General features: G+C 45.4%; 1 protein-coding gene and 1 long non-coding RNA gene across 2 annotated transcripts; one reads left to right on the forward strand and one right to left on the reverse strand.

The window, feature by feature from the left end:
* The first annotated feature begins 33,680 nt into the window (after nucleotides 1-33,680).
* Nucleotides 33,681-92,079, forward strand: SHISA8 (shisa family member 8). The gene is made up of 4 exons (XM_069231152.1): nucleotides 33,681-35,456; nucleotides 74,008-74,135; nucleotides 88,405-88,548; nucleotides 89,395-92,079. The coding sequence occupies exons 1-4, from the start codon at nucleotides 34,930-34,932 to the stop codon at nucleotides 89,760-89,762; spliced, it is 1,167 nt and encodes a 388-aa protein (XP_069087253.1). The 5' UTR covers nucleotides 33,681-34,929; the 3' UTR covers nucleotides 89,763-92,079.
* Nucleotides 46,608-184,962, reverse strand: LOC138292514 (uncharacterized). The gene is made up of 4 exons (XR_011202706.1): nucleotides 184,831-184,962; nucleotides 134,390-134,449; nucleotides 133,087-133,212; nucleotides 46,608-47,402 (listed from the first exon to the last, which is right to left on the reverse strand). It is a non-coding gene; the product is annotated as an uncharacterized lncRNA (long non-coding RNA).
* Between the last annotated feature and the right edge of the window lie 39,812 nt (nucleotides 184,963-224,774).

Below are 224,774 nucleotides of genomic sequence, written 5' to 3' on the forward strand. Positions count from 1 at the left end.
TAATCGAGTTAAGTGGGAATGCACAACGCACTTTGTAAATTTAGCAGGAAATTGAAATTCATATCTGAGGTCAGGAAAATGTATTGATTTATGTTGGGAGGGCAGGGTAAATATGAAATGTTATGAATTAAGAACATTGTGTGGGAATACATCATGTAATAGATTAATTTTATGAACTATTGTATAGTTGTTCATGTTTTATACTTTTAAGGTTTAAAGCCAAATAAAGAATTTACAACAACAGCATCAAAATTAAATGCTTCACTGGCTGACATCTTGTCCGTTTTGAAATGTTATTACACACCTTAACAACATGAGAGGTATTTACCCTCTTAGTCCAATGTACTGGCCACCAAGGCAAATAACATGTAGCAGTCCAGGAGAGAGCAATTAGGTAAAAAAGGAAGGGGGGACAGCTCCTCAAGTGCAGTCTGTCATATGAGTATTGCAATCCCATCCATCTTAGCATAGCAGCACATTCTGGTGAGGGAGCAGTATCAGTGAACATCAAATAAGTATCTTTTTAGGAAGGAGAATAATTGTCCCAAGTTTTGCCTTTAAGTACTTAAGGATTTTGTGTGCCATGCACAGGTCACCAATTCTTTCAGCTTACATTCTGGGCCGGACTGGCTGTACCAGTCATCGGGTGTTTCCCTGAGAGGCTGGAAGGGTGGGGGGCTAATATTGTTACTGGGGGTCCGTTTTATAGCAGTCCAGAATTTTTATGTTCCATAAAGTTTGATTTGAGTTTTGTAGGTACAACAGCACATAACATGAAAAATCATTCATGGTACACACAATGATACACATTTGATTGGGATACAATGGTCAAAAAACATGGAGAGCATGAAACCTTTCCTGGTGCCACAAAGTGGCGTCGTGGTACAATGGGTCATCAGGAGTAGTATATATAATGCATTTTAGAGTGTCGCATAATAGGGTTTATGTTGGAATCCATGGTTGGTCATAGATCAATCGCCATATGGTTCTATTAAGAATATTTTATGGGCATTGCGTCGTATTCTAGCTGTAACATTTTGGTGTTGATGGTACATGTGGGTTTGTAGTAGGGGTAGTGATGTCATTGAGAACATGTGAGGGCGTATCTGTACTTTCGTATCAGGTCGTGTATCAACGAAGGTTAGATCAAACTAAGTGGAGAGATCGTAGAGGGGTGGGGGAGCCCATTGAGATTCCAGAATATGGGGCATATTGCTACCAAATATGTAGCAATTGCAGTCTGCAGTTAAGTGGAAGGACCACTCTTGTTATGAATCATGTATCTGTCTAGGGTTTGCCAAGCTTCCTTCGAGATCTTGGGATTATTAGGGGAGTCACTTTGTAGGTTGTGTGCACCTCTTAGGCAAGAAATGCATGCCCACCATGTGTGGTGTGAAATGTTGGAGAACAATTTCCATTCTGTTAGAATGATCTTAACTGCCACTGTTAGTAAAAGATTTAACAGAGCCATGTGCTGAGGATCAAGGGTATTGGGGAGGCCCAGGGACCAGGGGCAAACATTGGGAAATTCAAGGAGATTGTAGCATTGAAAAGATCAGTCAGATTGTCTTGGATAGAAGTCCAGTATATCTACAGGAAATGGCAGGAAAAGAACATGTGTTTCTGTGATCTAGTCATCATATTACAGTTCCAACAGCTATCACTGTCTCTGAGTTTCAATTTATGTAGTCTGGCATGTGTCCAGTGAAGGAGGTTCATTGTGAAAAATTTCGATTGTAAGAGGGAGGGTGTGATCTTATTGTATAATGCTGTCTTGCCTATTTTAGAGCAGTTTGTGTCTGTGATATGTTAAATTGTTGCAGGTTCCAGGTATTTGGACCATTTCAATTTGAGTGAAGAGTTTACAGAGGGGTTAAATCTAATCAAGGTTTTATATATTTTTTATGCCAAGTGTCCTGACTGCTGCCATGTGGTTAGACGTGAGATAATAGTTGGGCATCATGTTTGAATTTAGATAGCTGTGCTTTGACTTTTAGAAATCCAAAGAAATTGAGATTAGCAAGATTATATAGTCTTTGGAGTTCAGCAAATGAGTGTAAGTAACATTTTGCATCGTATAGATCTTCAATCATAGTTATGCACTTTGAGGCCCACGAGGTACTGAGGAGGCCAGTAGTTTCATGTTTGATTATGGGGTTATGCCAGAGTGATGCTCGCATGGAGTTATGGATTGAGTTTGTTAACTTTTTATCTAATAAGTTAAGAGCCCTTGCGGTATCCGTACATATTTGTTGTTAATCAGTATATTTACATTTTGGCATTCTCATGATAGAGGTGGTACTATAAGGGGAGCGAAGCCATCGTTCTATTTCTATCCAGTGTGGGGGGTTGCCCATATCGGGAAGTATACATAGGGCCTCTTGTGTTGCTAAGAAGGCTGACTGATATAAGTCCCAATTCGGTAAATTGCAGCCTCTAGCTTCAAAGCCTAATCTGAGTGTTATAAGCAAGAGTCTTGCTCTCTTACCACTCTAAGGAAAATTTGATGTTATTCTATCTAGGGTTTTGGAAACATTCTAAGACAGCTTTATAGAGAGCATGGAGAAAACAAAGTTCACAATTGAGGTGATCATCATTTTGAGTGTTTGGAGTCTGCCCCACCATGAAATATGTTTGGGGGACCAGGAGTTGAGCAGGTTTTGTATTTTCAAAATGGTTTGGGATTTGTTATATCTCACTGTTTCAGGTATGTCTTGGGTGAACCATATCCCCAAATATTTAAGTGTCCTTGGCTGCCATATCACTTCAAAGTCTCCCAGATGTGTAGGTAGGCAGTGCAGGTTAAGAGGGAAGACCTCCATCTTGTCCTTAGTAAAAGTGTAACCAGAGATCTTAGAGAATTCTTGTAGGATATTGGCGATTGCCAGAATGGCTTTCCCTATATCGTCACAAAAGATGAGGATGTCGTCAGCATAGGCAGCCTTTTAGAAAAGTTTAGTGATCAATTGGAACCCAGCAAAATCAGGTGAGGAGTTGATCATTTGGAGTAATGGATCTATGGAAAGGAGGCAGAGTACAGGAGAGAGGGGGCACCCCTATTGTGTTCCCTGATGTAACTCAAAGTGGGGACAGTGGGTATTTACTCTGAAATATGGTTTGGGATTGACATATAAAGCCATGCTCATGTTGGTGAATGTCGTTCCACGACTGTGTGATTGAAAAACGGCATTGAATAATGGCCATGAAACTTTATCAAAAGCTTTTTCTGCGTTGAGTGCAATGGCTGCATCAGATAAATTAAAATGGGCTTTTTCTATTATGTGGCAAAAAATCTGAATATTATTTCTTGCTAGTCTTCCTTTAACAAAGCCAGTTTGGGATTTGTAGAAGAGATTGGGGATGCATTGGAGGACAAAATGATCTAGGGCAATGGTTCCCAACCTTTTGACTTCTGTGGACTCCCACATTATTACTATTGGAACCCCGGGACCTCCACTGAATCATTAATGGAATCCGGGGACCCCCACTTAGACATTACTGAATGCTGCGGACCTAATCTGTTAGTATTATTTAATTTTCTAAGCAGCTGCGGACTGGCTGAGGAGGCTTTGCAGACCCCCAGGGGTCCCCGGACCACACGTTGGGAACCACTGATCTAGGGTGTTTTTTTGTGGACTGGTTATAGCATGCAGAAATGTTTTATAGAAGCCGCCGGGTACTTGGGCTTTCCTGGAGCAGATTGATTATATAGCATTGGCAATTTCTTTGGTGTCTATTGTTTTGTTAAGGCAACTTATGTCTGCTTCAGAGGCCGGTTTGGTTGGGAGGGAGTGGAAGAAGGATTTACATTCTTCCTTAGTGCTTGCATTTTGGGAGCTATATAAGTGCGCATAGACGTCCTTAAATATTTCAAGGATTTCCTAATTTTGAAACTTTATGGGGCCATCTTGAGCTTTAATGTGTGTGACTTGATTGTTGAGGTTTTTAAATCTGAGCATGGCTGCCAGGGCCTTCCCTGCCCTGTTTAAGAATAGTAACCTTTTGTTTTTTTTAGTATGAACCAACAAGTTAGCTCTCTTACTCACATTTTAGGAGTTTAATTTTGTTTAGTAGGTTACTGTCCCTAGAATGTCTGAATAATACTTTGTCCTTTTTAATATGGTTGCTTAGTTTTTGTAGTGTCTCCTTAATATCTTTGTTTCTTTTGGACATGCATTTCAGTAGGTGCCCTCTTATGGTGCATTTGAACGCGTCCCTTAGGACCACTGGAGAAGTAATCATAGGTCAATTTCTTTGACAAACAGGTTAATTTTGTTTTGGATGTCCAGTGCATTCCTTTCCTTTTCCATTAATTTCTCATTTAGGCACCACATTTATTTTTTCCCTTTATTGGAAAGGTTTAGTATGGACATCGTGGTGGTTGCAATGTCCGAAACTAAGATAGGATGTATAGTGACCATTTGATGAGGATTGCAGTAGGGTTGCGTCTACTAAGAGGTAATCGATGCAAGAGAAGCTTGTAAATTCATTACTTTTCGGGTCGTTTAACCTCCATACATCTAAAAGGCTGTGAGTAGTGCAGAGGTTAAGCATCTGTTTGTGTGCTTTAGGGGGATCTAAATCAGAAAGTGGAATGCAATCTAGAATGGGGTCCACTGGTAAATTAAAATCACCATCCAATATTATCTTTGAGTCTCGGGGGATGTCTGCTAATTTCTTGTTTAGTGTGCACCAGAATAGAGGATCTTCTACTTTAGGAGCGTAGATGTTTATCACGTACATGTCTTGTTCTCCTTTGTTTAGTCTTGTGGTTAACCATCTGCCATTAACTTCAGCTTCAGAGGAGATAACTGAAAGGCCAGATTTTTGGAGAGTAGGGTAAGTACTCCATTTAATTTCCTGCATACTTCTGAGCAAGTTAACTCAGCCACCTAGCCTTTCCTCATTGACAGGGCTTCTTTGAGCTTATTTTTGTTTCATAAAGGAGTATTATGTCACCAGATAGATCTTTACAGTAACCTAGTATTTTAGTTTTTTTTACTGAGTGGTTCATTCCATTAACGTTTAGAGTGACCACGTTTAGCGATGTCATTGGTGGCCAGTGGGGTGAATGGTCAAGAATTCCTGTATGTCGGGACTTGAAGAGACCATTGTCTTCTTTTGTTATTGTTATCTCACAGGGTCAGTAGGGGGAAAGGTTGTTTAAGGGGTCAACCAATGAGGATATTATTTACCAACTTTGGGAACTTGCATAGATTTTAGGGTCACAAATCGATGATCCTTACCCCCTTCCACCAGAGGGTATCTGTTGAAGACAGGGTAATGCGTATTGGAGGGTGGCTGGGGTTGGCATTTTCCGGCAAGTGGAGCTGATAATCAAAGCAAACATGCCGCTGTGTGAGGATCGTTCATTACGAAAGTGAAGAAATCCCAAGAAATATGGGTTACCTCTGGGGGTCAGAATAGTAAGCATATAGAGAGCAGGCGAGTGGATAAAAGTTAGTTACAGGTATTTAGGGTGTACTATAAATATCTGAACATAATATAGAAGGGGCCTGTGAGGGTATGCAATAACAATGTGATCCTCTAGAGCAAAATGTATAGAGTCAAGTCACTGGTCTATATGCAATAAACATAAGGTGACATTATGTGTCTCAGAATTGAGTACTTCTCAATATCTAATCTTCTAATTATAACTGCTCGTGCATTGAGGCGTTATACATAGAACTTCAGAATATTATGGTCAAAAGTAGTCAGTAAGCTTCTTGTTTAAAACATTGAGAAAGTATACTAATATCCATGTTAATAATATGAATTCACTTGGAGGACTTGTGATGAATTGTGATAAATTGGCATAAATATGCGTGGGAGACGATCTGAAAGCTTAAGCACAAACTTAAACTTTAATTCTGCAAGTAGGTCATTAAAGATTTGCTCACTGGAGTTGCTAAGGTCGAGGTGAACGGATTACCTTCAGAATGTAACACAATTGTAACCTTGAACGTCATGGGTAAGTTTGGGGTGTTGGGTTACCGTGAGTAATGTTAGCTTCCAGCTGCATTTCAGATTTGTTGTTCAGAAAAGATGACAGTTCCACTGGGTCTGTAAAAAACTTTGTGTGACCTTTAAATGTGATCGAAACTTGGAAGGGACTGAGAAGGCGAAAGGGCTCTCCATTTCCATCAATCTTTTGTGAAAGGCTAGGAAGCCTTTCTGACATATGACAGATTCTGTAGTGTTGCCATGAGATATGGAAATTTTATGTTCTTGCAAGGTTAACATTTTAACTTTCCTCATGTGTGCCAAAATCTGCTCAGTATGCTGGTGATGAAGAGGTTTAAAGATTAAAGATTAAAGGTCATGGAGCTGACATGTTCTTGGGTTTGAAAGTTGGAACCCTGTGGGGTTTTTTAGTCTCAAAGTCCTTGTTAAAGGAAATTTGTAGCACCCCGGGATCTATTTGATTAAGACGTCTATTGTCAATTTTTACGTGTTTTCAGTTCCTTCTGGCTGTCCAAATGTATGGAGGTTGCTGCGCACGCTCTGTAATTTGACGTCTGAGTAGGGTCACAGACTGCACCAGACCTTTTAGTTGTTTAGATTGAGAGATGCTATTGTCTTCAATAGATGAGATTCTCATTTCAGCATTGGAGATTCTTACTGTTAGGTCTTTCAAGTCTTTTTGGATACCTGCTACTTTGACTTCAGGCATGTCAGCATTTGTTTTGGCAGCAACCTTGGTCTGTGCTGGGAGTCAGAGGGAGTGATGCAGACGGGTCTCTCCTTAAAGAGGGTGTCCACTTTGGCAGTCACTGTGGAGTGTTGAACGTTAGATAGCCAGAGCTGCAAAGTTCGGGAATCAGGGGGCCTCTCGCCAGATGCAGCTGCAGCTTGAAGGATCAATGTTGGTGATAGAGTCTCACCACCATTTTGTTGCTGCAATGAGATGGGACTTGGTCAAAGCTGTGCGGCTGCGGTGTAAGCGGGTTAGGCATAGTCAGTCAGTGCTTTTATATTACATTTGGTTAGTGTTCTTCACACTGCATTACATTACAAGCAGGGAGTGGATGTCTTCATGCAGCACAGGGTGGGAGCCCGTCATCCCTTCAGATCACAAGTGATAGTAGGGGCTAGTAGTATTAGGTTGGGCCCTGTATCAGAGGGTAAATCCAGGGCCCAGGATCTGGAAGGGGTCTCCTTTTATTGGAATAGTTGGAAGACAGCTGCAGAGAAAGGTGCGTAGGCAGGGATCCACTCACCAGGTAGCATTGTGTTGATGTTATGCTATCGCTGCCATCTTAATGCCGCATGGAGATCAGGCCGCGACAATGGCAGAGCGGGCGCTGAGTAGGGGATCAGCTTGTCATTCTGCGCTCATTTAGGAAACAGAAGAGGCACTCTCCATTCGCCTCTGCGCTTGGTGATCAGAATAGATAGGAGTGGGTGACAAGGATCCACTCACCAGGTAGTGTCGCATTAGTGCTATGCTATCACTGCCATCTTAATGCTGCATTTGGATCATGCCTCAACAGCGAAAGAGCAGACGCTGAGTAGGGGACAAGCGTTTCGTCATTCTGCGCTTGCCTGGGGAACAGCAGATGCACTCTCCGTTCAGCATCTGATCGAGTGCATGTTTGACAATTTATGGGATCTTGGGTGAGGTTTGTGCCCCAAAGCACATCGGAAGCTCGTCGGAGCTCAGAGACGAGCCACCATCTTAGTCACGCGCCAAGTCCTGGCCCTCCCCCAGCAGTCCAGTGCAGCATTTTTAAAAGCACCGCAGACTTCCTTGTATAGCCAACAGTTTTCTGGCAACAATAAAAGTACCAAGATAACACTGATGATTAATGTGTCTGCTGGAGAGTGATCAGAGTTGTGTTTAGTGGCAGTTTTGACTCAACTAAGGTAGCGCAGATGTTTAATATGCCTGCTGCAAAGAACATGTACTATGCAGATCACAGAACAGTATTTTATGTGCAGTGCTCTGTGGGATACTGTTTGTGTGATAGAGATCCTTTTTTTACTGTGCTGTGCATATGTTACCTTCATACTCTAGCACAGTGAGCTATGAACTGACATCAAATAGCTTCATTCAAACTGCATGGTACATTTTAGAAATGTATGTTTTTCCCCAGTCTTTGATTATCCTAATTTTGCTATTAAGGATTTGTTTAGGTAGAAATAAATTGTAATTAGTAAAGTCGACTCTAACCACTGTGTTATGTTCTGAATCATGGGTTTATGCTTCCTCAGACCAAGCACTTTTTAAAAATGCGTACCAGTACGGATGACATGTGAATCCTAAACCTTGTAGTCCCCTTTGTCTTATGTAACATTTTCTATACACAGATTTACACATGTATGACTCATTGTCTCTGTATGTGTGTGTAATGTAAGGTGCTCCAACACACTACGCTGGTAAGAGTGGAGCTATAAAACAAATGAAATACATGTAAGAGAGGGTCTCTGGAGAGATGAGAGTCACTGTTAGATGGTGATGGTGAGGGAATAATTTAAGAACCCCAATAAAGATTGCCCTATCTTGGTGCACTGTAAGGTCACCATTTACTATGCTTTAAAAACTAATACAATTGAATATACAATGAAAACTGTGTTGCAGAATGCACCGTTTATGCCATTTTTTCCAAAAGTTTATTTTGGAGGAGGGAGAACCCCCCCAAAAGCCCCATTGTAGTGGTCAGGCTCACTTGCTATGCACCCTATGGGGGCTGGCCTGACAAAATTTGCCGGGTTGCTTTGGGCTCCCAGTCCAGCCCTGCTGCAGAGGGTTCGGACACCTGCAGACATAGAAAGTAATTGTACCTGGCCTCCACCAGGGCCCAGGCATACACGGCTCTCCTTCACACAACTAAGAGATAGTTCACATGTCAAACAGTTTATTTGGAGAGGGGGGATGACAAGAGGTGGATAAAATCTCCTAATAGTGGAAGTCGATAAACAATTACACCACAAGTGCTGTGGGTTGGCTGAGCTCTCTCAAGTGGAGGGAGGAACAGCACCTTCAAGGCAAATTGAATATTAAAGTAATAAAAGCAATACATTCAGTCAAAACACAACCACAAACTGAATAAAAGCAGCAAAAGCAGCAGCAGAGAAAGAGGCAGTCAGCTTGCTGTCGACCCTGTTTGCATTATGTGATGGGCTGTGATTGGTGGACATTATGTAGTTAGTTTTCCCTATGTTCTTAGACTTTGTAGTTTTGTATAATGTTTGTTGTTACTGGCTGCTGTGAAAGCTACAGAAAAGAAACATAACCATGATCTGAGTTTGTGGTCATGAAATAAAATGTATTCCCGAAAGTGGTGAGCTGGAAAGTATAAGTTAAATAAATCAAAATAAATATTGAAGTTGTGTTGAAATACAGTATTCATTGAAAATATATGGAATACATAATTGTAGCCAGCTTGTAGCATTATCTAACATAGAAAATACTGGTTTCTAGTGAATTTTATATGTTTATGCCATATGTAAGTTGTCTATGACTCTCTACGCCACTCCCTACGCCACTACACTCTACTCAACTCTGCACTGCTCACCTTCACTCTGTGCCACTCTACGCCACTAAACTTTATGCCACTTCCCTGTATGCCACTCCACTCTACGCCACTCCACTCTATGTGACGCCTCTCTACGACACACTAGTCTACTCCACTCTGTGTCTAGCCACTCTACAATACTGTACTCCACTCTATGACACTTTACGCCACTTTACGCTATGCCTCTCCACTCTACTCCACTCTATGACACTTCACTCTATGACACTCCACTCTATGACACCTCACTCTATCCCATTCCACTCTACACCACTCCACTCTATGACACTCTGCACCACTCTACAACCTTTTCCTCCACTCTACTCTACACCCTCCACTCTATGACCCTCCATGCCACTCTACACCACTCTACAACAGTCTACCACACTAAACTCTATGCCACTGTATGCTATTCTATGCCACTCTATGGACTTGCCGGCGCTGGCCTAAGTAATGGAGAGCTCTCCTGCATTGGAGGAGCGTCTATGCCACTCTACTCTACTCTGTTACACTTTACAGCACTTTACTCCACTCTACAACACTTTACTCCACTCAATGATACTTTACTCTGCTCTATGCTACACCACCACACTTTGTGCTACTTCACTCAATGCCTCACCCTTCTACAATACTCCACTTCGTGTCACTCCACTCTATCCCACTCCATTCTACGCAACTCCAATCTATGCCACTCTATGACACTCCACTCTACAACACAGTACTCTTCACCCCCGACTCTACGACATTCCATTCTATGCCACTCCTGTCTATGCCACTCCACTCTAACCTACTCCACTACACTACACACTAGTCAACTCCACTCTACACCACTCTGACTAGTGACTCTACAATACTGTACTCCACTCTATGACATTTTACTCCACTCTGCGCTATGCCTCTCCGCTCTACTCTACTCCACTCTACGCCACTCCACTCTACACCATTCCACTCTATGACACTCCACTCTACCATACTCCGCTCTACGACACTCTACTCCTCTCTACACCACTCTACTCTACCTTTCACTCAACTATACTCTATACCCCTTCAGCCTATGCCCCTCCACCCTACGACCCTCTATGCCACTCCACACCACTCCACAAGAGTCTACGTCACTCCACTATATGCCACTATATGCTATTCTACACCACCCTACTCTACTCTACTATCCTCTACCGCACCTTACTCTAGAAGAACTCCATCCTCTGCAGAAAGAATTGGACTTGCCGATGCTGGCCTAAGTAATGGAGAGCTCCCCTTCATTGGAGGAGCGTCTAGAGGCAGCTAAAGAGAAGCTAAATGTGTTTTTCACGATCAAGGAAACCTTGTACAAGAATGCATGCTTTCAAAAATATTATGAGGAGAGTGAACATGCTGGGCGGCTATTAGCATTGTCTGTTGAAAAAAGATCCAATAAAACAGTGATCAAGTACATTTTTGACTAAACAAATAATAATTTGGTCAACAAACCTGCTGATATTAATAAAGTTTTTTCTGACTCACTATAATAACTTGTACACTTCCACTTCAGAGGTAGATTCCACCAGTATTGAGGCATTTCTGAGATCAGTTCAGCTGCCCACAGTCACCAACGATGAAAGGGCACTAGCGGAGGCCCCCATTAGATTGGTTGATGTTACTAGTGCAATCCATAATTCCCCAAATGGGAAAGCCTGTGGGAGTGATGGCTTACCAGCAGAGCTCTATAAGTTGTTAGTTGACTAGGTGGGGGAGTTTCTCGTCACATTGTTTAACGACATATTAAATGGCTGTGAAATACCAAGTGAGTTTGTGGAGGCCGTCACAGTTAGCTTTTTGAAAAAGGATAAACTAGCCGACAGGCCAGGCTTCTATAGTCTTTTAAATAAGGACTATAAACTATTTGCTAGAATAATGGCCTTAAGGATTACTCCGTTAGCGCAAGCAGTAGTTCACATGGATCAATGTGGCTTTCTTCCTGGCAGGCATATCTCCACGAATACAAACTTTCTGCTGCAAGCAATTGACTACTTTGAGAATAATAAGATTAAGGCAGCCATAACAATGCTCAGTGCTGAGAAGGCATTCGATCTGGTCCAGTGGGAATTTCTTTTCGTGATACTCCAGTATTTTAGGTTCCCAGTCAAACTTATTTGGGTGTTGCGGAGATTATATGTCAGGGCCCAAGCCAAAATTATAGTTAAATGGGTGTGGTAGGCAATATCATCATTAGTCACGAAACTCGTCAAGGCTGCCCTATTTCTCTGGTGTTATTTGCAATATTTACTGCGCCTTTGGCTGCGGCCCTACGGCAAGATGCTCATATTAAGGCACCCCTGCTCCTAAAGTAAAACTGTTTGCATATGATATGATTCTTTACTTTGTAGGGTAGACACAAAATATAACTAGGGCATTCGAAAAAAATAACTTTTCTCTGATCTAGGTGGTTATAGAATCAACCAAGCAAACTCAGAAGCACTTTCATTCGGGAAACATCCTGAACAACTAGGTCTAAATCACTACTTGCCTGAACCACTACTGCTAAACAACTAAAAAGTCTCTACAACTAAGTACTGAACAACTACTGTCTAAACAACAATTGTGCCTGAATAACAATTGCCTGAACAACTAATTTTAAGGTAAGGTTTTCCTTTTGGTTTTTATGGTTTATTAGTTGTTTAGAATATATATATATATTAGTTGTTCAGGCAATTGTTATTAAGACACAATAGTTGTTCAGACAGTAGTTGTTCAGCACTTAGTTGTAGAGACTTTTTAGTTGTTTAGCAGTAGTGGTTTAGGCTATAGTTGTTTAGGACCTAGTTGTTCTGTCACATATTCCTTTCATTCAATTGATTACATTACGTTCTTCCGGCCGAGATGACCTATCCATGGGAGCACTCGCTCAGTTAGATATCTTGGTATTTTTGTCTCCTCTAAACTTGGCGACTTATCCCAACTCAATTACTTGCCAGTCATGAATAAAGCCAAAGCATTGCTGCAGCACTGGCAAACAGCTCCACTCACAATCATAGGACCTGACGCCCTGGTGAAAATGATGATTCTTCCTCTATTTCGTTTTGTGTTTTCATGTGTTATCATAAAGGTTCCCCAGAGCTTTTTGAGGGAGGCAGACCAGATGTTATCTCTTTTTCTGTGATCGGGTAAGAAGCTTCATACGAGATTAATAACTTTACATTTAACTATTGAAGAGGGAGGCCTGGCTCTTCCTCACTTTAAGAAATATTGCCAGGCAGCCTACTTGGACTGGCTTATCAAGGCATTTTTTCCCATTAGGATGCACAATAATTTTTATATTAAGCTAATGCTCCATGAAAGCAGTATCAGGCTCCCCCACTTTCTGATTCCCCCCCAAACTTCCCAAGCGTACCACGTATAAGATACCCCATGTGATAAACGCTAGATTCATGCAGCTCCAGGAAACATTTCACTTCCCTAACTTCCATTCTTCAATGTCATTGGATCACTGTGAGGTATTGGGTTTAGAAGGAAGTATAGGGAAGGTTAAGAGTTGGGAGAAATTTGCAATCACATGATTCAGTGATTTTCTTTTCTTCGGGATGGTGAGATCATGGGAGCAGCTGTTAGAAAGCGATCGCGAACAAGCACTTTTAATCCTATTTCCAAATCTGCCACTTCTTTCAATCAGTTCCTCCATTCAAGGACATGCTCCTCACTGTTATTTCCCATGCTATTTATGTAAGAAGGTTATTAGGTATTGGAAATTGGTATTGCTTACTTCTGCAACAGTTACCATCAAAACTAGTCCCTAGCATACCGGCAAGGCTAGAAGAATTTACAGGAAGCAAGGTAGAGCTCATTTTCTGGAGACAGTATAATGTATGGGCATATAAGGTAATAAGAGGGGCCAATTTCAAAAGAACGGCTTTCTTTTGTAAGTGGATGCTTTACTATACCCAGCGAAATTAAATAAAATGTTTTCTTCTGTGACAGACATTTGCTTCAGATGCAGGTCCTCCAAGGGAGATTGGTTACACACCAGTTTTACTTGCCCAGAGCTGGCAGGATTCTGGGGAAGTATTTTTTTAATGACTGAGTGAAAAACTCCAGGTTCTCTTGGCTCCGGACCCACTAGGAGCCCTTTTGGAATTAGCGATCAAGGCAATCTAACGATACCGTAACTACAATGCTTTTTCATTACATCTTTAGTAGCAAAATCATTGATCCTTCAGTGATAGAAAACCACTGAACTTTCCTCTTATGGGAGCTGGCTCCGAAAAATGCGACAAGTTCAATAAAAGGAAAAACTATACCCTCAAAGGGTCGGGCGATATTAAAATACCAAAATATTTATAAAGGAGGACGGTCGCTTTAGAGACCAAGTAGGGGGGTGGAAGAGGAAGAAGAGGGTACAAATAAAAAAATTAAAAAACAAAATAAATTAAGGGGGGACCCTAGTCAGGAAGTAGTAGCTCTAATTTTTTCATTATATTGTGGTATCCTATTTGATCGGATGACATGCATCTGTGTCCATGTATGTATGTACGATATCAAGTTAATGGGTAAAATTACTAAAAAGATTTTTGTTTCAAGACACTCTGCTCTATGACACTCAACTCTATGCCACTCTACAACACTCTACACTAACACACTCTACTCAACTCTACTCAACTCTGTGCCTCTCCACTCTACTCCCCTCCACAATATGCCCCTCTGTTCTACAACACCCTATGACACTCCACTATACAACACTCTAGCCCACTCTCTGCAACTCCCTCTACCCCACTCTATGCAACTTTACTCTACTCTACGCCACTCCACTCTTCTCTACAACACACTACTCCACCCTACTCCAGTACTCCACTCTATGCCACCCGACTCTAACATTCTGCCACTCTGCAACACTTTACTCTACTCTATGCCCTCCATTCTATGCTCCTCCACTCTGTGCCACTCTACACCACTCCACTCTTCACCACACCACTCTACATCACTCTACTCCAGTTTACTTCACTCTTCTGTACTCCACATCATTCCACGACACTCCACTCTACGACACTATACTCTGCTCCACAATACCCCATTCTATTCCACTCTACTCCACTTCACTCCACTCCATGACACTCCATTCCACTCTAGTCCTCAACACTCCACTGTACTCCCCTCTACTTCATAACACTCCATTCTATGACACTAAACTCTATGGCACTCCAGGACATTCTCTCCACTCCACGCCACTCTACAACCCTCTGTCGCGACTTACGCGCTGCTTTAACCTGGAGTCCGCAGAACGAGTGGCGAGGATCTTGCTCCTGAATGTTCGCCTTGGCCCAGGTAGGGGTGACTCTTTCTGGTAGCCACAGTGCTGCAGGCAATGGAAACGCCAAGAGCAGGCCGTGTCCTTCAGAAGTAGTGCCAGAGGGGAAAAAAAACCTGAAAGGGGAAAAAACCTCCAAAAAGGAAAGGTTCCTGAAAATGGACCAAATGAATAGGTAAATACAAGAGCAAAAGTACAGGAAAAAACACTGGAACAGACGTTAGCCAGTATCGAATACAAGGAAGCAGGAGCGAACTCACCATCCAAACAGAAAGTGTTGCAGCGCAAGGAGAGAACGAATCACAGCCCTTAAATACCAAAAAACAGGAAGCAACCAACAGGAAGTACAAGGACGCCATCTTAGATAGGGGAAAACACATAGAACAAAATGGACTAGGAGCCATAGAGAGTAGGGAACAAAGGCATGCTGGGAAGAGAGGGGTAATATGGGAAAAAGGAAAAAACATAATGGAAGGCACAATGAAAAGACATTAAAAGAAGAAGAGAAGAAGAACAGGTGAGTGGGGGAGGTCAGACCTGCCTGGAAGCACGTCGCGCTAAGAAAGAACGAGGCCCCATGCCAAATTTGGGGCCTCGTAATTTGCACAGCAGGCTGGGGACGCGACTCGTCCTCAGACCGCGTGCCGCGGCCCGAGCCGAATGTTCGGCTCGTGCCGGACGCCGCGGCGCGACACCCTCCACTCTACTCCACAGCCCTCCTTGATATACTCTGCACCACTCCATTCTACTCCACTCTGCGGCACTCCATGACACTCCACTCTGCTCCAGTTTACTACATAGCACTGTACTCTACGTCACTCCAGGACACTTCTCCCAACTCTACGCCACTCCACACCCATCTACGCCACATCCCTCCACAATGCTCTGCACCACTCCACTCTGCGATATGTCACACCACACCACTCTCCTCTGTGGCACTACCTTTTAGCCGTGCTGAACAGCAGCCACGCTGGTGGTCTTCATGGGTAAAACACATTGGTAAAGCCAACAGCGCTTGCATAAACTAAACCTATTGGCTTTGCTAATGCTTGTTTAATCACTAGACGGTCTAGCATCTGTCTCCAGACAGACACTTGTATGCGCACAAGTGCACAAATACACACATACACCCACATATTCTGTGTCTATATCTCTTTCTGCTTGTCTCTGTCTCAGATTGGCTCTTCTCTCACTACCCCTCGCCTTTTAATCCTCTCTCTTTCTAACAAGCAGCTTACCCTGACTTTCTTCTTTTGCGCCTACATCTCTTTCCAGCCATACAGATGCCCAAGGTTTGCAGGATAGTCAGCTATCACTGTGCTACAAATATCACATGATCCCAAAACACACCACATAACCACCTCTTCATTACACAACAGACCTCATAACACACACCCATCAAATGCTTGATATGGCACAATTTAGGCTCCCTGATTTCCATGTCTACTTGTTTTTACTAATAAATACAGACAGAAATAATTTATTTCCTTTCTGTATTTATTTTTAAAAGCGGAAATTAGGTTGTTATGTGAGTGATTTTAAGTCCTTGAAGCCAATGCTGCAGGCTAGTAGCTGTGTGGATTGATACGTACGAGGCTTAAAAGGGATAGGTACATTTTAGCAATGAGGCTTAAGCAGCAGAAGATACGCACATGGGTTGATTTCCATATACATGTATTGGCGTATCATCTGTGGGTGTTAATATTATTGAAATCTGCCGGGCATTCAAGTAACAGTGTATATTTATTGATTAAATAAATGTAGAAATATATTAGGTTCCGCTTCATTTTTTCAGAAACCCCAAAATAAATGTGGCTAAATAAGGATAAAATTAGTTAAAACATAAAAATGGTTAAATGCAGATGAAAATGTTGTAAAAAATAGCAGAAAACCCGGAGCCAGAGGAATAATCAAATACCATCAAATACCTAACAACACATTCCATACAACAATGCTCCCTACAGAACACCATTTTCCATTTACATTTATAATCAGGCACAGTAGATTAAGAGCACTAGAAACTGAAGTAGGACCAACTCGTACTGCCACCTACTGTGCAGACAACCTGCCTCTGGGGTCTAGAAGGTAATTAAATTAATGGTATTGCCAATTACATGTTTTGAGGTGCAAGGTGATAGTGATTTGGAGCCTGATTTAGGTTTGGGGGGATGGGTTACTCGTCACAAACTTGAGGGCTATCCCGTCTGCAATATTACGATCTCTGTAGGCTATAAGGGAATTTAATACGGCGAGGGGGAGTACCAGCGGAACACATCTGCCAACAGGTGGCAGCAGAGCTCCATAGAATGCTATGGCAGAATCACATAAAGTGAGCAATTAAAGTGCTAAATTCATACATTGACTCTTACTACCAGTGGCAAATTCATTCTGATGAACAATCCTGCTATCGGGCCCACCAAGGGGAACTCTACAGGTGAGTGGTATTCCTCCCAGAGGTTTCACTTGCTGCAAGCCTATCAAGTCTCTGAGTGGAAAACTGCGGAAAAAGCATGTAGGAATCAGCACGTTAAATTCAATGCCTCCATGATGTGCTCTAAAAGGTATAATCCACATTATTCCCCCACCCTCAAAATTACTGAACCTGATAACGGTAATTCCAAGATAAGAAGTCCCGTGGATTTGAAGCGGCCTCTCGTAAAGAGAACTATAGCCTGTACCACAGTTTCGAGCTGACTTGTGTTTTAAAGTTTGTAAAGCTGGAGCAGTTGTATTTAGCACCCGTCAATAGTTGTTTTTTTTACTGGATCTCTAAAGGAATGTTCTGCTTTTGGCTAAAAATGGAAGGTATCAGTGTGTTTGGCATCTCTAAAGTAATTACAGAGCACAACAGAACACTACTACTTAGCATAACAACAAGCAAAATGGCAACAAAACAAATGCATACTAGGTTCAGAGACATTTTAAGGCAAGAACAAGTTGGTATTTGACGTGGGCCCCTACTTTTTAACACCCCGCCGCCAATAACGTGATCAGGGCAGTCAAGAGGCTGTCTGTCCGTTGTCTCTTTCTCAAACTATCTGTGCCTGTCTCTCTCTATCCCTACCACATCATGCTCTACTTTTCTATCTCTCTTTCTCTACCTCATGTCTGTCACGCTATCATTCTCTCTCTGTGCCTGTCTCACCCTATTCTGCTCTCCATTCTTCAGTCTAATTCATTCTAGCTTACTTTTAACCTGCTGTGCCTTGCCTCCCTCTACCTCTGTCCTCTGTTTCTACATTGCCTTTTTCTACTTATTTCTCTCTCTCTAGCTCGCTATCTTGATGTTTCTCACCTCTCGCTACTTTACTAACTCTACATTTGTGCCCTTCTCCCTACCTTGCTCCCCTTTCTACCTCTCTGATGAATTCCATGTTACCTTTCTCTACCACATGCTCTATCCTTCTCCCACCTGTCTACCTCAGGCCTATCTCCTTTCTTCAGTCACCACTTGTACCTCACCTCTCTCTTTTTGCCTCTCTCCCTATCGCTACATCTCTAGGTACATACCCCAATCTCTCTCTCAAGTCTCACTGCATCACCTCTGTCTATCGCATCTATCTTGAAATACACCTCCCTACTCACCTGTCTCTACATGTATACAGTGGTTGATTTGTAAAAAAATAAGTGCCAGAACCTTTTGCCAGGAGAACACGGCAGCTTGCACCATCCATGGCTCCTGCTAGCTTTGACACTTACAGTATGAACACAACTACTAATCATCACACTCTTAGGAGTGTGGCAATTCAAACTATTCCAGCTCCCAAAGCTATAAAAAATGGCTTAAGTGGCACGTATAAGTGATTGTAGTGGTTATTAAATTAATAAACAACTGTTGTGCTCCTACCCAAATTTGGTAGACAGTGCCACCATGTGGCAGACTGTCACCAGCATCGGTGCTAAGAATTGAGTGTCGGTGCCAAGCACCAGGAAACACCTGTTCAAATTAAGCACTGCCTGTATCACATGGCCTCTCCTCTCTCTTTATCACTGTCTGTGCTGTGTCTACATCTTTACTACTCTATTATACTCTTTCGCCCTCATCTATCTCAATCCCATCACTCTCTCTGCACCACACTGCTGTTTCCATCTCATGCCCCTGTGTCTCTCCTTACCTACCACAACTCTCTCAACATAATCTCTCTGTATCACACCTCTCTATCACTCTAAATGTCTCTATGTCTGTTCTCTCTCTCTACGTCTATTGCTTTTATACCTCTCCACTCTCTACTTCACCTCTCTGTACCTCACGTCTTTATCACTCATCTCTTTCCCTACCTCATGTGTCTACCCCAGTTTTCTCTGTTTTTTTCTCTCACCACCTACCCTCTCAATTCACTTTACCACTCATTCATTCACTGCCTCTCCTCTCCAACTCCCACTATCTTGGATCCTCTGTTTCTCTCCCTTAGTTCTCTTACTACCCAACGTCTTTCTTACCAGCTCTTTCCCTACCTCTGTTTCTCTGTCATTGCCTCCTCTTCCTCTGCCCCTTCCTCCATTGCAACTGACCCTCTTTACCTACCCCCTTTCTCTTTATACACCCCTCTACCTCAGTCCTCTAGCTCTATCTCAATCTCTACTTCTCCTTTCTAGCTCTGCTTCACCCGCTCAATCTGCCATTGTTTCAACCTCACCTCTTTTCATCCAGCTCAGCTATGTCCCACTACTGGCTTACTGCTATCCTTACCAGACCTTTCTTTCCATACATAACTTCTTATCTTGACACTCTCTCCCTCACCTGCTGTCCTTCTCCCTTGAGTCTTTCTATTTATCTCACTACCGCACTTCTCTATCTTTCTACCTCAACCTGCCTCTTCCTCTCTCTACATCATCGCTTTTTATGCCCCCACCTCACCCCCCTTGCTCTGCAATTGCTTCTCCTTATCTCTATCTCTCTGCCTCAACTCTCTCAATACCTATCTTTCGGAACATACCTGTTTCTTTCTTACCCCCAACTTTCTCCCATACAGCACTCCTCCACTGACCTATTTCTCTACCTCATCTATATCTCTCCCTCTATTTCCATCTCTGTACACATTCTCTTTATCGCTCTATACTCCTCATGTCTCTTTCCCTCTCCCATATCTCTAACTCAGTGCAGCCGGGGGTCTGGCTGAGTGTGCACACAGAAAGAGGAATGGAGGGACAACGCAGGACAGCAGAGTTAGAGAGAAAAAATATCGGGTTTCATCCAATGGAATGCCAAAGATCCTTGGCACTGGGCTTTGACTGTTTGAGTTAGAATTCTACTTGAGAAGGGGAATTTGTGTTAAAGGACACACCTTGAAAATTTAACTGCACACACACACACACACATATATATGTTTTATTTTATTACTATCCACTAGCCCACTAAACATCCATCAAGTCACCCTATATGTGTCATTCCTACATGGGAAGAAAAGACTCGCAAGACACTGAATTCCAAGTAAATGTTGTTTTGCAAGACATAAAAACTTTAGATTGAAGTGAGAAACAAATGGCTTTATCAATGCTTGCTCAGCTTTCCTTTGCTACAGTTTGACCAGCAGACACAGGGCAGTTTAAGCTTTCATTAGTTGAAATAAGGCAACAATGGTATAGCACATCCTTCTTGGTTTGAATAGTATCACAGCAAAGGTGCTCAAACACTACAACACACCTGTTGCCAAGATGTGTATATTTTTTGGACAGAGAAAACCCTGCCAAGACTATTTTAAAAGAAAAGTAGCGGAGCACTCATGATTGGTAAATTGAAAATCAAACACGTACATGAATCATAGTTACACAAAATTACTAATCATTTGTATCAGTCATAAAAGTAAGTACTGAAAAGAGTCCCAATTTTTATGACAGAAAATAGTCCTTTACTTGGTGCCAATTCTTTTTGATGTCCGTCAGTATTACATTTATAATAAAATGAACAAAGCTCCAATTTAATTGACAGTCTCTGTCCATTGAAGAATTCAGCCAACACGTGTTTGTTCCTACCTAGGGACTTCTTCATGGCTCAATATGAATCAAGTTGAAACCTGAAAGTGAATCATTACATGTTAACCATGAAACCGTAAAAACATCAATCCAATAATACATCGAAAAGAATTCACGATCCAATAACTACTAATCCTCACAATATCTCTGACGCAAAAGTAGTTTTAAAGTTGAAATGTTCAATTAAGGGTCTAAATCTAATCATTCAACTGACTCTGTTAGGTCACTGGATTGTTCATTTAGTTTAAAAGCACCAACTCTAGACCATGAACAACCTTGATAAGTCCGTATCTTTCCCTTTAGCTTCCCCTCCGGTGCAAAAATAACCCGATTTTTGTACATGGCTCCTTGTCATCACAGAGGAAAGTTACCATCCCTCTTTCAGGAGAAACAACACTCAGACCAGGAACATTCACATATTGTTTATCATGTCTTTCACAACATTGGAATTCAGTTGGGTAAAATGAATCAGGATTCTTGATTTTGCAAACATCTCCACTCACCTGTTTCATCATATCCTGCCTTGTTTTAGAAGAACCTTTAATGGTAAATCGGTCACCAGTGAATTTGCCCAAAAAATCTCTATAATTAAGTAGATGTGTTCTTACGTATTAATTTTCTTCCTTAATGCCTGCAGATTGTCACATTTACCTTTCGTTTCCTCTTACCTTTCTATGGGTTCCTTGAGATAAAAAGGCCTGCATTAGAGTTTGAGTTACTTACATCACAAATGTGTCGGGAATCCGTCTGCCTCATTTGTGTATTACATCTTAACTCTAAATGAGGCCAAAAGTGTTAGATTAAATCTGATGATTAAATATATCATGAACCCTATGAACTCTTGTTTTCATTGATCTTTCATCTGGGAAAAACCCCACAGAACAAGCAGAAAGCTGGAGAGTATCCAACCTCAGCATGCCACGATACCTGGACAGACAGAACTCCAGGCCCGTGGCCGCCAGTCTCTGGAAGTGATCCTAGATAGGTGTGATCTCTTAATGTGATGGCATGATATGTCTCTCTTATGCTGTGCTGTGTTGTGCTTTTTTGCAATTGTATGTAGCGCAATCTCGACCCAAGGGTATTGAATCAGAGGCTCAACCCTGGCTCCATAGTTCCAAAGTCGGCTTCTCTGGCGGTAACACCACATCCTCATCGTTGTGTTGTTTCTTGTTATTGTTTGCTGCAATGTTATCGAATTTCATTGCAGTGTTATGATATTGTGTTATTGTCTGTGTGTGTTCTGGTTTTGGGTGGGGTATTATACAGGGTTGTGCTGTGTGATGTGTGATGTCTATGTATTGGTGCTGGGTGCTATTGTATATTATGCTAGGTTGTGTTACTAGATATTTGTATAACACAGTGTTCACAAATTACTTGGCCTCTTGGTGCTATGTGCATTCATCGGTCCGAGGTTATGAGACAGCTGTAATGTCTGCACTGCATCACAAATAAGTGAGCCGAACAATGATGGCTCTGCTGTTAGTGGCAGGAGGACATGTGGGCTATCGCACCTGCTTCTGGAAAAGTGGTTGTGTATTCCCTGCCCCAGCACTGGTGTGTTCACAAGACCCAGCCGCGGATGACCACAGGGACAGCCCAGTCTATCTGCTCTCCTTCACTGATCGATACATATACCTGCCGACACCTACAGTCCCTACTCACATCACTGCTTGATACATTTATCTGTGAAGTCTAGAGCTGGAGGGAGTTGAGAGGTATGTGAGCTAGGCGGGTGCTAGTCTCTCATTTCCCCAAAGAGCTGGCGGTTTTGGGAGGAGATGGAAACTGTAGTTCGACACATAGGCCTTACCTGGTTCTTTAGAGATCCATTGGCTGCAAGGCCTTCGCTGCCTGGCCTCTAGCCCTGGCCCTAGGGTTGCAGTTGGGACTGCTCCAGTGAGTCCACCGTTGTCGTGCACACGATGGAGTATGGCAGAAGGCACAAGACACAGAACTCTGCTGGTTTTATTCTAGGATTTCTAGGAAAGAGAGATACCTCAGTCGGCTAGCTACCAGTCTCCAGTGCTCAATATGGACCCATATTGGGGTCGGTAATGGTGCCGGCTCTCAAGATGTGTCAGAGATTAATGAGGGTGCTAGTGTTCAGGCTCTGGACATTGGCACACCTTGATTTTGACACTTATAAGTGTATCATACGGCTGAAAGGCGAGGATATTGGCCTTGGCATTTTTCAAGGTGCCAATGGTGTGTGGCTTGTTTTCAAAGTGATGTAGAGAAACACTGTCTTGAACTGAATAAACCAGAACGAGCTCTTTATGACCACCTTAAACTTGGAGTTCTTGCTACGGTCTAGGGTTTGCATGGGTCTCTTGAAGGCTTGGAGATAGGTCAATTGCTTGAGTTTCTTAAATTAGGGGATCACGGGATGTTACTGGACTTTGCAGTCCAAAGGAGATTTGCAATGGGTTTGTGTTTGCTCTACAGTGTGTATGGAGCTTCTAAAGGTCTGGATATGGGTTCATTATTTGGGACAGTTCATGAGTTTGGGAGATCATCTGTATTTCTGAACGTCGCACATCTACTGGTTCTTGCTTCATTATGGTTGTTACTTTAAGGTGATAGGATTGGGGCTACAGTGTTAATTAGCTTTTGATGGCTTGGAGATTGGTTCATTATTCAAGTTTCTGAGTTTGGGAGTTTGCCCGCTGTTCTAGGACCATGGCTACCCATGTCATACTACAAGTCAGTGGTTGCTGGTGGGTGTATTGTCATGTCTACAATATTCCTGGAGCTCTAGAAAGCTTGGGTAGGTTTATTTGATTTAATAGGTTTATTTGTGATATTGGGATAACCTGTGTTAGGGACCATGTTTATCTACTAGAGTCCGCTATGAGACAGTGGTTACTGACGGTGATGTGGTCATGTCTAGGATATGCCTTGTGCTCTAGAAGGCTTGGAGAAAGGTTTAATGTGATGTTAGGAGACCACCCATTGTTCTGATGCCATGGATGTTCATGCGAGTCTTGGTATGCAACAGTGCTTAAATAGGGCAAAATGGTTGTGTCTAGGATGTGAAGGGAGCGCTAGAAGGTTTGGAGACTGGAATATTAGGTTTAATAGGTTGGAAGATCACTCTTGATCTGGGCCCATGGTTATTAACTAGAGTTCAACTCCGGGACAGGTGCACTGAGAGTAATATCATCATGTCTAGGGTATCCATGGACTTCTAGAATGGCAGGAGATGCTTTCAATCAATCAATTTGGATTTGTAGGCACTCTTATCATCGGTGAGGGTATCCAGGCACAGTGTCAGCTGCGTGTAATCTGGTCTGGGGACTTCAGTCGAAGAGCCAGGTCTTGAGCTGTCTTCTGAAGTCCAGGATGGAAGTGGAGGACCTTAAGTGGATAGGCGGATAGTTCCAGGATTTTGCTGCCAGGTAGGAGAAGGCACGTCTTCAGTAGTTGCTCTTGGGGATGCGGGGTGTGCAGGCGAGGTACAGGGATGCTGAACAAAGGTGTCTGGTGGGGTGGTGAAAGTTTAGCAGGTGGGTGAGGTAGGCTGGTCCTTGGTTGTGCAGAGCTTTGTAGGTGAGAGTCAGCATCTTGAATTGGTATAATTTGTGTATGGGGAGCCAATGGAGGTTCCTGAGGTGTGAGGATATGTGTGTACTTCTTGGGAGGTCGAGGATGAGCCTGGCTGCTGCATTCTGGATGATCTGGAGTCTTTTTGTGAGGTCAGTTGTGAGTACGGCATAGATGGTGTTGCTGTAGTCCATCCGGCTTGTGATGAGGGCCTGAGTAAGGGTGCACCTTGTGTCAGTGTGGAGTCTTTTGAAGAGCTTGCGTAGAAGCCAGAGGGTGCGGAAGCAGATGGAGGATACTGTGTTGACCTGGCTTCTCGTGTTTAGTTTTTTGTTGATAATGACCCCTAGGTTGCTGGCCTGTTCCGTCTGGGTGGGGGGGGGGGGGGGGTTAGGGTTGAGGGCCACCAGGAGTCCCCCCCCCCCCCCAGGAAGAGGTGGAGTTTCCAAGTAGGAGGACTTCAGTTTTGTTGGTGTTGAGTTTTGGACAGCGTTCCTTCATCCGATCTGTGATGCTGTTTATGCATGTGAACGCTGGCCTTGGCATGGTCTTTGGAAAGCGAGAGGATGAGCTGTGTGATGTCTGCATAGGAGATGATGCTTAGTCTGTGGTTTCTTACGAAGTTGGCCAGTGGGGTCATTGAAGTGTTGAAGAGAGTAGGGCTGAGGGAAGATCCTTGCAGAACTCCACAGAAGATGGGCTTAGGTTGTAAGGTGTGTGGAGGAAGGAGGATTCTCTGTCTTCGTCCGGAGAGGAAGGAGGCAATCCATTTAAGGGCGTCTCCTTGGATGCCGATCTGGAATAGTTTACAATGTTGGTGAACATCTGAGGTTTCTTTCCTGGGAAGGGTGTTGGTGTTTCTACAAGGATAAGGTTGTCTTGGTGGATTTCAAGTGGTCGTTGTTTTTGTGCGTCTTGTAGTCATCCTCCTTTCTTCTGGGAAGTGAAGCATAGGGTATGCTTTGTGAAGAAGAAACAGGTGTCTATTTTGTGTGTGTGAGACCCAGACCATGTACAATTTTACACATGTGCACACAGTTTGTGAGGAAAGAGTGTGTTTTCTGACCTCTAGCAGATTCCACTGTTAATGGACATACAGAAGGTAACTGCCAGTATGAACCCTTGGCAGGAAGGACACTACTTTGTTGCTTGGCAATTGACAGTCTTGCCCTCAGTCTTTCTGGACCACTGGAAAACAGACAGCAGGGTTCCAATGTACCTGAAGGCATGGATTTGTAAAGCAGGGGAAGTGAGATATCAAAGAGGCAATTAAAAGGGGTGGGAGTTATGCACGGTGGGTGGTGTGACTGGACGGAGCGGATGGATTTGACAATGCTGGTTACACCTCTCTGAGTGAAGCTGCTGTTCCCTGGATGATTTACCTGTGTCCAGTCTTTACATGATTTGGAAATGAGCGTGCTAGGTCCGGACATAGGCAGTCTGGCAGCAATCAGGCAAAATTCCAGACATTGACCAGGAAGGCAGTGATAAGGTAGGAGCCATGTGCTTAGTTAGGCCAGAGTTCAGTTTACTTCAAGTCTAGCTGTGGTTGACCATTCAATAGTGTCCATTCGTTGGCCAGTCATGCATAGTCTAGGCTAGAGCCAAGTCATCTGCCTGTTCCCAATGGAAAAGGCTGGAATCCAGTTGCCAGTCTGTTTGGCAGTGTCCAAGATAGCAGTCAGCCATTTGCCACCCTCACAGTGACCATGGCAGTGTCCACTAATTTACCTATTTTGCATTTGCCAAGCCGTATTCCAGCTGTTAGCCAGTCTGGCAGCGACCAAGCCAATTTCTGGTCCTCCGGTGATCTCACAGTCCAGTTGTTGGCCTATCTGACAGAGCTTGGCTGGTCTAGTAGTGACCAGGTTGCAGTCTAGTTGTTAAGCAGCGTGACATTGACTAGGCTGGCTCAGGTCATACACCAGTCTGGCAGTGATTGGTTAGTGTAAATCAGGCCAGTCGGTGTCCAGCTGTCAGCCAGTCTTGCAGGCTTCACAGCAGAGTCCATTTGTCGGACAAGGTAGCACCTACAGGTATCACGCTAGACACATAAAAGTGCATGAAAAGACTGCTTTAACGAACAGGTGCATATCACATAAACAAACCCTTGGCACATCACCATGCAGGCTAACATTAAAGCCTCACTATACATAACTGTTTCCTAGCCACAAGGACTCTACTCCTAAGAACACTTTCAAATTTAACACATGTAACCTCACATCATGACTCAGTCGAACACTGCATACATCATTTCCTAAAATTGCAGTGATTTCTTTTCCCATACTAAATTCCCTGTGAACTCTACCAACCTCTTCTCCTAGCACACGCAGAGCTGATCCTCCAAAAGAATAGCTTAACCAACCTTCATTTAGTCCTTAAACAGTCCCTAAAACTGCCTAACCATCACACCTGCTCACAAGCAAATAAAACGCCTTATTTTATTCCCCTACACAACTGTTACACCAAACAAAGCCTTCCCCTAACTCACTAAATCATTCCCACCAACCATCAAACCTCTAACCCTTTATAGAGGGAGGGCGGGTGAGACGGAATACTCCCCCGGGACACCCTGATAGCTGACATGCTGTCACTTACCAAAAAGGACCATGTGACCTCATATTCCGTCTAGCCACCCCATTTTACCTGCATCCATTTATGCCCCCTGCTATCCCCGGACCGTAACAACCTGCCTGAAAAGCCTGGCGGGCAAATCTCTAAAGTCAGCTACCCTCCACACCTACGTTGGGTGAGACAGCACCCCCTGGTTTTATGTTAGACACTTATGTGTGAGTGAAAGAGTCAGCTTTAATGAACAAGTGCATATCACATAAACAAACCCTTGACACATCGCCATAAAAGCTAACATTTAAGGCCTTACTATACATAACAGTTTCCTAACCACAAAAACCTGCACCCCAACAAAACCTTTAACTGTAACACATGGAATTGCACATCATGACTCAGGCAAACCCTGCTTACACCATTTCCCCAACGGGTAACATAGCCAACCTTGATTTAGTCCTTAAATAGTCCCTAACACTGCCGCCCAGAAAAACCCTCCCAGAGATGAGTTTCTGTCCCACTCGACACTCGGCACTCACCGAGTAGTTTCACCAGGCTACCCTCAGCTGAATCAAGTAAAGATACACCCTCAACACTGACAAATTGTCATTCCGTCGTTCTTAAATAAATGTCTTTCCTCCAAACGCATGCTTAGGTTCAGTAACCTGAGAGTTCGTCCCTCCCCACAAAAAGTCCTCATCACCTTCACTACCTTTCTCCTCCCTTATCAATTGCTGCGGGCGTCCTCTCCCAACGCTACTCTCTCCCGGGTTTCCATTTAGACCGCAAACATGTCGTGCCTGACCAAAGCCACTTTAAGTCTAGGAAATCCCTCGTCTTGTTTTTGTAAATGCTAAGCCTTTCTATTGCACCAAATCATTTTCTCCCTGGTGCACGGCCACCGTATCTGTGCAACCCCATCTGTTAAAGAAGGTTGCCAACGTCAGCAACAACTTGCCTCATATGCCACCTTTCCCGCACCATTTAATCTGGATTCTGACATCATTAATCTCTCGTTGCCTACCAAAGAACCATTGAGCCGCGTGGCGGGCTGCCCATTTCAAGAATGAGTAGCCACGTGCCTAAACTGTAACATAACCCTATACTGAGGCCAAAACACAAACTAGAGCACAACCAGTAGCAAACAAGAGTCAAATAAAATCATAACAGTAACCAATCATGCCATATATATCTTCTGAAACAATCCGAACCCCATCTTCCCATCTTCTTTGTCCTTTCAACAGATGAGGGAGGAAATGCTGAACAATGCAGACATTCACTCCCAGTCACAAAGATCTGCGTTTAATCTGGCATGGTAGTTCGGGCTGGACTGTTCCCACGCGGAACAGGGTCAAGACTGATTTGTATATGGCTGGGTCCAAACTGGAATGGTATGGCATGCAAAAATAGCTGATGAATTAAACCCAGATCTGTGACTGTGGGTGTGTGATTTGCTCTGCATTCCGTCCAGCATCTGTTGTTTTTACATTTGTCGCCCAAGTGAGAAGGATATGCCCAGACGTGTGTCCCATGCTTGCTACGCTACCAAATTCAAGCTAGCCTCGCTGGTTAAGGATGATTTCCTGAAACCGGTCCCAAGATGCTTGTTTCTGGTCCAGGGAGAACCTGGCCTGGCAGTTCAAGCTGGACTGTTCCCATGGGGAACAGGGTCAAAACTGATTTGCATATGGCTGGGTCCAAACTGGAATAGCATGGCAAGCAAAAAATAATAATGGATTAAACCCAGATCTGAGACTGGGGGTGAATGTTTGATTTGCTCTGCATTCGGTCCATCATCTGTTGTTTTTGCATTTGTCTCCCCAAGAGGGAAGGGTATGCCCAGACGTGTGTCCCGTGCTTGCTATTGCCACCAGATTCAAGCTAGCCTGGCTGATGAAGGGTGATACCCTGAAACAGGTCCCAGGATGCTTGTTTCTGGTCCAGAGAAGGCCTGGCAGTTCAGGCTGGACTGTTCCTGTGGGGAACAGGGTCCAGACTGGCTGGGTCTAAACTAGAATGGCATGGCAAGCAAAAAAGCTGATTGATTAAACCCAGATCTGTGGCTGGGGGTGAATGTTTGATTTGCTCTGCATTCCGTCCCGCGTACCTCAGCACTTGAAACATTCATGCTTGAGTCTGCAATGCTTCCTATTGCAGAATCCTTTGTTATAACCCTTCTTATAACCCCAGCCTGTTCCCACCCCCAGTGGGTGCGACTTTCCTGAAAGGTCCGGTAAATCACTGGCAATCCATTGGCTATATAAGTCATAGGAGAACGTCTCCTTAGTGTCATTCATTGAAGACCTAAATGCTGAGTTAATTCTCCCAATTTACCATTTTCCAAGTCAATCCTTTGAAAGTGACCTGTGCTTTTCTGATAACATTGATATTCTTAAAGAAAGCAGAACAGTGTTCTCGGTACTTCTTCTAAAATATGCTCAATATATAAAAAAGACTGCTGTAAAGTTCTTTGTTGTCACTCGCTTCTTGGGTCTTCTGGGCCCCTTTTTCACCCAAGCTTCCCTGTGTAAGAGTTTAAACACGTAAAAGTATCCCCATTCTGAATGTTTTCCTTGTTGGGCACCATTAAATATGCCTCCAAACGTTTCGTCTCTCACATGTATGATAACTTTCTGTTTAACTTCCTTGCTCTTTTTCTTATCTGTCCCCTGTGTCCCCTGAGTTCCTGCTCCCTCCGATTTCCCGCACACCGTACTTGGTTTCTCCTAGCCTTCCTCAGCCACTTTCTCTGCCTCTTTTATTCCTGCCCTGTGATTTGAAACATACTTGGCTTTCAGCAGGAGCATCTTGCTATTATCAGCTCTCAAATCTCTTCCTACCCCAGCCAATTTTCAGAAAAAGTATTTCTGCATAAACTCTGTTGCTTTTCACACTGTGTCACCTGATCTCATGTTTGCTGCCTGCACCAGAGTGTACCGACCATTCTTCAACCTTATTCCTTCTTCTGACGCTGACATATTCCTTTCCATCAATGGTGATTCTGTTTTACCCTGAACACACCAATCTTCACCTTGCTAACTGACACAGGCCTTGGCTGGCTATGCACATTACTGACCACCACGGCCATTCATCCTTCAACTACTCCATTCTCACGGTATTCTCCTTCAACACTTCGCCCTTCTCCAACTCCTCTTCTTCATCATCACAATCGAACATTATTACTTCGCTTTCAACCTCAACCCAACTGTCCTTCAGACCACTCGCAGCAGGTACTTCTGCATCACCTCCTCATCACTGAAATCCAGCAAAGTTGTCTGTGATGATCTCTTCACCAGTGCAGCCTCACTAACCCTTTCCCAGACCAGGCTGTTCACATCCTCCTGTACTGCCAGGCTGGCCACCCTGGACTGTGCCCTGACCTCCGAAAGGAGTCCCCCAGCCATAGACGACTCTCCGAGTTGTTTACCTGTCGCTCTGTGCAGCTTCCGTCCTTCCTTACCGCTACCCCTGCCTCCCCTCTGTCACCTCCTTTTTCCCTCACTACCCGAAAATCCTCACCCTCACTCCACTCCTCGCTTTCCATCTATACCCATCGGCCCTTACCTCCTCTCTCTGCCATAGCCTCATTAGCCCACTGTTCCCTCTCTTCCCCGTGTTCTACCGCCCCCTGCGCTGCCCATTACCATATCCTGCTTCATTGCGCATATGCACCCCTTGCACGGTGCACCCTCTGTGCTCCCTCTCGCCCCCTGCGGTGCCTTCTCATTCTGCTGCACCATTATTGCAGCTGGTCCCCCTGCATCTTTCACCCTTCTTTTCTCCTCCTGTCTAGTACTCTCCATATCTGACTCGTCGAGGCCCCACCAGCCTCTGCGCAATCCCTTAACTCCCTAATCAGGGCATTTGTGTGTCCTTCACGTGCTCCAGTTGACGGCCTTTTGCTGTCCTTCCTCCATTTTCACTGTTTGGCAGGCCGTACCTGCGCTGACATCACTCTGCTACTTGGCGAGTGACAGGCGGAAGGCCCGCCCTTGATCTGCTGGTAAGCACCACCTGCTGGCCGCTGCCCCCTCCACACCTGCCCGCGTGCACAATCACAGAGACAGTGATGCTCTGCCGCTCCCTACAGACTCGTACTATTTCCGAACCTCCTGTCAAAGGCCTAACTTGCTCTAGCAAACACTAGTCCATGACACCCTGGTAGTTGCCGTGCTGTCACCGTCTCCCCAACACAATCCCCTCTTAATTTTTCTAGCCCCGCTCACTTTTACCTTCCTCCAGTGATGCCCTCAGCTGCACTTGAACTGTACCAACCCACCGAAAAGCCTGCTGGGGAAAGCCTCAAACTCACTTGTCCCGCAAACGCCCCCTGACAGTCCAGCTCCGACCTTGCTGATATCTAGTCTACTGTCTGTGGTCGAGCTAGACTTCATTGGTTGTCCACTTCAGCAGTAATCTGCCTGGTACTCACTCCGGTCTGGCAGTGCTTGGCAAGTTTATCGTGACCAAGCAAGTATCATGTCTTTAGCCTATGTGACAGTGACCAGGACGACGTCCAGTCATCGGCAGCCGCACAGTGACCTGGATGGTGCCCGGTAGATGGCCCGCCTCAGTGACCGGGCCAGAGAAGCCAGATTCACAAAGCATTGATGGGGCTCACGTTATATCAACAGTTCTATGGGGAGGCGAGATTGCAAGTATGCCCCGCAGGATGCCCTTACTCGCACACGTCACGGACCATGGAAAACACCCTGGAAGGAAAGAACTGAAATAACGCAGCAACGTAGTTATTAATTTTACGCCGCACCAACCAACCAGTACTGGAGGCCGAAGCTTGACCCCTGAAAGTAGGAACTTAATCCTAATAAAACGGAGGGGGGGGGTATAGGTCATTTCATCATATGAAGGGCTATCTCAATCGTATTGTGACCTTTTTCACAGCCATAGTTGAGGTAAAAACGAAGCAATGTGCCTTATATATGTATGCAATTTTATGATCTAAACTGCATATTTTCATACATAAACCACACGCAGGGTTCTAAGAGTTGATCATGTTTTGTTTTTCTTGGTGCCCTGAAGAGGCCGCCTGGCAGAGTGCTATACAAATAAACACTAGATATTATCCTAAATTTAAATGTGAAAATAACATTTTACTACTGTAAAAAAAATCACGTGCATATTTTCCAGGTATTTAGGAGTTGACCTTATAAATGAGTGAACATTACACTTTAAAACAAGTGGTACCCTGACTTGGTGCCTGTATGGACGTAATTCTGGGGTCGCCAGGGGACGCAGGTGAGACCCCTGGCCTCACAGGTGGCTAATTCAGTGCCAGTAACACAGGGGCAGCTCGTACTTATGGACGTCAGTTGTGGCTCCACTCTTTGTTTTCTGTCATTTTTTATGACACTAATAGTGAATAACAATATATTATTTACTATTAGTGTAATAAAAATGGAGTACAATTTGCTTGAATATGCCCTTCCATGGTAGCTGAGGTTAGGAAAAATTGCGTTTAAATGTACGTTGTGTGCGTGCTTGCCGGTGAGAGTGTGTTTATGTGAGAAAGAGTGTATGTGTAAGTGTGAATTTGTGTGTATATGTAAGTATGTGTGTGTGTGGGTGAAAGTGGTGGTCAAAGGGCGTGTCATGTCACTTCTGCTACCCCTGCCTTTGGTGAATTGAGGTTCACGGGTGCCTGTAAAAAGGGCCCTAATTCAACAAAGTAAATGTGCCTTGAATGTGATAATGCAGGAGTGCTGAAGATGGGAGAAATGAGAGGTGACTTTGAAGTGCAAACTTATGTGTCTGACACCCCACCTCAGACCCCTTTAGAAAAGCTGATAACTCTTTCACACCTTGCCTTTCTGACACCAGGTACTTGCAATACCCGAGCATCCTACATATTCAGACAGTAAACAATGTGCCCTATGCCTGGGGAATTTATTATAAATTATTGGTGGGGCCCAGGCCCACAATCCCTTACAACCTGGCACCTATGACCAGGCCGAAGGTCAGTCGTTATACTGCCTCGTAGTGCCCAGGCCGCTGTCCAGTTATAGACCTGCCTGGCAGTCAGTATGGCAACAGGTAATCTGAAAGTCAAGAGCTTGACAGATCTGGTAGCGCCCTGTTCGGACTCCAGGATTTAGCAGTGCTAGCGCTGCTGGGCAAAGCTTGGCCAACATCCAATGACAAGGCGGAGCTGGTTTGGCCACTTGGCTGCTTGTTCACCGACATGACCAGTATTTGAATGTCCACGGCGGGGTGAAAAAACAGTAGAGAAATCACCTAAAGTCGGTATTTGTTTCCTTATCAGTACATGCATTAAGCAGCAAATACAGGAAGACATTACTTAAAAAATGTGCTATGTCTGTCTAAGGAATCCCTGGCTGACAATTAAATTAAACAAACAGAAAGGCTACGTTAAAGAAATATTGAGGATTGTACAGAATTTCTTTTGAACTCCTATGTCCCGGCCGTTACAGAAATCTTTAAAAATACAAATGACCGGCTTTTTAATGTATGCAAGGTGGCAACCCTAGGACCCAGCCTCATAATACTTGGCCTGCCCGAGTCTCCGCGTGTGCACCCATGTGTGCGTGTCCTGCCCTACACCCCGAGGCTAGATCCAATAATGGGAGGGCCTGCCATTCCCCGCCTGGTGCCCAGGCCTGCCGCCCGCCAGGACTTGGCAGCAAGCCGGTGGGGGGGAGGGTGTACCTGTCACCCCACAGAAGAGGAGTGGGAGCCCCTTGCAACCCCCCCCCCCCCCCCTCCAGCCCCTGGAGTACGCAGAACCGAGGAGCAGCGGCGGACGGATCAGGGTGCAGCTGGTGCCAGGCAGGGGGCACTCTCTTTTCTGTCCTCCCTTTCTCTCCAGCTCTTGCTCTCTCTCTCCTCCCTCCCGCCTCCATCTCCCCTCCTCTCCTTCCCCACAACCTCTCTGGTGAGAAACATCGGTTTGCTCAGTGCCTCCTAGAGAAGGGACAGGAAGGGCGAGGGAAGGGAAATAGAGAGAAATCAGGAAGAGAAGGTAGCGAGGACGCAAAGAAAGAACCAGAAAAGAGTAAGCGAGCGAGAGAAAGAGAAAACGAGAAGAGCACGGCGGAGGAATACACAAGGACGAAGACGGGGGAAAGGAATTTTAGGAATAGAAGGGGAGTGGATGAAGGATAAACGGGTAGATGGAGCTGGAAGAAGGTAGAGGAGGACAATGTGGTAAAGAGAGAGGGAAGTAGGCAGAGTCATAAAAGAGGGTAGAGGGGGAAGTACGGGGGCTAAAGAAGAAAAAAGGAGGTAGAGACTGAGTGAAGAAGGGGAGAGAAGATAAAGGAAAATAGAATGAGGTATAACCGAAGTAACAGAATGGAAAATAAAGTAGTATTCAGAGAGAGAGGGCGCAGGGAGCGGCGCCCCGCGATGATCCATCAACACTACTAACCAGATTCTACAACCGTCTGGGCAGAGATTCCGGTCTGGACTTCGCTTTTATGTCCAATCCCAGGAGCCAAGGTTTTGGACTCACCCCTCTTCTTTTCTGATGCGCTCTATTTATTTTCCTTTAATATTCTATCCTTTACCTCAACTCCTTCTACCAGTCAAGCTCCATAGACTCGTCAATCAACTGTTGGCAGTCTCTGGTGCTTCAGTTCCCTGTGCTCTTCACCTAGCTGCTGGCCGTGGTTGGGCGCTCTCCATTGCTCTTCCCTCTCTTCACCCTCATGCTCTTCTCACTTCATCATCTACTACGTCCAGCCGACGCCCAGCTCCTATCCATCACTGGACACTCCCTATTTCTGAACCGTGTGTCCCATTTCTTGTGCTGTTCTCACTCTGCCATTTACTTTGAATCGGAGCCTAGCCGTTGACCACTGACACTCATTCTCCATTCCGCTTACCTTCCTTCCACCCCCAGTCATCATCCAACTCATCAACCTCTCAGAATATTTGGCCAGACATAGACCTTAACAGTTGGTTGTTATCAAGCGGTCATCTTTTATCTTTGCAACCTCCAAAACCTGGTGTCAATTGTCCTTCTATCATTCTCAAAGCTCCTTCCTCAAGCTGATAGCTAGCATTTGGTTCTCAATGGCGAGGACTTATGCTTTAGGTATCTGTTGGCTCCTTCTACCCAGCGTCCAAGTCTGGACCCGGACCCTCAACACTAAGCGCCAGGGACTAGAGAGCGCCCCACCAGAAGCAGTTGGGAGCAGCCAGGAGCCTCCTGTTGAAGATGGCCCAACAAACAAGCCTGTGGTGGCTGACCGATGCCGTGGCTATTATGATGTTATGGGTCAATGGGACCCACCATTCAACTGCAATGCAGGCGCCTACCTGTACTGCTGTGGCACCTGCGGGTACCGCTTCTGCTGCCAGTTCCGGCATGGCCGGCTGGACCAGACCACATGCTCCAACTATGACACACCCAACTGGGCGAACACGGGCAAGCCGCCTGCCCCTAAAGACGATGCAGCTGATGACCCCGCAAGGGACCGGACCAACATGGTTGTCTACATTATCTGCGGTGTCGTGGCCCTGATGGTACTAGTGGGCATATTCACCAAGCTGGGCCTGGAGAAGAGTCAGAGACCACAAGGCGAGATCACCATGTCCAGGTAATGCAAAAGGCTGGAGGGTGGGAAACACAGGGGAAGGCCCCGTACTCCAGGGGACAACACTATGAGAGGAGGGAACAAGAGCTTGCGAGAGCTGTGGAGATCACAAACCTAAAGGGAATGGGGCAAAACAACTGCCACCAGATGGAGCGGGAGGGTGAGGGGGATGGAGGTTGGGAGAAGTCAAAAGAGAATGCGTAAACAAGGCTTTTTTAGAATGGGGATGGTGCTAGAGGAAGGGGACATGGGTGAAGACTCCAAAGTGAACAGAGGCATGTCACCTCTTTGCTCCTCAAGTAGAGGGGGGATCTTGTGCCCGCTCACAGCTTCGGAGGAAGGAAAGCAAAGTAGAAATTGCAGAAGGCCACTTACAGATGGTTTCCACTTGATTCCGTTTTTGACATCTGGATTTTCTCAAGATCTACTGAAATGCTGAGATTACTACTTTGCATATTTGCACTTTAGAACTACATGTTGACGAGTACTGATCTTTATGGTTTCAGTGGGCATTTTTTACCCAGTAGAACGTCCGTTTTATCCCGTTAGACACAGACGTTTCACTGCCCAATGGAAAGGTCGAATGCAATACTGCAGTTTCTTCCAGAGTATATCTGGACTCTTATCCTCGCCCGCAGACAACTGAGTGAGCCTCTTCCTTTAACCTCCCTAGTTACCCAATCCAAGATGAAGGCTGAGAGTGCGGCTCCCGGTCCCACATGGAATGGAGGGGTACCACCCAACCCCTATGGCAAAACCGTGTTTGTCCCACAACTCCACCTTCTTGGAAAAGCATTGTATGTTCTCCCCACTCCCCAAAGTGGAGCAGAAGGTGCCCACCTACCCCTTCCCCAAAGGAGAACAGTGTATCACCTGACCCTATAAGTTGAAGGATAGAGTGTGCCCCCGGTGTGAACCCTGGCCATCCATAGCAGAGCAGTGTGCTCCCTGATAACCCTTGTCCTCACCTCCCCACCCCCATCAGGATAGAAAAGGGTGTGTTCCCATGACCTCCCCCGATCACAGATCAGAGAGCATTCTCTAACCCCTCCCCCTTTTACAGCAAAGTGTCATTCAACCCCTTCCCCCACGACGGAGAAGTACGTTTTTGGCCGCTCCCCAAAGGCAGAATAGAATGTATCCCATGACTGTCCACTGGAAAGAACAAGGTGTCTGTTTCCCGCCCCCTCCAAGGCAGCCAGGGTGTGCCCCCGACCCCTCCCCATGACTGAAGAGAGTATAACCTATGACCCCTTCCACACAAGCACAGAAGTAAATGTATCCCCTGGCTCCTTCTTTGGGAGAGAAGAGCGGAATGAGTCACCTGTCCCTCTGCTCGGATGAGCATAGTAAATCCTCCGACCCCTCACCCCGGCACAGTGAGTTATTTGTTAATATAAACGTTCCGGTGCCCAAAGCCCCCCTCCTAAACACGCGGCTGCTGCAATCAAATGTGCGAACACGGAATACTGAGGCAGCGCAATCCCGAAGCCATCTCGGGTCTCTTCAATCCGTTTACATCCACTCCCTGCTCATTGAGCTGACTCTTGCAGCTTTCTGCTTCCGCCCATTGTGACGATTTTACGTTTTTCTCTTCCTCTATCTTTCCCATATTCGTCTTTTGCTCGCAGTAAATGTTTGAGGCAGAAAAATAAGTGCCGGCCCTCACAGATAAGTGCCGGTGCTCCACACCGGAAACAACAAGCACAAATTAAGCACTGCCCCAGCACCCCGCCAACGGCGGAACACAGTGTGTATCCCAACCACATCCACTCCGTGGCAGATCATATTGAGTCCCACGAGCCTCCTCCCCTCACCAGTAGAAGAGCATAGTGTGTCCCATGTCCCCTCCATGGTTGAGAATGATTCTCATGCCCCACCACTGCCATAGACAGGGCAGAATAGAGTTTATCCCTTGACTCTCCCTGAAAAAAGCAGTGTGTCTGCTCCCTGTCCCCTCCATGGCAGAGGAGAGTGTATGTTCTGTCCCGCCCAAAGGTAAAACAGAGTGTGTCCCCCGACCAGCTCTATATGGAAGAGCAGATTGTGTCCCTGACCAACTCCCAACGGGCGAGCAGAGTGCCCCCCCTCCCACGACCAACTCCCCATGGACGAGCGGAGTGCCCACCCCCCCCCCCCGACCAACTCCTAATGGACGAGCAGACTGTGTCCCCCGACCAACTCCTCATGGACGAGCAGAGTGCCCCCCCCCCCCCCCGACCAACTCCCCATGGACGAGCAGCAGAGTGCCCCCCCCCCCCGACCAACTCCCTATGGACGAGCAGAGTGTGTCCCCGACCAACTCCCCATCGACGAGCAGAGTGCCCCCCCCCCCACCAACTCCCCATGGACGAGCAGAGTGTGTCCCCCAACCAACTCCCCATGGACGAGCAGAGTGCCCCCCCCCCCCCCCGACCAACTCCCCATGGACGAGCAGTGTCCCCCCCGACCAACTCCCCATGGACGAGCAGAGTGTGTCCCCGGATCAATTCTCCACGGCAGAGCAGAATGTGTCCCCTCACCCTCCGTGCCAGGACAGACACCTACCCCACCCAATGGCAGAACCTAGTGCATCTGTAGCAACATTTCAGAACAGGAAAGTGGGAGATTTCAGAATGCAAAATTGAGAGAATATATTTCCCACTTTTACCTCTGTTGAGGCAGAGGCAATTTCTGAATGACACTGTGTGACTGGATACAAGCGTTTAAAACCACCAATTCACCTCCCCGTCAAGTCTTAGGCACAAGAGCTCATCAGTGAGGGGTGTACTGTGAGCAAAACAGTCCAAAGTGTAAAATACGGGTGCCAGAGGGCTTTAAACCTACGCAATGACTATTCTCTCTGACTAGGGTCCAAATTATATAAAGCCAGATCTTTATTGCTGTATTCCATCCCGCACACGACCGAAATATCCCAGGAGGAATCCCTGCCACGTCCGCAGAGGCATCCTTGGACTTCCCGTTGCCCTTGTCTTCGTGTTTCGACTACCTCCATCAGTGCACACTGCCAACTAGTCCACTGTGTGATCCTTGATGTGGATTAGATGGCGGGTAGCAACTACAACATACGGCTGTGTCAAATGCCTAACTGACATAGATACTGGACACTCACCCATAGGGTATTTTAAGTGTCCTGCTTGCTGGGTTGGTGGAATGTTGACTTTCAGGGCCAATAAGGTGTCTGAGCTTGTCCCACAAAATACTGCTTAACCTAACCAACAGTGATTGCTAAAACGGAGTGCTCTTTCAGCTACAGTGTACCCGGCAAGCGAGCATATGCCAAAGGTTTCTTAACCATCCAGTTCTTCAAGGGCTAGGAAATGCCTGACACTCTATTGTTAATTATCTCTTTTCTTAGCAGTGGCTGAGAAAGACACAGGCACTCAAGGATGCTGACCAATCAGCTGAGGCATGTTGACCAATGGGATGTGTCCCACATGTCAAGGTAGAACTAAGGCAGAGTCTGTGTTCATTTTTAGGATTCAAAAGACATCGATGTATTAAAAAAAATATCTTACATAACATTGGTGGGAAGTGGGGCTATTATCATCCCTTTGGCATGTCACATTTCCCCCCCACTTGTTTTCTGTGTTATATCCTCAAACTCCCCTCCACAGTGAATCAAAGCAAAATACCCGCTTGACCTTATCGACTTCACATCACCTCACATACTGGCCCGGTCTGAGCAGGTTCCATTTCCTCCTCACTCCCCACGACCGTGATCCAATGGCTGATGTGCGTGGTTGCACGGCTCCCTAACGTAACCTACTTTCGGGACAATATATTGATTTCTGGGAGAGGCCAGAGACCGCACGATGCAAACACAGCATGGCTGAGAATAAAGAGAAGTGGTAAATTGTCAATCACGCGGGTTTATGGTGGGGTGCTTCACAGGAAGAGGTGGAATAGCAACCCAACTGTAGATGGAAGCAAAGGATGACCTTGTCCTCGAGATGCCTGAGAGCAGAGATTTCTGAAAGGGCTATGTGAGCACAGAGCAAACCTGCCAGTGAAATGTTCACTTAGTTGTAGATCTCAATGCCAAACACCGAGAAAACAACCCTTTCTGAGTGGTAGTGTCAAACTGTATTAAACAACATTCACGAAACAGCAAAAGTCCATCCATTTTTCGATGTCAGTCTTTTATCCATTGGTTTGGGTGCAGTTTTCACGCAAAACAACTTTGAAGCAACACAAGGCGAATACAGAAAGCTCCTCCCAGTTTGTGTGATGGACACCACAATAGCAAGAGTCTGGCTTTAAAGCAAAGTAAACGCTGAAGGGAAGATATGCCTGAGTTTGTGGCTTCCATTGATCATGAAAAACATTCTGGGGTAAGAGGAAGTTCGATCTTCATTAGTTGTGGTCCGAAGACCCCTATCTTTAGCTTATATTCAAAAAGCACTTAACCTTCCTGTGAACCTTATATTGTTCCTGCATTATTTGCATATTCTTTCCACTCATAATCTTTACCACTCCTCACTAGCTTTCTAGGCGGTATTTTCATGCTACTTTTTTGGTAAGTTGCATTTCGGTGAATGCCTGATTAATTCTTTGTTGAACGAGCTAGTTAAGCTATATAAAAGGAGTTCATCATAAATTAGCCAAAATATAATGCAAAAAGACATTTTTTAAAGCACATACTTTTGGTAGCATGATGGTGCAGCTGATGCTTTGCAGGCAGATAGGGGCAGATAGGGAGGCTTCTTAGATCATCTACTAGTTTGAATATATTGGCGAGAACTACATTCATTCTCTCTACGTATCGGTAGGCGCCGAGGTTCAGTATGTGGCATATGGGTGATGGTAGGAGTATAATCATAATTTCTTAATGAACCCATGTTCCTACCTCTTAGATTATGAAGCTGTACTTCCTGCATCACCTGCTAGTGCTATGCCTACAGAACCTTGCACGATATTGAACCAATGTTATGTTTTCATGTGTGTGGTAAATAGGTCTTTTATTTTTTTTATTTTTTACAAAGTATCTAATCTTTGTAACTACAGGTAAAATAGATGGCCAGACGTGTAGAAGGGGTGGTTGAGTGTGTTGATAGTTGTGGGCAAGCTTGAAAGGATATTAGCAACTTACCAATGGTCTCTTTGCAAATGGAGTAAGGAGGCCACTCAGAACTATAATTAAGCCGACAAACTGTAAAATAGGCGATAGCTGCGAAATTTCATATCTTAATCAAACTCATAAAGAACAGTCTTAGACAAGACTAACAATGGCAGGCCATGCACAGCCTAGTAAAGGGTAAAAAGCACACAAGCTTGCAATCTGCTCTGAACGGCAAGCTTCTTGAGACAGTGCGTACCATTGTTTCCTGATACAGATTAGACGGCTTCCTAATGTTTGATGGGTTTACATATGATGGGTCTCTTCAAAACATCACCAAAATCTAAGTTTTCGTAAAAGAGCTGCAGTACAGTATTTGAATTGCATCAATTTAATAGAAAAGCAATGTGCCACATGTTCAAAATAGTGCAGGGTTTGTTTGATTGCATCTTAGAATCAGTGTATTTCAGTTTGGGGATCTGTTATCTATTTTAGTGAGGTGGAAATGGGTATTGCTCTTGGATGGGGATGTGGGATGGTTATGATGAGGGATTTCAGTATGAAAGGGAAAAGAGTTGTCTAGGTGTCATTGGCAGGACTGTAGTATGGAATATCGATCATAAGAATATCGTGGTATCAGAATATTGGGGACAGAATATGGAGGGACAAAATATTGAAAGGTTAATGGATATAAAGAAATGATAGATTTACTATTCTCAACTCCACATCTATGTACCTGAAGGTATGTGCCTCCATATATGTGGAGTTAGGTATCAAACATTTCTACTAAGTTACCCTTTGATATTTCAGCCTCAATATTATGGTCATTCAATTTTGTGCCATCAAGAATCCCATCTCTATATTCTAAGGCATACAATGAACAGGAATGGTGACAGACAATCGGTTGAACTAACTTAAGACTTCAGTGGCACTTAATGTATGCAGAAAGGGAAGTAGTGTGGAGAAGGGGCACTGTATTCATTGGAGATAGACGTATTAGTGTGTGATTGTAGGAGGCTGGACTGGCTTGTAGTGAGTACCAAGGGGTACTTACGCCTTGCACCAGGCCCAGGTATTCCTTATTAGTGTAGAGGGGTGTCTAGCAGCTTAGGCTGATAGAAAAGGTAGCTTAGCAGAGCAGCTTAGGCTGAACTAGGAGACGAGTGAAGCTCCTACAGTACCACTAGTGTCATATGCACAATATCATAAGAAAACACAATACACAGATATACTAAAAATAAAGGTACTTTATTTTTATGACAATATGCCAAAAGTATCTCAGTGAGTACCCTCAGTATGAGGATAGTAAATATACACAAGATATATGTACACAATACCAAAGTATGCAGTAATAGCAATAGAAAACAGTGCAAACAATGTATAGTCACAATAGAATGCAATGGGGGCACATAGGGATAGGGGCAACACAAACCATATACTCTAGAAGTGGAATACGAACTACAAATGGACCCCAAACCTACGTGACCTTGTAGAGGGTCGCTGGGACTGTAAGAAAACAGTGAGGGTTAGAAAAATAGCCCACCCCAAGACCCTGAAAAGTGGGTGCAAAGTGCACCTAAGTTCCCCAAAGAGCACAGAAGTCGTGATAGGGGAATTCTGCAGGAAAGACCAACACCAGCAATGCAACAACAATGGATTTCCAGACAAGGGTACCTGTGGAACAAGGGGACCAAGTCCAAAAGTCACGATCAAGTCGGGAGTGGGCAGATGCCCAGGAAATGCCAGCTGTGGATGCAAAGAAGCTGCCACCGGATGGTAGAAGCTGAGGATTCTGCACAAACGACAAGGGCTAGAAACTTCCCCTTTGGAGGATGGATGCCCCACGTCGTGAAGAGTCGTGCAGAAGTGTTTTCCCGCAGAAAGACCGCAAACAAGCCTTGCTAGCTGCAAGGGTCGCGGTTAGGGTTTTTGGATGCTGCTGTAGCTCAGGAGGGACCAGGATGTCACCAATTGCGTGAGGGGACAGAGGGGGCGTCCAGCAAGAGAAGGAGCCCACTCAGAAGCAAGCAGCACCCGCAGAAGTGCCAGAACAGGCACTACGAAGTGGAGTGAATCAGTGCTCACCCGAAGTTGCACAAGAGAGTCCCACGCCGCCGGAGGACAACTCAGGAGGTCGTGCAATGCAGGTTAGAGTGCCGGGGACCCAGGCTTGGCTGTGCATGAAGGAAATCCTCGGTGAGTGCACAGGAGCCGGAGCAGCTGCAAAACACGCGGTTCTCAGCAATGCAGTCTGGCGTGGGGAGGCAAGGACTTACCTCCACCAAACTTGGACTGAAGAGTCACTGGACTGTGGGAGTCACTTGGACAGAGTTGCTGAGTTCAAGGGACCTCGCACGTCGTGCTGAGAGGAGACCCAGAGGACCGGTGATGCAGTTCTTTGGTGCCTGCGGTTGCAGGGGGAAGATTCCGTCGACCCACAGGAGATTTCTTCGGAGCTTCTAGTACAGAGAGGAGGCAGACTACCCCCACAGCATGCACCACCAGGAAAACAGTAGAGAAGGCGGCTGGATCAGCGTTACAGTGTCGCAGTAGTCGTCGTTGCTACTTTGTTGCAGTTTTGCAGGCTTCCAGCGCGGTCAGCAGTCGATTCCTTGGCAGAAGGTGAAGAGAGAGATGCAGAGGAACTCTGATGAGCTCTTGCATTCGTTATATAAGGAATTCCCCAAAGCAGAGACCCTAAATAGCCAGAAAAGGAGGTTTGGCTACTTAGGAGAGAGGATAGGCTAGCAACACCTGAAGGAGCCTATCAGAAGGAGTCTCTGACGTCACCTGCTGGCCCTGGCCACTCAGAGCAGTCCAGTGTGCCAGCAGCACCTCTGTTTCCAAGATGGCAGAGGTCTGGAGCACACTGGAGGAGCTCTGGGCACCTCCCAGGGGAGGTGCAGGTCAGGGGAGTGGTCACTCCCCTTTCCTTTGTTCAGTTTCACGCCAGAGCAGGGCTGAGGGATCCCTGAACCGGTGTAGACTGGCTTATGCAGAGATGGGCACCATCTGTGCCCATCAAAGCATTTCCAGAGGCTGGGGGAGGCTACTCCTCCCCAGCCCTGACACCTTATTCCAAAGGGAGAGGGTGTAACACCCTCTCTCTGAAGAAGTCCTTTGTTCTGCCTTTCTGGGCCAAGCCTGGCTGGACCCCAGGAGGGCAGAAACCTGTCTGAGGGGTTGGCAGCAGCAGCAGCTGCAGTGAAACCCCGGGAAAGGTAGTTTGGCAGTACTCGGGTCTGTGCTAGAGACCCAGGGAATCATGGGATTGTCTCCCCAATACCGGGATGGCATTGGTGGGGCAATTCCATGATCTTAGACATGTTACATGGCCATATTCGGAGTTACCATTGTGAAGCTATACATAGGTAGTGACCTATGTATAGTGCACGCGTGTAATGGTGTCCCCGCACTCACAAAGTCCGGGGAATTGGCCCTGAACAATGTGGGGGCACCTTGGCTAGTGCCAGGGTGCCCACACACTAAGTAACTTAGCACCTAACCTTTACCAGGTAAAGGTTAGACATATAGGTGACTGATAAGTTACTTAAGTGCAGTGTAAAATGGCTGTTAAATAACATGGACGTTATTTCACTCAGGCTGCAGTGGCAGGCCTGTGTAAGAATTGTCAGAGCTCCCTATGGGTGGCAAAAGAAATGCTGCAGCCCATAGGGATCTCTTGGAACCCCAATACCCTGGGTACCTCAGTACCATATACTAGGGAATTATAAGGGTGTTCCAGTATGCCAATGTAAATTGGTAAAATTGGTCACTAGCCTGTTAGTGCCAATTTGGAAAGAAATGAGAGAGCATAACCACTGAGGTTCTGATTAGCAGGGCCTCAGTGAGACAGTTAGTCATAACACAGGTAACACATACAGGGCACACTTATGAGCACTGGGGCCCTGGCTGGCAGGGTCCCAGTGACACATACAACTAAAACAACATATATACAGTGAAATATGGGGGTAACATGCCAGGCAAGATGGTACTTTCCTACAGTGATCAAAAGGAATTCAGTTAGGAGGGGGTTAAGAGCGTTTAGTCAGGTCGTTCCAAATCATAATGGAAGAGTGGTGTAAGATACTGTGCATCCAATGACTTGCTTATGACCATTTTGTTTAGCAGTAATATTTTTAGTTTTTTAACATGGATGCAAAAGTATGTTACACCTCACCATGAGTGCCATTATAAGCATCAAGATGTGAAGTTCATGAGAAATGTCTGCAGTCAGAAATTCAATTGATATTTGTCTGAGGTATTTTCCAGACAGATATGCCCCCAAAATATACCCATTGGCAATGGTGTCACGTGAGATGTTTGGTTACCTGCAAGGAAACTTATCACCTGGAAAATGAAAGGCAGCTCGAAAGACTGAACTGGACATTAAAGAAAGTATTAGAGTATTCAATAATGATGTTTGCTGTGGAAGGAAGATCTATCGGGTCAATTAAATCGTTATCATCCAACCTATATAGTTTCCCTACTTATTGCCTGCATCATCTATCACATTTCCCCTTCTCCTCTCTAACTTCCACTCCACTCTCACAAACTTTGAAGTGGCTGATGTTTCTGAATACCACTATGAATGTAAGAGCATGCACAAGGCCAAGCAAGGAGTTTTAAAAGTGAAGAGTCACTGTAGAGAGAGCAACAGAAACAAAGGGAGCAATACACAAGACAAGTTTAGATTCACTATGGCATGAAAACACGAGTCAGGAAGTTAGAGAGGAAGATGTGATATCCTGGGAGTGGTGAAAAGGGAACGCTGGTTCCACAAAAGCATTAGGGGTCAGGAAACAGAGAGAGTTTCACTCGCTAGGTGATCAGAGATGGAATATATCCATGGTAGTCTTTCAGGAATGATCATAAGCTCAGAGGGAATGATGTATTATTCAATCCAATTGGGATCCTTTTTTGGTTCATCGTGAAAATATTATGGAAGGCCTCTCACATTCATTTAAATGCACTGTTTTGGTAGTTTCCCTATTGAATACAACAGTGAAGGGGGCAGAGAGAATGGCAGAAGTGCTGTTGCAGATCCAGAGCGACTGGGTGAGTAGAAAGATTTGTATAGCATGTTTGATGATATGCAACTATGGAAACCAAGACGCCACAACTCATAAAACAGTTACGTTCATAATACTTTATTTGGCTTAGAAAATAAACCATAAAACTCACAGTAACGAAAAACAAAGACACACAAATTAAACAATACATAATTAGTCACGCTTAAACAATATACACCATCTAAGGCAGCAAAACTGTTGCAATAACTAATCACTTCTTTTAAAAGTCAGGACCCACTACTTAGCGCACAAGCCAATTCAATAGCTTTGAAAATACATTAAAGCAGGTATATACCTGGTAATTCCACATTTTCTAAGGACAGGCATTAGATATCACTGACACATATGTTTATAAAATTGTCAAAAAAGTAAAATGCAGCAAGGTTTGTAGAGAAAATGAATCACACGGACAGCTATATACAAATTGTGGGACGATCCAGTCTTCTGGGAAGTATAGCCGATAGTGAACAATGCCCATCTTAAACCAATGTAGTAAAAATATCTTACGAAAATTATTTACAATCTAAGATGAGTTTCATGACATAGGCCCTCATTCTGACCTTGGCGGGTGGCGGAGGCCGCCTGCCAAAGTCCCGCCGTCAGGTTACCGTTCCGCGGTCGAAAGACCGCGGCGGTAATTCTGACTTTCCCGCTGGGCTGGCGGGCGGTCGCCTTCAGACCGCCAGCCAGCCCAGCGGGAAAGAGGCTTCCACGATGAAGCCGGCTCGGAATCGAGCCGGCGGAGTGGAAGCTGTGCGACGGGTGCAGTTGCACCCGTCGCGTATTTCACTGTCTGCGCAGCAGACAGTGAAATACATGTAGGGGCCCTCTTACGGGGGCCCCTGCAATGCCCATGCCAGTGGCATGGGCACTGCAGGGGCCCCCAGGGGCCCCGCGACCCCCCCTACCGCCATCCGGATCTCGGCGGTCCGACCGCCGGGATCTGGATGGCGGTAGGGGGGGTCGGAATCCCCGCGGCGGTGCAGCAAGCTGCGCCGCCGCGGAGGATTCAATGGGGCCGCGGTACACTGGCGGGACCCCGCCAGTGGTGCCGGTCCGACCGCGGCTTTACCGCCGCGGTCGGAATCCCCATTGGAGCACCGCCGGCCTGTCGGCGGTGCTCCCGCGGTCCTCCGCCCTGGCGGTCAAAGACCGCCAGGGTCAGAATGACCACCATAGTCTACTACCTGATGGTTCATTTTAGCATTTCAGTTCATTCCAGCTGAAGGTGGTTAGGGCTTGATTTAGATTAGAACTCAGTTGACAGGTTATTCCATCACATTTGCAACAGACATCCTGTCTGCCGCAATCTAAATCCCATCATGTCCTATGGGATTTAGATTTAGGCGGATGGGCTATCTGTCACCATTGTGAAGGAATAACCTGTCCGCCAAGATCTAAGAACAGCCCTTAATTATAAAAAATGTGGCCTTGACCCAGGTCTTGTGCTGCCTGGTAATACTACCAGGATCTACAAACTTATTGGTACTAGCTGGTACATTGCACACTGTCCTGAGATAACTGAGCCAGGCAATGGCGATTCTCAGAGGTTCACTGCATAGAGAATCTGGATTTTATTAAAGACAAGGAGGCTAGCGTTATGCATTATGCATAAAGCCTTTATTCACCACTCATGTGAAGCAGCTCCTTTAAAGACTTAGAACCAAGTGTTGTAACAATAACATAGAACCAAACACAATCTATATAATCCCACAGCAGCAGCCATCTTCTTCTTTTGTTTCGTCAAAATCTTCATCCTCCTTCCTCCACTCCACAAATTCTCCCTTCAACGAATAACAACTCCAAACTCTTATCCATCTGGAAAAAAGATAAAAAAGTCAAGAACAAAATTCATCCTGAAATTATAAATCGTACTTAATATACAAAACTCAATTTAATTTCTACCAAATTTGTACAGTTTCTTAAATAAAGACAATCTCCCATGGGTGGGAGAGGAGGGATAATGCTAGCCTCCTTGTCTTTAATAAAATCCCGATTCTCTATGCAGTTAACCTCTGAGAATCACCACTTTATGTCAACACAGGAGGCTAGCATTATGCATGTTCAAAGCTCAAAACGCTAAAAATGCCACATGCTTAATAGGTTTAAAATAGAATTTCCTAAATATGTCCTCACTTGACCAATCAGCCACTTTCATCATTTCTTCTTACCTTCCACCTCTCAATAAGGTTTTAGAAGCCATAGCACCCCTTACGGAATGTGCTGTATACTTGTTCAAATCTATACCAGCATCTCACGTCACATTTGTCACCCATCTGGCAATTGTAGATGTTGAAACCGCCTTAAATGGTTTCACATAGGAAATTAAAAGTTGATTAATTCCATGTGTTTGGTGCTCACACATCCTGTTTTCATACTCCTTAATACACCTTACTACGCATAATTCTGGATGTTCATCAAACCTTGGATAAAAAATATTTCCCGTCATAATCTTAGTTCTATTCCTTACCTCAAATAGAACTCCCTGAGGTTGATAAAATCTCCGTGAAATCTCAAGTGCTTTGACATCCAAAACTCTTTTAAAAGATATCATACATGTTGCCAGTTCCAAGTTGCCAAATCAAATACCATCCTTAAGTCCCGTAAAGTAGAATACCTGTTTTTTGGTGGTCTTTTCAATCTGATTCCTTTCATGATTTTTCTTACTAATGCATGCCTTCCAATAGAAGAACCATCAACCAAACTGTGTTCCGCTGCAATCGCTGGTCTACAACAATAGTTCTATAAGACATCCCTTTCCTGAACAACTCTGCAAAAAAATTAGCTACCATAACTTCATTCATCTCCACAGGGTCCAGATCCTCTCAGTGCACCAACATAACCAAACCTTCCATGCACTTCTATATCTCCTCCTTGTACCTGGAGCCCATGACTCATATAATAACTCCAAAGCTTCTCCAGATAATTATCTGAAGCATTAATTTCTCTTGATATTTTCCAAACTAGAAGGTTGAGCCTCCCCGACTCTACTATACGATGCTCCGGATCGTCTACATCTTTTAAAAAGTCCCTTGCATGCTTCTATCATAATTGGATCTTCCACTGCTAATTCCATAACCGATGGAAACCACGCTTGTGTTGTCCAAAATGGGGTCACTAGAACCAACTGACACCTCTGTCTCATCACCTGTACAACAACTCTCTGAATCATACAAAAAGGAGGAAAGGCATAGCCCAGAAACGTGCTCCAATCCAGACTGAAAGCATCCACTGCCTTCGCCCCTGGATCTGGACGCCAACTCACATAACTCTCCAACTGATTTGTTAACCGTAAAGCAAAAAAATCTACTCCCAGAGGTCCCCAAATTCTGACTATCTGCTGAAGTACATAAGGCATGAGTTTCCATTTGCTGTAATCCTAAATATAACGGGAACCCCAACATGCTCTCGTATTTTTCTCTACCGGTAAATACTGTGCTGTCACCGGTATCTTCTGTTCCAAGCAAAACTCCCAATTCTTTTTCACCAGTTCCAAAAGTCTTTTTGACCTGGTGCCTCCTAACTAGTTTATGTATGTCACTGCTGAAATGTTGTCCATTTTCAAAAGGATTGAACACCCTTTCAACTGTTCCCTGAAACTCCAAATTGCTAATTCTCCTGCCCTCAATTCCAGACAATTTATGTGATCTTCCCTTTCTTTGCTGTTCCATTTGCCTCCTGTCACTTCTGTTCCCATTACTGCACCCCAAGCTAGCGTACTCGCATCTATTTCCAGAACGTACTCCAGTGTTGATCCGAATATGGCTTTTCCCTTCCAAGCATGCAGATTTTTTAACCACCAATTTAATTCTTCCACTGCATCTTCTGAAATATTTACCATATCTCCATACCATAACCCTTATGTCAATGCTAGATGTTTTATCCTCTGGGGTGCTCTGTAATGTAATGGTCCTGGGAAAATCGCTTGAATTGAGGATGATAGCAAACCAATTGTTCTCGCCAATTCTCTCAAAGTGATAGTACTTTTCCTCAATACATACTTTATCTCCCTTTTCATCAAGGCAATCTTCCAGTCTGGCAATCGTAATTGTGTCTCTACTGTATCTATTAAAAACCCTAAAAATTCCATCCCCTGTCACTGTACAAGAATTTACTTCTCTTGGTTTATTAAGAAACCCAAATCCTCCAGAATACCTACAGTCATCCACACATGCTCCAAAAGTAATTATCTTTCCTGACTCATAATCAGGATATCGTCCAGATAGATAATCAATCTTATTCCTCTCTCTCTCAAGAACCCTACCACCAATCTCATCACCTTTGAAAAACACCAAGGTGCTGAAGATAGACCGAATGGAAGACAAGTGAACTGATATAATTGTCCTTCCCACCTGAACTGTAAAAACTTCTGGCTGTGAAAATTCATGGGAATCGTGAAATAAGCGTCTCTCAAATCTGTTTTTGCCAACCAATGCTGCTCTTGCAGTATATCCCTCAGAACATGAAACCCTTCCATTCTGAAATGTCTGTACAGTACAAATCTGTTTAAATATCTCAAATTTATCACAGGTCTCCAACCTTTGTCTTTCTTTTCTACTACAAACAAAGTACTTACACTCTCCTCGTATCTTCCACCTTCTCAATTGCACCTTTCTCAAACATGCCATGAATTTCCTGTAATATAACTTTTCTGATCTCTTTTTGAAAACATAACTCTTTTGGTTCCTTCTCTTGATACGGAAAATCCTGAAACTCTATTGTGTAACCCTTCACTGTCTCTAGGACCCAACAATCGTTTGTTACTTTTTCCCAATTATTTACAAACATTTGTAATCTCCCTGCAATTACTCCTAGGGAAGGACCAATTCCAATCCTCATACTCACCTTGTCCTGAAAGTGATCCTTAACTGTTGGTTTGACTGTGTCCACGACCTGCTCTACCTCTACCTCCTCTGCCTTTTTGGGGATAGAACGAATTGGCTGAATAACTGCCCCTAAATGACCCTCGTTCATAACCACTGGGGCCCCTACAGAATTGTCGGCCGAAAGAATGGCCCCTTCTTCCGGCCCTGCCATATAAATTTCCATCACCAAAAACTTTTCTCATTGAAAAATGAGCTTTAGCTAAAGCTGTAAAAGTATGCCATATTTGCTTGGTGCCTTCATCATGCCATCCAGAAAAAGCAGTCCTTTTGTTTCCTCAGATGACTCCTTCTTTGCCAAATCTCCCAATTTTGGGCTTATTCTCAAGAAAATCGCCCTCCTTCTCTCATGAATGAGGCCTGCAATAGCATTCCCTAAAAAACAAATTGCTCTTTGGCTCCAACCTCCCGACCAAGTTTAAAAAGGTAGGTAATTAAATCTGGATCCAGGTTACGGGTCATAAAATCTTTCTCCTCAATTACTGGGCGTGAACATCCTGCCCTCATCACATCCCTTTCAAACCTTTCCAAAGGTTTTCAAATTTTCTGTCTTAAATATTCAGCAATATGACACATAGGCCACCATTCTGCACTTCGCAGATGTTTAACATCTGAGGGCTCAAATAAGGTCTGACCCAAAGGATCTTGAACCTGACTTTTCTTCCCTGTTTCCTTCCATTCTAGAATATCAAACTCATCGAAATCATTCTCATCGTTCATATCAAGAACGTACTCGTCATATTCATCTGAATATTCCTTATTTTTTCTGCTGGATCCTCCAGTCATATCCTTTGCAGGGTTACCCTGCCTCTCCATTGTGCAGCTTGGGGCACCTGAAACCAATTTCTTTTTGATTAATGGACAGCCCCTTTCAAAATCTTCGTCTCCTATATGCTTTCTTTTCTCCAAATTTTTCCCACCTGGACCTCTTTCTTCATATTCCTCATCATCAGATAAGGACCAATATTGATCTTCCTCTAATATTCTACTCTTTTTATTACAATCTTTCCATAACCTAGACAGTGCAGATTTTACGCTCTCTCCAACTTCCTTAGATATTAACCTCTTAATATTCTCTTCCTGAGAATCCTTATTACATATATCCATTTCCTCAGCAATATTATTCAATACCTGTCAATCTACTTATCTCTATTTTTCCCTTACTTCTTCTAATGATATACTAATATTTTTTAAACTTGTTTTAAAACAAATTCAAAAACGATGCCTGAAACTTAAGGTTTCCCTAAATACTATACAAATTAAATTTTTTCCCTGCGTTGTACACTTCCCCTTCGATATGTCTCCTACAACGGTTCTTCGAAGTGTGTTGCCCGTTGCTAAGCAACAGTACGATGCGACGTGCATACGTCATTCATAAAAATAGTAAAAGGTCTTGACCTGTTCTGAACCAAGAAAACTCATGCACGCGAACGCGCATGCATACCCAATTTTTAACGCGCCTCCTAATCAGAAAGTGGATATGTCATTCTGAAAGAGTTGAAATCTCATGCACGCGAATGCACGCATAACAAATTCACAATGCGCCTATTAAACTGAAAGAACCCGTCCCATCAACAAATGCCTGCTCACATGCTCCAAAGGCAACGCGCTGCCAGGCTACACCTGTGACGGCTCGTGCTCAAATGTCAACAGCAGGAAAAATAGTTTCCTTCAAAACGAAGGTAAACATATTTTCTTCTCTCTATTTTTTTTAAAATGAGAATAAAATACGTTAAATATTGTTAAAGACCCACAACAATTAAAAAATAATTTACTAAATCCTAATAAATTTTAAGAAAAGGCAATACTAAACACATTTAAATATTCCAAGTCACTAAAATACCCCAAAATTGGGCAGAACAGTAAGAAAACATATTAAGCCATACAAACATTTCAAACTTAACCAATTGTACCAATAATTCTTAACAAACAAACAGACTATCTGCACAGAAGCAGCAAACAAAAGAGGAAGATGGTTGCTGCTGTGAGATCATACAGATTGTGTTTGGTTCTATGTTATTGTTACATCACTTGGTTCTAAGTCTTTAAAGGAGCTACTGCACAGGAGTGGTGAATAAAGGCTTCATGCATAATGCATAATGCTAGCCTTCTGTCTTGACATAAAATCTTTACACAGCCATCCCTTTTCAAACAATCTTTGATTATGTCTCTCCTAAGTGATACATGAGGATTGATCCAAATAGATATCCATAACAGAATGCAGGCTAACTCGGTGTTATCATCTGGTAGTTTAAGCCCAACTCCTCGTGACACATATAATGAAGACTGCTAGCAGAGACATTCAGTAGGCGTTGACAAAATCAATTTTCCTCGACCTAAAGTAGGTTAACTGTTGTATAGCTACAGATGTCTGAACCATAACACAGGATTGGAAGAGACTTTATTTTATATATTTCAATCATCTGTTTTATGGATTTCTTGCCCAGCTTAGAGGCAAAATTAAAAACAACACCTAGGGAAAATGTAAATAAAAAAGGGGACCATGAGTTAGCAGTGTCGAAGTTTACTCCATCATGAAAAAGAGTGTACTTTTAAAATCTGTTTTTCTAAGTCAACATAGTCCACCTCTTAGCTGATTTAGAGCTGGAAACCATTACATATGTTTTTAAATAATTAGTTTCAAAGTCAAAATCACCCATGAAAAAATCAAAGACCTCAATACGTTTATTAAGGCCATATGCAGTATGTGACAATAACACAGCGTCATCTGCATGTACCAGGGCAGGAATAGGTCCATAACCAATCTGATGCATATCTTAGACATTGGCAACCAAGTGTAACTTCAGGTTATTATTACACAGAATGAAAAAAGAACAGCCCTGTTGAACTCCTCTATCCAATATGAAAATGTCAGAGCATTTGCCATTTCCCCAAATCTAATTTTAGCAAGAGGTTCATTATATAAACACTGCAAAATGTTGATAAGGGCTTGATCTACTTTCATTGTTGCCAGAATACAACATAGTTTGGACCTATGTATGTGATCGAATGCGCTGGTTAGGTACATAAATCCCATATGGATTGCCCATTGTTTCACCACTGAGTATTTACTAATAAGCAGGTGAAGACTGAGACATTTCTCTCTAATCTCTACACCTGCCCAAAACCATATTGGATATTAGCAAGGATATTGTTTTTAGAAGCCCAGATTAAATCCTATCAAGGTATGGCCTTCCTGCTGCTACTTTGATTATAGAATTAGCAAGTGGGAATGGACCGATAGCAGCAAGGTTAACTTCTATTGCCATTTTTAAGTATTGGTACAACAGTAGAGTGAGAGCAGGAAGAAAGCATGTCAGCGCTACTAGCCATATTAAGCATGTTTGTATAAGAGGGGCCCAAAGTTTCATGTCTGATTTATAAAGATCCACAGGGACCCCACCAGGTCCATGTTCTTTCCCTGAAGGGCAATTACCTATTGCTAAAAAATATGTCAGTAAGTTGAAGGTGAGGCAACAACTTTAAAATATATCAGTGGATGTGGAAACATCATAATGACAGAATTGATAAATGTTTTTAAAATTCACAAACCATAAATCAGACGAGACATGTCCATTTAATAATGAACCAGAGGACTGATTAAAATCAGATAGTTGACAAACATCTAGAAGGAAGAGACACCTCTGTGACTACTAGCTTGCTGCAACATCTCCTAATCATTCATTCTGATGTCTTATTTTCTGTACGACAGGGCTTTTTTAGGTCGAGCTCGCAAGCGCTCTGACGTGTTGTAATCTATCTGTGGGCTTTTAACCACGCCCACCTCACTCCCATCCATATCACTCGTTCATGGGCTTGCCTTTCAAAAATCATTTGTTATCATTGGTAAATGCTTTACGTTTGTCCCTCCTTGAGGCAGTTTTGTTACCACCTTGGGCATCGATCTTGTTACATGGATAATTGCACGTTTGTCGATACGTTTGACTGCGAGCAAACTTCTTGTTCCTTTTGTGTCTCTTCTTTGCACTCATGCTCATGGCGGATGTGGCGCTTTGAATCGGCTTGCTTATGTCAAAAGTCCAGTGAATTCACAATGCTAATAGCTCTAACTCAAGCAAACGCAATACCCATTGCATTGCAAATGCTTGTTCATATATATAGCTTTGCTTTGGCTCAGGGTACCTTTGCCTTATCTCTAGGAGCCTGTTAAAGAGCAGTATGGAATTGCCTTTTAGCAATTGAGCAACTTGAACTGAATCATCAATGTGATTTACAAGAGTTCATTTTGGGTAAATTAATTCACAAATTGAGAAAAAGGATGTAAGAGCATGGGCATTGCTTCAGTGGAGTGGGGGGGGTTGGGGTGTTACACCCAGCAGCGGATGGCAGATACTTAGAGTGGGGGGGCAGGAAATGGGTGGTTGCATGCATGCAAGGTGAGGGGCGACAGTAAATAAAAAATAAATAGCCACTTTCCTTGCTTGCTGCATGATGTCCTTTGCTCTGCCTCCTCAAGGCTCCCATGCTCCAGCAAATAACAGTAACCAATCCTGGCGCTGCTTTCATGCTGCTAACTAGCATGAAAGTAGCACCAGGATTCGGGAGAGAAGCCTTTCACAGCTGGCCTGTGCGTTCTGGATCCCAGCTGTCTTAAGACAGCTGGGTTAGAGAAGTTTAAAGTGTGCATGTCTGACTGACCATCGCAAGACGGACGGCCAAAGAGCCATGTGCTCTTTAAACTAGTACACAGGCAGCCCCCAACTCCTCCCTGCTGCTGCCACTCAGCAGGCCCCACCCCATCCTGACACTTCGTTTGGGATGGGTTGAGGAAAAATAAAATGGTAATTAATTATTTTAATTAACAGTTTGCTGTTCGTCTCTCGGGGCATTTCAGTGGGGTGACTCTCCTCCGCTCTCCTGGAGGAGCTGTCCCTGGTTACACCCTCCTAATAAATGTATTTGTGGATAAATAGTTGGGTACAAGTGCTTTCAGTAGGGTATGGTGAGATGTCGGATTTCACCAGGAATTTTTACATACAGACAAAAATGCACACACACACTCTCTTCCTCTGGTTTGAAATTCCTCATACATGTTGGTTATTTTACAAAATATTGTACTTTCTCTCACTTGCAGCCCCTACCAACTGACATTCATGTCCCTTTCAACTACCTTTTAGGCCCCTTGTATGCATCCTGCTTGCCATATACTGTATTTTAACATTATATGCCAGTGTGATTGTTGAAATATCTGTAGCTCAGACCTCCCCCTCCCCGCCTTAAATCTTACTGACCAACTACGCCCCTGCGTAAGAGTTAACCCATAATCTAAGGACAAAGAAAGAGAAATATTGAAACGGCAAGCCTATCGAGCACCAGTGTTTTAATAACTTGCCAGGATCAATCAATTTTCATTTCATATACGAGGGCCTATTTTCTGGACTTAAACTGAAAAGTGATCGCTAGAGGATTGTGATCATTTTATTCTACCTCAAGGATAGAGTGGTCAATATTATTATACAGTTCCATGGAGACAAACACATAATCAATGACTGCTGAATACCCATGCTAGTAAATATATGAATAACTGTGGCATTTAGATAGAGTGATTAATGAGTGTTAATAAGATATGGTCTATTAGAAGTTTGTGTAAAAGAAAAACACAGAGAAAAGGAACATAGTTGGGTTGGGTTAGAGCCTAATTTGGCAATAAGGTATCCCTCTAATATTAATACAGGTTTGCACAAAGTACCTGAGTTATTAAATCTCATTATTCTGTCAACCTCGCAAAATAGTTTTGCAAGGCTGACAACTTCGCCTGGGGAAAAACCTGCATTGTAAATGTTGGTCAATATTATCTTAGGACTCTCTACCCATTTCAGATATAATAATTGAATATTCATACTAGAAGAGGGGATGTTGACCAAAGTCCTTTTTACCAAAACTGTATTACAACCCCTTGCTCTTTCAGAGGGTGGGGCTTAGCAAAAATGGCATAACATGTGAAGATCTCATAAAGGATATTATTAATCACCCAGGTTTCTTGAAATAAGATAACATTGTATCCACAATTAAGAAAATCCAACTCTCTATAGGTAGCTTTGAACCCAATCCTGCAATTTTTCAAACCAGTAAACCAAATTGAAAATTGCCATGAACGATCACAAACGGTGTACTACATGGAGTTGTGTTATCAGAACAGCGGGTGTTAAAGGCTGGGGCAGCCAGCATACACCTCACAGGGTTGAGAGGAGCGATTAGTGAATTAGTCACATTCTTCCACGTCTCCAAGTGCAGAAACACGATGCTGACTGACACTGGGCGGGCACGATAGATGGATATGATGCGTAGAGACAGACTTGTACAAACTATGTGGGCGCAATGATGAATAAAGTGATGGGTAGGCAGTTTATAAAAATAGCATAGTAGAACAGCCCTAATTGTTGGTTGTTAGTATAGCCAACAGGATTAACTTTGAAAAGTAAAACCTCCAGAACTGCGGGCCTACTGAAGTTAACAAAAGTACAGTCACCCACAAACTCTTTGGGAATTGCCCAACCCAGGATGGGCCTCTGGCTCAGAGAAAGCTGCCATAAATTACAGTGTAGTGTGATGCTTCTGGAGAGCCAATTCACTGCTTTGGTCTTAAGTTGGTAGGAAGATTCAGGTTTGGGTAACGGGAAGACATTGGTCAAGATCAGTAAACAGGGGCACAGTTCAGGGGAGAAAGAAGTATTAACATTAATACCAGAACCAAAATCATCACCCTGATTCTCAGGGATTCTGGTAGTTGGGGTTTTCACCTCTGGGAGTAGAGCAGAGAATTTAGTTAGCACTGTTCAAAAGGCCAGCCTTCACAAGTTAGATGTATTCTGTGCATTTACAACTCTCTTGCTAGCGGTTTTAGCAGAGCCATCTTGATGTACACTAGTATCAACCCTAAAAGTAAGAGTGCCTCAATGAACCTTGGGGTACACACAGAGGCATTGGTAAGTGTGGTAACATGACTTCTCAGCTTGGGACAATCTAGCAAAAAGAACATTTAAACTAGGTTCAAACATTGTTGCAGTTTTTCTAATAAAGTTGTCTATTAACACTGGCAGGTGAGAGTCTGTAAATAAAGTTTCATGTTCTGCGATGGGAAGTTGGGCATGAGACTGCGTCACATCAGAGGTTTTTGTTTTTTCATCAGGTTGGACAATTACAGATGTTTCCGGAGAATTACAGTCAAATCTGTGGGCTGTGTTCTCGGGATCATGAACTGCCTTTCCCTTATCAGATACAGAAACTCCTTATCCAAAGGTTTGCAGAGGCTGAAAGAACTAGGAAATTAAAGCCTCATTAACTGATGAACGTCTTTCAGCCAGCACAATATCTTTCCTGATTATCCCCACAACACGTTCAAGAAAATTATTAATGGTCATTGTGGGACCCTTACCCGCAGATTAATGCCCAAGACTCATTCTCTTCCCCATCTAAGATGAATGTTAATTAGCACCCACACAAAGAGAATTGGCCTGGAGGAGTTGAATTGTGCTTGTTGGTGTATGGGGAGCCAGAAAAACTCTAAAGGCACCAGGAAGTCCATTCTCCGGGGCTGCTAAAATATTGAAAAGGGAAGGGGGGCCATGTGCCCCCCACCTCTGAGCCATTCATGGCTTCAGGGGCCCCATTCCCCGGGGCTGGCTCACTAGCTATGGACCCATCCCTGGGACATAAAAGTTTCCCTGCCCGCGCCAAAACCTGTGTTCTCTCCCAGCCAGCTTTGAAATTAGAATTTCTCTAAATTTCTCAAAAACTACTGAACAGATTTACACCAATCAACAAAAAGTACAATCTGCGTACTGACAGTTAGCTTTCTGCCAAATTTGGTGTAATTCCGTCCAGCGGTTCGGGCTGTAGACATGTAGACAGATCCCATGTGAATTTACATGAATTTTTTTTAGCCCCCTTTTTCTCGGCCTCCTCTTGACGGATCACCCCGAAACTTTCCATGCGCAACTACAATCCCAGGCCACTTTTTTTCAAAAATTTAGTGAAGATTCGTCAAATGGTGCCAAATATATAGGCAAGTCAAAAATGATTTTTCTACGGAATATAAACATATATATACATATAAATATAAATATATATATATATATATATATATACACATATTTACATACACATATATATGTATGCATATATGAGTGTGTGTACATGTGTACACACACACATATACACATGTACACACACACAAATACATGATAAATGTCCACAATGTAATTCCATCTGTGTTATTACAGGCATGATAAAGGCATACGTGGTAATTTCAAACATGCTTATAACAGCTCAGAGTGTGCCCCACAATTTGCCTTAAGTTATCAAATATACTACAGAATTCGCCCTCGTGGATCATTCATAAATTTATACCTACTGATATCTCTTAAGTACATGAACAAAATGCTAAATGACAAGGGTTAGATCAGCCATGGCAATTCTCCTCTTCCGATAGTCATGTTTAAAAATCTGTGAAAATATTTTTGCAACACTGCAGGTCAGGGCCGGCTTTAGGATGGTGTGAGCGATGCAGTTGCACGGGGGCTGACCTGGATTGGGGTGCTCTGTGTTTAACAATAACTTATGAAACTTGTGATTTAAAATCACTTTCTGAACATTTCCTTGTGCGTCCAGCCTTCAGGAAGCAATTAAAATGTCAAGATACCTCTTGCGATTAATGTTCCAGCTAGGAAGAGAGATGGGAGTTTTGTCTAGCAGCAGCTTTTACTTGCCATAAAGTAGTGCAGAGGGTTAATATGCCTGCTGCAAAGAACAGAACTATATTTTATGTGGATGGCTGAGTGGATTAGTAAAACCAGCTTTCACAAGCTTTTTAAAACAAATGAATGTATGTGAAAGAGGGGGCTATGAAGAGATGAGGGGCACATTTGCCGGATGGTAGTAAGGGAATCCGAGGAGGCGGTCGTGGGGTGGGAGTGCCAAAATAGACTGTTGCACAGGGCACCACCAGTGCTAATACCGGCCCTGCTGCAGGTCAAAAGCTCTGTGATTCAATCCGAGGTGGCTGGAGCTCTGAACAAAATAGTCGATATCTGTTCACTCATCAAAATAATTTAGGCTTTGCCTCAGAGGAAGACACATGGGTCCAGATTTATCAAACTGTCATCCAGCGCAGCAGCCAAAAATGCTACGCTGTGTTGCGAGACAGGGAGGGAGCAGGACCACACCATATTTTCAGAGATATGGCACCCTCCTCCCCTCACCCATACTTTCACCCACCCATCCTTTCATCAACCCATACTTTCATCCGCTCATCCATCGTTCCTTTCACCCACTCATCTGATGTAGTCTAACCTTTAATGGAGCTGACTGTGTCACAAAGGTCCTCAGAATGTGACAGTTTATGTTTTACGTTACTCACAGTTTAATGGTTAAAAGTAGAAAGCTGTACTGATACGTAGTTTAAATGTGCACTTGCTTTTATTTCAGAGTTTTACTTAGGTGGCATTTGAATTAAATCATGTTAGAGCGATAAAATTGATGTTATAATGTAATTTAGACCTTAGACTAACAGTACATATAGAAACGATAACAAAGCCTCACTAGGGTTCCTGGTATGCAAAATAAAACAGTATATTACCTCTTTTGTTTCTTTCATGAAAATATGTTTCATTCCGCAACTTGCTCTGACTGAACTAGAACAATATTTTACTTCATGGCAACTTTTGTACAAAGTAGAATGATGCTCCATCTCTTTCAGATCTTGTACAAAGAAGAAAATGGTTTCCTGCCACTTCATGAAAGCAAAACAACGTTTTGCTATACAAGCACTGCTTAGTTTGAGAAGTAATAAGTGCCAAGGTGCTTCTCGGAGGATGCTGCAGCTTGTACCACACCTTGCCCCTGCTGTCAATGACAGTACCAACACAATTACTAACTATTGTGCTCTTATAAGTGGGACAATTCTGACTATTCCAGGTCACCCACATCTATAGGAAAGACATGCATGGCAGGAATTATTCATTTGAATGTATATTGAATTATTAAACACCGTTATTGTGTTTGTCTTAAAATTAGACAGACAGCACCACCATGTGGTAGACCATAATTAAAATGATTTTGAGAATTAAGTATAGGTGCGGAGCACTGGAAACCATCAACTCAAATTAAGAACTGTTTTACAACTCATTTCAAACAAAGTACAGCAACGTTTTTCTCTCGAGCTCACATTGGCAAAGTTCAATGTTTCAGTGCATAATTCCTTTGGTGCAAAGTAGCGCAATCTTTTACTCTGAACAGCGTTTTACTTGACTGCTCCTTTCTTTGTTTTGTTAGTTAGAAAATCTTTCATTCCTAGTGATGTAAGCTGTACACCCTTATCAGTAGTGATGAATTTGCCCTCTGTAGAAAAACATCATCAAAATCTACACAGTTGTGTTGGTAGTCGCTTGACTCATCCATTTCAGTGATGCCAATTTAAAAAATAATCCATTGACCATTCATCCCGTAGGTCATCAGGTAACATTCCTTGCTGTAAAAGACACAAATATGTCTTCAGTGTTTTATACTACAACACCTATGGCACATATTCCTATTCCCTAGAAGTCCTATCCATTTAGCCACCAAGTTATCCTTATAAAACCACAAAAGGTTATTCCAAACTGGTCTCTTGGTCACATTATACCGCTTAAGCAGCCCTGACAACAGACTCTCTAAAACTAAAAGCAGAAAAAACTTCCCTTCTCGCGATTACACCGTTCTTTGCACTAAATTCTTCCACTGCCTTCCAAACAATTTGAAGCTCAGGCACAATTTTTTTCCCTTGAGCCACCCTTCTTTTATAAACAACTTCCCTGATGTACCAATTGCATGCAAAGAGGATCCAATTTATTTTCTTCTGTAACAAGAATAGGTAGCCTAGGTAAACAGTAATGTTTATACCTCATTGAAAATAATTTACCTTATAGCTGTGTTCATTCAACTTGGGTAATATAAAACCTCTCTGTATGGGTATTGTGACATAAACAAGTAAGGGATTAGGATCCGTCCTTAAACAGACCCTTAATACCACAAATCAATTTTAAATGTTCTATAATCTATTCATAAACTTCCCGCTTTATAGCGAAGCATTCACTGTCAGCATTAGTCAAAGATTTAGATGCAAATGCTATAGTCTTTTCTCTACCATACCTTTCCAGTGAAACAAGCTCCAGTAATGAGCGTGCCGAGCTGATCTTCTGGAATGTTGTTCAGAATAAAAGATTGGAAAGTTCTGAACCCACATAAATCACGAGCAGGGAAATGTTTCCTCTTCATCTGACTATCCCACACAGCCCATAGCATCACGTGAATACCTATCCGTCCACTCTAAGGTTACTAGCAATTTACTCCTCCCTTAATGCAATGGTGTTTCTTTACAGCTGCTGTGTAAAGCTGCAGGGACTATACAAGGCCAGAATGGGGACTGTTTCAAAACTGGATGGAATGGACAAAGTGATCCTGAAAGTGGAGACAGGAATGAACGGGGGAAGAGTGATGCCGAGCAGCAACACGTCAGACACGTGGCCATGGGAGGAGAAGAGTCTGAGAGGTGGAAGAGACCTCTCTTGAGGGAGGGCAAAGTGCTGGCCAACCATATAGAATGTCTGGAGAACCATATACGAGCTACTGCCTCACAAGTTAAGGCTCAGACATCAGAGGCTTTATGGCAGGGCCTGCTGGAGAAAAATTATAGCCTGGTACAGGATGGACCCCAAACGGAACTTGCTGAGTACCACTAGATCTGATTGAGGGAGGACTGACACAGGGAAGTTGAGGAAGTCCATGATTAAGGTGACCATTTTACTCCATGTCATCATGGGCACAGGTTCTGATTCTGACCTTTTAAACTGCAAATCATTGTTTTAGGCATGTTAATCTAATTGATTCAGTGAAAACAAACCAAGACCACAACATCTAGAAAGCATTGGGTGTAACAAGAAAGTCCAGGACTGGAAACAGTCTCCATAATCGCATGAAGTAAGGTGGCACCTACCACAATCATCGCTCGTGTTCAAGATGAATTGTCGGGAGACAAAATCTTGATTAGGGTTAGGATAAAGGAGAGAGTGGTGTTTCAGTACTCACTGGTCTTGATTTTCCCTGATGCGAGTAGCTTCACTGAAAAGAGGAGATACAGCTTACAGCCGGCAAAGAAGGCCTAGAAAACCCTACAGTGCAGCAGGAATGTGAGAGGGATCCCGGATAAACTAGGACTAGTACTTGATGAGAAACAGTATGTCATCTGGGATCTGGCTAGTGCCTGGCCTAGTGACACAAGGGAGTGGATGAGACAACAACTGCACATAGGATCCAATTGAGTGATACTGGGCTGTCCATGGCTCGTACTTAATAACTGACTATGAACTAAGCATGGGCTGTGGAAGCAAGCCACATCAGCGCTTCCAAGCGACCGTGTCTGATTCAGGGTTGATTTTTTGCAGTGGCAGCAAAAGTGGCTAAAGTAAAGAAATGAATGAAAGTACTTTCAGTTCTAGAGGCCAAGACCCACATTAAGACATGTTTTGTTAATCTGCTAGTGGGATTTTGGTACCTACATGTGTTGGGCAGTGCCCCAATGACCCACTGTTTCAACACACTACATTATAGATAGATAATAAAGATTAATCCTAAAAACCCAGATTTGCCTCTTCTCTTGTAGGGGAATGAGACAGCTGCTACCATTGTATCAAAAATATAAAAAGATTGTTTTTAAATATTAATTGCACAGATAAGTTTTCGGCCAAATTGTCCACCCCAACATCCCTCCTGGGGTTCTCCGTCCTTCCTCAGCTCATCTTGTATAGCTCTAGCAGGTCTCTTCGCATATAAAGGCTGCCTCCTGTTCTGCAGTGAGCATTACAGGGTTTCACTCTTGTAGGACCTTCCTGCCCATTGGAGTTTGTGAGGAGTTTGAGAATAGCAGGGTGGTGGATAGGCCCAGCACCTCCTCCACCAAAATTATCCCACACCAGCTGCTCCAAGACAGAGCAGTGCATTCGTTATTACGTGAGGGACAATTAATAAGGAGGTAGGAATATATACTGAGCTGAAGCAGCAAATGGGCAGACTAGTTCAACCTTTAATTGTTCAATTTGTGTAATACTTCTCTGTTCTTTGCCAGCGTATAAACAACATTTCCAGTAGTTGCCAGAGGTGAAATAAAATTTCAAGAAAGTGTGGATTCATTGTGCAAAAGGATTAAAAATATGTTGAAAGGTTGCATAGACAGCTTTAGTGAAACAGTTTCTATATTAATGCAAAGTAAATTCTTACGGAAACCTATTAGATATGTTTATGTCATCCACGTACATCTGTCCATCATTACCTGGGGTGCAAGAGTCATGGTTCTTGCCCACAGACCAGTAGTACAAAAATGCACATCTCATGGAACCGAGAAATTGGAAAAATATTTCATAGCTTCTGTGAAATATAGCTTTAATCGTCATTTTAATTGACATCACCCTGTCGTGCAATCGATTCATGACAGGTAGATAAGACTTGAACATTGTGTGCCTGATTCCAAAGTCATTTTCAACCATTGATTTCTGTTTGTGGCCGACAATGACTTTATTGTCCACCACCAATGCGAACAATCATGCAGGAGTAATGCCTAAGCAAGAGGTCAGGAGAGGTCGTAACCAGGCACAGTTTCACTTGTGAGTTTGTGAACACCCCAAAACATGCTAGTTTGTGGGTATTCATAAGTTCCTCTCCGATCCTTTTTTATCCTGAGTCCTGCAATAGGCTGGAGTAAATTGTCTTCCGAGGTGGGCAGGCGGAAGGCCCACCACCAAAGTTCATGGCAATGCAGAGCAGGCATTTGCAATGCAATGGGTCTCGCGTTTGCTCACGATAGAGCTATTAGCATTGTAAATTCCTAACCTGACTTTTCTTGCCACATAAACTGAAAATAAAAAGTAAGACAATTTCACATAAGGGAACCGATTTAAAGCGCGATGCTATGAGCATAAAGGTGATTAATCAGAACAAAAAGACCGGTCTGGTTTCTTCTTTGCATAGTAATAAAAAATAAATAAAAAAAACGAGCTTGATCGTTCTGTGTAAAACCTTGCATTCGCAAAGTTGCCTCGGATAAAAAATAGAATTAAACTGGTAGTCATGAAAAGTGCTCGATTAGTGCTCAGCGAGATCGCTCTGCCTACGAAATACAGAGAAAAAGTAGTCCAGAAACCATACTAGTTGGCCGGTGTTCTCGAGGAGGGCTAAACACCGGAAAAGGCATGATGTATGCATGCCTGTCACTAATGAAATCAAGCGAATTTTAAAAGGCAAGCCCACGAACCAACAAAAGTGATGGGCGTGGTTAAAAGCCCACAGAGAGATTACAACAGGGAGAGAGCGCTTGCGCACTCGACCCTAAAAAGTGATTTTGTCATTAAGATACATTTTTTTCTTGCGGAGAGTTAAGGGGAAAATGTGCACTCGCATAAAAGGGCCGCCTTTCTGCTGAAAACAATTCCACATTGGGTGAAATAGCCACGTTTACAAAACTCACAATACTCACTAGCAAGTTGTGACTAGCACAGTTTTCCAGACCTACTACCTATGGGTTTTTGAATAGGGAAATGTCATAAATCTACACTTCTGCACAAAGGTTCTTTTGCAGGTGTAGAATTACAATTCGCTATCTGAAATGGCCCCTCTTCTTCTAATTAATACCCATTGTTAGCAGTGCAGTGCAGAGAACCGCTTCAATCATTTTTCAAACAAAGGCCCTCATTATAACAATGGCGGCAAATGACACCTACAGCCACGGCAATGGCTGCCAACATACAGTCGCCGTGGCTACCAACCATTCACCTAAATATGACTATAGCTGAAATTCCGCCAGAAGGCTGGCGGAATTCTGGCTACGGTCATGGCGGCGGACGGTGGTAAGCAGAATGCCGCCGACCGTATCATGAGCCATGATACGGCCTGGCGGTGTTCTGCTGGCGGACGCGGCTGCTGGCAGCAGTGCCGCGCCCCGTCCCCTGCCGGAGGACCCCCTGCAAGCAGGTAAATCGGGTTCTCCGACTGAAGAGGGGGGTAGGGGGTGTTTTGTTCATGTGTGGGGGGGGGTGTGACTGTGTTTAAATGCATGCATGCATGCATGTGTAATGCGTGTGTGCATGAATGGGTGTGAGTGTATTTGCATGTTATGTCATGTGATTGCGTGTGTGCCTGGATGTATGTTAGCGAGTGTTGCTGTGAGTGTGTATGAATGTATGCATGCGTGGGTGAATGTGGGTATGCATGTGTGTATGGGTGTGTATGTATGTGCGAGTATATGTGTATTTGTCGGCGGTCGGAAGGATAAGGGAGGACTCTTGGGAGGGGGAGGGGGCAGAGTAGGCCTCTATCAGTGCCAGGGAAGGAATTCCCTGGCACTGATAGTGCCTACTGCCATGGTTTTCGTGGCGGTACAGAAACCACGGAAACCATGGTGGTGGGAGGGGTCATAATGCCATGGGCGGTCGTTGCCGCCGTGGCGGTCAGTGTGTTAAATTGGCGGTTTGGCTTTGGCCAAACTGCCAATGTCATAATAGTGGCGGTATGGACCGCCAGCCTGTTGGAAGTACTACTGCTATTATTATACTGACCACCGGTTTCGTAATGACCCCCAAAGTGTGTTTTTTTCTACAATTCTACATAATTAGTTTTTTGTTTTTATACGCAGGCAACCAAACAAAATAGTCGGGTATTTCACCAACTATTTTCAATAAACATTTTTACCTGTTTAAAAAAAACACTGTTTTAAAACCAACCACCCTAAAATAAACATGTAATATTAAAATACATAAAAAGTAATTTAATATTTTTATACTTTGAATTTAGGGAGCATATAAAATCACGCAGCCTTGTGGGGTATGATGTCACAAGAACCCTTCAACTTTGTAGCTTTGGTTAAAAGTAACTTTTCATTGAAAAGTAGTTTTTAGGTTTGTTTTTAACCTTGGCGCTGTTTGAAGAATCTATGCAAAATTTGGCATGCAAGTAGGACAATTGGCTTAGGCAAGTCTTTTGCGGAAAGGTCCAGGGTTTAAAAGTTAAAAGTGAAGATCTAACACATTGTGTTTCCCATTGTAGCTTCCTTCGGAGTTTTTGCTCTCTTCTACAGCAAAACTGCTGGATGAAATAGCATCAAACGTTACAGGAAGTGCGGTCTTTAAGCAGAATAAGTCCTTCTTTGCTGTTTAGGAAATCCGTTAAGTATTTCGAGAGTTACTTGTGTTATAAAAAGGTAATGGGAGATTTAAAGCCAAACAAATTAAAAGACCTGAAACGCAGAAGTTATGGTAAAACATGGTAGCATTAGCAGCCACCTATGCAATTCTCAGTCAACTTTAACTCACACCCCACCATATACTGTCTCCAACATAAAATGTATGTCCTCACATAAGTATAATTTAAAATATTTTACAACACTACGATTTACAGATACATATCCACCTACTTATTTGGTTTTTCATGTACATCTCATTTTCATCTTCAGAAAGTGAAGCCAGGGGATTGGGATTAAGAGTAAAATTTTAAGATTATTTCTCAGTCCAGTTGCTACAGTCAACCCTAACTCCTAATCCAGCCATCAGTTTTTAGGTCTCGCCTGCTGACAGTGGATGAGCTGTCACTGCAGGAGGTAGTGTTTACTATATGGGGCTTTGAGCCCGCCCATTACTTACCATTCTTTGGCTTAATTCTCACTCTTCTTTGCTGGCTGCCTCTTAATTGGCCAGCGCTTGCTGGCTTCACTTCCTCTTTTTTCGTGTCAAGCATGGACCAACTACTGATTGATTTAGCTTGATTAGTGTCCTTTTGCTGCCCAACCACTGCTTGCGCGGTGATTCCGGTACTATTTTCCCCCAAACCCTCATCCTTTGTTCATGTTGTTTAATCCCTTCCTCCGACTCCCTCCCATTGTCTGTGTTGCCTTACCCCGATCCACCATTACAAAAAAAAGCGATATAACCCGGCCGCCTCTAGGCACGTCATATCACTTTTTTTAACTGTTCCCTCCCTTCCAACATCCCTCCAGGTGTCTTGCCCATTCCCTTTCAACCTCCCTCCAGTTGTCAGTCCTGCTGACCCCCATCCAAATTACACAATTTTATTTCACATATTTTTTAGGCACTGAAGAATAAGTCATTTATGCAGATTCATGTGATGTTCAGGCAACATCAACAGGCACACCATTCCTGTTTTACAATGTGTATTGGAACTCAATGCATGCTATCAGCAAGTTTAAAAGGTGGTATGACATGTCCTACAAACTACAAAGATTAAGAGATTGCTTAATTGCTCGCAAACGTGGCTATTTAATGTGCATAGGGAGCTAGGATGCAGCGAAGTTATGAAGTCAGTCATACTGTATTAAACATTAACGTAGATATTTAACAAGAAGTCAATATTGACCAAATACAAAAAAAACATACTATTGACCAACGAGTCATCAACAATCCACATTAATTTCTCCAGAACTAACAAGCATTGGCAAAGCCAATAGGTCCTCAATAAAGCATGAGTATTGACTTTGTCAATGTCATTGAGCCTTGTTGTATAGCAGTGTGGCACTAAAGTGGCAAGATTTAGGACATCTTTTATAGCTTTTGATCTGTTTCAGTAATCATTCAGCACCTACGTTTTTACACTCAAAAACTTCTTACTCAATGGTGTGTCGATCAATTATAGTACAATAAATTGCTCCAGGGAGAGAGGGAAAAGTTCTGTCCTTTTCAACATCCTTAAACTACCCGTCAATCTTCCCAAAAAGTTGTTTGAGGGCATTAAACTGGAAGTATAGGCATCCAGATATTGGAATGCTCTCTCAATGTAGAAATCGAAATAATGTAGAAAGTGAAATAAGAGAGCTCTGGAAGATTCTAAAAACATAGGGCCCCATTATGTGTTGAGCATGCGGCTGAGGCCGCCCACCAAACATGCTGGGCTGGAAAACCGCCACTCTGGTTTTCCACCCACCGGTCCCTTTACGTGTCTCCTGCTGGGCCGGTGGGCAGAAACAGCGTTGCACACCACAACATTGATACCGACTTGTAATTGAGCTGGCGGCAATGTTGCAGTGCGTTGGGTGCGACAGCACCCATCACACGTTTCATTGCCTGTAATTCAGGGGCCCCATTCTGCCAGCCTATGCCTGGAGGTGAGACCGCCCTGCAAAGGCTGACTGGAAAAGGGACTGGTAATCCCCAGGCCAGCGCTGCCCTGGTGGATCGAGACCGCCAGCACTGCCAGGCCATCAGCTGGCGGCAACCTGGCGGTGTCGGTGGTCTGACCGTGGCGGGTCAGCCACAGTCATGATGTGGTGGTCGGACCGCCACTTGCGATGGTCCGACCACCACTGCTGCCCTTGCGGTCCTAGGACCCCAAGGGTCAAAATGAGGCCCATCTTTTTTTTTTATAAAATACTATGCCAGATCCTCGAACAAAATCATGATTGTTGAGCACTGTCAGATGATAGTAGTAGTAACTAAAAGAGGACACTACATTGTAAAAGTGTGTCTTAAGACACCCCCTAAATGTATGTGATGCAGTGTCTGAAACAATAATAACTAAACATAACAGAGCCACTGTATCAACAATGTCAAATTTGCAGATTTAAATATAAACGGCAACAAAAATGAAGGACATAAACCCTGGCTGCAGAGGTCTCTGTACAGTCCATGGTGCTCTGCCACATATACCATGTCAATACACTGCTGATGTGCCTCCTAAACACACATTGACCCCACATCTACTCAGAACCCTACATCCAAACCAGCCTGATTATATTCACATTGCAGGTAACCTGCCTCGCGTACAAAGTGATTCATGGGAACTACTGAGCAAAGATCTCGGAGCCTTTTCTAGTACCTGTCAGGCAACATCCCAAAAATGACTGTTGGACCTTGCACTTTTTGCAGGGCCATCCCCAAACTTTTTGCCTCCTTCCTCATATGTTCTCTAACCAGTTTTTGGTCACTTTAAGACTCTGGGCACTTTACCACTGCTAACCAGTGCTAAAGTGCATATGCCCTCTGTGTAAATTGTATTGGTGATTAGTTTATCCGTGATTAGCATTTCTGATTTATTAGTAAGTCCCTAGTAAAGTGCACTAGATGTGCCCAGGGCCTGTAAATCAAATGCTACTAGTGGGCCTGCAGCACTGATTGTGCCACCCACCTGAGTAGCCCTGTACACATGTCTCAGACCTGCCACTGCAGTGTCCATGTGTGCAGTCTTAGACTGCCAATTCGACCTGGCAAGTGTACCCACTTGCCAGGCCCAAACCTTCCCTTTTTGTACATGTTAGTCACCCATAAGGTAGGCCCTAGGTAGCCCCAGGGCAGGGTGCATTGTATGCTAAAGGTAGGACATATACTGATGTGTTTTACATGTCCTGATAGTAAAATACTGCTAAATTCGGTTTTCACTGATGCAAGGAACTATCTCTCTCATATGTTAACATGGGGACTGCCTTTAAATATCTTTTAAGTGCAGTTTCCCATTGGGAGCAGATAGATATGGAGTTTCGGGTCTCTGAACTCACAATTTAAAAATAGATATTTTTCGTGAAGTTGCTTTTTAGATTGCCAGTTTGAAAAATACCACTTTTAGAAAGTGGGCATTTTCTTGCTAAACCATTCTGTGCCTCTGCCTGCTTATGGAATACACGTCTGGATCAAATTGACAGATGGGCTGTTTGTGAATTTCCGCTAGACTGTGACACAAAGGGAGCTGGGTCGTAGCCTTCACATCCTGATGAGTCTCCTAGGCTTGAGTGTGGAGGGAGTCGCTGACACACCTGAAAGGGCTGTGTCTGTCCTCACACAATGCAGTCTCCAACCCCCTGGTGTGTGTCTGGGAGCAAGCATGGGCAAGGCAGGATCTTGTGAACAACAGAGACTTTACTTTGAAGTTTGTCTACTATTAGACCCAAAATCCTAGACTTTTAGATTACTTCTGGACCAAGAGGAACCTCCACCAAGGAGAAGAGATGAAGAGCTGGAGGAGAAGTACTGTCCCTTTGCCTGTGAGTGTGCTTTGCTGGGGAGGTCTGCAGTTGCTTCTTCTGCCTGATAGAAGACAAAGATTGGACTTTACAGTGTTTTACTGCTTGTGACGTGTCTCCAAGGGCTTGGACTGAGCTTACCCCATTCTGAAGTCTCAGGGACATCAAAGACTTCCTCTTCCAGCACCGGGACTCTCTTGCTGAGACTCCCACCTGCCAAGTGGTGCCCAATTTAGTCCCTGGGCCCTTGAAATGAAAAGCTGGTGGAACCAAGACTGAAATTTACGCACAGGAGTCGTGTGGGAGAAAAATTAACGGACCACCTGCTTTGCGGCTGAAAAATCGACCCACCACCTGCATCGCAGCTTGAAAATCGACGCACCACCCGTGGGCGGCTGCCAAAATCAACACATCACCCACGCAGCGTGGCTTTTCACCACCGTGCGCCAGAATGTCGCACACATCATCACTGGGCGTCAAAATCATCATGAACCTGCGTGGACCCAAGGGTGCCCGTACGGAAATCGACGCATCACACTTCTGCGGGAGAGAAAAAAGACAAATCACCTACCTGACCGAAGAAGAAACGATTCACGGCCTCACTTGTGAGTAAGGAATCAACACATCGCTGGCTTTTCTGATGCACACTCGCCCATGCAGCTTTATTTTTTACGCAAACCATTTATTTCTTTGGATTAAATCTATTTTTACTGTAAAAATTCATACCTTTGCTTGTGTATGTTGAATTTTTGGTCTTGTTTGATTTTGATAAATATTGGCTATTTTTCTAAACTGGTGTTGTGCCCATTTTTAGTGTTTTCACTGTGTTACTTCGTGTGTTGGTCCAAATACTTTACACATTGCCTTTGAGATATGCCTGACTGCTTGTGCAAAGCTACCAATGGGGTGAGCAGGGCTAATCTGAGGAGTGTAATTCCCTTACCCTGACTAGAGTGAGGCTCCCTGCTTGGACAGAGTACAAGCTGACTGCCAACCAGAGACCTCATTTCTAACAATGACCACTTTGACAACCCACCAATTGCGTATGCACCCTCTCCACTTGGCCAGGAAGCCAGAAAAATACCACACTGAATCCTAATTTCTCAAATGACCACCTTACAGGTGATGCACGCACTTACCTGCATGAGACTATTGGATCGCGCAATTGTATCCTTGTGATAGTCAGTCCTGTTCTGTATAACACTATGCTTTCTGTGGTGGTTGAATTTGGCCTGGCTTTTGCTCTGAACCCAAGCTGAGTATCCCTCATAGCACCTTTCTTGTCTTGTTCTGGATGATTCCCTGCACCAATATGGCAGCTGCATCAGATACTGAGCAGGACCAAGGACCAGTCTGGTTTCATAATGTACATTGTCCTACATAAGACCAATACCTCTATAATACATACTCACTGGTGAGCCAAGATGATAGGCCAAAAAGCCATAAATTTGTGAGCAACAATGCTACACCACCGATCAATACCACCTTGAGGCTATGCTAATAACTATTGCGGCTGGTAAACTGTAGACTAGCTCATTGGTTTATACCGATGACATAATGTCTGAAGCTAGTGTAGCTTGAACACACCACCCTTGTCTTCCACTACCTGCTTTGGCTACATGTAAATGCAAATAATCACTTTCAAGCTGAGTGGCCTTGCTTACAAAATAATGCACCAAAATAATCCTTCCCACCAATCCAATCTGCTTTTTATCTCTGGCTGACAAATATGACTGCATCATAGCAAACAAATGTCTAGTGATCGAGCTCTCTAGATTCAGAAATCTTCTCTAGAAAATATCCTTATCTGGTGTCACGGATATGACTTAGAACTTACTTCCCCAATATCAGAATTCACCTCTCCATCTGTCCCTCCGCGAAGCATCTTACGACACACCTTTCATGAACTAACCATGGCCGTCTCCTTATTTATATTTCTTGTCCTCAGCATACATAACACATCCTTGCCTTTCATTAGAAGCAAGGACTTCTCGCCTTCAAAGTTCTTTGTAACAAAAAGCACCCTGAAAACTGGTGAACAAGAGGAAACTATAATGAACAAACTCCATCCACGATCAGTTCTCCAGCCAACTAAATGGAATTCAAAAGTTGGTACGGATACTCATTTTAAACAAGAATGCATTCTGAGGGAAGAATCAACTGGAGATAAAACACGGGAATGCAGATACCACACTCTTGAGCTGCTGTTACATGGTTCAATGTGTTGTTGAGTTTCTTACTTCTGTTTTCTCTAGTTGCATTATTATTATTACTATGTATGGTGTTAAGTAATCTGTCAATGGCCCAAATGCCCCAGTGCGCTGGCGCACTATATAAAAATGTTAAATAAATAGGAAGACTCACATAATACCTGCCTCTATGTGTTATCTAGAGCTACTTTCTGCTCACAAAAACACAACCACCAGGAGCCACCACAACCAATCTTCAAACTGCTGAATCTTTCACAACACTAAGGGCCCGATTTACAGTTTGTCAAACTCTAAATCAGGACATAAGTGCCACTTAAGCATAATTCACAAAGCACACCTAATAATTACATATTGTTTAATTCTACATATAAGCAAATATCCTCATGGGGTTGGGGGCGTTCCAAGGTGGGGACTCCCGCAAACATTTGTGAACCACCAAAAACTCTCACGTTTATGAAATTCACAAAACTTTTGCACAGCTACCCTCCTAAAATCAGTAAGGCCATTTTCTGGCTGTGAGAGGGGAAAAATCACTATGGAAAAAGTGGAGGTGTCAAAGATGGGATTTGTTCAACAGAGAGGAATATTTTTAAAAGTTAGACTGGTATTGCCAACCTAGCGGAATAATCCCTTTAAAGGTTTAACACACAGAAATACATGGGTGTCACCTTTTCTTTGCTCCTAACTCTTTTGATCCCCTCATTCTCCTGGTCAAATTCCATGAAGGTGCGTGTCTCTTTGTGGCTTGTTTGGTGCTATAAAAGTTCAGGTAAACACACTAGAAAGGATTGCATTTCTAGGATATCCCAGCCAGGCTGTGGGAATGAGGCAAAAATGCTCCCAAGATGGCGGCCTTGTTATGTCCTCTCTCCTGCAGCGACATGTCTGGGAGGGTTGCTGTGGCACCTGGCATACATCCACTAGACTCCAAACTAAAACACATAGGTAAAAGACATTTTCATTTACAACGTCAATAGCTCTGACTCTCACAAATGCAAAACCTATTGCTTTGCAAATGCTTGTTTTAATGTGCTATACTGATGGGTTGTATTTGCGTTTCTGTTACTAGTACCTTGTTCTTTTTCTCTGCTGAATCAGCTTCAATGTTCATTGTAAGAAATTCTTCTTCCTCCGTTGTTTATTTTCTGTTCACATCACACCAGCATCTCCTTTTTGGTAGATATATGCTGTATGAAAATGAAAAAATAAGTACATGTCCAACAGTTAAAAACAAACAGTATTAGAGGTCCTTGCAGGGTCAGAGGTCTTACTTCCTGTCTTTGAGACTCAATGATTTTCTTGTGGTTTCCTGTGTTTTCATTTAGGACACTGACAGAGCTACTGAAACAGCCGGGCAATGGACCATCAGAGCTGATTCCTGGTGCCCATCGGCCTAGCATCCAGGTGCAGATCAGCGAGGTTATCCCTCACACTTCTCCCCGGAACAGCATTGGTGAGTTATTGCTACTATTAGAGGGGGTACTTTATATAGCACCACATACTGCAAGCCAGCTCTGGAAGAAGATTTTGCTATGGTGATCTAGAAGTGTGGCATCTACCTCACAGTCCTACAAATGAGCCAATTTCAAAATAAAATGACAGCTTGCTTTCTGTGTAAAAAGCAGACATTACTATTGTCCTCCTATTATCCTATTGGTTTGCATCTTATCAACCACCCACTCTCAAGTCCCTCTCTCCATGTGGTGGCTCTCCGTGTTTGTCATGTTATCTTTCCAAACATTGGATCAGATGATCGCTTGCGCAATGACTAACAGAGCACTGAGGGAACTCAAATAAGCAGGGCTTTCAACTTGTCACTAAGTTTCCAGTGTATTTACATTCTGAGGCCTGGAGCCTTTGTATTCTTGGACTTGAAGCCTTTGCATTCATAACATGCTGATGAAAAAACATTCAGCACATTCTAATCATTGTTGTCATGGGCAAACTTGGGGGCTTGAGATCTTGGCACCCATCCTTGTTGAATTTCAGCTCTGGAAATGTACCAACTTTGGTTCTTGTTTTTCATTTTTAGTTTGAGCATAGCAGTGCGCAAGCACTGCTCTTAACAAAATGTTTTAATCTATTCTGTGGGCTTTAACCATGCCCATCTCACACCCCTCACTTTCATTGGTTCCTGGGCCTGCCTTTCAAAAATCCCTTGATGTCGTTGGTAAATGCTTTGTGTTTGTCCCGCGTTGAGGGTGGTGTGTTACCGCCTTGGAGGCAGACCCTGTTACATGGATTATTGCATGATCAGCCATGTACCTTAGTGTGACACACTATTTTTCTCTTTTGCTTCCCCATTTCGCGCTGCGTGGCTGTATGTTTGTTTTCTTCGTTATCACGCATCTTGCTGTTTCTTTGCGATGTCTGCGGGGTCTTTATCTATTTATTCCTTTTGCAGTTTTATATAGCGCGAACTTGATATAAAGGTATTACGGCGCTTTACATGAGCACCAGTTACATTACACAAGAACATATTCATATTTGGTAGCAAGGGGAAATTAAGTGATTTGTCCAGAATCACAGGATGTTGAGCCGGCACTGAAACTCACATCATGTTCCTTAGCTCCAAAGTTGGCAACTCTGGCCTTTACGCCACGACCTCTACCCTAGGGTTCTTTATCTGGTGTGTGTTGGGGCAGTCTGGGAATAACTCGTTTCTTGGGGGGGTTTTATATAGCGCTTGGTAATACAGGTTCTTCCTTTTGGTAGTGATGCAAAGCAGGTGCCAGTCTTAACAAAATCAATGTAAATCATTTGCATCAACCTTGCAGAGATGAGGAGGTGAAAAAGCTATGTCAGATTGTAATCTGTGACATTCTCGTTCTGTCAAGATCACTGCAGTGGGTGCATTAACCAACTGACTTGAGTAGAGCTTAAGATGGCAAAAGGTGTTGTCTCCAAAATGGTGGAAAAGGAGTCGTGACTCCAGACCCAATACTTCAGGGCCTCAAGCTTGATAACAAAAAACATCTAGCCTTTGGATGCAAATTGGGCCTCTTCAAATAGAGTTCAGTTAGTAGAGGCAGCCATTTTCCTAACCCTGTAGCTCAAATAAGCTAACACAAGGGTGCCATAGTGAGAGGAGCAGCGTATCATAGGGCAGAAAAGCAGAGCAAATTCCATCACTTCCTCCTCTCAGAATTCACTAATGTCATGACATTGACAGTCCCCTCATAGCTACTGCGACCTTGCAGATGCCACTTCCGGAAGCAATGTCTAAAACAGCGTTTGAACAGCACTGCTTCCTGTTTGAAGAGGCCCCACCTCGATTACCCCCAGCAGTCACTGTTACAGACGCAGATCGCTTCCCTATCACCCTCTGGACTCAAGTGTATACTGATCCAAGCAATGCCCGTCACAGTCCAGTAATGTTTAACCTGCTGTCCGCTCTTCCAACCCAAGGCTTCATGTAACCACTCCACTAAGTTCCCATACATTATTTGTGATTGCCGTGGTTGCCAAGTACATGGAAAATCAAGGAGTGCCTTTTCAGTATTATAACAAACTAATGCTATTGTTTAACATAGTTCTTCAGCTGTGTTTGTTCACTACTCACAACAGTCAATTTCAAAGACATCGGTTTTCCATTAGCATGAACTCTAAATCAGTCCTCAGTCTTTAATCAGTTCTATATCTGGTGTGACTATCAAATTTTCTCAATTGCATTTTCTGGTTCCATAGCCTCTATCCAACTATTTATTTGGAGGTTTGTGTGGCATTGGATACAAGCAATACATTTGACAACCAATTTAATTTTTGGTATATATTTTCAGTGGCGGCCGGCAGCTTTAAGAGGGAGGGAGGTGGGCGGGAAGTACACACACACACATTCTTTCACACACACACGCACGCACATCCATTAACAACACTCATAACATTCAAACATGCACGCACGCATCAAACATTCATTTTAAAAGATCACACACATTCTTTCACACACGCACGAACGCACATCCATTAACAACACTCATAACATTCAAACATGCACCCACGCACCAAACATTCATTTTAAAAGATCACACACACTCATTCTTTCACACACACACGCACGTACATCCATTAACACTCATAACATTCAAACATGCACGCACGCACGCACCAAACATTAATTTTAAAACATCACACACACGCTTACCTTCAGCCTCGAAGGTCCCATGAGGGTTAGAACTGCGGCAGCAGTCCCAGTCTCGTCACAGAGTGGGATGGGGTCAGTGAGACTGCTGACCCCATCCCACTCTGATCAGGTGTCACTTATTTAAACTCACCCTGGGCGCTTCAGGGCTTAAACCTGAAGCGCCCAGGTCAAAGTCAATGGGTGACGCTTTCCTCGTCACCCAGGGGAGGGCCTCGAGGCACCTTTGCTGAGCCGAGGAGGTCACGCCCATAGGAGCTCTGACCTCCTCAGCCCAGCAAAGTTCAGCTCAGGCAGCCTGGAGTCTGTGCAAATCGTGCATGTCTGCTCCTGGCTGCCTGACCTGAACATGAAGAGTGTCTGTCAGGCTGACCTTTGTTCAGCCTGACAGGCACTCTTCATGAGGGGCAAAAGGTAGGGGGGCGTGGCCCCTCCGCCCTAAAGGACGGGCCGCACCTGTATATTTTATTTTCAACTTTTTTGATAAATTCATTTTTTTTCATTTTAACAATGGTGTTACAAATGAAAACAGAAAATCAGAAACCAAACTTTTTTCCTCGTTCTCAATCTCTCCCATCCCTACCCACCAACCACCGTAATTCAAACCACATTGGAAGGCATATTCCTCATCGTAGAGGACAGCCCATAGCAATCTCATCATTTACCCTAAATTCTAAAAATTTCTGTGGACATCCCTGGGCAATTTAAATCAGTTCCTCCTTGTTGGGCACACCAGTCCATACCAGCACGCCACATTGTCAATTTCACTGGGTCTCGGCGTTTATAGAATTGTGCTATGTCTCTCTTGGCTACTAAGGGCACCACCCCCACCAGATCTCTATCTCCCCAGGACCCCCCAAAGTCATCCATTGTCCTCAACAGTGCCACCTTCAGAGTCAACAGGATGGATTTTTCAGGGATCGCAGAGAGGGCAGTACTGATTCAGGTCTGGTAACTGGCAATCTGCTGACATTGCCAGACCATGTGAAAGAAGTCTGCCATTGGGGAGTGGCAGCGGGCACACCTGAGGTCTGAAAGGATACCTACATAACCCAGCCGCTTAGGAGTCATGTAGGTTTGGTGGAGGCATTGTAGCTGGACCAGACATAGTCATGAAGATATTGCTAGCTCCCTGGGAGACATAAATGCCTTTTGACATTCAACTTCCTCCACTTCCCGATCCATCCCTCCCACCTCTATCAGTGTAGGTCCAGTGTCTCCGGGTTGTTACCTATGAGGGAGCAGTATAGCTAGGAGATACCCCCATCGCCCAGTCTCCCTATCAATAATTGTGCCTCTGGGGGTCTAAAGTCCAGGAGTTCCAGCAGGTGAGCGTCACAACACCCTAGGGCGTAACACACCAGCAGATATTTATGGAACTGGATGCAGGAGAGAGCAATCCGAGTTTGAAGGTCGGCAAATGAATAAATGGTGGAAACATGCCACATATACCCCAGCACAGAAATTCATGTGAGGTCCCAGCAACGGAAACCATACAATCACTCTGCTTGTTCTAGACAACATCCTCCCCAAAAGGGAGTCTGTTCAGTCAAACCCCCATCCCAGCCTGTAAAACATGACGCCCCTCTCCACAATGAGAAGATCACTTTGGTAACCTCCAGGAGAAGGAAGGGGAGTTGTCAGCCATGTGAGAAGTGCATCATCCCGTCATGAGCAAGGTTGCTCAACTCCAACTGGTATGCCAGATCATCCCAGCCACCCATCAGCCACTCATTTATGATGAACAGTGTGATGCCCAATAGTAGACCCGGACATCCACCACTCCTATGACTCTATCAGAGACGGACTGGCGACATTTAGCCTGCACAATAAAGGGAGGATGGCCCTTCCAGAGAAAGGACTGAAACATCTCCACCACCTCATTAAACCATGTATTAGGAATGTGGAGAAGGATGTTTTGTGGGATGTATGAACATTTGGGCAGTATTGTCACCTTTATTAGGGCAACTCTGCTCAAAAGATTGAGAAAGAGGTGTTGCCACACCGCCAGGCTAGTTCTGGTCCCCTTAAAAAGGAGTTCAAGGCTCAGAGCATGAGTGAGGTCTGTCAGAGTCAATATGTGTCTACCCACATGTTTGAAGCTAAGGCAGCGAATAGGGATGCCCAGTTGCCAGTCCCTCGAAGCGTTATCCCCCTGTAAAGGGATGAGAAGAGATTTCTCTTCTTTCAGCCAGAGGCCTCCTCAAAAAGACAGAGAAGCCTAAGGGCTTGTGGGCCAGAAGGTGCCGGCTCTGCAAGAAAGAGGACTTTTTCCACAAATAAAGCAATCCTATCCTCGGAGGCCCTTTCACACTAGCATCCCATCATCCGCGCATCAGATCAAACGTGCCAGGGGCTCGATATCAAGAGCAAAGAGGAACGGGAAAAGGGGAAAACCTTGCCGGGTACCATGGCTGATCAGGAACACACAGGACAATACACCATTAATCATGACCTGGGCTGTTGGGTAGGAATATAGAAGGGACACTACTGCTTGGAACCGGACGCCAAACCCCATCCAGTATAGTACCCCTCCGAGGTAAAACCAATCACTAATGTTGAATGCTTTTTTAAAATTGACAACCAACAAGGCTGCCACCCCTTTAACCCCTTAGCCGCTGCACCCCCGTGCTGAGCCCTTTTTTGGCTATTTGGGGTAGATCGCACTTAGGCCTTCATAACTTTTTGTCCACATAAGCTATCCACGCCAAACTTTCGTCTTTTTTTTCCAACATCTTAGGGATTCTAAAGGTACCCAGAGTTTGTGGGTTCCGCTGGAAGGAAGAAATTAGCCAAAATACAGCAAACATTTTGTTTTTTTCAAAATAATGGGAAAAACGGCTGCTGAAGAAGGCTTGTGTTTTTTTCCCTGAAAATGGCATCAACAAAGGGTTTGTGGTGCTAAAATCACCATCTTCCCAGCTTTCAGGAACAGGCATACTTGAATCAGAAAACCAAATTTTTCAACACAATTTTGGCATTTTACTGGGACATACCCCATTTTTACTATTTGTTTGTGCTTTTAGCCTCCTTCTAGTTAGTGACAGGAATGAGTGTGAAACCAATGCTGGATCCTAGAAAGCTAAAACTTTCTTAAAAGAAGACAACATTCTGAATTCAGCAAGGGGTCATTTGTGTAGATCCTACAAGGATTTCCTACAGAAAATAACAACTGAAATAAACAAATATTGAAATTGAGCTGAACCAAACTGCCATTTATCTCCATGTTTTGCTCTGTAACTTTTTCCTGCAATGTCAGATTCTTTAAAGGAATATACCGATACGTCTGATGGACTCTTCTGGTTCTGGAGATATATAGGGCTGGTAGGTTCATCAAGATCCCTAGGTACCCAGAGCCAATAAATGAGCTGCACCTTGCAGTGGGTTTTCATTCTATACCGGGTATACAGCAATTAATTTGCTGAAATATAAAGAGTGAAAAATAGATATCAAGAAAACCTTTGTATTTCCAAAATGGGCACAAGATAAGGTGTTGAGAAGCAGTAGTTATTTGCACATCTCTGAATTCCGGAGTGCCCATACTAGCATGTGAATTACAGGGTATTTCTCAAATAGACATCTTTTTTACACACTGGCTTACATTTGGAAGGAAAGGATCTAGAGAAAAACAAAGGGGCAATAACACCTGTTCTGCTATTCTGTGTTCGCCCAAGTCTCCCAATAAAAATGGTACCTCACTTGTGTGGGTAGGCCTAATGCCCGCAACAGGAAACGCAACATGAACACATCACATTTTTTACATTGAACACTGATGTGTTTTTTGGAAAGTGCCTAGCTGTGGATTTTGGCCTCTAGCTCAGCTAAGGAAACCTACCAAACCTGTGCATTTTTTAAAACTAGACACCTAGGGGAATCCAAGATGAGGTGATTAGTGGGGCTCTCACCAGGCTTTGTTACCCAGAATCCTTTGCAAACCTCAAAATCTGGCCAAAAAGACACTTTTTCATCACATTTCAGTGACAGAAAGTTCTGGAATCTGGGAGGAGCCACACATTTCCTTCCACCTAGTGTTCCCCTAAGTCTCCCAATAAAAATGGTACCTCACTTGTGTGGGTAGGCCTAGTCCCCGTGACAGGAAATGCCCCAAAACACAATGTGCACACATCACATTTCCCCAAAGAAAACAGAGCTGTTTTTTGCAAAGTGCCTAGCTGTGGATTTTGGCCTCTAGCTCAGCCGGCACCTAGGGAAACCTACCAAACCTGTGCATTTTTTAAAACTAGACACCTAGGGGAATCCAAGATGCTGTGACTTGTGGGGCTCTCATCAGGTTCTGTTACCCAGAATCCTTTGCAAACCTCAATATCTGGCCAAAAAAAAACGTTTTTTCATCACATTTTGGATAGAAAGTTTTGGAATCTGAGAGGAGCCACGAATTTCCTTCTACCCAGCATTCCTCCAAGTCTCCCGATAAAAATGGTACCTCACTTGTGTGGGTAGGCCTAGTGCCCGTGACAGGAATAGATCACACAATGATCAAAGTTGGTCCTTACATGAGGGCAACTGTTGACCCTGAGGTAATCCATTCCTGACGCAGGCATTAAGTACAGGCACTCAAGTAAGGTAGTGTTTTTATCAGGACAGGTTGGAAAAAACTGGGTGGTAGGAATTTTGTGGATCCCAGCATATTCCTGTAGTTTGTGTGACAGAAATGCAAGAAAAAATTTAGTTTTTAGTCAACATTTCAGCTGTGCAGGGTATTCTGGGCAAGAAAACTTTTGGGAATCCACACATCACACCTCTGTGGACTCTCCCGGATGTCTAGTTTCCATAAATGTCTGGGTTTGGTATGTTTCCCTATATGGCCGCCGAGCCGAGGACCAAAAACACAGGTGCCTGCCTTACAAAACCAGTTTGTTTTGTGATAGATAATTTTGATGTCTCCAAAATACGATTTGGGCAGAGGAATTTTGGGCTGAACTACATTGGGGAGCTCCTAAGAGAGCACTCTCTCTGTGCTTGCCGCCCCATGCACCTGCTCTCTGGGTTGGGCTAACCCGCTATTGTCCCGTTGCACAGACTGTGCTTGCACAGGGACAGCAGGACTGTCCTCATCACCTCCCTCATAATCACTGGAAGAGGAGTTATCGAATGGGACTCCTCTGATTAAAAAATCACTCCCAGAGTCTGCGCCATTGTCCTATCCCTCAGATGCCGTCTCAGTATCTGCTGCCTCAGTCTCTGATCCTACGTCAGAGCTGTCCTCTATAAGCCGAGTGAGAGCAGCAGTCATCCAACAAGATGCCATCTCTGCTACTGGCTAAACCGTCACAAAATTGCTGGTGGGTGTGTGATACGTGCAACAGTAGAGGTCACATTACCTTCGCTTCTTCCCTCAATCAGCACGTTCTTTCAAGACACTCAAATAAAGACACACAATTAGTTCACCTTGTCACATACCAATCGCCACAGTCTTTAGCACCTCTAGCACCCAGTCCAACAATCATTATTGGTGCTCCTACTCCCATGACCTCCTCCTCGGATTCCCTCACTACCACCCAGCAAAAGTGCCCTTCATCACTCCATAGCCCCCGCACATACATTTCATTTGTATTATAGCGCAGTTAATGGCTGACTTTACTAATGTACTCAGCTATTTACATAAACTACAGATTTGATCTTCGCAGTCGGCATATAAACCTTCTGTGCTACTTTATTTTATCAAAACTGACACTATACAAAAGTCTAATCCTTTTGTAGCAGAAACATAATCACAAGACTTACTTGACTTTTTTACTGCTGCCTAAAAGCTACAGTTGAAATGCGTCAGTTGAAGTATGTGCATTGCTTTGAAGACGCAAGCTGCAATTGCAAGACAACTGGTGGCGAATATATATATATATGTATATATATATAGATCACTTTTATATGTGGGTCTGGTTTTCCTGGGGGCCGATCACAGCTCCCAGGGAAACCACACATGCATTGGCAAAAGTGATATATATATATATATATATATATGTATATATATATATATAATTAAAAAAAAAATATATATATATATATATACATATTTATCTATATAGATATATCTATCTATACAGATAGATTTATCTATCTACATAGATAGGATAGATATATCTATCTATATATATATATATATATATATATATATATATAGATCTGTATTTTTTGTTGTTGTAGCTGTATGGTTTCCTTGGGGGCCATAGGGGGCCGACCCCCTCCCCAAGTGAAATCCCTGGTGTCTAGTTGGGTTTCCTGGCCCTCGATCGCAGCGTCAGGAAACCGGTTCAGGAAGGCCTTGTTTGAAATGGGAGAGTCTCCCCTTTCAAACAAGGCCTTTCCGAAAGTGGGGAGGCCGTTTGGGGATGCTTTCCCCATCGGAGTGGAGAAAACAAAACTGTGACGTCACTGTGCCTTGCGGCGCGCTGATGTCACTAAGAGGCAGGTGGGGTGGAGGGGGAGACACAGAAGATCTTCTGTGTCTCCTAGGGTATTTTTAACCCCCTTTCTGGTGTCGGCCAATGGCCGTGACCCGCACCAGGGAGGTAGTGTGGGCATCGGGCACTAAAGAGGTTAAGTTTGCAAACTTGGGCTAGGGCTACATGTAAGCACCGTATACAATGTCTAGTACTACGGTCTGGTGGACCAAGGAACAGAGGACTTTCTGAAGTCTGGATGCCGGGATCTGGGAGGATACAACCCACCGTCCATTGATGGTCACTTTTAGGAATGACAATTATAGTCGCTAGGTCGACTTCCTGAGAGAAGGACCTACGGCCTTGGAGTAGAGTTGGAAGAGGTGGGGGGGTCTAATATCTCAAAGTTTAGAGTAGTACTTGATGGGGAACCCAAACTGACCCAGAGTGGTCCAGTTTTCAAATCACAAAAGGCCGCTTGAACCTCTTTCTCAGTGATCGGTTCCTCCAGGGCCTTTTGTTGGGGCCATGTGAGACTGGGAGGGGTACATCCACAAACAACGGCTGGACTCGTTCAATAGAAGTCTGTGGCTGATGGGCACAGAGTTGTTCATAATAGTCAGTTAATACTGCTGCACTCTCCTCGGCTGTGGCAACCAAGAACCCCGATGCATCGAGTATGGCAGGGATAAGTCTTGAACTAATGTTTCAGGTGACCAGTCAATAAAGGAGTACACTGCTTATATCTCCATGTTCATGTATGCGTTGTTTGGTCACGTGCCAGTATTGGGGGCCCTCATGAGAGACCAGTTGATGTAATGCAGCCCTTTCTGAGGCCAGTTACCAGGTTACCTCTTCAGTTGCATGGAACGTAGCCACAGACTCATTACGGCGTATACGGGTTTTGAGGTCTACAATGTTGCACTGTTTCTCTTTCTCCTTACATGTAAGGTAAGCCTTTGCCACTCCTCAAATTGTCATGTACAAGCACTTTGAACCATCCACATGTTGGTCTCAAAATAGGAGCCAAGTTCCTCAGACATTTGTTCCACCAGCACTTTGTCTATAAGGAATCACACATTAAAGCGTCACATGGGTCGCCAATGGCGTTTTGTTAATTTTCTATTTTTAATTATATTACCTCTTTATTTAAGTGTTGGACCTGACCCTTTCTTGCAGAGTCATCCGTAAACGTATGCCTTTCTCCTCCTACTTTTTGCTGAATTAATTTTTGTTGGCCTTAGAACTATGTGCACTTTACCACTGCTAACCAGTGCTAAAGTGCTTCTGCTCTCTCCTTAAAACATGTTAGATTTACTTATACCCAAATGGCATATTTAATTTACATGTAAGCCCCTAGTAAAGTGGTACTACAGTTATCCAGGGACTTTAAATTAAACACTACTATCGGGCCTGTAGCACTGATTAAGCAACCTGAATTTTTAATATGAACAATTTCATAATAAAACAATTTTATTGATTTTACAACAGCACAAGATCATAGTCCCCACCTCTGTGGCACATGAAAAGAATGAAATGCCATACTTCACTAAGGGTCTACCCAAAGGACATCCATCCAGACAATGCTTTAATAACCATAATATCACAAAACCAGTCTGGCGTCTCCTCACCACTTGTTCTAATTTTACCATTTGTGGCTGGACAGCCTCGTAGACTTGCTTCTCCTACAGGGCACACCAGTCCACCCCAAAGTGCCACTGACCTATCGTAGCAGGCTGCAAATTTTTCCAACAAGATGCTATGTCTCTTTCTGCCACTATAATTGTTGTCCCTAACAAAATTTAGTCCGCTCACATTCCATCCTCACCCTCGACCGCTCCCAGCAGAAGTATTAACGGAGACTGATCCACCTACCAGCCCAAGACCATTGAGAGTTCCTTAGTCACTGCTTCCCATCAATGCCGTATGACTGGGCAGGACAAGACTATATGGAAAAAATCTTCAGGCTCATGAGAGCATTGAAAGCATGTAGGGCAGGTAAGGAGACCAGCCCTAAATAACCAGTCTGGAGTAAGATACACACAGTGCAGGTAGTATATACTGTACTAATCTAAGTTTGGAGGATATCGTAATAGTCCCGGGTGCCATCAGTGCATCTCTCCAGTTGACATCCTGTATAGGACCCCGCCAGCCCTCCCATTTAGGTCTAAGGTGGTGCAATGTGTCCGGGGCATTAATGATTAGTGTGCGGTAAATCTGGGAGACTTCCCCTGTTCCAAGTGCACTTCGCATTGCTTTTGCCTCAAGAGGGTTAAACTCTGCAAGGGATGTGCCCTACGATACGTGTGTGTTTAAAGCATGGCATAGCTGCAAGTATTTGTAGAATTGGGTCAACAACAGTACATATATGTTGAAGAGTTCTTGGAAGGAATGCATTTGAGTACCAGCCCACACATCGCCCAGCTGTGAGATGCTGATAGCATCCCATTTACCAAATACCTCCAACGATGCCACCTCTCCCATCCACCTACCCTGCCACAATTGAATTTGCTGAGTGAGTGTCATGTTCCAGCCCGTGTGATGCAGTGTTGCCCTCGAGACCAGAAGGACCATCCATATCACCTCCGGCATGGCAGTTGGAACAACCCCGCCATATAGCATATCCATCAGTCATGGGAACTCCATCATAGCTAATTCTAACCTATAGGCCGGAACGGAACAACCCCCATTAAACAAGTAATTTATTACAATAATCTGAGTTGCCAGGAAGTATAAATAAAGAATGGTCATGCCAAGGCCACCATCTTAGGGGGGACTTTGACACTTAGCGTAAGCCAAGCGTGGCCTAGAGTTATGCCACAAGAGGGCAGCAGCCACAGAGTCCAATCCATGGAAGAGATGGTGGGGTTTCATCAGGGGAATATTCTGAAAGGGATATAAGAACCGTGGTTCACCGTGCCACCTATTTAAATAGCCTTTTGCCAGGCCCAAATTTTCCCTTTTTATACTTCTAAGTCCCCCTATTGTAGGCCCTGGACAGCCCAAAGGGCAGGGTGCAGTGTATTTAAAAGGGGGGACATGTACTTTGACGTTTTATATTTTCTAGTAGTGAAAAACTACTGCAAGGCCTAACTGTTCTATAGGATAACATTGGAGTTGCCTTATTACATTTTATAAGTGTAATTTCCAAATGGGAAGAGATAATTGTTTCATGTGTGGTGTCTCTGGAATCATGCTTTAAAATCCTAACTTCTGGTGAAGGTCGAATTTCAAATTACAATTCTGAAAATGCCACTTTTAGAAATTTGGCATTTTCTTGCCTTAGACATTTGGTGCCTACAGCCTGTCTCTGGTCACATGACTGAGTGTAGTTGGCAGTTGGGATATGTGTATTCCTCCTATACAGCCACACACAGTGGGAGCTTAGGTGTGACTGAATGGGCCATCACTGGCAGGATGAGAGGAAGAGGCTGGGCACAGCCCCACTTACACTTAAAAAGGCTGTGTCCTGCCTCCACACAAAGGGCTTTACGACCCTGCCTTGTGACTTCAGCCAGCTTGGAGCCAGGACAGTGATGTAGAGAACTCCAATACACTGTTTAGAAGCTTCTCGTACCTTCAAGAACCAGGGCACCAGGGTATAAAAGAAGAACCTCAGACACCACCACCTCAATACACTTCTGGACCTGTGGATACTCTACCAGGAAGAAAGACTTCTGCTCTGATGCTGAAAGGACTGCCACTCTGCTGGACTGCTTCTCTAAAGGAGCTGCCGCCTTGCTGTACTGACCTGCTGCCCTCTTGTTTGGGGAGGAAGAACTAGACCTGCATCGCATCTTGAGCCCAGGACCCCAAAGTGACTCAAAGGGCCAGTCCGCTAGCATCCTGATCTGAGCCTTAGGGGCATTAATGGCTCCCCAACAGCTACTAGACCCATTTTCAGCAAGTTCCTGACCACCAAGTGGTGCCCCTCAGGTCCTGGACCCTTGGTGCGACTCAGTAGACTATTAATTCAAGCTTTTGGGTTCTTCGCCACTGCGAATGGGCCCATTTGCACTGGAACATGCCACTTGCACAGAAATTCACCGTGAGCCTCTGCAAGCCTGTCTTTTCACACAGCAGCATCATTAGCCCATGGGGGACCGTCAATGGGAAGCTGCTACCCATTTATCCACGACACCTCAGCTTGCTCTTTGCGCCACACCAGCCACTGCCAGCAACACTCTCTTTGCTCCCTGCCACCCTCTTCAATGCAAACAGGACTGTTGGTGCAAAACTTGAGAAGGTAAACCTTCAGCTGGGCTAATCTGGGACTCTATCCGACTTGCGCTCTGTCGCGTGGTTGGCGCCTTATGCTTTTAGGTACTAGATGGCAGTTTATTCTTTAAAAAATCATAACTTTGGTTCTTCTGATTGGATGTTTGTCAATTTGACCATGTTTTATTTATTACATGCTGCTCTATTTTTTACCCTGGTGTTGGATACTTTTTGTGTGGTGTTTTTACTGTTTTACTTTTGAAGTGTTGCACAAATACTTTATACATTGCCTCTAAGTTAAGCCTGACTGCTCTTTGCCAACTACCAGGGGATTGAACACGAGTTCATTTGGGGTTGCTTGTGCCTTACTCTGACAAAGATTGTGGGTGCTGCTTGACCAGGATTCACACCCCAAACAACCAGTAACCCCATTTCTAACATTAAGATATAGTTTTTGAAAACTTTTTTTGTTGGTTTCTGCCAGTTCATTGTTTTTACTTTAAATTTTTAAAAGTTCAGTTTGACTTTAATTTCTAAATAGTTTCATTTTCATTTTAGTTCTAATGTTCCTTGTTCACGGATTATACTTTTACAATGTAATGAGTTTTAGTTTTTTGGGTATTGATTCTATTACATTTTTGGTTCATATTTATATTTTTACCTTAAACTTAGCTTTTCATTAGTTTAGTGTTCTACTTTCTTATTAGTATAGTTTACCCTTGCAGTTTACTTTTAACAAATTAGTATTTATGGTCAATTTAATTTTTGCTTTGGTCTTGATGCTTAATTACTTTAATTCTAGGTTTATGTCTGTGTTTTGAAATTGCTAATTTTTATGTTTATGTTTTAGTCAGCTATAGCTTTTGCTCACTACTTTATTTTATATTTCAGTTAGTGTCAACGTGGTTTATTTAATTCAGTTTACCTATAAATCGTCTGTGTAATGATTTGTTCTTTCATTGCAGACCACACTCCCCAGGGCAACATGGGGCTTGGATCCCCTCTCATAGCCCCAGCTGTGATTCCTCACAACAACAGAACGCAGATGGTCGGTAGCATGGGAGCCCCGGGGCAGGAATATGGACAGTATGCCACCCTCAAGACAGTAGGTAAGTAGACTATAGAGTGATGTCGTGCTCAGAGTCAGTCCTTACTCAGAAGAAGCAAATGGTCTATTGAGTGTGTCCTCACTGCAGGGTGTGATGAAGAGGCCCGGGTGAAATTTGAAGTTATGCTGGAGTAATCTGAGTAATTTCCGTAATTATGCATTACTCTTGTAATGCGAAATTACACACGATTATGTTATTACGCCAGCTTGAGTAATTAAGAGTAATTTGGGGCAAAAATTCTAACGAACTAAGGGCCAGATGTAGCAACCGGTTTGCATGTCGTAAACTGCGAAAAACGCAGTTTGCGACATGCAAAACAGCCATCGCAATACTCATTTTCAAATTGCGAGTCGGGACCGACTCGCAATTTGAGGATGCGACTCACAAATAGGAAGGGGTGTTCCCTTCCTATTTGCGACCGCATCGCCATGCTGAGTTGCTTTGTGACCGCGAAAGCGGTCGCAAACCAACTCGCAGTTACCACCAACTTGAAGTGGGTGGTAACGCATTCGCAAACGGGAAGGGGTCCACATGGGACCCCTTCCCCTTTGTGAATGTCGCTGAATTTTTTTTTTCAGAGCAGGCAGTGGTCCAATGGACCACTGCCTACTCTGAAAAAATGAAACCAAATGGTTTCATTATTTTTTTGAATTGCGACTCGTTTTCCTTTCCCGCGGCCCTCTTCTATGTTTATATACTGCAGCCATTATTATATGGCGTTTCCTGTACGTGTCCGCGGGCCGTCAAGGAAGGTCCGTGGGGCCGCTGGCGGCCCGCGGGCCGTACTTTGAGTAACGTCGATGTAGACTGACACATTCTCACCCTGTTCTCCTCTTACTTCCACAGATGGCGGCACAGATGAGTTTTACAAGCGCTTTTCATCTATGGACATGTCAACCATGGGCTCACCCTCCTACAAGACCATCTCGCTACACCCCCAGGATGGACAGGATTGCAGTAGCACCTCCTCACGGACGGGCCCCTCCACACCCGTGCAGAAATGCAAAGTGACCAAGACCAACACTCACCCTGTGTCTGGCTCAGCCTTCCAGGCCTGGGAGCCTCCACCCCGTCACGAGCCCCGACGGCAGGGTTACGCCAATAAGCGCCAGTTCAGCATTGAGAAGCTGCCAGCACTCTTCAGCCAGCCCGCGCACTATCCAACAGCCCCTAGGCACTACTGTGGCAACAGCAAGACGGAAGTGACAGTGTGAGGCAGACAGGCATTTGGCCCTGCCCCTGGACAACCCCCAAGGGAAGGCACTGCATACTGGTGGGAAGGCATGCAGGGCAAGCCACATGGGAATGGAGCAACAGATTCTGATGGGAGGGGGAAGAAGAAAACAGGAGACTGGTCAAAAAAAGCCAAACTGTAGGAGTGCTGTTGAGCCAAAGATTTGCTAACCCTATGTACAGGAGTGAGCCATTGGAGATAACACACACAGCACCGTAATGGGCCAAAGGGGAGACTTATATGGAACAATGAGAGGAACATTTAGGATATGTCAGATGGCGAAGGGAGAAAATATATGCTATTTTCAATGGACCAGTGGGTAGAAATCAATGTACACATCTGGGCTGATGGGTGTGCAGATGGAACATGCTAAAGGGACAACGATGAGACTTCCAGAAACTGGCAAATTGGAGAATAGGGCCAATACAAGAGGCATGACAGTGACCCAAAAACGAGACAACCGGACACATTAATGGACAAAAGATGAGAAGGCATTAATAACTTCACTGTGGAGAAGACAAGTGGGGTAGTGAACTGGGACACACCACTTGGTCACTGACGAGACATTACAGGGCCTATCAAGGGACCAATGAAATAACAGGCAGGACAAAGGGAGTAGAAATAGGGTACATTTTCTGGATAAGAGGTCAACAAAGAAAAGACTAAGGGATACTCGAATTTCTAGATCGAGGGGTTGACCAGGGACATGTCAATGGACCTAGATGTGCAGAGCATTGGGACAAATCAATGGATGAATAACTGCAGGACATTGGGCATGTCAATAAAGGGTAAGAACCATGGAACACACGGATGGGAGAAAACCATTGGCATACAGGGAAGAAGACTTGGGCATTGCAATGAGTCCATGGGAGGAAACAATGGCACACATCAATGCACCAATGGAGAGAAAACATTTGGGCTGTCAATGAACAATGGCAATACAACGAGTGGAAACCAGGTTAGACTTTAATGGGCCAATGGGAGAAGACATGGGGGCTGTTATATTAGCCAACAGGCAGAAAAATGAGAAATATCAATGAGAAGAAACCATAATGACTTTAAAGGTTTAACATGGAGAAATTGTGTAGAATGTTGAAGAATTCATTGGGCAACAGACAATCAGACTTCACAAGTCAAAGAGGGAGCAAACCTTAGGCATGTCTCAAAACATTTAAAGGCAGGCCATACTTAAAAAGCAAAAACTGACTTGTGGCCAACAATTAAGAGAAACCTGACATTTTAAAGGAACGAACAGGGAAAGAAATCAGACACTCCCGAAAATTATGTTGGGGTCCATATAAAACTTGCTGTTTGTGGTTACGAGTCCAGGAAAGCATGCCAGGTGGGTGCACAGAAAGAATGACCCAACACACTTGGTGCACTGAATATGTGAAGAGATGTTACCAGGAGAAACGTAAATTTACTTGAACAGGCCCAATTCACATGCACAAGGCGCTGGCTGCAGGCCCACCTTCTATTCAAAAGACGCTGGCTACAGGCCCCTCTTCTGTTCACAGGGTGCTAGCCCCAGGCCCATCTCACATTCAAAGGTTGCTGGCTAGAGGGCCATCTCGCGTTCACAGGATGCTTGCTTCAGGCCCTTCTAATGCTCCCTAAACGCTCCCTATTGGCCCATCTCACATTCATTGAAGGATGGCTAAGCCTTTCCCCAATGCTGGAGGTCAGCAGAGTGGCAGGTGGCTTTTGCTCCCAATCTACAGCAACCAATGACTTGTACAATCAGTCTGTTGGCACATAGTGCCCGAAATACTGACTCCTGTGGAAAGGCAGACTGGCTCCCTCCCTCTGCCGAGCTAGAAGAAACCTCACACTGGATATCAAACGAACGAGAATGAAGTCTGACTAATGCTTGTGTGTTGTGCCCCAGATAGCTTTTGCTATGCCCTGCTAGGGCAAGAGAGGAGCAGGAGGATGACGAAAGGAAATAAGAGATAGCCAAGGGCTGTTTATGTTGGCCACTGGCAGATTAGCACAATACTATAGTGAACCAACGTTGGCTCCCAAACGTGACTGATGATCCTTCAAGCCAAATTGGGCAGATTTTATTTTTACTCAACAAGAATAAATCGTGTGTCCTCCCACCAACATCCTGACCAGTGTTATTGTGTCACCCTCCCTTGGACCGTCGTCAATTACGTGTACCAGGTTGGGTGTTGACTGGTGACCTGGCAGGAAGGCACTGCCCCTCCTTAGCAAGAGCGTCCATTTTGTCGTAGATCTTAGACAAGTGAAACAAGCCAAAATATACATTACAAAATAAAGTTATAAAGATGTTTCTTCTTGGTTTTGATTCATGTGTGTGCCAATAGTTTGTGTCCCTCCAAATTCAGAGTATGAACTCAGGCGCGGAGAGGCGGGAAGAAAAATGTCAGCTCACGTGGACCTGGCTTTGTGCTGTTGTGCAGGGTGGAAGGGCCAATAATAATGGAGTAATGACCAGTGGTAGGGCCATGAGATAGGGTGACCAGACGTCCCGGATTTCCCCGGACAGTCCCGGTTTTTAGAGGACTGTCCCGGTGTCCCGACGCTTCTCTTAAATTTAAACAAATGTCCCGGTTTTTGAGACAAAGGTCAAATTATTACATAAATGTCCCGGTTTTTGGGACAAAGGTCAGATTATCTAGGGAAGCATAAATTCAAGGTATGCTCTCCTTTAACAGACGCCTACAGAGTATGCAATATTTAAAGTATTTTATCTGTTACTCTGAGGCAACACAGTCCCCTGTCGCTCCCAGCCGAGAGACGGAGTGGGAGTGCAGAGAGAGGTGGGTGGGGCGGGCTGAGGATGCAGGGTGGGAGGTCAAGCCATAGCTACTTTTATATGTATAGTCTTGTAAATGTGTGCATATATATATATATAAACACACATGTATAGGCACACATTCACAAAGCTACGCAAAAAACGGGACATTCCAGATATAAAAGTGAGTGTAAATTCGTTAGTCCTTCTTTTATGTCTGACCTGTCCCGGTTTTTGCTTCTCAAAATCTGGTCACCATACCATGAGACAGTGCAGGTGATTGAAGGACAATGGATGTAAAATCACTCCAGTTCACTTTGGATGTGTTCTCGTAGTTATCAAAGCCTACGTTTCCACCACGAGAACTCCACACCATTTCCATTTTCCCACAGGAAACTAAAGGTTTCTGTCCATAGGTAAAGAAATCTCAGTTTTATTATCGCTGGTGAAAAAAATGTAGAATTTGTCTACAAAATAGCAGCCTTGCTCATAGGAAAGATTCAGTGAGGAGAGTCCAACTTTCACTAAAATACTCGACTGACCAGTATAGCGTGCCCTGGCTGCTCACATTATGACCAAATGGAAGCTTATCTGTTACAGACTTAGGGGGTCATTCTGACCGCGGCGGACGGCGGTCGCCGCCCGCCAAGCGGTTCCCGCCGAAAGACCGCGGCGGTCATTCTGGCTTTCCCACTGGGCCGGCGGGCGACCGACGAAAGTCCGCCCGCCAGCCCAGCGGGAAACACCCTTCCCACGAGGACGCCGGCTCAGAATGGAGCCGGCGGAGTGGGAAGGTGCGACGGGTGCAGTTGCACCCGTCGCAAATTTCAGTGCCTGCAAAGCAGACACTGAAATTCTTCGTGGGGCCCTCTTACGGGGGCCCCGCGGCACCCCCTACCGCCATCCTGTTCCTGGCGGGAGAACCGCCAGGAACCGGATGGCGGTAGGGGGTGTCAGAATCCCCATGGCGGCGGAGCACGCTCCGCCGCCATGGAGGATTCTCAAGGGCAGCGGGAAGTCGGCGGTACACCGCCGACTTTCCGTTTCTGGCCGCGGCTGAACCGCCGCGGTCAGAATGCCCAGCGGTGCACCGCCAGCCTGTTGGCGGTGCTACCGCCGACCTCCGCCATGGCGGTAATTACCGCCAGGGTCAGAATGACCCCCTTAGTGCTTCCTCGATCTGGAGCAGGGCCATGCTGAACTTATCCAAACGGCCAAGCTCTGAATCTCCTTTAAGGATCCCCTCTGGGATGCCTGGGCAGCAATAGGATCTTCCGAGTTCTAAATCCTTCTAGAACAATCCCTTGAGTTAACCCTCATAGAAGCAACAAGGGAAACTGTCGGGGGCCTCATTGTCCCCTCCTCTGGTGGTGATGTCGCTGCCAGATGCCTGTGCATGAGGCACCCATGCTTAGGCTGTACCCTTCCCTGATTGTCTTTGTGTATATATCATAACGGAAGACAGAGCATACACAGTTTAGCTAAAACACAGGATTCAAAAGAGTAGAAAGGACGTCTTTCTAGCCATACAAAACTTACAGCTCAAATTAAAACAAGCATTGGCAAAGGCAACAAGTCTGGCCTCTGCTAACAGGTGCAGTGGTTACTTTTTCTTGTTTTTACTAGTGTAAGAATATGCCACAAAAGCAAAAAGAAAAGAAATGCCTCCACTTAAAGGTGGCAGGCATATTCTTGCAATAAAATTTTAATTTAAAAAAGTAACTATCGCACACAGTTTTAGGATAAACTGTTTTTAGTCGAGTTTAGATGACACATACCGTCGCCCACCTCCAATTTGTCAGTGAGGGGCAAGAAGAGTATATCCAAGAACACTTAGTCAGCTGCCCGATTCCACAACAAAGCCTATGCCAGGCTATAAGTGTAAGACCTGTTGTGTCACACATACATCCTCTAAATTAGAGTTGGGTCTAAGGCACCTATTAGCATATGGGTAAGGATCTGTGACTCCATCCACCCCCCACTTGGTTAATATCAGTGACAATCTTCATCATCTCTTCTGGCATTACTCGTACCAGTTTTAAGAAGTAAGGCCAGACATCTTCTCTTGATTTGGTAGATAGATACTTCAGGAATGGGAGATTTGTGACAGTATTATTTTGAAATTACCAGGAATTCCCATACTCAAGTCAGCAAGTCTCTCTGCAATGACTGTGCTTATGTTCCCGATAGTAGAAGAATGAGCTGGATCACAGTTTCCGTAGGCATAACCATCTCTTTTCCCATTGGTGATCTATCAGACCTGGATCCTTTGTAACGGAGACCTCATAGGATCAGAGCATGTTGGCTACAAACAGATCATTAATTGCCTTCAGGATCGTGTCCCAGTAATTGTCAGGTTTGAACAAAGCTAAAGTATGTATAGCAGTGACCCTGTTGCACAACATTTCATGTGATCTCAGTTATGCATCTTCTAAGTTCGACACCATATTGTAGTCACTTTGCACCATGCCTCATTCCCACTGTCAACCTAGCTCTGTAAAAGGTTTTCCTAATAAACCTTCAGAGATCTCTCTACCCTCGTTGTTTTAGTCTCAAGCCTGGGGTCTTACTCTTACATACAAGCATGGCCAAAAATATCATCCCGTAGATATTGGAGCTCACAAACACGTCACATTCTCCTTCCATCCATTTTGCTAGTCATAAACGTCATAAGTTCCCTTGCAGCTTCAACTCTGATCAGGGGTGTAATGCTCATTGTCTAAGTTGTATATTTTTGAATCATTCAGTCTTGTTGAGGCCAAATTCTCTTTTGAGCTCCTTGAAAACACGGATCCCACATCCACCTTAAATATGGACCCCAGCATTGAGCGCGCGCGCGCACACACACACACACACACACACACACACACACACACACTCTAAAAGCCCTGTGTCACCTCTGTCTTGGCCTGCTGTGAAGTTGGGGGTTCACAAATAGCTGTGAAAGGTACCAGGTAGGATGAGAATCCCTTGGTCCTGGTTTCCTTGCCCCCTGTCACTGGTGTGGCTGTAGTCACCCGTGAGGAGTACAGGCCGCACTCCTTTGCTTCTTCTCTATCCCCAGCATCATCCAGACGACAGTCCTTAAAGCCTGATACCTTGCTAAATGTTTCTAGTTCCCTTATCAGGGTGGGCAGGAAGTAAAGCGGATTTGTAATTGACAGTATGTGTCTGCAAACACTTCCCTTTTGAAGATATTGCTACAGGTCCAATAATAACAACTCTATGCACCTCTTCTGCAAATGGTTCTAGCATCAGGACACATAAGAGGACGGTGGGGTGTCCCTATCATGAGCCCCTTCTGATAGCTATGTATTAAGGGGCATATTTATGAGTTTTTGTCACAGAGCAGAGCAACAAGTCGCTTTACTGCACTGCCCTGCGTCAAAGGGAAATGGCAGGAATGTGTGGTATTTAACCAATGTGGCGCATTCCTGTGCTTCCCCCCTGCGCTGGTGCTGATTTGGGTGCCTAGCCCCAACGCAGGCACACTTGCACCATAGTGCAAGGGTGCCTGCGTTGCATGCACAGTTTTGTTTGTATAAAAAGGGGCACCTTTCTGCATAAAAACAATCCTGGGAGGCTTTTTCCTCCTTTTATGTTGCAGCACACATATAATGAGGAAGACACTAGGAGAAATAATGATATTTCTCCTTCTTTTGCCTCCCTTGAGGTGGCGTAAGGTTTTGTCACATCCCCAGATGTACAAGGTCTTGTAAATCTGGGGATGCATCAAAATCCATGGGTGTTGTAGGGGAACACCCCCCACAACGCACATGGAACGCCTCCCTTGCGGAGATTTGCGGTGCCTTGCTTTTCCTCATAATTAGTAGTCAAAGTGACTTTGCTTGGCTTCATAAATATGATTTAGTGGTTTGCATCGCAGTTGGGTCACAAAAAGTGACGCAATGGCGGCACAAGGGGTTAAGAGTCTGTTTGGTTCACTCTCATAAGCGCCCTTGGATTTTGAAAACTAGCATTAAACCACGTTGTTAACTGTGGACTGAAGCCTACAGAATGAATTAAGCTCCTTATATATGTCCAGCAGACCCTGACAAATGCCTGCTGTACATCTAATGAGAGGAGCATGAGTAGGGCATACTTACAGGTGCACTAAATATTTCTACTGTACATAGAATTTTTTTTTTGTGTGTTTATACTGGAGACCCACCTACCTCTGAAATGTCTGATTTCAAATAGGATTTAAAATTGGTAAATATAGCACGTCGTCAAGAACTACTCTCTTATTCTTTTGCTGGAAGTGTTTTGTGGAGAGTACAGCAACACCTGCTTTCCTGTGCGCTCAGGAGGAAAAATAATACAGAGGAAAACACCTGGGTTTTAAAAATCTGTCCATTTCCTTTTGACCAAGTGAGTCGCAGGAGCAGGCAAATCACCCCCTTAGATTCCCTCAAGAGGTTTAAAGGCCCATATTTATACTTTTTGATGCAAAACTACGCAGTTTTGCATTAAAAAGTATAGTGCCGGCTTGCGTGATTCCAGGCGCTAGCTGGATGCCATATTTATGGAATCCCGCAAGCCGGCGCAAAGGGTGGGCTAGCGTCTGGGAAAATGACTTAAGCCGGGTGGGGTGGCGGTATGGGGGAAGGGGGTTTTGCACCAAAAAATGACAATAGGCTGGATAGAGGCAAAAAAAATGCCTCTAACCAGCCTAGCATAATTTCCTGACGCAAAATCATCCATACCACTAGACTCCTGTCTTTGGAAACACAGGAGTCATGCCCACCACCGCAATGGCCAGCACTGGAGACCAGTGTCCTCTGGGCATGGCAACTGCACCCTGTGCCATGCAGGGGGGGCCCAAGTTGGGCCCCCGATGGCACTTTAATAAAAAAAAAAACTGACCCATACTTACCCAGCTTACCTGGGATGGGGTCCTCCATCCTCCGGTGTTCCTCCTGTGTGGGTGAGGTTGTTCCTGGGGCTTCAGGAGGGCACCTGTGGACCTATTCCATGGTGTTCAACCATGGAAATGGTTCCACAGGTCCCCTAATGCCTGGTCTGACCCAGGCATATATAATGGTGAAAAGCAAGCTTTGCACAATTATTTAGCCCCTCTTTCCAACCATGCGTCATTTTAGCACGGGGGCAAAAATATGGGACTGTGGGGTTAGCCCCATGTTTTAGATGGGAACACCTAGCTTGCATCTTATTAACGCAAGACAGGTTCACGCATCCAAAAAATGGTACAAACTCCAATAACGTCAAAATATAAATATGGAGCTAGTTTTGTGCAAATTTGCGTAAAACAATGGATGCAAATTCGGTGCAAATGGAGTATAAATATGCCCCATAGTTTCTTGCCATTTAGCAGGGGCATTACACCATTTTACACTGCGGCTCTCAATTTTCACTTAGTTAGTGAATCTTTGATTTCCAAGCTAGTGCAGATCCCACCACGAAGTCCTTTGTAGTAATGAACGTTTGTGAGATCAGCTTGCCCAGTAGTACATGTGTGTCACTTCTTGGAGTGAATATCTCCTGAACTAACCCTCACTCCTTCCTACCAACCGCTCTACATCATAGTAGCAAAAGGGAATCAACAGAATAGACTCCAACTTTCTACTCCCCCCTAGAGTGTATGTCCATTGTAGTTATTGATCACTTTCGTCACTTATCCCAACCCACATCTCAGTAGCAATTCCATTTTAAAACAAGGATACAAGACGAACCATGACTGTATCTGTTAATGGGATGGTGACAGCTGTTCCAGGAGAATCTTCTTCAACATACCCCATTTTCCGTCCAATGAGCTTCTTTACATGATGATGCAGCTCCTCCACTTTTGAATTCTCTCCTCCTCTTCAGTGTAAAGGCAGCTAAGACATTATACAGTTGCACTTTGTGGCTGTTGTAGATCTGCTTTTTAGATTTTGCCAATGTGTTTATCTCTTCCTGTCCCTAATATAAGGAGGCCCTGGTTAGGATGTGTGGGAAAGCTTTTCTTTAGTTTGGAAGCTTGTTTTGACCTATATCTGAATGCTCCTTTCCTCAGCATGTCTAGGCACTCACCTTATGCAAATTAATTTCCCAACTTGTCTAGCTTTAAGATGATCTCTTCATACTTTTTCCCAGCTATGTTAGTGAATTGCACATCTGGTATTAGTCCTTGACTTACTCGTTTCGTATCCTGTCTTTATTCAGTGGGTCTTCTCCATGTCATCAACTCATTTACCTAGTGTAGTGACGTCTTTCTGCAAGTTTCTATATCTTACCTGATTCTACCGACCTCCCTCTTAGTCACTAGGAGGAAATGCTGTGGGTAGTCTTGACTCACAGGACTCCCCACAATACAGTCCTCTTCCCTCTCCGAGCGACGACCTAGATGGGGGCCACTGAATTGTGTCTTTTGTCGCTTTTAGCTATGAGCTTCTCAATCACTGAACAACCTCTATGGCCTCGATTAGAATCTATTAGGGCATATGCAAATTTGTGGTACCATAGTCTCAGAGGTAACACTTGTCTCACTATACAAGGGCTCCTGCAGTTGTTTGATTAACCTTAGGGCATGCACATTGGTGCCTTTGCTTCTAATTGATCCTTACAGCACACTTCCAAAGAGATGTGGCTTATCTTAAAAAAGCAAGTTCTTCTCTCAGGGGCCTTTGTTGTGCTCCTAGTGTAAAAGCCTATTCACTTTAGAGAGTGCTTGGTGGCTTTTTACCCCAGAGGAGTCTCACCATGTGAGGGTACCACCTCCACTGGGACTCAACCTGCCAAGGCAGAGCCTTTACTTGTTGAGCTTGTTTCACTCTTTGCTCAGGCGCTGCATCTCCACATCTTCAGGCACAGCCTTCCAAGGGCTAGTGTTTCCTTATTTCAATCCCTAGTCCAGTTACTGCTGAGAGTCACGTAGTGGATCCAAGGTGGCCCTGAGAATCCAAGCTGGTCTCTTCTTCTCCACCAGTCGTTTCGTCCCCAGGAGCCCCCTCAGAGCCCTACTCTGTACTGCATCACTCTTTAAGAAAATGAGACCTAGATGACTTCACTGGCTGATATCGCATGCACCCACGGCTTGAACATCATCTGCTATGCCAATGACACCCAGCTCGTCCTATCCCTCACTGACGACGCCTCAACCACACGAAGGAACTTCCAAAACACCAGGACTGAAATCGCCAGCTGGATGAGGACCAACTGCCTCAAACTAAATTCAAACAAGACTGAAATTCTCATCTACAGAAACAAGACCTCCCCCTGGGACGACACTTGGTGGCCCGCCGCCCTAGGCCCCCCTCTCACCCTTAACAACCACGCACACAATCTCAGCATTAACCTGGGCAGCCAACTCACCATGAAACAACAGATCAATGCTGTCTCCTCTTCCTGCTTCTACATCCTCCACGTGCTTCACAAGATCCCCATCGCAACCAGGAGGTCAGTCACTCAGGCCCTCACCTCCAGCCACCTAGACTACAGCAACGCCCTCCACGCTAGAACCATGAAACAGCTCCTTAACCACCTCCAGACCATCCAGAACTCAGCAGCGAGACTCATCCTCAACCTCCCTAGAAGAACCAGCATCTCCCCCCACCTCAGGACCCTCCACTGGCACCCCATCCAGCAAAGATGCCACTTCAAAGTCCTCATGCACGCCTAGGAAGCCCTCCACGACGTCGGACCTGCTTATAACAACAAACGCACATTCCACCGGCCCACCAGAGAGCTCCGCTCAGCCAACCTTGCCCTAGCATACCTCCCCGGCATCTGTTGGGAATGCCTCGTTGGCCGCTCCTTCTCCCACCTTGCGCCGAAGTCCTGGAACAACCTCCCCCTGCGTGCCTCCCCTTCCCTGGAAGACTTCAGAAGACAGCTAAAGACTTGGCTTATCGACCGCCGCCACCAGCCGGCCAAGGCTTGCAGATCCCCCCCACCAAACACCTTAAGATCCCTCTGGGTGACACATTTGCGCTCTACAAATCTCCACGACTGATTGAGTGTATCCTGTCTTTATTCAGTGGGACATGAGTTGTTGGATGCTCAGAAAAGTTCATAAATTGCCAGGGCAGTAGCAGCACTTTTTGAGGTTACATCTGCACCATTCCCTGTCAGGCCATACTCACACATATAATTTTAAAAGAAAAGGACAAGGGCTCCCAAGATGGCAAATTACTTAGAGCATGTATAGGGACACTGTAGTGGATGGAAGCAAAACATAAAGGATCATTGAAAAGACCAATTAGCAAAGAGGGCTGAGACAAGGCCCCTCTAGACCATCTAGAGATGTTGCGTTTTATTCATGATTTTGTTATTCTATGAGGTTGATTTGCACCTCTTGCTATCTCTAGGCTACACCTTAAAAGCAAAATAGACAAAATATGGATAAACTGAGTAATGGCCCTGCACCTCACCCACAAAAGTCAGTTTATCTTACCGACAAACGTTTAATGAATTACCAAAAAGGGGGTTGCGAAGAGAAAAACTTAATAAGTAAACCAAATACATAAAACAAACGCCACTACAAGAGAAAACTATATCTGATTAAATAGTTTTGTATTATTCTGTTAATACAAATTAGCATAATTATAACAATTCATGATACATCAGGTCATGGAAAATATTTCAAATTGGATAACCCTTTTTCCTCTATAGTACGCACAATATTCCAATTTGCCCATCAATGATATCCATTCAAATCTAAAATGGATCAAATATCTGTATAAATAGGTTTACATTGACTACCCATAACAGTCGTCATGTAAACACTGTAATAATCTGTATTTTAAGCACTCAGACGGCCAACATGTGTTTCACGCAATCTCTGCTTCTTCAGGGCAAGCCCAAATACAAAATTTAAATACAAATAACATCTTTTATGTTCTCTTACTTCTGATAATATGAGCATCAATCACCACGAGATCTCATATATCTGAGAAGGCAATATCATTTGCTCTTAAGACAAGTACAAAATTTAATACAAGTGCATCTTCTTGGTTTTCTCACTTTTGAGAGTGTGGACATCATATGCCATCTCATTTGGTATGTCTCAAAAACAAACTAAGGCCCTCATTATAACATTGGTGGTAAAAACAACCTACCGCTGCGGCGGCGGCCGGCGAAAGACCATCGCAGCTTCTACCAGCCATCCGCCATAATATGACCACAGACGGATTTCTGCCACAAGAATGGCGGAAATCCGGCTGTGGCCATACTGGCAGATGGCGGTAAGGTGGCGCTGCTACCACCAGCAGTGCCACACCAGTAGAACGCCGCCAGCCGTATCATGACACATTATATGGCCTGCCGGTGTTCTGCTGGCGGGCGCTGCTGGCAGTAGCAGCGCCCCATCCCGTCTCCTGTCGGAGGACCCCCCTGGATCCAGGTGAGTCAGGTCTCCGACAGGGGAGGGGGACGGGGGCTGTTGTGTGTGTGTGCGTGCGGGTGTGTGAATGTATGTGTGTACGTGAACGCGGGTGTGTTTTGAGTGTTGAATGCGTGTGTGCATGTACGGACGTGTGAGTGTGTCTATTTTGTGAAATGTGAATGCATGTCAGCGTGTATGTTTGGAAGAGTGTGCGGATGTGTCTGTGATTGGATGTATGAATGCATGTATGTATGTGTGAATGTGTGTGTGTATGCATGTGTGTATGAAGAGGGCATGGATGTAGGGAGGGTGGGCGTTTGGAGAGGTGGGCAGGTGGGGGGTATCTCAAGAGGTAGGTGGGGGGAGACCCCTATCAGTGACAGGGAAGGTATTCCCTGTCACTGATATGGCCTAACGTCATAGTTTTTGTGGCGTTACGAACGCCACGAAAACCATGGCGGTAGGTGGGGTCATAATCCCGCAGGCAGCACAATGGCAGCCACCGGGCTGGAGATGGATATATCCAGCCTGGCAGCTGTTACCGCCGTGGCGGTCAGAGGCCAACCTGCCAATGTCATAATGTGGCGGTAAGTACCACCAGCCTGTTGGCAGTACTACCGCCACAGTATTGCTGACCTCCGGGGTCGTAATGACCCCCTAAAACTCTCCAATAAAGATGGCATCACGTTTCTGCATGAACCTACTCTTCGGACTGACAAAAAAATGGAGGAAAAAGGGTTATCCGATTTGAAATATTTTCTATGACCTCATGTATCATGAATTGTTATATTTATGCTAATTTGTATTAACAGAATAATGCAAAACATTTAATCAGACATAGTTTTCTCTTATAGTGGTTTTTGTTTTATGTATTTGGTTTAATTATTAAGTTTTTCTCCCTGCAACCCCCTTTTTGTTAATTCAAAACATATATGTGGACATACTAGTTATTGGCCAGACACATTCTGCTTGTCTTTAGCTGTAGGAACTACATAGATCTCATCCTTAAGTACATAAAGAGCAGAAAAGAACTACTGGTGAAAACAGAGACATGTTACTTTCAATGCAATGGCCATCAAGAAAAGATGAGAAATATCATCCGATGCAGTTTTCAGCATGGTAAATATCAGAACAATGAAGGGAAGATTTATGTCTGTTGAGATTATACCCTCAAAATTCATAATACAACAATCACTGCCCACTATATAGTGTTGTATGGGAATTACCAAAACTACAGTAATGCCAAACGTCCTACAGAAAATTCAACAGCTGTAAAAAACGGTTTAGCATTCACCATGTGACATGAGAGCTGTTTATTTTAAAGACTGTCAGTTGTGGGAAGTCAGAGAGACGGACAACAAATATTTGCATCCTTTCGAAATTTCCTCTTGGTTATATGTCCAAGAATCCCACTTTTTTAATCGACCTGCAATAGTACTGTCCTCAGAATATTGACTACCAGCAAATCATAAGTGTATATAAGGAGGTTTAGACACTTCTTACATTACCTTAACCATATATATTTCCTCAATATAAACTACACTGTCCTGTAAAACCATACCTTGACAACATGTTGGTGGTTGATATCCAGGGTGGGAGTGGCCTCTAGGGCAATCCTGCAGTGCTGGGTGGACTGGACTCCTACATCAGTGTGTGAGCCATTTTTAAGTCACAGTCTACCAGGCAGCTGTGTGGTATGCAAAAGACATCTTGGAGAGTTTGAGAAAGTTGTCTTGGGAATGCATTCTGCCTGTTGCTTGCCATTGGCTTTGTGGTTTGTAACTCCCATTTTTTGCCTTTCTATTTGCTGGCTTTATTTGCTTTAGGCTCCCCAGCTCGAGCGCATACCTTCCCATGCCAAAGCTGTGTTTACAGTACTCTTCCACAAACTTGTTTTCTGTAACAAACAGGCCTGTAGAAATTGTTATTAGCTCGTCACATTTGCTGGCCCTTCAAAGACCGAGGTCAAATGTCAAGATGTGTCTTCAAGGGAGCTTTATGTTTATTGTGCTTTCGGCTGACTTCAAAGGGAGAACGTTTGCAGGAAAGAGGAATGCAGCATACTTTCTCCATGGAGCCTGCTTGTACCCTTTATTTCTTTTTTTTTTTTTAGACATAGCCATCTCAAAAGATATCTTGTTCTTCAGCTGCACAAAACATTTGCCTTTCATTTGTGGGGCATTGTCAGGATAGGTGGAAGCATGAACATTTTTTAAATCCTGTTTGAAAACTATTACTTACAAAACACTTGCATTGATTTAGTCTGATGTATTATTACTACTAAGGTGAAACAGTTCTGCATGTGAATGAAATACATTTTTGGAATATTTGAAGAGACTCTTCCATATTTGACACGTTTTTTGCAAAATATCTTTACAAATTAAGGTGGCTCTAAAGTTAAGTTTGCAGAACACCCTTCATACTTGCTTTCCTTCACATCGATTAACTTGTAAATAAATGCCTGCCCATTATCAATGAGGGAGCTGCATGCAAAGTTCACAGGGGAGCTTGTGGACCGCAATGATTTAGGGGGTGATTCTGATTCTGGCGGGCGGCGGAGGCCGCCCGCCAGAATTCCGCCCCCAAAATACCGCGCCGCGGTCAAAAGACCGCGGCGGGTATTTCAAGTTTTCCCCTGGGCTGGCGGGCGGCCGCCAAAAGGCCGCCCGCCAGCCCAGGGGAAAACGACCTTCCCACGAGGATGCCGGCTCGTAATCGAGCCGGCGGAGTGGGAAGGTGCGACGGGTGCATTTGCACCCGTCGCGTATTTCACTGTCTGCCAAGCAGACAGTGAAATACTTGTAGGGGCCCTCTTACGGGGGCCCCTGCAGTGCCCATGCCAGTGGCATGGGCACTGCAGGGGCCCCCAGGGGCCCCGCGACCCCCCCTACCGCCATCCGGTTCCCGGCGGGCGGACCGCCGGGAACTGGATGGCGGTAGGGGGGGTCGGAATCCCCTCGGCGGCGCAGCTAGCTGCGCCGCCTTGGAGGATTCAACAGGGCAGCGGTACACTGGCGGGAGACCGCCAGTGTTGCCGGTCTGACCGCGGCTTTACCGCCGCGGTCAGAATGCCCTGCGGGGCACCGCCGGCCTGTCGGCGGTGCTCCCGCCGACCCTGGCCCCGGCGGTCTAAGACCGCCGGGGTCAGAATCACCCCCTTAGTCTGATGTACTAATACTATGAAGACGAAACAGTTCTGCATGCAACTAAAATACATTTTGGGCATATTTGCAGAGGTTTGCAAAAGTAAAAAAATCACACTTCAGTCTCAGCTTTAGCCTAACATATGGTGATTTTGGGTAATTTATCCTGTTTAAGGCCAATTCGCTGTGAAACACATGATAATATATATTCACATGAAACACCCAGCAATATTGTAACACAATTTAACATTGCTTGGTTTTCTCTTTGAGGCATAAAGCATATGCTTTATGTATGACATCTGTAGCAACTCGATTTGGAGAGCTGGATAAGCTTAAAGGCACTTTTTCTGAAAGTTTTTGTGTTTATGTTTAGCTACACAATAATTTTGTATTCCGTCTGCAACTGTGCCTTTTTCACAGACACATATATTACTGGATATAAATGATTTCTGTTTTAGTCCTTGCAGGCACTACGGCCATGATTTGAATGGTGCAGCAGGTGCAGTGGCACAGGGGCCAAAATCACTGGGACACCTTGTGAACACTGATTATTGCTATATTTTACTACTAAACAAGCAGTCACAAGTGCAATTACCTTTCAGGCACTAGGGTCATGATTTTGCATGATACAAAAGGACCAGTAGCACAGGGGGCCAAAAGGTCTAGGAAAGCCACTGGACACCAATTATTGTTACATTTTACTACTAACTAAGCACTCAAAAGTGCAGTTACCTTGCAGGCACTAGTGTCATGATTTTGGAAGGTGCAGCAGGTGCAGTGGCACAGGTGCCAAAAGGTCTTGGAAACCCACTGAACACTAATTATTGCTATATTTCACTACTAAACAAGCATTCACAAGGGCATTTACCTTGCAGGCACTAGGGCCATGATTTTGAATGGTGCAGCAAGTGCAGTGGCACAGGGGCCAAAAGCTCTCTGAAGCCTATTGAACAACGATTATTGCTATATTTTTCTACGATACGAGCAGTTACAAGTGCAATTACCTTGTAGGCACTAGGGCCATGCTTTCAAATGGTGTAGCATGTGCAGTGGCACAGGGGCCAAAAGCTCTTGTAATCCCACTGAACACCGATTATTGCAAACAAGCAATCACAAGTGCAGTTATCTTGCAGGAACTAGGGCAACGATTTGAATGGTGCAGCAGGTGCAATGGCACAGGGACCAAATGGTCTACGAAACTCACTAAACAGAGATTATTTCTATATTTTAGAACTATCCCAACTTGGATCTTACTATGATCGATATCGCCCCACTTTCCGGTGACTTTCTGTCATCCCAACACTAACTGTAGTGCAGTCCCATTACAGCCTTCCTCCACTGCCACAGTAGTGCTTTCTGACCCTTCCTCCTTCTCCTCACGTGTTTCCTCCATCGCAGGCTTCCTCTTCTCCTCACCTAGGACACTGGCACACCTTAAAAGTGTAGGGATCACCTTTTTTTCATAGTAAGGACATCTTTTATAAAAATCACTTAAAAGTTCTATAAAGTATATCAGCGCTTTATAGGAGCACCAATTATATTGCAGAGACACTTTTTTTTATAGCCATGGAGAGATTACATAATTTGGTGAGAGCCAACACCAAGACTTGAGCCCAGTTCCTCAGGTTGAAAGATCTTACCTATACTTCACATCTTTATTATAGCCATCTGCAACTTGTACAAAAAAAAATTGACAAAGACAATACATTTTGAATAGGTGAAACCTATTGGATTTGCCAATGTGTGTTATTTATTATTACATTTAATACAGTCTTAAAATACATACCTTCAGGATATGAGTTATAAAAAAACTTCTCCAACATATTTTACTAAAATGTTGTCCATGCAGAATAGCAACTCAAACCATCAAAATGATGAACATAACTGACCTGCCTCTTAGATCACTATTGGAATTGTCAGGATGGATGGAAGCATTAATGTTTCAAAATTCATGTTTGAAAACTATTCCTAAAAAAAAAACTTTTTCATATTGTACATGTTTGTTACAGAATGCCTTTAGAAATGAAGGTGGCCCAAAAGTTAACTGTGCAGGACACCCTAGTTACTTCCTTTCTTTCATGACGATTAACTTGTAAATAAATGCTTGCCCGTTTTGATCAGGGGGTCGTATGCAAAGGTCAGGAGTGCGCTTGCGGCTCCCAGACTATAAATCTACAAGGATGTTATAGTATATATTGCACAGCAGCTTGCTTCAGTGCAGCATAGCTGCAAGTAAAAAACTCTATAATGCAGTCAATGCTGGTTGTGTTGTAAAGGTTTTAATCTTTACTTTCAGCCATTTGCAACATGACTAAAAAACATTGGCAAAGCCAATAGGTCTTGCATAGGCAAGACCTGTAGGGCTTTGCCAATGCTTGTTTTTACAGCTTGGGGCCTGTTTTATGGTCTGCTGGGCCTGTTTTTACTGTTGAGTTCTCTGGCATTAAAACAAACATTGGCTCACACCGAGCTCAAATCCACACGGTCTTCCATGCCTTGCAAAACACTTATACAGAGTGGCTTTAAAAGTTAAAACTGCCCCAGTTTGTAAGTACGGACACTTTTTTAGTTTTCTAAGTCACAAATGGGAGGGGCACTTTTTTTTGGTTCCTGTACCTACATACTGATGCAATTCAACCCTGTCGATATTTTGAACATGATATTTTTGCAGGTGGATAAAACTCAATGGAGTGGTAGAAAACATTCTCGTTCTTGTTCTGTTCATGTACCAAGGTTGTCACACTCTTGTTTAATATTCGGTTCTTGAGTAGATAAACATTTATGGGCTCAACGTAGTCAGGGGTGGAAGTGAGAGGACAGAGCCCCCACATTATGGGGCAGATATATGGAAAAGTGGTGCAGCATTAATGATGTGCCATTTTTTAGCGCCCCATTGCATTCCCCTAACGACACCATGTATGCGCCATATTTACAACTATGTGCTAATGTGGTGCTTTGCTGGATTAGCGTAATAAATGATGGTGTTAATGCAGCAAAGCACAAGGAGGCCCATTGTTTTCCACTGGAGCGTCATCGAAATGCCTGAGTTAGGTAGGCGTTAATAATGCCACTAAAAATAGCACAGTGAAATCTAGAAAATGTCACTGCACCATTTTTCTGGGCCTCCCTACGTGGGAAAGCCACCCTTGCATATATTATGCCTGGCGCAGGCATAATGTGGGGCAAGGGTTGACAAAGTGGTGCAATGCAAGCATTGCGCCACTTTGTATATATAGCGCGTCGGAAATGACACCTTAACGCCACATTTGCATAAACAAATTATGATGCAAATGTGGTGCAAGGTGGCGCTAAGGGCATCATAAATATGCCCCTATGTTTTAGAGAGGGACCACACATCCCACTCACACTGGCCAAGGGAGAGGAATCAAAGTCCTTGCATCAAAGCTGTTCCCATTTGAGTCAGTTTATGCTGTCGGATTCATTGGCCTCAAGGTGTTTTTGAGCTTCCACCTCAAACCCCAATGCAGCGTTCTGAGTTCTTTTTATTATATCTGGGGTTTGACTGTGCAGTGGCCAAACAAACCTATTGCTAAAAATGTACATAGAACAGGCTGTTGGTTCACCCCTTTCATCCACTCGTTTTTTTCAACCAATCTCTAACAGTCATTGGCTTGAGACTTTGTCAATGATGTTCTTGGCTCAGCCTCGTGGAGTATTTATCTCTCACCGAATGCTATTTACCGGTTTGAAAACCTTCTTCCTGCTCCACTCGAGAGCTTCCATCGAACTGCATGAGAGAATACTTTACAGTTATAGCTCCCCCGTCCTCTTCTGCTAGCGTCCTCCTTTGTATTTCGCTACAATATTCTAACACATGCATTAGCTCATTAAACCAAGACCTATTGGCCTTGCCAATGTTTGTCTCTCAGAAGAACACATGGAGTCCTTTTTAAACTGTTTAAAAACAAGAGTGCGGGGAGCTGAAGAAGGAGAGGAACTGCCTACCATTTGCACTTTCAGCTTTGAAAGGTGCAGGAATGACTGCAATTGGTTGAGAAATGCTCTTGTGTGCTCTGGCACCGATTTAAACATGCGTTTGTAAAAGCCTGTGGGTCGTGGCTTGTTGACCTGCTGGGCTGGCCAGTGCTTTTCGCCAATGCTATGCAGCATCAACAGAAAAAACAGAAAAGAGGTGTGATGCCAATGGTGGCCGCTTCATCATTCTGTCGGAGTGCACGCTCATGACGACATAAGCGCCCTCGTGTCACCGTGCATGCACACACCTACAGAATGACTCGCATGTAATTTTCTTTTTTGACTACCAATTCAAAATGGTGGATTCCATTTAGATAGGTAAAATAAAAAAAAAATGAAATTTCACTTGTGTTTCTTGGCATGAGGTGCAGCCATCAGGGAATGGCAGCAGCAGAATTCTCCAAACAATAAAAAAATTAAGTGTATTTAAAGGATTACGAGAGGTAGGGGAGCAATAGAACAGCGGGTGTGGGAGAGCTATGTGGAGGCAATGGAGGCACAATAGATCACTTCTCAGAACGCGGAGCGACCTGGCAGAAGGCGGCAGCTGCCTTGCTCTTCAAAATAGTAACATTAAAACCGTTTTTTTCACAGATCTCGAGGGATAGGGAAGCAATGGATGAGTGAATTTGGGGCCAGCGAATTCGAAGCAAGAAGGTGGTCAAGCAGCACAGAGGAGAAAGCAAGAAAACACATGGAACGCTTCATGAAAATGAAAAAAGTAATTCCCTAAATGTGAGCAGTGGAAGAATACAAGTCAGCCACTCAAAAAATTGGTAAAGAGGCTATGCTCCAGGGGAAAGACAAACATAAGAAAAGGAAGACAATTAATCAAATAAGCAAATGAGACTGACAATATAGATAACTAATAGAAAGCAATGGATGTGCTCCAACCCCACTATACGTTTTTGGTATGGCTCACAAGAGGCCTTTTGTTGGCAAGACCTAAAATGCCCTAGCAGAAATAAAAGTAATTAAAATCAAAACCTTTATTTGTTTTGATAAACACCAAGCATATTTTATTTGGTCAGAGAAAACAGCTGGTTTTACACATGCATACGAAGTGCAACATAGTTGTTAAAAAATATTGTCATTTTGAACCATTTCCAAGCTCACTTGCCCTTTTATATGTACAACACATACAGGTGATACTTATTTTGTTACTTTTGTGAAGAGTTCATGCAGTCAATAAGCTACTTCAGAGAACCAATAGAAATGCATTTATATACTAGCTTTGTCTGTGAAATAGACGTTTCTAGTGATAATTCAGGACATTGTAGGCTAATTAGCTGGATTAATTCTGTATCGATTGTTTAGAAAAAGAGACACAATTTTAACGTTTGTCATGGAGTAGATCTGGGTTAGGTAATCGTTCATCAATACACATATATCTTACAATGATCAATCAACGTTTACATTCTTTAAGTGTCTTCCCTATTTGCATTTGAGTTGTTGAATGACCCATACATGAACAACACATACTGTACTTTTACAGTGTTTGAGTATTTATGCTCCCAGAGATGCTGTTTGTGACATAAGTTAAAAAGTTTGTGAATTGTGTGACAATAGACAAAGATTTGCCCCTCAGCCCTCACTGGTCCAATGTTCACACAATGAGGGATATAGAGGCTATTGATTACAAGCATAGAACTGTTTGTGCCACAGGAAGTTTGCCTCATTTTAGGCGAGAGAGAGACCCTCGTAGTCTTATAATGGAAAACAAAAGACAGGACCAAGGGGGCATATTTACAAGCCCCTAGCGCAACCTTACGCCGCCATTGCGTCATTTCTTTTGCGCTAAGGTAGCCTTTCCACCTAAGCCATATTTACAAAGTGGCACAATTCTTGCATTGCGCCACTTTGAAACCCCTTGCACCACATTATGCCTGCGTCAAGCATAATGTATGCAAGGGGAGCATTCCAACGCAGGGAGGCCCGGAAAAATAGAGCAGTGAAATTTACAACATTTCACTGCACCATTTTTCCCATCATTTTTAACGCCTGCTGAGAGCAGGCGTTGAAATGATGCACCCATTTTAATCAATTGGCCTCCTTGTGCTATGATGCACTAGTGTCAAAATGTTTGACACTAGTGCAGCAAAGTGCCACAATAGTGTAAAAAATGTTAACACGATTGTCCTAACGATCACCATGGTGCACAGTATTGTAAATACAGCGCAACCATGGTGTCGTTAGGTGGGGTGACACAAGAAAAGTGGTGCATCTGGACGGATGCGCTACTTTCTTATAAATATGCCTCCAAGTGTTCTCTGGGAGCTGTCAAACCGACTTAAAGGGTCAATACAAGTTTGGCGGATGGAAAACTCTGTCCACCAAAATCCCAACAGGGTGGGCACCACCTATACGGCGACCTCCCCACCTGAGCTATTATGGGTTTCCCGCTATGTCAGTGGGTGGAAACCTAAGTTTCCTCCCGCTGGCCTAGCGGGAAACAGGCTACAGCATTGTCTAAGGCTCGTAATCGAGCTGCGGCAATGCAGTAGGCTGCAGAGAGCACCATCGCCCTCGCAATGCTCACTGTCTTCAAAGCAGACAGTGAACTTTGCGACGGTGCTGGCCAGGGGGGCTCCTGCACTGCCCATGCCAAGTGCCCCCCAAGAGGCCCCCTGTGGCTACCTGCATCAGTTCTCTGCTAGCCTTTTCATGGCGGTGTTACCGCCATGAAAAGGCTGGCAGGGAACGAGGTCGTAATCCCCAGGGCAGCTAGGATCTCTGCCACCTCAAGACAGCTGGGATCCAAGATCCTGGCAGAGCTGGCGGTTCCCTGGCAGTCTGACCACCAGGGTTTTAATGTGGCGATCCAGTCCACCACCGCAAGTTGGGCGGTCTATAGACTCCTACACTTGTAATCAGGCCTCAAGTGTCCCTTCAAAGGCATCTTCAAATTGGAGGTACCCATCTTTGTGAAGTCTTATGAGGATGTCCATGTCCACATTCTGTATGACATACTTGACTTTGGATATGATGGATCCCTTTAAAGGGACTGGCCTATTACGCCTTTAATGCATGTATCCTTGTAGTTAGCTACTAAACATGTCACCTCAACTTGCGATCCAATTTCCGGCATCCTCAACACGTACATGAGGTCCTGGAGTTCCATTATGAAAGAGACTACACTGTATACTATTGATTTGCTTTTCACTATCCCAAAATTTGCCCATCAAAGTTTCCCTTCCTAACTGACAAAGAAATCAATGCCTTCTGGGGTAATATTCTATACAATAAGACAAAGTAGGGTAGGACATTTTCTAAGTCCTTCCTAATGGCCTGAGCAAATGTGTTGTTCCATTTGTGATTATATCTTTCATGAGGCTCTTTGGTCTATAGATGCTACCATGTCACGGGGCGGCATGATACTGGACAATACTCCTAAAACACTTTGTGATCCCTGGTCTTAGATCCCGTGTGCATTGGCTAACTTCTGCGATGTTACAGACCGTATGAAATGTTTGCGATTTTGTGAACATGATGGCACATGCCTGAGTTTGGACTGGGGCTTTCTCAGCTGGGACCTCTGACTCTTTCCAATAACTCCTTGGCATCACTGGAACCAGATGACCCTGTTCAGTCATCACCTTCTAGGCAATTTCCAGAGATAATGTCTTGCTAACTCCCTGTGGCTGAGAATGGTGGCCCTATGCCCAGCTCACTGCGCTGTGGTCCGGCCTCCAGTCACTAGCATCCCTTCACCAACACAACAAGATGATGAACGGAGTGCTGAACAATGCAAACACTCACCACCAGTCACAGATCTGGGTTTAATCCATCGTTCTTTTGCTCTCCATGCCACCCCGGTATGGACCCAGCCATATGCAAATCAGTCTTGACCCTGTTCCTCATGGGAACAGTCCAGCCTGAACTGCCAAGCCAGGTCCTCCCTGGACCAGAAACAAGCATCCTGGGACCGATTTCAGAGTTTCACCCTTTATCAGCCAGGCTAGCTTGAATCCACTGGCACAGTGAGCAAGGGACCCACATCTGGGCTTACCCTTCCCACTTAGGGCAACTTTAACAACACAAAAGGATGATGGACGGAGTGCTTAACAATGCAAACACTCACCCCCAGTCATAGATCTGGATTTAATCCATAGTTCTTTTTGCTCACCATGCCACCCCAGTTTGGACCCAGCCATATGCAAATCAGTCTTGACCCTGTTCCTCATGAGAACAGTCCAGCCTGAACTGCCAAGCCAGGTCCTCCTTGGACCGGAAACAAGATCCTGGGATCCCTTCACACCATGGGGCATATTTATAAAAAAGGCACACAGTGCAACGCAGCAAGTCACCTTGCTGCGTGACAGGGTAAGGGCAGGAACGCTCCATATTTACGCCAAAAGGGGTCATACCTGCCTTTTCCCCTGCACTGGCAGCCTTTTGGCAGCCTAGCTCCAAGTGCCTCTGTTGCATTCAGGATTATGTTTGCGCAGGAAGGGGCCCCTCCCTGCACAAAAACAGCAATCCCCTGAGGCATTTTCCTTGTCTGAAACACACACAGAAAAAGAAAAAGAAAGGAGAAATAAAGATATTGCTTCTTGTTATCCTTCACGTGGGGTTGCGTAGGTTTTTGGCACATTCCCAGGTCTACCACTTCTGGTAAATCTGGGAATGCATCAAAATCCATAGACATTGCATGGGAACACCCATGCAACACCCATGGAAACGCCTCCCTGGCAGAGTAATCCAAGGCAGCGATTGACTGTGTATTGCATTTTTGTGATTTATGAAGCTATTCAGGGCCACATAAGGTGGGAAATCCCACTCTGCAATCATAGCATCAGCTCATTGTCAAAACACCACCAGCTGTGTGGCAAAGGTACCAGCGTTGTTCATTAAGTCAGAGTAGAGCGACTCTACCACCCTCTGGGTGTCCTAGGGAGCAATGAAGGTATTTTGCAAAACAACTCTACCACTCTGAAACCTCTTCAAACATCTAACCCGAGGATTAGCAAAAACAAAGTATGTTTTACTAATCCATGCTTTTATGGAACCAATGGAGCCAGAGAGAAGCTGGGAGGGTCTGAGCCATGAGGAGACAATGGCTTAGGTTCTCACAGTCAGTGCATCTCTGGGACGGGTATGGCTATGCAGAACTCAGCCATTAGAGAATACTTAAACCACTTGGAGGCGTCAACTAATGCAGGTCTCTACTGCAGTACACCACATAAGTCCCAACCACCAAAGGAGGGTAGATTAAGCTTATTGCTCTGGGCACCACAATTTTGGGGATCCTCCTCTTCTTTTTTTAAATCATAAAACAGAAGTCCTGACCTCCAGATGCAGCTTTTACAGAAACATAAATAGTATGGCCCAAAATAGTATGTTTTCGCTTTTTCTAGCATACATGTCTTCTTCATTAGGAGATGGTCCTGGGATCAGAAACCAAGAAGAGACCCCAAAAATGTTTTCACTCTCAGACCCAGAAAGCATCTGGCATGCCCAAACTCAGGAGTGCTTAAAAAATGTATTACTAAAAGGTAGCAGTTAAAAACTAAGGGGCATATTTGTGTGAAAAATTATACCGCCAGCTAGTGCCATTCTAAGACATGGCCGGGAGTCATATTTATGGACTGACGGTAGCCGGCAGTAAAGCCCGGCTAGCATCATCAAAAGGGATGCTAGCCTGCTGGGGTAGGCATAGAGGGAACAGGAGGTTGTGCATCAAAGAATGACGCTAGTATGGGCAGAGGCACAAAATGTGCTGCATTATGTCACATAATTTACTCAATCGTGCCACATATTTTGGCCCACTCCTGCCGCATAATTCAGGGGCTGCTTAAATTATGCGGCAGGAGAGGGCCAAAATATGTGGCACGATTGAGTAAATTATGTGACATAATGCGGCACATTTTGTAATGGTGTTACTTCATTATTTCGTCAGCTGCAACATACCCGACAGCGTTGCTAAAGACATCTTGGGAACATTCAGAAAGTTGAATTAGGAATGCATTTTGTCTGTTGTGTGCCATTGGCTTTGTGGTTTGTAACTCACATTTTCTTTCTGTCCATTTGCTGGCTTTATTTGTTTTAGGCTGTCCAGCTAGAGTTTGTACCTTCCGTTACCCAAGCCTTACTTACAGTATCCTTAGTAGTAGGGCATAATATGGGTGCTGCAGACCAGAATGGAAGTACCTTTGCAGAATTGTGTGTAGTTCTCAATGCCGGAAAAGCACAAAAGGTATTGTACTATAGCATTTCTATAGTGCCTTTCTACCTTTAAACATTGCCCCAAAATATGTTTCAGTTGGTTGAGTATGTATTTTCTCTGTGGTGCAGGGTCGCAAGAGGATGTTGGTTGTGATGTTGACAACATGTGGTATGCTCTAGTGTCATGCATAAGCCCTGCAGATGTGTTTCAAGCGTGAAGCAGTGACATGCTGCAGTTTTCTATACGTGAAGCAGAATGCAAATGAAATGTAAGTGGTAGGTTTGGCACTGCATTTACAAAATTAGGTTACTAGCTGCCTGTAAAGTAGATTAGTTATGATTTAGGGAACCTTCAAGTCTTTACTGCTTTCAGAATTGTAGATGGATATTGTTGACTTATTTCCTTTTGGGAGCATGTTCTAGAGCTTGCATGGTAAAACACAGAAGAACTTCCCTCCAATACCTGTTTTAGGTCAAAGCCTACCAGATCACGCAAATGTCTGGTTTGCTGACAACATCTTGGGGACATTCGGATAGCTTCCCTTGGAATGCATTCTGCCTATTGCTTACCTTTGGCTTTGAGGTTTGTAACTTACAATTTCTTGCTTCCTATTTGCAGGCTTCATTTGTTCAAGGCTGTCCAGCTTGAGTTTGTCCCTTCCCTTGCTCAAACTTTTTTTACAGTATCCTTCTGATTGCTCCCTTTCTATAAACAGGCCTGTAAATCTTGTTCCTATCTTGTCACATTTGCTGTGCATTCAAAGACCGAGGCCATATGTCACACGCTGACTCCAATGGGCACTTGTATACTTTTCGTTCTGTGACTTCAAAGTGAAGGACTTATGTGACAATCTTGCTACATATTGGGGGTAGGAAAGATTTTTTTCTAGCACAAAACAGCATTTAAATAAACTGTATGAGTATTTCAGAATATATCAGAAATAGTAGCACAACTGAAGCATATGTTTTGTTTTTTCTAACGTGTTTGAAACAAATGCTTTAATACGATCAAAATAAACCATTACACCAGGTGATGCAATTTCCACACATTTTCATCTGTACAATGTATAGCTTTATTAGTAAAACTGTACGTCCGTGCTAAGGTAATGGTAATTGCAATTGCAAATATGCTGTATGTAAAGGCAGTATGTTACCACACCATGAATACTCCACTCTATGCCATTCCACTCTGCACCACTCCACACCACTGCATTCTAATCTGCACCCTTCCACTTTACACCACCCACTGCACTCTGCACCACTCTACTCTACACTCCACTCTATATTGACATCACTTCATGCTATGCATCTCTACTCTACCCTGTACCACTCTACTCCATGCCAATGCACTCTTCACCACTCTACTCTACACCACTGCAATATACCCCACTCCAATCTAGGCCACACCAATCTATTCTGCACAGCTCCACTCTACACCACTGTACTCTGTGCCACTGCACTCTATGCCACTGCACCACTCTACTCTATGCCACTGCACCTTATACCACTCTAATCTACTGTACACTTCTACACTCTACACCACTGCACTCTAAGCCACTCCAGTCTAGGACATTCCACTCTACTCTGCATCACTCAACTCTACACCAGTGCAACCTATGCCACTACTTTATGCCACTCCACTCTACCCTGCACCACTCCACTCTACGCCACTTCACTCTATGCTGAGTCACTCTATCCCACTCTACTCTACACCATTGCTCTCCAGGCCACTCTACTCTAAACCACTGTACTCTACTCAATGTATTCTACACCACTTTGCACTCTATGCTACTCACTCTACGCCAACCACTCTGAACTGTACGCCAGTATACTTTCCTCTGCAACACTCAACGGCAGTGCACGCTACACCACTCAACACCATTGTGCTCTACATCACTGCACTCTACTCCACTGTGTTCTACTCTGCCCTACTGTACTGTATGTCACTGTTCTCTACAGAACTCTACTCTGCAACACCCTACTCTATGCCACTGCAGTACACACCAATGTACCCTACACCACTACACTCTAAAACACTCTACTCTGCAAGACTGCACTCTCTGCCACTAAACTCTACACTACTGCAAGCTACGCCACTCTACACCATTGCACTCCATGTCACTGCACTCTATAGCACTCTATTCTACTCTGCAGCACTGTACTGTAGGCCAATGCACTCTACACCACTCAGTCTAAGACACTCTTCTCTGCAAGACTGCACTCTATGCCACTGAACTGCATGCTACTCTGCACCACTGCACTCTATGCTAATGCACTCTACTCTCCACCACTCATCTCTACGCCAATGCACTCTATGCCTCTACACTGTATGCCACTCTAAGCTGTTCTGCACCACTGCACTCCACGCCACTGCACTCTACCCAACTCAACTCTACACCTCTGCACTCTGTCTTGCACCACTCCACTTTACCCTGCACGTCACTCTACTCTGAAACAATCTACTCTACTCAACTGCACTCTATGCCACTGTACACCACCCTCTGCCACTCCATCCTGCACTTTCCATTCTATGCCAATGCACTTTATGCCAATACACTCTATACCACTTTACTCAAAACCAATGAACTCTAAGCCACTGCACTCTTTGTAAGTCTACTTTGCACCAATGTACTTTATGTCACTTCACTCCAGGCCACTGTACTCCACTCTACAACACTCCACTCTATGACGCTCTACTACATTAAACTATTTTCCACCCTATGACCCTCTACTCCACTCTATGGCACTCTACTCTACAACATTCTACTCCACTCTATGCCACTCTACGACGCTACTCCACTCTATTATACTCTATGCTACTCCATCTACACCACTTCATGCTACTTTATTCCACTCTATTCTGTGACACAATACTCCACTCTGCTCCACTGCTTCACTATATGCCAATCTAGTATTCCACTGCACGCACCTCCACTCCATGCCACTCTATATCATTCCACTCTGACACTCTATGCCACTCTACCCTATGGCTCTCTACTCCACTCTACCCTACTCTATGCATTTCCACTCTACAACACTACTTCATTCTATGGCAGTCCACTCTACGACAATATACTCTGCTCTACATCACTCTACAACACTCTACTCTACTCTACACAAAACCCTCTAAGCCACTCCACTCTGCTGTACACCACTCCACAACATTCTATGCTACTACACTTTATGACACTCTACTCCTCTCTGACACTCTACTCCACTGCACACTACTCACCTTTACTACACTACACTCTATGACACTCTACCACCTCCACAACACTATACAACTCCACTTCACTTAACTCCTTGTTACTCAACTATACTCTACACCGCTCCAGGACTCTCTACGCCACTCCATAATATCTAACTCTATTTCACAACAGTCTACTTGACAACACTCCACTCCTCGCCACTCTCCTTTATGCCACTAACTTTTAGCCAGGCCGAACAGCAGCCAAGATGGTGTACAACATGGCTAAAACATATTGGCACTATTGCATATTGCACTTGAGGTCATCCCAGGAGGAACATAAAGCTGATTCCATGCATGTTTTTCTGAATCCTCTCTGTCGTGAATTAGTTAATTTCAGTGATGTTGGAGATCTAAGGGGGAACTGATTTTTCAATCAGGCCGTTAGCAGAAATTTCATACCCATATTGCTCATCCCTGGGTTCAACCTTGTTATTTTGTCACATGAGGTGTACTGTCACCATGCTGCACTCATGTATCATAGTCCAAGGAGGGCTGCATTGAGAGGGAGGACATGGGTGTTTAGTAAGGTAAACAACCTACACCAACAGGAATTGAAACAGTACTCTCCCAGGTCCATGAGTGCTATGCAAAGTAGCACACAAACACAAATTACAACATGAGGAGACATCAATGGCAACAAGAGCACAGTGTTGCGAATATACCATCCCTGGGGTGGTGCAAGGTCTCAGCACAGCATGGGTGTATGTGAAACATGTAAGACTGGGACAGGTGAAAATTGCCATGTGTGGTGCTGTGGCATGAGCACTGCAACACACATTGTAAGGCCTCACCATGCAAATGGATGCAAAGGGAAGGTAGAACAAAATAAGAGGCCGTCAAGACACAATAAGGATAGTGTAGGAAGTTGGCTCTGTATGTGCTATTTCAAAGTAAGGAATAGCAAGCACAGAGTCCAAGGGTTCCCCTTAGAGGTAAAATAGTGGTAAAAATAGATAATACTAATGCTCTATTTTGTGGTAGTGTGGTCGAGCAGTAGGCTTATCCAAGGAGTAGTGTTAAGCATTTGTTGTACATACACATAGACAATAAATGAGGTACACACACTCAGAGACAAATCCAGCCAATAGGTTTTTATATAGAAAAATATCTTTTCTTAGTTTATTTTAAGAACCACAGGTTCAAATTCTACATGTAATATCTCATTCGAAAGGTATTGCAGGTAAGTACTTTAGGAACTTCAAATCATCAAAATTGCATGTATACTTTTCAAGTTATTCACAAATAGCTGTTTTAAAAGTGGACACAGTGCAATTTTCACAGTTCCTAGGGGAGGTAAGTATTTGTTAGGTTAACCAGGTAAGTAAGACACTTACAGGGCTTAGTTCTTGGTCCAAGGTAGCCCACCGTTGGGGGTTCAGAGCAACCCCAAAGTCACCACACCAGCAGCTCAGGGCCGGTCAGGTGCAGAGTTCAAAGTGGTGCCCAAACCACATAGGCTAGAATGGAGAGAAGGGGGTGCCCCGGTTCCGGTCTGCTTGCAGGTAAGTACCCGCGTCTTCGGAGGGCAGACCAGGGGGGTTTTGTAGGGCACCGGGGGGGACACAAGCCCACACAGAAATTTCACCCTCAGCAGCGCGGGGGCGGCCGGGTGCAGTGTAGAAACAAGCGTCGGGTTTGTAATGGAAGTCAATGGGAGATCTAGGGATCTCTTCAGCGCTGCAGGCAGGAAAGGGGGGGGTTCCTCGGGGAAACCTCCACTTGGTCAAGGGAGAGGGACTCCTGGGGGTCACTCCTCCAGTGAAAGTCCGGTCCTTCAGGTCCTGGGGGCTGCGGGTGCAGGGTCTCTCCCAGGTGTCGGGACTTAGGATTCAAAGAGTCGCGGTCAGGGGAAGCCTCGGGATTCCCTCTGCAGGCGGCGCTGTGGGGGCTCAGGGGGGACAGGTTTTTGTACTCACAGTCTTAGAGTAGTCCTGGGGTCCCTCCTGAGGTGTTGGATCGCCACCAGCCGAGTCGGGGTCGCCGGGTGCAGTGTTGCAAGTCTCACGCTTCTTGCGGGGAGCTTGCAGGGTTCTTTAAAGCTGCTGGAAACAAAGTTGCAGCTTTTCTTGGAGCAGGTCCGCTGTCCTCGGGAGTTTCTTGTCTTTTCGAAGCAGGGGCAGTCCTCAGAGGATGTCGAGGTCGCTGGTCCCTTTGGAAGGCGTCGCTGGAGCAGGATCTTTGGAAGGCAGGAGACAGGCCGGTGAGTTTCTGGAGCCAAGGCAGTTGTCGTCTTCTGGTCTTCCTCTGCAGGGGTTTTTCAGCTAGGCAGTCCTTCTTCTTGTAGTTGCAGGAATCTGATTTTCTAGGGTTCAGGGTAGCCCTTAAATACTAAATTTAAGGGCGTGTTTAGGTCTGGGGGGTTAGTAGCCAATGGCTACTAGCCCTGAGGGTGGGTACACCCTCTTTGTGCCTCCTCCCAAGGGGAGGGGGTCACAATCCTAACCCTATTGGGGAAATCCTCCATCTGCAAGATGGAGGATTTCTAAAAGTCAGAGTCACCTCAGCTCAGGACACCTTAGGGGCTGTCCTGACTGGCCAGTGACTCCTCCTTGTTGCTTTCTTTGTTCCCTCCAGCCTTGCCGCCAAAAGTGGGGGCCGTGGCCGGAGGGGGCGGGCAACTCCACTAAGCTGGAGTGCCCTGCTGGGCTGTGACAAAGGGGTGAGCCTTTGAGGCTCACCGCCAGGTGTCACAGCTCCTGCCTGGGGGAGGTGTTAGCATCTCCACCCAGTGCAGGCTTTGTTACTGGCCTCAGAGTGACAAAGGCACTCTCCCCATGGGGCCAGCAACATGTCTCTGGTGTGGCAGGCTGCTGGAACTAGTCAGCCTACACAGACAGTCGGTTAAGTTTCAGGGGGCACCTCTAAGGTGCCCTCTGTGGTGTATTTTACAATAAAATGTACACTGGCATCAGTGTGCATTTATTGTGCTGAGAAGTTTGATACCAAACTTCCCAGTTTTCAGTGTAGCCATTATGGTGCTGTGGAGTTCGTGTTTGACAGACTCCCAGACCATATACTCTTATGGCTACCCTGCACTTACAATGTCTAAGGTTTTGTTTAGACACTGTAGGGGTACCATGCTCATGCACTGGTACCCTCACCTATGGTATAGTGCACCCTGCCTTAGGGCGGTAAGGCCTGCTAGAGGGGTGTCTTACCTATACTGCATAGGCAGTGAGAGGCTGGCATGGCACCCTGAGGGGAGTGCCATGTCGACTTACTCGTTTTGTCCTCCCTAGCACACACAAGCTGGCAAGCAGTGTGTCTGTGCTGAGTGAGAGGTCTCCAGGGTGGCATAAGACATGCTGCAGCCCTTAGAGACCTTCCTTGGCATCAGGGCCCTTGGTACTAGAAGTACCAGTTACAAGGGACTTCTCTGGATGCCAGGGTCTGCCAATTGTGGATACAAAAGTACAGGTTAGGGAAAGAACACTGGTGCTGGGGCCTGGTTAGCAGGCCTCAGCACAGTTTCAATTGTAAACATAGCATCAGCAAAGGCAAAAAGTCAGGGGGCAACCATGCCAAGGAGGCATTTCCTTACACAACCCCCCCCCAAACGAAAGAGGATGAGACTAACCTTTCCCAAGAGAGTCTTCATTTTCTAAGTGGAAGAACCTGGAAAGGCCATCTGCATTGGCATGGGCAGTCCCAGGTCTGTGTTCCACTATAAAGTCCATTCCCTGTAGGGAGATGGACCACCTCAACAGTTTAGGATTTTCACCTTTCATTTGCATCAGCCATTTGAGAGGTCTGTGGTCAGTTTGAACTAGGAAGTGAGTCCCAAAGAGGTATGGTCTCAGCTTCTTCAGGGACCAAACCACAGCAAAGGCCTCCCTCTCAATGGCACTCCAACGCTGCTCCCTGGGGAGTAACCTCCTGCTAATGAAAGCAACAGGCTGGTCAAGGCCATCATCATTTGTTTGGGACAAAACTGCCCCTATCCCATGTTCAGAGGCATCTGTCTGCACAATGAACTGCTTAGAATAATCTGGAGCTTTTAGAACTGGTGCTGAGCACATTGCTTGTTTCAGGGTGTCAAAGGCCTGTTGGCATTCCACAGTCCAGTTCACTTTCTTGGGCATTTTCTTGGAGGTGAGTTCAGTGAGGGCTGTCACAATGGATCCATATCCCTTCACAAACCTCCTGTAATACCCAGTCAAGCCAAGGAATGCCCTGACTTGAGTCTGGGTTTTTGGAGCTACCCAGTCCAGAATAGTCTGGATCTTGGGTTGGAGTGGCTGAACTTGGCCTCCACCTACAAGGTGGCCCAAGTAAACCACAGTTCCCTGCCCTATCTGGCATTTGGATGCCTTGATAGAGAGGCCTGCAGATTGCAGAGCCTTCAAAACCTTCTTCAGGTGGACCAGGTGATCCTGCCAGGTGGAGCTAAAGACAGCAATATCATCAAGATAAGCTGTGCTAAAGGACTCCAAGCCAGCAAGGACTTGATTCACCAACCTTTGGAAGGTGGCAGGGGCATTCTTTAAACCAAAGGGCATAACAGTAAACTGATAATGCCCATCAGGTGTGGAGAATGCTGTTTTCTCTTTTGCTCCAGGTGCCATTTTTATTTGCCAGTACCCTGCTGTCAAGTCAAAGGTACTTAAGAATTTGGCAGCACCTAATTTATCTATGAGCTCATCAGCTCTTGGAATTGGATGAGCATCTGTCTTGGTGACAGAATTGAGCCCTCTGTAGTCCACACAAAACCTCATCTCTTTCTTTCCATCTTTGGTGTGAGGTTTGGGGACTAAGACCACTGGGCTAGCCCAGGGGCTGTCAGAGCGTTCAATTACTCCCAATTCCAGCATCTTGTGGACTTCCACCTTGATGCTTTCCTTAACATGGTCAGACTGTCTAAAGATTTTGTTCTTGACAGGCATGCTGTCTCCTGTGTCCACATCATGGGTACACAGGTGTGTCTGACCAGGGGTTAAGGAGAAGAGTTCAGGAAACTGTTGTAGGACTCTCCTACAATCAGCTTGCTGTTGGCCAGAGAGGGTGTCTGAGTAGATCACTCCCTCTACTGTGCCATCTTTTGGGTCTGATGACAGAAGATCAGGGAGAGGTTCACTCTCTGCCTCCTGATCCTCATCTGTTACCATCAACAGATTCACATCAGCCCTGTCATGGAAGAGTTTAAGGCGGTTCACATGGATCACCCTCTTGGGGCTCCTGCTTGTGCCCAGGTCCACCAGGTAGGTGACCTGACTCTTCCTTTCTAGCACTGGGTAAGGGCCACTCCATTTGTCCTGGAGTGCCCTGGGAGCCACAGGCTCCAGAACCCAGACTTTCTGTCCTGGTTGGAACTCAACCAGTGCAGCCTTTTGGTCATACCAAAACTTCTGGAGCTGTTGGCTGGCCTCAAGGTTTTTGGTTGCCTTTTCCATGTACTCTGCCATTCTAGAGCGAAGGCCAAGTACATAGTCCACTATGTCCTGTTTAGGCTCATGGAGAGGTCTCTCCCAGCCTTCTTTAACAAGGGCAAGTGGTCCTCTTACAGGATGACCAAACAGAAGTTCAAAGGGTGAGAATCCTACTCCCTTCTGTGGCACCTCTCTGTAAGCGAAAAGCAGACATGGCAAGAGGACATCCCATCTCCTTTTGAGTTTTTCTGGGAGCCCCATGATCATGCCTTTTAATGTCTTGTTGAATCTCTCAACTAAGCCATTAGTTTGTGGATGGTATGGTGTAGTGAATTTGTAAGTCACTCCACACTCATTCCACATGTGTTTTAGGTATGCTGACATGAAGTTGGTACCTCTGTCAGACACCACCTCCTTAGGGAAACCCACTCTGGTAAAGATACCAATGAGGGCCTTGGCTACTGCAGGGGCAGTAGTCGACCTAAGGGGAATAGCTTCAGGATACCTGGTAGCATGATCCACTACTACCAGGATATACATATTTCCTGAGGCTGTGGGAGGTTCTAGTGGACCAACTATGTCCACACCCACTCTTTCAAAGGGAACCCCCACCACTGGAAGTGGAATGAGGGGGGCCTTTGGATGCCCACCTGTCTTACCACTGGCTTGACAGGTGGGGCAGGAGAGGCAAAACTCCTTAACCATGTTGGACATATTGGGCCAGTAGAAGTGGTTGACTAACCTCTCCCACGTCTTGGTTTGTCCCAAATGTCCAGCAAGGGGAATGTCATGGGCCAATGTTAGGATGAACTTCCTGAACAGCTGAGGCACTACCACTCTCCTAGTGGCACCAGGTTTGGGGTCTCTGGCCTCAGTGTATAGGAGTCCATCTTCCCAATAGACCCTATGTGTTCCATTTTTCTTGCCTTTGGACTCTTCAGCAGCTTGCTGCCTAAGGCCTTCAAGAGAGGGACAGGTTTCTTGTCCCTTACACAGCTCCTCCCTTGAGGGTCCCCCTGGGCCTAAGAGCTCAACCTGATAAGGTTCAAGCTCCAAAGGCTCAGTTCCCTCAGAGGGCAGGACTTCTTCCTGAGAAGAGAGGTTCCCTTTCTTTTGCTGTGTTGCAGTTGGTTTCCCAACTGACTTTCCTGTTCTCTTGGTAGGCTGGGCCATTCTTCCAGACTCCAGCTCTACTTGTTCACCCTGTGCCTTGCATTGTGCTCTTGTTTTCACACACACCAGTTCAGGGATACCCAGCATTGCTGCATGGGTTTTTAGTTCTACCTCAGCCCATGCTGAGGACTCCAGGTCATTTCCAAGCAGACAGTCCACTGGGATATTTGAGGAGACCACCACCTGTTTCAGGCCATTGACCCCTCCCCATTCTAAAGTAACCATTGCCATGGGATGTACTTTTCTCTGATTGTCAGCGTTGGTGACTGTGTAAGTTTTTCCAGTCAGGTATTGGCCAGGGGAAACCAGTTTCTCTGTCACCATGGTGACACTGGCACCTGTATCCCTCAGGCCCTCTATTCTAGTCCCATTAATTAAGAGTTGCTGTCTGTATTTTTGCATGTTAGGCGGCCAGACAGCTAGTGTGGCTAAATCCACCCCACCCTCAGAAACTAGAGTAGCTTCAGTGTGGACCCTGATTTGCTCTGGGCACACTGTTGATCCCACTTGGAGACTAGCCATACCAGTGTTACCTGGATGGGAGTTTGGAGTGGAACCTTTCTTGGGACAGGCCTTGTCTCCAGTTTGGTGTCCATGCTGTTTACAGCTATGACACCAGGCCTTTTTGGGATCAAAGTTTTTACCCTTGTACCCATTGTTTTGTGAAGAGGCTCTGGGCCCACCCTCCTGTGCAGGTTTTTGGGGGCCTGTAGAAGACTCTTTACTATTTTTAGTTTTGGTTGTCTCATCACCCTTCCCCTGGGGAGTCTTTGTGACCCCTTTCTTTTGGTCACCCCCTGTTGAAGTCTTGGACACCCTTGTCTTGACCCAATGGTCCGCCTTCTTTCCCAATTCTTGGGGAGAAATTGGTCCTAGGTCTACCAGATGCTGATGCAGTTTATCATTGAAACAATTACTTAACAGGTGTTCTTTCACAAATAAATTGTACAGCCCATCATAATTACTTACACCACTGCCTTGAATCCAACCATCTAGTGTTTTCACTGAGTAGTCTACAAAGTCAACCCAGGTCTGGCTCGAGGATTTTTGAGCCCCCCTGAATCTAATCCTATACTCCTCAGTGGAGAATCCAAAGCCCTCAATCAGGGTACCCTTCATGAGGTCATAAGATTCTGCATCTTGTCCAGAGAGTGTGAGGAGTCTATCCCTACACTTTCCTGTGAACATTTCCCAAAGGAGAGCACCCCAGTGAGATCTGTTCACTTTTCTGGTTACACAAGCCCTTTCAAAAGCTGTGAACCATTTGGTGATGTCATCACCATCTTCATATTTAGTTACAATCCCTTTAGGGATTTTCAACATGTCAGGAGAATCTCTGACCCTATTTATGTTGCTGCCACCATTGATGGGTCCTAGGCCCATCTCTTGTCTATCCCTCTCTATGGCTAGGATCTGTCTTTCCAAAGCCAATCTTTTGGCCATCCTGGCTAACTGGATGTCCTCTTCACTGGGGCTATCCTCAGTGATTTCAGAGGTGTTGGTCTCTCCTGTGAGGGAACCAGCATCTCTGACTATTATTTTTGGAGTCAGGGTTTGAGGGACCCTGTTCTCCCTAGATAGGATTGGTAGGGGGGAATTGTCCTCCAAATCACTATCCTCTTCCTCTGAGTTGCCACCCTCAGAGGGGTTGGCCTTTTCAAACTCTGCCAAAAGCTCCTGGAGCTGTATTTTGGTAGGTTTGGGGCCCATTGTTATTTTCTTTAGTTTACAGAGTGACCTTAGCTCCCTCATCTTAAGATGGAGGTAAGGTGTGGTGTCGAGTTCCACCACAGTCACATCTGTGCTAGACATTTTGTTTCTAAAAGTTGGAATACTTTTTAAGAATCTACAACTGGTTCTAGAATCTAATTCAAACTTTTACAAACTTTTAAACTCTAAAAGAAATGCTAAACAGGATCTAACACAAGGCCCTAGCAGGTCTTTTAAGAATTTAGAAAACTTTTCAAATTGCAAAAATCAATTTCTAATGACAATTTTGGAATTTGTCGTGTGATCAGGTATTGGCTGAGTAGTCCAGCAAATGCAAAGTCTTGTACCCCACCGCTGATCCACCAATGTAGGAAGTTGGCTCTGTATGTGCTATTTCAAAGTAAGGAATAGCATGCACAGAGTCCAAGGGTTCCCCTTAGAGGTAAAATAGTGGTAAAAATAGATAATACTAATGCTCTATTTTGTGGTAGTGTGGTCGAGCAGTAGGCTTATCCAAGGAGTAGTGTTAAGCATTTGTTGTACATACACATAGACAATAAATGAGGTACACACACTCAGAGACAAATCCAGCCAATAGGTTTTTATATAGAAAAATATCTTTTCTTAGTTTATTTTAAGAACCACAGGTTCAAATTCTACATGTAATATCTCATTCGAAAGGTATTGCAGGTAAGTACTTTAGGAACTTCAAATCATCAACATTGCATGTATACTTTTCAAGTTATTCACAAATAGCTGTTTTAAAAGTGGACACAGTGCAATTTTCACAGTTCCTAGGGGAGGTAAGTATTTGTTAGGTTAACCAGGTAAGTAAGACACTTACAGGGCTTAGTTCTTGGTCCAAGGTAGCCCACCGTTGGGGGTTCAGAGCAACCCCAAAGTCACCACACCAGCAGCTCAGGGCCGGTCAGGTGCAGAGTTCAAAGTGGTGCCCAAACCACATAGGCTAGAATGGAGAGAAGGGGGTGCCCCGGTTCCGGTCTGCTTGCAGGTAAGTACCCGCGTCTTCGGAGGGCAGACCAGGGGGGTTTTGTAGGGCACCGGGGGGGACACAAGCCCACACAGAAATTTCACCCTCAGCAGCGCGGGGGCGGCCGGGTGCAGTGTAGAAACAAGCGTCGGGTTTGTAATGGAAGTCAATGGGAGATCTAGGGATCTCTTCAGCGCTGCAGGCAGGAAAGGGGGGGGTTCCTCGGGGAAACCTCCACTTGGTCAAGGGAGAGGGACTCCTGGGGGTCACTCCTCCAGTGAAAGTCCGGTCCTTCAGGTCCTGGGGGCTGCGGGTGCAGGGTCTCTCCCAGGTGTCGGGACTTAGGATTCAAAGAGTCGCGGTCAGGGGAAGCCTCGGGATTCCCTCTGCAGGCGGCGCTGTGGGGGCTCAGGGGGGACAGGTTTTTGTACTCACAGTCTTAGAGTAGTCCTGGGGTCCCTCCTGAGGTGTTGGATCGCCACCAGCCGAGTCGGGGTCGCCGGGTGCAGTGTTGCAAGTCTCACGCTTCTTGCGGGGAGCTTGCAGGGTTCTTTAAAGCTGCTGGAAACAAAGTTGCAGCTTTTCTTGGAGCAGGTCCGCTGTCCTCGGGAGTTTCTTGTCTTTTCGAAGCAGGGGCAGTCCTCAGAGGATGTCGAGGTCGCTGGTCCCTTTGGAAGGCGTCGCTGGAGCAGGATCTTTGGAAGGCAGGAGACAGGCCGGTGAGTTTCTGGAGCCAAGGCAGTTGTCGTCTTCTGGTCTTCCTCTGCAGGGGTTTTTCAGCTAGGCAGTCCTTCTTCTTGTAGTTGCAGGAATCTGATTTTCTAGGGTTCAGGGTAGCCCTTAAATACTAAATTTAAGGGCGTGTTTAGGTCTGGGGGGTTAGTAGCCAATGGCTACTAGCCCTGAGGGTGGGTACACCCTCTTTGTGCCTCCTCCCAAGGGGAGGGGGTCACAATCCTAACCCTATTGGGGGAATCCTCCATCTGCAAGATGGAGGATTTCTAAAAGTCAGAGTCACCTCAGCTCAGGACACCTTAGGGGCTGTCCTGACTGGCCAGTGACTCCTCCTTGTTGCTTTCTTTGTTCCCTCCAGCCTTGCCGCCAAAAGTGGGGGCCGTGGCCGGAGGGGGCGGGCAACTCCACTAAGCTGGAGTGCCCTGCTGGGCTGTGACAAAGGGGTGAGCCTTTGAGGCTCACCGCCAGGTGTCACAGCTCCTGCCTGGGGGAGGTGTTAGCATCTCCACCCAGTGCAGGCTTTGTTACTGGCCTCAGAGTGACAAAGGCACTCTCCCCATGGGGCCAGCAACATGTCTCTGGTGTGGCAGGCTGCTGGAACTAGTCAGCCTACACAGACAGTCGGTTAAGTTTCAGGGGGCACCTCTAAGGTGCCCTCTGTGGTGTATTTTACAATAAAATGTACACTGGCATCAGTGTGCATTTATTGTGCTGAGAAGTTTGATACCAAACTTCCCAGTTTTCAGTGTAGCCATTATGGTGCTGTGGAGTTCGTGTTTGACAGACTCCCAGACCATATACTCTTATGGCTACCCTGCACTTACAATGTCTAAGGTTTTGTTTAGACACTGTAGGGGTACCATGCTCATGCACTGGTACCCTCACCTATGGTATAGTGCACCCTGCCTTAGGGCGGTAAGGCCTGCTAGAGGGGTGTCTTACCTATACTGCATAGGCAGTGAGAGGCTGGCATGGCACCCTGAGGGGAGTGCCATGTCGACTTACTCGTTTTGTCCTCCCTAGCACACACAAGCTGGCAAGCAGTGTGTCTGTGCTGAGTGAGAGGTCTCCAGGGTGGCATAAGACATGCTGCAGCCCTTAGAGACCTTCCTTGGCATCAGGGCCCTTGGTACTAGAAGTACCAGTTACAAGGGACTTATCTGGATGCCAGGGTCTGCCAATTGTGGATACAAAAGTACAGGTTAGGGAAAGAACACTGGTGCTGGGGCCTGGTTAGCAGGCCTCAGCACACTTTCAATTGTAAACATAGCATCAGCAAAGGCAAAAAGTCAGGGGGCAACCATGCCAAGGAGGCATTTCCTTAGACAACACACCTAGAAGATATGATGCAGCCAATAGTGGCATCTGGGCTTCCATTCATGTGACATGCAGGTTGGGCATAGGGCTGTAGACTGCAGCTATGATGTACTGTAACAATCCCTTGGAACTAATGGGCTCATCATAGGCCTCTAGCACCACTGGAGCGTCACTTTCAGTGATGCTCCTGTGGCGCTAGGTACTTTGCTGTATTGACAAGGTAGTGTTACGCCACTTTTTTTGCCATTATGTCACCTTGTTAATACGTAGCCACCTGATCATGACTGTGCATGGAAGGTGGTGCAATGGGAGTTGCTGTGGGCGTGCCACAGCAACACATATTAAATTTTTATGTTGCCTAAGATAAATGGAATATTGTAAACTGGAGGTAGGGCCAAACCTATCACGCCAGCCCCAGCGGTGGCATAAGCAGGGTGCAACGAGGAGGAATACACTTATACCTCCTTTATTTCAGATCTTCCAATTTGTGCTGCATTCTGCAGTATGCATAGGAAGAGCAAAATGCCAGAAATGATTGTTTATGACCGTGAAGGTGTTCCTTCATGCACATAAACAATCATATGTGAATGAAGATTTGGCTCTTCCATGTGTGCTGCATTCTACAGCTCACCCAGAAGTGCCAAAGCGCCATTGGTGATAGTTAATGTGCATGAAGGGACACTTTCACGCACATAAACAGTCACACCCCTTAACGCATACATCCTTGCATGATGGTGCAAGGATGCCTGCTATGATGCTGGCAGCTGAATCTTGCACCAGCATGGGGGACAACACAGGGGTGCCTCGTATTCACTTACATATAGTGCATTCTTGTGTCACCAAAGTGAAACAGTGCGGCGCTGATTATTATTGCCCAGCACCGTGCTGCACCACATTAACATCAACATGGGCCTATTATGACAATGATCCTCAAATATCAAGTCAGTGATGTGACACAACACAGATAGACTGATTTTACACCATCTCCTTGCAGAGGGTGATGGCTCTCCTGCAGATCTGCCTGTCCTGGAGTACCCTGATGACCTGGATGACGAGCTGGCAACTATCAGCCAAGAGACCCTCCAAGAAGTCCTTGTGAACATGCAGACGCCACCACCAGTCACAAGGAAGGGTATAGAGTTAGCAGACATCCCACAGGCCCCACTTGGAATCCCAAGAGTATGACCTGCCAGCACCGACACAGCATAGGACTCCTAGGACACAGGCACCAGCTTTGAGAGGACAGTGGTAGGAGTCCAGAGGGAGCTGGCCAAGGCGGTGCGGGTGGGAATGCAAACACTCTCCAATGCGTGGAGTCCAAGAGTGTCTGAGGGACATAGCTGCTGCTATGAGGGAGAGGCCACAACAACTGCCCTCCCAAACTGGCAGCAGTGTGCCTGAGGACAATAAGGACTCCATGCACCGCATATTGGTCTCCCTCAAGGCAGACCTGGCTGCCTACCACAGGGATGTTGCAGCTATACTTAAAAACCAGAAGCTCCTCCTTGCTGCAGTGATGCCATATGAAGTGCCGTAGATGGCAGCTGCCGGGAATTGGGAGTCCACGTCTGCAACCACTTAGGTGTGTGTGGCACCCCTCTATCTCCCCACTACCACCATAAAGGGTAGATGAGGCACCACACACATCGGAGGATGAAGATGTGGAACAGATCATCTTCACCCATAGGAGTTACCGGTAGCACCAGCCCAAGCCACATGGGCAGTGTTTACCTTTGTCCTGTGCTTGACATCGTGCCGGGGTTGGCACTCTGACAGATATGCGCCCCTCCTCAACACATGTCCCCCAACCCTGGACTTGTGTAGTGTCCCAATTGAATGAATTCCACAAATGGGGTCACAGACCTGCACATTGAATATACCTAGCCCTGTTACACTTGTAAATAAACACCACCTACACAACTAGCATGTTTATGTGTGACACTTCTACTATGCCTAGTGTTTGTGATGTGTGTAACATGTCTCAAGTCACAGAGTGTAAGTACAAGAATGCATGAATATGTGGGCACATATCTATGCACATTATACCTACATGTTGTACGTCAATGTTGGCCTCTTCCCCTACAAGCAAATCACTGAATATGTGATACATGTTGAACACATGCATGCTACACCCACTACATACTGCAAGAATGGGTGAGAAACAGTAATTGGGCAATATCGTCAGCTGGGAGTACCAGTAGTACACATTGGTGTGAAACAGAGGGACTCAAACTCATCCATTATTGCCACTGCTCAGTTTAGCAGGATAGGAATGATATGTAGGCTGCTGTAATATGTCCCATAGTGCCCAACATTCCAAAACAAAACACATACAATGTCAGCTGAATACACACACCTATCCTGTCCTATACATGGTCAACATAGTCAGCTTGAGTGGTGGGAACACTGGATGGCAGGTGCACAGCTAAGTAGATGTGTTGTTGCTGCCAATGTGACAGCTCAGCCATAAGGAGGTGTTGAACATGTCAAGAGAGGGATCTGGATGTACGACGGAGTCCCCAGGACAACACACAATTTTCACTGTAGACCCATGGGAAGGCCTGAGACCCAAGCATATGACTCATGAAGTAAGGGAGTACCCATTCATTTTTATCATGATTATTTAATCAATAAAACAATATTAATTAACACCTATCCTAATCTAACCTATCCTAACTATAAATAACCCATAACAGACCCTAACTACTCTATGCTACACTTACCTTACCCATTTAATGACACACTCTAAAGATTGCCCCTCACTCCCGTTATTTCACAGGACACATGCAGGACATACACTAAACTAAACATTTACTAACTATGACTAAACAAATATATTTTTTTTTGTATGTTTTTGTATTTTGTTGATTTTTAATTTTTTTTATAAACATATAAAAGCTCCAACATCCGCCTTCCCACTCACCCACATAGTAAAACATTAAGATTAGAAAACCCACCTCTGAACATACTTAGCCTAACTAACCCACTAACCTACAACTAACCCCCTAATACCCACAAAAAACCTAGAAAAAGAGGAGGGAGGGGAGTGAACTTGGGAGGAGTGACATAATGCCATTCAAAGGTTGGCCCTTTTCAGTCGTTTCTTAATATTCTTGAGGGCCCTGCTATTCTTGGCCACCTCCTTCTCAAGGGAGTCCAACTTTTGGAGGACCTGTTATACATCCCTCTGAACATCTGTAATGGCACTCATATCCATGGCAGCAGATGTGGTTGGCTGTGTGATGGTACTTGTGGGTGCAACAGCTGGAGCAATATTCATGTTGGCAGCTGTGGACCCTTGCACAGCTATGGGCATTGGTCCAGCCTGTGTGGGCAGTGTGGTACCCCCTTGGCTGAATTCCCACCACTCACCAGTGGATCGCTCCGAGCGATAGCAGCATGCCATCCTCCTGAACCCCGATTCCACTGCCAATATGTGCCTATAGCGCACTGCCCTCTTATGAAAGGCACGGAGTTGTTTGTTATTCATGTTGGCAGCTGTTAAAACGAGACAGGCAACCATCAGTGTCAGCATTGTGTGGAGTATGCACAGTAAATTAGCTTACTATCTACATCGAATAGCACGTGCACTCCTACTCACAATCCAGATGATACAATGGCCCTGCTGGATGAAACCACAACACTGCCTTAGTACTATTTCCTTTACACCATAGCCATCCACATCAAGATTAGGTAACAAAATAATTTAGATCTGCTTAGACTTTGCACCATGTGCGACAATGCTGAGGCAGCGTCAAAATCACATTGATGAGGGCCACTATTCCCCTTCATATGTGTCAAATTTTCTAACATACATCACCTGAAACTTGATGCTGTTATTGGGAGTATGAGATGCTGTTGTTTACCATAAGGGTTCAGTGTTGATGGGTACACATGCAATCTTGATCAAAATCTACACTGTGAGCATCACATCTACCTACATATTTGCTAATCCCACCCCCTGTGCCTCAGGGGGTATGGCCATGCAAATCAACATCTCAACTGTCGAGGACATCCACCAAAGCATGCCCACTCAGACATGGAGTCAGGGAGTGAACCATAATTTAGCTGATGACAAAAATGAAGCTGGTATCCATACGTCTATCACTTCTACATTCATGTGTCCTGGTGTAGACACCCATCAATACCTGATCAGCCAATACCATTCCTCACACACCCATAACCATGCCAGCACACGATTGGACTTGACCTGCATGCACGCCTATTACATTCCATATAGTTGTCATGTAAGTAGACAACACAATTGTTGGCACCATGCTGGGGGATAAATGCCCACACAATCCTACATGTACATTACAATACAGGGATGCACCAATTTGTGTCCGAATTGGTGCATCACTGTGTCGTGGGAATGACGTGTGTTCCAGTGCCATTATATACACAACGGTGCACATCTAAGTCACATATGGAGCTACATTTGGTGTGTCATCACCTTGTATACACAATGCTGGCCATTGCACCAGAAGCCCCACAAGATATGACTCTGCATGTGCATGGGGAACCACTTTAATGTGACACAGTGTCACCATCAAGGCTACTTTGAATTCTGATCATTTTACAGCTCATCACTTCTAGCATTGGGTGCTGAACTCATGACTCACTCACTCACACTAAACACTTCAACACTATACAGGACAGACAATATCAGACTTACTGGATACATCTTTGTTCTCAAATCTTGCCACCTCGCCTATGGTGTACCAGGGATGTCCACCTGAAATATATGGATGGAAAACCATGGTTAATATCACATTCCTGTGGCTGTATGTTCTATTTCTGAAGAGTGAGGAAATAATCCAGCTGTGGACAGTGCAACAGACAAATCCACTGCAAACTCACAATGAGACTGTACCTGGTGAATGAGAGCCATACATCTGCACTCTTACACTGCACCTGAGACTCACTTAGTACTACAGCCTGCAATAACCATATGTAGCCAATCCGTAGAAGATGGAACTCCATGGAATGAGGGGGAGTTGGGTGCCAGATAAATGACAGAACCCTTGTGCTCTGCAAGACAACTGATTCATGTATTCTGGCTTGTCCTACAAGGTACACAGAGGCACTTTGTGGAGGACAAGCGGCTAAATAGTCAGTCTGCAATTTTCATGCATTGAGTAATTCATGACTGATGTGTCACAGTTGGGTGATGGCATCAAATGGCCCATTGCCAGTGCCCCCTAAGGCGGGTATCACCCCTTTATAAACATAATGGCAGGGATGATGTATGTGTAAATCTGACATGTTTACACCACACATGGATTGTCGTACTTAGTTATCACAATCCACTTACAAATGGTATGCTGGCAGTGTCTTAGCTTATCATACATGACACAATGCTGAGGCACAGATGTTGCCATGGCCCCTGAAATGTGTGACTTAGTGATGGGTGTTCATGACTCTCCTAACTTCTGACTTGCATTTGTAAAATGTTAGGATATGTGAAGCCCTTGTCTATACTGGCACAGTGACACTTCATTCTGGTTGCATGCAATCTGCCCACAAGCATTGCATGCAGCACGCCTACACATCTTCACCTGATGGTCATTACGACTGCTGTGGTAACCCTCTTTAGTTGGTGGAGCACCTTTCCCCACCACAGCCGCCTTGCCTCCGTACAGGGTAGCCCTGGATAACACATCCACCCATCTCTAGCATCAATGGAAGGTAGTGGGCTACCAGACAAATAAAGCCTCCAAGCTCCTCCTCCCCCATTCTGGTCTGCCTCCCCCTGCCAGACATTGCACTGGGGTACAGGTAGAAAAAATGTAAAACAATAGTTTTGGAAAACAGAAATAATGAAAGGAAACTTAACCCCCAAAAATTCACTAACCCAACTAACCCACCCATAGAACTAACCCAGACAGACACCCCACAGCACAAGATAAAATACACTAGACACACAAATTCACAGACATTTGGATCAAATACAATAGTAACACAACAGGAAGGACAGCACAAAATACACTAAATAGCAAGAAAACACCACCAACTCCAAAACACAACCACACAGTCAAAAGAGGCACAGACTGGAAAGAGAAAGTGAAAGTACACCCACTGTACCATGCCTGTAAATTGGCTATCCTTTACATCAGTTCCTGTGCCCTTGCGACACGTTTTCTGTTATGCGTGTATTTTTTTGGCACATCTGATATTTGCGTGAGTATTTCTGAAGCATTACTTACGTGCCTCTATTTACATTGACGCAGTACCCTTATGCGTCGATTTAACAGTAATTCAGCATTGTGATGGGTGTGAAGGTGGAAAACACGCTAAGGGCTCATGGGTCATGTAGTTTGCATTTGCGGATATTTTCGACACATTTGTTATATTTTTTTTACTCGAATCCTGACTGTGTGATTTTGACATTTGTTAATGTGTGCACCCTGTATCAACATATACATTTTATTTGCTGGTAGTCCATTGTACAATGTGATTTGTGTGTGATTGGTATGTTACACCAATGTGTGTGTCACAGAATCAACAGCATGCAAATGTATACGTCATGCATATGTCTGTATGTGTGACAACAGTGTATCCACATATGTATGGCAGTCAGTTCTATGCAAGCGTCATGGTATGTGATTGTGATTTGTGTTTACTTATGTGCTGTGTGTAGTTGTCTTACAGAGCATCACATTTCATACAACATTCACAGCTCAGGGATTGTTGATGATGGCTGATGAGTGCTATTTCTCAAATGTAACCCGACAAATTTCTCCATATGTTGATCTTAAGTATATGGATGACTTGTGTGTGGACTACACATATGTCTGACATGTGTACAAGCTGCTCTGCTACAGCTACCTCTAAAAGCCTAAGCTGCTAGAGCACTGTCTACATTTCACTAATAAGGGATAACTGGACCTGGTATAAGGTGTAAGTACCTTAGGTACCCACTATAAACCAGGCCAGCCTCCTACATTGGTTGTACAGCGGTGGGATAAGTACTTGCAATTGCTTTACCACTTTATTACTAGTGCTTTTCACAAGAAAAGTGTACTCCCATACTTAGAGCTATGTACAATTGTACCTAGCAGTCATTTTTCACTTTCTAAAAAGTTCTTTTAAACTTTCTAAAAGTTTTTTTAAATTTTGAAAAGTTTTTATTTTCACTAAAATGTTAGGCCAAATAGTTTGCTAACTTCTTACTCTTCTCCCTAACCTCTTTCTTTCACTATGTCTGTTGTAGAGGCTACCCCCAGGGTTGTAAAGACAAGTTATCAAAGCTTGAAATTCAAAAGTTTAAGGGGTCTCTGCTTAGAAAGAAGTTTAGGGATTGGGAAGAACAGCAACAAGGAATTTCTCTTGAATCTCCTCCTGCAAGATCACCAGGAACAAACAACTGGTCAGGTACAGTCAGAGGGGGAGGTAGAGGGAGATTCCACCGAGGTTAATTCAGGAGACCATTCTGAAGATCCAGGAGAGGGCCCTTCCACAGATCTTTCCATGAACAAACTTCCTAGTGTAGCTGGTAGTGGGAAGGGGTCACACACAGGTAGGGCACCCTTTACACCTAGAGGCCAGGTGACTAGAGTTACTCAAGTTAGGGAAATGTCTTCCTCTGCTAATTCCCACGTTACTTCTGTCTCAGAGGTGTCAGACACATCCAACGCTGAGGATCAGTCCCTCGGTAGGGAACTCAGAAAGCTGAGGTTGGAGGAGGCCAGACTGAGGCTATAGCAGCAACAGTTGGCCTTAGACAGGGAGTCCCTGGCTGCGGAAAAGGAAGGCAGGGGTTAGTTCCCCATGATGGCAGCAGCAGTAGTTTCAGGAACCCCAGTGTTAGAGAACTTACATTTGATTCCAGAAACCTGCACAAGGCTGTCCCCCCTTACAAGGATGAGGATGACATTTACAAGTGGTTTGCTGCACTTAAGAGGGCATGTAAAGTTCTCTCTTCCATCCATATGTACAAACATTTTGCCCAGCTATGGCTTTATTGAGACAGCATCCCTGTCTGGCATTCTCTTCCTTAGGACAGCAACCCTGTCTTGACAAAGGCCCAGTAGAACAATCCCACTGCCCAACTTTAAAACTTACAAATAGAAACTCTGAGAATTTACACTTGCACTATTGTCTAGGTAATTATCTCCAAATAGGGTGGTTTACATCCCCACAGGGAAGTAACCATACAGTGGATGATAAAGGGAGTAACCACTCTATTGCAGATCTACTCTCCACTTATCACCACTTAGACAATAAAGTTTCAATTGGCCATGGTTAGTCTTATTGTCCTTCGTTTGGGGAGTGGGGAGGGTTAGCCTCCTTCTAGCATGGTTACCGCCCCCCAACACACTTTTTGGCCTGTTTGTGAGTGTTTGTTAGTGTGTTTTTACTGTCTCAATGGGATCCTGCTAAGCAGGACCCAGTGCTCATAGTTAAAACCCTATTTGTCAGTGTGTTCTGGCTGTGTTATTGGGATCCTGCTAGCCAGGACCACAGTGCTCATAGTTTGTGGCCTAATGTGTGTGTTGTCAGTATGCTTAACTGTGTCACTGAAGTTCTGCTAACCAGAACTCCAGTGCTTATGCTCTCTCTACTTACCAAATCAGTCACTATAGTTTAGTGACTTCATATTCAAATTCCAATTGGCACACTGGATCTCCCTTATAAGTCCCTAGTATGTGGTACCTAGGTATCCAGGACATTGGGGTTCCAGGAGATCCTTATGGGCGGCAGCATTTCTTTTGCCACCCATAAGGAGCTCAGACAAACTTTTCTTCAGGACTGCCACTGCAGCCTGAGTGAAATAGTGCACACACTATTTCACAGCCATTTTTACTGCACTTAAGTAACTTATACGTCACCTATATGTCTAACCTTCATTTACTGAAGGCTAAGTGCAAAGTTACTATTTGTGAGGGCACCCTTGTACTAGCAAAGGTGCCCCCACGTTGTCCAGGGCCAATACACCGGACTTCGTGAGTGCTGGATACCATTACACGTGTGCACTACATATATGTCAACACATATATGTAGCTTCACAATGGTAACTCTGAATATGGCCATGTGAGGTGTCTAAGATCATGGAATTGTCCACCCATTCCAAATCTGGTATTGGGGGGGCAATCCCATGCATCCTGGGGGCTCCACAATGGACCCCCAGTACTGCCAAACCAGCTTTAAGAGGTTTCCACTGCAGCTACAGCTACTACCACCTCAAATACAGGTTTCTGCCCTCCTGGGGACTGAGCAGGTCAATCCCAGGAAGACAGAAAAGGCATTTCCTCTGGGAGGAGAGTGTTACACCCTCTCCCTTTGGAAATAGGTGTTACAGGCTTGGGAGGGGTAGCCTCACAGAGCCACTGGAAATGCTTTGAAGGGCACAGATGGTGCCCTCCTTGCATAAGCCAGTCTACACCGGTTCAGGGATCCCCAGTCCCTGCTCTGGCGCAACACCTGACAAAGGAAAAGGGAGTGACAACTCCCCTGTCCATCAGCACCCCAGGGGTGGTGCCCAGAGCTCCTCTAGTGTGTTCCTGGCATTACCCATCTTGGATTCCAAGGTGTGGGGACAGTCTGGAGACCTCTGAGTGGCCAGTGCCAGCAGGTGACGCCAGAGACCCTCCTGATAGATGTATACCTGGGTAGGTAACCAATCCCTCTCTCAGAGCTATTTAGCGTCTCATCTCTGGGTGATTCAGCTTGCAAGACTCCTCCAGGAATCCTCTGCATCCTCTGCTTCAGCTTCTGATCGTCGGATCAACCGGAGACTGCTCCAGGAACCGCTGTACCTGCAACAAAGTATCCAGGACGACTCCTGTGACCTGCAACTTCAGCTCCAGCAGGCATTTGCAACAGTTTCCAAGGTGTGCATGCTCTGAGGACTGCCTGTCTTCATTCTGCACCAGAAGAACCAAAGGAATCTCCGGTGGAGTAACGGAGTCACTTCTCTGCTTCTGCAGGCACCCTTCTACTACAATGACTGGTACACAGGGACTCCTCTCCTGATGACGAGTGTGCTCCCTGGAACACAGGTAGTGGACTGACGTGACCCAGACTGTCCTATGGTCCAGCTGTCCAAATTTGGTGGAGGTAAGAGTTTGCTTCCCTGTGCTGTGTCAGTACCCCTGTACACTGCGTCATCTCCAGCTCCTTGGGCTTCTGTGCACTTCTTCGAAGAATCCTTCATGCACAGTGCAGCCCAGGTCTCCAGCACTCCATCCTGCGATGCACAACTCGCTGAGTTGTTCTCCAGCGGCATGGGACCTTCCTTTGTTGTGCTGCGATGACTGCACTTTGCATCTTCTTTGTCCCTGTGTCCAGGGACTCCCGTGGGTGCTGCCTGGTCTTCTGTGGGCTCTCTACAGTGCTAAGAGCCCCCCTCTGTCTCCTCAGCCTGAGTTGAGACCCCCAGGTCCCTTCTTGGTCCAGGCAGCTTCATTTTGACACAAACTGCGTACTTGCATGAATCAAGGCTTGTTGGCGGAATCCAGTGACACAAACAGCCTGTTTCCAACAACTCGATGTGGGACATCTCCTGCACCATGGAGGAACCCACAGTCATCTTCTTTGGTGCTCTTCTGTACTCTTCTTCTTACCGGAGAATCCACTTTTGCACCATCTTCTAGGTTGGCAGGGGCTCCCGACCTTCCTGGAATCTTCTGCGACTTCTGGACTTGGTCTCCTCTCTTCACAGGTCTTCAGGTCCAGGAATCCATTGTTTGTTGGTTGCAGTCTTGCTTGGTTCTTGCAAAATCTCTTATCACGACTTGTAGTGTGTCCTGAGAAAACTTGCTGTAATTTACTCCTGCTTTCCTGGGTTCTGGGGTGAGGTACATTACTTACCTTTGGTGTTTTCTTACACTCCAATCGCCCCTCTACACACTACACTTGCCTAGGGAGGAATTCGTCATTCGCAGTCCACTTTTTTTGTACATGGTTTGTGTTGCCCCAGGCCCATTGCAATCTATTGTATTTTCTACTATTTCCCCTATTCTATGACTGTTTACTTACCTGATTTTGGTTACTAGTGTATACATTGTGTATAATGCTTACCTCCAGAAGGAGCATTGCCTCTAAGATATTTGTGGCCTGGTGTCACTAAAATAAAGTACCTTTGAATGTGGTAATACTGTTTATTGTCTTTTACTGTGTATAAGTACTGTGTAACTATAGTGGTATTGCAGGAGCTTTGCATGTCTCCTAGTTCAGCCTAAGCTGCTCTGCTACAGCTACCTCTAGACAATGTAAGCTGCTAGAACACTGCCTACATTTCACTAATAAAGGATAACTGGACCTGGTGTAAGGTGTAAGTACCTTAGGTACACACTACAAACCAGGCCAGCCTCCTACACTTGCAAGCATTTGCAACACAGCGAGCAGCTTTGTTATAGGTGCTACATAGTGTAGGGTCTGCAGGCTGGCTGTAATTTGTGGCTCAATGTGGTGCAGCAGGTGTAGTATGGCTTGCCGGTTGAGTCTATAAGTCCTAATTATGTCCAGGTCTCTGAGGCTAAGGAGGGTTGTCCTAGTTCTGAACACCATCTCCTGCCTTCTGATTTGCCTTTGTGGGCCGCGCTGTCGTACTGGTGATTGCTGGTGTGGTTGCTGTCCTCTGCGCCATCTAGCAAGCTGTGTCAGTATCACCTCCATCTACTCCTACAGGTTGTAATGTTGCTTCTGTGTAATTTCCTTAAGTAGTGGTGTGTTTGCCTCATTTTAACACCTGGGATTTTGACGCAAATCGGTTTTAACATAATTTTTTGGGTCTGCCTCCCACCCGTGCGTCTTTTTTGCCCGGGTGGTTAAATATGGCGCTAGGGTGTTTGAGTCAATTTTTGGATGGGAATGCCTACCCTGCTTCTCATTGACGCAATGATAATTCAGCGCATATTGATTATAAATATGCCCCTCCGTGTTTGACAGCCCAGCAATGGCTGGAAAGGCTGAATGGCACACCTGGGATTCAAATGGAGGAAGTACATTAAATATGACCAGACTTAAATTAGAAGTAGAGGAGCTAACTGAGGGAACAATTGAGTTAAACAGTATTGACTCATACAGTGAAAATGAAATGCGCTTCTTGTGCAAATTAATTACCAACAAAGCAGGATTGGTACACCAGAAATTAGCAGCCCTGGAAGAGAAATACGACATAGAGATTGAGAAAACGAAGTATTTGAGGAGAAGTTACAGGTTAGAATTTGACTAAAATGATATTGAGAACATGAGAATACTGGGAATGAAAATTCACATTAAGGAACTGATCCAGGGCATTCAGACATGGGGAGCATTAGATAAATGGTACGACAGATGGGTAAAGAAACTAGACAAGACGAAAAAGGAGTCTGCAAACTTAATTGCTAGTATGCAGCAGACTGACAATCCAGTAAAAATATTACTGATGAGAGAACTTCCAGGAGGGAAGTTTGTACATGTCCCTTGGAGTAGAAGTAATACTCTGTCATTTACAATTGACTACCCGAGATTGAGAGAGAAGCCAGTGGAATTCTACCAGCAAACAGACAGATTTATGAAGCTTGAAAAATGTCTGTGGGCAGATTTCAATACACTATTGGAAATAGTGGTCCAGCAGACTTATGGGTTGAATCCAAAAGAAGTGTAGATTTTCCAACAAGAGAGCCCCAATGAGATCCAGCTATAGGTGCACCATCTCAGGATGTAATGAAATACTATTACAAGGTGATTGAATTTTTGAAAATGAGAATTTCTCCCAAGAATATTAATTGGCAGAGAACAGACAGGACAGCTCAAGAAGGAAAGGAGTTCATACATGCGTATTATGAAAGATTGTTGCCAAAATGTAAACATTACAGTGGTACAGAAACAATTGAGCCGAAAGACATGATTCACTTTGTGTTCAGATTTGTTGAAGGACTGAGACCTGAAATTAGCCAGATGATTAAGAGTCATTTGATTTGTTGGCAAGCAAAGCAGATTGATGAAGTTTTGAAATATGCCATGTGTAGTGATGAGATTGAATTGAAGCGGAGAAAGTTGAAAGAGAGGGCGATGCTGATGCAGATTAAAGTGGCACCATCAGGAGTGCAAGGGAGTTTTCTGTAGCAGCAGCAGGGAAACATGGTTTCAGAATCAAGCGAAAGGTAGAGGTCGGGTTGGAAATGGAAATGTGAACCGTGGTGTTGACTTGAATACTGTAGTTACCCAGAATGAGATGCAGGCTATGAAAAGGATGTTACCTTGTCACGCTTGTGGAGGCCTCGGACATTGGAAGCGATGCTAGGAAAGGAAACTGTTGCCCCACAGACAAAAGAAATCAACCCTTTTTCAAGCATGAGAGGACCAAGAATGAGAGGTCAAAATTAAAATTTTCCAAATAATGTGAATCAAGTGCAAGGTCCTCAGCCCTTGCAACAGATGCAAATGTCACGTCTGCAGATGCCACAGTCACAGCAAATGCAACCCCAAGTTCAAATGGTACATAGGCAACAAATTCAGATACGTCAGGCTCCAATGGAACAGAAGCAGATCATGCTTACACAGTAGGGCACATGTCAAAGTTTTAACACCATTAATAACACAATACACCAATACCCATTACACAATGAGGATGAATCGATTGATGAGTGGGTGAGTGAGAGTTCAGATGAAGAAGAATGTGTGTTATTAGCTTCATTAGAAGTAGACCAAAAAGGTCCATACGTGAAGGTAAAGGTAATGGGTCACAAAGTCTAATTCTTAGTTGATACAGGAGCTACACATTCTACTGTGAGGACTGCTGAAGTTCCCAATTTACCTCTTTCAGGGAAAACAGTACAGATTGTAGTAGTTGCAAACCAGTATCTGATGAACCCGATTACAGAACCAGTTTCAGTTAAAATGGAAATTTCAAAGACTTGCACAAATTTGTAGTCTGTGACTCTAGTCCGGTTTCCTTACTAGGAAGGGACTTGTTATGCAAAACGAGATGTTCAATTACCTGTTCAAATGATGGAATTGCCATACAGACAAATAGTGATGATGAAGATGACCAGTCTGAGACAACTAATTGTAGTTCAGTAAATGAGGAGTACCCCTTGAACAGTTTCTTTCCTGTCTTCACAATGCAATATCTTCCTTCTGATTTACAGGGAACAGTTGAGATGAAAGTATGGGATTTTTGGCGGAAAGACATTGGTCTAATCAAAGGAGTTGAACCAGTTAAAGTCCCAGTCAAGACAAATGCAGTTTTCCTCCAGATTCTTCAATACCACATGACACAGGATACATTGAAGGGATTGCACCTATATTTGCACAATTTGTAAAACAAGGCATTCTAAAGGAAGTATTGAGCAGCCCATGTACCTCACCTACCATGGGATTGTGAAAACCCTGTGGGAAATTTTGGATTGTTCAGGATTTGAGGAAAATCAATGATATTTTGATTAAAGCCCTCATTATGACCGTGGCGGTCGGTGATAAGGCGGCGTTAATACCGCCAACAGGCCGGCGGTAAAAAAAATGGGATTATGACCACGGCGGTAACTGCCAACACAGACAGCCACTTTAACACACCGCCAGGGTGATAATGACCGGTCTCCAGCCAGGCGGCCATTACAATTCCACCCTCGGGATTATGACCCCGCCTACCGCCATGGTTTTCTTGGCAAGCGTACCGCCACGAACACCATGGCGGTAGGCACTATCAGTGCCAAGGAATCACTTCCCTGGCACTGATAGGGATCTTATCGCCCCCTCCCCAGAGTCCTCCCCCACCCTCCCCCTCACCCTTCCGACCTCCTCCAACATACACACACCTACACGCACAGACATACACATGCATACCTACGTTCACCCACACATGCACACATGCATTCCCACACACCGCAACACACACCAACATACCTTGGTGCACACACGCATTCACTACACACAAAATGCACATACACTTACATTCAGTCATTCTCGCACTCACTCAACGTGACTCACACCCTCATTCATGCATACCAAAACATACACACACACACCCACAACACCCCCACACTCGCACACAACACCCCCCACCCCCTCTCCTGTCAGAGAACCTGACTTACCTGCTTGCAGGGGGTCCTCTGGCTGGAGAGCAGCAGCGTCCACCAGCAAAACACCGCCAGGCCGTATCATTGCTCATGATATGGTTGGCGGTGTTTTGCTGGCGTGGTGGTGCTCACAGCAGCGCCACCTTACCGCCGTCCGCCACCATGACCGTCGGCGGTACTCCGTCAGCCTTCTGGCAGAATTCCGTTGAAAGTCATAATATGTGTGGCCATCTGGTAGCCACGGCAACGGTATGTTGGCGGCCATCGCCGTGGCGGTAGGCGGCAGTTACCACCAAAGTTGTAATGAGGGCCTAAATGTTGTCCAGTGGTGCCAGATCCAGCAGTGATATTATTTCAGATCCCATGCAATGCTGAATGGTTCATCGTAGTGGACCAGTTACAAGCATTCTTTTCTGTACCACTTCATGAGGATAGTCAGTTTCTTTTCTGCTTTAAATTCCTTGATCGCGTGTATTGTTGGTGCAGAATTCCTCAAGGTTTGTCAGAGTCCCTGTCCATTTTTAATCAGACACAGAAAAAGGATCTGGAGACTTTGGAAATGCCTTTCCAATCGACATAGATGATTTGTTGGTCACTTATAAAACGAGGAAGCATGCAGGCAAGATACTATTGCCTTACTTAATCATGTGGGAAAGAATGGGCACAAGGTGCCCCCAGCTAAATTACAATATTGTCAAAAAGAAGGGAAATATTTGGGACACCAAATTGTAAAGGGAGCTAGAAAAATTTCCAGAGAGAAAGTCACTGCCATATTACCGATCAAGCCCCCAGCTACACAAAGAGATGTCAGAATGTTTTTGGGAATGGTGAGCTATTGTCACCAATGGATTCCCATTTTTCAATCATTTCTAAACCACTGCAGAAGCTGACTCACAAGGACCTTATAGACCCCCTAGAGTTAGACTACACGTGTATGAAAGCCTTTACTAAGTTGAGAGAAAGTCTGGGCCAGCCTCCGGCTTTGGGAATGCCTGACTACACAAAACCATTCAGGTTGTTTTGTCATGAACATAATGCATGTTTCCTATCTTCTTTTGACACAGGTACATGGTGGTATAAACCACCCCGTAGCATATTTTTCAGCTACTTTGGACCCATTCACAGCAGCTTTACCTGGCTGTTTGCGAACGGTGGGAACAGTTGGATTGAGCCTCACTCAGAGTGAGAGCATTGTGATGGGACACCCCTTAACTGTTTTGGTCCCACAGTGTTTTGAGGTTTTGCTTATCCAAACAAAGATACAGCACTTCACAATAAAAGATTGACCAGATATGAGACTGTAATTTTGGGTTCCCCAAATGTTACTCTGAAAAGGTGTACAGTGCTTAACCCAGCAACTTTGCTTCCAAAAGAAAATGTTGACATTAACAAATTGAAAGATGTTGAACATGACTGTCTGGAAGTAACTGAATTGTGCACAAAACCTAGGTCTGACATCCGTTTGAAAGAAAATGACAAAATTATTTTTGTTGATGGCTCCTGTTTGAGAGATAACATGGGAACACCGAAAGCAAGATATGCTGTGTGCACCATTTTTGGTATACTCAAAGCTTCCTGGCTTCAGGGAGTGTATTCGGCACAAGTAGCTGAATTGGTTACTCTTAGTAGTTGCCAAGTTTCTGCACAGCTTAAAGTTACCATTTATACAGACAGCTAGTATGGATTTGGAATAGTGCACGATTTTGGCAACTATGGTCACCGAGAGGTTTCATGACCTCTTCTGGTTCTCCAGTTAGAAATGGTGAAAGAATCCATGATTTGTTATAAGCTTTACAAATGCCTGAAAATACTGCTGTGGTGAAATGCTGTGCACACCAGATTGCAAGATTTTGTTTAAATGGGAAATGGATATGCGGATCAAGTCGCAAGGTTTTGCCCACTAAATTCTATATCTTTTGAAGACAAATGGGAACTGTTACCTGAAGAAGAAATGTGTACAAATTATGTCTTGACTGTTGTTGACACTTGGGAAGAATTGAAAGATCTACAAGAGGGTGTTGACAAGGAAAAAAAGAAAACGTGGGTTAAAACGAAATGTGTACAGATGGAAGATGATGTTTGGGTTTTAGTAGTCCTGCCACATTGCCTGCTGACTCAAATGGCTAGATATTATCATGGTCAAGCACATGTGGGGAGGGATTCCATGATTCGAACCTTTAGACAGACATGGTTTAATCCAAAATTTAGACAGGTTGCCAAACCAGTTTGCCGTCGTTGTATCATCTGCCAATAGATGAATGTAGGTAAAAGAACAGTTGTTAACATGAGCCACACCGGGAGAGTAAGAGGTCCATTTAGCATAATGCATATGGATTTCATTGAAATGCCTGTGTGTGGAGGATTGAGATATGTGCTTGTGATTGTTTGCATTTTTAGTCATTGGATTAAGGTATACTCCGCATGTAGAAATGACAGCCTTACCATACCAAAGTTATTGCTTAGGGAGCTGATACCAAGTTTTGGTTTTCCGGTCTCTTTAGAATCAGATAGAGGAAGTCACTTCAATAACAAAGCAATTCAATTACTATGTTCACCCTTAAACATTGAGCAGAAGTTGCACTGTAGTTACCGCCCTGAAGCCTCAGGACTCGTAGAACAAATTAATGGTACCCTGAAATCACGAAGTGCAAAAATGTGTGCATCCACGAATTTGAAATGGCCAGATGCACTGTCACGTAGGTTCTCATTATGCTAATGAGGCTACTGGATTTGGGAGGCAGGATCACATTGATTGTGGCTACTAAGTATGATACCACACCACATGATGCCTGTCAGTCTAATCCAGGTTCTCTGGCTTACTAGTAGCGCCTCATCTCTGGCCAAGATGATTGGGGCAACCGGGCGCATGACAAGAAAGACTTCTTAGGGGAATCGGGGTCGATCAGATCCCATCCCTTTCTCTCAGTTACCAAAAGTCTCACATAGGCAAAGACAACAGAGGCAGAATATAGTTCAATAAGGATTTATTGAAGCAACTGCATCTTAGATAAAAAGGCATGTATTGCAATAACTTGGATGATAAAACACAATAAAAACAAGCAGGTGACTAACAGAGTAAAACGCAAGAACAGTCCTACCATACTGTCACTAGGAGTGATATATATTTCTCCTACCTGCACTATGTTTGAGCACAGCGTAATAAGCCTAATCTGCCCTTCGGGTTTCCCACTATTGGTACATCATCCATCATACCTGGAGGAAGATGCCTGAAGTCTAGAGAGACACCGTCCCCATGTGGATCAGGAGTCCAGCTGTCTAAGCTAATAGCTGCAGCGAAGCATTCAGCATACAGTTGTGGTCATCTGGCTGGAATCTCCCTCTAACGTGTCTAGGACAAAGGGGTGTTTTTATAATAAAACAGCTAACATTCTAAGAAATAGTCCCCACGTATGAGTGTGTGTTTTCTGTGAATGTTAGAGACACAGCACACCACGTTTGTTGGCAACCCTATCTGACTGTAGCCTTGGAGAAAGCACAAAGTGAAATAAATGTCCTATTAAGGATGTGATGCTTTCCTAGGCGAAAGTACAATGAGATAAATAAAATAAAGCAGCACCGCAAATGTGTCTATTGCTATAAAAACAAAGCAATGCTGAATAAAATGTAACTGAATTAAAGTGCACAGAGGCAGGACTAGTAAGCTAAAACAACATATCTAAAACATGGCTAAAATAGCTATACAACACCCTCCCCTTGCCGGTCAAATGTGGTTTAAAAGCTCAAGGTGAAAGAAATGTAATAAACTCTTACACTAAATATCTATATATATATATATATATATAAATATATATATATATATATATATATATGTTAATAGTGACAAGTTAAGAGACACAGGGAAAGGAAAGGGACAATCTGAACAAGTGATTAAAAAAAACAAATTTAATAGTCTGTCACTTTGGAAATCTGCCAATCACATCCGGGACAATTGAAGCCAGGAGACGTTCTACTTTGGCAAGTGGTAAAATATCCTGATCATAACCAAGGAAAGCCACAGAGCACTTGTGTTCCAAAGCCTGAGCTCCAGCTGAGGCAGAAGCATTCTGTGTCATGCCCTCCATAGAGTTAAGAGTTATAGGAATCCACAAAAGGCAACTCATAAATGGCTTCCCGTAGCAAATGCACCCTCATCGCACATGCCTGATAATGAGCCCTCATCAAGAACATCAACAGATCAGCATCCAATGAAAGTAAGCACTGCGAATAAAGATAGACTTTCAGTGCACATTCAAAAAGGCACCAGAGGCATCAAAACAAGGGCTGCACACAACCCAAAACTGGTCGGAATGAGCAAGACCAGTCACACTCCAGTTGTTCCAGGATTGGTGTTCCGAAATACTGCATCATGCGTTCATGACACAGTTGTGCTGGTGGTAGAGCTTCAGTACTCCTTGCTGTGACGGGGCAGCCATTGCGCAGAAAAAGTAGCAACAGCAAAATGCCACCTATTATAGCCAATGTAATCGAAAATCCCCCGAAAATACTTGAAAATATTGAATATATGGCTGATGGTATTAAACCAAATATAGAGGAGAAGGTGTGAACAAAACTAGAACCAACAGCCTTAAAAAAGTGGGTGATTCCAGTGGACATATTAAAGATTTGTCCCAACGAGTTCACCAAAGTGTTTTGGAAAGTTTGCACTTAGAAGGGACTGAATCTCTGCTGATGACCTCACATTCTGAAGCGCATAGGTCTGCGGGCATATGTAAGCTCCACATGTTTTTGAAACAGTAAAGCCTTTAGTCTCCTCAACTTGTCAAAATTCACATCAGAAGTAGCAATATGAGGCCAAACGTCTGCTACTCCTTGAAGCTGCGTAGGGGGAAAAAGGACGTTACCACAACACGTAACAATTTGGGAGACTGAAACGACATAAGCTATTCCAGCTCACGTTCCACAACAGCTCTGACTGCTAAGGAGCACATAGCTGCCATTTGAGACCACCTGGAATGCCGGTCTAATCAAAGGGACTGGGACTCCCTTCAGATAACAAGCCAAATTTGACGTAGAAGCATTACATTCTCCATGCAAGGACAGCTGTTTACAAACCATCGAATGGCTCACAGAAGTCTTGCATTCACTACCACTAAGAAAGACCTCTTTCGTGCCATTGAAACATTTATACAAGGAAGGAAGCTCCCACACCTTGTGTATGTAACTATCTCCAAGCTTTTCATATCTGCCCACTGGAATGTGTTTCAAACAGGCCATACATTCAAGTGTTGAAATGGGCAGATTTATAAGCCCATGTATTAGTCATTCAGCAGATGGTATTTCAGCCACAGTAAAAGGCAACTTTTCTAACTTTTCATTATTCAACATGACATGTTGCTTCTTTCTTAGCCATTATTTGTTGTTGTCACGCTAAATTATATGTTGAAAAAAGTCCCCTTGCAATCATGTGTTGCCAAGGAACGCGACCGGCTTTCAATGTTTGTAATGTCCAACCTAACTGCATTATGGATCTTAGCTGACTTTGTCCATTTTGCAAAAATTATACATCACTATGTACTATGTCTATTGCAGAGAATACAATGGTATTCAAGGTGTATATTCGGTGGGACAAGGTGTTAATCCCATTATCTACAACAGCTAATGCTTTCTGTAAATTTTCCTGGTCTATTTGCCTTAACCAGGTGGCCACTTCTTGTTTGGAAAGCTTCCATATTTTGTTATATGCAGAATATAAGAAGCGTTTTCCGCGTTGTCTTCTGGGGCCTAACAGGAAATCCTGTAAATCCTGTAAATCTGTGTTATTGGACAGAAGACCTTGTTGTTCTTTGACAGCATCCAGTGAGGAACCCTTCAACCATTACTGGCATAGTTTCCCTATACTATATGTTGTCACTATACCTGAGTGTTCCGAGGGCACCTACTGAGGGTCCGGCCTATTAATTCTAAAAAAAACAAGGAGTTACAAAAATGCATATGGCACCCATTGGTGTCTACAGGCCACAATAACCGCCCACCAGGACAGGAAAATCATGTATGAAATGTACCATTCTGGACCCATTCATTGAGCTCATGTTCAGACGCATTTGTATACTTTTGCCATTTGTAAAATTTTACAGGGGCGGGAGTACTGTGCACGTTCAATTCTTTAATGTTTGCTAAGCCTGAAAAGCTTGATTCTTGTACTATTTCATTTAAAAATATCATCGGAACAGGAATCATAATTGCTCTAAATAAAGTGTATTTTCCTCTTATTTGCCAGTGTTTTGTTCCCCACACACTCTTTAAGTCATTTGACTTCAACCAGTACTCATAGCCTTCTATAGCCCATCGGGAGACAAAGGAATCAGAATAAATCAATTTTGTGTATGTCAATAAAACATGTTGACTTTCCATTTCTGGCGGTTTGAAATAATATGACTCTTTTTAACATTATGCCCAGAAAAATATGCACGTTTTTCAGTATATGTTTTAGACCTGCCTACTGGTGGAATCGGGCAGTGTTCCCATTGTGTATACTTAAAAATAGTCTTTCGGGTACTTGCTCTAAATAATTATAACAGAACATATCTCTGTAATTTCCTTTAAACTGGTACACATCTTCATTTTCAAATACTGTATAATACTTTAGATCAGACATCATAGCATCAACAGTTTTCACATCCCAATCATCAGAAACCACTCCTGGTGTGATTACATAAGCCATAGAGAGTTTGAATGCATATGGCATTTGAATGACCTCAGTAGACCCATATATATCGAATAATACTTTATCCCAAACAATCCAATTAGGAATTGGTATGGCTGTAATGTTCACTAGGGACAAGTCTCTGTGAATTTTGTGTGGTTTTAGGACCTCAACAAGTTCAACTGTAGAGCGTTCAGTAAGAAAATGACCATGCAAAAAGAGAAAGAAAACAATAACAAACCCAATCCAAAGGGGGAAGGTAAGAACAGTCAATAAGAGCCATAGATAAATCCATGGATGAATTAAATAGTTAATTGTAAGGCAATATATCAGATTACTTGCTCTTGACAGTTCTATTGCAGTAGAGTCAGATGAGTCACTGAAAGTGTTGTTAACGTCAACAAAGTAACCAGAATGTGTTTGTGCAAAAACTGGGGCTGTGTTTTGAAGAGAAGAACCAACTGAATTCTGCCTTGGTGGTTCATAGTAAATTATGACATCCGTTTGTGTAGAATTTGAAAGAAATTGCTTATAATTATCATTACTAATTGGAGAAGTAGTTGTAATTGGAACCAATGAAAGCTTTTTTTCCACCCTCCCCAAGCTCGGGGACGTGTCAACTTTGCTGTTGAAGACTTGGTGGGGAACATCCGGATCTGTAGTGAGAGGAATTCGGGCACTACCCAGGAGTCCTCTAGGTCTACTGTGCAGGATCGGCCACCTGGTGTAATTTAACATTGTCGATGGAGACAAAGCGATTTTCTTTAGAGCCAGGCAGCGGTGGTAGAATCACAGTTCTGGTACCATGTATTCCCAGGACTGGAACTGGTGTACGATAAGAAAGACCAAATTATTTTTTCACAGCAGTCTTTTCACGCACTAGATCCCCAGTTTGGGAATTCAGTCAGTAGATGGTACAGCTTCATCCCTGATTCCAAAGGAGGCAGCATTGGCTGATGCATTGTCATCACCAAACTGTTGTAATTCCTGTAAGACATTGACACGTTCATTTATGTCAAAAGGTGTTTCTGCCACCTCCACGCCAGGACCATCAAGATCTGGAACATACATTTGAGTTCCAAAGAGGCATTCGTATGATGTACGCCCCCTCGGGGACCTTCTGGGCAGATTGTTAGGTGCTCGCTGGACTCCATATAGGTTTGTAAGCCAACTACTGCCTGTGTCTAATACTCTAGCTGTTAAGAAACGCTTTAAATCTCAGTTTCGTTACTCCACACTATTTCCATCAGGATGACATAGAGACGAGTTACGCAGTTGGACCCCTAACGAAGCCAAGCCCTTGAGGCAAAAGCAGGGCCCCGGTCCAAGTGGAAAGCCAGAACAGCATATGTGCCGATAAAGACTTGCAAATCTTGAATAACAGTTCGAGCATCAGCCCAGCGTTGTGGTCAAACCCATAGAAATCTGAAGCATTAGTCAACAGCGACTAGGATGTATTTGTATGCACTGTTTGGTGTCATGGGACCACAATGGTCAAGTATACATATTGTAAAGGTTTGTTGGAAATTAGGAGGAGTGTCTACGGTGGGCGTTTCACGGTGGACCCTTTTATTTGCTGGCAGATGTCATAACAAAGGACATTCTGCTTGGTCTGTTTATAGAGACCTGGCCACCAATAGCGTGATTGTAATATTGTAATTGTAGCCACCACACCAGCATGAGCAGAAGCAACGCCATCATGCGCTGCTTTTATTAATTCAGGTCTTAGATCTTTATTGGGAATCACTTGCACTCCCACAACTGGTAACTTTGCTTGTGCATCAAACAGGCCTGCCATCAAGTAGAAATATTTAGCAGGATAGGCTTTAGGTAAAGGCGTGCCGTCAACCGAAGCTTTCACAGCTGCCAGTGGTTCATAATGCTCTTTCAGCTTAGAACGAGTTACTGCAGCAACAGAAGCCAGGGCTACTGCTGATTTGGCTGCTTCATCAGCTAGAGTATTGCCTTCCACATGTATTCCAACACACTGATGTACCAGTGTATGCACAACATGGACATTAGGTAGCATTTCTTTCAGCTCCACTACTCTCCCCCACAGTAGTCTGTGTTTAATGGTATTGCCTTTTGAATCTCTGAACCCATTTTGGCGCCAGTAATGCAGATATTCATTGAAGTATTGGACCCAATAGTATGAATCACAGACAATCAACGTCATCTGCTCAGGATCCGTATTGTCCAGTGCCATCACCAGAGCCTTGAGCTCTGTAAGTTGTGCAGTGCAATCTCCTAGAGTTTGCGTGTAAGTATTTTGTGGATGGAACTTGCCATCCTTCATGTAACCACTCACAACTGAGCAAGCAGCGGGTATTGATGTTTAGTGCCTATTGCTGGTTGGGCTGAACCATCAGTGTACAAGAATCTATGATATTGGTCAGTAGGCACTGTTTTTGCTGGAACTAGATACTCATGTTCATATTGTAAGAATTATTGGGTCTGTAATTTGGAGTCAAAAACATAACCAACATCAGTGGCTGTCAGAGATTTGCCCATTGGATCCAACGTGGATGTAATGCTTTAGCTTTTGGAATGCCTGCTTTGGTAACAGCCTCAAGGGCTGGAATTGGGGATAGGACAATAATACTCTTCCCCTGGGCAAGAGGTCTCTCTTTAAGGACCGCCATCTAGACAGCAGTGAGAATTTTCTCAGTGGGTGCAAAGCATTGTTCAGCTGTAGAGCATAAGTATGATTTGTATGCAATTATGACGGTCTCACCCTCACTGAATGTCACATAGGTGAAACCAATGGCACCAGCAATTACTCTGATGACCAAATGTTTTTTATTGTCCCTTGTATGGAAGTATTTTGCTTCAAACATGTCTTTTTGCAAAGCTTTTAGAATGCGTGTATGTTGGACTGTCCAAAATTTGGTGGTGAAATCAGGACGTATTAAGTCTCACCATGGTTTAATGTGTTGTGAAAACCCCAATACTTACTAGAGCTTTTTTTATTGTGTTTGCAGGTTGTACTTGCGCACATTTTTCTAAAAACTGGGACGCCTGGCTCCTTCCTTCATCTTACAGTTCGTATCCCAGAAACAGGACACTAAGGAAGGCTATTTTTGTTTTTTTGAAGTCAAATTTATGGCCGATTTCAGCAAATCCTACAATAATACGGGCTACCCCTCTTAAATGTAGCATGAGGTCGTCGTCTGTGAGATAAATATCATCCACACATGAAAACGACTCAGGGTTAATGTTGTGTAGAATAGATGTACTCAAGCTGAGAACAGTCCTGGGCTGTTCTTGCACCTCTGTGGGTCTCAGCAGAATTTGTTCTGAGAGCCAAGGGCCCTAAAACTTGTTATGTCCCTACTTTCAGGTGCTATGTTTTGGCAGAAAAACCGATTGGATATATCCTGGGTCATCTTTTATTTTTTGCACACTATGGCCCTCATTATGACATTGGCGGTAAATCCCACTTACAGCCACGGTGACGGGCGCCAACATACCGCCGCGGTGGCGGATATATGTTTGCTATATTATAACACACACACACCAAACCGACAGAATACAAACACAAATCTGCCAGCCCAAAAGTCAGTGCTAATGTGATGGCACAAACACCCAACAAACCAATGCCCACCACATTATGACCCACGAATCACCATGGCGGACATTCAATGGCGGTTAAGCATTGGCGGTACACACCGGCAGGCTCAGAATGGCCACCCTAATACAAAACTGAACAACATTGGCCAAAACTAAACACCCACACCTGACACTCATACACACACCACACCCACCCACCCACAGCACTATAAAACACACACCCACATCACACACCACCCTTTACGAATACCAATAAGTTCCACAAGACTAACATGATGACCACTGAGACAACTACATACACCACAAACACCCATACATCGGTCACGCACCCCACATCCCACACCCCACAACATCACTTAACACCCTCTGCACAACACACATCACACAACACCCATGTCCCCACAAAGGCACCCCCGTTTCACAGATGAGGAGTTGCGGGTCATGGTGGAGGAAATAGTCAGCGTAGAGCTACAGCTGTTTGGAGCACAGGTACGGCAAATATCCATTGCCAGGAAGATGGAGCTATGGCGGAGAATCGTTGACAGGGTGAACGCCGTGGGACAGCATCCAAAAACAAGGGACGACATCAGGAAGAGGTGGAACGACCTACGGGAAAGGTATGTTCCGTGGCAGCAAGGCACCAGCTCGCCATCCAGAAGATTGGCGATGGACCCCCCTCCCACAGTTCACAGCATGGGAGGAGCAAGTCTTGGCAATACTTCATCCTGAGGGACTCACTGGAGTAGCCAGAGGACTGGACACTGGTGAGTCAATAGTTACTACTTATCACTCTCCATACCTGCATGCCATCTCACTCCCTCACCCTCACTCCCATCACTCCACTCCACTCCATCCCACACACTGCACCTACACATATGACTAACCCCAATGCCAAGCCCTGCATGCCATACCAATGCATGGACAGCTCTCCCAGCCCTGAATGGACATCCATCACCAAAGCATGCACAGAATGGAGAACTAACAAGCACACAATCCAACACCATACACAAACAAAGGTGGCAGGGCTACCACAACAATAGAGGGGAAGCAAGGGATGTACAATATGTCACAGACATGAAGTATAATATATCACTTACATCCCCACAGGTGCCCCAGCCAATCACAGCGGCGTGGAGGTGCCATGACTAACCAGTCCCCCAACAGAAGATGCCCCCAATGATGACAGTAACTCTGGACTTCAGGACCTGGATGAACTACCTGTCCCATCAGGGACCACTGGTCAGTCTGTTACCCCAGCCCGCTCAAAGCCCATCACATAGCCTCCCCCATCAGTATCCAACACCACAGCGCCCACCCAACGTCCCCAACCCTCTATCCCCAGGACATGTCAATCAGCAGTGTGTGCACCTGTACAGGGACCCCAGTCCACACCTCACCCACAAGACAATCAGGGACCTGGGGTCAGTGGCAGTGGGCACACCGTTCAGGGGACAGAGGCACAGGGGAACAGGTACACTGGGAGGACCGCTGTGTGCCAAGGGGAGGACAGGGCCAAGGAACTGACTCTCCAAGAGGCACTTACTAATGTCCTGGGGGCTTACCAACAATCCCAGGACAAGATGGGCCAGATCCTTACCAACATGCAGGAGAACAAGCAGCTGCAGGAGGTACATCATCAGCAGATCAGGAAGAATTTGCAGGCCCTCAACACCACCATGGTCTCCATAGCAGGGTTGCTAGCAGATATGGCCAACATCATAAGGGAATGGACAGAACACCAGTGGCCCCTACCACTAGCAAGTCTTCCGACCAGCCCACCACTTCCGCTGCAGGTAATGGGCAGGAGGCCCTGCCACAGGACCCACAGGCCACAAGCACCCCTCCTCCTGCAGAAGGTGAACCACCCTGCAAATGTTCCCTGCGACCCAGACAGAAGCCAGAGACACTTGCCAAGACCAAGACCACCACCAGGAAATGAGACCCTCCTGAATATCCCCCTTGTGTCCCACCTTGTCCACTTTGAACTGCCTTTGCTCTCCTTCCTATGGCCCTTGGATACTAGACCTGTGCTACAAACAGACTGGGAAATACCCTGGTCTAACCTCTACCATCACCCCATTTAATTGCACTTTTCCATCAATTATTTGCACTACAATAAACACCCTTGAATACAACCTAAGTGAAAGTGTTTTATGTGAGGAAAATGTGCATATATGGAAACTTTTGTATCTTGTGCAAATGACCTGAACACTGTGATAGCATACATTTTAAGTCCTGTATCTGTCTGTAGACATCACATCAGTACACTGTTACATATCACCAACATCTGCAAAATGAGAAGCCATAGCTGACAGTAAGTAGAGATGCAAAGGTAGTGAATGCCATCCTGCTACAGCCACACAGAACACATCAATAATCAGAGGAACGGTCAGTTTCACTGTCTCACCTGTGTGTTATTGGAAGTATTGACGTATAACTGATGTCCTGCTGTCCACATCCTCATCCTCTGCCTCCTCATACTCACTGTCCTCAGGGTCCACTGATGCCGCAGGGGAATTTCCAGTCTCCTCCTCCTGCAGATAAGGCACATGTTGTCTGAGGGCCACTACTATCTGGCAGACCTGTTTGGGTGAGTAGCACAGGGATCCACCGGTTAGAAGGAGGCATCTGAACCTGTCCTTCAGGAGGCCGAAGGTCCTCTCAATAATTCTCCTGGTTCACCCATGTGCATAATTATAACGATTCTCAGCCCATGTCCTGGCATTCCTCATAGGGGTCAGGAGCCAGGATAGGTTTGAGTAGCCAGAGTCACTTACAAGTATTGAGGGACAAACATTAACCTTACACAATGGTATGGAGTCAACACCAGAAGGCATACACTGACATACATTTGGTTGGGACTCAGCCTCACCAATTAGCCATACCCTGTGCCTCTGTAGTTGTGCCATCACATGTGGAATGCTGCTATTCCTCAGGACGAAGGCGTCATGCACCGACCCAGGGTACTTGGCAGTGACGTGGGAGATGTACTGGTCAGCCAGGCACACCACTTGCACATTGAGTGAGTGGAAACTCTTCCGATTCCTGAACACTTGTTCATTCTGGAGGGGGGACAAATGCAACATGTGCACTGTCAATCGCCCTAATAATGTTGGGTATATGTCCCATTGCAGAGAATCCTGCCTTCACAGTGGACAAATCTTTCACCTGGGGGAAAGCAATGAAGCTGCACATGTGTTTCACCAGGGCAGACAAAACCCTTGCCAGCACGATTGAGAACATTGGCTGTGACATTCCTGCTGCCAAGCCCACTGTCACTTGGAATGAACCAGTGCAGCCAAGTACGCAAGGGGTCTGTACAAGGGGGCTTGTCTCGTCCTCCGATTCTTCCAGAGTGGTATTTATCTAAGGGACACAAGAGTGAGTAGGCTGTCACAATTTAAACAATGGATCCACCACCTTAGTGTACATAGAGCAGGAACATGATGGGACATTGGGAATGGCAATGTATGTGCAAAAAATGGAAATGACACAGTTCTCGATTATCTGAATATTGTCCACCACCATAAAATATCAACCGCCTGTCCTGTTTGTAGGGACAGGTGGGAGTGAGGTAACTCTGCCGCCGTTGCGCGTCATGGTTGAAGGCAGTCTTGCACCGCCGTGCTATTTGTCATTGGATAACATGGGGCTCTATGGAGTACAATGGCCAATGGGGATCACCGGCGGCGGACTTGGCTGCCATTTTCTGTCCATAACCTCACTCGATTCCTGACTTTCCACAGGACAACACCTACACAGTATGTGCTCTTGTGACCTGTGTATGAATCTTCCATGTCCTGTGTTACTGGGGAAAGAGCCCTTGCCTTCACTTCGGAGGAGATGGAGCGTTTGGTGGATGGGGTCCTACTCCAGTATGGGCAGCTGTATGGGCCTCCAGACCAACAGGTGAGTACACCTTGGGAACGGGGCATGTGACATGGTTGCATGGAGATGTGCGTGCAAGCAATTTGTCATTTGGGGGGTGGTATGTGTGGTGGTAGTGTACATGGTGGGCGCTGAGTAATGTGTGCACCAATGGGGATGGAAGGGGATTTGTGGGCAATATGTGTGATTGTGATTGTATGTGTAATGGTGTCCTCGTGTCTGTGTTTCCTCTGCAGGTCAGCGCCCATCAGAAGAAGGGATTGTGGCGTGCCATCTCCAAGGACGTGTGGACCCTGGGGTCTACAGCAGGCAGAGCACCCACTGTAGGAAGAGGGGGGAGGACCTGAGACGCTGGGCCCAGACGACTGCGGAGACCCAGCTGGGGATGGCCTCCCAACAAGGGCGGGGTGTCCGTCGGAAGCTGACCCCCCTGATGGCCTGCATACTGGCAGTGGCCTACCCAGAGCTGGATGGGTGCTTGAGGGCATCACAGCAGCCACAAGGGGGTGAGTACAGTGTGCGTTACAACTATGATTGGTAGGTGGTATGGGAACTTGGCGGTGGGTGTCAGTTAGTGGGTTCCTCTTAATGCCAGCTCAGAGAACACAGCGTGATCCAGCTCAAGGGTAATGGGTGTATTGCTAAATCTGGTAACATAGCTAGGTTGCATACCATGTTAGACAGGGCGTAGGGGGTCCCAGGAGAGGTGCAGTTGGTGGTGTTTGGCTATCATCTTGCTGTGGTACCTAGCCAATGTAATGCCAGTGCAATGCATGGGACACAAGCCGGATCCCTGTGTGTGACGGTAATGTGTATGCCATATGTGGTGTTGGTGCTGTAATTGACCCAGTGCTCCCTTTCTCCCTACCCCCCTTTTTTCTTCTTTCATTCTGTCCATGTGTGCATTAGCATCATCTGGTGGAGGAGCAGAGGCACCGGTGACAGAGGGAGCTGCATCCCACAGGACCCAGGAGGCATAGTCCAGCGACGGGACCAGTGGGACGGAGGGCGAGGGGAGCACCACGGCAGAGACAGGAGGTGACAACACTGACTCTGATATCTCCTCCGATGGAAGCTCCCTGCTGGTGGCAGACACCTCTGGGACCACTCCAGCTACAGGTACAGCTGCCACCCCTGTACCAGCACCACCCTCCCAGTAGCCCCTCACCGAGTTGCCCGTGCCCTCTCACCTAGGAAGGTGGGCATCTCCTTCGCCCCAGGCACCTCAGGCCCTGCCCCAGTGAGCCCTGCTGCCCTCAGTGAGGAGGCTATTGACCTCCTGAGAACCATTTCTGTAGGGCAATCAACCATTGTGAATGCCATCCAGGGGCTGGCATCCCAGATGCAGCAATGCAATACATTTCTGGAGGGCATTCAAGGTGTATTGGCGGCCCAACAAGAAATCGTTCCAGGCTCTGGCCTTCTCTCTGATGGCAGCTATTGTCCCTGTTCCTACCGTCCCCCCTCCAACTACCACTTTCCAGTATAGACAAAAACAGGCAGCACACCTCAGGCCACAAGCACTCACACAAACAAAAGACAGTTGCACACACAACATCCACTGCCTCCGCTGTCACCCCCTCCTCCTCCTCTATCACTGTCACATCCGCACTCACACCTGCATGTAATGCATCAACAGCCACCACCACCGTCACCACACCAAGCAGCACACACACCTCACTTCCAGACACCTCCACAACATCCATCCATGCGTCTCCAGTGTCCTCTCCCACCCTGTCTGCCCCCCACCTCCTAAGAGACACAAACTCATGCACACAGACACCCAACAGCCATCCACCTCACATCAGCACACTACCCATGCACCTGCACCCAGTCCAGCAGACGTACATCTCTGACAATCACTCACCAAACCTCCACTCCCATCCCTCTTCCCACATCCCACCCCAATGCCCCTAAGAAGCTTTTCCTTTCATGTATTGACCTCTTCCCTCTCCCTCCACCCCCGTCCTGCCCATAAGAGCAGGGTCCCAACGACCCAGGCCAGCACCTCAGCCAAACAGTCCACGGAGACAGTGGAGGCACCTCCTAGTCATGGAGGCAAGAGAGAGAAGGATCCCACTCCACCACCCAAGACAGGGAAGGATCCCACTCCACCACCCAAGAAAGGGAAGGATCCCACTCCAACACCCAGGAAAGGGAAGGATCCCACTCCACCATTCAGGAAAAGGAAGGATCCCACTCCACCACCCAGGAAAGAGAAGGTTCACACTCCACCAGCTAAGAGGGGCAAGAGCCTCCCCCCCCAACAGCAATGGTCAAGGTGCCATCACCTCTAGTTGGGACAAGCAGCCCTCACCTCAGACTAGGAGACAGCAGCCCTCACCTCAAACTGGGACACAGCAGCCCTCACCTAAGGCTGGGACACAGAGGTCCTCACCACAAGCTGGGACACAGCAGCCCTCACCACAAGCTGGGACACAGCAGCCCTCACCTCAGGCTGGGACACAGCAGACCACACCTCAGGCTGGGACACAGTAGCCCTCACCTCAAGTTGGGACACTGCCGCCCTCACCTCAGGCTGGGACACAGCAGCCCTCACCTCCAGCAGAGAGCATGTAGGCCACCCCCAGGGGCTGTTGTACAAGAAGCCCCCTCCAGAACCAGCAGGCATGTTCCCCACCTCAGAGACTGTGACCTTGCACTCCGAGCATAGGAAAATGGGCTGTGTGCCCCCTCCAGAACCAGTGGCAAGTTCCACACCTCAGAGACTGTGACTTTGCACTCCCCAGCATAGGGAAATGGGCATGGAGCCCCCTCCAGAACCAGTGGCCAAGTTCCCCACTTCAGAAACTGTGACCTTGCACTCCCCAGAAAAGGAAAATGGGCATGGATCCCCCTCCAGAACCAGTGGGCATGTTCCCCACCTCAGAATCTGTGACCTTGCACTCACCAGCATAGGAAAATGGGCATGGAGCCCCCTCCAGAACCAGTGAGCAAGTTCCTCACTTCAGAGACTGTGACCAAACACAAATGATGGACGGAATGTGGAACCAATCAAACATTCACCCCACAGTCACATATCTGGGTTTAATCCATCAATTATTTTGCTCACCATGCCACCCCAGTTTGGACCCATCCATGTGCAAATCAGTCTTGACCCTGTTCTCCATGGGAACAGTGCAGCCCAAACTGCCAGGTCCTCCCTGGACTGGAAACAAGCATCCTGAGACCAGTTTCAGGGTATCACCCTTCATCAGCCAGGCTAGCTTGATTCCAGTGGCATAGTGAGCACAGGACCCACGTCTGGGCATACCCAGTGCACATATGGTGACAAAAGCAAACAAACACAATTGATGGACGGAATGTGGAACCAATCAACCATTCACCCCTAGTCACAGATCTGGGTTTAATCCATCAATTCTTTTGCTCACCATGCCACCCCAGTTTGGACCCAGCCATATGCAAATGAGTCTTGACCCTGTTCCCCATGGGAACAGTCCAGCCCAAACTACCAGTTCCTCCCTGGACCAGAATCAAGCATCCTGGGACAAGTTTAAAGTTATCACCCTTCATCAGCCAGGCTAGCTTGATTCCAGTGGCATGGTTAGCCCGGGACCCACGTTTTGGGCATACCCGGCGCACTTACGGCGACAAAAGCAAACAAACACAAATGATGGACAGAATGTGGAACCAATCAAACATTCACCCCTAGTGACAGATCTGGGTTTAATCCATCAATTCTTTTGCTCACCATGCCACCCCAGTTTGGACCCAGCCATGTGCAAATCAGTCTTGACCCTGTTCCCCATGGGAACAGTCCAACCCAAACTGCCAGGTCCTCCCTGGACCAGAATCAAGCATCCTGAGACCAGTTTCAAGTTGTCCCCCTTCATCAGGCAGGCTAGCTTGATTCCAGTGGAATAGTGAGCCCGGGACCCACGTCTGGGCATACCCAACGCACATATGGCAACAAAAGCAAACAAACACAAATGATGGACGGAATGTGGAACTAATCAAACATTCACCCCCAGTCGCAGATCTGGGTTTAATCCATCAATTCTTTTGCTCACCATGCCACCCCAGTTTGCACCCAGCCATATGCAAATCAGTCTTGACCCTTTCCCAGTGGGAACAGTCCAGCCCAAGCTACCAGGTCCTCCCTGTACCGGAAACAAGCATCCTGGGACCAGTTTCAGGGTATCACCCTTCATCAGCCAGGCCAGCTTGATTCCAGTGGCATAGTGAGCCCGGGACCCACGCCTGGGCATACCCAGCGCACATATGGCAACAAAAGAAAACAAACACAAATGATGGACGGAATGTGGAACCAATCAAACATTCATCCCCCAGTCACAGATCTGGGTTTAATCCATCAATTCTTTTGCTCAGCATGCCACCCCAGTTTGGACCCAGTCATATGAAAATTAGTTTTGACTGTGTTCCCCATGGGAACAGTCCAGCACGAACTGCCAGGCCAGATCCTCCCTGGACCACAAACAAGCATCCTGGGACCAGTTTCAGGGTATCACCCTTCATCAGCCAGGCTAGCTTGATTCCAGTGGCATAGTGAGCCCGGGACCCACATCAAGGCATACCCAGTGCATTTATGGCGACAAAAGCAAACAAACACAAAGGATGGACGGAATGTGGAACAATCAAACATTCACCCCTAGTCACAGATCTGGGTTTAATTCATCAATTCTTTTGCTCACCATGCCACCCCAGTTTGGACCCAGCCATATGCAAATCAGTCTTGACCCGTTTCCCCATGGGAACAGTCCAGCCCGAACTGCCAGTCCAGGTCCTCCTGGACCGGAAACAAGCATCCTGGGACCGGTTTCAAGGTATCACCCTTCAACAGCCAGGCAAGCTTGATTCCAGCAGCATAGTGAGCCCAGGACCCACGTCTGGGCTAACCCAGTGCACTTATGGTGACAAAAGCAAACAAACACAAATGATGGACGGAATGTGGAACCAATCAAACATTCACCTCCAGTCACAGATCTGGGTTTAATCCATCAGTTCTTTTGCAAATCAGTCCTGACCCTGTTCCCCATGGGAACAATCCAGCCCAAACTGCCAAGCTAGGTCTTCCCTGAATCAGAAACAAGCATCCTGGGACCGGTTTTAAGGTATCACCCTTCATCAGCCAAGCTAGATTGAATCCAGGAGCATAGTGGGCCTGTGACCCACGCCTGGGCATACCAGGCGCACTTATGGCAAGAAAAGCAAACAGACACAAATGATAGGTGGAATGTGGAACCAATCAAACATTCACCCCTAGTCACAGATCTGGGTTTAATCCATCAATGCTTTTGCTCACCATATCACCCCAGTTTGGACACCACCATATGCACATCAGTCCTGACCATGTTCCCCATGGGAACAGTCCAGCCCACAGTGCCAGGCCAGGTCCTCCCTGGACCAGAAACAAGCATTCTAGGACCAGTTTCAGGGTATCACCCTTCATCAGCCAGACTAGCTTGATTCCAGTGGTATAGTGCGCACGGGACCCACGTCTGGGCATACCCGGCACACTTATGTTGACAAAAGCAAACAAACAAATGATGGACAGAATGTGGAACCAATCAAACATTCACCCCAGTCACAGATCTGGGTTTAATCCATCAATTCTTTTGCTCACCATGCCACCCCAGTTTGGACCCAGCCATATGCAAATCAGTCTTGACCCTGTTCCCCATGGGAACAGTCCAGCCCGAACTGCCAGGCCAGGTCCTTCCTGGACCGGAAACAAGCATCCTAGGACCCGTTTCAGGGTATTACCCTTCATCAGCCAGGCTATCTTGACTCCAGTGCCATAGTGAGCCCAGGACCCATGTCTGAGCATACCCAGCGCACTTATGGCAACAAAAGCAAACAAACACAAATGATGGACGTTCGGGGTGGACTGTTCTTATGGGGAACAAGGTCAAGACTGATTTACATATGGGTGGGTTCAAACTGGAATGGCATGATAAGCAAAAAAAGATGGATTAAACCCAGAAAGCAAACAAACACAAAGGATGGACAGAAAGCAGAACCAATCAAACATTCACCCCAGTCGCAGATCTGGGTCTAATCCATCAATTCATTTGCTCACTATGCCACCCCAGTTTGGACCCAGCCATATACAAATCAGTCTTGACCCTGTTCCTCATGGGAACAGTCCAGCCTAAAGTGCCAGGCCAGGCCCTCCCTGGACTGGAAACAAGCATCCTAGGACCAGTTTCAGGGTATCACCTTTCATCAGCCAGGGTAGCTTGATTCCAGTGGCATAGTGAGCCCGGGACCCACGTCTTGCATATGGCTGAGTTCAAACTGTGATGGCATGGCAAGCAAAAAAACTGATTAAATAAACCCAGATCTGTGACTGGGGGTGAATGGTTGATTTGTTCTGCATTCCGTCCATCATCTGTTGTTTTTGCATTTGTGTATTTTGTATGGGAAATGTTTTTGTATGACTATTGAAATGTCTGTATTCTAAAACTATTCTATATGAATGGTTGGTTTTAACAACTGGAAATAATGGATTATTCATGGATGAGTCCGAGGGTTCAATTACACCGTGGTACTCCAATTGGTTGGGGATTTCCCTCACATGTGCTTTTGCATCATATTCTATTGGGTATTGAGGTTGAGTTTGGGGTTGGGATTTTATTGGTATTATGTGGTAGGGGGAATCTTTGTCCCATCCTATGTGATTGCAATATAATGCAGGTGCCTGTACCACTGCCCAATCAATGGCATGCATTTCAACAAGCTTTCTGGGAACAAGGGGCAGAAGGATTTTTCAATAACATCCTCTCCATAAGGGAGATTGCGGATTAATTCTGGCGGCCAATCTTTTTCAGCCAGCAAAATACCTTAAATAGAAACTATGCGGTCCCAAAAGATGGCATCTATCCTGTGTTCTGTGTCTCCTTCTAACTGAATAGTTACTTTGTACACCCTGTCGGGTGTGGAGACACTCATGCCCGCAGTCTCAACTTGTAAGAAGTCATCAGTTGCTTTCACCATCAGATGCTCTCGAAGATCCTGGCTAACTAATGTGACCTCTGCTGCACTGTTGAGCAGTGCCAGTGCCCACTTCCTCTTCTTCATAAAGCCCTCTTCTAGAGTGGCATGTCGGATCGTAGCTGCTCCACCTTTTTCTCTTTAAATCGGGGTTTTGTTGGGCAAGTTTCTCTTCTTTATTAATTGAAACTTCAGACGAGCGTTGTGAGTCCTTTCTTGGTTTCACGTACTCGGTTCGCTGCTCTGACTGCCCACTTCTCTCACTGCATTTTTCCAGTGAGTCCTGAAAGGCACAAGATTGGCGGGTATCAGTATATTGATAATCTATCAGGAGCTTTTATATTATCCCTGTTTCTAAGGTTATACCTATTTTGTGGGGTCTCCGCCTGCAGAGATTCTCCCTTTTCTTTTTTAGGTGTTTGTTGTTTTTCATCCCAGCATTTTTTTGGAAACTTCAGGTGCTTGCTTGGTAGTATCTTTATTAGATCTGCCTTGAAATTGTGGTTTAATCAGTCTGGCCCCAGACTATCTCAACCAATACTAGAATAGGTCTCTGTGATAATCTTTGGTAGCTCATGTTTTTGATCCTGTACAGCTTTGTACTTATAGTAAGGCCCGCGGGCCACCAGCGGCCAGGCAGACCTTCTGTGGCGGCCCGCGGACCTTTCCAAAACCTAGACTCTATGTCATACAGACACACATCAGCGTCCTGTTGGTCCATCGGTCGTGAGGTGGTGTCGGTTAATTGGTCGTGAGGCGGTATCAGTCCATTGGTCGTGAGAGAGAAATCTGATTCCTGGTCCTTGTTACTCATTGCACAGTAACAAACCCACCTGAGAGCTCTGCAATGGTCTACAGTCCAGTTACCAAGCTTTGCAAATGGCTCAAATCCATACAAAGTGGTCAACACAGGTCATTCCAGGCAGAATAGGAAGAAGAGTACTTGTTTGTTGAGTGGCCAAAAGAGAAAGCCACCTGTATGCTTTGCAAAGAGAAAGTAAATGTTACTAAGAGATATAACCTGGAACGGCACTACAAACCTCGACACAAAGGATATATTGAGAACTTCCCGTTGCACTTAAAACTGCGTTCAGCAAAAGTGGCTTTGTTAAAGCAATCGCTTCCTTCTCAGCAGAAGATCTTCCTTTGCCAAATGAAGGAATATGAGACTGTTACAGAAGCATAGTTCAAAATATGCTACTTGCTTGCCAAATATAAGAAGCCATTCACAGAGGCACAGATGGTGAAGAAATGTTTCCTTTCAGGAGATGACATTTTGTTTGAAAAATATAGCAACAAAGCCAGCATTTTAAAAGAAATCAGTGCATTACACCTATTGGATTCTAATTGTGCACGCAGAGGCAATGGGTGAAAATGTCCAGGAACAGGTGATCAAAGCAGTCAGAGAGTCACCGTTCTTCAGCATTGCCATGGATGAGTCCACAGATATAGGCGATGTGTCCCAGTTATTAGTTTGGGTGAGGTATTTGGACCAATTGTTTCACCCCAAAGAAGAGCTCCTATGCCTTCTACCACTGCAAGGGCACACAAGAGGAGAAGATATACTGAACAGCATCTGCAACTACTTTGAAACACATCACATACCACTGGACACTCTTGTCAGCATCACAACAGATGGGGCTCCTGCCATGGTAGGCCATGACAGAGTCTTTGTGTCTCTGCTTAAAAAAAGCTCACCGGACAGACTGTGAGAGACTACTACTGCATTATTCATCAGGAGGTTTTGTGTGCAAAATTAAAGCATGGAGGCCTGAATAACGTCCTAAAACTTGCAGTGAAAATTGTTAATTTTATTCGTGCCAAAGCCCTTAGCCATAGACTTTTCAAAGCTATGCTGCAGGATTCTGAAGCTGAATATACAGACCTCCTGATGCACACTGAAGTGTGATGGCTAAGCAAAGGGAAAGTTCTGGAGCAGTTCATTGCTTTGCTTCCTGAAATTGAACACTTTGTAAACAGTAGAGGTCAATCATTCCCAGAACTAAAGGATGTGAAATCGCTTTTATTACTCCATTTTCTTTCAGATCTATTTGCACACTTCAATGCTATCAATTTGATGCTGCAAGGCAAATAGCAGCTTGTGTGGTCCATGGTGAATGGTATTTACTCATCTGAAAGTAAGCTTGTGCTATTCAAAGAACAACTGGATGTTGCTGACTTCACCCACTTCCCAAAACTGTTGACTGTGACTCAGAGGTTTCCAAATGCACAAGAAATGCTGCCAACGCTAAACCTTGGTGTATATCTTGCAGCTGGTCGAATACCCCTGAATAGTGAACGCACATAGTGAGAAATCTATGTTTATCCTGAGGTCCTGTATGGAGAAAAACTGCTTCCAGCGCATTTATTTTTTTGAGCTAACCAAAACGTAATTTTCTCCCGCTTGGTGGGTACCTTACCCATGATCAAATGTACAGTTGCAGGGTTAATGCCTGGCATGACTTCATGTTGTTGCACTGGGGCAGCACATGTTGAGTTAGTATTTAATGTTTGAATAACAAACTGTACTAATAATCTGTATATTGTTGTGAGCTCTATACATAGGTGACGAACCTCAGCAACCGCTAAGGCTGCTGCATCAGGGTGTGGTGTGTATGTGGTCACTAAAGGCCAGGTCGGGCCATCGTTGCTTAGAGGACCTAAACTAACATGTAATATTGTGTGTGGTAGGGCGCCATCAAGCCTGTTATTATGGACTTGATAAGATAATGATATTTCTAAATATGCATAAGCTCTGTATTGTGCAGTTATGTTTGCAAGTGTGTAGTGGTGAAATGTATTTGTGTTCCCATCTACTGCTGGAAAAGTGATTCAAGAGTTAAACATTTCTGTCCTATGGGCTGGATAAGCCTCAACAACAAATGTGACTAGACCCACGTGGGCCGTTAGGTCATTTGCCAATAAATGTGCAGTAAGGGGAGGTTGCATATTTACTGCAATTGCTACCCGTTGTGGGTTCGCCATTTTAATGGTAGATGTATATTCAGAGATAAGAACACCAAGTGGGGATTGGTCCTTTTAAGAAAATCCTCAATACCACGGACATCTCTGTATATAGTATTGAGGTGTCTTTAGCCTTAAATGAGACAGAGATACTCAGGAGGATCCGAATATTAGTGCCTGACCAAACGTTGGCAGTGCCATTTCGCGTAGGTTCTCATTATGCTAATGAGGCTACTGGATTTGGGAGACAGGATCACATGGAATGTGGCTACCAAGTATGATTCCACACCACATGATGCCTGTCGGCCTAATCCGGGTTCTCCAGCTAACTAGCAGAACCTCATCTTTGGCCGAGATGATTGTGGCAACCGGGCGCATGACAAGAAAGACTCCTTAGGGGAATTGTGGTCGATCAGATCCCATCCCTTTCTCTCAGTTACCAAAAGTCTCATATAGGCAAAGACAACAGAGGCAGTATATAGTTCAATAAGGATTTATTCAAGTAACTGCCTCTTAGATAAAAAAGCATGTATTGCAATAACTAGGATGATAAAACACAATAAAAACAAGCAGGTGACTAACAGAGTAAAACACAAGAACAGTCCTACCATACTGTCACTAGGAGTGATATATATTTCTCCTACCTACACTATGTTTGAGCACAGGGTAATAAGCATAATCTGCCCTTCGGGTTTCCCCCTGGGGGTACATCATCCATCATACCTGGAGAAAGAAGCCTGTAGTCTAGAGAGACACCGTCCCTATGTGGATCAGGGGTCCGGTAGTCTAAACAAGTAGCTGTAGCGAAGTAATCAGCATACAGTCGTGGTCATCTGGCTGGAATCTCACTTTAACGTGTCTAGTACAAAGGGGTGTTTTTATAATAAAACAGCTGACATTCTAAGAAGTAGTCCCCACGTATGAATGTGTGTTTTCTGTGAATGTTGGAGACAAAGCAGAGCACATTTGTCAGTAACCCTATCTGAATGTGGCCTTGGAGAAAGCACAAAGTGAAATAAATGTCCTACTAAGAACGTGATGCTTTCTTAGGCGAAAGTACAATGAGATAAAGAAAATAAAACAGCACCACAAATGTGGCTATTGCTATAAAAATAAAGCATTGCTGAATAAAATGTAACTGGATTAAAATGCACAGCAGCAGGCCTAGTAAGCTAAAACAACGTGTCTAAAACATGGCTAAAATAGCTATATAACAGCACTACTGTTAGTTCTGATGACCATGAGAAACACACCCAACAGGAAAACTGGACTGTCTTCACATGAAATCCTCATGGGCAGAGCAATGAGGTTGCCAGCGGTTCCTGCCATTGCCCTGTGAACATAACAGATGATATGGTGTTGGACTACTGCAAGGGTCTAGCTGATGATGTCCGCTCTTTTTCGCATCCGGTGGAAACAACAACTGTGCTGCCGTCCCAAGATCAGAGTCACTACCTGAGATGTGGAGACTGGAATCTGATCTGAAAACACATGAGGAAGACTTGTTTGGAGCCCTGGTGGAAGGGTTCTCACCAAGTAGTATTAGTAACTGCTGTGAAGTGTGCAGGAGTTCCGAACTGGATACTTGTCAGTCATACTCGAAAAGTACCCTATCCTTTGGACCATTAAGAAGAGTTGTTGAGAGTACCAACAACATCCAAACAAACTCCAGGAACAGAGATGGAAACTGGAGAATCAGAAACAGACTCTGAGCAGTGGGGCTCCTCCGTTATGGCGGAGGAGCACCGACCCTCCGCCAGCAGCAAGCACTGAAAATGCTTTAACAATGAAAGGATAAGAAACTAGGGGCCAGATGTAGCAAAACTTGGTTTTGCGAGTCGGAAATTGCGACTCCGAGCGACTTGCAATTTCGGAGTCGCAAAACCATATGCAGAACGGTGTCTCAGACACCGTCTGCGAGTCGCTATGGGGTCGCAAAGACCCACCTCATTAATATTAATGAGGTGGGTCGCAAATTGCGGCCCCATAGCGACTATGGGCACTCACTAACATGGAGGCCTGCTGTAGTCAGCAGACCTCCATGTCCGTGACTGCTTGTCAATAAAGAATTTTTTTTTTTTTAAGTGTAGCCCGTTTTCCTTAAAGGAAAACGAGCTGCACTTTGAAAAAAATCCGAAACCTTTTGTTTCGGAATTTTTTCAGGGCAGGTAGTGGTCCAACGGACCACTACCTGCCCTGAAAAAATATTTTGGGGTCCATTCACAAAGGGGAAGGGGTCCCATGGGGACCCCTTCCAATTTGCGAGTGGGTTACCATCCACTTCAAGTGGATGGTAACTGCGACTCCATTGGAATTGCATCCCACTGCGAGTCGCAAATAGGAAGGGAACACCCCTTCCTATTTGCGAGTCGGAAATGCATTTTGCGAGTCGGGTCCGACTCGCAAAATGCATTTCTGCATAGGAAACTCCGGTTTGCGACTCGCAAACGCCAATTTTTGCCGTTTGCGAGTCGCAAACTGTTTCCTACATCTGGCCCTAGCTTTCTTATCCTTTCATTGTTAAAGGGGCGGGCCACAGTGGTGATGAGCACTGAGGGGAGTGCACTGTGCACTCACCTCAGAGACCATGTCTGTTTGGCCAGCTGTCTTGGGCTGGTCAAACACACATGCGCAGTGTGCTCTATCCAGCCTGGTACTGAGTTGCCGGGCTGGATAGAGCAGGCACAGCCTCCCAGTCTGCCTGGGAATGCCCTGGCTGGGCGCTCCCAGCCAATCCTGAAGCTGCTCTAAGCAGTCTCAGGATTGGCCGAGGGGCAGGCTGGGATCCTGTGCCTGCAGCCTTAGGAGATGGAGGTGCTGCGGTGCAGGATCGGAGGGATGTTTTAAAAAAAAAAAAGTATTTTACTGTATTAATCTCCCAAACGGCCGTCCCACCCCCTGTAGCCCCCACGAGCCGCAACTGACTCTGAGCAGACAGAGGAAAATCCAGACACTCCTGTGAGAGACAAAACAGAGGACTTACAGGAAAGTGACATTGCACAAGCCTCAACTGAGGCCGCAGGAGAGTCTAATCAGAGGAGAGCTCTCCCAGAAGCAGACGATCTCGAATAGCAGACAGAGCAACCCACAGACCCGATGGAGTGAGCTGAGTCAGATCAAAGTCAAACAGATCTGACTCCTGCAGGTACTTCAAGTCAAAATCCTGCAGAACAAGGAAAAGCTAAAAATCCAGCCCTGAAATGAACACTGACCAAGGGAACATTGAAAGAAGATAAGTGGCCAAAGTCACAAGCTTAGAGAAAAGAATCAATCACAGTGTCAACAATTGAAGAAGTAGACACCACAAGAAAAGAAGACTTGAATGATGGAGTATTAAGTGGAGATCAAAGACTGAAAACAAAACAAATTGCAAATCAAAGATACGCAGGGTCTGCATGGGCATACGCAACAACTAGTGATTGGCAGAGTGAATTTATGTCATTTTGTTTTGATCGTGAAATTCCAGGTCAATACTTTGGCATGTGAAGTTGGTTCATGAACTGTTCTTTGAGAGAGATTCTGTGAAACTGAAGAAAAGAAAGAGACATTAAAATCACCTTGAAAAGACTTTGAAATAAACTGATTTGACAAGCTGCTAAACCGATTTTTGAGAAGTTACTGATTTTTGACAGACATTCTGAAAAAGAGACTGAAAGCTGTAAATAATAGCAAAGAAGATTTTTGTTCTGCTGCAAGGTTGGAATTTTTCCTCTCCTACTTTCTGATTCTTTACAGTTCATGAGTAACCACAACAAGCAGGTTAGAAACAATAGGTGCTGTAAATAGGTAGGTATTGGCTTAGCAATCGTGTGTGCGATAGTATGTTTGCTATTGATTGTGGGTATGAGCTTTCTTACTAAAGCTGAAACTAATCACATCTCTTCTGTAGAAATCACTACACTTACAGAATTAGACACGTTTAGGCAGGATGAGAAATATTTGCACCTAGATAACTCACACGGAGATCTTTCTTCTAATGTGTTCTATTGCTTGTTGTATGAATATGTTGAGACAATGAATGTGAGAGAATGTTATGTTTGCATGCAAATTCCTTCCTCAGTAGAAGAAGAAATAACTTATCTCAGCTTGCCACTAACATATGGAATTTGTTGCAGTCTTTTATTAACAAGGTTATACAACAAGAATACATACAGTATTTTTACTCCAATCATGATTTAGGGGGTCATTATTAAAATGGAGTGAAGTAGTGCCAACAGGCTGGCGGTACTTTTCCCCATATTAAGACATTGGCAGTTTGGCTCAAGCCAAACCACCAATGTACCACACCGTCTGCCATGGCAGTAACAGCCGTCTGGCTGGAGACTTCAGTCTCCAGCCCGGTGGCCATCACTAGCCCACCTGCGGGATTATGACCCCACCTACCACCATGGTTTTCGTGGCAACTGTATGGCCACGAAAACCATGGCGGTAGGCACTACCAGTGACAGGGAATCCCTTCCCTGTCACTGATAGGGGTCTTCCCCATACCCCCTCCCCAACCCCTGGTTTCCCCCTACACCCCTCTCCCTCTCCAGACCCCCCTTCATTCATGCACCTTCATTCACACATGCACACACGCATTCACACACTCATTCTGACAATCAAGCACGCATGCAGACATCCATTCAAACACACATCCACACACACTTACATACGTACAGGCACACATGCATATACACAACACAACATACACGCACCACCAAATCCATACAGGCACACACACACAACACGCAACACACACTCGCATTCACACACACACACAGACATACACCCCCACACACACAAACACAACACCCCCCACCCCACTCCCCTGTCAGAGCATTCGACTTACCTTTGGTGAGGGGGTCCTACGGCAGGAGACAGGACGGGGCGCTACCGCCAGCAGCAGTGTCTGCGAGCAGAACACCGCCAGGCCGTATCATGTGCCATTGTACGGTCTGCGGCAGTCTACTGGCGTGGCGCCACCTTACCGCCATCCGCCGGCATGGCCACAGCTGGATTTCCACCATCCTTCTGGCAGAAATCTGGCTGTGGTCATAATCCGGCTGATGGCTGGTAGCCGTGGCGACGGTCTTTTGGCGGCCGTCGCCACGGTGGTAGGTGGTATATACCGACAATGATTAAAATGAGGCCCTTAGTGCTTTCCTTTGTTACTATAATCAAATACTTGAGTAGTTTGGCTAGGGAAAATAATATAGAATTGGTGATAGGTTTCGTTGAACCTACATTAACCTTTGGCACAGCTTACGCACACAGGAATACCCTCACATGTTTGCTTTCACCAGTAGAAAAGAGTTTTCTAGATCAGACTGAAGACAGGAGAAAGGTGTCCAAAAGAGAAAATAGATAAAGGGTTAGTGAAAAGAACTTTTAGAAATGACCATGCTTTTAACTAAACAAAAACACAAGGAAAGTTAGCTTTAGGTGTGTAACATGTAGGAAAGCTTTGTATATACAGGCTACAATCCAGAACAGACACCTTGTTTGTGGAAACAAGTGAATGTAGACAAGTGTCTCTTTTCCAGAGTAAATGGACTTTTATGCTAAATGGATAGGACTCAGCGATTCCTGGGGTTTATTACATATGTGGATAAAATGCCTTTTAACGTCCTCCAAGAGGATGGTATGGTACATGTTATTTGGGAATTGTGTTCCCAAAGATTTATCAACTTGAAAACCTAAACGAGACACCTAAATTGAATGAATTACACTTTGCTAGACCAAAGAGAGAATCTTATTCTGGCATATTTGGAGATATATTTGGAGCAATGATTCCCTCAATGGGAGTAATTCTAAATTCTTTGAAGATTTGAAAGTTATCTACTATTGTGGATAACATGCTGACTAGTTTTCAGGAGCCATGGTTTAATGGACACCGAAATGGCTGCAGTACGTTCTATGACTCTTCAGAACCGCTTTGCGTTAGACATTCTTTTAGCAAAAGAGGGGGGTGTCTGCAAAATGCTGAATTTGCACCACTGTTGCACATATATTCCTGATGATAGTAGAGAAATCAAACACTTCATTAACAATTTGACTAACGTTAACCTAAAAGTTCTAAAAGAAACTGGAGTTTGGAAAAAAGTTGGCAAAGGTTTTGCTTCTGTGGGAAATTGGCTGGGCAACCTAGGGAAAGGTATAATTGTGAAAATATTACAGCTAATATTGATTATTATAATTTGTATAATTTGCTTATGGGCCGCTCATAAATTGTACACTACTGTATAATTAAAAGATAGAAAATGAAAAATGATCAGAGGAGGGAAAAAATTAAATCAGAAATGATGAGAAGCAGATATTTTGATGAACATTGGAGAAAGAAAAGAATTGTAAAAAATTATAATGAAACAAAATTTTAGATTAACAAAGAATGTGTTAAGTGATGTAAGGTCTCATGACGCATTTAGTAATCAGAGGAGGGATTGTGAGAGCTGAATTCATTACTAATAAATCTGCATTGATTAATAGCTAAGAATGTACATGAATTATGCTAACGTAGAGAAATCGAGGGGGTGATTCTAACTTTGGCGGGCGGCGGAGGCCGCCCGCCAAAGTTCCGCCGGCAGAATACCGATACGCGGTCAGAAGACCGCCGTGGTAATTCTGAGTTTCCCGCTGGGCTGGCGGGCGACCGCCAGAAGGCTGCCCGCCAGCCCAGCGGGAAACCCCTTCCCACGAGGATGCCGACAACGAATGGAGCCGGCGGAGTGCAAAGGGTGCGACGGGTGCAGTTGCACCCGTCGCGATTTTCAGTGTCTGCTATGAAGACACTGAAAATCTTGGTGGGGCCCCCAGGGGCCCCACGACACCTGTTACCGCCAGCCAGGTTGCGGTTTGGCTGGCGGTAAGGGGGTCGGAATCCCCATGGCGGCGCTGCCTGCAGCGCCGCCATGGAGGATTCCTCAGGGCAGCGGGACCCGCCCGTTTTCCATTTCTGACCGCGGCGGAATGCCCTGGGATGCACCGCCAGCCTGTTGGCGGTGCATCCGCGGTCGTTGGCCCTGGCGGTAGTCTACCGCCAGGGTCAGAATGACCCCCCGAGTGTCTTGGAAAATGTGCCCACCTAAGTGGTCACCATTACATGTACGACATTAATAAAGAATTGATATTATTCATTTAAATAATGGGTAGATGTAGAATGAAATGTATTAGTGGACCATACTAATGTATTCATGAAATGCATTTCCTTAAATATACTAGGCATAGAGTAATTATGAAATTATGGGCTTGGTCGACCAGTCCTCATGTTGAGCTTCATTACATAAATAAATGTTTGTAAATGTTTTCTCGAAAGCAAAAGAATTAACACTTATGCATTGTTCACACAGTGCTGACCAAATAGATTTGTAAAGTTGCAATGTTAAACTAGTTGATGTCCTAAACTTTCTTGTGAGAACTGTCTGCTGTAATGTATTGTACTACATATGGATACAAATGTATCTTTGGTGCGAAGCAAAGTTCCCTAGGACTGGACAATGGCTTCACTGACTGGAATTATGATTGTAACTAAAAAGTTACTCAACGAAACTGATGATGGGAACGCGAGAAGAGGTGCCAATCATCGACGTGGGAAAGACTGTCTAGTTAGATCATAGATTTGGGAATTCATGTTTATTGGTTCTACTGTGAACACACAATATTCTGACCAATGGCGACGTGGTAAAATACTTTATGGCTTTTTGGTTTACCCCAATTACACTTAATAGAAGAGTTGGTAGTTCTTGTCCTGTTCGAGGAGCAGAGCAGTTCCTGATGTCTTCTCCTCCTAGCTTTAGCCTCAACTCGTAATTGTGTTTAATGCAATTGATGCTGTGTCCTTAGCTTGATGCCCTTTCTAATTTGGTTCAGTAAACTTAGAGCCCAGTAGTGGCTGAGCCAATCCTTTTCACTGTCTCTTGCCACCGCTGACCAGACGGATGTCCAACTGACTAAGAAATCACAGCTGCTGATCCATTTAGGAGAGGTATAACAAAATGCTATTGTCTTTGTTATAGATTTTTGTTCTTTCTTTTAGGCACCAACCGCTATTTTGTTAGAGCCCTAATAAGATGTTTTCCAAATTAACTTTTGACTAAATTACTTTTGCATGAGGTCCAAACATACCATTCTAATTGGAGGGTTAGTTACTGTGCCATGTGCTGACAAATGTTATTAACAAATAATTGATTTTATTCATCTGTCGAATCTAGATGTATGCCATCTCTGTAGTTGTTATTGTTGTTATTAATTTGTATGGTAACTCTTAAATGTTTAATGATAAATGCTTTGGTTAAATTGAGATTCTTGCGCTGCTTTTGTCAGCCTGTGTTGTTTCTATGTGCATATCAGTTGGTCTTAAGATTAAATTACATTATATTAGTATTGTGCTAGGGAAATAAACTTTCTAACTTCACTAAAAGGTGTGGTTATTCGTGGCCACATGGGTCATAGTGCTTAAAGATTACTGACTCAAAGTTTCTGATGTTTGATTTCATAAACAGGTTATATTGTTGCTGTTTAGGTCATAAGCAAAAATTGTGCCCATCGTGGATCACTCTTAGCATGAGTCAAAAGGTCCATCAAACCTCTAACACTTCCCCTTATAAATAAATTACCAAAGACCAAATAAGGCCAGACGCGCTCACACAATTTATCGCTCAGTTTTCTTATTCTTGAAATGGGACACAACATGGCCTCATTTGGAGTCTGATTTGTGAATGCTTATTGGTCTCACTTTGGATAGATGCACAACTGATTGAACTTGAACTGCTCACTGCTTTGAATCCTGCCTTGAGAAATCTCATTGGCTGATTCACAGAAGCGAAACGCATGGCAGTTCTAAAACTGGCTGTTAAAGCTATTTTGAATGAAGAAACATTGCACACCAAACTAGACCATGACAATTTCTTGAGGCTATAACGAGTGGAGGATTGCTTCACCCTTTTATATGGCTTTCACTTGTACTGAATGTTTGCTCCCAATGTAATGCTTGCATTACTCCAAGTTTTAGATATTTTGGCTACCTGATTTATGTTGGGAGCTTCCACTTATTTCAAGGTAGATTATTTCATAAGGTATACAGTGTGGGCAAATCAACATGAATCCAGCCCTTTTGTTGACATTTCTTTTACTGATATTTTGACTGGATAGAAATATTTTTAAAGGATTAGTAAAGTGGCTACTATGTCTGAATAAGGAAAAGGTGACATACAGAATTCCAATAGGGTTTTCAAAAAACATTAACCATGATTAGGAAGTGCTCTGCACCTTCTTTTAATGAGATCTGAGGGGTAAAAACTGGCAATGTCAAAAGGTCTGGTTTCTAACTGAAAATGTCTCTTCAGTCACTGATGAATTTCATCAGTCTATGCTCCACTGACTCATTCTTGCATTCGCTCAGTTATCCTCCCGCAATAAAACAGACCCACAAACACCACAAGCACAGAAAATAAGTTAAAAGTACAAAAGTACAAAAAAAGAAAACATGCCACCTAAACTTGGCAGGCGTTCGCTTGTAATACAAAAATTTAATTGAACATAGAAGCAGGTGTTTGTCTTGGATGGTATTGTAAATAGTGTACTATTGTTTTAAAGTTCCAACATAGTTGCCATGCTTAGAAGCAACTTGTTTGCCATCTTAAGTAGTAAAAACAATGATCCATTGTATGCAACACTATTCCAATACTGGTGATTAGTAAACATTGAGCTGGGCAGCCATCTACAAAGGCTCAAGTGTAAAAGTATTGTGTATCACTATTAAACCGACACAGTGTTGCCAAAATAATGCATCTAAACATGATGGCCATCTTGAAATGGCAAATTAATGATACCCTGGGAACAACACAATTCAATGATGGCTGTCCACTTTACAAATAGTGATCGCATAGAATGCACCATACAGCAAATGAAATGAGCTGCAAGCAAGCATCTTGGTTGGAATGCCTGGGAGCTGAAGGCCGCTCTTAAAACAAGAAGGGAAGAAATGAAAAGGGACCAATAAAGACAGAAAGAAATGAAAATTGACCTACCAAAAGAAAAATGGTCACCAGCCCAGATAGTATGGAACACCCTTTTTCAGATAAATGTATACATGTGATCAGAGTAAGTCTGTTACTCGCAGGTCAATTGACCCAATGGCTTAGAATTTGAATGGCCCTCAAATAGAAGATGGCTGCCTGCAAGACCCTCTATGTATGTATTTGTATGTAGAGCTTCATTTGTTTTACATTACAAGGGCCTGGCAGGCAATCACATCGGCCAGGGTCTCCTAAGAGGATCGAGCAAGGGTTATCACAGCACAAATCTTTTACACCAGTGTTTCTTCTACACCCCTGGGTTATTAAAGGAAATAACCAACCAAAATGTTAGGTTATTATAGTAATCTGTGAGATTCCATGTAATAAAATGTCTGTCTACAGGCATTACCACAGTGTAATAACAATCCACACATACAGGCCTATTAACTTAAAATATTATTTTCGCAATAAGTTGTTTCCTTGACATAATTCTAGTAACTCTTTGTCTGCAGACATAGTTATTGTGCGCCTGTCAAATACCTTTACAAATTATTTTGCAAAATGACGGCAATTATACAAAAGGGGACTGTCTAATGGGACTAATGGCAGTGCCCCATTCCGATATGATATAAGGAATGCAATTCTAGATTGTGCGTCCGGAAAGGCACTGGGACGACACGTAAAATGTAGTTCCACTTGTGTGAGAAAAACTTGAACCTTATTGGGGTCCCCAGAAAATCTTTCTGGTACAGCTAGAGGAATCTGTGTCGGCACGTTCACAGCTATGTTAGTAGGTGTGGAAAGCATAGGATGAGACTCAGCTTCAGAACCATCCACCTTACTCTGTAACTGGGTTACTTTGTTAACTAAATCGGCTGTAAAAATTTTTGAGTCTGTCAAATCCCTTTGCATTTGAGTGACTACTTGCATAAGGGAGTCTAAGGTGGCCATTTTGCGCAGCTCACGTACAGACCAAGAGGAAAGTATAAACTTGTGGGCTCACTATTCTGTTGCAGTGCCCTTTCCTCTGGATCTGCACGCTGCCGAACAAAAGACCCACCTCCCGGCATCACCAACTAAGAAAGCTATTATAGCACAAAGTTATGATGAAGCCAGGCGGGGGGAAGGGAATTAGGGTAGGTAACTGCAGGGAGAGAGATCTGAAAAGAAACGGTTAGAACAAATATGCATATACTCATTCATAACAGTATAACTCACCAATAGACTCTTAAATAAAGGCGTCTCTGTGATATCAGCTTGAGACCCTTTGTGAATTGGGCGTAGCCCCTTCTTTGAATCATGGAACAATAACAAACTGCAACTTATACATGAAGCACTTTGTTCATTATGCCAGAGAGCGCTTTTACTTGCTTTGTCTGAAGTGCTACGCTCGTTATGCTAAGGGGCGCTTTACTCATGTGGCCTGAAGCGTTTTGATCCTTGTGCCAAAAACGCTTTACTCATGTGCCTGAAACGCTTTGATTGTCGTGCCAAGGGCGCTTTACTCATGTGCCTTGAAGCGCTCTGCTCGTTGTGCTAAGGGGGCGCTTTACTCGTGTGGACTAAAGCGTTTTGATCCTCGTGCCAAGACCGCTTTACTCATGTGGCCTGATACGCTTTGATTGTCGTGCCAAGGGTGCTTTACTCATATGGACTGAAACGCTTTTGATTATCGCGCCAAGGGTGCTTTACTCATGTGGACTGAAACGCTTTTGATTATCGTGCCAAGGGCGTTTAACACTTGTGGCCTTAAGCACTTTGCTTGTGGTGCTAAGGGGGGCTTTACTCCTGTGATCCGAAGCGCTTTGATCGTCGCGCCAAGGCCGCTTTACTCTTAGAACTGAAAACGCTTTGCTTGTTGTGCTAAGGGGCGCTTTACTGTTGGAAGTAACAACTCCCTTCAAGATTGGGCTCATCAAGACCTTCCCGCTACGAGTACGACCTACTCGTATCTGAATTCACCATGGAAACAAGGGTACTCCAAGTTGCTGTCCATCTGCCATGCAGGAAATCTGCTCTTCTTCAGAGGAACCCCCACGAGGTCTGACTACATCGAAGTCTTCAAAATAGTGTGCAATGTGCTTGGGTGTGGCTGGACTTTATAGGCCTGCCACACCCCAAGATGGCCGCTGCCTCTAAAAACCTGGGAATTGTAGTCCCTTCATAGAATGGCACTGATAAGTGCATCTTGTCCACTAATGTTCTGACCCTGCAGCTACATGAGCTTTACCACAGGGCAGGCGACGCTGATGGCCACTTTTAGAACAGAAGGGGATGACAAGTAGTGCGCATGAAGCGCCGCAAATACGCGCAGCAGAGTTTTGGGCGGGACCTGGACTGCGCACACCCTTATTCCTGACACATGGTTCCAAAAGGACCTTGAGCTGTGCCAGACATCTGGCTCGAGCCTTCAGTGGCTTGCCCACCTCCACCGAGCCCTTGCTGGAGGCAGCCCTGGCTTTTCAGAAGCAGGCCTCTATTGGCGCAGACCTACCTCTTCATGAGGAAATGCCCAAAGAGACAAATGGCCAGTCCGCACCGCTACGACATACAGAAGTCAGCCTGTGTCTCATCTAGACAGAAGTTCCAGTTTCAGAGCAGGCCAACAGAAAGGCAGGCATTAGTGCGTATCTGCTTTCTCCATGCATCCATGTTGGTATTGGCACAGTCTATGTCCAAGGCGGTCAACCAGAAACTCAGGGTAAAGAGGAGGAATGTGCACAAGAATTGCTTTAGATGGATGGGATGTGGAAAACTTTAACAAAACGTATATGTGTGTTGACAACAGCCTTCCTGCACTGCAGGATCATTAAAGAATGCAAAACAAACAGACCTTCACTGACTGATGTTATCATATTATATGATCCGCTGTCTGGGAACATAGAAGAAATGATGACAAATGTCAGAGCACACGTTCTTGTGAAGCTGTTTTATAAGCTTAGGGGTGTATCTACCAATGATGCAGCAGCTGCAGTGACACTGAGACCTGGGGCGGTTATGGTCCATCTGCTCCTCATTTGCTGTGTGTGGATTCTGAGTGTGATTATGTATTTTAGTCTGTGGATGATGTGCACAGTAATATACTGTAGGAAGCAACATGCATTATACTAAGCATATAATGACAGTGCATGCCTCACTGGATGAGCAGCCATGAGGGAATCGTAAATACCCGCAATCACCTGCATGTGGAGCGGCAGTTCTGTTCAGAAGAAGGTCTGCTGGCTGCTCAAGAGTCCAGCTGTCCAAACACTCCTGACTTTTTGGTTTCCTGGGGAAAGAATACAACATTTTCCCTTCACCCAGGCATGGTACTCTAAAGGAGGTTGTCCAACTGAGAGGATCCCATTCACCTATAATCTGCTTCCGCAGAGTACAAAAGAAATGTGTCTGTGTGCAAAATTATGTTTTCTTCTCCTTCCATCTATACCTTCATATCTGCTCTTCTCCTTCGCTGGTATGTAGTGCCTCAACTAGCCATCTCTGCCTGGTGTCAGTGCTCTTATACTGATTTCATTTTTTCTGATTGTCCTCTTTCAAACTATGTGCCGGGGTCCTGTAATCAGTTTTGTCCCAGATAAATGGAGTTGGCACGGCAATCAAAGGAGGTCCGTTTATGCCTAGAGGAAAGGGAGTAGACAGCCAATTAAAATACCCTTCAACTCTACAAGCAATGTATAGACACAGAATGTATCCTTTGTGTCGTGGAGCACACATGTTTTGAAGTAGATATGATGTAATTTAGGGATTGTAGGCCACCTCCAAAAGCCACCAATTGGGCCTGCAGCGGCCCACCTGAATGCACCTTTAGCTCATCCAAATAAAAATGTCTGGTGCCAGGCCTGATTAGCAGGGAGTTAGCAGAACAGGATGCAGAAAGCCCAAAGAGAACGCATCAATCCCTATTCGCGCTCAGTAAATCTCAATGTATACAATAGTAGTTAGTTCAGACTGTTATGGTGTGCAACTCCACTACGGCCTATGCTGCAAGGAAAGGCCAGAGGGGCAAGAGAACACCCCAACAATACAACAACAATTAGGGGGTGCACCACTCCAAAACACTCAATGAAACATGATGAGTATAAGAAAGTCCAATGCTATTAAGCAAATAATGGCGCGAAGCTTCTATTGGTTTCTTCCCGAAGGTTTTAATTGGTAAAGGAAGCTTGTTACAACACGAATTTCATGAAAAGGAGCAGCCAACGCGTTTCGCCCTATACAAATGGGCTTTTTCAGGGCTGCAAAGTAACATATAATGGTAAGGTGATATAATGACATACGTGAAGTAACAAAGAAAACAAGACATATTGACATACAAAGTGTTACTTTACATACATACAATAAACAACGAATTTACTTAGTAAAGGTACAACAATATTTCCAAAAAAGCAAGAAATGTGTAAACACAGTCATAGTCTAGACCAATGACAAGTCAAGTGTAATTAACAGAACCACCAAGGAAAAATAATCAAAAATCAAAAATAAAAGTCAGAAATAAGATTGCACCGTGAAAACGTGCACAGGAACATAATAAAGTGAATTCCTTATAGAAAGCCAGTGCGCAAACTGAAGATGGAAAATTTGAGAGATAGGTTTTGGAGTGGTGCACCCCCTAATTGTTGTCTGATTAGCAGGGAGGTTGCTGCAGGTCAGGGCTGAGGTACATTGGCAGAGCCTGTCAGTCGGTCTCAGTAAAGGATTAGCAGGGAGCCTGCAGGAGGTCAAGGCTGAGGTGGATTAAAAGAGCTTCCGGTTGGTCACAGTACAGAATTAGCAGGGAGAACTGCAGGTGTCCATGGCTGAGGTTCAGTGGAGGCTTTGGTGGGTCAAAGTACAGAATTAGCAGGGAGCGCTGCTGCAGGTCATGCCTGAGGCGCATTGGCAGAGCTGTGTGCTGGTTTCATTACGTGTATTGGGGGAGCTGTTGGCTGTGTGAGGAGCAGAAGCTGTGGGAGCGCGCGTGGGGAAGGGGGCAAAATGTTGAACGATTATACATTGAAGTTTATAATTATCAGCCTCTTGGATCCTGCCTGTCGCAGAAGAAAGGGTCTGAAACCCATTATTAAGCAGACTGTTTCAGAGGCTGACACCAGCCCCCTCTGTGCAGTAAACACAGGCTCGAGAGCAGAAAGTGTGTCAGCGCCTGGGCTTACAGTGAGTCCGGGTCTGCGTCAGGCTCGTGCTCGGTTTCAGTGCCGCGCACAGCTCTGCTGGGGTTCCTCAGTCCTGACACAAAGCACCTCCTGGGATTCTGGTAGTGGGACCTGCACGGTGCTGCCAGTGTGTCTCCCCAAACAATTATATTTTAGTAGCGCGTTATGCCGCACTTCTAAGCACCGCTGTGTAAAAAATGTTATAATTGACCAGTCTATGGCACCCTGGCTTTTAGCATCTTTAAAGTTCCTTAGTGGACCCACGCAGCTTTGCCAGCAACCTCTTCTATTCTGCTACAGGGGCTTACGCCCATCTCTTCTATTTCGCCTCAGTTCTACCTGGGACTACGCGTTCCTTTAACACCCCCGCCCCGCTGAAGCACCGCAACCCTTACCTGAAGCATCACTCCGTTTACCTGTTGTGCGGCCCAACACAGCTCTATTAATGCACCACCATTCTGCAGTGCACCCCAGGTTATTCAGACATGAGGAACACGCACATCATCCCTGGCCTTCTGCTACCTCTGCCGTTCCGGCTCTGGGACCCACTCCTAGCCAATCATTCCCGGCCTGCAGCACTGGCATCCAGGCCCTGCTACACCTATGCACCTCAACCTAGGCCTGAGGCGCCCTGTTGTTAGCAAGGGACCAGAGCAAGCCCGTGCAGCCTCTGCGATGCAGATTCCCCCCCCGGAGCCCCCTTTCAACCCAAGACCTATCAATATCTCTGAATTATGGCAGCTTGAGGTGCCCCTCCGTGCCTTCTGGGGGGGAGGGGGTCATTTTGCGTTTACACCACTTTAGTACTGAGATCCACGCACTGCTCTGCCAAATCACCCCAGCCCTGGCCTTCAGCAACCCCTGTGTGTCAGCACCGGGACCCCCTGATTGCTCAGCCAATGTACCTCAATTCAGTCCTTCAGTGCCCTTCGTGTATCAGTCCTGAGTCCCACGCAATATTCTGGCCGCGCACCTCAACCAGACCAGCAGCACCACTGTTTATACCAGCACGAGTCTGACATTTCTGTAGCACAACACCCCACCTCTTGAAAACAAGACTCGGAGGAGAAAGTTAACTGCCCCTCCCTGCCGCAGCTGCTGCAGGCCTCATCACCCCCCTCCCCACTCTCGGAGAACACGTCACTCCTAATAACAGTGATTAGTCCTCGGGGGGGGGGGGGGGGGGGGTGACTCTGCAACTGCAGGTGCAGCCCCAGAAACTGCAGCTCAAGCGGAAGAGACGTGAAATCACCCAACACCCCCTTCGTGGAGAGGAGAGACTGCCGTCAGGGGAGGGAGGGCGCAGAGACCCAGCGAGGGTGAGGCAGCGGAAGCTCCTTAGTCACCAGCAACCGGGCCCGACATAGAAGAGGGTTCAAGTGCCTCTTAGAGAGGGACCAGAGCCGGCCCTTACTAAAATAGTGCCTTGGGTGGAGGGAATTTGCCCCCCTTGCTGATGCTAGTGAATAAATAGAAGCAACATGGGCCCCCTTTGTGTTCACAGGTTGAGCAGTGAATTATTCCTCAACACAAATATTTTCAGACTTCCCCCAGAGCACCTAAATCCCCCATAGTTTAGCTGTCTCATACTGATGAGGGTGGTTTTGGTGTGTGCCAGCAGGGGGGAAGAGGGTGAAGGGAGGTTCAGTAAGGGAGTTAAATGGGGTGTTAAACACCGCTTACAGAATGATAACGAAGGACAGCGTTCAGCTCGGCCAAGTGTCACGCATCTCACGTTAGTGTAACACATTTCCAGTCATTTTCCTGCATAACCGCAATGCCTGAGATAGTCACGCAAGTTCTGAAGTGAGGTAAAACCTTCTTGTTCAAGTTTCTTACTTTGTTAGATAACCTCTGAGTAGTGTTTATCAAGGGCCACAAGGTGGCACTGGTGCACAACAGGAGGTATGGGATTCTCAATATATCACAATATTTATATGGTTGCCTCGTCTTCATCGCTTTATGTGGCTTACAAGAAAGTGTCACTCATAGTCATTGAAATGTCACACATAGCAATCTGAAACCTTGCCAGCAATGCACTTTAAAATGGCAAATTTATCAGAGAGAAGCAGGGTGAGAGAGGCACTGCTGTTTACATAATGTTGGCGCTTTGGGCCTGGACCCAGCTCGCACATGCCAAAAGCCAGCATGTGCCCGTGGTCACTGTGGGATCACAGGCACTGGCACCCTGAAGGCCACAGACTCACCTACTCAGACACACACACACACACACATACACAGAGTTTTTAATTTATGAATAAAACCAAGCATTGACAAAGCCTAAAGGGCTTGCCTATGTGAGATTTATTGACCTTGCTAATGTTTTTTTTTAGCTAAGTTGCAAATGGCTGAAAGTAATGTAAAAAAGCTGTACAACAGCCAGCATTGCCTGCATTATAGCACTTTTTTTATTTTCGGTTATGATGCATTGAAGCTAGCGCTGCTGTATAACATGGCTAAAAAGGACGTACAAAGCAAATTGATCTCATATAGGCGAGACCTATTGGTTTTGCCAATGCTTGGTATGGAATGCCATATGGTAAGTTATAAGTATTTATTGTATTGTATTGTATTGTAATAGTATTACAACTGCTGAAGTGCTAATGTTATAGAATGGAGAATGCCCTTGCCAAGGTGTTACTGTGTCCAGATTCAGAAGCATTTTAGGACCATACACAAACTGTGAAAATGTGCCATATGCATGCGCTGAATGTAACACAAGCTATAGGCAGACAGAAAAGTCCATTAGGTTACAGCTTTTATTACAGTGATGATTTAGGATATGTGTTACTTTAGCAGCAATGGTTACAAACGAACCAAAAAAGCACTCCTGACTGCCTGTTTAGTAGTAAAATATAGCAATAATCAGTGTTCAATGGGCTACCTAGACCTTTTTTTGCCCCTGTGCCACTGCACCTGCTGCACCAGTCAAATCATGGCCCCTAGTGCCTGCAAGGTAACTGCACTTGTGACTGCTTGCCCAGTGGCAACATGTCCCTAGTGCCTGCAAAGTAACAGCACTTGTGACTGCTTGCTTATAGTCACATATAGCAATAATCGGTGTTCAGTGGGTTTCCTTGAGCTTTTGGCCCCTGTGCCACTGCACCTCCTGCACCATTCAAAATCATGACCCTCAGGCCTGCAAAGTAACATGAGGAATTCATTTATATCCAGTAATGTGGGTATTTCGAAAAAGGTACAGTTGCAGATGGAATATATAATTATTTTGTGGGTAAACATAAACACAAAAGCTTTCATAAAGAGTGTCTCTAAACGTATCCATCTCTCCAAAACGAGTTGCCACAGAAGTTATAAATAAAGCATATGCTTCACACATCAAAGTGAAAACCAAGCATTGTTAAATTGTGTTACAATGTGGCTGGCTCTTTCCTGTGAAAAGATGTTTGCCCAGGTGTACACAGATGCAATTTTACATTTCCTAAATAGCAACTCCATAGAAATCGTTGTTTATGAAATGCAAAATGATATGTATCAAAATACTGATTTCATAATAGCGATTCCTACAAAGTAGGAATCGCTATTAGGAAATCTCAATTAAGAAACCCCATGCTATTTGTTACAATGGGCTGGTTTTGCATTTCCAAAATGGCAATTTCCTAATTTGGAAATCCCAAACGAAGGATGGCTGTTGGCAAAAGGCCCCCTGTCATGCCCCCCAAAAATAATGGTGCACATGTAGAGCACACATATGCCCTAGGGCAGTGGTTCTCAAACTTTATAATACCGCACCCCCCCAGTGGGGAAAATAAAATCATTGGGCCTCCCCACAGAAATGTTCACAATTATTCTATTAAGTTGGCAATGTTTAAATATGTCTAGACTTATTTAAACATTGCAGTTAAGTTCTGCTACCTTTTAAAAAATACAATAAATGTATTTCGGCTTAAAAAAGAAAAGCAGTGTTATATGCATAATGCCTCTTTTGGCTAGAGCCTGGGGCTCCCCCCAGTTTGAAGACCCCATGCATTTAGCGGCACCAGGCTCACAGCAGGACTCTATTTCCTAGTGTCCCGGTTCAGGAGGCCGGGGATGCTTGAAAAGGGCAAAAGCACACCACGGGGCAGGATGCGTTTAGCGGTACTAGGCTCAAAGCAGGACTCCATTTCCCAGCGACCCCGTCAGGAGGCTGGGGACGCCCGTCCGTGGCCGAAAGAGGCTGGGCCACCCTTCTGACATTAGACAAAAGGAGGGTGAGTGTCATCTTCAAATATCCCTACCTAGTTAAAGTGGGAGGGGGTTTTTGTTTCACCTTCCCAAAGTCCTAACTTATTAGTGCTTAAGAGGTCTATTTGGTGCAAGATGGTTGCTAGATAGGGTGGCAGGATGGGCAGAAAGAGGACTCTGCAGAATGGTGATCAAGCAGTAGGGGGTCCACCAAATTCCACATTAGACTCCTTTCTAGCCAGTGTGGTTGGAGTAGAATCAAAGGAGATAGTTTTGGCAGAGAGACGCCTTTTGATGGAAATGAGTTACTGGCAGCGAGCATCAACCAATGTATAAGCTTATGGGATTTCTGACAATGAAAACGGTCGGCCAGTGGTTCCCCAGGTAGACTTGCCTAAGTCCCCCTTGGCAGCAGCTGGAAATAGTGTTGTGAAGGCTTCCTAAAGAAACCGCAAGGGGATTTTTTCCGACTCCCCTCCTTGCTGTAGTATCCCTCCACTAAAAAAGAAAAAGCCTCTGAAGAAATCTAGGGAAAAACCTAAAGTGGCACTCTCCGAAAATTTGGGCTGCTCTGGCATCCAGGAAGTTCCCTGTACTGGTCAGAGTCAAGTCTCTGGTTTTGAAAATCTTTTGGAGAAATTGAAGGAGTTGATTGAGGCATGTCTGATGGCTGTAAAGGAAATATTGCAGGCCTTGGAATCTGCAGTTTCCTTGTTGCATTCCAGGGGGAGCTCAGTGCAGCCCCAGGGAGTGGGTCTTTGGATCTTGAGTGTCATGGCCCCATCCTGGAAAAGGGAATCCCGTTGGGGTCAATTCAGCATCTCAGATGAGTGATATCCAGCAGCCTTCACACTGTCCTTATTCTAATATCGGTAACCCCGGAAAGCATGTAATGGCGGCCCATGAAAATTTGTGCAGGATTGTAGAGGAACCTGGTGTTTGGGGGAGATCCTCAAGCAGGACTGGAGAGAAAGCAGTGCCGGTACAAGAGCTGAGGAATGGTCAAAATTTTTACTTTTGTAATGGTCCCCCACCCACCCGATTGGAGCTTCCACCTGACTGTGCCCCTTATGTGGTAATACTTACAAATGTACCACCGTTAGCTCCAGGCGCAAGTGAATCCACTGAACAGCTGAAGAACAAGACAGGATATTGGCTCAGTATAAATTGTGATTTTAACTGCAATGACATAATGGACATTTTGTTTGTTAGACTGATTCCCCCGGAAAAGAGAGGGAAAGGGGACTGTATCATAGTAAAATGCAGATACACAGGTTTAGCCCAATGTTTGCTCCCATCATGTTACGTTGACCCCCATGCTTGTGAAAAGACTGGCATGGTTCCTTTAGGCTTCTTTTATAGGCACACCCGGCACTCAGATTGTTTTCGTGTCAGGGGCTTTTTCAATTTGCAGGAGGGTTTGCCACCGCTTAGTGTGAAAAAGAGATTCACTGCACTCTCGGATCTGGAGGCAAATTATTGACTGCCAGGATGCATGTACTTGTCAAGACAGGAGGAAAATGACAAGGTAGTTCCATTGGGGTCTTCTTCTATAACCACTGGTCCGTGTGCCTGAGAGAGGCGTCTCCCTTGCTCAGCTAATTTCTTGGAATGTGGCGTAGTATGATGCAAAGTTGCAAGATACGCAATGGGTAAAGTTTATCTCAGGCTATGATTTCATCTTACTTCAACAAACTTGGTCAGAAGGAGCCGGGGTATGGGATGGATTCCAAATGTTTGGCGTTCCGGCCGAACGGGCACCCGGCCATCGTTCTAAGGGGCATCTAGTCACCTTGATTTGCATCTCTTAGATCTCTAGAGCATATCAGATTAAATGTAGCCACCGGTGCATCCTCATCATCTGGGTGGTGTTCCCAAATAAGTACAACATACTCCTAGTAAACTTCTACAATGCAGTATGGGATTCTGGTTGCAAAATTATGGCCCTTTTCTCTGCTCCACAGATACTGAAGGGAAGGTTGGAGTCCTGCTGTATGGAATTCCATGTGATTGTAACTGGAGATCTTAATGCAAAGATAGGGGGCCATCACACTGCTGAGAATCCTCTTGTGCAGGAGCATAGCGTGTATGCAGATGAGGGTTTACAGGATGCGAGGGGTAGGACCATTATTAAAGGGCTGCAGAGCCTGGGTTTGTTGAACATCCTTGGCCTGGAAATTGGTTCTGATAATCAGGCACCAACTTTTGTGGGGAGAGGGGTCAGGTCCATAATTGACTATGGGGGTCATTCTGACTCCCGCCGGGCGCGGTCACCGCGCGCCCGGCGGGAGCCGCCAAAATACCGTACCGCGGTCGGAAGACCGCAGCGGGTATTTTGAGTTTTCCCCTGGGCTGGCGGGCGGCCTTCAAAAGGCCGCCCGCCAGCCCAGGGGGAAAACGACCTTTCCACCATGAAGCCGGCTCGTAATCGAGCCGGCGGAGTGGGAAGGTGCGACGGGTGCTACTGCACCCGTCGCGTATTTCACTGTCTGCTATGCAGACAGTGAAATACAAGCGGGGCCCTCTTATGGGGGCCCCTGCAGTGCCCATGCCATTGGCATGGGCACTGCAGGGGCCCCCAGGGGCCCCGCGACACCCCCTACCGCCATCCTGTTCCTGGCGGGTGAACCGCCAGGAACAGGATGGCGGTAGGGGGTGTCAGAATCCCCAAGGCGGCGCAGCATGCTGCGCCGCCTTGGAGGATTCTGACGGGCAGCGGAAAACCGGCGGGAGACCGCCGGTTTTCCTGCACTGACCGCGGCCAAAGCGCCGCGGTCAGAATGCCCTGCGGGGCACCGCCGGTCTGACCCCCTATATGTTCGTGTCCCCCCCACCCCCAGTGAGAAATTCGGTCCAACATGGAGAGGTCCAAAGGCAGAATTTTAGTGATCACAACCCCCTTACGGTGTCCTTAAACTTCCCATGCAACAAGTGTACATCGGTGATTGGTGGGACGGTTTTCTTGAGAACAAAAGATCAGGGCCGAAGTATTTGTTGGAGACAGACAAACATCCCACAGGTAGTGGAGAGGGTGGTGAGCCAAAATCTAAACCTGATAGTAAGGATTCTTTCGGCTGAAACCCCCTTACCAGGGGAGGTGATTGATGACGCAAATAAAATAAATGATTCCATCAAAGATATCCTGACTAAAAATGGAGAAAAGTATCAGGGCGGATGGTTTAATGAACCCTGTTACACGGCGAGGAAAACTCTGAAGAGGACACTGAGGGCACATCCAAGGGATAGAGTCTATGGGGGTCATTCTGACCCTGGCGGTCATCGACCGCCAGGGTCGACGACCACGGAAGCACCGCCAACAGGATCTGCGGTCGCCCAGCCGGGTCCGGCGGTTTCCCGCCGGATTACCCCCGGCTGGGAGAATCCTCCATGGCGGCGCTTGCCCCAGAAAGATTTTCACTGTCTGCATTGCAGACAGTGAAAATCGCGACGGGTGCAACTGCACCCGTCGCACCCCTGCAACTCCGCCGGCTCTATTCGGAGCCGGCTTCATTGTTGCAGGTCCTTTCCCGCTGGGCCGGCGGGCGCTCCTTTGGCGGGCGCCCGCCGGCCCAGCGGGAAAGCCAGAATGGCCTCCGCGGTCTTTTGACCACGGAGCGGCCAAGTGGCGGTTCCTGTTTGGCTGGCGGCGGCAATGTGAGTAGCGTGCGGGCTCAGGATAAGCTTGCTCTGAAGGAGTGAAAACAGCAGCTGAAGGAGTAGGCTTGGGACGATTTGGAGTGTGCATTGCCCACCAAAGCTCAAGCCTGTTCTAGAAGTTAATAAATAGGGGTACCCTTGACAGTAACATCTGAGGGGATGGGCTGTAATATTCCCCCTGATGAGTGAATGAGTCATTTTCACAGTGTCTTCCTGGGAAGGATCCAGGGGAAGAAAATGGATGATTTGTTTGGTTATACCCCAAATCTATCTATCAGATTTACACTGGAGGCGGTGATGCTGGCTCTGCAGGATAGCTCAAGTCACAAAGCGCCTGGTCCTGCTGCAATCCCAATGGACCTATATAAAAGCTATTCTCAGTTGTGGGCACCTATAATGCTAAATGTCTTAAATGCGGCAATGAGTGTTGGAATCCCTCCCTCTTGGAAATCTGCGTGCATTGTTTCCATGTATAAAAAGGGAAAACGCAGTGATCCCAAATCCTATCCCTGATTTCACTCCTAAACTCCTCAATGAAACTCTTGGGGCAAATCGTCTTACATCACATTGAGGAATGGGTGAGAGAGCATGATGTTATGAGTACGGTGCAGTATGGTTTTAGGGAAGTATGGGGACCCCGGAGTAATGTCTGATCTTGCTTATGTTGATTGGTAAATATATGCAGGCGAAGAGGGGCACTCTTTATCTTGCCTTCATGGGCCTTTGCTGTGCTTTTGACAAAGTAAATCGTAGTAAACTATGGGAATGTTTAACTTCGATAGGTATGGAGTCCCAAGTTGTGGAGGTGCTCCGATACTTACGCTCTGGAACAAATGCTTCCGTGAGATATGGGACCCATTGGGAATGCACAGAATCTTTTAATTTCAAAGAGGCCTGAGACAAGTGTGTGTTTTGGCCCCCACTTTGTTCCTTTTATATACAAATGGCTTGCACAACTTTTTGGTGGATAGATGCAAAGATGTTCCTAAAATAAATGGAAAGAGTATGCTGTCCCTGATATATGCGGATGACGCAGTGCTTATGGCCGGTACTATGAATGGTCTCCCCAAGGTGGTTAAGGCGTAGGTCAACTTTATGTTGGATTTAGATTTAGAGGTCAACAGCAGAAAAACCCACTTCATAGTCTGTGACAAACTATTGAGCAAAGTAGGGGCATGGTGATAAACGGCCAAAACATCAGCCATGTGCATGAGTTTCCCCCTCTAGGTGTGACTTTTGATGACAAAGGAACATGGAAGCCCTGCATAGCGAGGCGATGTGTGCGATTCAATGGCACTGTAGGGACCCCGTTTGATTTAGCAATAAGAGTGGAGAACAAGCCCATACTGCCTCCGTTTGAGGTGTATAGACGTAAATGCCTCCCGCTTCTTATGTACGGGGCACCACTTTGGGGTTATTCGGGTAGCATGGCCACGCAGATAGAGGAAAATTGTTTCTGCAGAAGGTTACTGGGTTTGGGCAAAATATCTCTGGGTTATGCCTACACGAGGAAATGAACTTGGAGTTTGTGGAGGATGGCATTAAGATTGCGCCTCTTCTGTTGTGGATTTCCATTTGGTCAATTGATTGTGCCTCTACAAATAGGGAGATGTTGCGTGATTGTTTAGCGTGTGACCGAGTTTTGGATAACGCTTGGATGGCATATATATAAGAGGCTGCCACGTTTCTTTGTCGCCCAGAAATGTTTAATGCCCCACAATGTTTAACACATGCTGACAAACGGTGGGTGAAGGATAACTTTTTAAAATTCTAAGAACAAACAGGGAGGCAGAGGAACTAATGAAACCAACTGTGAGGGATTTTTTAATGTTAAAGCTGCAGGCGGGTCCTGAGATGTATCTTTTGGCGGTACAAAATGTCTGGGAAAGGTCACTTATTACCCGCTTCTGATTAGGGGCAATCAGAAGCAATTTGTGCTTCCCGCCCGGCCAGTATGATTCGAAATCTATACAAATTTGCACGTGTGATGGGGTGTCCTCACAGTCTTTAATCCATTTTACCCTGTTTTATGATTTCATGCACCTTTTAGAAGAATATTTTTACCTCCTCTACTGAAGAAAAAGGGTTTTGTGCAGTATCGCCCAGCCTACTTGTGGCTACGTATGGTTCCTGATGTGTTGGTGTGTCGGGGGTGGGTTCCTTTATAAAAAGGGCTGTATGTTGGCAGAATAGTGTAAATTTTTAGATGTATTTAATATTTTTATCTTTCGAATTAAGCCTGCAAAAGAATTGGAAGTTTTATGATTGTAATACATGAGTTTTATTCTTTAAATGTATGTATGTAACATTTTATGTATTTATGTGACTTATGGTTACTATTAAATATCTTTGCAAAAAAGTATGTTTTTTTAATAAATTGCACATGACTTGGGGTCTATGCTAATAGCATTTCCTAAATGCCTAATTCGCATTTAGGAAATGCTTTGTACATTTGAAAAGGAATCGCAAATAGGTAATCCCTATATGTGATTTCTTATTTAAAGGATTGTAAATTGCGATTTCTACTGGGTACATCTGAAAAGCCCATTTAGCATTTCTTAACAACCCTAAATAACGATTCAGACTGCTAAAAAATTGTAAATGGCTTTGTACAGCTGGTCCCTCATCCTTTGCTTGAGAGTGATTGTCCATAAACAGTGTAAATTGCCCAAGATCACCATATGTTAGGCTGACACTGAAATTTAGTTTTGTACTTTGTTCATATATATGGCAGTTTCACAAATTAATTGGACTCACCAAAGAAGAAGAATTTTGCAAAAAAGGTGCAAATGTTTTGTGCAGATGAAGAGTGAGATACCTTTTGAGATGTCCATGTCTAAAATAAAATTTAAAAAAAGGGCACAAGCATGCTCCACGGAGAATGTAGGCTGCACTGTCACTTTGAAGTAATCAGAAAGCAAAATAACCAGCCTCCCACGAAAACGCAGGTTCAAATTTGAGCTTGGCCTTTGAATGGCCAGCAAACGTGGCAGGATAAAAACAAGATTTAAAAGCCTGTTGACAGAAAATGAGTTTGTGGACGTATTCCGTGAACATGGCTTTATCATTGGGCGGGACGTACTGAACCTGGACAGCCTAAATCAAATAAAGCCAGCAAATGGGAAGCAAGAAAAAGTGAGTCACAAACCACAAAGCCAATGGCAAGTGACGGGCAGGATGCATGCCCAGGTCAACTTTCTGAAACTCCCCAAGATGTCTTTCTCATGCCATACAGCTTCGCTTTATGGCAGGCTGCAACCTAAAAAGTAAGTGCAAGGGCCCTCCACAGGAAGCCCTTGCAGTTAGTGCCACCCAATGCCGCTGCCAGTGCTAGTACCAACACAACTAGCAATCACACTCAGAAGTGTGGCAATCAGTGCTTTCATTGAAAAGTGCAGATACTCACCTTAAGAAACTGGGGGTGGAGCTTGGGCGGGTGTAAGGGAGGTGCTAATTGTGGGAGAAGAAGAGGGCAAAGAAATATGCATGCATTGTAAGAACGTTGGCTGTATCTGTCCACGAGTTACCACACTAATATCCATTGATATAGCACTTAATAATAAATGTTTATTGCTACCCAAATTAACCCTTTTTTGGCATCCTTCAAATAACAAAAGATAGAGGCAAAAACAGGTTCTAAACATATGAGGATGAACACCTGTCCGTTAATTACATGGACTGTCCGTAATTTGAGCCCGGTGTCCGTTGTCCATTATTGAGGTTACATTTGTCCCTAATTTGTGGAAGTTCCATTTTACAGGTTTGTGTTCTGTTGTGCAGGTTGCAGCTCCCACAATGTCATTTTAACCTGCTTTTCACTTGCCAGGACAGACATTGCAACTGGCTCCCAGAACTCTAAGAACTTCTGTTTTAAAGAGCACTGGGAGGAACGGAGAGCTGTTTTAACATTTGAAAGTCTCTTGTTGGTTGCCTATGGTGCTTATTTTTTCAAATTTATTTACATTTTCTTGCTGCTTCCCTCTCATATTAACTTGACCCAAAGTTTTTTAAGCATGTATATTTTTATTTGTCTTGAGCAAATTAAATAATATTTTTGTTGTTGTTATTATTGTTTATAATGGACTGTGAGACTAATGGCCAGATGGATGGATTGGTGGATAAAGAGTGTTTAGGTTTTTGTAGAGGGTGTTAATGGGCGGGCGAATGTGGCTTAACGCCATCTTGTAAATATGCTCCCTTCACACGCAGCACTTTGTGTGGAAGGGGCGTGCAATGGGTGTTGTTGTGGGTGTTCCACAGCTACACCCATTGCAATTTGACACTGCTCCAGATTTACGAGATTTTCTAAACCTGAGGCAGCGCCAAAATCTAACCACACCCAGGGGTGGCGTTAGCATGGCGCAACAAGGATAAATGCTTTCATTCCGACTCTTTTTTTTACTCTTTCTATGAGTGCTGCATTCTGCAGCACACATAAAAAGAGCAAATCGCCATTGAAAATTGATTTATTGTAGGAAGGTATCCCTTCTTGCACAAAAACAATCTCCCCCAGAACGCAGCCATCCTTGCACTATGGCGCAAGAGTGGCTCATTGGCACTCTGCAGCTAATTTATCTCCGGCACTGGGCGAAACACAGGGATGCGCCGTATTCTAGTAAATACGGTGCATTCCTGCATTTTAGAAGTGATGCAGCATGGCGCTGCTAATTTTGGCCACTTCTTGTAAATATGCCCCATAGTTTCGTGCTGGAGTCTGCTGCGGCTTACTATGCTACTAATCACAGCACCTTGGGTCGTGACCTGAAATGTTTCAATAATGTAGATGAGAAGGGCACGGTCCCTCCATTAATATGAAAGTGTCAATATCTGTTAGTTGATCCACACGTTAAACATCAAGCAGCAGCTATGCATTAACTCACTACCCTTGCCCCACCAAGGTCTAGCCTGAGTGTCAGTGGGGACTGATCTGACAGGTGTCTGGCAAGGACATGTGCATTCATAATATGTCCAACCTTGAAGAGTAGCTTTAGGAAGTAGTCAAGCCTAGAAAAAGCTGTGTGATCCCAGAGTAAATATAAACTATTGTATAATATTTGTGAAAAATGTCAAGGGTCACCTGGGTCCATAAATACACAAAGCAATCTATTTTTTATGTTTTCCAATTGTCACTTTTATTGATGTGGCCAGTACAAGTCAAACCTATTGGATTTGCTAATGCTTATTTATGTTTTATAAGCTGCAGTATGGCATTTCTTGTAGTCCAAGATTTTGAGGCAGTTAACGAAGACTAAGCCCTTTGTAGGCTGGTGGAAACAGGGTAGGGCAAGCTGCGCTAACGGGAAGTTTGCTGAAACTTCTCACTAGTTTCATCCGAAACAATCAATGCAAAATACACACAAACACAAACTCACTATCTCTCAAATGACAGTCTCTCTGTCAAATTCTGTTTAGTGTGCATGTTTGCTAAGTTCTAATCATTAAATGGATCGAATTATATATGACTATTTCCTCAATTGTCGTATGCATTATATAAACCAAATAAAATAAACCTACTTTGAACTGTACTTGTGTCACCCATGTCTTTACTTTTATATTATGGCTTTACCTACGCAAATGTGTCTGTATAATGGACCTGTTGTCTTTAATTTTGACCCTTTGTCATGATTTTTTACAGCCACTGTCCGAAAATTGCCTCTGTGCCACGTGGTCACCCTGAAACATCTGCCTTGACGTTTGAGTACAGCTCCTTGATGCAGGGTCATAACTCACTAAGTTATTTGACAAGGATTTTTACTTATGACCTGCAGACAACACAATAATCTCTGCAACAAAAACAGTAGCTAATGGAGCTAGCTACATAGAAAATCAAATCTGTGATTTGGGTGTGTTCTAGCATGCACATTGACCCTACATGCAATTTTATGGTGAGCCGAAACTTTTATTAGAAATGCGCACATATCTTTCCAGCAAGTGCATCAACCACCAGAGTTTTTAAAGCATCATTGTATGCTGGAACTTGCTGGGTACGGAAAGATCTCTGTACAACTTAATATTTTGTAACACAGCCTGTTGTGACCAGTTAAGTAAGCCAGAACAGTGTTACTACGGAATTTGTCTTGCTGTCATATTTTTTGGGGCAAATTTTAAAAGAAATAAATGTGTAAATTCAGGCTTTGCTCTTCGTGACTCCAGCCACATTCTGCTGCCAACCCTTGGTGCCTTTCCAAAATATAAAACTGGTGTTGACCTCGTAGGTAGCCATTTTAAAAACACAATGGTCCACAAAGGTCATCATTTGTGCACACAGCTGGCATTTTTTTTCAAAGAAATTGACATCACAAAATGTCAACAATTCCAAGCCTCTCTTTCTCACTCCATTCCCCCCACCCCACTACCCACCACCACTCAAACGCCCATTTCGTAGTCTGAAACACATTCAATTTCACACGTGTACCACTTTTCATTCCCACAGTCATACTTACACTTAAAAACTCACACGCAATTTGCTTTCATTTTCCATCTCTCACCCAATCTCATACACACGCACTGCCGGACAGTGACCACTCTCAACAATTTTAACAGGTGCAACATCCGGGCGGGGTCGCATGGCATGCATGTTCACTTTCGAAAAATGTTCACAGGCTTGCAGGGATGTGGCTCATTGGAGCAGAGTTACTTAGATGATTTGTCTGCTCCAAATCACTGAAAAAGTCTACAGTTCTGAAGAACCTTATCTATAAATGATACACTAAGGAATCAATGCTAGTCCTGCTGATTGTTTTGAAATCATTAATACGTGGATTTAGGCGTAGATTCCTATTTGATATCATATTATATTCATGATGTGTATAGACTCCTGCAAAATATACGGTCAGAGGCTTAGTAGATTCCAAGAGGCTCCATGCTATGTGACATGTTCAACCAGTCCCTGATTTTTGTCCTCAACACTTTATATGCTGGAATTTGTAAGGGATTTTAAAATGAGAAAATTTAACTTCAAGTCCCAGAATGCAAAAACATTGCCAGCTAAAACCCAGAACTGTTGAAAGTGTCACACGTTCCATGAAGACTAATGTCACATTTGGTGTGTCTTCTTATCCATGAGAAGCAAGAAGTTGTAGGGTTTGAATGTATTAAACCATTTACCATGAAACTCTGGCTGGAGCAAAGGTGGATGTCACAGTCACTGAGGTGGGGGAGTTGGAGGAGCAGGAGGTGGAGGTCCTTTTGCAAAGGCAAAGAACTCTAGCAGTGAGCAAGAGAGTGACATCAGAAACCCCTCCTGATAGGTGCATACCTGGGTCAGGCAGCCTGTGACTCAGTGGACCTTGTGATGCCAGACGGAGGGTCCCTGGGTGAGAGTGAAGGATACTTGTCGCCCTGCCTGATACAGAACTGGTCAATAAGCAGATATTGGTAGCAAGATGAAACCTCGCCCTGGTGGAACTGTACCCCAAAGCAAGGCAATGGACCAAGGCTGAAAAAAGCGTCAAGTCATGAGTGTGCCATCTACGGGTAGGTGTACTTGTACAGCGACTGACTGGTAATAAAACTGTCTTTTAGTCCACAAGTAGAGAGTATGGTCGGTTACTTGGGAACTGATGGAGGGCTGTACTAAACTAGACAATGGCTTAACAGAAGCTAACATCACGTGACCCAGGTCAAAGGGTAGGTGTGGATGTTTTTCTTTATCATCACCTAGCCACTAGTCTCAGATAGAAATCTCGTTTCTCACAGACATGCAAGTGTAGCTCTTCTAGTTCTGGCGTTTGCTTTGTGGGACTTCTAGACCTGATTATCCCATTTCAAAAGCAGGACTATAAGTCCTGGAATGCCGATCGAAAACATGGATTGGATGAGTTACCCAGTCCTCACTCACAGGCTTGGGAAACGGTAGAGCTTTTTCCATACTATAACTGAGAGAAGGTTCCTAGCAGAGGAATGAAAAACACACGCAGTGTGGGAAACTGGCACTTTGTTACAATACCTCACCCCCCCACTTTTTGTCTGGTTTCTGGTCGCGACTTGGACTGGAGAACATTGTGATCCTGCTAATCAGGTTCCCATTGCCAGTGTTCTTTCCCTAAAAATTGCAAAAGTAATTGGCAACACCTTTAGCTGCCACTATAAGTCCTTAATAATTGGCACATAGACACCCAGGGTATGGGGTACAAAGGGTAGGCCCCTGAAGGCAACACAGATTGTGCCAACCTCTAGGAACATGCATCCCAATGCACCAAGCACTGCCATTGCAGGCTGAGTGTCCTGGTGCAATCTCAAAATGCAAACTTGAAATAGCACACAGCCTGTGTGCCCTGTCCACTATACACTGCATACAATATAGGTAAGTCACCCCTCTGGCAGACCTTTCAGCCCTAAGTCAGGGTGCACTATACCGTATGTGAGGGCATAGCTGCATGAGCAATATGCTCTTACTCTGTCCTTGCCAAACCTGGGACATAGTAAGTGAATAGAGCAGCCATTTTAATGCATGTGCTGGACAATGGTCATACGAGTTTCCCAGCTATATGATAGCTACTCTGAACCCTGGGTTGTTTGGTATCAAACAACTCAGAATAATAAATGCAAATTGGTACCAGCATTGGATTTATCACAAAATGTACTTGGGGTTTACCTTATAGGTGCCCCCTGCAAAAGTTAAGTACCCTGGCATGGTTGCTGGCCGGTCCCAACCAGCCTGCAACCACCAGACAGGATTCTGGACCCCTGGGGACAGATCCGTTGCTCTCTGGGGCCAGAAAACAAAGTCCTTCCTGGGGAGAGGTGCTACCCCACCTTCTCCAGGAATATGCACAGCCCTGCCTAAGAGCTTCAAAGGGCTTGAAACTCGACCCCAAATCTGCTGCTAGCAGCAGATGGCCTGCTTCATTACAAACCCCCACTTTTGGCAGGAGCAACGGTGGGAAAACACAAAGGACAGGAGGAGTGGCCCTACCTAGCATGCACCACTCCTAAGGTGTTGCATGCAAGGTGGACTCTCCATTTCATTTTCCTCCATCTTGAATGGAAGGCGAATAGCCAATCATATATAGGGAAGTCACCTCTGCCCACAGGAAGTGGTCACTTAGTAGGTGTAGCCTCCCCAAGGTAGATGACCCCATGGTCACTACCAGGTTCCCCCTAAAGCACCCACTAAATACAGAATTCAATGGGCATCCCTAGACCAAAAGCTCAGATTTGACAGACAGAAGAAGACCAGCAACAAGAAGATCCAAAGGCACGACAACTGTGGACCTGCTGCACCAAGAAAAGGCTCCAAACCCTGCCTGCTGCACCCAGGACCAACAATCGCTGCTGAGGAGCTGCTGGATAACTGAAAAAACTCTAAAGAACCCCAGAGGACCTCCAGGCTTCGCAAATCGCCAGAGAGCTCCCTCCAGAATTGAGGTACCACTCTAAATTCACAAGGAACAAACAAGCCAGTGAGGTCCACTTCACTGACCGGATGCTCATTCTGGAACCGGACCCTGCAGCCGAACCAAACGTCACTCCGACGACCGCGAGGTCAAACCCTGCTAGCGTGCCAAGTTTAGGAGCACTGTGCCCTCCAGCGGCTGACCTATACCCTGGGTATTGGCCACCTAGCTTCGGACATCCCAGGACTGAAAAAGGATCAGGAGGAAGCCCCAGTCAAGGGCATCAGAAACAACCTGGACCTCATGTAAGAGTGCCCTCGTTGTCCTGCAATTGACCCATAAACCAAGTTACCTCCTGCTTCTGAGGGCATCCTTGCGCACAGCTCCTGGATCACCGATTCGCTCTGCACCCGGCCGCCCTGTGCCTAGCACCAAAGAACCTGCTGTGCCCTAAGGGTCCCCTACCCCTGTGACCTCGACACTTCAAGAGACCCCAGGATCCACCTTTAAACTTACCTGTGTAGTGCTTTTCCAAGTGGTCCCCCGAAGTGGCCCTGCACCAGCTGCAGAGACCTTTCCCCGCTGCTCCTGCCGGAACCGGAAGCCACCCAAACCTCTCCAGCTGGCACAGTGTGCCCACCAATGGCTTCAACCAACCTTCAAAAGAAGAACTTGTTAAATCTACTGTACAAGTTTACATGCATTGTTAAAGTTAGCCTCTATTGATTCCTAAAGTGCGTAATTATGCACAAAAAGACTATTTTTATTAAACTTCAAAAATTCATATCTCGAAACGTACTTAACCAATTTTATGATCTTGATTTTAAAAATTACATAAAAATCTGAAGTATTTTTATAAATTGGTCTCGAGTTATTCCTTTGAGTGTGTGAGTTGAAAGATTGATGCTGTGAGAACAACAAATGCTTTGCACTTCTCCAAGACTGGTCTAACTGCTCAACCATGCTACCATAAAAATTACAGCTTTAGGTGGTCTAGTTTTTACCCCTCTAAACCAACATGTGGTTCCCTTTAAACCCTCTACAACATGTGCCTAGCTTTGCACACTACATAGGGGGCCAGCATCCTACACCCGGCTACTCATTCTGAATGGGAAGGCCATAACAAGCCTTCCCTTAGACAGGGTTCTGGGGAGGGAGGTATTGGGGAAGGAGAGGAAGCACTTTCCTGGCACTGGTTATCAGCTCCAACAGGGCTCTGCAAGGGTTGCTCAGAAAACCCATAGGATGGGGAGAAATGGAAACAGTTCTCATGGGCATAGCTTCAGGGTGTGTTTGGGGTGTTTCATCCCCCTGATGCATTTTGGGATAAATAGTTGTGAACAGGTGCTTTCAGTCAGGTATGGTGAGGTGTCTATCGGATTTCACCAGGAACCTTTACACACACAGACTAAAAACACACACATATCCTCCCTCTCTCTTTTTGGAAAGAGAAGAAAACAACATTGGTTATTTCACAAAATAATGTGTTTTCTCTCACTTAGTCCCCATAAAAATCTCCAAGCTTTCTGTATCGACTGCACCTTAAGCCCCTCTGGTGCTCTCTGCTCATTGTATAATGTATTTTCAAATCATGGGATATATGTACTAAAATTTTGTGCTGTGTTTGAATCACAAAAGTGACACAAATCAATGCAAAATCTTTGTTTCCCAATTCACTTCCGAGTGCAAAACATTTTTTACACTGGAAGTTCACTTGAAAGTAATGAAAAGCAACACATATTGCTGCTTTGCATTCCTTAGCGCCAGGCAGATGTTCTATGGGTGGTGCATGGGCATTCCCATGCCACCACCCATGGTTTTTGATGCAAAATCGTATTTACTACAAAAAGTAGACAGTTTTGCATAAAAAAATAGTAAAAGTTTTAAAGTTAGTCTAAGCACTGTATTTTGTACTGGATGAGGAACCTTCCAGTACAAAACCTAACTCATGCAGACTCCCTTGCACTATGGTGCAAAGGCAGTGGTCGAAGTGGGCGGGATCAGTGGGGCACAAGGGGCCCATACTTTTATGATTCATAAGAAACTGTTTCCCTACTTTTTGTAAAAAGACAACCCCCCCAAGGACGGTTAATTCTGACAGGTTAAATGCCTCAGCTGAAATGTCATTGGGTGAATCTCATGTAACTGAAGCCGTGCAGACAGCTAAATAAGCATTCCTGCCAGGGTGCCTGCTTGCCTGAAAAAAATGCAAATGTGTGCTACCAGTTAATCTGCAAATGCAAAGGATGCTTTGGAGTTGGTATCTGCTTTTATTGACCTAATCACAAGAAGGTTTGTGATGACAAAGATTTATTATTTTTGAGTGGTAGTGCAAAGAGATAACAACTGGGCTGTGAAGTGGGGTGTGTGGCTTGGTACTGATGGCTTAGGACACTGAGCGTCGTGCTCCCAGCTGAACTCAGCTATCTGGGGACACTGCTTAAAGATCCTGCCTGGACCAGACCAGAAATAGACGGCATCTGCCCTGGAGACAAAGGGATACCTTGTTGCACTTAAATTAGAGGCCCCAGTGAGGCTTTCTCTCTCCTGCTCCAACAGAGCCGACTGCCAAAATGGCATCCCTATATACCTCCAATGGTAGCCTGTGGAGCACAGCCTAGCCTACGACAGGCCCCCCGAGGGACCCAGAAACCCGCTAAATAGCGACCTGGTGTGGCCTAATGCCCAGACTCCACAACTGGGCAATCGCACTACTGCAGGACCAACAGTGCAATAATGGCAGTGGTGAGCAGGCACGGAGGGGGCACAGCATAAGGACTGCGGTGGGTGACTTGCAGAGGGGAAACCAGTGCAGAAAGAACAGGGGGCATCGGAAAGGTGAGAAGCATTACAATTGAGCCCCAGGGATGCTAATAAGCGGACAGCTGCAATTCCTCTCTAAATAGCCACTGCCATGGGCCTAGCTGGGTATTGCTGGAGGGCTACAGGCATCCCGGACTCTGGTGGAGCTTCCCCGGCCTCCAAGACCAACGAGACAGACAGAGAGAACTGAGAAAGAGCAGAGCAGTCGCAGACGGCTGGGCCTGTGGCACAGACGTACGGGAGATCACTACCACCACTTGAGTAGGGGGAACATAATAACAAGTGGCCTAGCCCACGAAAGTGCAGTCACCATAGGAGGGACCCAAGAGCAAAGAGGGCACCTTCGAGAGACTGTGAAGCACTGCAGCCGGGAGCTGGAGATCCTCTTTGAAAGCAGACAAGTCACTGGACTCCTTGCTTTCTACTGCATGGTGGGGAGATGGTGGACAATGCCCTGTGCTTCTCACAGGCACCTTGCTGCTGATCTATGTGCTCCTCACTCCCTAGAGCACTGGGGATCTAGCAGTGGTGCGTAGGAGCCGCAGGCACTACAACCATTGCACTGGAGTGACTGGAGGCTCCCAGGCTCAGTGGCGGGCCAGGCCCTTGATCACTGCAGGTAGGGGGAAAAAACAGAAACCTACACCCTCAGAATGCTAGGGGGAATCCCTCTTGATTAGAACTGCAGTGGGCAAAATGCAAAAAAAGAAATATGTCCCTGATCCCCGTGCTTTCCATGCCCCACCCCCAGCACGATACATAACATAATATGGGCACGATGCTGGAGACAAGAGTGGAACACCCCCCTGAAATACAAGAAGAACCCACACTGGACACCATGCTTCAGGCTATAGCCGCCTCCTGTGAAGCCCTGGAGGTCAAGAACGACACAGTGGCAGCAGATATCTGACCCCTACGAGATTACCACTACGTCACGGCCACGGAAAGAACACTTGAGGAAACCATGCCCGCACTGCATTCCAAGGGAGAACGACTAACACAAATGGAGTGCAAAGTGCAAATACCGGAGACCAGAGCAGAAGACGCGGAAAACAGAGCCCGGTGAAATAACATCCGCATAGTGGGACTGCTGGAGTGTGCGGATGGCTCTGCCAACAACATGGTCAGCTTCCTGGAGACCTGGCTCAGGGACACTGTAGCTCCGGAGGGCCTCTCATCCTATGTTGCACTAGAGAGGGCCCAGAGAGTGTGGGGGTGCTCCCCTAGAACTGTAGTGGCCAGGCTACTTCATTTCATGGATAGAGACCATATACTGAAGCAGGCTCAACAGAGTGGGGTCATTACTGTGCAGAAGCAGAAGGTCATGCTCTTCCCGGATGGTTCCAGAGAATTGCAGTGCCAGCGGGCTTCCTTTCTAGATGCTAAAAAGCACCTAGAAACAAGAGGAATACAATATGCAATGCTCTTCCCTGCTTGTCTCAGAATCGTACACGAAGAAACAACCCTGTTTTTTGCCTCTCCCGTGCAGCTCTGGGACTGGGTAGACACTCTTCCACATCAAGAAGGTGAACCCGCAACAGCTGGTGACAGAGCAATACATAAAAACAGAAACAGAAAAGAAACAAGACGGCCTCAACACTATCTCAGGCACAGCACAAGCAGCGGAAGGCAGTGGAAGTAGTGGCGGCAATTAGTGGAGCGGGTTGGGGCACCTCCTTGGAAATGGGAGAAGAGGAACTAGGGGACGTGGACTCCGACCAAGTACCTGTTTCCTCCTGAAGCTCTGGAGACATGATGCCTATAGTGACCTCTGTGACCTCAGGTGATATTATTTGACAGGGTACTTATTTGATATTCGCCTGATCTATACTGCACTGAGAGGGGCGGGAGGGTCAGAGAGACATTAACCATGACCAGTACCTGGATGGAGTGACGTGCAGCTGGGAGACACTGTGTCGGGCGTACCTCCCTCCAGTGTTAAAGTGTGCAAGAGATAAAAGCATGCAAGTTGTTGATCGTAATGAATAGGAAGGTGTTCTCTTCTTGGCCTGGGGTTGGGGAGTTGAGTGCATTGGGAGAGATTAGTTGGTGCACCCCTGCCCACCTGCCGGATCATTGTACTAGTCAGCCCTGGACCCCATCAGGCTGCTAGCCCTGAAGCCACTATTATGAGAATGGTTTATGACAGTACTTGCTTTACATGGCGCCTGCTCTAACTTACAGTCTTATCAGATGGAATGTTCGGGGCCATAACAATATGACTAAATTATATAAGGTATATGCTCAATTAAAAAGGTGGAGGATCCACATTGCAATATTAAAGGGAGCACACCTCACCCTGACGGAACAAGAGGCCATACGGAAGAGGTGTAAGGGTCAGGTCTATAGAACAACATACTCTGTGTTTGCCAGAGAGGCCTATTCCAGGTGACCAGGACACTGCTCGATCCTGAGGTCAGGTACATTGTAATGCCAGGTCAGCTGGCGGGCCGCGATCTAACACTAGTGGGAGTATGTGTACCCAACACTGACCAAGCAAATTTCATTGATGGCCTCTCTAGTACCCTAGCGGCGTATGCATCTGGCCCATTTCGCTGGAAGGGAACTAAAACTGTGTGGCGGACCCAATCCTAGATAGATCTCCCCTACAACTGAGGGACTCCCCAACACATCACACAGCCTGAGCTTTTAGGACATGGCAATAGGACTGGGGTGGGTAGATGCCTGAGGACATCTATACCCTGGGACAAGAGATTTCTCCTATTACTCGGGCATACATGATCTCCATGTGCACCTAGTTGCTTTCCTGTGTTCCGCTGAGGTACAGGAGCAGGTCCGAACCTATGTCAGACGATCTCAGACCACAATCCAGTGTTGCTCTCACTAGACTGGCACAGGGACAAACCAAAAATCCTGGACTGGCATTCCTGGGTAGAAGCATTAGAGGACCCTGCTTTCCGCCAAACAATAGCAAATGCCATTAGTGAGTACTTTGAAAAGAACGCTAACACGGCCTCCTCTCCAGTTATGGAATGGGAAGCATTTAAGACCTTTATTAGGGAACGGTGCATAGCAGAGGTGGTAGGAGTACAACAAACATTGGTGAAAGAAATTCAGACGCAGGAGAAAACAATGAGGACCTTAGAAAAGGAATGCCCTGGAAACCCAGGTATTGCACAACGGCTGTTAGAAACCAGGGAACAACTGGCAGTACATACAGAAAAATTACACTGCTTCGATCACCGGATATATATGACTCGGGACCACATGGAACGAGATAAAGGAGGCATCTTACTGATGTGGCTCACAAATCCTGCTTTCAGGAGCTCCTCAATACTTGAGATAGAGTCAGACACTGGAGACAGACTATACACCCAGGCTGAAATAAATACCAGGGGGCAGATTTATACTTTTACATGCAAAACTGTGTTAGCGCAGTTTTGCTTGAAAAAGTATAGCGCCGGCTAGCGCCATTCCAAGACGCTGGCCGGGCGCCATATTTATGGAATGGCACTAGCTGCCACTAATGCCCTGTTAGCATCCTTAAAAAGGATGCTAACAGGGCGGGGGAGGCGTAGGGGAATCCAGGGCTTGTGTGCCCAATTATGGCGCTACACTGTTTAGAGGCAGAAAAATGCCTCTAGGCAGTGTACGGACATTTTCAGGTGCACAACACCCATGGACATGGCTCCTGTCTTAGTAAAGACATGAGCCATGCCCACCACCCCAATGGCCATGCCCAGGGGACAAATGTCTATACAAGAGGTGAGAGGGGCTATAAAAAATCTGATTGGATGGAAGGCCACAGGGACAGATGTGCTCCCAGCAGAGTTTTATGCTGCCTATGAGGAAACCCTTCCATTCTGGCTGGTTGCCTTCCATGCGGCAGCCCGTGAATCGGGACACCTTCCCAACTCCACCAGGAAAGCAGTGGTTATACCACTGCTTAAACCTGACAGTTCCACCCATGACGGGAGAGTCCTCCTTCCATGTTAAATGTGGACAACAAAATTCTTAGTCACATATTGGCCTCTCGTCTCCTGCCCCGGATGCCCAAGCTAATCCACCCTGACCAGGCAGGGTTCATCCCACAAGGTAACACAGACATGAATATCCACAGGCTTCTTACAATTTTGGCTGCGGAGATCCTAGAAAAACAAGCAGCAGCCATAGTAGCAATCAACTTCGAGAAGGCCTTTGACAGCCTCCAGTAGGATTTCCTCTACCTGACCATGCAGAGGATGGGCATCAGCTCTTAGTTCCTCCAATGGAACAAGCTACTATACAAAGCCTCCACAGAAAGGGTTCAAAAGGGGAGAAAAAACTCTGACTCCTACCCAGTAGGGCAAGGAACAAGGCAGTGTTGCCCCCTGTCCCCGCTACTGTTTGTCTTGGCCACCGAACCATTGCACTGCATACTACGAGTCGGAACCGCATTTCAGGGCCTAGAGTTGGGGGGTGAAGCGGCATAGTATCGCTCTCTACGCAGATGACATGCTGCTGTTTTTTAGCAGAGTGGAGGAGGATTTACCAAGGGCGAAAGAATTATTAGAGGTGGAGTTTCCAGCCTGGAAATAGAGGTCAAGATTGTTCCCCCTATGGCGAGACGTCCCACCACCCTTGAATTCCTGCAGTCTCAATTGGGAAGGGTCCTGCCTGACATAACTGGAAGTCAAGATCTACCACAACCCTCATGACCTACTAAAAGGTAATTTTGGCGCATCCATCAGAAGCTTTTGAGCCAGTACAGCTTTTTGGAACACACTGCCCTTATCGGTAGGTGGTAGGTTTGCCCTAGCAAAGATGGTGGTGCTTCCCAGTTTACTTTAGTTCTTCTCTACACTGACAATACTCACCACCAGAAAAATGTTCAATGAACTACAAACACTACTAATGCAACTGATTTTGGGAACAGGCAGACATTGAGTAGCACTTGCCAAGCTGCAATTCCTAACTACTGATGGTGGACTGGCTGCTCCAGATTTTGTGGGGTATTATATGGCAGCACAACTCCAGTGGCTCTCATCTCGGTTGTGCCCGGACAGAGTAGCTGATGAAATCAATTCCAGTTGCTCTCTATTGCTGCTAGTCCTCCTTACCCCGGGGCGATGAATCCAGGAGAACACCATGAGTTTGCAGGTGGCAAGAAACTGTGGGAACAACGCTGTGCAGCGTACCCACACTAGCAGACCTTATTCCCCAGATCTCCCATTGCGATGTTTGGAGCAATTGCTACTGAGAAATACACTGAAGGGCTTGGAAGGATGGACCCTGGCTGGGGTCATCGGCCTAGGAGATCTCTACATGGGAGGGGAATAACTGTCCTATGAGGACTTCTGTACATCTTATGAGATTCACAGAGGTCAGTTCCTACTTCACCGCGCAGTAACTGCTGCAATGGACACCCACTGGTGTATAGCAATAGATGAACCGCCATCACACGAAAGCTGTTGAATGCAATGCACCTCAACTGAACGAGTGAAGGCAGTGATTTCCCTTTACCGGCTCTGAGATCCAGGATCATGAAACCTCTACAAGAGCTGAAAGAGCAATGCGAGGGTGACCTTGGGCTCCTGATCACAGAGGCTCAGTAGACTGCAATCCTAAATGTGAATTATAAGGTATCTCAGAATGCAAGGTTTAAGTTGATCAATTACTATTTCCTTCATATGGAAAACCTTACCCCAGGGTAAATTGTGAGGCACTTCAGCGCGACAACAGTGGCGTGTCCTACATGTGGAATACAGGGAGCTAAATTGTTACACATGGTGTGGCATTTCCTGGCCCTGGCTGGGTATTGGGAAGTCATGAGGGGGAACATTAACAAAGTCACTAGCAGAATCATTCCATGTATGCTCTTGGAGTGTCTCTTGGGGAGTGGTACCCTCGATCACATAATTGCAAAGTCACCACTAGGTTTGCTGACCTCGCCCTGGCAAAAAGGAAAATAACTATGCATTGGAAAGATCCCCAGGGCTAGCCTGGCCAAATGGAGAAGAGAACTCCTCAGATGGGTGGAGTACAAGGGTGCAGTGCTCCTCCAGAAAGCCAGAAGAGGACAGAGCTCAATCAACAAAGCCAAAGCCTGGGAACTCTTGGTGGGCTGCTGCAAGAACCTAACTTAGATACCCCCAGAGGTTCCCAACCCACTGTGACTAACTCCAAAACAGAACAAGACTAGCTGACTTATGACACTGCTCTGCTGGAGTGACACTCAGGCAAAGACTGCATGCGAGGGAGGATAGTGTAATGTGCGATGCCGCGCTGGATCACATGCGTGCCACATCGGCACCGCGCAGCACATATGAGGCGCACACTCGCTGACAGGTGGCGGGAAACATTAAGAGCCTCAGCTCTTTACCTCTTTTATTCATTCACCCCGGACACCAGAAACACAACTACCCTTCCGGGTGACTGCATCAAAGGTACCCTTAACCACTAGACCCCGTAAAAATTATTACATCCCTCCCCAATTGGATTCAAGCATTACCAACTGAAATCAAACACAAAGTCCCTCAGTCTCTGACTGGGAGGAGGATGGGGTCGAAAGTTGTACCTGTGTGACTGGGAGCGACATCTGTCCTGGTGAGCCACAGGACTGATGGTCACGGGGGACCGGGGAAGGGACTGGTCACTTACCACCAGCAGGGCACCTAGATCCCTCGCCCTCTCTCTCCGGCCACTGTAGGGAGAATTAATCATCTGACATTCCTTCGGTGGGTTCCTCAAACGTGGCCTTTCGAAACCTTGTCACTCTCTTACCTCCCTTCTCCACGGTCAGCATGATGCCAGCCACCCTGGTGACAGTCTGGATACCTGGTTCATAGGGTATGTGGAACTTCCAGCCAGGCCGCCTGTCTCTGATGACCACTCAATCACCAATCCTGACATCCTGCCAGGCAGCGCGCCGGGTTTGACTAGCTTGTTCTTTCACCGCCTTCTTCTTGGCCTGTGCCCGCTCTGGGTGGTAGGGCAATAGCTGCCATGCAGGGTGAGTTGGGATAGTCTTACAGTAGGCCAGCTAACATCAGAGACCAGGGAGGTTGGTTTGTGGTACAGTGAGGGGTTCCCCTGTACTCCTGCAGGAACCGATGAAGGCTGATGTCCGGGTCCGTAGCCTCCAACGTGGCAATATGAAACACATTTGTTAAGAGTGCGCATGAAACGCTCAACTTCACCATTGGCCTACGGCCATTGTGGCGTGATATTTCGGTGGCGGATGCCCAGGCCTTTCAGTAGCTCTTGAAATTCAGAGCCATGGAACGGGGCCCGTTTTCAGACTTCACTTCTTCTGGGAAACCAAACATGGCAAATACCTTCTCAAGGGCAGGGCCCACCTTGGCAAAAGATGTAGATTCAACTACCGAGACCACTGGATACTTCAAATTGCTGTTAACGATGACCAGGGTGGTCCTTCCATCGGGGAAACTCCCAAAGTCAAGACTGACCTTAGACCAAGGGGTGAGGCAAAGTTCTTCAGTGATAATCGGCGCCAGCACCTCAGATGTGGTGGTCAGCTGGCAAGCTGGGCATTGTCTCATGCATTCATCCACTCCAGCCTCGAGACCAGGAAACCATACATTTTCCCTCATTCTTACCTTCATCGTTGCAGTACCTTGATGCCCTACATGGGCCAGCAGGATTACTTGCTGTTGCAACTAAGCAGGGATTATCAACCGATGTCCTCTCAGAAGGAGCCCTTCAGGAGTCAGACTGAGTTTGTGCCTTACCCTCCACAACTTTATCATCCAGTCATGGTCTGCCCTCGTCCAATTGTGGTTGGTTTTGAGGAACTCATGCCAGGATCCATTTTCAAGTGCTTGTTTTACTCTTAACAGAATGCAATCTTCACCTCTTGCCTCAGTGATTTCCTTCAGATTCATCGTCTTGGGACAACTGCTGTGGGCCAGTGCTTGGACCTGCGCTTCGGTTGCTTCCTCATCTGAGTCGTTGACTGGGGCTAGCTCCCCAAGGTGATGTGAAAAAAGGTCAGCGGGCTTCCGGGCACCCTGTTGGTAGATCACTTCCAAACAATACTGCTGAAGTTGGATGGCCCACCACTCAATTCGGGGAGGCGGGTGAGGTGCAGTCCCCTTCAACAATGGTGATCGGTGACCACACTGAATGGTCTGCCTTGTAGATACAGATGAAAATGGCCACACGACCACTTGATGGCCATTGCCTCCCGCTCAATTCGGAGTAGCGTTGCTCCGTCGGGGTCAAAGCCTTGCTGGCATATGCAAGGGGGGGCCACTTGCTTGGCTCGGCTTCCTGAGTCAACATAGCAGCAAGCCCTACCGGACTTGCATCCAACACTAATTCCGTCTTCTTGGTAGGGTCGAAGTAGTCCATGGTGGTCTGCACAAAATGGCCTCCTTAAGCACTTGAAATGCTTGCTCTTCTCGGCTTCCCCGCACCCAGGGTGCCTCCGCTTTCCCGAGGGCCTAGAGAGGCTCAGGGATCGTGGCTAGCTGTGGAATAAAACACCCAAAGTACGTCACCATTGCCAGAAAACTCTGTACAGCTGTCACCGTTTATGGGGTGGGGGCCTGCCTGATCACATTGGACGTCCGCGGGTCTACTTGAATACCGTCCTGGTTGAACACATACCTAAAGAAGTCAATGGAATTTTGGAACAAAGAGCATTTAATCTGGTAGAGGGTGAGCACATGTTCAGATAGCCACTAGAGTGGGACTTGCAAACGGCGCAGGTGCTCTTCAGCCTTGATCAGGATGTTGTTGTTTACATTCATGACACCCGGCAGACCTGAGAGAGTTTGGCAGATGGCATTCTGGAACACTTCAGCAGCGGATGATATGCCAAAACATAATCATTTATACCTCCGTAATCCAAGGTGCATTGAAAACGTCGTAATATACCTGCTTTCTTCAGCCAGGTTTAACTGGTGATATCCAGTGTTCAAGTCCAGTTTTGAGAACCATTTGGAGCCTTTAAGGTCCGCTATAATGTCATCTATTGTGGGAGTGATGTGCCTCTCCCTTCGGATTGCCATGTTGGGGATCTGCATGTCCATGCAGAGCGGAATCTTGCCTGGCTCCTTCGATTTCTCGGCTATCACCATTGGCATTACCCGGGGGTTTGCCCCAACACTCTTTCAATGACCCCTTGTTCCCCGAGTTTAATTAGCTCCTGTTCCACTTAGCTCCTGTTCCGCAAGCGGTCGGAGATGAAACAGGACTTGCCGACGTCTCAGTGCGACCGGCTTCACAGTTATCAATATGAAGGCGAATTGGGGGTACATTCAGACAGCCCAGGGGCGTGAACAGCTCCGGGAACTGCTTCAGTACCTTGTCTACCTGGCACGTCCTTAAGCTTCTTGCAAACAACAGGAGTCCTAACTCCTCTGCCGACTGGCTGCCTATGAGAGCATCAGCTTCCCTGTCCACGACATAGAACGTGGTATGTATTGTTTTGTCCTCAGCCTGGATGGTCAGGGTTATGCCCCCTTTCAGGGGCAGGGGCGTGCAGCTCCCGTAAGTGAATATCTTGGTTTTCGATACTGTTGGACTACTCCTGTTCCAGGAATGCTTTGACTCTCGACCCCTCAACTTCCACTATGCATGTTGGCTCCCGCAATTCAAACAGGTTTTTCCTGGCACTGGGCAGTCCTTGGCATTGTGCTCTTCTCTTCCACAATAGTTGCAGCACCCTCCTTGTCTGGCCTGGGTGTACAGTGGCGGCTTTTTGGATTTTTCTTCGTTCACTGCATCTGCACTGCATCCACACATTCGTTTTTCACCATTGGGCCTTTTTCTGGTGTCTGTGCCATTTCAGCTGCCCTGGCTGCTGATAATTCGTGAGACCGTGCCACGATGAGTATCTCATCGAGGCTGATGTTCGGTTGTCTCAGTATCAGGCCACTGAGCGTCTTGTTCTTACATCCTTGTATTATCTGTGCTCGTATTTCCTTTTGTTGTCCGTCTTCAGTGACCATGCTTGCCAGTTCCCGCAGCCGGGCATAGAACTAATTAATCGACTCCCCTTCTCTTTGACGCACTTAGCGAAGCTTGAACGGTTCAAAGTCTGCATTCAGCTGCAAATCGAAATGCGCAATCAGGGCCCTCACTGCTGCGTCATAGTCATCAATGTTGCCGGTGTTCAGGAGGTGTTGAAACAGTTTGTAGACCTCATCCCCCGCAAAATGAAGGAGCAGGGACCTTATGACTGCACTGTCCCACTCACGGGGGCCACAAAATAGTTTTCTTGCTGGCCGACCCATACTTTACATTTTGGCAATGCTGTAGCTGGGTCCGCGAGCTCGCTGAACGGCAGGAGTGTGCCCACCATGGAATGCTGTGGTGGCGGGTGAATAGCTGGCACCGGGTCGTTTGGCATGGCGCTGTGTGCGGCTGACATGTGGTCCTTTTCCTCTGGCTGCCTCCCTGTGTTGGGCCCCACTGGTGACTGTCTGCGTTGTCACCCTTTGTGGTGGTGCACCCCTTGACCCATGGATGTAGCTGTGTTGTGTGGTCAGGGATCTGTGCACTTACATCTTCTGTGGCAGCTCAGCAGTCTCTCAGGATGATCAGTGGTGGTTTTGTGTTTTTTTCCCTCCGGTTCAGACCTTTGCACCATTTGATTATTTGATTTGTTTTTCTTTTTTTATTTCTCTACACGCTCGGTGGAAGCTGGTCCTTCACTCTGCTCCCGACTGTGTGTTGGTGCTTTCCTGACTAAGAGCAATTCTTGCACTCCACTTAGGTCACTCCTTTCCCTGCCGGCACACCTCCACTTTCATGTGGTCACGCTGACTGGGTTTTGCTCCAGCTCCGACCTGCTTCTCCGATGCGCGGTGACCTGCTGGAGTGCGTTCGGCACCACTGCCGCCTACACACTTGATTGGAGCCTGCTCGTCGCCAGTGTAATGTGCAACACCGCACTGGATCACATGCGCGCCGCGTCGGCACCGCACAGCATATACAAGGCGGACACTCGTTGACAGGTGTCGGGAAACATTAAGAGCCTCAGCTCTTCGCCTCTTTTATCCATTCACCACAGACCCCAGAAACACAACCGCCCTTCCGGGTGACCGCATCAACAATGCCCTTAACCACTAGGTCCGCATACTTTATTAACGATAGGAAGAGGGGCTCAGGGGGCATGTTGACCTAACATCTTGAACAAGGGATGGATTGAAACTGGGCAATAATGACTCTTCAAAGACAATTTAGTGCTGATACGGCAATCCTGATATCATATCTGGTTTGAAGCTGAGATGTAAAATGGACCCAGTGAGCTGTTTGTAATGTTGAAAAATTCAATAAAGTTTGTTTATAAAACAAAATGGGCTTTGAAGGTGCATGCTTTTAATTGTAATTGTATTTATATTGTGCTCACTACACCTGGATGTGTTGAATGGATACATGGACGTCATTTAGAGGTCAACAGGGGGTCACATATGCGACACCTGGCATGCCCCTTGTGACTCCTGGCACCGCCTTTGGACCCCTCTGCCCTCAGTGAAGGTAAAGGTAATGAAATAAATAGGAGGCACCCATGCCATGAAGAGCATGGTTTACTTTCTGAAGCTCCCACTGCCATAGTTAAACAACTCCATTCAACAGTGCAATGTGCACTTTACCGAATATATAAAAAAATGAAATGTGAATTAAACAGCATGTTGCCCAGTATTCATTAATCTAAAAACATGTAAAATGGTGTGTAAGAATTAAAAACGTTGTCTTCCATGTGATCATAATGAAAATATTGCTTATGATAAGAAATACGTTAAAAGTATAGCTCACATTCGAAATGTGGTCTACATGGATTAATACAGGTGAATAAAACCCCTATTGTTTTTATGTCTTCCTTTTCTTTAATACTATATTTTATTCTTGAGGTATAAACTAGAGAAACCAATAAGTCATAACAGTATGTGACTTCAATAACGTGGATCCCAGTGTTTCCCCTTTCAACAAACTCATATGTTTTCAATCAGTAAGAAACAGAGAAATGTGTAATGTTCCTTTCATGTGAGCACCCTATTCTAAATAAGTGGTGTATATGTAATAGACGTTGGTGTATGTTAGTATATGTTGTAATATTGTATAATTGAGAGCATTAGGGGCTACAAACATCAACAGTGTTGATAATTGTGATGTCATCAGGGTCATATGACATCACTTCCTGGAAGTAATTGCCAAAAATCATATGATGTCACTTCCTATGGCACTGGAGAACGAGTGGATATGTGATGTCACTTCCGCTACCCCTGATATTTTTGAGACTCGACATACATGGACAGTAATGTAAACAAATTGCATTGCATACACTTTGGGTATTACTAAAATCCATATTTTGGAAGCACCATTTTATCTTAAATATTTTGCGAATTTTGTAGCAGTCTATCTTATATTGTGTGTATTACAAGTTTACAATAATGGATTGCATATTCACAGTGCTTTCTGTTACAGGCTGTGACCTTGCAGCACTAAACATACAAGTCATTTTCATCCACTGCACCAGGCAAGACCTATTTCTGTGGCTCTCTGTTACACACAGATCTATGCAGTGCATTAACTAATAGAGGTTTCATAATGTAATATATTGCATTTCACAATGGGTAAAAAAAATTTGTAAAAGGAATGCCCGCAAAACATTATGGGGCGAGTTTCAGAGTGCACCGAATATTGTAGTACCTTGACTGTAATGCTCAGAACAGCCCCAAGAGGGCTCCACTATAAAAATAACATTTTAATAAACAACCATGTAGTAAGCCCCTAGAGACCATAACTACATGAAAACAGAATTGCAGAACGTAATGCAGTGTAACCATATATTTAGCCCATAGAAAGCATAGTGCATTCCACATTTTCAGGCCAGGCATGCCTACTAGAATAATATTACGAACAAGGCCCTCAAAACACAAACTACTCCCAACTGTAAAACAAAAGTTCCAGCCATGAGAGAACTTAAAAAGACATTGAATGGTGGGAGAGATTACTATTTTGGGGTCTCCCCAACCTAGTGTGGGGATCCAGAGATGACCTAGACAGAAAGAGTGCATTGTGCTGAACGGTTTGTTGGTGCTCCCATTGTCGTAAGACCACCGCAGGCTGGGTTATGCGCAAAAACGTTTTAAAAAGAAAAGCCCTGCAAAGCATTATGGGGCGAGTTTCTTGTGTGCAGTAAATATTGTTGTATTGTCTCTCCCGCTGTGCAGAGGATTTTGATGTTTTTTTCTGTTTTAAATGCTCTAGCTTATATTTTTTCAACTGCTAAACTTGTACGTAAGTGGTACTCAGGTAAAGCGCTCCTCAGATCGAGGTTGCGCTATATGAAACTTCACGTCCTCATGTAAAGTGCTCTTCCGATCAAGTCTGTGTTATATGAACCTTTAAAAAAATTATTAAATAAATAAAACAGAACCACCCCCTCCTGCTTGCAGCCTTTGTACGCAGACACCACAAATAAACAGTGGCATGTCCAAAACAAGGAAGAGGAAGAAACAACTTATTGTCACGCAGCACAAAGCGGCGAGGCAAAAGAAAAAAGAAGTGTGCCACACTAAGACATATGGCAGAATGTGCAATAATCATGTAACTGGGTCAGTCTCCAAGGCTGTAACAAAGCAGCCTCAAGGCGGGACAAACGTAAAGCATTTACCTACGAAATCAAGGGAATTTTGAAAGGCAGGCCCAGGAATGAATGAAAGTGACGGGCGTGGTACAAGTCCACAGATGCAGATTACATCTTGTGCGCAGTCTAGGCTCGACCTAAAAACAGGGAGTGCACAGGCTTCCAGTGGTTTATTGTATGCTTGTGCTAGACTAAAGTTACACAGACCATGGTGCACAGAGCCCAGCATCAGCGAGCCCAATATATATTGACGCCCATTGGCTCAGATACCCAGGCTCACAGGAGACTGAGACAAATATGAATGGGCAAATGTCTGAGCGAAGCCTCAGCCTGGGTCAGTCTCTGCGTTACCAGCATCATATTATCTTCACTGATTCATCTCGGAAGACCACTGGACGGCAGACCAGCAGCAAGTTTACAAAGAAAAAAGTCATAGAAATGTTTTGTAAAATCGGTAGGTATTCCTAAAAAGCAGATGCCTACTACGTAAAACAGTAGGGTTGGAAAGTATGCCTCTAGCACTCCTAGAGCAAGACAACAAGGAGGGCTCAGGTAAACTCGGATCCCTCACCCCCAAATAGACACATGCACACACGGCACAGGAAGAGAAGGCTGCAGAGAACACAGTTGCCACAAACACACGCAGGAGAAGTGAGGGCCACGGTAACCCCCAGATTCACCTAAACCTCTTTACACACGACAGGGTGTCAAGGGCCTGCTCTGGTGGGACGACAGACATAGAGAGAGTGCCGGTAGCAAGGACTGCACCCCACATACACAGGCACAGGGAGAGCGCCACAAGCAAGGACTGCACCCCACATACATAAGGAAAGCACCAGAAGCAAGGCTCCATCCCACTTACACAGGCACAGGGAGAGTGCCAGAAGCAAGGCCTGCACCCCACATACACATAGAGAGCGCCAGAAGCAAAGACTACACCCCCGCATACACAGGCACAGGGAGTGCGCCAATAGCAAGGACTGCAACCCACATACACAGGGAGAGCATCAGAAGCAAGGACTGCACCGCACATATCAATGAATCAATCTTGGATTTGTAGAGCGCAGCTAATCACCCATAGGGTCTCAAGACTTTGTTTGCGAGCGTGCTGCTCAGTTGAAGAGCCAGGTCTTGAGGCCCTCCTGAACTGCTACAGTGATGCGGTCTGCCTGAGCTTAAGAGGTAGCATGTTCCATGTCCGGGCTGATAGGTAGGAAAAGGATCTTCCTCTTGCTGTGCTTTTCCGGATCTTGGGGAACTGCTGCAAGTGTGAGTTGGGAGGAATGGAGACGTCTGTTGGTGAGGCGGTGGTTGAGGTATGATTGTCCTATGTTGTGCAGTGTCTTGTAGGAATGGATCAGGAGTTTGTATGCGATGCGCTTGTTAACTGGGAGCCAGTGTAGCTGTCTGAGGTGGGAAGAGATGCGGCTGTGTCGAGGGATGTCCAGGATGAGTCTAGCTGCTGCATTCTGGACTCTTTGGAGTCTTGATTAAAGTTTTTTGGTGATGCCAGCATAGAGTGCGTTGCCCCTAGTCCCGTTTGCTAGTGATGTGTGCGTGGGTGACGGTCTTCCTCGTGTCAGAGGAAATCCACTTGAAAATCGTCTGCAGGAGACGGAGGGTGTGAAAGCATGACAGAGACAGTGTTGACTTGGCGGGTCATGGATAGAGAGTAGTCCAGGATGATGCCCAGGTTGGCACGTTGTCTGTGGGGGCGATTCCCAGAGTGGTGGGCCACCAGGAGTCGTTCCAGACAGAAGGGGTGGAACCGATTACGAGGATCTCGGTCTTGTCAGAGTTGAGATTGAGGCAGCTGCCCTCCATCTTATCCTGTTGTGGAAATTTCTCTTGGCCTGAGCAGAGTCCTCGGACAGGGAGAGGATCAGTTGGGTGTCATCGGCGTAGGAGACTATGTTTAGCCCATGTTGTTGTTTTGGCAAGCGGGCCATGTAGATGTTGAAAAGCGTTGGTCTGAGTGAAGGTCCTTGGGGCACTCCGCAGCATGTGTCTTTGGGTTCTGATGTGAACTGTGGTAGTCTGACACTTTGTGTTCTTCCAGTGAGGAAGGGCCTGATCCAATCCAGGGCTTTATCTCAGAAGCCGGCGTTGTGCAGTCTGTCTCAGAGAGTGGAGTGGGAGACGGTGTCAAATGCAGCGGAGAGATTATGGAGAATGATTGCGGCCATGCCTCTGCAGTCCAGTATGATGTGTATGTCATCAGTGGCTGCTAAGAGTGCAGTTTCAGTGCTGTGGTTGCTTCTGAATCTGGATTGAGATGGGTCTAGGATACGGTGTGTCTCGAGGAATTCAGTGAGTTGCTGGTTGACGGCCTTCTCTATTACCTTGGCTGGAAAAAGGGAGCAGAGAGATGGGTCTGTAGTTCTTCAGCTCCCTAGGGTCGGTGGTGGGTTTCTTGAGTAGCAGGTTGATTTTGGCATGCTTCCAGTCCGAGGGGTATGTGGTGGTTTCAAAAGATCAGTTGATGGTTTGGCAGAGCCCCGGTGCTATAGTGGTGCTGGCCAGGTTACGGATATGATGAGGGCATGGATCCAAGGGTGCTCCCGAGTGGATTGGAGTTCATCAGTCTTAGGGTGTCCTCTTTGGTGATCGGGGTCCAGGAGCTCAGTATCTGGTGAGGTGCTAGGTCCATGGTGGTGAGCAGTGCTGGCTGCTTTTGGTTCCTGGAACCTTCGTAGATGTCCTGAATTTTACGGTGAAAGATGGTGGAGAGGTTGTTGTGGAGGCCTTGGGAGGTATGGATGATGTGTCTGTCCCAGGATTCATTAACTCTTTTATGATGGTGATAAGCTCTTTGCTGTTGTGAATGTTGGTGTTAAGGAGTGCTTGAAAGGCCGTTTTTTTGGCGGCTCTGATGTTCTGGTGGTGGGTGGTGACTGGATTTTTGTATTCTGTGTGGTCTTCGGTTGATTTGCTGATCCTCCATTTCCGTTCCAGTCATCTGCAGGAGAGATTGGATTCCTGTAGTCTTTCGTAAACCATCTAGGTGTTTTGCTCTGTCGATTTCCTGCTGTTTTCCTTAGCGGGGCTACGTTGTTGGTGCAGTTTGATAGCCAGTGGTGTAGGTTGCATGTGGCTTCATTTGCGTCCCATGCATCCGGCGGGAGGAAGTGGTTGAGAGCATTGGTGAGTTGTGCTTCTGTGACTTTGCCCCAATGTCTGTCGGGGGTATGAAGGGTATAGTGACGTTCGGTGTTCTTTCTGTAGGTAAAGTAGATGCACTTGTGATCGGTCCAATGGGGTTCAGAGGTGTGGGATATGGTGATGTAGTCCCCTGCTGAGAAAATGGGGTTGAGAATGTGTCCAGCTGTAAGGGTGGGGATGTTGACGAGTAATTTGAGGCCGAAAATTGTGACGTTGTCCAAGAGGTTTGTGGTGATAGGGTCATCGTGGGTATCAAGGTGGAAGTTGCGGTCGCTGAGTAGGATGTAGTCGGAGGAGGTGAGTGCTTGGGGGGGCGATGGGGTCAGAACTGTCTTCACAGAACTGGGGTCAGGGTCCGGCAGCCTGTAGATGAGAGTTCCACGAAGGGAGGTGTTTGGGTTGGTCTGGTTCTGGAAATGTATGTGCATGTGGGTTGACTGAGACTGTGACTCATTGGTTGTCAGGCGGGGTTGTTCTTGTAGATTATGGCAATTCCTCCTCCAGGTGGGTTGGCTCTGTCCTTGTGAGCATGCAAAGGGAGAGCTCCAGAAGCAAGGACTGCACTCCACATACACAAACCTAGGGAGCACGCCAGTAGCAAGGACTGCACCCCACATATACAGGGAGACCACCGGTAGCAAGGTCTGCTTCCCACATACACAGGCACAGGGAGAGCACTGGTAGCAAGGCTTGCATCCCACGTACACAGGGAGAGCGCCGTAGCAGGGACTGCATCCCACATACACTGGCACAGGTAGAGCGCCAGAAGAAAGGACTGCACCTCACATACACAGGGACATGGCCGCAAACAAATACTTCACCCTACATACACAGGGAGTGCGCCGGAAGCAAGGACTGCAACCCAAATATACAGGGAGAGCACTACAGGGAGTGCAGAATTATTAGGCAAATGAGTATTTTGACCACATCATCCTCTTTATGCATGTTGTCTTACTCCAAGCTGTATAGGCTCGAAAGCCTACTACCAATTAAGCATATTAGGTGATGTGCATCTCTGTAATGAGAAGGGGTGTGGTCTAATGACATCACCACCCTATATCAGGTGTGCATAATTATTAGGCAACTTCCTTTCCTTTGGCAAAATGGGTCAAAAGAAGGACTTGACAGGCTCAGAAAAGTCAAAAATAGTGAGATATCTTGCAGAGGGATGCAGCACTCTTAAAATTGCAAAGCTTCTGAAGCGTGATCATCGAACAATCAAGCGTTTCATTCAAAATAGTCAACAGGGTCGCAAGAAGCGTGTGGAAAAAACAAGGCGCAAAATAACTGCCCATAAACTGAGAAAAGTCAAGCGTGCAGCTGCCACGATGCCACTTGCCACCAGTTTGGTCATATTTCAGAGCTGCAACATCACTGGAGTGCCCAAAAGCACAAGGTGTGCAATACTCAGAGACATGGCCAAGGTAAGAAAGGCTGAAAGACGACCACCACTGAACAAGACACACAAGCTGAAACGTCAAGACTGGGCCAAGAAATATCTCAAGACTGATTTTCTAAGGTTTTACGGACTGATGAAATGAGAGTAAGTCTTGATGGGCCAGATGGATGGGCCCGTGGCTGGATTGGTAAAGGGCAGAGAGCTCCAGTCCGACTCAGACGCCAGCAAGGTGGAGGTGGAGTACTGGTTTGGGCTGGTATCATCAAAGATGAGCTTGTGGGGCCTTTTCGGGTTGAGGATGGAGTCAAGCTCAACTCCCAGTCCTACTGCCAGTTCCTGGTAGACACCTTCTTCAAGCAGTGGTACAGGAAGAAGTCTGCATCCTTCAAGAAAAACATGATTTTCATGCAGGACAATGCTCCATCACACGCGTCCAAGTACTCCACAGCGTGGCTGGCAAGAAAGGGTATAAAAGAAGGAAATCTAATGACATGGCCTCCTTGTTCACCTGATCTGAACCCCATTGAGAACCTGTGGTCCATCATCAAATGTGAGATTTACAAGGAGGGAAAAACCTCTCTGAACAGTGTCTGGGAGGCTGTGGTTGCTGCTGCACGCAATGTTGATGGTGAACAGATCAAAACACTGACAGAATCCATGGATGGCAGGCTTTTGAGTGTCCTTGCAAAGAAAGGTGGCTATATTGGTCACTGATTTGTTTTTGTTTTGTTTTTGAATGTCAGACATGTATATTTGTGAATGTTGAGATGTTATATTGGTTTCACTGGTAATAATAAATAATTGAAATGGGTATATATTTGTTTTTTGTTAAGTTGCCTAATAATTATGCACAGTAATAGTCACCTGCACACACAGATATCCCCCTAACATAGCTAAAACTAAAAACAAACTAAAAACTACTTCCAAAAATATTCAGCTTTGATATTAATGAGTTTTTTGGGTTCATTGAGAACATGGTTGTTGTTCAATAATAAAATTAATCCTCAAAAATACAACTTGCCTAATAATTCTGCACTCCCTGTAGAAGCAAGGACTGCACCCCACATGCACAGGGAGAGCGCTGGAAGCAAGGACTCCACCCCACATACACAGACACAGAGAATGCGTCGGTAGCAAGGACTACACCCCACATACACACGGAGAGTGCCAGAAGCAAGGACTGTACCCCACATACACAGGGAGAGTGCTGGAAGCAGAAGATTGCACCCCACATACACAGGGAGAGCACCGGAAGCATTGACTGCCCCCACATACACAGGCACAGGAAGCGAGCCAATAGCAAGGATGAACCCCACATACACTAGGAGAGCACAGGAAGCAAGGGCTGTACCCTGCACACACTGCCAGGGTGCATGCTGGAGGGTTAGCTGCTCCCCCAGCACCCAGACCACCACACACACACAGGGCCTGGGAGCTATCCCCTATAGTCGTGTAGTCCTCCTGTGAAGCTCTCCCAGGATCAATGGGAATATTTTTGCTCGAGGACAGCCTTTCCAAGTGGGCAAGTTCAGGGAAACCTTTTCCTACGTCTGAAGTGAGCCTTTGCTCAGCCCTAGGGGAAAAAACATAACCGGTAGACCAATCTCCTGGTTAATGTGGAAATAGGAAACAAAACAATCAGTGTTTAGTGGTCAGTAGTTTATTACAAAGTATGTAAGGCCCTCCGCCCTATAGCTTCAGAAGATGTGTACTTATATGTTGATATTCTGAGATGGCTGAAATGACCACTCTCTCAGAAACTCCAGTCAAAGCCGTCAATGCTGTTGCACCAGTGTAACCTCTATTTAAGACCTAACCAAATATTGTACTGTGACTTAGGCACTGGATGCGTCTGCTACATCAGGGTCTGATCCTACCAGGACCTAGTCTATACCATAGAGTGACAGAACACTCTTGCATCAGTGTCTGTCTGCTATTCCAGGTCCTTAGCTACTGTTGCACTGGGAATGTACGTTGGAGTCACTTCTGCACCAGAGTCTAGATTCTCCAGGAGGTCAGCTAATGTCATATTAGGATTTGGCACTGGGTCCATCGAGGATCGAGTTAGTGCAATCTGGATTTTAACTCAGAAGTGTCAGCGTTTCGTCTGTGTCTGCTCCCTGCTTTGCCTCAGTACTACTCTATCTAGCCACTGGGTGTTACTACTGTGCCATCAAAGTTTGCAAAGCACCCTAATATGGTTTGTGGAAAAGCTAGAAAGTGCTTGCTAAGTTTTATTATGTCAGACATTTATATTGCCATTCCGTTTGCTAACAGAGCGGCCTCACAGTGCTATGAAAAAATAAACATCTTAAAAATTGACTCCTATTTGTTGGTTTGCCCTTTTGGAACTCACTCATACCAGCTACACTATATCGGCCATACCAGGTCACAATATTTGTCCAATTAAGTAAGTCGTCACGGGTCTGAAAGGGTGAGTTCGGAACAAGGCTGAACTATAAGGGGTGTCAGTTCTCTGTAAGAAAAATGTATTTTCAGTGCCGGGGTAAAACATATAGAAGTACATACCTGAGGTCTGGTCAGCAAAGGGAAACTATAAGTTAACCCATGTTCTACAAAAAAAGGAACAAGGGCGACAACAGAGAAAGCACCATAAATAATAGTTTGTATGCTCCTTGGATAATGATCTGTCTATGAGGTGAAAAGAAAGCAAGGAGCAGGTTAATGTCAGAGTTCAGAGAGACTTCCAGTGGCACCTATGGG

Source organism: Pleurodeles waltl, chromosome 4_2, assembly GCF_031143425.1.
Source record: "Pleurodeles waltl isolate 20211129_DDA chromosome 4_2, aPleWal1.hap1.20221129, whole genome shotgun sequence".
NCBI classification, from domain to species: domain Eukaryota; kingdom Metazoa; phylum Chordata; class Amphibia; order Caudata; family Salamandridae; genus Pleurodeles; species Pleurodeles waltl.

Excerpts from the sequence above, each read along its gene's own strand:
- SHISA8 (XM_069231152.1), top strand. The coding sequence starts at position 34,930 with ATGGCGAGGACTTATGCTTTAGGTATCTGTTGGCTCCTTCTACCCAGC. Across the intron at positions 35,457-74,007 it reads GGCGAGATCACCATGTCCAG|GACACTGACAGAGCTACTGA; the intron begins GTAATGCAAAAG and ends GTTTTCATTTAG. Across the intron at positions 88,549-89,394 it reads TGCCACCCTCAAGACAGTAG|ATGGCGGCACAGATGAGTTT; the intron begins GTAAGTAGACTA and ends TTACTTCCACAG.